The sequence below is a fragment of the Lissotriton helveticus genome, chromosome 7, assembly GCF_964261635.1.
Source record: "Lissotriton helveticus chromosome 7, aLisHel1.1, whole genome shotgun sequence".
Classification (NCBI taxonomy): Eukaryota; Metazoa; Chordata; class Amphibia; order Caudata; family Salamandridae; genus Lissotriton; species Lissotriton helveticus.
The window spans coordinates 71,266,320-71,541,589 of record NC_136068.1 but is presented as its reverse complement, the minus strand read 5'-3'; the positions used below and the strand labels follow the sequence as shown (position 1 = coordinate 71,541,589).

The 275,270-nt window shown below is 43.3% G+C and overlaps 2 protein-coding genes across 2 annotated transcripts; both read right to left on the bottom strand.

Annotated features, from left to right (window-relative positions):
• Positions 1-134,912: 134,912 nt before the first annotated feature.
• On the bottom strand, positions 134,913-188,583 carry LOC144768090 (complement C1s subcomponent-like). Its single transcript, XM_078651476.1, has 7 exons — positions 188,279-188,583; positions 183,311-183,527; positions 170,386-170,563; positions 169,735-169,869; positions 154,673-154,810; positions 136,945-137,019; positions 134,913-135,958 (listed from the first exon to the last, which is right to left on the bottom strand). Exons 1-7 carry the CDS (start codon positions 188,305-188,307, stop codon positions 135,195-135,197), a joined length of 1,536 nt encoding a protein of 511 aa, XP_078507602.1. The 5' UTR covers positions 188,308-188,583; the 3' UTR covers positions 134,913-135,194.
• Positions 188,584-206,855: 18,272 nt separating this feature from the next.
• Positions 206,856-254,650, bottom strand: LOC144768089 (complement C1s subcomponent-like). The gene is made up of 7 exons (XM_078651475.1): positions 254,382-254,650; positions 250,173-250,389; positions 234,982-235,159; positions 234,349-234,483; positions 226,864-227,001; positions 209,758-209,832; positions 206,856-207,917 (listed from the first exon to the last, which is right to left on the bottom strand). Exons 1-7 carry the CDS (start codon positions 254,408-254,410, stop codon positions 207,145-207,147), a joined length of 1,545 nt encoding a protein of 514 aa, XP_078507601.1. The 5' UTR covers positions 254,411-254,650; the 3' UTR covers positions 206,856-207,144.
• Between the last annotated feature and the right edge of the window lie 20,620 nt (positions 254,651-275,270).

Sequence of the window (275,270 nt, the reverse complement as noted above, 5' to 3'; positions counted from 1 at the left end):
CCACCACTGGGCCGGAATCTCCAACCCGAGTGCGGACATAAAGTTAATATGAGTAAGTGCATTCTGTGAATACTAAAATGAGTACGTGCCTTCTGTGAATACCAAAATGGTAGTAAGTTTAGGATTTTTTAGTAAGTTAGTTCTGTGAATCGGGCCCTCAGTAGGCAGCTGTTTTGTTGAAAGACTACCTTCTTTGTTTAAGAGTCTTTTTGTGCAACTGCCAGTAGAGCAGACTTCCGGCAATTGCCCCAGATTCAAATCACTACATTCCAATTCAACACACTACATTCTACCTCTTACAGCACTATGCACAGCATTCCATATAATAATATAGCAAAGTCCCATCAACTCTAAGTGAGAACCCAACACATCTTTCCCCCTTCAAGAAACAAAACTGCAAAACAGCAAGTAAACAAATATATATACATTGCCCAACAGTACCTACATGAAATTGATAAATAAATGATCCTTACCCACATAAACATAATGCAGGTTCTTAAAATGTACTTAACAGCAGTTCCCAGGACATATTCACAACATTTAGCAGGAACAGTGTGCATCCTAGATGACCTCCTGTGAAGATCCAATTCTTTTACATACTCACACACCCCTCCACTCTCTTTTCATGAAGGTTGGAAACTCTATGCTTCTTCCAACATTTACCATCTTTTAAAGTCACAGTATGTTCAGCCACTTTCATCATCCTCTTAGGGCTAGAGAAAGAAATATTTTTACTTTTTCCCATGAAAGGTTTCCTAATCTGTACCAAATCCCCAACCTACACAGATAAACATCGAGACACATCCTTCACATATTTCTTTTGAGCGGCCTTCCTTCTTTCAGCAACACACTTCAAGGTCTCTTCAGCAGGCATTTTCTAGCTCTTACAAGCTGTGTTCAATTTTCGACTAGCCAATCTCCCTCTTCACAGAACAAAAAGAGAAACCTTGGTTTCAGAATTGGGAGTGGTGTCTTTTGGCCACATTTTTTTAACCTCCTGTATCCAATTCAATACAATAACCAGTGATAACTGTATGTTATCTTAATTGCCCTGTTGCAGCGTTCCACAAGACCTTTGCTTCTAGGATGATACAATTATGTGTCAACCTTTTTAATTCATAATTCTTTAAGGAACCCCTCAAACTCACGAGGAAACAAGCTGTGGGCCATTGTTTGATATAATTTTATCAGGAACACCTTTGCTCAAGACAGATTCTCCAATTCGTCCGGAACCACAAAATGTGCAACATTGTTCACAAATGCAATTTCTGGCCATCTAGAATAATAATCAACCAGCACAACACCAAATTTGACCTGTCCACTCAATACCCCAAAAGGACTAATTATGTCGAATAAATAATTTGGGCCAGCCTTATCTTGCACTGGAATAGCACAAACAGGGCTAAGAATTGTTACCTGTGTTTAGGTCACTGGCCACACTCAATTCCTATTCTTGTTTGTGCTATTCCAGTAACTAATAAAGCATGGTCTTCTTCCTGATCACTTTTCAAAGGCAACCTTGTAATCCTCCTAGATATTCTTAATCACAGGAATGAATTTTGTATGATAGCATAATTCTTATAGTTTATATTGCCACTTAGCAGTTCTGGGAGTGGCTCTGCCTTCACCCCTCATCATGAACATACCCACAAGAGGCTTGTTCAAGTCACAACAACTTGAGGTTGTTGCAAAAGCAACAACCTAATCAATTCCATTCCTCCTTTGCAATAAAACAGCACCTACACCATACTGACTTACATCAGTCACCACTATACTAGAATACATGGTATTGAATAGCTTAAGAGGAGTGTCACCTGGGCATGGACTTCCTGATATCAGAATGCTCCTTCCTACATGCATCACTCCAAACAAATCTGCCTCCTTTAATGAGAAGTAAACGTAAAGCATATGTCAGTTCTGAACTTCTTGGTAGAAACCGGGAGTAGAATCCCATCAAACCCATGAAGAATAGCAACCGATCCTTTCCATCAGCACTGGAACATCCACAATAGTCTCCGTCAAACTAACTTTAGGCTCTACACAACGTGCAGATAACCTGTATCCCAAATAATCCACATTTACAACCCCAATTTTACACTTTTCGCTTTCAATGTTACAGCTTTCTCTTTCACACAAGAGCCAACCTCCTGTCAGTACTTGACAAATTTACCACATATATTAGCAGATCATCCTAAAAACAGGGAACACCTCCATATCTCTGAATAGTGTCCATCACTGAAAATCAACAGATATTGATATTAAACCAGCTAGCATTCTTCTAAAGCAGAATGCCCCTTCAGGAGTAACAAAACAGGTTAAATGCTGAGGAACAATCTGATGATGCGCGGAGGCCATGCCCAAGGTGGAGAATATCTTAGCCTCCTTAATCAATGAGAACATGTGAGTAATGTTAAGTAGTGGATGCCTGTCAACCCAGATCCTAGAGGTTAGATCCCTGAGATCCACACACATTCTCAATGTACCATTAGGTTTGCGTGCTAGCACAACAGGGTACAGCCACTCTGTCCCCTCGATAGGCTTTATGATACGTGGATTTCCAACTGGGTGTAAAGTTGGATGAGTAAATCAAGCAAAAAAGTGACTTTGCATAAGTAACTTTCATGCTTCATTTTCTCCAATGAGGAAACATTTCACAATCCCAACAATAAAACATCGGGCTGTTTCTTCATCTTTCCACCTTTAACAATAACTGTTATTCGTGGCTTTCCAGTGCGGGAAACTACAAGCAAAATGGTTTCAAATACCTGCTTTTCAGAGTGATTGCACAATGTTGCATCTCACTTGCTGCAATTGTCACTTTATTGTCCATAAACGAAGCCACAATAGGGTATTTTCTATTGTCATGAGTGTGAATTGGAATTTACTTGTGCAACCTGTTTTTGACACACTAACTTACATGGTTGTTGTGAGTGCAGGTTGAGACTGACTGGTTTGGTGGGAGTGACCATTGATATCCAGTGAAATGACCACAAAAATGATTAACTGGTTGATGAGATGGGAGATCTGTATTGTTTAACCTGGAGGGAGGGTAGGGGTCCAAATGAGGTGAGAGGGATTCGTGCAATTGTCCAGTTCCAAACATAAAAGGAAATAAAGGAGCAGATCCACTTTGCACCATTGCTGTTGTTTGTAAAACAAGTAACTGGGCAAACAGGATTTTTTTCTTGCAACTAAAATTTTGCACCAAGGCAGAAAATGATCTTTCTGATTTCTCACTATTTTTGCTACATCACATAATAAATGTTGTGTTTTAGTGGTACATAGCTGTATTGCGTCTAACCCCGGGCGGCCAACTACGCTACGCTCGCGTAGTTTGTGTTCTTCACGCTTCGCGAATTGCACGTAGCACAGTGCAAAAACGCGAAGCGTGCATAGTTGGCATTTTTTGCTCGCTTGCAGTCCTCAAAGTCAAGTTGGCGATCGCGAGCGAGCAAAATGACATCCCGGCAAGACTTTTTCCTCGTTCGCGATCTGCAACATCAAGTTGGCGAGCGTGGAAAATAAACCTCCCAGCGAGATTCTCAAGGCGGGGGTTCAGGTTTCTCATTGCGAGTGGTCGCATATGCTCGTGACCGCTCGCGATGAGAAACTACCAGTCCGTGTTGAGAAAGCTGCCGCTTGAGTGAAAATTACAGGTTGCACTGTGCAAGATGCCGTTTTCAATTACTGCACAGTGCGGACAAGCATCCGGCACTGTGCAATCATCCCGAACAGCACACTACACAGTTCGCTTAGCGCTACGCGTATCTCGCATACTACGAAGTGCACTTCGCATAGCTACGCGTAGCGCTACTATGCAAACTAGGCCCAGGGTAATTCCTTCATAATATGACACTTTCTCAAGTTCACCAAATCCCTGAGCATTCATTTCCTGGTGCTCTTTAAGAGTCCATGCTTTATACAGTGTTGGATGTAGTTTGACTAATATGTTAAAGATGGGGCTTCTAACATTTCGAAATAAATCAATGTATTCTGTAAGAAATTGGGTTGCTGGTTGATTGGGCTGTAAGCCCTGGCTAAGCAGCAACCATAATCCTTGTCAAGGTAAGGCACAAGCATCCCCAAATTAACCTCTGTTCACTCCCATGATGGCTTGGCTCAGAGCAATCAAGCTTAAATTTGAGGCAATGCATAAAGAATTTTTGCAACATCACAAAATAAAATGATGGACGGAGTGTTGAAACCTTTCAAACACTCACCCCCAGTCACAGATCTGGGTTTAATCCATTGTTATTTTACTCACCATGTCACCCCAGTTTGGATACAGCCATATGAAAATCAGTCTTGACCTTGCTCCCCATGGGAAAAGTCCAGCCCGAACTACCAAGCTAGGCCCTACCTGGAACAGAAACAAGCATCATGGCACCGGTTTCGGGGTATCACCCCCTCATCAGCCAAGCTAGCTTGAATCCAGTGGAGCAGCGAGGAAGGGACCCTTGTAAAGTATTTGTGCAACACTTCAAACAGTAAAACACAAAAGGAACACACAACAGATTTAGAAAAATTGAGTAAATGTTAATAAATAAACCAAGAGCAAAATGACAAAAATCCAATTATAGAACCAGGGAAATTGAATTTTAAAGTTTCTAGTGAAAATAGCGCCAAAATGCACAAGGCGTCAATTAGGGAACTCTGGTCACAATTTAGACCAACCATGATGGAGTGAGGGCAGGCCACAGGCATCCAGTTGGCCTTAAACCTGAAATCTTGGTTGCAGAACTTTGCGTGGATCAGGAACGAAGATGCAGTGATGCAACACTTCCGAGAGGCTGCGAGACTGTAGTGCGGAGTCCTGTTGCATTGTCATAGAGGATCCCATTGATGGTGCTTGCGATACGAGGTACGGTGTTGGGATGCGACGCACGGCTTGAGATGCAACGGTTACAAGGAGCTGCAATGTTTTTGAGGTTGCTGTAGAGAAGAGATGCAAGGTCCTGGGCTGTGGATGCGTTGTGCCACCGGGACAATGTGTCAGTTCTGAAAACTTCAGTGGGTGATGAAAGTTGTTGCGACTGAACCAATCCACACAGCAGCAGCAATGCATAAGTTCTGCTCAGGGATGCGCTGCTCAGCCGATGAGATGCGTCAGATCTGCTCAGGGATATGTTGCTTAGCAGAAAAGATGCGTTGGTTCTGCTCATAATTATGACTCCCAGACTGTTGCCAAGATCGTAGCTTCCATCTTAAAATCTGTTGTTCACCTTCTTGTCATATCTGATTAATCCGGTTTTATTAAAAGTAGGCTTGCTGCTAAGCTCAAAAGGCTGAAAGTTGATGGTGGTGTTAGATTTCCTGATTTTAAAATAGACCACTCTTCTTTTATTGTTAATCAGTTTTATGCTTTTATACATGACTTTCATGATGACCCTATTGTTGAAAGATCTCTACTTAATGATTTCTCTTTTAAGCAAGTTAATTATATGACTAATTATGTGATAATCTATCACCTCACCAATGTTTTTCAAACTCCTCCCTTTGGTATAAGTTCATTAAGATTCATAATCAATCTTTTTACATCAGGCATTGGAAAGAGAAAGCATTTCATATATTTATCAATTCATGGATGAGGATCGTATTGCTACTTTTGAGATTTCACCTGCCTTTTTAATTTTTTAGAATATTAAAACTCAATATGTACCTCTCTCCGACTCTTTTTTCTAAATATCCCATGAATTCCGACTCTTCGTTATCAATACCGATTATATGTTTTGATAACCTTCAGATCAGAATTCTGCCCAAGGCTGCTTCTATTTACAAAACCTTTTTATCCCCAAATTTGTATAGACCTAAAACTGCTTTGGAAACTTTATAGGAAGTAGATATGGCTGTGTCTTTCTGTCATCACTTTTAGGATAAGATATGACTTAAACTATTTAAAACTTCTAAAGCAGCACACATTACACAATCACTACATTTCTATATATATAATAGGGCTATAATAGTCTGTTACATGTTGCTAAATATGCTACTTCTGCTTCTTCTCTTTGCTAGTCAGTCTTGTTCCGACCATGATGTTTCATTAGTTCATATGTCATATGTATGTCACCCTGTTAAATGATTTTGGATTTTAGTTTAGGGTAAGTGCTTGAAAATTCTCAAATGTAATATATCTCTTGCATTACTTAATATTTTATTATTTTCTGTGTCAGCTGCAGTTGATTGTGTGCCAAATAGACCTATGTTATTGGGTCTTTTTATTTCACTTGCTTTTAAAGTTGAACCCTCATATTGAAATGATTTCTCAAAATGTACTGTAGTCACATGGTGGTATTTTGTATGAGATGAACCTAGAAATCATACTGTTTCTTCTTTTAGTAAACATCAAAAGATTTAATCTACTTCTTACTATTTATTCACTTTGCACCCAATGCACTCTTAATCTTTTTCTATTTAGTTTATTATATTTCTTTCTTCTCCACTTCTTACTTTTTCTTACTTTCTCTTTGTCTTCTCTTCCTTGTTTTTTTATATAAAAATACTTCTCACATTCTTCATTATATCTAATATTTTTTCAAATGTAATCCTATTCATAATATTGCTAGATGAGATTAGCAATAAAAATGATTTAAAAAGTGATTTCCTTATTACTAAGGAGCTCCGATAATAGGGGTATAGCAGAATTCTTTGTGGTGGGGAGGTGTCTTTCCTAACTTTTTTCTATTAAGAGAGATCTGCTCCTGATAGCTGTATGGCAGGTATAAAATTGCTTTCTCAGTGAGATGTTAGAGATGTTGCCAACTGCTTGATACAAGTCTTCAATAATAATAATTACACATTTGAGATTTGTTCCTGATTTCTCAGTGCGGGATACAGGTACACAGGTATCTGTAAGATGTCTATCTATGATTTCTAGGTGGAGATGAAATGTTTATCCTTGCATGGAATTGTTTGCCTCTGATTTCTCCTGAGCGGGAGATCTGTTCCAAATTCCTTTCTGTAGCCCTGAGTGCTGATATGGATGATTGGGGCGTGCACCTAATCCTGCACCTGTGTTGCTACCCTTGAATGGCTCCCCAGATCGCTGGTTGTGGCCCTGAATGCTGATGTGGGTGAGTGGAGTGTGGCGTAAATCTAGACCTTGTTGGCTACCCTTCCCCCCACTCTACATTTGCTGCCCTTGGAACGCTCCCCCAAATCCCTGATTGCGGCAGTGAGTGCTGATGTGAATGGGGGAGACTTGTGTTCGATGAATGTATGACGTTACTACGACATACATTACCACGCAGTAGGTTACAATGCAGAAGTTAGATCGTCCGCATTGTTACCACGCATGGTTTTACATCGCAAGTCGTTTCTACGACGTGCACTAGATGGCAGGCTGGACTTGAGAATAGTAAAAATTACTATTCCTACTCCAGTTAGCGCAACAGTAGGAAATGTGTTGGATTTAAAATCCAACACATTCCTTGTTGTTGCGCGCCATCTAGCGCAAGTCGTAGAAACGACTTGCGATGTAATGCATGCGTGGTAACAACACCGACGATGTAACGTCCGCGTTGTTACCTACCAGCATGGTATTGACAGCGTTATAAACGATGTTTCCCGTGTTCGACACAGTCTACCCCACTCGTCTATTGCTTTTCTTGGAGCACTTCCCCAAATTCCTGATGGTGGCCCTGAGTGCTGATACATGTGAGTAGGGTGTGTGCATAAACATGGATCTGTTGCTCTTTGAGCACTCCTCTAAATCCCTGATTGTGGCCCTAAGGGCTGACATGCATTAATGAGGTGTGTGCGTAAACCTTTTTTTTTAAACATTTTTATTGAGGCAGATGTCGCAAACCACAGTGTCAAATGAAAAGAAAAACAATGCCATGTTACAGAGTCTGTATGGAGATTGTCAAGTAGCTTAATCCGCAAAGTGATGAGTACGTAAGACAGACATCTGGGTTGCACCATGCAGCATGAGAACTGTTACAGTAGAAAAACATTTTCTAATATAGCAATCTACACACAAATTACACAATACCAATAGGTCAGAAAACAAACAAAGAATAAAAAAGGGGGACAACAAAATGATAAGTAGAGTGCAAGACTAGTACAGTAAAGCTATCATTATCACAGTAAGTGGTATCCTAGCCAATGATCACATCACCATAAACATATATCCGGAACCTTTCCACCCAGGAAGGAGTTGGACCAGCAGTATGAGTTCGTATAGTGCAGAGTCGTCGAAAAGAGCTGAAAGGTGTGCTGCGTGAGCGTGGATGGGACATACCCCTGCATAGGTCCGAAGTACCCTAGTATCGGGAACAGCATCGAGTCCCCGCCCAGCAGGCCCCGCCTCCACACCAAGAAGGTAGTGGCCAACAGTCGCAGAGGCACAACCAGTGCGGAAGTGTGGAATGCGGGCCCCAAGGTCTAGCCCACTCCGGTCGGATTGTTGGGATGCAGGGACTGGGAGGGAGCCTCCAGCGTTTTCCGTGAAATGTATTGGCGGTATGGACCCCAAATGTCTGTAGGGCGGGAGGAGGCCGGGATTTGGTTAGAATACTCCACACTATTCACATTGCAGAATGCCACGCTCCTAAGCCAAGTGGCAACTGAGGGAGCGCGTTTCGAGCACCATAGCAGCGCGACCTCTCTCTTGGCCAGAAGGAGGCAGATAGACGCCAACTTGCGGAGCTTGCGGGGGAATTCGGGCATGTAGCCCATCAGTGCAATTTCTGGAAGGACCGATAGGGGCAGCCCCAAGATCTCACCTAGTGTGTCGTGTATTTCAACCCAATAAGAGTGCAGCTTCGGGCAAGTCCAGGCAAGATGAGCGAAGTCGGCCTGGGGGGCATTACATTTAGGACAAGTATGGGGACGATTCGGGTCGATTCTGTGAGCCAGCGCAGGTGTGTGATACACCCTACGAAGGAATTTAAAATGAATAAGTTTGTGTCTGCTGTTCATAGAAACTTCCCCGGTTATGGCACAACATGCGCCCCACTGGTCGTCAGTTATCTGGATGCCCAGGTCCAGTTCCCATGCGGCCCGCACCGCCTCGTCCGACACTGGAAGGGAGGACAGGCAGAGTTTGTAGAGTTTGGACACAACGTGAGCCCCTGAAGAGGTCTGGATGATGTATGTGAGAGCCAAAGTGTCCGTGGGCGGCAACGGGAAAGTGGGGAATGTAGCCCGCAACAGTGCCCTCAGTCTCGCAAACACAAACGTGTCCATAAAAGTGCGGTCGGTGAAGCGGGGGTCTTCGGAAATAGAAAGAGCGTGGCCGTCAGGGAATAAGTCACCCATAGTGTGCAGTTGGTACTTAGCAAGTGTACGACTAATCAATGTCTCGCCCGTAATGGGGAGCCAATGTGGGTTGGGAAGTGGGAGTGCTGGGGAGTATAGTATGTCTACGCGCAGCAAGCGTCTGAGTTTCTCCCAAGCCCAAGTCGTAGTAGTGAGAGGGAGTATGTCGTGAGGGTCGCGGGGGAAGCCTTTGGGAAGCACGGCATCCAGCGACACAGGGAGCGCCGCATCTGCCTCAGGTTTTAAATGTTGAATCCTGGCATCTGGGTGGTACCAGGGGTGGGAGTAGGAGCATTGGGCCACCAGGTAGTATATATGGAAGTCTGGTACCCCAAAACCGCCCCTCTCGTAAGGCAGTGTCAGCGTGCTCCAGGCGAGGCGAGGGCGTTTGCCCCCCCAAACCAGTCTGAGTAGGGCTGTGCGCAATTGGGTGAAAAAAACCTGCTTTAAAGGGATGGGGATGTTATTGAACAGATATAAAAACCGGGGCAGAACCACCATCTTTACTATTGCTATGCGCCCAGCCATCGATAACGGAAGGCGGAGCCAGCGATCAGTGTTGTCTTCTAAAAAATCAAGGGCACGGCCATAGTTCAGGCGGATAATGGACGTAGTATCTAAGTGGATATGTATCCCTAAGTATTTGACTGAGTCCTCGCACCACTCCAGCGGGAGGGAGCAGGGCCATCTCGCCGTGGCGTTGGTGAGAGGGAATAACTGCGATTTGTGCCAATTAACCTTTAGACCAGAATAGTCCCCAAATCGCGTAATTTCTGAAAGCAAAGGTTGAAGGTTGGTCTCAGGGGCACGGACATAAAGAACCATGTCATCTGCGTAGAGTGACACCAGAAGAGGCCCAGTACGGAACTGGAGCCCCCTGTGCAGATGCTGCTCTTGAAAGTGACGGACCAGGGGGTCCATGGCCAGTATAAAAAGTAAGGGGGACAGGGGGCATCCCTGTCGCGTACCTCTGGATAGAGTAAACCTATCAGTGATGGTGCCATTAAGGCGAATGCGAGCCGTGGGAGCTGTGTACAGCAATTCAACAGTCGCCACAAACATTGCAGGCATGCCCATCCTACGCATGACATCCAAAAAAAAAGGCCACTCCAGAGTGTCAAAAGCTTTCTCGGTATCCAGAAAGACTGCAGCAGCCGGGACGTCAGGGTCAATTCTATGCAGTACCGAGAAGAGAGTGCGAAGGTTAAGGGAAGTGGATCTCTGAGGGACGAAGCCAGCCTGCACCGGCGAAATAATAGAGTTCACCAGCAGCGCAAGCCGCAGCGCGAGCACCTTGGCCAGGATTTTATAATCCAAGTTCAGGAGGGACAGCGGGCGATAAGAGCTGCAAACCATTGGGTCGCGGCCCGGCTTGGGTAACAGTACTATAACCGCCTCACGGAGCGTGGGAGGGAGAATACCGGACTCCAAAGCTTCGGCATAAACCTCAACCAAAATGGGCACCAGTTCCTCCTTGTACGTCTGATAGAAATCGGCCGTAAAGCCATCCAGGCCCGGCGCTGAGGACCCCTTCAGTGAGTCTATCGCTTCCACTATCAACTCGGGCGTGATGGGATCTGCCAAGAAATCCTGCATATACCTCTCCAAGAAGACCATAGCTATTTCATCAATATAGGGACCCGGGTCACGGTGTTCGTCGAAAAGGGCAGACTGGTAAAGGCGTTTGTAGTAGGTCAGGAATGTATTGCATATGGCGGGAGTATTGTAGCGCAGCATGCCATCGTCATCAGTTATTTGTGTAATGTACGCAGCTTGTCGAGGCGGGCGCAGCAACTGGGCCAACAATTTGCCAGGTCTGTCTCCCTCACCGTACTGGCGCGCAGTGTAATACTTGCCCAGATAATTCAGCTCTCTGTCCGCCTCGTCCCTGAACTGCAAAAGGAGCTCAATGCGTTTCGCCTCGTGAACAGGGGAGGGATCAGCGACAATTCGGGATTCGATGGCCAACAGGTCAGCCTCTAAGCGGGTCAGGGAAGTTCGGATTTCACGCAGCGCACTGACATGTTTGGTAATGCAGACTCCCCTAATAGTAGCCTTGAACCCCTCCCACAGAGTGGCCCATGTGGCCACCGAGCCAGTGTTGAGGTCGAAGTAGTCCTCGATCGCAGAGCGGATCCCCTCAGTGAAAACTGGATCCGCAAGCGCGCGCCCTGGGAATCGCCACTGCCGTTCGTATCCACCCAGCCATGGGACCGCAAGCGCCAGCACCACGGGAGAATGGTCAGAGAGCGTGCGCGGTAGGGTGCGGAGATCAGTGACCCAGCCTGCCAGTCCCGGAGAAAGGAGCCAGTAGTCTATCCTGGTGCTCGTGCTGTGGAAGCTGGAGTGGTGCGTGAAGGAAGGGGAGGTAGTGTGACGCGTCGCCTCTATGTCCTGAAGTGAAAAGTGGGAGCAGATATCAGCCATCACAGCGCGGGATATTGGTTTGCGGTCAGGGGAGATAGAAGTGCTGTCTCTGCCAGGGTTCATCAGCAAGTTAAAATCTCCCCCCATCACCAGCAGGTCAATGTCAGCGTGTAGCAGAGATAGGTGCAACTCCTCAAGATGGGCCGGAGAGTCTACATTAGGACCATATACCCCCACAATTGCTACCTTATATCCGAAGAGCACCCCCTGGAGAATCGCATAGCGCCCCTCCCCATCCACCTTGCTACCCGTCAAGACAAAAGGTATACGTTTGTGCACCAAGACCGCCACACCCCGTGCATACCGACTAAAGCACGAAAACACTCTATGGGCCCCCCATCCCCGCGCAAAGGAAAGTGTGTCAGACTTAGCCATATGCGTCTCCTGTAAAACAAGCACATCAACATTATGTCTCGTTGCATACTGTAAAACCAGTTTCCGCTTCCGGGTGGAATTCAAGCCTCGGACATTCCATGTCATTAACGTTAAACTAGAAGGGCCAGTCTGTAATCCTAACCGGGCCATAGAGTCAAATCAAGAATCAAGGGCGTGAAGAGGCCAGTTAGCAAACCTTCGTCTTGCGACTCACACTCAAATACCAAAAACAGGAAAAAACAAGGAAAAAACCCAACCCCCCCTCCCAACCCACCACCCAGCCTCCCAGCACCCCATGAGAGGCAGAACCCCATTAGTTGCAAATCAGTAGTGCAGAACAATAAATGCAAAATGGGGAAAACATGCGAAATCAGCTGCATATTGCGATCTAGCAAAACCAAGAAAAGGAAACAAAACAGTACGGCACGTGCCATGGGGGGAGGCAACGCAAACCCCCGAGCGGGCAACCCAACGGAACGGTGGGAATGTCAATGATGAATGTTAGTAGAAGAACTGGAAGTCATCCCTGCAAAGAAGAAGAATGCAACAGAGCTAGAGTGATGGGGGCATTCAGCCCTGGCCAGCGTCCGTAAATAAATCATCGCTCGCCTGAGTGTCATGAATGACAGGAGAAGTGGATCCGGAGCCCGCGGCCGATCCAGGCCCCTTTTTGTACGAGTGGCAGAAGTCCTGAGCCTCAGCTGGAGAGTCAAAGATACGGAACCGGCCAAGGGCCTCCACTTTCAGCCGGGCCGGGTAGAGCCTACTGTATTTGAGGCCCAGGTTTCGGAGCGCTGCCTTGACGCTGGTGTATTTCCTCCGAGCCTCCTGCACCATAACAGTATAGTCAGGAAAAAAGGACAGTTTGCTCCCTTGCCACCTCACCTCACCCATCTCATGTGCCGCCCGAAGCGCGGCATCGCGGTCACGAAAGTTCATTATCCTGGCAATGATGGGTCGGGGCAGCTGACCAGAACGCGGTTTGGGACCCAGGGACCTGTGTGCCCTTTCCACAACAAAACCAGCCGTAAAGGTGTCTTTGCCAAACAGTTCAATAAGTAGGTTCTCCACGAAGGTGTCAAATCGGCCAGTGGCTGTAGTCTCCGCCACGCCAAGGATCCTGATGTTATTCCTCCGGCTGCGCGCCTCCACATCCTCGTTCTTGATGGCGACATCCTTTAAAATCTTTTCCACCCTCTCCAGGCGCTTCAAAGCTTTGGAAGACCCATCCTCCAGGTCGGATATTCTAGGCTCCGCGAGATCCAGGCGCCGATCGTGGGCTTGCACCGTAGAGTTGATGGCAGAGAGTTTCTGCTCCAGACTGTCGAACCTAGTATCCAGCGCCTTGAAGCCTGCGCGCATCTCCCCCATCATGGCAGCCATCATTGTCGCGGCGTCACCTGTATCCAGCGCCACGGAGGCCCCCGATGTAGCACCCGGAGGGAGGTCGGTAGTCGGGGGAGGAGGCTTGTCAAACTGTAGGGTTCTCTGAGCAGGGTCCTTCTTCCCCATAGTGGAGGATGGCTGACGAGGTCGCAGACGTTGCGACAATGGCGGGGAGCAGGGATCAATCTTAGAGCAGGCCAAGCAACAGACCACCAAGGCCAGGAATCGCTGGGCAGCACTACTGGCAAGTGGCCGGCACGCAGCCAGAGGAGCAGAAGCAGGGGAGACCAAGCAGTGGCAGGCAGCGCTATGGGAAGCTCCGGTGTGTAGGCGGTAACCACTCCCGACGGAGTGCAGCAGGTAAGGCCTTCAGACCGCAAGGTAGGGCGGCACCTCGCCCAGACTCCCAGCGGGGCTGTAATGTGGGCTCGGGAGCGCCCTCAAACCGTCCAGCAGGCACACAGGTCACCCCGCCTCCGCCCCCCCCTCGCGCCCGCAGCCAGTCCCCCAGCTCCGCCCGAGCCCAAAATCTAGTCCCCGGCTCCCGGGCCTCAACAGGCCCACGGCCGCAGCCGCACCTAAGAGCCCGGAAAAAAAAACGGGGAAAGAGCGGGAGCAAGCGGAGGCAGCGAGACTGCGCGCGAGGCAGAGAAGGGCAGGAGAAGAGGTACCAAGCCGCGGCCGCGATCGGCCGAGCAGCACTCACCCGGAGCACCAGCGTCGCCGTCAAAATGGCGCCGAGGTCAGGAACACTCAGCTTCCCTCCGCCGCGTCCGAAGCGAGCAGCCGTCCCCACAGCTCGTCAATTCCTCGCGGGCTGCCAGTGAACATCCGGAGGCTGGACACGGCCGGCAGTAGCAGCGGGGATGCACTTTACATTCCTTTTCCGTCCGTTTTGGGCGCCCGCCTGGAGGAGCCTCACAGCGATGCGGCCATTACGGTTGCCGCCGTGGCCACGCCCCCTGTGTGCGTAAACCTTGGCCTGCTTTGGACACACTCTTCCTCACTGTACTGTTCCTTTGTTACTTCAGGTGCAGCGCTCTTTCAAGTCCCTCATTGCGGCATGAGTGCTTCTTGCCACTGAAAGTACAGAGAACTTAAAAATGATATGACAGATTTACATCAAATCAAAAAAGAACACTTTCTCAGTAGACTTCTATGTTCATGACAAGTCTCATGCAAACTGGTTCAGAGGTGTTTGCCCTGCCTTTCTACAAAATTCCCTATGGTAGCTAAAATTATACACTTTTTCAACCCACTCTTAACTTCTTTCCCATAGGCAGGCCTTCATGAAACACAGCTTGCAATATCTAGCTGACTGAGTAAGTAGATTGCTAAGTTCCATGCACATGCTTCTTCAGGGTCAAGAGTTATAAGCAAATCAAAAATGCCTTTTCAATGGAAAGTGTGGTCGTACAATAACTGCACAGTGGCTACAACCACTGCGAAAGATGAATAATATATAGGCTAAATAACAAGATAACCGTGGACACAGGGCAGTAGTAGCCGCAACAACATCACCAATGGGTGAATACCCACAAACTGCCAGTGAGGCTACCAACTTCTTCTGCTACCTGTTAACATGAGGACGTTTGTAGGGGGAGGGTTGCATGTTTTGCATGGCATCCTCTGACACATGATGGGGATGGTGGCAGTGAAGGAGATATTGATTTGTTTCCTTCCCAGAACACAGTTCAGGCCAAGGGACAACTGGAAGTGAGTTAGATATGGATATCACGAATACCTCTGAGGAGGGACTTCCCCTGGGGTATATACAGGTGAAGGGAAAATTATGGTTAGAGGAACACACCCCAGTGGTGGTAAAGAATGCCAGGAGTCATCAGGTGACAGAACACAGTGGAAGACCACAGCATTACAGAAGCGTTAGTACTCAGTGAGAAGTGAATCACCTAGACATCCAGGACAGTAAGCGCTAGCATGTGTGATGTGCACTGTCATGTGTGTGTAGTGAAAGATGTTCATCAGGCTTGATCTTATGCCTCTGTGGCATGGCGGTGCAAAGGCACAAGGGGAAGATTTACTAAGATTTTGTGCCGTGTTTGCGTGACAAAAGTGATGCAAAATGGCGCTAAATATTTTTTTCCTAATTAACTTTCCAGCTCTAAACTTGCTTAGTGCTGGAAATAATGTAAAAGTAATGTGAAGCAGTGCATTGCGCTGCTTCGAATTACTTTGCGTCATGGGTCGTACCAAGGGTGGTGCATGGGCGTTCCCATGCAAACACCCAAGGTTTCTCACGCTAAATCCAATGAACTAAAAACAGTAGATTGGGTTTAGCGAGAGAAAACTGCACCCTTTTCAAAGCATTTCACCTTCCTTTTTTGACTTTGCATGTGTGCTGCACTGTGCAGCATGTATGCAAAGCGGGAAAAGCTTTACATTGTGCCTAGCATAGTATTTTGTACAGGAAGCGCAGCACTAAGGTGTGTGCATGGCCTACGGCAGCTGTAATCAGCACCGGTGCAAGGAAAAGGGGAGGAGAGAGACATATATTTGAAAATATGGCGCTCTCCTACTCTCTCTCTGTCACGCAACGCAACACAGCCTCATGGGGGCTCGCTGCGTTCCGCGTAGATTTTGTAAATCTCCCCCAAAGAGTGCAAGCAATCACAGTCATGTCTGTGAGACAGCTGGCATATTACCTAGACAGTAATAATGACAGCAAAGGGATACGTCTTTTGGGTTCCCAAATCCGTGCCGTCCCACCAGGAGTCTTGCAGCAGGGCCACTAGGCTGGGCACATCTCATGATGCACCTCTGTATCCCTGTGTATACTTGTTGTTCACTCTGTCCGACCGACTACTTGGTTGTGGTGTGATCAGTTCTTTGGCCTTTGCATCAGCCCTTGGCATCCGTTTGGGCATTATTCAGGATGCAAAGACTGTTAATGAATCTACTGAGATGCAAGATCGGAGACCCTGTGAGCTCATGCTGGAAAGTGTCTGTGTGGTTGTGCAATAGACTAGACAACCTTTGGAGAAGAAACAATCACATCCACTCCTGTACACAGTCTTAGGTGTATGTGTGTAATTTTTTATGTTGCATATTATGTTGCATACAGTGGGTAATTGTGATCTGTTGCATGTTTTGGATATGTGTGTTATGGTCGTTGCAAAACCACTCAAGTTATGATGGTGGTAGCCCTTGTAAAGCTGACCATTGTCAACCATGACTAGGAGTTCTGTTGATTATTATTTTGTGGAACAGAAGGCAGGACGTCTGGAGTTCCCCTTCCTTTGGCAGAGGTTTTTGGTGCATGTACATGTTTTGATGTAGGCACAAAGTGCTACTACAGATGTCCAATAGTTCGCTTATTGATACATCAGGACTGGATATATGTGGAATTGCAATGCTTTTTCTTTAGTAGGCAAGTTGTGAAGCAGAGGCATAACCCTTTCCTTATGTTACAGGAGCTCCTCAGTATATTTAGCAGGTTGATTGAAAGCCCCACCCTCCTCCCAAAGTGTATGCAACTAAATACAGTTGAACATCACATGTTAGCAGGATGTTGAGGTCTGCATATGTCAGGGAAGTTTAACCTCTGAGAAGATGTTACTGGAAGACCAGTGTTTGGCTACTTGGGTGCTGGGCATTATGGTCACAGCAGAATCAAGGACACGTTCATTGACAAATGCTTCCAAGACAGTGTCAGAGGTGACAGTGGAAGGTCTCCAATGCCGAACACGGTTAGTTGGATGTTGGACTGAGCATTTGAGTCTTCCTTTTTATGTTACATGTTCGGTACCTTCTTTGTTTTTTCCCTGGAGTCTGACTTTGCTGGAATGGTTCCTTCACATAGCTTGTGATTTCTGTTATTTTTTCTCATCCTGCTTCCATCTGCTTTACACAGTACTCAGTGTGCACCCATTTACTCCGGTTGATTGGATCATTTGCTGGTGATCTGAACTCTTGTCAGTTCTACCAGAGGTAGATTATGGGTGACAACTAATTGCACAACTACCAACATCATTTGTGTCTACTTCTGTATTTGTGCACTCACTGGGTGTGGGTAGCTAAGCTGACTGAGTGGAGGAGGAGCACCAAAGTAGGAGGAGATGGAGTCCTGGAGCAGCGGACGACTTGTTCAGGGGTGGGGGGTGTCCGATGGATGACTTGTTCTGGGAAGGGTTATGGTGGCCGATGAACGACTTGTTCATGGGAGGATGGTGGTAGTCAACAGAAACAACTTGCTCACCTCCGCCACCCCCAAAAAGAGTGCACCCTGCTGCTCCCCCCAGCTACGCCACTGGCTGAACAAAAGCTCTTTACCCCTTTTTCCTTGATAGATTAACTGAAATTGAAAGGAGTCTTAAGCAACAGCAACTGGCTATTGTTGGATTTGACTTCTCTGCTGGGTCACCCCCAAACTTGTTGCCTTCACCCCTCCTGTTTTTGCTGAATTCGTTTTTATTGGCCCTAGGACTCTGTGCACTAAAACATGGTAAAATTGGCTTAGACCTGATTGGCATATTTAATTAACTTAAAAGTGACAGGTAAAGGAGTATACCATATACCCAGGGCCTGTACATTAAATGCTACTAGTGATCCTGCAGCACTTAATCTGCCTCCCACTTAAGTAACCCCTGAAAACATGTCTGAGGCCTGTCATTGCAGTCGGAATGCAGTTTTAAACTGTTAATATGACATGGTAATATAATAACATTGCCAGGCCTTAAATTCCTCTTTTTTTGCGTATAAGTTTCTTCTAGGTTGCCCATAGGGCAGCGTGTATTGTAATTAAAACGTTGGAGATATACTTTTAAGTTTTACATGTACTGGTAGTGAAAAACTCCTAAACTAGTTTTTCATTGCTGAGGCGCCAACCTCTCCTGGAGGATAACATTGGGTTGCCTTAATACATTTGATAGGAGTTCATTTTTGATTGGGAACAGGCACCATTTCAAGTTTGGTGGCTAAGAAATTGTGATTAAAATCCTCTTTTAAGGTTAAGTCGGACTTTAAGTTACAATTTTGAAAATGCCACTTTTAGAAAGTTGGCATTTTCTTGCCATAACTATTTGGTGCCTACAGGGTCACATGACTGGGGTATTTGGCAGTTGGACTTTATTTATTCCTCCCAGATAGCCACACAGTAGAGGGATTAGATGTGCCTGAATAGGCCATCAACAGGCAGGATGGGGACATGGAGAAGGCAAAACCCCACCTGCAACTTTGGCAGGCTATGCTCTGCCTTCATACAAAGGACTTGTCATACAGACAGCCTGGAGCCAGGGCAGGGAGGCAGAAAATTCCAAACACTTCTGGGGTGAAAACCTTCAGAACCTTCTCCAACTTCAAAACTGGCACCAAATGTAAATATTGAACCTTCAGACACAATTCTTTAGTTCACTTTCTGAACATTGGGAAGACTCAGATGGGTTGGTGTTCTTCTCTGTAAGAAAGACTGGTGCTATGCTGCCTGCTGCCCTGCTGCCTGAAAGAAAGAAATGAACTTGCATAATGATCCCAGGACTGCAAAAGTTACTCCAAGAGGTAGATTGCCACCTGCTCAGAGCCTTCCTGACAGAAAAGGATACAACCACCTTAAACCCAGCACCTGGACTCTGTCTGCGGTGAGTCCTACCCCCAAGCACTGCCACTCCAGTCCTAGACCCTTGAAAGTGAGCCTAAAGGTGTTCTGCCAGCCCAGCTGTGGTCCTGTAAGCAGAACCGATGCAGAGCAGCGCATTTCTTCGTAGCCGCTTTCGAATCCGTGCAATGAATTCCTGACACCAAACCCTGCATTGCTGCCCACAGTCTCCTTGGAAACACCACTCAGTGAAGCATCCATGACGAAAGCCATTGTATTTCAAGCCATCCATCAACTGCATCCTCGAAAATGGCGCAGAAATTCACATTGCAGGACCATCATCAACGACATCCTCGATGATGATGATGCAGGACTCCACAGCTCTCCGGAACCACCTTTGCTCGATGCAACCTTGACGCAACCTTGACGCGGGATCTTGCATCACTTGTTCAGCGAGCCTTTCTTTGGTCCCTGTATCCAGCCTATGCTTCATCGCGGTCCGCCTGAACCTGTGATTTTGTCCAAGTTCGGCATGACCAGATAACCACAGTAGATGCTTTGTGTTTGTAGGCACTATTTTTACTTAAAACTGTGAAATTGCATATCTCCAGTTCTACTGATTGGATTTTTATTGTTTTGGTCACAAATAATCAAATTTTACTCTAGTTTTCTAAATTGGTGTGGGTTTTTTTTGTGTTGTGTTTATTACTGTTTGAAGTGCTGCATAAATACTTTACACATCGCCTTTCAGTTAAGCCTGACTGCTTTTGTACCAAGCTACTAGAGGGTTAAGCACAGGTTAATTTGGTGTTTTGCTTGTGTTTCACCCTAATGTCTGACAAAATGTCGATATACAAAATATCGACATACAAAAATATCCCAACAAAAATATCGATGTCAACAATATCGACATCCTATCTCCAACAAGGTAAATACAAAAATATCGAAAAATAAATATCGATGTCAAAAATATTGTAATTAAAAAATATTGGTTTTTTAAATAAAAAAAATATGTAAAATGAATTAAATAATACTTATAAATGTAATAAACATAGTTAAAAATATTTTATAATATTTAAAATTAATATTTTATCTACATAATTTAATAAGAAATTAATTAAACATATACATATAATACATAATCTGTATACTTACTTAGGGGTCGATTCCGATTCGGTAAAATCCCCTACGAATAGCCGTACGGAGCATTTTTCCCGTACAAATTGTACACCTTCAACGTCCCCATACGTACAATGAAGTAGGATCAGAACCCAAAGCAGATCTCCATATGAATTGTACCAAACACCGTACGACTTACAAATACGTACAAATTGCATTCGGAACACGCAGTACACGATGTACGTACAGATAGAAGCAGCTTTTTCCGACCCAGCAAGTACGATTCGTTACGACAGCACTCCGTACGACTCTTTTTCTACGGGAGTTTAAAACGTCCGTAAAAGCAGATTTTGACTCGAACCGCGTCCGAAACGGATCCCCCCCTGGTACGCGAGTACAACCCATGATTGCCGGGGTACGGTGCATAGGGGTACGGTGCATAGGTATACGCTGCATAGGGGTATGGTGCGTAGGGGTACGGTGAGTAGGGGTACGGTGCATAGGGGTACGGTGCATACCCCCATCATTGCAGGGGTACGGTGCGTATGTGAATGGGTGGCTCTCCGTACAAATTGCTCATACGATGTTTACCGTACGAATCGCGTTCTCGGTCCCTGGTCCGGATCGTACTTGTCGGGTGGTACGGCATGTTTACGATTCGTACGGTTCACTTTCAGGGTCAGTATCGTACGGATTTTCCCTTGCTTTTCGTACGGTTCGCAACAATTCAGACGTATTTTTTTACTACGGATCATACTACGGGATTCGGACGGATTTGTACGATTCGTACGGAAACGGCTACGAATACCATTCATTGTACGTCATTTGTTTCCTGAATCGGAATCGCCCCTTAATAATACCTTTTAATAATTATTTTAATAACTTATAAATAATAAAAAATATTATAAATTACAAATACATCTACACACATGAAATAATAATATAAATAAAATTCAATAAAAATGTAAAAAAAATTAAAAAAAGTGAGGAGAATTTTGGAAAGGGTAGGGGTAAAAATTACTATTCCAACTCCAGAGAGTGCAACAGTAGGGAAAGTGTTGGATAGCGTAGGGGTAAAAATTACTATTCCAACTCCAGAGAGTGCAACAGTAGGGAAAGTGTTGGATAGCGTAGGGGTAAAAAATACTATTTCAACTCCAAAGAGTACAACAGTAGGGAAAATGTTGGATAGCGTGGGGGTAAAAATTACTATTCCAAATCCAGAGAGTGCAACAGTAGGAAAAGTGCTGGTTAGCGTAGGGGTAAAATTACTATTCCAACTCCAGTGAGTGCAAAAGTAGGGAAAGTGTTGGACAGCCTAGGGTTAAAGACAACATACTTAAAAATAACTCAAATATTAAAAAATGTTAATGAATTAATTATTAAATAACTATAAACTATTTAAAAATACCAAAAAATTATTAAAACCATAATTAACAATGAATAATTAATTAATAATAAACACCAATAAATACAAATTAATTCACATTAATTAACAATTAAAAAATATCTTTAAAAAACATACTAACAAGAGCATATTATTATAAAAAATAATTACCAATCAACAAATATTGAACAATTAAATAATGTTGTATACCAAAAAATGTATTATTACAATTAATTACCAAATAAAAATTAATTACTAATTAATAAAAATTAATTACCAATTAATAATAATTAATGCCCAATTATTACAAATTAATTTCCAATTATTAACTAATTAACAATAATGTAATTGTCAATACCAATTAATAACAATACATTATTAATTACTTACATTTAAATTACTTCCCACCCTATTCCCCTATAAACCCACAACCCGCTACAGAACTTAAACAATAAAATTAATTAAATGTATTCATAATTAATAAAATTGAATAATTAATTTACTATAATTAAATTACTTCCCACGCTATTCCCCTATAAACCCACAACCCGCTACGGTACTAAAACACAAAATTAAAATATACATATAAAATTATTAATAAAATACATGAAAATAATACAAATATCGATATTAGTAACATCGATATATTTGATATCGATAATACTAACTTCGATATGAAAAACATCGATATTACTTACCTTAAGGTCGATATTTTGTCCATCGAAATTATTGACATCGATATTTTGTACCATTGAAATTAAAACATCGATATTATTGTATATCGATATTTTAATTTTGATATTTTGGCTACTCACCGTTTCACCCTGACAGAGATTGTGGCTGTTGCTTGAGTAGGGTTTCACCCCCTTTGCCAGGAACCCAATTTCTAACAATATCTGATAATAATTCATGGTCATTGGCGATAATTGTTGCCTTTCACATCAGATTTGCCCAAAGACGGGTTGTCATATGTATGGAAGCAATCTGAATCCTCAAAGGATACAGAAATTAATATGTTTATGGTGTTTGTTATAGACATGATCATTATATTGTGGGAAGCTGACTGCATAGTTCTCCAGATGGCAAATGGATTGTTGTAGTTTGGCTGGAATTCTAATACTAAGCTCACTATGAAGAGACAGAAACAGCAATTATTCAAAAGCATTCTTATGTCATCAAACACACTGTTAGAAAAAAACAATCTCAAGCACTACTTCTGGCTTGAACACCAATAAACAAAGACAAAAAACCATTGGAACATCAATATATCTTTCAAGACCAATAAGTGAAACCAGGATATAAAAAAATATCGAGGTCCCTCCTAAAAACAGCTACAGGCAACTGCATAACTCCACACAAGATACAAATGAGAATGATGTGCACTTGAAGTCATTACACTCTGAAATACCTGATGAGAACATACTCGCCACACCTATGGATGATCAAACAGATGACTTCTGGCAGCATAAAGGGGACCACCATTGCTATAGCCATAATGGTACTCACTGCCTCTAGAAAACCTAAGAAGTTGAATCAGGCAATTTGTTCCAAATGTCAGCTGCTCTAAATTCCATGATTACTGCACTATATAAAGAAACATTCATTCAAGAATAACAAGTGAAGTCAACACAGAACACCTCATATTCTTACTCACGTAAAGTATCTATAAAGCCTCGATAAATATATCAACCACCCTTAACCTTCCAAAATTACATTTGCTCTTAGAATGCATCAAAACCCACGATTTCCAAAAAATCCCTGTCAGTTTATCCAACACAACAGTATACATCGAGGAGATCATGCAACTTACCAAATTGGGCTAATGATCTAAAACTACTTGAAAGTTTACCCCACCTAAATGATTTCAACAAATATTCCATAGAAAGAATGTCTTTTGAACCAAACAGAACAACAAAACTACAACATTAACCTCACCTAATTCAATAGACTACAACAATTGTTTGTCAGAAAACCCTCCTTGAGAGTTCAAACCCAATAAAAGCACTCAATGTAATCTACAACAACCTGGACAAAACACAATAAACCAAATATCAATATTCTCTTGGAACATTGCAGGCTGGGACCAGCTAACAATGCATAAAGATGCAGTATCATACATTTCAACACACAACATAATATGCGTACAGGAATTTTGTAATTCAAAACCTTTTCATCTACCAGGGTATGAATTCCCTGGCATTCCAGAATCAAAGTCTGCTGCAAAAGGTCGGTGCTCTGGAGATTTGCATATTTTAGTGTCAACCAAACTACAATTGCAAATAGAAGTTCTCAATGTTATTTCCACCTGGTGACTTAATTTATCTTCCAAGTAAACTTAGTGGATATTCTTTCCTTACACTAATATTTATTCACAACCCAGACCTGCAAACTTGGAATCCAGATTTGACCATCTAGAAAAATTATTTTCGACCTTCAAAATTAATTTAAAAAAACAAGCACAAATTTACTCACAGGCAACTTCAACCGTAATCTCATGTCCGAGTGACTCAAGGACAAACAATATTGGAACCCAAACGACATCAGCAATATAAGGAACAAGTAACATGGTCCCAAAGGAAGGAACAGTTGGTCTCCAAACTATTGAAATGTGTTTCTGCCCATAACCTGAGAGCAAGTAACAGAAGAACACTGAGGACATCCCAATATCTTTTACACAAGATAGCAAGATCAAGTTGCGCCGTCCTAGATTATTTGATCATCTTTATTAAGTTACTAAATAATTTCACAAGTTACAAATTCATCATCACATTGAGAGTGTCCAACTACAACAATAAATGATTTGATCTATAAACACCTACCTACTACCTAAATCGGTCTTCAGCATTATATCCTACCTGCAGAGACCAAAAGGCACAGAGATGGTCCACTACAACACAAATTCAATTTAATACCTGGCTCATAGGGTTAACCTCATCTTGCTCAAAAACCTTCCCTTCCCAAAATGAGCTCACAAACTTAGAGCTCTTAAAGATTTAAAGATGACCAATCTAAAAAAAAAAATGCTACCAAAAATGAACTGTGCCCAACAAAAGCGTGGAGTTAAAAATAGCTGGTACTGCCTGAGGGAAAATACTGGAAATATTAAACAAAATAAAAAAACAAAAGAGGTCTAGCAATGTAGCCGCAGCTCATATCAAACTGAGATCTCTGAGAAATCACTGAGAAAAGTTTAGAAAAAATGTATTTGAGATGCTAAAAGACATAATGACCAACAATAAGTCAACCTATTCAAGGCTTGCTTGTCCAAAAAAAACAGCAGTCTCTAAACATACATAAAAAGAGTTTCTGTTAACAATCCTTTACCAGGACACAACGGTGTCTAAACCGAGAAATGGAAAAAAATTGTCTCCAGCTTGTAAACCAAAAGGAGTTCTAAAATGAGCCAGGTTGATACCTCTACATAATAAGAGAACTATTATCAACAAGTTTCGAGAACCAACCAAGGCCAAGCATTGTGATTCCTAAACATCAAGCAAATAAACCCCCATGCAACAGGTCATTCACAACAATGGGCCATATGTATGAACACGTTTTCCCATAGACACAGAAAGGGTAAAACCCTTTGATACATCTGGCCCAAGGATCCTTAATGTAGTTTAAAAAAAGTGAAAAATGACACAGCTTCAATACCCAAAGGCTTACCATCAGTGATTTTCAAACCAAAACCTGAGGAATGCAAAAAATGAGTGGACACTCTATTTACAGTCTGTTTTGAAAAAGGATGTGTCCCCATTTCTTGGCAGGGTGAACACCTGTCCCAACTTTACAAAAAAGGAGAGATCATGACCTGGCAACTTACAGACTTACTGCTCTCTTGGACATTGAGTTAATATATTATGCAAATGTAATCCTTGAAGACCTAAAAACCTGGGTCAATAATAAAAATGAATCCAATTGTTTCAGACCAATCTAGGAATATCTACTAACCTGAATATTCACCAACCAATTTGACAAATAAAGGGTACTTATCAACTGCACTGGAATCAGCCTACAACATACTCTAAATAAGCAGTGCATGTACTGCAACAAGAACCGATTAGAAATCAATTACAAAAATAATAATGTTCTTCGAACCCCAAAAAAACTGGAGAATCCATTGGTGTGTGGGAAAGCACCATAGGAGCATGTAGACTTTTATAATTATCTAGGTGTCCCTCTACACACTAAAGGCAACCACAAGGCTTATCCAAAATGTTTTTTGAAAAAAGGCATTGTCATTAAGATGCAGGGCTGCTATACATTTTCCAAAAACCTAGAAGGTGCTTCAATCATCCCTTTTCCTAATGTCATCAAGGTAAAATGTATACCATTGTTAACCTACTGGAGTCAAGTTTGCCCAACAAGCTCTACTCCTGGCTAAATACTGAGCATACCAAATTAATAACAGCAAAATGTAATCTCCCACAATCCACAAGTTCAGTTAAATTCTGATGGAAGATATTGATCAAGAACTATTGGTGTCCTAGCAAGATATTGGTTTGATATGAAGAAAGCCACACCCAATACGCTGGAGGCATCCTATGCAAGAGTTTGACAGTCTAAACACACAAACAAGTACTCCGTGGCATTCAAAACTTGCCAAATATTTAACTGGCCTCAAAATGGATTGTCCAAGTGCTCAGCTCATCACCAAATTGTCATTGAAGATTGTTTTAAAGAGATGTATTACTCTGCTCTACCAGGCAAAAAGTGTCCAGAAATCCTGCTCCCGTTGTCATTCTTTCTGCTTGTAGAACAGCACATTAAATATCACTTTAAGTGGTACCACATAACCTCAATTCCATGGATCTTAAGGGTAAAGGGCCACAAGTACAAAAGATTTTAGTGGACGCAAACGGAGAATCGGCCCATTTTGCGCCAACTAAATTGCCTTTTGACATGTACTAACCATATTTTGCGAGTCGGTAACCTATTACCGGATCTCAAAATAGAGTTTACAAGTAGGTTTTAGGAAGAGGCGTGTTAAGGGTGTCCCATCCTAAAAGTGAGTCACAGGGGGATGTATGAATGTTTGGCGACTGGACTGTGATCGCAAAACATTTACCGTTTACCACCACCTTCAAATTGGTGGTGACCATTTCACAAATGGGAAGGAGTCGACAAGGGACACCTTTCCCTTTGTAAATGTAATGCAAACCTTTTTTAAAGAGCAGGAAGTAGTCCCACGAACCACTGCCTACTCGTAAAAATGAAAAAAAAACCTTTCATGTTTTTTTTAAAATGCATCCCGTTTTCCTTTAAGGAGAACTTGTGTAAATTGCAAGTAGGAAATCTGTTCGGCCTAAAAAATTTTATGAAATGTTATTCTGCTCCTCTTCTCTTTTCTCTTACTATGTATTAATTTCCAGTGGTAGTTACACTTGCCCCTTTTCAAGCTGTTTCTTATTTTGTATGTCGATTTTCCTTTTTTCTGGTTACTCTGCCCTCATGTCATCAATAAAAAAATTATTAAAAAAAAAAAGGAAAAAGGGTTGCATTTCCCCCCAAAACATTGATTTATTGAAAAAGCAATCCCAGACATGGTGGTCTGCTGACAACATCCCTGTGATTTGGGGCTTTCCCAATGGCTTGCAAATTGCTACCTGACTCATGAATTTTGATGAGGCAGGTCCAATTGCAACTCAATGGGAATCACAAACAGTGTCAAACACACTGTTTTACATCACATTCTGCAACTTCCTAATTGCCAGTTGCAAAAAGTCACAAATAGGTCTTGCAAAATGTAGCAATTGCTCATGTGGTCCCAAATCCCTGTGTTTACTCTTTGAGCTTTTGGATGTAAGAGAAATAAAACAAACATGGAGGTACTCAAGGCCCCACCAGTCATGTAGGTTTTGCAAATGTCCTAAAAAAAGTCTAATGCATGCTGCTTCTGAAAATTTACCGGGGAAAATCATTATCGATACCTTCAAAACACTAGAAATAAGATCATGTAACAATGCTGTGTGACACTGTTTTGATAACACAGAACTGCTGATTAATACCTTCTTTAAATGCATGAGCAGGATCAAAGATGAACTTAACAACCTTTATTCGGCTTTACCTAATTATCAGCACTTCACTGGACAATTCTTCTTTCTACTACCCACAAACAGGATTCAGGCTGAATTATCAAACCCGCCTAATATGCTGATACAATTTGTTGAAACATCTTACATGCTATTCTTCTTCAATTTTTAAATCCCATGAAATTATTTGATACATTTTGTTTTAGTTAATGATAGCCAATAAAATGTTATACAGTTCACAGTGTGTGCTTATTTACTGTGGGTTATAGGATTGTTTTGAACTCGTGTCAGTTCTACCAGAGTCGCGGCATAATTAAAAATTAAGTCAGTCTTATATCTTTACGTCAGTTCCACAGCATCATCTGCATCACAGAAGGGGCTACACAAGTGTCTAACTAGCAAAGAAAGTGGGCCCACAAGCCCCAGGTAGCTGCTGCCATGGTACTTCTGCTTTCCAAGATAGCAGCTAACAAGACAACAGAAAAGCAGCCAAGCCGTACATACGCCCACGCAAATGGAGCTACACCAAGGTGATTTTGGATGTTCCTTTGGGTTTTTTAATTTACAAGATTTTGATTTTGCCTGTTGAGGAGGGCTGTACGTGCTTTCAGTTTTCAGTCAGAAGATCAAACGTGCCCAATTGCATGCAAAATATTAGCAGGTCATGGCTGCACACAGCACGACGCACGCAGAGCAAAAAATAACCTCCCCTAGGGCACCTTAGTTGAAAAGTACAGTTTTTTTTGTAACTGAATCCAAAATAAAGTTACTTTTGATGAACTAATTGGAGTTTGTCAAAGGAGCAACTAAATGACTAAAGCAGGGAAAAAAGAGAAAACATGTTTTACTTATTTGCTTCAAATTTCACTCAATATATATTTTTTAGATTCAAAAGTACTGTACTCATCAATACTCAATATCAGATAGCTATATGCAATAAACTGTGCCCTCAATTGAATAGCTGAGGTTGAGAAACATGTTCCTAACGACTGGGGAGGGAATTGCATACATTACGGATTATATTGCCACTGAGCTTGATTTTTATTTACCCTGTCTCACCCTGATAGGAGCACTCGAAGTGTCCTTGTGCTCCAACATTGTCTTCTTGATCCAGTCCAGGTAGTTCCTTACATTGGTGTACAACCCAAAGGTACCACACTTGGGACCCCAGGAGACAATGCCAGCTGCAAAGTATAGAGTATTATTGTGCGGGTCCTGGAAAACGAAGGATCCACCGCTGTCACCCTGGCAGCTGTCCTTGCCATTATCTCCAGCACAGATCATGTTTGATGAGAACACGTACTGGCTGGAGTCCCCAATATCTGGTTTCTCGTTCTGACACTTTGCCATCTCAACTACAGAAATCAATGCCATTTGAAGAGTTTGGGCTTTGTCTTTGCTCTCTGTTTTGCCCCAGCCTGAAATGTAGCCAATGCTTCCTTTCTTCAGTATGTACTCCAGGTCTTGGCCAGGAAGGCAGATGGGTAAAACCAGTTCATTAAGCTCCACCTTGGCCTTCAGTTTTATTAGGGCAATATCATTGTCATAGTCTGTGCGCGGGTCCTGCACGTCTCTCTTCCACTTGTCATGTAAGAAGACTTTCTTTGCAACGAGTCGATGTCTGGGACGGATATTAATGAGATCTCTGATTCCAACATACATTGTAGGGTTCTCCTCGTCCTCCACCACGTGGGCTGCAGTCAAAACCCACTCATCGGAAATAAGGGCTCCACTACCCCTTGGGTTCTGGAAAAAGACCTGCCATGGGAACATCCCATCCTCAACTGTGGAACCTCCAAGTATACGTTCATAGCCTTCCAGGCCTACGCTGACACCGCAGACTGCAAAGAGGGAAAAGGCAAGAAGTCAGGAACAAAATCAATAAATGAATATCAGTCAATGAGTGGAGAGGTAGAGGGACAAGCGGCTTAAGGAATACATGTTTCATCTCGATAGGACTAGAAGTTCAAGAGACAGAGTGGAGGAGCAGAGCAGAGGCTTTGTGTGCCCACCAGACTGTGGTTCACAGTGGCTTTCAACTGTGCTACAAAAAGTCAATAAAGTAACTTTCCAGGCTTTTTCTCTACACTTACCAGAAGGGAGGGTGTAGAATTTACTGGAAGATTTTCAAAACATATTTAGAAAAATTTTGTAAAATGTTACCTGGAACACACTTTGGAAGATCTGTCCTGGCATGGCTGTTTACCCACTTGCCATCAGCTGAGCATCTGTAGATTCCTCAAATCAAAATTGAAGTAACATTGTCAATTGTGTACTAAACAGCAGTAGCTATAACAGTTTTCTTTCCAGGATGTTCTCATTGACATATTCCACTCACCCAAATCACTTAAATCAACATCTCCACTGAGTCAACTGAGAGCTCATAATCACACTTTGATAGAGAGCTACTTTAGTATGTTCATGTTGTTGTACATTTTGTAGTTATAGTTAATGTTATGTTTGACTGTGTTCTTAACTATAGCTGCATTTACTGTTTAGAATGTAGAATCTGTAATGATCATTTGGTTGGGAGCCGTTCAGATGGTCAGTCTGTGAATGCTGTGCTGCCACAATAAACTTCATCCTTTTGTACAATACTTTCTGGATTGAGGACCAGGAATGTATATGTACTTAGGTAACATAGGAACGGTCCGATGTTACCATCGGAACTTTTTAAAACTGCTGTGCCTTAGTTTCAGGAATAGATATTCCTGCATATGGATTATTCTTCCGTTGTGAGTACTGGTTGGCCTACCCAGCGACCCGTTGACTATTTTTTCCATATCTTTCAAATTTGAAGCTCTGAAACTGCACAGCGGCCCTAATATTAGCACATGCTTTGTTAATCGAGATCCTCGGTTACGTATGCGTGAATAAGGATACGTAACCAAGACTTGATGCTGTAAGTCGCCACTGATTGGATTTCTCATTGTATCATCGCAGCGCAAACACTGATTGGTGGCAGTGCACACGCACTGTGATTGGGTAACTATTGGTGGATATTCTCAATGCAGACTTCATTGGATTTTGGTCTTCGCTGGGTTACCTCATTTGTAAATTGGAATCATTCCTTACGGGGAAGCTATGACTTGCTCTGATCCTATAGAGGTTATTTCTCTTTGCTTTCCTGATATTTGGGGAATAACAATTATTATTCTCTTCATGAGACAATGAAACATTTATGTATGCGAGGAATTCTTATTGAGAATGGAATACAGATTTAAACCAACTTTAAGGTTTAAGTTATATTCTAGAGCTCAAATGGTTGGGGAGCCCTTCGATGAATTTCTATGGGCATTAAGATCCCTTTTTATAACATGAATTTTGGTCTTATGCCTGATGAAATGATTAAATATCAGATAGTGATATATGTCAGCTGTTATAAAAATCAGGAATAGTTGTGGGTCATGCATGACTCTAATTTGCATGATGCCAATGCCACGGCTAAAGAGTTATACAATCTCAGAGGGGGATGTCATTGGTTCAGAACAAAAATACTCGTGGTGGGGATGAAGTGTGTACGGGTAACTGTTCTGATTCTGCAATGTGTAGTGTGAGTTGTGCTTGCTAATACAACATTAGCTTCAATAAGCGAGGTGAGAAACCACTGGGTGCTATAGGTGTGGCAGTGCTAGCCATATTGCTTCTTTTGCTCAGTGCCCTGCTACTGAGAAAAACTATAAAAAATGTGCCCATTTTGGGCATTTTGATCAAGTGTGTAAAGATCGTAAGAAGAATGTCACTCCCCTAATACAGAAAGTGTCTTGTGTGAGTGTTGGCAAGGAGTCCAATGTTTGAATGTGGTAAAATAAAAGGATACAGTATAGGCATAGGATTGTCCATCAGCAAGTTTGGTACTGGTGATGAGGGGCAGGAAGTTAAAAGCCCACGTAAGTGTGTTGTCAAGTTATTGAATGTTGAGCTGGAACATATGGCTGATTCTGGTTCTCTGTGGACTATAATCACCAAAGAGTACTTTTGGGAGATATTCACTGAAATATCAGACCTGAATAGACTAAATGAATCAGATATTTTAACTGAAAGTTTTGATGGATCCACCATTGATGTTGTAGGTTAAGAAACTGAGGTATTAGAGTTCAAGGGGAGACTGGCTCAAATTAAATTGTATGTAGTTCAGAAAGGTGAGACTGTGCTAGGATGGAGGAATCAATGGAAGTTGGGTACAATTCTTAATCCGAGGAGTAAAGAACCTGTGTTGCTAGTTACAGATAAAAGTGTGGATGGTGGAGAGATTGTCCAGTTTCCAAAGTTGTTTACTGACAAATTAACTGTTTACTCATATAAAAGTAGAATAAAAGAAGGCGCAGTGCTGGTACAACAGAACTTAAAAGGTGTACCCATTAATGTCAAACATAAATTGCAGGAGATTGCAGGAGATGCTGGATGAAATGGTTGATGAGGAAATTATCAAAGACATTTAACTCTCTAAGTGGGTGTCAGTGACGGAACATTAGCTCCCGCAGCCCCAGCTGTACAGGGGACCCCGAGCTACAGCAGGCCCTCTCCGGCACTGTGCACGGGTGGGAGTCCCTGGCCAGAGAGCTCCTGACTGGGTCTGGGGTTGGGGGCTCCCCTAGAACTTTGGAGGTAGGTCCCCTCAAGTTTAATTACACCACTGGTGGGTGTACCCCATAGTTTTGGCATGTAATGCAGACCAAAAATGTTATGTAGATCTGAGAGCATTGAATGCAAATATTATTGTGGATTTCTTTCTGCACAGTGAGCACATTACCGGGCACCTGCTTGACCTGTAGTGGCTCTATGTGACAAAGAGATCTTTCTTTAAAGTCCCTTGCATTTGCCATCGAGCCCTGCTGGTTTATGGAACATTCATATGTCTATGTTGTGCAAGGATGCTACATGTTCCTCCAAAATGTTATCTTCCTCTTAAAATGCTCATGTGGGAAAATATGTCAGTCCAAATATGAGGGCCAATAAAATTCATTATGAAAACATCTTTTGTGGCTAGACATTTCAATCAGGAAAAACATGACATCAGTAATTCCAAATTTCAAATATGTGAAACAGTACAACAATCCAGTAGGGGAGGTATTATACAGAAGAGAATTTTGAAATGAGCAATGAAGTGAATAGAACAGCTTGGAACTAGATATTGAGGGGATTAAGGAATTCTGCTTTTAATTATTGAAAAATGAAAAGCAATCTTAGGGACAAATTAGATCATGTTTTTACACATTGGGTTGTAACTACTTAAAGAACAACATGTTTTAACATACGTAGAGACTGCAATTAAATGGAAACATTTAACAAATAGGAATAATTGGAAAGAGGATGTAGCCTTACGGCTAGAGTGGTCGACCTCGGACCTGGGGAACCAGGTTCCAGTCGCGGCAACGACATTCAGCATCCTGTGATTCTGGTCAAACCCCTTGATCTCCCCTTGCCTAACAAAAATGAATGTGTTCATCTGTAACAAAACTGGTGCTCATGTAAAATGCTCTGATACCCGATGTCTCTGGTCTAGTTCGCACTTTACAAAACTCTAAAAATAAATACAAGCATTTGCAATGCAATAGGTCTTGCATTTACCCGAGTTTGAGCTATTGCCATTGTAAATGACTTTGCCTTTTATTTATATAAATAAAAGGCATTGTTATTTACAATGCCAATAGCTTAAACTCTCGCAAATGCAAGACCTATTGCATTGGAAATGCTTGTTTCATTATCGGCTTAGTAAACGCGAAGTCTTGATGAACTGGTTTGTTACGGGTCTGGTGGCTTCCACAGAGGTAGAGTTGTGCGTGTAGTTACAGAAAAGTCTCCACCCATTGTTCTGTGTATGACTAGCTATGGTGATAAAAAGTTTCCCTTAGCTGGCAACGTCAATTATACAGGGCTGACTCCTACCACTGTAACGATTTCGACGATTTATTAAGGGCACTTAAAATATTCAATGTTCTCATTGTACATGAAGCAAACACGTTTCATTACTGAAGTCAATGGCACATATTTCTTTTCATTTGAGAGGATAAAAGCCTAAGCCAGCACTGTCTAAATTTGGAGCCGCGTCTTTAAGCCTTTGTAGACCTTTATGGTGTATAGTCACTGTAGTGGGCCATGTTTTACCCAGCTTCTAATATTCAATTGCAGCTTTTCAATTAATTATGTTTTGGGAGAAATATAATCGGTTACATTATGTAGTGCTTCATACTACAGTGCCGGATCCAAGCATTATAAATTTCCGGTTTACATTCTCTAATTTAATAATATTTGGTTTATCGCCCTCGGAAGCATGAAAAGCGGACTTGACTTTACTGGGTTTCAAGCTCAGTCCTGTATTGCGACTTTACCGAGCTATCTTACAGGCCATAAACAAGACCTTTTCAAGTATTAACAAGCCTCTCCAGAGACTCCGTGCCGGGCGGCAGTTGATGTTCAAGCAGGGCCGGACTGGGAACCACAACCGGCCCTGGCAAAGTGCTCAGCCAGCCCCCCCTCCTCACTCGGGGGAGGGGGGGACGGCAGAGCACTTTGTCAGGGCCTGTTTTCGGCCGATTTTGTTACAGGGCTGATTTTGCAGCTGTGCTGCAAAAACGGCCCCCAGGGGCCCAAAACCGGCCCCCACCAGTGCGGCTCACCGGGGGATTGCCCGGTGCCCGCTACGGCCAATCCGGGCCTGTGTTCAAGCCCCGCTGCCCCAGCACCGACGGCCGGGTGCGCATCCACACAGCGGACTTTAAATATGCTTTTAATGACTAGAATGTGTCCCGGGATAGTGCATTCCTCTCGGCGCACGACGGCATCACAACAGCCCTCGTGTAATGTGTGCCCTTCCTCCCTCCCTTGCACGCACATATATTCACACACAGGCGGACATACACACACAATACACACTCTCACACTGATACTCAACACGTAGACACATATGCAGAGCAGTGGTCGAAGTGGGGAAAAAAAAGTAGGGGAACTGTGGGTGGAGAATCAGGGGGTGGGAATAACCGAAGATTGAATCAGTGGGCGGAGTCAGGGGTGTGGCTAGAAATAGCAAAACATACCAATTTTTTGTACGTTTAGCATTTCACTGACCAGTTACAGCTTATAACGTTATTTAATTTAAACAATGGATGAACATGTTTATCTGAGGTTTAATTCAGGAAAAAGCAAACACTCATAGGTAATACAGGTTTATGTAAAGCGTGCGAAATATAAGCAGGAATAACATGTTACCTTAATGCTTTTACTCTCATTGTCCAGAAATCCATGATTTTTTTTTTGTCTCAAACATTGAGGACATGAATATAGGGCATCTCCTGTACACATGTGTTAAGCAGGGCTCAGAAGAGAAAGGGACTCTTCAGGAGACTCTAGACTCAGGGAAACCCACAAAGGCTCCTTCATATTCATGTCAGCCAGCTAGCTGCTCAATCATAATATAGCAAAAAGAACAACTGGTGGACAGAATGCAGAACAATACCATACATTCACCCCAGTACAGAGATCTGGGCCTAAATCCATTGTTTCTTTGCTCACCATGCCTTTCCAGTTTGGAGCCAGACATATGCAAATCAGTCTTGATCCTGCACCCAATGGGAACAGTCCAGCCCGAACTGCCAGGCCAGGTCCTCCCTGGACTGGAAACAAGCATCCTAGGACCGATTTTGGGCTTTCAGCCCTCATCAGCCAGGATAGCTTGATTCCAGTGGCATGGAGAGCACGGGACTCATGTCTGAGCATACCTGTCCCACTCGGGGTGACAAATGCAAAAAGAACAATTGATGGACAGAATGCAGAACAATGTCATACATTCACCCCAGTACAGAGATCTAGGCCTAAATCCATTGTTTTTTTGCTCACCATGCCATTCCAGTTTGGACCCAGCCATATGCAAATCAGTCTTGATTCTGCACCCAATGTGAACAGTCCAGCCCGAACTGCCAGGCCATATGTATTCAAGTGTCCTTTCATTCGGGAAGTGAACACAAAGCAGTACCCACTGAGCTATGCACATAACATATTGCTCTTTGATATGCATGGCCACTAGACAAAACATGCTCCCATTTCTCTCCATCAGGTACATTGATCACCAACGTTATCTTGGCACTTGTATTGTTGACCGAAACCTGCTGAATATACAAAGAACTTTGCAGTGTTTTTAAAACTCCTGCACTTGTACAAAACCGGTCCCCCCAAACTAAACTGGCCCCCTACCCTTCCAGTCACACTGGGAAACGCCTGCTCCTGCCCTTTCACTGCTCCTGTCCAGTCAGTACTCCTGCTCATGCTCAATCAACACTCCTGCTTCGTCAATTCCCCTGTCCCCTCCCTTCTCCTGGCCCATCACTTTTCCTGGCCCGTCACTTCTCCTGGCCTGTCACTTCTCCTGCCCCGTTCTCTGCTCCTGCCCAGTTCTCTGCTTCTGCCCAGTTCTCTGCTCCTGCCCCATTCTCTGCTCCTGCCCCGTTCTCTGCTCCTGCCCCGTTCACTGCTCCTGCCCCGTTCACCGCTCCTGCCCCGTTCACCGCTCCTGCCCCATTACTTCTACTGCTTCGTCACTTCTCCTGCCCCGTCACTTCTCCTGCCCCGTCACTTCTCCTGCCCGTCACTTCTCCTGCCCCATCACCTCTCCTGCCCCGTCACCTCTCTTGCCCAGTCACCTCTCCTGCCCAGTCACCTCTCTGCCCAGTCACCTCTCTGCCCAGTCACCTCTCTGCCCAGTCACCTCTCCTACCCAGTCACCTTTCCTGCCCTAGTACCTCTCCTTTCCTGTCGTCTCTTCTGTCCAGTCACTGCTCCTGCCCAGTTCACTCTGTGTCCAACATTGACAAATTACACAAGGTGTCAAATTCCCCACAGTACTCTGTCTGGGGAAAGCTCCTCTGTAATCACCAACTCCGATCTCACTGGCACTTATTTTATATATTTATTTATTTGAAAGTTTTATATAGCGCGAACAAGACCCATGCGGGTATCAGAGCGCTTTACAAGGTAAATCTCTTAGATACATAGGTAGATGGTGAATAACATATAGTTCCATGTCAGTCAATGATAGTGTAATCACCATGTCATAGATACATAGGTATAAGGTGCATAACGTAACGTACCATATAGATCAAGCATAATATAGACACAATATCTGGGATACATAGAGAGAAAGTAAATAATATACAGTTCCATGTAGATCTCTATAGAATGTCACTGGATAGGAAATGTGCACAAACAGTAATTATAATAACTCTCCATTTGGAATTAACCATACAATAACAAAGGCTCTTCAAATAGGCCAGAGTTGTACACGCAATCAAAGTGGTGCTTCTCAGCATTTAATGGGGTGTAAAAACAATTCCCCATTCATAATGTTGGTGTATTAAAAGACCTGTGTTAGCCCAGTCAATCTAAATGCATTGAGTTAGGCCAAGGTCACACAGCGCTGTGGTAGAATCACAAGGCGCAGGCCTAGTATTACAAAGCAGAGCCCCACTATGGAACAGCACTCGTTCAAAGTATATCAGTGGCCCAACTTCACCAACCATCTCACCAACATCCAACATCCTAAAGTCCGGGGTCACAAATGCTGCCTACAACATTGTGCAGGCTCAGCATCACCCACAGGGATGACCAATGTGCACAGCTCTTAATCTATCAGATTGATTCTGGGGATCATTTGGCCCAGTCTGGTGTGGTCCATCCCCAGACACACAGCGAACTGCATCAATATGCCCAGTGCGTTTAAGAGATACTGAGGATGGAACCCTTCAGATGAGGACCACTACAAAACTGCGGTGCAGGTGGGGGTGGTGACCAGATCTGTCCAGGTATTAGCTAGGGGCAATTAAACATTTGACAAAGCAGTGAAGTGTGTGTTGAGTCTGTTCTGTAGGAACTGCACCTGCAACCCCCTCCACGGTAGCAACAAAAGGTAGAAGGACCATGACCCCTCAAAACAACAGAGCCCATTTTGTAGATGACAGTAGAAGGAACACTTGGGGATAGTTTTAGACATGATAAGTTTCAATAATTGTATTTTCCAGTTAGCTTTCATCAGAAGGAAGAGAAAATTATGAGAATGTTAAAATATAATTTGAATCCAACAACCTCCCACCTACATCATGAGTTTTGCCAATAGGAGCCGAGTGCAGCTTTCTGTAAGCTAACGTTTATCTTTTCATATCCTGTGCCCAGTGCTTGAAATGGAAAAATAGAAGTGCAGGTACTCTGTAACAGAGTACCTGCTTGTTTCTGAGAAGTGCAGGTACTCTGTAACACAGTACCCGCTTGTTTCCAAAAAGTGCAGGTACTCTCCTTCTCAAAATAAAAAAAGTGCTGGTACCCAGTACCGGACAGTAGCGGTCCATTTAAAGCACTGGCTGTTCATCTATGGGGAACAAATCACTGGGCAGAGATCTGAAAGGACTGAGCCGAGATCAGACAGGACTGGACCAGATATCATCCAGTACTGCCCTATATCACAGCAATGGCTCACGATCAGGCCAGGATGGCTTAAGAACTCACAGTGCTGAGCCAAGAACACACATTACTGGCCAAGGATTACACACTGAGTCAAGGTCACACAGTACTGAACCAATATCAGACACTACTTGGCCAAATACAACTAGTTGATGGCCCACGGTCAGGTGATGCTGGATCAACATCACACAGAGCTTAGCCAAGATCACACACTGGAGAGCAAAAGAACAGTCAAACAGTCAAAATCATGCATGAGTGAGTCAAGGTCTGAAAGCACTGAGTCAATCCAGCACAGTGTGGCTCAGTCTTGCCTCTTGCTGACCCAGTCTTACTGCGCAAGATCATATGCTTCTGGCTTAACAATGCTGGCACACAATCAAACACTGTTGGTCCAAGATCAAACAGTGCTTGGCCAAGGGCACTGTAGTCCTAATATCGCGCTGAGCAGAGTATTAGGCACAGTTCTAAAAAAATGTGTACTGGAAAACCTATGGCATAGAAAGCTTATTTGAAACGTAACATGTCCCTTTAAACACAATGGACGGCAAACACATTAAAAAAGGTCATAGTAGGAGACAGGTTAATTATATGCTTTGCCCACGTGTGCAGAGTGAATTTGCACATACAGGAAATTTGAGACTATCAACATTGGTAATGCAAGGGCAAAATGAATAACAGATTCTGTAGTGTCTTTATATAGTCGTGTCTCGCCCCCAGCTCCGCCCCTTGGCCCCACCCTCTAACTTAATTTGAGGAGTACCTGCACTTATTTTTCCCATTTAAAGCTCTGCACACAGGGCTTTAAGTGGGCCGAGTCTTGCTGGTGCTGAGACGGGTCGCTATCGGGCTCTCCATTTTTGCCCTCAGTGCACCCCTTCACTGCCTTTGATGCAACTTCAAAGAGACTTGTTATAGTTCTTTCCCAGTTCCCCCACTTCACAACTTGAGCATGTTCAATATGCTATACTACGAAGCCATGTTTGGTGCTCATTTATGTTAAGCAACTATTCACAACTATTCACAAGCCAATAGTACTGGTCTGTTGTAAGCATTATGTTACCTACTGTATTATATCTCTGGATGTAATTACAGAAGTAGCAAAATACCAGTCCAGCGGCACACTATGCATAGATTTTCAGTGCTTTCAAGCCACGCCCTTAATTACATATGTCACCTCCCTATGAGAGGCCCCACCGTGTTTCCATCCCACTCAAAGCCCTGACTGTACTTAATCTCTAATTGCATCTGCATTATTAAAGCTGGACTAATGCTTATTTTCCCAGATGTATTCTGTAGTGTTCTACCGAAAAATACACAGTTTACAAACCACATTGCCATTGTAGATGTGAATTCACGAGTAAGGGTAACATGTTAAAGCTATCAAAGATGTCACGTGACCTCGTGTCATTTGAGAGAAGAATACAGTAGCCCCTTGCATTCTGGTACTAGTAGTTTTGCTTTTTAGGCATTATAAAACCGCTCCCTGCTACTGTTGTTGGCATTTCTGTACATTTACAGCCTCCCGGCGCGCTTGACAGGCAATAAAAAAAGAATACACCGTTTTCAAATTAAAACGTGGCGCATTGTATATCAACATAGCGCTATAAAGTTGCCTCTGGGCTTTATATCGGCGCTACGGAAAACGATGCCACGATGCAGAGTCTGGCCTGTCTCATCTCCAGGCAATAAGTTAAAACACAAAGAGGGTCAACCTCCTGACCGAGGGATGAAGTGGGGTGGGGGTGGCACTTACCATTTGCACCACTTTGAGCATCACCTGCACGGTCCGCCCTGTCACTACTGCTACCCCCTCTCTCACTACAATAGTTGCCGAGCCCTCCGACACCCTCAATCTCACATTCACTCAAGCCCTGGCCCCTCTCCCCACACTTCTGCCAGCCCATGGCGGCCCTCCCTGGTCCTCTCAGCCTTTGATATGCTAAAGGCAGAGGGCCAGCGCATTGTCATTCTAAAGGCGATAATCGGCCTCAATCGGAATGACAATGGGCCTGCCCTCAGGTCTGTGGAGCTCAAGGGGGGTTGGGGGGGCTGCTGCAGCCTCTAGTGTTCAACAGAGAAGTGCGAGCAGCCCCTAGAATGTGAATGAAAAAGTTATCGTTTGCCGTCCCGGGGCGATATTTTGAAATAAAGAAGTAGGGGTACGGACTAAAATCAATTTTATAAGTAGGGGCACCCCGTGCCCTTCCGTCCCCGCCCACTTCTACCACTGATGCAGAGACATGCAGACGGACTAGCTGATGAAGAAACCCGCACAGACACACGTGCACAAACACACAGGCGCATATACACAGTACATACACTAATTCCATACACAGACATAAAACATAGTTTGAGACACATTTCATATTTATTCCCACATATGCAAATACAGTCTACATTTATGTATGTTAAAAATCACACAATAAGGAACGCGTTTGTTGCCCCCTCTTGAAAATACATAAACGGACTGCTTATATACGATTGCGTTGTCGGCCGTCAAACAGACTCAAAGACAAACAAAGTAATTCTTGAAGAAGCACCCGGCGCATAGCAGAGGGGCGCCCTTAGTCGCGATACGGGCAGGAGCGTCCAAGGGGGAGAGTCGTCCTTCCTCGGTGTCGCCGCAATGGAGGTGTCGCACCCATGACATCATTGGAGGGCGCCAAGAGGAGGCAGCAGCTTATAAGGCTCCGCAAGCAAGGGATCGGCCTCTTTTTCCCTCCACCGAGCTCTGAGATCCATCACACCGGATTCGCACAAGTTTCGAAGTTGTGCGCATGGGGCACAAAAGGTGAGCCCGGTAGATGGCGGGGCACAGTGGGGGGGGGGCCAATAGCGTAGCCACGAAAAATGTATTGTAGCTTTCGGATCAAAATCGTGTTGTTTCAGTGAAAAGCAGGCTGCCAAGGATAATTCCTACTTTATTTTTGTTACATTTCGGGACCACCTCGAGAGCACCGCGATAGCACAAGTCCAAGAAGTCGACCAACACATCCGGAGGACGTTGGCCAGTAAGAAGCGTGAGGCAAGCGACCCGAAGAGCGTCATGGCGGCCAGATTCCTTGTTGCCCTCTCCCTCGGAGGCCGGACCAGCAGCCAGTTATCGTCGTCACGTAGGATACCATGGTGTCTTCCCGAGAGGCGGCAAGGCGCGAGGGGTATCAGCAAGGATGCAGGATAAGAAGCTGGTTCGCGCCATCAAAGTGGGGTAAGAGGGCTCACAGACATTGTCTTGAAAATATTCTGTTAAAAAATTGCCAATGAAGTGGCAAGTGATAGCGCACGATGCAAGGTCTAATTCCTCTCGACGTTTTGGGGCAAATTGCTGTACGATCTTAATTTCTCCCATGTTTCTGAAGAATGGTGACCACAACAACGGTAATTCTTTTTACGAAGGGGGCATATATTTCAGGAAAATCAATGGAACGTAGTCCCCGAAATAATAGCACGGTTTGGTCGACGGTTTGCCTAAATAAAATCTAGACTTCATGCTCCTTTAGATATGTGAAATTCTTTTAACCATTATGGTGTAACTTCCGCTGTATGCACAAGTACACCAACGGGCTAGAAGAGGGAAGGTCTTGGGAAAAGGTATTTAATTGTTCGGGCAGGACCGAGTTAAGTAGGAGTGCTTCCGACCAGTAGAGGGAGCTGTGGGACTAAAATGGGTCCGAGACGGTTCAAAAAGGGGGTGGTGATGGACAGAGTATCTGAGTTAATCAGAACACTCCTACCCAGTCAACAGATCAGGGCTTGATCCATCACCGTTTTTTAGCTCACTGCACCATCCCAGTTCAGAACCTGGCTACATGCAAATTAGTCTGTCCCTGGCCCAGTTCATCATGGGAACAGGGCAGACCAAACTACCAAGCCAATTCTTTACTGGAAAGGAAACAAGCTTCCGGCGACCGGTTTCTGGCATTACAGCCGTCTTCGGCCCGGCTTGCTTGAATCCTGATGGTGCAGTGAGCAAGGGACTCACATCTGAGCATACCCTTCCACACTTGTGGTGGCCAAAACGGTTCAAAAAGGGGGTGGTGATGGACAGAGTATCTGAGTTAATCAGAACACTCCTACCCAGTCAACAGATCAGGGCTTGATCCATCACCGTTTTTTAGCTCACTGCACCATCCCAGTTCAAAATGGGTCCGAGCACATGCCCTCCGGGGAGATGTGAACGGTGCAACGAGGGGAGAGGTGTCCTTTCCCACATATATGGGGGGCTTGGGGGGGGGGCAGCCGACCCCTGGGAGGTCCCCCCCCACGGGCTGTTTGGGAGGGGTGGGTGGGGGCCATTTTGGAGCAGTCTTTCGTTTTGGGCTATTTTTGGGCTTCTTTTTAGTTGCCTTTGGAGCCCAACCTATAAGTGGCTTGGGCTCCTCCGCCCGGCCACCATTTTAGGCTTAGGTGACCTGGTGGCCGGGTGGTATTTGCAGTTAGTTTTTGTCAGGTAGTTTTTGTATTCCATTGTGGTACTTTTCGCTTAGGTGATTATTATGGCTGGTGAAGATTATCGCGTGTTAGAAGCGATACGTCTCCTTAGTGAGGCGGGCCGCTTGGACTTGGTGATTGGAGAGCGGGGACAGGTCGGGCCTCCGCGTCCCCAACGTCTGGCGTCGGCAGGAGTGGCGGCTGTTGTGGCGGCGTGTTGCTCACCGAAGCGCCGTCGGCAGGAGGCGGTAAGTGATCGGGGCCGCTCTCGAACTAGGAGAGTGGCCCCGGGTGTGAAGGCTCAGCGGGGGAGTGCTTCGAGGCTCTCGGAGCCTGTAGGTTATGGGGCATTTGCTGCGGGCGGGTCGGCGGGTGTGGGGGACATTCAGGCTGCGCCGGTTGAAATACCGGTTGCAGCGTTGCATGAGCGAGGCGCTTCGGCTCCAGTACAACGTGGTCGTCGTGCATTATCACAGCGTGGGGGAAAGCGGCGCTCTGCCTCGGCCTCCACAGTGACGGTTAGTGATGTCACTGGCCGGGGAGGGGCGGAGGCGGTGTCTGAGCGCGTGACAGTGGTTTCAATGCCGGTTCAAAGCGGGCATGTGGAGCCTGCGCCTGAGGTGTTGGTTTCTCTTCTGGGTCATCATACTCAGGCTGTTTTGCAGGCGCCTAGGGAGGTAGGGGGAGAGTTGCTCTTTACTCCTTCTCGCCCCCATAGAGTTTCTTTTCCGGTGGAGCAGGAGGTTGTTTTTCCGGCAGGGGGGGTTGTGGAGACTGGTTCAGCTGTGGTTCCTTTTAGCCCATTATTGTTTTCCCCTCCGGTATCTGTTAGGGGTGAAGTTGTTTCTGTGTGCAGTGGTTCTGTGGGAGAGGGCGAGTGGGCACAGGTGGGGGGTCATGAGGGGTCTTCCCTTTTACAATCAGGTCTCGGGGATGAGGCTTTGGGCTTTTTTCGGGTTCCTGCTTTTTCTGGGGCAGTGGACAAGGGAGTGGGGGGTCCTTCTCCTGTGGTGGGGCATTTGCTTGGGGCTCACCCGGGGGTTAGGGTTCGGTCTTGGGGGGGTCTGGATATTTTTCCTTCTTGGGCTGAAGGTTTGAGTGACGCCAAAAAGTTTCAGAAAGGTGGAAGTCATGGGGATGAGGTTTCAAGGTCTGGTGTGGTGAATTTTTCCAGATTTACAGGTTGGTGGTCGAAATAGGGTGTCAGGTGATTTGGCAGTGGTGCATCAGGAGGGTGTGGGTCAGGGTTCTCAGGTGCAGGGTCCAGCGTCTGCTATTGTTCAGGCAATGTTGGACTGGAGTAGTGATGAGGAGGTGTGTGGGCCCTCCCCCCCACCCCCTCAGTTGGGCACTGTTGTTACGGGGAGGGATCCTGTTTGTTCGGTTGATTTGCAGGTAGGTGGTCAGGGTGTTGGTAGGGCAACAGTAGGAGAGTTTTCAGGTGCTGGTTATTTATGTAGTAAGGGTCCCGGCACATCAGTCTGGCCTTTTTCTTTTCAGGATAGGGAGCGGTCTGGAGCAGAGGACTTGGTAGGGCGGAAGGCAGCCCATTTGCGCCAAGGTGAAGTGAAGGTGGAGCCTTGCGCGGCACGTCCCGTACCAACGAGGGAGCCCATCGTGGCCAGCAAAAGCAGGTTCAGTGCGACCTCGGTGGCCCCAACGAGGGAAGTCAGCGCAGTCAGTGTAAGTAGGTCAAGCGCGACCTCGCTGGCCCCATCGAGGGAGTACAGCGCAGTTTCCAAGAGCAGGTCCGGCGCGACTTCTCTTGTTCCGCAGGGTCTTCAATTTTTGCCAGTGGAGAAAGGTCTTGTGAGTGGTAATAGTGGTGGTGTGTACCGGCCAGTTCAGTCGGCTTCCCCGCCTCGCTCACAGTTAAGGGTTGGTAAGGCCCGTGATCGTCCGCATACCCTGGAACAGGTCCGTAAGGATGTGGTGTTGCCTGCCCCTCCCCAGTTGGATGAATCGTTAATTCTGGACTATGATGAGGATAGCCCAGAGGAGGGTGAAGTACGTGACACAGTGTCTGGGGGGGGCATTTTCATGTATCTCTTAGTTCTTCACAGGCACCGGTGGTGCACGCTCGAGCGGCGTTGTCCAGACCACGAGAGCTCGGCCCCTCAGTGAGGGCTCCTCGGAGGGCAGATGACGTTTCACATGTGGCATGGAGAGCGGAGCCGAGTCAGCCTCCTTTGTTACGTCCAGGTGAGAATGTGGAGCCTCGGGCGCAGCCTAAAATGGTATCTGTTGGGATTGGGGAGGATTTAGTATCTGGGGGGACTGAGGGTAAGTTATACAAGGGTCGCTATGTGAAGGACCAGAGTGTAGGTACTGAGGGGGTTGATAATGTTGTGGGTGCCAAGGTTGACAGTGGGACTTCTGCAGTCGGGGTGGAAACGGGAAAGGCCTTACATAGTAAAGAGCTGAAAATAAAAAAGTTGCCCTATATGGGTGTCACTAAGCCTTTGGGGGCTCATTTAATGTTGAGCACGAAGGAGAGGATATGGAATGGTGAGTATGTGGAGCTTTTAAAGTTACTACATAGGGAGGTCCGTGCTAAAGAGGGTTCCAAAGAAGAGGAATACGAATTAGCTAAGCGCCCCAAAGTCCCGTTGAACATTGAAAACTGGACAGCAGCCTTTTTGATTTACGCCAGCGTTTATTGTGAGAAGTTCCCTGAGCGCTGCGTCTCACTGTTTAAATACATGGATGTGATTAGGAAAGCGCAAATCACAAGGAATGACTTTGCATGGGCACAATATGATGAGGAGTTTAGGGCGCGCATGGCCTGGGATCCTGAAGCGAAATGGGGGGAATTGGACACGGACCTTTGGCAACATACTATGGGTGCTTCAGCTAGTGGGAAAACAATTTTTACAGCTAGTGGCTTACCTGTAGTTTATCGCCCCTTTCAGCCGCGACCCACCCGGGGAGGGGTGGGGGCCATTTCATCAGCACAGTCTAGTTTCGGGACCTGCTGGGATTTCAATAAAGGGACATGCAATAGAGAGTTTTGTAAGTTCCGACATGAATGTTCCCAGTGTGGGAGGAAAAACCACCCTTTGGCAAGATGCTGGGGCCCTAGGCCTGCGGGTGGTCAACAGTGGTCGCAGCAGGGTTCGGGAACCCACGCCACACCACAGCCATCTCAAGCTTCCAGGGGAGGGAAATCTTCGTCAGGGGTTGGGCCCAAAGGCTCATACACCGGTTAATGTACTTCGTTTGGCTGACGCTTTGCATGGTTATGGGTCTGCTGAGTTGCGGGAGTTTTTGTTGTCAGGTTTTAGAGACGGTTTTCATCTAGGTTATGAAGGGCCTCGTGTGAGGCGTTGGTCTAAGAATCTCAAATCGGCAGGTGAGCATAAGGAGGTGGTCCAGGAGAAATTAAATAAAGAGGTGTGTGAGGGTAGGATGGCAGGTCCGTTTGACGATTGGCCTTTGGAGAATTTAATAATTTCTCCCATTGGTGTGGTCCCCAAAAAAGAACCAGGGCAGTTTAGGCTCATTCAACATTTGTCATGGCCAGAGGGAGGGTCGGTAAATGATTTTATTGACGATGAAGCTGCTTCTGTTTCCTATTCTTCTGTTGATGTGGCCATGTCATTGGTAGTGGCTGCGGGCCCTTATTCTTTAATGGCAAAACGCGATATTAAATCTGCATTTCGACTACTTCCAGTCCATCCTGAAGATTGGAATCTTCTGGGTATCCATTTCCTTGGGAGGTGGTACGTGGACAAGGCATTGCCAATGGGCTGCTCAATGTCGTGTGCATTGTTTGAAACCTTCAGTACGTTTTTGCAATGGTTTTTCACACAAAAATCTGGACACACTTTGGTCACACACTATTTAGATGATTTCTTTTTTGTGGGTGCTGCTGATTCTTCAGACTGCCAGAAGGCTCTGGTTACGTTTCAAAGACTTATGGTTCATTTGGGTGTGCCATTGGCTCCGGAGAAGACCATGGGTCCTTGCGCGACCATGTCTTTTTTGGGAATAGAAATTGACTCTCAGTCCATGCAAGCTCGTTTACCACTTGACAAGAAAATGAAAATGTTGGTATTAGTGGAAATGATGTTACCTAAAGAAAAGGTCTTGGTGCGGGAGGTTCAAGTTTTGCTGGGTCACCTTAATTTTGCATGTAGGGTGGTCAGAGCGGGCAGAACCTTCTGTAGGCGACTGGGCAGGGCTCTGTCTGGTCATTACTTGCCGCATCACCGGGTTCGACTGTCAGCGGGAGTCAAGGAGGATTTGCGTATGTGGGTCACCTTTTTGCATTCCTTCAATGGTGTTCCTTTATGCAGGGAGGTTGATTGGATTTGGGATGTTCAATTTTTTTCTGATGCGGCTGTCAGCGATGGTTTTGGTTTGTACTGGCAAGGAAAGTGGTGTGCGCAACAGTGGCCTGAGAGTTGGAAGTATGGAGGCAGGAGCATTGCCTTTTTGGAACTGTTTCCAGTTGTTGTGGCAGTTACTTTGTGGGGCCAGGATTTGGCTCACAAAAAGGTTCTTTTCAGGATTGATAATCTGGCTGTGGTGCAGGTAATCAATAGACAATCTGCCAGGGACGTGCAGGTCTTGAAATTGCTCAGGGTCTTTGTGTTGGGTTGCCTTAAGTTTGACATTTGCTTTAGGGTCCTGCACATCCCTGGTGTGGACAATGACATTGCGGATGCTTTGTCTCGTTCACAGTGGGAGAGATTCCGTGGGCTTGCTTTGGAGGCAGACGAGACGCCGACTCCCATGCCGGAGCACCTGTGGACGGTAGGCAACACAGGGTCTTTCAACTGGTGGTAGGTTCATTGGCTCCTTCTACTAGAACAGCTTATGAGTTGGCATGGAAAGAGTTTTTGTCTTCTGGAGCTCGTCAGAGAGAACTGCATTGGCAGAGGTCCGAGGATGTGGTTCAGTTTATTTTGGGTTTAATGGATAGGGGTTTATCTAAGGTTACTATTGCTGGGAAGTTAGCAGGCGTTTCCTTTATGGGTAAATTGTTCTGGGGTTACTCGCCGTCTGCTGGGGAGTTGGGTAGGAGAATGTTGGAAGGGTGGGCGTGGGAGCGGGGAGGTGTTCAGGCAGTGAGGTCTCGTTTGTCGTGGCAGAAGTTCGCTAGTATTGTGGCAGTTTTGCCGGTGGTTTGCAGGAATAGTTCAGAAGCTTGCCTTTTTGCCACTTTGATGGTCTGGATGTTTTTTGGAGCTTTTCGGGTGTCGGAGTTGCTGGGCAACAAGTTTAATAAAGGTGTTTTGTGGGGGGATGTTCATTTGTCAGTTAGAGGAGTTCATATATGGGTTTCTCATTCAAAGACAGATCAGAGGAACAAAGGCAAAGGCATTTGGTTGGAAGCTGTTGCCCCCTTGGAGACTTGCCCCTTACGTTGGGCGCGACGCTGGTGGGAGTTTTCGGGTGGGATTTTGGAGCATAATGTTTTTCAACACCTGGATGGTTCTGTGGTTACTACTTATCAATTGTGCATGGTATTGCGGAAAGCGCTGCGTCAGCTTGGCCTTGATGAGTCACTATATGGCACGCATTCTTTTAGAATAGGTGCTGCAACGGAGGCGTTTAATAGGGGTTGGTCGAGGGAGGACATCATGCGTCTGGGGCGCTGGACTTCAAATTGCTTTCAGCGCTATGTCAGACGGGAGGTTGGGGGAGCACCTGCGTCTTCTTCTGTTTTGCCTATCTGATGCTTCTTTTTCTTTCAGGTTCCATGGCTGGTCCTCGTTCTGAATTCTTGACTATTTGGATTGTGGGGCACTCCTTCATTAAAAGAGCTCAACTTCAAGCTCGTTTGAGTTATTTTGGCACTATGCTTGGTTTCAATGACCGTCTATTTAATGTTGTATGGAAGGATAAGGGGGGTATGTTATGGAAGGAGTTAATACCAGCTCTTGATTCTTGGTTAGTAGGTGGGGTTTGTCCGGATGTTTTGGTTATACATCTTGGGGAAAATGATTTGTGTGCGGTAAAAGGTGTGGTGCTTCTTAGAGCCATGAAGAAGGACCTTTCTTTGTTGCATCAGCAATGGGCTGGGTGTCACGTCCTCTGGACAGAATTGATTCCTAGGAGGCTTTGGAGGAATGCGGTTAAACCTAAGGCCATTGACAAGTCTCGCAGGAAGGTTAATCTTGAAGTATCTAGGTTTTGTAGAGATTTGGGTTTTGGTCGGGTTGTGCATAGTGACATCCGTTATGATGCTGTAGAATTTTTTTAAAGTGATGGGGTCCATTTGTCACGAATGGGGATGGATTTATATCTCCTGGAACTGCGGGACGTGCTGTCACGCTGTTTGAAAGTTCAAAGTTTCTTAGGTTAGTGGTTCTTTCTTCCTTCAGCCTTGTTTTCTGTTTTGTCTGAAACCTCCCCCCCCATTTCCCATTCTTTGTTGGGGGGCAGAAAGGTGGGGTCCTGTGTTCCTTCCCCCACTGCTTTCTGCGTGGCGGATTAATTTGATTTGCCAGTGTTGGGCATGATGGGAGTTGTTAGTTTTGAATTTGGATTTTGTCGGGGGAAGTTGTGCAGGTGGAATTCGGGTTTGGAGGCATAGGCTGGGGGATCTGGACTGGCTTGGGCTATAATTGGGGTTTTGAGATATGGTTTTGGGGCCTGTTGAAGTTATAATGTTTTAATGGGGCTGTTGTATGGTTTTAATATGTGATGGGGTATGTACGGGTGGGGGCGGGTTTGATGAGGGGTGAGGGGCGGGGGCGGGTGTTTTGGGGGTTGGAAAACAATACAATCATTTGGTAAGGTTTAGATTGTTAGGCATTTGCCGAGGTTATGTTGTGTAAATGTGCACCTGTTTCAATAAAGCGGCCTTTTTCACACTCTATCTGGTCTCTTGGTCTGCTCACCTTCCCCCACCCCTCCCTCCCAATGGAGCATAACGAGTGGTCCTTCCCCAACATTTTCTGGCAGAGCCATTTATTACGAACACCATTGAGGCCTCTCAGAATGGTGCACTTCCATTCAGCTTTCAGATAGAATGCATTACAGGACCGTTTGGGAAAATCGTGACTGCAGCACTACGCAGTTTAAACCACGCAGGCCTGTAGCTTGCCCGGAGTAAATTATGAATAGGTATCATAATCAACCGAAGCCAGGGCTTGGAGTTTATTGAACCAGCCCTCATGGCTTGCAAGACAGTAATCACATTTTGCACGTTATCCCATAAGTAAATTGCTTATGTAGAGGCCAGCTGCGGTTCATGTGGGTGCTGCATGGAATCCAGGCTTTTGACAAGAGAGAAATGATTTCACTAACCACAATGTTTAGTGCAATAACTTTTGTTCATTAAGGTGACATGCAGAAGCTTAAGCAGGGCCCTTGGGGAAATACATCCAATCGCGCTCGTGACACCGATTCAGCTCTTATTATTATTTTATTTGTTTCTACAAAAGTACACCATGACCGAAAGGGTTTCAGAATGTTTACCTATATTGTTCGAGTGAACAATAAAAAAGTATAAAAGCCAATCCTTCTAAGGGCCATATGTATCATCGTCGATCTTAAATCAAGTGTTGGAAAGAATTTTCCCTGTTTGGAAGTGAGACGTTTCCTTGGAGTTGTTGGTCACCGGAGTAACCGGAAATGGGCACTTTATTTAACTTAATTCGTTCTGATTTAGTTAAGGCTGCGAGCCGCTCTCATTCACATAGAATTACTTCTCTGCTTGCAATGTCACTGCAGCAAGGTGCTCTGAAATTCGCCCCATGCATACATTGCCCTGAAAGTGTGCAGCGTCACACACTACTAAACCGTACCTCTACAAGTCTCCCGTCATGGTGTGTTAATGTACACAACACTGTGGTTCATGAGCCACAGCCTTTATTGGCCATTTCAATACACATTTGCAAGCAGGCATAGGATTATGGAGTTGGCCTAACGGCCAGAGCGCTAAACCTCGGACCTGGGAAACACGGTTCGAGTCTCACTAATGTCCTAAACTTCCTGTGATTCGGGGGCAAATCACTTAATATCCCCGTGCCTAACAAATGACTGCGTGTCCGTGTGTAACGTAACTGGCGCTATGTAAAGGCTCTGATACCCTGCATTTGAGAAAATGTCTACAAGTCACCCATTATGGTAACGCTGCAAGGCTCTCAGCAGCAGCATAGGAGCACTATGCAAGTAACGCATTTTAATGTAGACAACACTGTCTTTATGAGCTGCAGCCTTTATTGACCATTTCTTTCCACATTTCCGGGCAGAATTATGGAGTGCTATGAATCCATAGACATGACAGCTATGCGCTACACTGATGACTTAACCACTTACTTCCTTAATTCGTTCTGATTTAGTTAAGGCTGCGAGCCGCTCTCATTCACATATAATTACTTCTCTGCTCGCAATGTCACTGCAGCAAGGTGCTCTGAAATACGCCCCATGCATACATTGCCCTGAAAGTGTGCAGCGTCACACACTACTAAACCGTACGTCCACAAGTCCCCCGTCAAGGCGTGTTAATGTACACAACACTGTGTTTCATGAGCCACAGCCTTTAGAAGTCACAAGGATAACATTTGGATTTATTACAGTCAACCAGGTTCTTCATTTCGGCCTGAGCGGCCCCAAAAGCACAGATAACATACGGTACAATCCATATGAGGAAAGGAAGGGTTATTCCATGGTAAAAAAAAACGGTTAGTATAAATAATACATACAGAGCTCCAGTTTACCCCCATCTGCCTGGGGGGGTCAGAGAGCAAGTCTGATATTATGTAATTTATGTAAAGTGCATGTGCAATACAACATCCTTTTAGAATCGGATATAAACTTAAACATCTAGATAGAGAAGGGAAGACTGGCGGTGGCCTAGCAATCATACACAAGGATGATTTAAAGGTCACTGTATTTTCGCAATATCAAAGCTCACTACTCGAAATCATGTTTTTTAAAATTGACCTTAAAAGCCACACATTCTGGAAAGGAGCTCTGGCTTATCGCCCCCCAGGACCAAACCCAGATTTCCCGCTCCTCCTCCAAGAGTTGCTAGCGCCCCAACTCAAATCCAACGAAGATTTTATCCTTCTAGGGGACTTCAACATTCATGTAGATCAACCAACTCTACCTGAATCTTACTCCCTTATCACCGACCTGTTAAATTTAGGTCTAGAGATAAAAAACACCGGACCCACGCACAGTGGTGGCCACACGTTAGACCTTGTCCTCTCCAACTGTTCGAAGATCAACTGCCTTCCAGCAAGAGAGATCCTATGGACAGACCATTTTCTTCTACAATTCTTACTCTCAATTCCCAAAAAACCTACTAACAAAGGACCCTTTCCTCAGACTTGGCGCCGCCAATGGCACAAAATCTCCTTAAGTAACCTACGGGAAATCTGGGTAGAACCCACCATACTAGCAGAAGACACAGCAGACACAGCACTGGAAAAACTCACAGGCTCAATTAAGCAAGCCATTGACACCCTGGCCCCTTTAAAACTATACAAAGAGTATCCCTCCTCTAAACAAGAAAGCTGGTATACTCAGGAGCTAAGGGAGCAAAAACAGAAATGTAGGCAAGCCGAAAAAAAATGGAGGAAGCATAAGACTGAGGAGATTAGAGCGGTCTTCCGTCATGCTCAATCCATTTATTATAAAAACATCAGAACGGCCCGAAAAAATCGTCTTCTGCAACAGCTGGAAGAAGCTGTTAATTGTCCTAAGGAGCTTTTTAAAATCCTTCAAAACTTCATCAAACCCGCCGCATGTGAGAGCCCTGAGGAGTTCTCACAGATTTTATGCGACGAGATATCATCGTTTTTTGAGAGTAAAATAAATATCATATATGAGAAAATAGTGGCTGCCAATAACAGCATGAGCGGTACCAATAAGATTACACCCCTAACCCCGCCTAAAGATAACCCACACCCATTATCATTTTTCCCCCTTATTGAAAGTACAGATCTTCCTCATCTCATTACTCACATTAAATCAGGATCTCCAAATGACCTCCTCCCTGCCAAGATGGTTCCTCCCCTGATCCCTCTCTTGGGCCCCTTTATACAAAATGTTATTAACATCTCCCTTACTAAAGGACACGTCCCTGCAGAGTGGAAAAGGGCGGTGGTAAACCCAATACGCAAGAAAGCTGCATCCCCATGGACCGACCTCTCCAACTTGCGCCCCATCTCGCTCCTGCCATACATCAGCAAAATAGCTGAGAAGCATGTGAACACCTATCTGTCACAACATCTCGAAGCTACGGAGGGCCTGGACTATTCTCAATCTGGTTTCAGGCCGAACCACAGCACCGAATCAGCCCTCCAAACAGTGACCAATAACATCAGAATGGCACTGGATGGAGGCAGCTCTATGATTCTGGTGCTGTTGGATCTCTCCGCCGCTTTCGATACGGTGTCTCACAAAGTGCTTCTTGAGCGACTAAAGGGCGTAGGATTGGAGGGAGTGGCACTGACATGGATGGAAAGCTTCCTGTCAGGCCGTTCTCAAGAGGTCAGGCTGGGCTCCCACAAATCCATCTATAGGGAGCTCAACAAGGGAGTGCCACAGGGTTCTTGCTTAAGCCCTACACTTTTCAACGTGTATGTGGCCCCCTTGGCCAATCTAGCAAGATCATTTGGGTTTACACCGGTGTCGTATGCTGACGACACCCAACTCCTCTTTCCCTGTAAAGACCTAACACCTGCAATACAAAGATCTTTTGCAGAGGGAATGAAAGCAATATCTACATGGATGTCATTAAATTGTCTCCAATGTAATATTGGAAAAACGGAGGTAATGTTGTTTGGGCAAGCAGCAACACACTGGACACCGGATTGGTGGCCCCTGAAATTGGGCCCTGTTCCCAGCCCTAAAAGCATGGTGAGAAACCTTGGAGTGTTATTAGACCAGACACTCACTTACAAGGACCATGTAAACGAGGTGGCTAGCACCTGCTTCCAAGCTATTGGAATGTTAAGAAGAGTGTTCCCCTATCTGCCAGACTGCCATAGGAAAACACTCGTGCAGGCATTAGTCATCAGCAGAGTGGATTACTGCAACGGCCTCCTTTTAGGAGCAAACGAAGGGCAGCTCAAAAAGTTGCAAGTGATCCGAAACACGGCAGCAAGGGTAGTCCTCAACGCCCCCCCTAGGACTCCCTCCCTCCCTCTGCTGACTAGGCTCCACTGGCTGCCAGTGAGGGCACGAGTACATTTTAAGACCCTATGCACTATCCATAAAAGTATGATAGGCAAAGGCCCAAAATATCTGGCCAACATCTTCCTGCCCTATGCCCCTGGACGTACCCTTCGTTCCGGTAACCAGCAGCTTCTGCAGGTGCCCAGAATAAAAAGGTCCAGACAAGGAGGGCGAGCTCTGGCCCATCTTGGACCAAAGCTCTGGAACTCCCTACCTTCTGAGATGAGAATACTTACCAACCATCTGACCTTCCGTAAGGTCTTAAAAACGTACCTATTCCCCAGCAATGGATGTATGACGTTATAACGCATACTTTTACTCCGCAGACCATTACAACGCGACTTTTACTCCGCATACCGTTACAACGCATAGCGCCTTGGGGCGCTGGATAGTGGTAAGTATAATTTACTATTCTAACTCCAGTCCCCGTGGACCCTAGGGAAGGTGTTGGATAGTAAATTATACTTATTCCCTATCCTAGAGCGCCCCCCAGCGCAATGCGTTGTAATGGTATGCGGAGTAATGGTCGCGTTGTAATGGTAGTGCGGAGTAAAAGATCCGTTGTAACGGGTGTATACCCCCAGCAATTGATCCCTCTCTGTTTATATGTACTACCCATATTCATCTGAGGATATTCTTACTGGCAAAGCGCGGAGATACCCCTTCGGGGGTCTATTCAGGCGCTATAGAAGAATATAAAATAAAATAAATAAAATAAAAGCAGGTCAGTCATAGGCGATATAGGCAGCCCCACCCGCTGACCTCCGTGAGGAGGCCATCGTGAGAGGGTATGGTTGACGGGCTGCGGGAAGGGCCTGCCGAGGGGTCGGGGAACTATGTGTTCAGTAAACTTAACGCGGGGCATTTTCTGATTCGCGGCTTGGCTTGTATATTGATGGACGGAATATAGCGGCCCTGTAATATCAGAAGCAAGAGGATGTATAAGTTGAAGCCTAGAAATCTAGAGTATGAACCAATTGGCAACAATTAAGCTGTATTCATGCTGGTCGGTCTTTGTTAAACTCTAACCAGTTGCTTTCTTGTCGTTTTCACATGTGTCTCGGAGTTGCCTCAAGTGATGGGGGAAGCTAGGCAACCATCAACTACACTTGCGGCGGCCAAGAAGATGGGGATTAAGACTGCCATCAACTATGCCGGCGGCCGGGCACGGAGATGCCATGGGTATTTAAGATGTCGCCGGTACAGCGGGCATGGGTCGTTGCTACCAGGTTTGTTCAAGAATTGGGGCCGCAGGTATGTGCATTGCAGCAAGTAAACCAGAGAGTCTTAAGGGCGAAAGGTTTAAGCGGGCCCAAAGCAAGTGGCATTGGGAGTGAAATGGTAACTCCCTGAACATTAAGGGACATGGGGGCAAAGTAAGGGTGTGGCAGGTTGGCCACGGTGCCTAAGGAATGAGGAGCGAGGTGTTTTAGTGCTACGGAAACACCGGTCAAGGGTTACACTAGACAACATCCATGTTTTCACTTCACAGGACGCAGTCGCTAGCACTGTGTGGAATGCGATATGTGCCATTCAATAGTATAGGCGTCAGGGTGGTGCTACTGCAGACGGTTGTCGCTTGATGCGCCAGGGCAGCGGCCAATATAATAGGCCATAAGCAGTGCCAGTGCGAGACAGAGACACAAGGCTAAGCAGCTCAGGCGATTTCAATAGGCTAAAAAGGGGATACAGCATCGAAGTATGGTTGCCACGCCTGGCAGAGGCCCGCATATGTTCGCTGATTAGCAATCCTACAAATAAGCAGGGGTCAAGACCAGGCTCATGTAGACAGCAGCCTCCAGGAGGCCAGGATTAATGTAAGCTGGGTAAGCATCGATAGGCAAGGGACCTTTAAAGATGCAGGGAAAGGGTAGTATAGATGACTGCAGTATTGGCGGGTCTCGTACGCCCCCCGCCCCCACCTTTAGCTATATTAATCAGGGGCATTGGAGCCTTGTAGGGGCATGATGTATGTATAGTCTGCGCACTACAGCACTGGGATGCAGACGATCACTTCAGGGAAAAGAGCGCCCCCCCCCAGTTAGCCCAAGGGCAGGTCCAAGCCCAGTTGTGGGGTGTGAGGTGTTAACCTTGCATGTAGGAAAACAGGTATTTCTTAAGAGCGTTTAGTCCAGGTAGGGAACAGGAATTATACCACCTTGAAACGCATAATGGCATGGGGAACAGCCAGGTGGCCCTCAGCAGCGCGCGGGGCTGGTGCGGGGCAGGGGCCCTCAGGACTCACGAATTGGGTGCAATGAAATAGTAATAAGGACCATTTGCTGGTCCTACAGTCTACAGTTTGCGGACATCTAGGTTCGAAGTCAGAGGCGCCTTGAGTGGAATAGGGAGAAGGAGGGTTCGTCACTGAGCACTAAGTAGGCGAGCCTACAAGCCTTCTATAAAGGAGAGGCAGGACTAGCTGTAGGACACCAGGGTTGCAGTAGAATTCGGCTTCCTCATTGCAGAGCTCCGCTGGGGTCCTAGGTCATTTTTCGCCCGGAAAGTGAATCGCTAGGGACTTAGGGGGAAACAATTGACTTGGGGGGCAGGTGAAAGGTGCTGCTCACGCACTAAAGAAATGTGGTGAATCAACCCTTGCTGAGTCAGTGGCAGCACCTGGATCTGTGCGAGGTCACTCAATAAGTATCCAGTATTCCGCAGCCTGCACCCTCCTCATAACTACACGGCCCGACTGGGTCGGCAGCTATGTTCCCAGCAGGCAAAGGAAGGACTCTAGGTTCAGGTAAGCTGAGCATACCAACCAGTGGCAGGGACGCACATCTGTAGGATTCTAAATTGTAGGTAAGATATGAGGATGGGAAGAGGACGCAGAAGAGTATGTCTACCAGGGACTCAACAGGTGTAGAGTCTTATTAGCCCCTAGTTTGGAGAAAGCCAGCAACTCCTTTTGTGGGCAACAGCACAATCGTAGGGGTATTAATGAGGCCCTTTAGGAGTAGCGGGGGGAGGGCGATTTCGACAGTAGCCGACTCGCCCTGTGGCGGAATTTCTGGCAGCAGAAATGGGGGCTACCCCAAAAATGTGGACTGATTTACTGGACTTTCCCCTTGGAAGGGGGGTTTTATTAATATGAGCACTGGGCAGGCAGGAGGGGGGACTGGCCTGCTGGCGGTCCCGCACCTTTCGGCCCTACCCCGGGATGCCCGAAAGTTGAACCTTTTGGGGGAGTTTGCCTAGTGGTAGGTACCCCCTGGCAGGGTTGGACCGCGATGCGGTGCCCTGGAAGTTATTAATAAATGTATACCCTCTGTTGAAGGTGAGGGCGATGGATAAGGGTAACTTGCCATTAACCTTGGAAATGTTCCTTGGTAGAGGAAGGTCGAGATACTGATGTGTTGCTTACACAATCAATGAACTGTTAATCTGCCCTATATCTGGCTTTTTAAACAATTATGTATGATCTGTATGATCTGGCTGATCTTATGAACGGTGTGCTCATAACAATGTATGCCTTACTATGACGAAGGTTGTCACTTATCATTCCACAATGCGTTGTGTCTATGTGATTAAAAGGCTACGCCCTTGGTTAAACCACAGTAAAGACTCTGTCCATTTTCCTTGGGAATGATGCAGTGGGGCGCAGCGAGTGGCACGTGTGAGCGCACTATTATTATTCTTATCACAACTCATAACTAAGCTCACTGAAGGACTACGGTGCCACGTGGTGCAGCGGTTAGTCGCATAAAGTAAACAAACAGTCAATAAAGTGCCCGACAGTAAGTGAGGCGTATTTCGCTTTTAATTGCCTTCTGTAGTGGCCTCAGCAACAAGCGCTTTGAGAAAGCAACCTCTTAACATCAAGGACACTTCCAGTTCCAGACCAGAAAACAGGTCCAGCAAGCTACTGTACCCTGCACTCCCTCCCCCATGCTGTTGGCTACACGTGCATGGGTTAAAAAAAACAGAAAATAAACGGGCAGATAGTGCGAGCTCTGCCGCTTTAGTGAGATTCGTAAAAAGTCAGACTTACAGCCTGCTTCTGTAGGGACATCTGCCGCCTGTGTTCTTTTTACCAAGTGCCATGTCCTCCTCCTCGAAGGAGCTTCTTGCAGCTGAATAATTATCAATGACGTGCTATGTGCACACCGTCTCATCTGCACCGATCCATTGGCATGCATAGAAAGCCCGGGACATGGAGTTTTTATTTTTCTTTGCCAATTTTGATCGGGAACACACTTTTTGTCAGTGTGCGACTTGGGCAGGAGGAACAGGCTGCCAGCGAACACGGAAGACAGCGAAACTGAAAGCATCTCAGTACCGGGCTGTGACTGAGGGCGGGGGCTGCCCTTTGTTATGGAGAGGGAGCCCCGGCGCCAAAGCGAAGTGCGGCAGCTAAAGTCCCGGGTCCCAGGAGGGGGCCCGGGTGAAGACCAGCGCTGCGGAGCTCCCATGCCGAGACTGACCCACTGGATGCCGAGGGAGAGAGGGACACGGAACACGCGGAAAGAGCCCGGTGAGTGTGGGGGGGGATGTGTGCGAGTGTGTCTGTGTGTGCGTGCGTCTGTCTGTGTGTGTGTGTGCGCGGGGGTGTGTGTCTCTATGTGTGCGTGCGTGTATGTGCGCTCGTGTGTCTCTGTGTGTGCGCTCGTGTGTGTCTGCTTACAAGGAGCTAAAAGGGAGACAGGAGAAGGTGAACGCGCGCGCGACCTGATCCGATTCCGCAAGGCTGCGCATACCCTTCTCTTGTCTCCCTTTTAGCTCCTTGTAAGCAGAACTGCCGACAATAGACCTCGCTCTGCAACAGGGCTTCGCCCTGTATCGCAGGTCGCGAGACCTAAAACGAGAGAGCTATACAATTGAGGATATACTCAGGGCTTCAAAGTGAAAAAAGACACGTATGGAAAATGACAATACCCTTTTACACAGAGATCTGACATTGGAAATATTTTTCATATACAGATATATCCTAGTAGTGTGTATCTTTGTGCCATCTATGTTTTGGCAGGTTAAATATTCTTTGCTTTTATGTAACTAGTCAAATCTGTAGGTACTTGGAGGTACTGAAGCCATTGGGAAAAAAATCTGTAGTAGAAAGAGTGACAGACTTTTGCAATTTTTCTATTATGAGTGATTAGGAAACGTGTCGTACGAGGAGTTAGCACGTGGCATCAAGGTATATACAGATAACGTAAACAACAGAGTGAAGCACTGCTTTGTAGACAGATATGTTTAATTACGTTTGTTGACCGCCGCTTATCAAGCTTATACAATTTGTACACATGTGCCATTTTGACTTACAGAAGGAGAGACAAAATGTGTGGAATTATTGATCAGTATTGGGAAGTCATGGAATTTTGAAAATTGAAATTAATATGTAAATGGGTGGTTAATTAGGGGATAGAAATAAGGTTGAACTTGAGGTCTACATTGGTGATTCTTTATTGAATTCTAGTGTCACAGTACAATTTTAACTCCCTGAAGATGATATTAGTATCCAGAAACACTTTTGGAGATGGAAAGTGAACATTACATAGACAACAAACTCAATAATATAATTAGAATTTATATAAATAAGTGGTATGAAATATGAAGATATAATTAGTAAATGGAAACATTGAAAGTGTTTATCATAAAAGAAAAGAAAATCAAAAGACTGTACAAGTGTGACCAAAATGACAAAAATTCAATAAGGGGAACCAGAGAGATGGGGCCTGATGTACGACCCACCAATTTGCGAGTCACAAATTGCGGTGCACTTGCGACTTTCAATTTGCGACTCGCAAATTGGGATGCACAACAGTGTCTGAGAAACTGTTTGCAATTCCCAATGGGGTCGCAAATTGCATGCCTCATGCACATTAATGAGTCTGTCCCAATTTGCAACCTTGGGAATAGCTGGCACTCCCAGGGATGGTGGCTGGCCTGCTGGGGTCAGCAGACCACCATGTCGGGGACTGCTTTTAAATAAAGCAGTTTTTTTCTAATGCAGACAGTTTTCCTTAAACGAAATTGGATACATTTAAAAAATAAAAATGAAACTTTTCAGTTTAATTTTTTAAGGGCAAGCAGTGGTCCCTGGGACCACAGCCTGCGATAAAAAGGCTGTTTGAGATAAAAAGGCTGTTTGAGAGTGGTTTACCACCCTTCTGTGAAGGGTGGTAAACTGCGACTGTTTTGGGACCGCAATTGCAGTTGCCAAACAGTCATACATAGCTTCAGGGACACCTTTGGAATGCCTCTTCCTAATAGCGAGTCACTAATCCTATTTTGCGAGTCGCAAATTACTCGCAAAATAGGATTAGCCTGGTCCACACATTTTTTGTGGTCGCAAATGGCTCTAAAACCCATTTGCACCCGCAAAAAAACGTTATTACACCCCGCTCATGATTTTTTTAAGCTTTAACCCCTTCACTGCGGCGGCTATTCCGCCGCAGTGCTAAGGGGGAGGGGGGCCGCGCGGCGCTCCCGTGCTTGTGGCTGAACCGCTCCGTCGCGACACGCGGGTGAGCTGTGCTTGTGACGGAACGGTTCCGTCATGGCCCCTTCCGCCCAATAGAACGCTCAGCGCAGGCGCGGAATTCGCGCCGCGCAGGCGCGGAATTCGCGCCGCACAGGCGCGGCGAGCGGGCCGTGGCGGAACCGTTCCGTCACAAGCACAGCTCACCCGAGGCTTGTGACGGAACGGTTCCGTCACAAGCATGCAAGGGGTTAAGATACCATCAAGAAGTGCAAAGTGGCAATTATAGTCAATGGTTGCAATTTAAGGCTGACTATGATGGTGCCCTGGTTGGATACATAAAGTGGATTGGTCCTAGTAAAAGTCTGGTTGTCAAAAAGCCAAAAAAGTTTCTAAGTACCAATTGAGTAATGGGCTTTGTCACTTTTTAAAATCAAAGTCTTGACAATTCTTCTAGGTCTCAAAGCAGAAATGGACTTTATCACTTTTTGAGAAGGAACATTCTCTCTGAGTGGACTGCCACTTAAACTGTAGCAATCACCTTAAAAACGAAAGCCAAATACTTAAAGCAGGTTGATCATGCTGGAGCTAGGGAGCTTTGGAGATTTCTTCCTGAAAAATGTCCAATGCAAAATGATACTTAGGGCCTAAACTTTTTTGAGGTTGCTACAGAGCAGAATCTCAGAAATGGGCCATTTGTCTTTTTTATGTACAAAAGGCCAATTTGCAATGTGGAAACCTTATTACCAAATGGCAAATTGGGTTTGGGTTTGCCATTCAGTATTAGAAAGGCGTGTGTTTAGGGTGTGCTTTCCTAATAGTGACTTGCGGTGGTATGTGTGAATGTTTTGTTACTGAAATTACATTGCAAAACATTTGCATTTTACCACCTACTCCAAGCTGGTGGTAACCCATTCACAAATGGTAAGCGGGTGTCCAAATGAACCCCTTACCGTTTGTAAATGTTGGTGAACATATTTTCCAAGAGCAGGCAGTGGTCCCATGGACCTCACTTTTGATTGGTTGGTGTGTGTGCCCCTTACTTTTCCTCTGTTTCTATTGGTTGTAGCATACCATTTCCTGTTTTTTTGTGTGTTTTCATATCAGTGTCCCATCTGCAAAGTACTCAATTTCATCCGCTTAAAAACTTCTCTTTTATCTTTCACTTGAACTAACAGCTACCCTCTGACCCCCTTAATTAATTAATAAAACCACGTACCCTGCACTTGCCGCATCGCCAAGTCAGCGATGCAATAAGCGCAAGGTACATGGTTTTATTTAATTTTTTTATCTTACTTTCCCTATCCCGTTATCTGTCCCCTTCGCCCCTCACCACCCCGCCCCACCTCAGCTACCTGTGCCAGCCGGACCGCAATGCTTGTGTTTTTGGCATGCTTTGGCAGCACCTGCCTGTGTAGCAGCATCATTCTGCATTAAGCCGCCAGTTTCTGCTGAATGAGCTGCACCACTGCATCATCTTAAGGGCAGAAGGAGTTTCACATATAGAGTGAGCGGTAATTTGTGAGTGCCCTCTTTAATATTTTGGAAGGTGATACCTGCATCTAGGTGTTGGGTCTGAGCGTGCCTAGGGATTAGTGCATCATGTTATGAGAATGACTTTTTCTGGTCGTGTTCCAGTTATTAAAGTTTGTAGAACTGCCTGTGAGCATGCCCTAATGATTAATGTCTCATGCAAATGAAATCGCCTTCTTACAATTTTAGTTTTCATTCATGCTTGACAGTCATTGCCAAAAAAGCTAAGTTTTCAAAATAATAAGTCAAATTTTGTGTTGGGAGATAGATGTGTTATTTTTACCTCAGTTTGCAAGGTCAGATGCCTTGAGTAATGCTGTGGGTTATGGCTGACCATGCTTGAATGAGTGGAAGTGGTAATTTCTCAATGCACAGGGAGAGACCGTAGCAGCTTACCTTTGGTCTTTTTGGAGCTGTCGGTTTTGACTGCCCTGGCTGTATTGTGATCTGAGCCCTGATACTCCTTGTACAAGCAGTGCGTCTCACATGCCGAGTGTACTTAACTTGTGAGTAGCCTCTTTAAAGGAGCCCAACGATTAAGCTGATGCATGCTGATACTATGGTAAACAACATTTACCCCAAAACTATCTCCCTGCATTCCCCCTACCATTACTCCGCAAGTCAGAACAACGACTTGCGGAGAGTGGGGGAGGTGTTGGATTTAAAATCCAACACCTTCCCTAGTTTCCGCACAGACTGGAGTTGGAATAGTAAATTATACTATTCCATCATCCAGCGCCCCCCCTTCCGCAAGACGTTGTTCCGACTTGCGGAGTAATGGTATGCGGAATCACAACGCGGTCGTAGTAACAACCGCGTTGTGATTCCCTGCGGGAAGAAAGACTGCGGGGTAAAGAGACATATTCTGATACTGTATATACAAGTCTTCATTCAGGCACACCACTGTCCTGTCCTTTTGTATGGGTGCTTTTTCTGAACATGTCCTGGTGACTAATATCCTATATTGATAAGGAGTCATCTCTAAGCACGTATTAGTGACACATGGATAATGCTAAAAAAGGAAACCTTCATGGGCGGTCTTTCAGTGTGTACTCATTCATGTTTCATTAGTCTTTCATGTTCTATGAGGGTTTTACACTATTTTCTTGTCTGAACATGTGGTAGTAGGTTTTGTATTATGATTTAAGATGGGGCTTGTTTGGTTTTGATTTATGAAAGTGTACCTTATATTTTTTTTAAACCATGTATATGAACATGCCCTTTTAAATAGACTCTCATGTTTTGTGAGGGGTTGTCTTTAACCAAGTTCTAGAGCTGAGTGTCCCATGTTTTATAAGCTTGTCTGTGGATGTGTCGGGACTCTACCTGGCACACATGCTGATTTAAAGATGATTTTTTAAAATTGTATTAGCCCAAAAATAAGTATGTTATTTAGTTTTCTCCCTCATATTCCATCCACAACCCAGCTGTAATCTCTAAAATGTCTTACCTACTCTCAAATGTTGGCATGTGTAACAAGGTGCTATCTAATGTGTTCTGCATGGTGCTTTCATTGAGCCTCACTTGATTGGTAGCTTATGTTGTAAGAGGTGTTCTGGATTGTGCTGTCTCCCTGGTTTCAATATATTCACATTACAGATCAAGAAGCATTTACTACAGACTTGCATGATTAGCTTTCCAATCCCTTTGGTAAGCTATTCCCTTGATGCTGGTCACTAGCTCCTTGGGGATAAGTGAAAAATCTTGTTCCCTAATACAGGCCTCGTAAACAACCACAGAGGCAACCCACCAACCTGAACCAGGGGCAGTAAATTAGTATTCCAAACAACAGTTCAGGAGACAAATAACAAATCACAATTTCAGAATAATCAATTGCAATCAAATTTCACTTTACAGACGAGAAAGAAGAAAAAGAAAAAGGGTAAAAGGGGAGGGAGATACAAATAAAAACTGTCAACAAAAGATTAAAAAATTATCACAAATTTATTATAAATAGTGCACTATTTATAATAAATTTGTGATAATTTTTTAATGTTTTGTTGACAGTTTATATTTGTATCTCCCTCCCCTTTTCCCCTTTTTCTTTTTCTTCTTTCTCGTCTGTAAAGTGAAATTTGATTGCAATTGATTATTCTGAAATTGTGATTTGTTATTTGTCTCCTGAACTGTTGTTTGGAATACTAATACAGGCCTCAGCACCTCCTCTCTAGCCTATACATATATAGCCTTTGGTAGTGTTTGATGAATATATTTACCATCTGAGGCTCCCTGAAAGCAAGCTGCCTCTGCAGGCTCCTTATCTCCATCACAAATCTGAATTATTCTCCCCTTGTGTAGACCCAATACAGTAACTTGCAGGTCTGGTCTCCAAACTCATATCTCTTCCTAGCCACATCAGTGGTGGCTGGCATTAGCAACAATTTGTTCCCCTTCATCTTGGTCCTTAAATAATGAAATTGGTGTTCATGTAAAGAGCTCCAATACCTCAAGTTTGCACTCTCTGAAACTGTCTATGGGGCACTTCACTTTACACATCTGTTGCTTTCTTTTATTAATAGTTTTTCTTTTTGTTTGTTTTCTATACATGTTGCACTGCAACCCACATTGCTACACAGCGTGTCAATATAAATTGCCAAAGCTAATAGATCTTGCTTAGGCAAAACCTATTGGCTTTGCCTATGTTTGTTTTTGAAGCAAAGAACTAGTGACCCTGCTAGTTTTCTACCAAGGATTAAACATAATTTTCATTTTTGACTGTTCATGATGACTAGACTTTTTCTGATGGTTCTGAACAGGAAAAAAGCATCTCTTCTGCACTAACTAGTGTGGGTTTTCTGTGATAATTACACCCATGGCCCTAAGTCCTTAGAGCCATGGGTGCAAGGTTTCTGCCGGCAAACCAAGCACTGGTGAAAGAATGTTTTGCCTGATTCTGAATAGAGCGGGCAGGCTGTCACCTAGGTTGCCAGGGTACTCTGCAACATTTGTGCTGGAATACCCTCTCCCTCAAATTCTAAATGAGGTCCATTTTTTTAGACTATTGATCCACAAAAATGAAATTTTCCAGTGAGTGAGCTTACTTCAATGGAATACCTACTTATTCAACGTTGTGGGTGTCAGCACAGGTTCTTTCATTTCCCTCTTACCAGTGATGTGATGTAAATTACATTTTCCGCAGGTTTCTTATTCTTTGACCCCTAGCCATCCCTGATCATTTTGAAGCCACCTTTTCAGGTGGATAATAAGACCAGCAGGCCTTTTTGAGCCACATACGTTGGCATTATAATTGATATTTCTAAATGCTGTGCTCTTCCACTCTTTTGATGGACATTCTACTTCATAGGTCAGCTTGCCCACACCGTAATAGGCAATGGTGTCTGTTTTATTCACATCCTACTTGTTTAATATACACAATAGCCACAACATTTACCCCAAGACTGTGTGTGATCTGTATGAGCCTAAATTGTCAACTTACAAAGTCTGACAGAATCAGGAGCAGATTTGGAGCTGCCTTAGTGGGAGGGCAGCTGCATATTCTCAAACAGACTGACAGCCAATTAGGATGTATAAACTACTCATTGGCAGCCCATGGCCTATTGGTAGCTTGTTATCACACTGTTGCAGACTCCTTTAATAAATACTTTCTCATGATAGATTTTTTATTTTTTTGTGTGCATATTTATATAGTGCGAACTTGTCCCAAAGTATTGGAGATCTTTACATGAGCACCACTTACACAAGGACACATTCATTTTTTGGTAGGCACAGGGAGATTTAGTGATTTGCTCAGAATCGCAGGATGCTGAGCCGACGCCAAGGCTCGAACGTGGTTCCACACCTCAAAAGTCAGCAGCTCTCCCTAAATTAGATAGCTATCTTAGACACCTTAAAAGACTTAGGTTAATGAGAGTTTGTCCTTGACATTAACTATTTCTTGTACCAGAAAGAAGTGTACCATCAGAAACATGGGACCCCTATGGGCTTGGGATATGCTCTGTCTTACGCCAACCTTTAAATGAGATGACACGAGTTTGGACTTATTCACAATGAGGCAGCTAACACTGTTTCCACTAAGTGGTTTCAAATACTCACTGTTCTATTTCCCAGCGAATATTTATTCTATTTACAAGATGAAAGCTATAGTGGGCCCCACAAAAACATTTAGACTTGGGCCTATGATTTAAAGGCTAGCATGTCCTTTAAAGGTGTGTATGTTTCTTCTTACTGACACCACTAGGCTCTTTTGTACTGTATTGGTTCTCTTATCACTATCCCAAAATACTGCCTTTTGGCTTATTAGGGGCATCCATATCCTACACCCAGTGATGACAGTACTCCCTTTGACCCAAATTAGGGGTTGTGACCACAGTGTGGCAAAGTAGACCGTAGGTGACATACCATTTCCTGGGGGCGACAGTTCATAGTATATCCTGCATTTGAAGAGAATAGTTGCTCCATAGGTTGTTGAGTTGCCATGTGATAAGTAAGTGATATAGCCATCATCAATTTGTGGAGGGCCACAATCCATCACTGAAAAGAGGAAGGAAATAGTGAATCAGAAATAGGTTTGAAGAAGTGCCTTTGCTTTCAACATGGTTTCTGCCCCACCTAAGCAGGGAAGCATTTGATCCTACTGTTTATTATTGCATTGTACCAAATGTTATTCTTCCATCACATTTTATTAAACTGAAAAATACTGCTCTCATTCCTTTATTAATTAATATTCCACACTAAGCTAAACATGTTAATAAACAAGGCCCACATTTTATACAAAATCTGCAGTAACCTGTAAAACATGTAATCTAACAACCACAGCTTTGTAGCAAAGATCTGAGCTAAATTTTAAGAACTAATTATGTATGTACAAATTTGCTTTTTTTTAGCGAATTCTTAGTATTCCTTAATTGCGATTAGCAAATTGCGAATCGCAATTAAGGAATACTTTCATTTCTATGGGCCAGGTGGCCCATAGGAATGAATGGGAAGGTATTCTCAATTTTGCGATTCGCATTTTGAAAATCGTAAATTGAGAATATTTTCAAGGGTGCAGGGGTGTCCAAAGGACACCCTGTTGCACCCCTGAAATATGCATGGGTGCACATGTGGTGCACATACATGCCCTAAGGGCATGTATGTGCATCACATGGCACTTTGAAAAATGCTGAAATGTGCATTTTTCAAGGAAATCGCAACTTACCACCAACTAGAAGTTGGTGGTAATTTGCGATTCCTTAAAGGCATTTTGCAAATTTTTTTGACTTCATACATTGCATTTAAGGAATCGCAAAATTTGCGATTCTTTAAATGCAAGTGCAAAATAAGAATCGCAAATTTTGCGATTCCTTATTTTGCACTAGATTTTACTTCATACATATCATTTTGCTAATTCGCATTCGAATTTCTGCCTTTGCGAATGCGAATTTGCTTCATACATATGGCCCACAATAATTTAGTTGCACTTCCTTTCTTGTGCTATGGGTTTACGAAAGGACCCAATAGTTATTTACCTTAGCAGCAACTCCATGTAGAACATTTTCCCTTTAACGTGTGCCTTGGTGCAAAATGAGAGCAGGGTTCTAACTTTCTCAGGTAGGTTGACCTGAACCCTTTCAAAAGGGTGAAAGCGAATTTAGGGCAAGGGCCTATGTATACAATCAGTGCTCATAGACAATACCATAAATCAATTTCATACAGTTGCACGTGCCATTTGATCTGTAGCAAACAATAACATTACTCAGTTATGCAAGCAGAAAGGAAATATGTTTGGATGCAATACTTATCAAGTGATAAGTGTCTACTCTATAAGTAAAATAATTAAGAAGGTTGATGGGCAGGACAAGGAGCATTTAAGCATTTACAGGACTAAGCCCATTGTCATTGACGAAAATCTACAAATAACAAAATTAAAAGTCAAAACCGTAAGGATTTATTAAAAGTTCTTTTGAAAAAACAAACATTTGTTAGTCAATCAAATTAAAATCAGCATCATTAATAAAATTAAGAAATGTGGAATGGTCAAATTAAGGTCTACCACCAAAGCCAATGGGCAAAAGACTAAGGGGGCCATTAGTATGGCGGGCAGACTTTGTCCGCCCATCATACTGATGTAAAAAGGGACCGCCCGCCATAAGGGCAGGGGTCCCGTGGAGGCCATTAGGATGAACCCGCCACAGTAGCGGGCGCGTCCCGTATATTTACCATTGCGGCGGGCGTTGCTGAAAGCCCCACCCGCCGCAATGGAAAAATGCATGTCATGCATTGCAATGCACAACGTGACAGACACCGTGCAGTGCCTGCCACGTTGTACATTGCAATGCCCCATGTGCAACCCCCAGAGTCCCTGGGGGCCCACAATGGGCCCCTGCAAGAGATTTCTGCATGCCTTTCCGTGGCGGCAACGCCGCCACAGAAAGGCATGTGTCCTCCCCATCATATTATGGATGGCAGTGTCTAGCAGACACCGCCACCATATTACACTCTTTCTGTCCACCGTGGTCCCCCCGCCATAGTAATATGTCGGGGGAAATGGGTGGCGGGCGGGGACGGATCTCGCCGGATCACCAACGCCATGCAGGCGGTGGCGATCCGCCCGTGATCCTAATGACCCCCTAAGTCTCACCAAGTTGAAGTATAGATCAAATGGCAGACTAGCACAGTGTCTGCACAGTTAAAAAGTCAGGAAATGTCTGGTACAAATCCCCAAAACCCGTCATTATTTAGGATTTTAGGCAAAAAAAGCCACACTTGACATGGAATAATGGGGATGTTCTAACAAAGATACATGTCAATTAGCCAGTGGCGTTTCAAGTACACAAAATACATCAAATAAGTTACACATGGTAAACAACTAATTTGCTGCATACCATTAATGTTTACATGCAGAAAAAATGAAGGGGATGACTGTGCATTTGTGTGACTTAGCAAACAATAACAGAGAGAGTAAATGGATAGTTTTTTTTTTTGTTCTGGCCAGGAAAGGGACCTTGAAAACTACAAATTCATGAACATCATAGACGCAGCTTTATTCTGAGGAACACAAATTAATATATTTATTGTGTTTTATAAGCAGTACCACAAACGAGGCTTCTATTTCTAAAATGGAAAGCACACAAAGAGATGTAAATAAGATTATCTTTTTAACTCTCTTGTTTTACTCGAGTTATACACAATTCATCTTACATGTTCACTGGACAGACTTTTAGCAAGAGAACTTCAGAACTGTATTTCTAACATTAGTGTTAAATCACTTGCAGACTGCCTTTACAGATTGCTTCAGTTTGACATGTGAGCCTTTTAAGTACAGTAGTATCTACATTGAAATACCTACAAGTACGTTCTCAACTGTCCGTGGAGCACTGAACATTGGGCCCGATTCACAAAGGTAAACTTACACTTTGTGTAAGTTTGCTACTTTTTGGTATTCACAAAGGTAAACTTAAACCGAAAGTCTAACTTTACTACTTGTCGGTGTTCACATAGGTAAGTTATACTAGTAAAGTTAGACCTTTGGTTTATGTTTACCTTTCTGAATACCTAAAAGTAGTAAACTTACACAAAAGTGTAAGTTTACCTTTGTGAATCCTGCCCATTGTGCTGGTATAGGGTTTTGGGAGCCAAGGGTACTCCAATATGTGAACCTGGGGTGATCAGGAATATTTAAAGAACAATGGTTCAAGTGTGGCCTAAAAGGTCCAAAAGCAAGAGGGGTGGCCCAAAGAAGGGGAGAAATCAGTTCAGTAGGGAGCAAAGGACAGAGTCTGAGGAGGGTCTGGTAGGTCAAATAGGTGACAGGTATTTATTTACACAAAATCAATTGTAGAGTGCTCACATAATAAACAAGCATTTGCAATGCAATAGGTCTCGCAGTTGTTAGAGTTTGGGCTATTGGCACTGTAAATGGCAATGCCTTTTATTTATGTGTTGGTTTTTAAAACATAAATAAAAGGCATTGTCATTTACAATGCCAATAGGTTAAACTCTTGCGAATGCGGGACCTATTGCATTGCAAATGCGTGTTGGGTTTGAGATTAAATGCCTTATCAACAAAGCGATTCTGGATATTAAGCAATGCTAAAGTGTTGATCATGACACAGCCACCTGTCAGCTAAGACAATCGAAGTAGCCCACATTCTATTGTGACAGCACCCAATGGTAAGCTGGAACCATGGTGCATCTTCAGCCAACCAGATTCGCCTTCTGATTTGATGACAGATCATCTGTGTTGATGTACTGCCCATTTGGAGGATATCATTAGGACAGGGGATGCTGACAATTCCAGACTCACATGCTGGGATGTGGGGTGAGGTTTAAAGAGGCATGCTGAGCTGGAGAAAGGTGTTCTATACATTTCCCCAGTGAAGAGGCACTGCAGCACTTTAGCACATCTTAGGGCGCCTCCTTAAGCACGGCCATTACACACGAGGTAAAGACACAGCGCCTAAGAGGGGCTGAGAGAGTTGGAAACCCTAACAGTGTTCAGAAGCATATGTACCGGCGGAGCACTAAGTTTAGGAAGGAAAGGAACTGTGGGCATAGGGGGGCCTGTATTACTGCGACCCTCGATACCACAGTACAAACAAGAATAATTGTTGAAACGAGGTTGACTTGTATGTATCCATATTACTAGGAGACGGGTGCAACCAATAAGGAAACCTATGTGCTCGAATAGCCTCATTGTTAGCGGGCCTGGTCTACAGGTTACAAACCATAATGAGCGCATTCTTAATAACAGGTCCTGCTGTACGGCTGGACTTGGAGCTCCTTGCAAAGCTCTAGTTCTGAGAGAGTTCCATCTGATAGGGAGTGTGGATTGTGACGGGGAAAATACACAGCCGCTACCACAGAAGCCGACAGCCTCCGGTATGTTTCGGTGTGAGCTCAACATCCTATGCTTCTGACAACATCACGTAATCTTCCTGTGCCTACCAAAAAATAGCATATTCTCTGTGGTGTCTAAAGCGTGCAAAACTGAAAGCACGGTGGGAGTGCACGAGACACCGTAAGCGTGCACATTGGCTGTCCCGTGGCACACTGAGGATCGCCGGAGAAGACACGCCATCTATCTGCGCTGAGGCTCCGAGTCTGAATCAGAGGCTGAACTGTCCTTGAGCCTGGCACACTCTTACGGCAACACGGCCAGCGTGACAGCGGCCGCCTGGGCTGAGAGGTACACTGAGCACCCTGTGAGCTCTGGGGACACGCTGCCGGGCATCGCACTGAAGCATGGCAGAACGATGGTTAGGAATGCGGGGAGAGAGTAGCTGTTGGCAGATGGTGCATGGCTGGCTGACACTGGAGGGGGTGCAAGGAGAGCTGGGGATTGTTGATTTAATTACACGCTAACCACACATGTTCACATAATTGCGGCTCACACAGACAGGAGATGTGCACACGTATTGTGCCAGCAGCAGTTGTAATAACGCCGTGAGCTGTACGCGTGCACAGCTCATGTCTTTTACGCACGTGCACTTATCCTGTCCCGCATTGCTAATCAAGTCACCAACAAAAGATCTCGCCTACACGAGCAGCGCATGGCACTGCATGGCTAGGCGAGACCTAAAAAGCGTGATGTGAAATAGGGAGAGTGGATTTTAAAAAGGTATCGCATTGACAACAACACAATAGAATTCCGTTAATGATTTTTACAAAATATGAGGAATTCATGTTGTGGGGTGGTCGACAGCATTTCAAACCCAATTATTGGGGTTCATCTTTAGGACAATAGTGAGCAAGTTGGGTTGTGAGGGCGCAGGCAGGGATGAAAGGAAAGGAATTATTTCAAAATGAGCTGCCAGTCGGGGAAAATTTATTTCCAAGTGATTTGTATATACAGAAACCAGTCCGATACAATTGGGTAGTTTCTAGTGGCAAAGTTCCCAAGCGAGAGTCAGGGGCTTTTTTATTATGTGAGCACTCTACAATTGATTTTGTGTAAATAAATACCTGTCCCCTATTTGACCTACCAGACCCTCCTCAGACGCTGTCAGAATGGATTTCTCCCCTTTTTAAAAATTGTGCCCTTGTTTGGGCCACCCCTCTTGCTTTTGGACCTTTTAGGCCACACTTGAACCACTGTTCTTTAAATATATTCATTGTGCTGGTATAGGCCTGGGCTGCAAACATTTATCCTAATTGAAATTAAACAGTACCCAGAGAGTGCCCATAATCAGCCTCTTTCCATGTCTTTGCCTTTCTCAGTCTCCCTATAACTCCATTTCTTCTATTTATTCACTACACATCAGTGAAATGTCTGACTGTTCTTCAGTTTGGAATGCCAGCTCATTATTCACAGTAGTCAATACATGTGAGCACCTTCACAAGTTCATTGCCTATACACACAGAGTATATGGGTTTCCTTTGCCCTGGAGCACTGAAATATTTTTCTTAATTACAAGAGCAAATTCTCTGATTGGATTATTCTATTTTCCTGTGTCTACATCTCTCTTCTCACATTACTGTTCTGTCAGGTGTTACCCTCGTAAATGGTGCACAATACAGTACAATCCATGTCATGTGGATTTCTCCTTCATTTTAGCCTCATTATAACCTAGATGTACTTGGGGCAGACCTATTTTGCGGTTGCAAAGGGGCCGATTTCCTGTTTGCGACCGGGTTGCAAAGGGGCCGATTTCCTGTTTGCGACCGGAAAAAAACTGTTGTGCATCTGGCGCTATGCCTCCTAAAATATAAGTGCAAGAGGAGCCGATAACTTTCTTCCATTTGACTCTAATAGGTGGATCACTTGGCTACATGTGTGCAAGCCATAACTGGCCTCATTCTGCCCAAACTGTCTGTGCCTATCACACACATGACCTTGCATATGGCAGCTCTTTCACTCTGTTGCTGCTCATGGACTCCATGTCCCAGAATGCACAGAGGGCTGAATCAACATCCACCTTTGTCTCTGGCACACGCTTGGGCAGGCTGATGCCATTCTCTGGTGGCAGGTGGGAGCTGATAACTTGCTTCCACCTGACCTCATAGGACAGATACCAGGTAAGGAATCTTAGGTGTAAACTAGACCCAACAACACACAGCTTCTCCACTGAAGAATCTCTGTGTCCCTGTTCTTACCTAGATTATACCCCATAACCAGGCTGCAGGTTTGTGGGCATCTTGTACAAGGATCTCTATCAGAATGAATCAGAAGGCACTCACCCCCACAGCCATCCCTCTCTGCACATCCCTCAGGCTGCGAACATCAGCAGTTGGCAGGAGATCAAAAGCTGGTTTGAACCTGCCACCATTTGGCTGAATATCTGGCTAGTCTGCTGGGTGTGGACTGAACTCATTCAGACCAATGTTTCTGGATCCAGCAATAGCACAGGTTGTCCACTGAAGCCTCCCTGGCCTGACGCTGACTCGGCTGCATCTGTTGGGCTGCCTCTTCTTGAACTTCACATCCCATCATCCCTGGTCAACTGAATGGGCATGCATGCCAGCCCTGCCAGGGCAATCTTGAGTGAGCTGACACAATCCCCTGTTGGCAGAAGGAATCCAATAGCTTCCTTCCACTTGAACCCATTACCTGTATAAATGTAGGGCGTGTTACGTGGCCTCATGTTGTGCACCATTTCTGAGCCCAGTAACACTCCAACTAGCATTTATGTCCCAATGTTCCTACAACCAACAGCATTGGGGAGCCTCCTTTGCCTTTCTTAGGCAGTAGGACAGAAATGGGCAGCAACTAAAGGCATCAAAACATTAGTTACTTTTTGCGGCAAGTTTCTGCCAGTGCAGGTCACTCTATTCATCTCTTTTCTACTCCCCCAGCTATTCAGCAGGTATTAGGAGCAGGATCCTTTGAACTTAAGTGGAAACTACCCTTTGCCTCCATAATGAAGAAAACCTTGAACTCCCTTGACATTCTGGCTTTCAATCAAGACAAACCACTCCACCGTACTTCAAAGATTGGTAGTCAACCCTCCACCGGATACTCACTGAATTACTGAAAGCTGAATATAAGATCAGCAGATTACTACCACCCAGAAATCAATGATCCTATTGCTACCAATAAGTATCATATGTGCTTCTTGGTAGAAACATGACTAACCCCCAGCAGTAAGTCTATCATTGATAGTCTGGTACATTCAGGGTTGAGTTTTGAGACAAAAGATAGATCTCAAGTGAGAGAGGGAGGAAAGCCATTATTTCCAGGAACTTCCTAAACATAAGGCGTTATACATTCCTGATTTTATTACAGGCCATGATGCCTGCCTGTCTCCATACAACTTTATCATACGCGCTCAACCACTTCACTGCTCTGTTATTGCCCCCAAGGCGCAATCCTGTCAACACTCAGCACCTGCTTGACCCATAATCTATCTTTACACGTATTATGCATTAATGGGGCATATGTATCAAGCCCTTTTCGAGTTCGCAAACGGACCGATTCTCAGAATCGGCCCGTTTGCGAACGGGAATAGGCCTTTTGGGATGTATCATCCCAAAAGGGAATTGCAAAATAGGGAATCGCAAAATTTGTGATTCCCTATTTTGTGAAAGCATTTAAAGAAACGCAAATTGTGATTCCTTAAATGTGATGTAACAAGCACCCAAGTTGTGCGATTTCTTTGAAAAATGCACTTTTTGCCATTTTTCAAAGTGTCATGTGGTGTACATACATGCCCTTAGCACAAATGCTCATTTCAGGGGTGCATCAGGGTGTCCTTATGGCACCCTTGAAATTATTCTCAATTTGCGATTCTCTAATTGCAAATTGAGAATGTCCTCCTGGCCCATAGGAATGATTGGGAAGGTATTCCTTAATTGAGCAACCATAAGAAAATCTAATGCCAGACCTCATGATGGGAGACTTACTAAAATCTAGCACAATACAGCACAGCAACCAAAGTTGCTGCATTGCACGAGGAGCGAATAGGACAGCACCAAACCTATATCTATTTAGTTATGGCACTGCTGCCGTCTTCCTCAGCTCTGGCCCTCTTCCAGGGTACATAGCAACACACACACCTCTTTACACCATAATGCAAATTTGTGTGCTTGGTTTCAAGAATTTGGTTTTGCACAGAAAGGGTATGTTTCCATGACAATGTATTATGATAGGATATACTTAAAAACTTCTGAAACACAGCATGTGTGTTGTAAGATGCAGCCCACATGAACAGTTTGAAAAGTTCAGAGTAATAACCCTTCTCCAGGATACCACCTGCTACAAGATGACATTATTGTTTGGCACAAAGCTCAGCCTACACATGTTTGCTGATAGGCATTCTTATCAAAAACCTTGGGTATTAGCATGGGAACACCCATTTATCACCTAGGTGACACCCCTCCATGCAAAGTCAAGCAAAGTAGTACAAAGTGCTTCTTGTGTTACTTTTTAGGCACCTTTCCAGCTCAAAGTAAGTTTTGTACTGTCAAGTAAATAACAAATCAACACTGTTTACCAGTTTGCGTCACTTTTGGTTACTTTCACTGATGCAAACTGTTGCTAAAACTCAACTCCAGTTTCTTGTAGTGAACCTTTTGGAATATTTAGCTCATGTTTTGATTCTGATTCTGTTCCATCTGTCTCCTTATGTAAACAAAGAAACATTGTGGTAGAAAAATTTAAGAAAATAGCAGCCTAAATGTGGCTTGCATGCATCTTGTCAGAGTCACAGACTAAACATTTGTCTCCTTATCTGTAAGCACCTTTTTTATCCTAGAAGCCTTCCATACTCATTCCACAAAAAAGTGAATAGGTTTGTACTGATATATAAACAATAAACATGCCTCCTCTGAGTTAACCCCTTACCCTAGTAGTAAGCCACCTAATGCTATCTACAGTTGATTAATGAATGTATTATTACAATGTGTAGAGTATACATAGGTACTTTACAAAGGATGATACTCATGGATCCCTTTTAGGCATTTCCCTTTACAGGGCAATGAAGCAGGAGGCTGAGCAGGTTGGCCTGAGGCACTCACTCACCCTGGCAGTGGTGGTAGTGGTCCCATTGTCCATTCTTTTGACACTTTGCCTGGTAGGACCTCTTCCTGCTCTGGTCCTAAAAGGAACACAGTAAGAGATGGTCAGTGTGTTGCATGTGAACAAGGCGAACGATACCTGCAGATGGCGCAGAAGAAGATCCTAGGACCTCATCGCTTGAGTAGGTGGCTTTGTGGCAGACTTTAACTGGGGGGTGGAGGAACAAAGGAGTCACATTATCCTGGCCTTAAGCAACCCATGTCCCTCCAGAGAGGTTAAATCCTCAGGCTGAGTGTGGCAATGATGGGGCTTTTTTTCACCTGAGCAATCCCTGCTCTGCCAGCAGTTTGAAACAAACGTGTTCTTGCCTTTGGAAAAATTGGGGATGATTAGTTTTGGGTAAAAGTAGAAGTAAGAGAGGCCCCGTCCCAGTAGCGTACTCACCGGCATCACCGCCCCATATCCTTCCAGGCATGTAACTACCACCTGCTGGCCCGCCTTGTAGCTCTGCTGCTTGGGTTCCAGCTTGGCAAAGGCTGGTACTTCAGGTGTGCAGAGTAAATCTGGGAGGTGGAAAGCAGAGGGATTAAAAGACATTTTTAAAAAGTGAGGCATTGATGTTTCACTTACATAGATTCTATCCACAGTGTGGCTGTGCTTCACAGGCACCCGGATTCTGCACACGTTCCCTCTGATTCCACTGTAAACCACTTATTTCAAAGCTTTAAAACCTAGGTTGTATTTCAAAAACCATTGATAGACACCTTCACTACCTCTCCAGCTCAGGGTGATGCCATCTTGACACACGTTAGATGAATGGTTTGTAGAATACATAAAATAGTAAATTTCAGGGGGCATCCGGTGAATGATGTCATAATTAGGGCTCCCGGTTTTATGGTAGTTATTGTTTTAACATTTCTGTCTGTATTTATCCATATTTATTTATTTAGCCATCTTATTGGTATTTATCCATATTTATGTTGTATTTTCAGAGTAATTGAAACCATAAAATGGTATATTGCCACATTTATTTAACATACACTCAAACTTTAATATCTGTCGTGTTTTATTAAATTGTCTGTATTTTTCCACTCATAACAAATAAATACAGGCAGGAAACACATTGTTTCCTGCCTCTATTTATCGGTAAAAATAGGTAAAAACCGAAAACCGGGAGCCTTCATATTATGAGTCATAATATGATTCAATCATGGTGATCATCATCAAACAATGGCACATTCCAGAATGTGTGGCTCACTGGTTAGAGGCGGCAGACCCGAGAGCAGAGGACGGCCCGGGACCAGGGTTCGATTCCCGGCGCGGCAGGTTTCTGGACCAGGGTCAGCGGACTCGATAATTCTCTCGCCTCGGTGCCCACTCTGATCAGTGATCACACTCGGCAACTCTGGGCATTAGCTTGCCTCATCTTCACTAACGGCCCCACCAGACCGCCGGGGATGCCTGGTCTCACCCTGGAGATACCCATTAAGGGACCATCTCTCAGGGAAGCCAGGAAGGGTTTCGCAGCGGTCGAAGCGCCTTGGGACCCTACGGGTAAGTAGTGCGCTATATAAATGCCTATACATTTACATACATACACACACATGCCTATTGTTGGTGATTGCTGGAGATGCTGGGCTGGGTGAAGACAGCGGCTCCTCCCTCTTCATTGGATACTCCCTTTGAGCGATGAGGAATGCCAGCCAATGAAGGAGGAGTATTGAGGTTAGGCAGCCCCAGAGGTTAGAGAGGAATAGGAAGAATGTCTGTGCATGTGTCACAGCTATTAACAGTCTTTTGAAGTTAATTGACACTATGCTTCGGCATCAGTGATGGGCTGTATTTCACCCAAATACTCGCTTTAGGAATGCAGCAGAAGGCAGACTGTAAAAGTAAGCTTTGCACCACTGTGTGTCGTCAGACATAAATTTAACTCAATCTATGACATCTTTGTGTCACCCAAAAGATGGCCTCTACTTTTAGAGTAGCTCTAGACTTTTACCTACAACATTGCAGATGGCACACTAAAGTTGTCATGTTCCATTTTAGTGCTGGTGACATTGATTGGTGGTTTTATATTCAAACTCTGCTTCTGCAGTTAAAATGTATCAATTTAGCAAGTAATTACTGATTAAATATCTACCTTTTGAAGACCTATGGTTCCTTTGTCAAAAGGTAGTGGGTGTTTTGAATGACCGATGCCTGGAGACATGTAAGTCTACACTTTTTAGCTACTTTACATTTGTAAATGGTGAGTAGAAAAAAGTTGCTCAAAAGTATGAGTAAAAGTATGCATGAGTGTAAGTTAACTTTCTGACTAGCCCTGAGCTTGTTCTGCAATGCATCTATAGTCTAGCGGGATATGGGAGATGAGTATGGAAAAGCAGGGATGCAATCACAGCTGATTCCACGAACTAGCCAAGCACAGTGTGCTTGGGGGTACAGTCCCTGCATACTTCTTATGGCTCATGTAGCCTCTTGTGATTGTTTATGTCTCTCCAGGAGCTGTAGAGTCGGGTAGAAATAGGGAACCATGGCTGGCACCACTGAAGAACCGGGTTTTAGAACCCAGCGGCGCCAGGGACACGCCTAAAGACTTCGGGTTCTCCTGTCTTGGCAAACAGAGACACGGAATACTTCTAGGTGGCGTCAGAGATCAAATTTATTAGCTGCAGCTAGTAACAGTAATCCCAGTAATCCCAGCAATACAACACGGTGTACAACTCAGGAAACTGCTCAATTTCCGTAGAGCAAGACATCAGTGTTTATCCCCATTTCGCTCATTATTAATGCACACCCACTGCGACAAAAACTGACGAATGAAATACATTTTCCCACGCATTATCAAATCATAAAAAGCTCACTTTACATTGTACCAACCCACAAGTTAATTATTAGGAATGTCCCAAATTCAATTTCCACGAGCCGTACAAACCCATAATTGAAAGCACTACCCATGTAAGGAAAAGACATAAGGAAAGAAGCAATTCAGATGTTGAGTAGGATAAGATATGTGCAAGCGAACTAAAAGTTAACGATATCCTGAACAGTGATTGGCAATTTCAGACAACGATCAGCCAGGGAAATTGGCCTCGCAAAGGGTCAGTTTCAGGTGACGGGGTCAGCGTCTTTGCAGTTCACTCGCAAGTCAGAAAAGGCCTAGTTAATATGTACATGAACAACGAAGCCCATGCAACTATGTTCGTTCGGTTACCTCCACGGCCTACGTGAGGGCAACACAAAATGGCGTCTTGAACAACTCGAACAAAATGGAGTCTGGTTCGAAAATCACGGAACCTCAGACCCTCCTTTTGCCATTACGTAGGCAATAACCTAAACTCACGTCAATCTGAATCCTGGTCTATATCTATTCTCATCAGGTCATCAAGGTGTTCCTGTAACATCATCTTATTATCCTTCACTTCTCTCGGGACGGGTCTTCTCACACAGATCGTAGCACAAAGACTACAAATGGTGGGACCACACTGGATGCACAAACAACACGAGAAAAGGATAGCTAATGCCATACCAAGGAATATCAGAACCTTCCATCCCCATTTAGACAACAATTCCCAAATCCATCCAGTCAATGACCAGTTCCCTTCGTCTACATGTATAGACTCAGAGGACTTATGTAACTTCATGATGGCTTGGTACACTGTCGGGGCATTATCTGGTATGAAAGCACAGCAACTAGACCCGATCAATTAACATACCCCACCTCTATCTGCAAGTATGATATCTAAAACCATACGATTTTGTAATGTCATAAGACGATCCGCCTGAAGCTCGGCTGTAATATTGCTAAGGGCACCAGCAGTTTCATTTATAGTGGCCTCGACCACTCTCGTAAGCTGACGAATATTCCTACTATTGGCCATAGGACCCCAAAAGGGCACGAAACCCTTAAAGAAGTCTCCAGCTTCTTGTGCGACAGTATCTTTCGCATCGATAACACCTCTACCATATCTTGTCTTGTGGTAATTGAAAACAGCAGTGTATGTAGGGGGAAGCAAAAATGCCACATAACATGTGCCTGAAAAGTCAGATGGCAACCATGTATATGCTCTGTCGTGACAAACAAAATACGTGCCTTTAGCTGGCACAAACAGTGGAGAATTCTGGGACATATAAACATAGGTGTGAACACACACACTCTTACCAAGCTGAGCTCTCGGATTCTGACCATTACCTTGCAGACAAAAATTACCTCGGTGGGGTACAATCCAAATAGGGGGAGACCTCTTTCGTCTCTCCTTTTCTGTCAGACTAATGCTATATTCAGTCTTGTTCCAAACAATATATGCTCATACCTCATCCTTAGGGATAGCATTATACGCATCGATATCTCTGATCATATCTACTATTCCCTGTATCAAGGCATTATTACTCGCATTATCTTTGACGGAACGTACAGGAGATGCTTCATTCGCATAGATAAACATTGACTGGAGTGCCCACACTGACCCATTAGGCGAAAAAGGCAAAACCAAATATGGCATTCCCTTATCTGTCGTATGTGGCATTAGACCACATACCCAGCAGTTCGTAGTGTTTACGACTAGCTGATGCTGATGCAACAACTGTATAAACGAATTGTTAACAAATTCGGATCTTCGTGTCTGTTCATGTTGAGGCAACGTATGAAACTCATGTGGAGAAACAGTGGAAAAAGAAAGAGTAGGTTGGGACGTAGATGTAAGCGTATGTTGTATGGCATAAACAATCCAACCCACACATCCCAATATAATATTCAAAAGCATCAAGAAACACAATATTAAAAAACATTTGTTACGGACCAATGTACACATTTTCATTTTAGCACCATTTTCTCAACACTCTTATCAGATCCAAAAGACTCCATCCCCTAACGTGCTGCTCACGGCTATTACCTTCTTCACTTAAGTGTGCGTCAAGATCGTACTAACGACCATGAACCACAGACCTTTCGTCAATTCGCGGCTCACCCCTTAAGGCTGTACCGCGACCCTGCAGCTGAGTCTGGATGGTGACTCGAAAAAGAAAAAGAAAAAAAAGTCTCTTGATCTGAAAAGGTGTAACTCACAACAAAAAATTCAAGTTTTATTTGTCCATTTATTTGTCCTTTTTAAAACTTTGTTTATCCTTTCTTGGTCTTAGATTGTAGTGTTCTTTACCAGACACAGTCTGTTCCAGAAAAAAGCACTTCTGGATCTGTCGTATCAAGTCTCAGATGCGGAGGCACTCCAGCTTGTAGGATATCCTCATCCGCACGTTCTGACTGAGTCCATTCCAAATATGCATCACTAAAAGGTACAAATCTAGGAATTCTTTCACATTCAGAATCGGCTATACCTCCCCTCACCCACTTATCATACGGTAAGGGCAACAGAACTTTTTTACAATGGGTGGCATGCACCCAGTTCTTTTTGCCAGCTACTCTAACTGCAGTCCGAGTCGACAACAAAACTAGATACGGTCCAGTCCACCTTGGCTCCAAGTTCTTAGTTCGTTGAAAATTCTTCGTTAGGATATATTCGCCAGGTTGAATCGTGTGGCCTGGATCCGCTGTTGCTGTCGGCAAACTGTCATAGACCTGTTGGTGGAGAACACGTAATTTAGCAGTCAAGTCATGTAAGTAATCCACCAACATAGGGTACTCGACGTCGCTGTACTTTTTGGGCCTTGGGACACCCCAAACATTGGCTGGATGACCAAACACAATTTCATATTGGCTAAGTCCCATACGAGAATGTACTGTCGTCCTCGTTGACAAAAGAGCCAATGGCAAGGCATCTGGCCATGTAAGACCAGAGCTCGCTTATATTTTAGCCAATTTCAACTTCAGAGTTCCATTGTAGCACTCGACAAGTCCAGCGGACTGGGGGGGATTCGCAGCATGGAATTTCTTGATTGATACCCAAACCAGCACACACTTTCTTCATGATCTGACCCACAAATTCACTCCCATTGTGACTCCATACAATTCTCGGCAATCCATATCTAGGGAAGTACTCTTTGAGCAAAACCTTGACTGTAGACAAGGCAGTATTATCCTTTAGGGGGTAAGCCTCTATCCATCTGGAAAAGGCGCAAACAACCACAAGGACATACTTTAAATATTGCATCTCTCCATGTGAATATAATCTAGCTGTATCACTTCAAACGGATACGTTGGAGGAGCAAAATGACCAGCTGGAGTTGGAGTTCCCTTTCCAGGATTATACATCAGACAAATCATACAATGCTTCACCACATTCTCAGCACATTTAGGCATTCCAGCATTCTGCCATACTGGAGCCAACAACTTGCATAACCCTTTCAAACTTATGTGAGCCATTCCATGAGCCATTGTAACCACTGGGAGCACATACGCATCAGGCAACAACCATCGCTGGTGCTCCGACAACTCAACCCAACAACCTGTCGAATCCAACATATTCGTACTTTCTCTCCACGTACTCACTTCTTTCTCAGTAGCTTCAGCCTGAATCAACTTCACACTTTCTATTGTGTCTTCACACATTCCACTTTCCGCAATCCATCTTGCAGGGCCCGCGACATACATTCGACTCGTCATGTCTCTCGCCGTTTCTTTTGCAACTTCATCTGCAAACGCATTTCCTCGACCCACATCATCCACAACCTTTCTATGCGCACTACACTTCACAATCGCAATCTGCTTTGGCAAAGTAAGTGATACAAGAAGTTCATTCACCAATTGCCCATGCTGAATTTTCGTACCATGGGAAGTCAGAAATCCTCTTTCTCTCCGCAAGCGTCCAAAACTATGGGCCACACCAAAGGCATACTGGCTGTTAGTATAAACATTCACTCGCTTTCCTTCTGACAACACACACGCTCTCGTCAATGCTATTAGCTCTGCTGCTTGAGCTGAATTCAGTGCAATACGTGCTGTTTCAACAACTGTATGTAAAGTTGTGACAGCATATGCTGCAGTCGTTTCTCCATTCAAAAGCTTAAAACATGAACCATCTACCCATAGGGTACCATCAACATCCGAAAGAGGAGTATCCTTTAAATCAACTCTAGCCTTTGTTTCTTCCTCTGTCCGAAGAAAACAATCATGCTGTTCTTGAATATCTGTCTCTACAGAAATCGGCAACAACGTAGCTGGATTCAACACATTGCATCTTTTGATGTGTACATGGCTAGCCAAAAGCGTCAACTCATAACCTGACAAACGTGCACTAGTAAGGTGCTGTGTCTTAGTCCTATTCAATAAGGTATCCACTGCATGTGGGACCATCACAATCAACGTATTATCCAATACCAAACCAGCAGACTGTCAGATAGAAACAGCCGCTGCCGCTGTAGCTCTCAGACAACTCGGCAACGCTTTAGCTACCGGATGTAACGTGGCTGAAAAATACACACATGGACGCTGCTTGTCTCCAAATTGTTGTGTCAACACTGACAACGCACAACCTTCTCTCTCGTAGACATACAGTGTAAAAGGTTTACTGTAGTACGGAGTACCCAACACCGGAGAGAACACAATGCATCACGTAATTCAGAAAAGCTTTTCTGACATTCGTCAGACCAAGGGAGAGGATGCGGAGTATCTTTAAGAGTCAATGCCAACAAAGGTTTTGCTAGCAAGGACAAATTGGGGATCCATTGCCTACAATACGAAGTAATACCTAAAAAGGCACGCACTTCTCTCTGCTTGGATGGCACATTCATTTGCGCAGGCACATTCATTTGCGCAATCGCTTGAATTAGTTCTGGGGTCAATCGTCGTCCCTCCTTCGACAAGAGATGACCTAAGTAGGTCACTTCTTGGCGGCAATACTGTAACTTTGAAGGCGACACTTTCTGATGAAGGTCAGACAAATGTCGTAACAAAGAAAGAGTAGCTTCTTTACAAATCTCTTCATCATCAGCAGCAATCAGCAGATCATCAACGTACTGGATAGGAGTAGCACCAGAAGTCAACACAAAATTATCAAGCTGAGTTTTCAACGCCTGACTATAGATTGAGGGACTTTCACAATACCCTTGAGGAGCACGCTTAAACTGGAAGCTTCGGCCTCTTAAAGAGAAGCCAAAAATATCTCTACTCTCCTCAGCAATCGGAATACAGAAGAAAGCATTCTTCAGATCGATAACAGAAAACCAAGAAGCTGAAGCAGGGATCAGAGTCAGCAAAGCAGTGATGTCCGGGACAACAGGAAACGGTGGCACAACAATTTTAATCACTTCTCGAAGGTCGATCACAAACCGATACACAGGTGGCTGAGAAGCATCAGTATACTTAAGAACAGGCAAAACAGGACTGTGACACACGTTACCTCTCGTTTCTTCAACCACAACCTTCTCAACCAAATCACAGATAATCGCCAAAAGAGCTCTCTCGCCATCACTCGAGATCTTATATTGCGGAATACGAGGTAGCCTAGCATTCGACTTGAGAGTAACAATGTAGGGTGGAATCTGCAAGAGACCAACATCATTGGGACCTGTAGCCCAAAGTGTATCAGGAAGAGAACGCAATTCCAGTGGAAGACAATCTTTAGGCAAATACATTGGGGAAATCACTTTCTTACCCATCGTAAGATGTACTCCCGCAGGAGAGCAATGTAATGTCGCATGCAATCTTTTCTGCAAGTCCAAACCCAACAGATTCTCACCACAACCAGTCGTTAAAATAAGAGGAGCTTCCAAGTCACAAGGACCAATAGAAAGAGGCAAAGGACTAGAAACCGGATTACGAACTGGGGCGCCAGAAAATCCTACTGAAACATTGGTCAAGCCAGACAAAGGTGCGCCACGAAGTTTAGAGTGCATAATAGAACTATTCGTCGCACCAGTATCCAAAAGAAAAGGTTCTGCCACACCTAATGTAACCACTTCAACATAAGGTCCACTCTGGTCTACTGGAACTGACACTACTCCCTCTCTTTACCTATGGCTGTCCTAGCAATCATTGCAACCAGCACTCTCACTCTCGACACAATAGTCATCAGCATAATACTGGGCAGACTGAACAGTCGGAACATTCTGTCTATCAAAACAATTCGCAGAATTCTGAGGGGGAAAGGAACACTCATTCCGGGGAAACACACCACGTCCCCTACCCCTAGGAGCTTGTTGGAAACCACCACGACCTCTCTGATCAGATACACCATTCGCACGCTGTAACAGAACCGGACAACTATGTTTAAAGTGACCTTCTTCTCTGCAATAAGCACACTGATTAGGGCCTGGCAGAAGTCGCAGAGCAAAATACTCGGGCTTCTGTAACAATCTCTGAAACTGTGGATTTTGCTGAAACTGAGGCTGATACATACGAGGCGGATACGCTTGCTGCAAAAGAACTTTCGTCTTTAATTCTTTAGTCTTCTTCTCTACTTTATCCTTCTCATCTTTATCCCTATTCTCGTAATATTGTGCAGTAGCCAATATCTGGACCGACGAAGAAACAGCCCATGAACTCTCAGAATCCTTTAATTTATTACAAAGTTCGGGAAGCAAATTAAAGACAAATTTGTCCACGAACAACCTTTGACCACCTTCAGTGCTCATATCCTGACCACTATGATCGATAAATGTTTCTTCAAACCTAGTGAAGAAATCAGACACACTCTCATCTTTCTTTTGTTTGCATGCTGCTAACTTATCCCAATTCACTCGTAAACGAGGCATCATAGTTTTCATCAAATTAATAATTCTACCAGGTAATTCTGCAACTAAAGGTTCAGGTTTGGCACCTCCTACCTGCCGACCATCTGCAGCAACAATATTAGCCCACGTATCTCCTAATTCTTGCGCATGATTCTCATGACGAATCTTCGCCCACAAAGGTTGAGGGACTACATTGCCCATCAACATATCTATGTCAGCTAAATTCATAATACACGCATCAACTGTCTGAGACAACTCTTTGTAATAACCAGCAGGATTTTTACAGGGGTCGGGTAAGGTCTGCTTAAGAGCCAAGACCTCTGTTTTTTTCCAAGGGACATGTACCCATACGTGCTGGAAATGAGCTGGTACACCCTGAATACCATTAACGGCATCAGCATCAACTTCCTCTCTCCATACAGGAGGAACTTCTCTCATGGGATACTGCTTCACTTTCCTCCTAACGAAGGAATCAGGTTCGTACAATGTCTGAGGCGGTAGCCTAGACCTGAAAACAAGTATCGTCTCTACGGTATCTGTAACATCGGACTCCACTATCGTCCCTTGAGCAACGTCTGACTGGACATCAAGCACTTCCTGCGGAATCGGACCCAACTCATTATTTTCCCATTCCTGATGAAGAAAAGTACACATCACATCAAACACATACCTTTGCTTCGGCGGTTCCCACTGAAAGAAAACATCCATAATCGCTTGTAAATTATACCTCGAAGCATTTAAAACCCATCTTCGAGCCAAAAGATCCAACACTGCCCGCTCTTCGGGACTAGGAAGCTGACTACGACTCTGCCTATGTTCCGAAACAGGGTCATATTCAAAGACCCAAAGAGTGGAGACAAAAGATTAGCAACAGTCTCAGTCATTCGTTTTCGAGCAGAAGGAGAAGAAGTAGCCATAAGAACAGGAGAAAGAGTATTTTGAGGCAAAAGAGGCGTAGGGACAAGAGTAGCAGGAGTCGGAGCTACAGAAGTAGAAGGCAAAGGAGTTCGAGGCAAAGCTGATAACAAAGCTGGCGACCCTAGAGGGGGTTGCACCGTAGGAGGGAGAACCATCTGTGCAGCAACGGGTGGCTGAACAACAGCAGGAGGCTGAACAACAAGGGGTGCAACAACCGGGGGTATTGGAGGTGCAGTAGCACCCTGCACATAAGGAGGTGGTAATCTCAGTAAATGAGACATTAAAGGATCTTTTTCAGGGTCTTCATTCACTTTTAAAAGGGAAGGCGGCAAGGCCGGATAACATTTATCGATAGCCATGCAACGCTGTCTATCTAAGACTTCACTCGCACGCTCTTCTCCATCTTCTTTAAACTGCCTAGCAGCTTGTAGTACTGACATATTCTTATCTTTTCTATCTCTCTTTGCTTGCTTAATTTCTCGCTGTTTGGCTTCCTTACGCCAAAGGCGGAAAGAGTCAAACATCGCCGGCCGGGCTTTCTTCTTAAATAGCGCAACTTCCAGATTATTTAAAATATTTAATTCGAAACTACCAAGTTGGGGCCATCGTAAAACACCATCTTTCTTTGTATAGCGAACCCACACTTCATTATAAGTAATGGGACCCACTCCGTGTTTTGAATAGAGCTCATAAGTTGGAGTTCCAACCGGAGGTATCGGACACGAATCCTCCAATCGGGAATCCCTGTTGCAACCACAACCAAACCATGTCCCAAATTTGCTAAGACCAGGCATCTTATAGCTCACTAATCTAGCTTCAAACTTCAAGGGGTTATCAACTATTGATACACTCGTAAATATGCGAGCCCCTCAGCTTCAGCTATTGCAATATCTGAATCAAAACCAAGGACCAAAACAAAGATCGTGGGAGCGACCCACTTATACTTAACCAAAGTATCTGTCACGCCACCAGAAGACGTCTATCGTCTCGCTCTACAAAGGATCAATCAAGGGTCCAAGACAGGGTGACAGTCAGGGCAGCAGTCCTTCGTAGCCGTCGGAAAGCGGGAAGCCTCGCAGCAAAAACTTTCGGTCCACGTCGACATACAGGGGTCGATGAAGTAGCGGCCTTCCTCCAGAATTTTCCCACGTGGCTCCTCACGATCCTCGGGCTTGGACCGGTACCGCTGAAGTCGCCCCACTGTTGGGCGCCAACTGAAGAACCGGGTTTTAGAACCCAGCGGCGCCAGGGACACGCCCAAAGTCTTCGGGTTCTCCTGTCTTGGCAAACAGAGACACGGAATACTTCTAGGTGGCGTCAGAGATCAAATTTATTAGCTGCAGCTAGTAACAGTAATCCCAGCAATACAACACGGTGTACAACTCAGGAAACTGCTCAATTTTCGTAGAGCAAGACATCAGTATTTATCCCCATTTCGCTCATTATTAATGCACACCCACTGCGACAAAAACTGACAAATGAAATACATTTTCCCACGCATTATCAAATCATAAAAAGCTCACTTTACATTGTACCAACCCACAAGTTAATTATTAGGAATGTCCCAAATTCAATTTCCACGAGCCGTACAAACCCATAATTGAAAGCACTACCCATGTAATGAAAAGACATAAGGAAAGAAGCAATTCAGATGTTGAGTAGGATAAGATATGTGCAAGCGAACTAAAAGTTAACTATATCCTGAACAGTGATTGGCAATTTCAGACAACGATCAGCCAGGGAAATTGGCCTCGCAAAGGGTCAGTTTCAGGTGACGGGGTCAGCGTCTTTGCAGTTCACTCGCAAGTCAGAAAAGGCCTAGTTAATATGTACATGAGGTGAACAACCTTTACAACGCAACTTTTACAAAGCAGTGCCTTTACAACGCAACTTTTACAACGCAAACCATTACAACGCATTGCGCTGGGGGGTGCTCTAGGATAGGGAATAGATTTAATTTACTATCCAACACCTTCCCTACTATCCACGGGGGCTGGAGTTGGAATAGTAAATTAAATAATTCACTATCCAACACCCAAAAGCGCTATGCGTTGTAATGGTATGCGATGTAAAAACCGCGTTGTAAAGGCATGCGATGTAAAAGCATGCGTTGTAATGTCATACATCCGTACATGAACAACGAAGCCCATGCAACTTTGTTCGTTCGGTTACCTCCATGGCCTACGTGAGGGCAACACAAAATGGCGTCTCGAACAACTCGAACAAAATGGAGTCTGGTTCGAAAATCATGGAACCTCACCACAGGGGTCCACAGTAGCATGTGTAAGGGCTAAACTGTGTCTGAGCAGCTCTCACTGGTGATGCCTCCTGAATCCACAGAACATGTAACATTATTTAAATGGCAGGCAAGACAAGTTCAAACTATGGATAGCAATACAGTTTCTAGAAAGAACTAGTGGCACAGGAGATACCTTTCGCCATATGTGGCACAGTTACTTGTAAACAAAAAAATAGAACCATTTATTTTTTTAAATGGGAGAAATTTAAAGTGCAGAAAAACGTTTATAATGTGCAACATTTTTTCTGCACTTTAAATTTCTACCACTGAAAGAATTGCCGTATTTTTCAGTTATGAATATAACACCATGTTTACCAGACACTGGAAGCAAGATGCCTGCTGGGTGAAAATCCGTCAGAGGGCATCAACCCGACTTCAAACGCCCGCATTTGGTCTTTGTTTAGCTGCTGCCCTTCACACTCCCTCAGAGGTCCAATCAACTGGCCAAAAATATCCTGGTGTTCAGTGGCTGGGGGGTCAAGATGCTCCCCTCCACTGTTATCATCCACCCTCCCCACAACTTCTTCCCTGATAAATACAAATAGAACTGCAAAAAAAATAATCAATCAATAAAACCAGATGCAGTTAAAGGAGGGTCTGGCAGGGAAACACAAAAAGCTCTTTGCTGAAAAATGTGGGACCAAAGCAGATATGTTGGTGCCCACAGAGGATAAACACACCAGGACCCGACCTTTGCCTGAGCTCTGGCGGCAAATATTGTGATTGCAGGACCAGAGTTTGGTTTTGCAAAGTTTGCTTTAAAACTTTGTAAGCATGCCACATACCTTAAACAGTCCTCAAACTACCACCATTCTCTGTCTCCACTACACCAAAAGTCACACAAAGGGGCCGATTACAATGCAGCCGTAAAAGGCTCTGACCCACGGTCAGAGCCTATACGGCCGCATTGTAATGAGCCGGTCTGATTAATTTCTGACCACCTCATTAGGATGTATGCGGTTGGTAAGAAATCTGACCGGTTGTTCCGACTGGCTTCCAACAGACTGGGAGAGCCTGTCCACCAGTCGAAATGCTGCAAGTAATCTCATGGGCGGGCCTTTCCGCCCTTGAGGTTACAATGACAGTTTCCAATACGGTTCCCATGACGGTCTGTCCAGAATAGAAACCATGCTGGAAAGCATCTTTGTGGACCCCCAGCAGGGCCCCCTTTGGTGTACGGCCTCCAGTTGGAGGCCGAGGGGACACCTGTGGTGCCCCTCCGTTGATCCCTGCACCTTGTGGCAGGCACCTTGCGGTGCATGCCAAGGGGTGCAGGGATGAACTGCACCTCCCATTTTACTATGGTTGCATGCATTACGGCCAGTTTACAGCCGGAATGCATGCTTCCATAGTAAAGTATAGGAATGCTACCGAACAGTGTTCGATCGCATCCTAATAGGGCGGATGGGTCCTCCGACCGGATGTCGGTCGGTCCCATGACCGTGATGGTGTCGGTTGGAGTTAATCCGCCCAACATCGTAGTGAGCCTCTAAGTTGACAATGCAGCCCAAAAATAAATTGCATGTACTGTTTCACATAACCCAAACATGAGTCCTGGTTATGTGGAAGTGTCGACTTATAGGTGTTAGTTATGGTCATCCAGCTCAATCATATGATTGATAAAATGAGTAACACATTGTTCTCATTTCATCGACTTCACAAGGAAGAGATGCTAAACCAACACAGCCAGAATTCTAACCTACCTGTGCCATGCAGGTTGGATACAGATCGCTGCAGAAGACTCTTCATACACCAAGCTATCTCAAGGCGGTACCATGACCAGGGGCATCTTAAGGATTTTGGAGGCCCTGGGGCAAACGTTTTTTGGTCACCACTGTTTGTAGTGGCTTTGAATTTATGATACGATTTCATCTCTTTCATACCCTCCTTGGCCAGGTCCCTGACAGTGTATAGGCACACTCGTCCAGATTGTAACTAATATTCAGGGATGGTGATATGTGATTTCATTATCATGAATAATTCAGCAACATCTCACTAATATTATTGCAAATAATCTTTGTGATCCCCTGCCATTCCTCATATTGAAGTCCGGTTTTGATCTAAAATGTGCTGTTTTTATGGATGTTGCATGGTGTTGAAAAAAAAACATTTCTCTGCCATATGTCTGTATTAGACTCCAATACATCACCCATATCAGAACATTAGAATGTTGGGAGCTCCATTGCAGACAATGGAGTGCTCCCTGCTTCTACGGGCCGGTAAAGGCCCGCAGAGCAACATTCCAATGTTCTACAAAGGCTTCGAGGGGATTTATATTCCCTCGAGCTTCGAGAACCCTTTGTTTAATTTGTTAGAACATTCTGCCCTCTAGTGGCAGAATGTTCTAATAGCCTTATAGCCCTTCGTAGCAGGGCTATACGGCTATTAAAATCCCGCTGTTTTGTTAAAGTCCCTCGCCTTCGGCTCGGGCCTTTAACGATTCAGCGGGCCTTTAATAGCCGGTATAGCCCGCTACAGCGGACTATAAGGCTATATTAAAACTAAATTAAAGGAAAACGGTATGTAATAAAATCTGTTATTCAAGGTCTTCTGGGCAAGGACAGAGCTGGCTCTATCAGGGTGGGAGGTTAGAAGGCTGAGGCCCTGGGCCAGAGCCCACTTTGCCCATGCCTTTCCCCAGGCTTCTAAGAGAACAATAGAACCTAATTTGTACACATTTCATGCATGGGTTTGCACACCCTTGATAACAATTTAATTCACATAATTATTTACTGCTCAGCTTCAGTAAGGCACAAGCAGAATTTAAATCATTTGGAGCCAGCCCCTTCCTAGTAACTGATATTTTAACTTTCCTTAATTCAATCCATTTGATTCGAATGTACTGTAATTCGCACCAAATGATTCCAGCAGTCACAGTTTAACCTTAATTATCATCATTACTATTATGATTAGTACTATTGCTGTCGACATCGTTGTGTTAATCTATAATAACAGAGGTAACCTGCCTATATATACAGATAGCATGTGGCTCTGAGAAAAGGGTCCCAAGATTATTTACCAACACCCAAGGCTGACAGATGTATAGGTTCAAAAAATGCAAACATAGGATTAATTTAACCAAATTATTTTTCTTTAATTATATCACACAAAATTGTCAAGCTTCAAGCTGCATCAATAAATAACTAGAGTATCATCAATAAATATATATAGAGTTCCACACACGATCATTCATAACCATCAGTCATACTTGCATTCACCGCTAGTGAACTGCACGTTCATTCCACACAACCAGCACTTTTCTACAAAGTCCAAGTCCAAGGACACAAGAAGGTTTAACGCTTCTCGTGTCCTTGGACTCGGTTGTATGTCAATACAATGCGGGCTTTTACCCCGCATGCCATTACAACGACTTTCGCTGTAGGGCGTTGGATAGTGGAATAGTTTAATTTTCTATTCCAACTCCAGCCCACGTTTACAGTAGGGAAAGTGTTGGATAGAAAATTAAACTATTCCCTATCCAACAGCGCCCTGCAGCGAAAGTCGTTGTAACGACTTTCGTTGTAATCCCTGCGTTGAAATGGCAGTGCGGGGTAATCCCTGCGTTGTTATGGCTGTTCTCCCTTGGACTCTGTTCCCTTTCACCATCGGGACAAGACATGAGATCCGTCTATTTTTAGATTTCGTGCCAGTTTTTCCATCATGATTGATTTGTAGAAAGGTGCTGGTTGTGTACATCCGTCAGCCTTGGGTGTTGATAAATAATCTTGGGACCCTTTTCTCAGGGCCATATGCTATCTGTATATATAGGCAGGTTACCCCTGTTATTTTCCCCTGCTCCACCTACCTATTATTCGTCTACAGGGATCCCCCTTTGTATTGGTTGTGACATTGTTGTGTTATTCTAACCCAGAATCACTCACCAGTCTCTTCACAGGATGCGTTGTCGCGGCCCAAGACGTACCCATGTGCGCATGAGCAGAAGAATCCCTCAGGGTGGCTGTGGCAGTAGTGGGCACAGGGCGTCTTCCTGTTGGCACAATCGTCATGGGCTGGGCAGTGGGTGAAAGAAAGAAAGAGAATTTGTTCTTAAGAGTTCAGAGGTTTGAGTGGCCCCGCCGCACAACAGCATACATGATACAGGAAGGATTGGTGGTATGGTTTATAGGGAAATGGCTCCTACAAGGGCATGTTAACTTGGTATTTATTAAGGATCCTAGCTATCACAGTGCTGTAGGGTGGAGAGAACCACCTGCCTCCCCAAATCCTGTGGACTGGTAAGTCCGGGCACCGGGCAATCCCCCGGTAGGCTGGATGGGGTGGGGGGCCGGTTTTCGGACAAGGGGCTGGTTCTGTTTTCCGTGCTGGCAACTCCCCTCTCCCCCCTCTCTTCCTATTATTCCCTCTCTTTCTGCCTTGCTCCTCACTTACTGAAAACCCCGACCTGAAGAAACGGTTCACAACCTCTCTTTCCCTCTTTCATTGAGTTGCTTCCCTGTGAAATGGATCCAAAAAAGAAAAACACTTGCAAGAAATGCCCTTTTTCTGACATTTTTCTATTCCAAAGTGCAGCCTCGGGATGGAGAGAAATAAAAGGTTTTAAATATAAAAAATAAATACTTAACTAAATAAAGCAAGACAGAGTGGTTGCAAAGTGGCCAGATTGGTTTTATTCACATCCAAACACATCACCCTCACTTTACAGACTTTGCTGTGAAGCGCTACTTCTGTTTTCTCGTCTTTCTTTGGACAGCACTGTTGTCCCCAGGTGGGTAAGTGCACCATTCCTGGATGTATTGCAATACCTGGTTGATGGGTGGATTGGAAAACAAAATGTGTACCATGGCTCTGTGATTGCGAGTGTGGTCCTTTTAATCCAGACTGCTTACGTTTTGTAAGGATATAAGCAATGGACATTGAAACAGATCCCTTCTGGGCCCTGTAGTCATGTCCTTAACTTTTCAGGTAAAACCACTTGCTGATTTCTGAATCGTGAGTGAGAGATCGTTAAGGTAACCATGTTGTTTCTGCTTACATGTCACATGCTTCACTTAATCTTTCATTCCCTATGAGTGTGTGCTTTTACTTTTTTTTTTTTTGGAAGCATATTACTCTTATCAAGTGCATAATTTGAATTGAGCCACGTTCAAGTGTTTATAGCGTGGCACAATTAGATTGTAGCTGAGGCAGTGTGAGTCTCTCTCAATGGGGTAGTATAGTGTTCAGTGGGGGAGAGGATGTGGCATTATGGCCAGAGTTGTCGAATTTGGAACTGGGGAACCAGGTTCAGCATTCATGACCTGTCCCCAAGACCACTCTACTGACGGAGCATAATCCCATGCTAGACCTTTGAAGGCCCCACTAGACCTTAGAAGGCCAGATGTCTTAGCATAAGCAGATGTACCCTAGTGGTGTCAATAGTGGGTTAACCTTGAAGGCCTGTCCACCACAATCCATACCGAAGTTCATCTCCAGTCTTGCGGGCAGGCTTATGAAGCATCACACCCTAGAGCAACAGTGATCCAGTCACTGTGACTTTGTCACTCAGTTCACATGAACCGTGAGCAGGTTAAGGCGGTACGAACGGTGTGACCACACTGGGTACCTATTTCGGGTGGGTGCGTAGTGTTTGCAAGTATTTTATGGTTTAAAAAAACTTGCTGCCTCCTTCCTTGCCTCCAGCAATTTTCAGCAACAATAAAAACGTCATGATAACTTCGGTGATTAATGTTCTTCCTAGAGAGAGATCGGAGTTATGTCTAGTGGAAGGGTTGACTCCTGGAAAGGTAGCACAGAGGGTTAATGTGCCTGCTGCAAAGAACATGCAGATCACAAAGTGCACATCATTTTAACTAAGTTAGTAGATTACTGCTTTTTTCAGAGAGATCCTTTTGTTACTTACAGTTTATAACTTAAAATCCTCAGCTCGTCATGAGCACAGCGCCACCGTGCTGCATGACGATGCGCGTGCCCCCCATTCCCCCCAGTACAGCAGGGGAATTAGCCCCGCAGGGGAGGGGTTAAAAGATGACAGCAGTAGCTATTGTAAGTCATAAACAAATATAAACAGAATTCAGAGTTGTTTCTTCGTTCTTTTACTCCTTTTCATTGGATTCTTCAAAAACAGATCTTTAGCCAACACGTGTTTCGTCGCCTCAGTTAAATATGTACGTGCGACTTTTTCAAGGCTTCACTGTCTTCAATTTGAAATATTTCAAGTGTGGTAATAGATCCAACCTACACGATCCTCTGGCGTAGGAAAAGTAATTGTGGTGAGTTTCTACTATCACGTTTCTCGATCATCAAATATTAGGGTTCAGTCACGTATTCATGACACTGCAATCATCCTACGTAAAACGCCGACTCCTCGAGCATTTTGCCTGCTGGACTTGTAACAAGGGAGCCTGTTATAGGTACACTGCATGTTTTACAATGACTGTTCCAGGTGCAGCTGCAATCGCTCCCTGCATCGGTGCATAGCAGTTGGATGGCAAAGGAGTGGCGGTATGGAGCAAATACTCCACTTAACCTGGAGGCAATAATACTGTGGTTTAAGAGATATCCTGATGGTGCAATAACAGCCTGTTTTGGGAAGGGTTTTCGTATACCCTGTGCGGTTCCCTGGGCAGATAGACTAGTGCACACTATGAAGGTCTGCAGAGTGATGGAGTAGCTAGTGTGCAAGAAGCTGTATGAAGAAGTGAGCCAGGGTAGGATGGCAGTCCATTTACAATTACTCTGTTGAGGAACTTGGTGGTGTTCCCACTAGAGGTGGTACCAGAGGAATCTCTGTGAAGTTCAGGATGATACATCATTGCCTTCGCCTCAAAGGGGTTCAGTGAATGATTTCATTGACCAGGAAGTGTCAGTGTAGTATGTCAGTGTGGATACAACCATTCAGTCAGTGTGGAGGTGCAGGGCAGAGCGAAGGGGCTGGAATTAAATTGCCTTTTTGCTTTCTAACGCAGCTAGATGAGTTCTACTTGTTGAGAGTACTGTTTCAGGGAGAATAATTTGTTGGCAAGTGCATGCTCATGGGATATTCAGTTGTTCATGCAGGGTTTGGAAACGTAGCACAGTTCTCATTTAATCATTAAAATGAATTTCGTAGCTCACTGCATCGCATTTTGCGATGCAGGGCGCGCTACGAAATTCTTTTTAATAATTAAATTGTTTACTTACCTGCAATTATCCATATGCCGGTTTTTAGCACCCTCCACCCTGCCCCTCCCCCTCCCCGCCTCCCTGCCCCACCCTAACTCCCTCCACGGGCCGCGTCTGCCAACCATGGCATCCCAGCAGCCCCAGGGAGCTTTGGGATTTAGCCTAATCCCATCCAATAAGGCTCTAAATCTGCAGAGAACCAGATCCTCCTCCAGTACAACAGTCTTGCTCTGTGAACGAGGGGTCTGAGACATAGATCTAGCCAGAGGGGGACAAGTGGGGTGCTAACAGGATGTTTGCTGAGGAGCTGTATGAAGCAATTTTCCATCAGCTCCATGTCACTTGCATTCTCATGTAATGACCTCACCCCTCCATAGCTTGTAGGTTGTACATTTGTAGTACAGGGCTTATTGGATGGTGGCCGGTACCCTGCAAAGCCCTCAGAATACTTCCTGCATAGTATTCCAGCCTTAGTTTGCACTTATGGATTTGGGGGGGGGGCAGAAAAAGTGCTTGAGAGCGTACTCTAAATATTCAAAGGTACGGACCCTCTCCAAGGAATTGCCATTGAGGACTGGGTGCAGTTGTGTCATATGGCAGGGGTTCAGGAGCATGTACTTGGTTTTATTAAGGTTGATCTGCAGCCCTCTCTGCCTGCAGAATACACCAAACTGATCCAACAGGTTTTGGATGCCCACGTGGAAATTGGAGATCGTCAAGATGTCGTCTACAAAAACAGGAGCGCTGAGACCTTTCTGTTAGCCAGACTCGGGGTATCATGCTTACATTGCTCCAGTTGAACCATTTATAAATAACAAGAACAGGGCCAGAGCTAAAACACACCCTTGTCTTACACCCAGTGCCACTGGAATTAAATCTGTCAACTCCCCAGAGGGACCACACCTGACCTGTGCATAGTTACTCAAGTGGAAACTGCTGATGGTTTCTAGCAAATATTTTGGGACACCCAAGTCGTTCAGAACTTTCTATTAGGCCTCCCTTGGGACCAGATGAAACGCAGACCAAAGGTCAACAAAGATTACATAGAGGCAACCACCCCCATTGTACCATATTTCCAGTAGATTAATTGCAATTGGAGTATTCGGTCCTGAATGAAGCTTGCAGGGGTGTCTGCACACCTGCATCCTTCATCCAGTCTTTTAGTCTATTCAGCAAAATTCGACTAAAAAGGTTCTGGACGAAGTCTTTGACACTAATTGTTCTCTAGTTAGTTGGTTTAGAACCTCATATTAGCTCGGTTGACGGGTAACTTGTGTGGCGCAGCCAAAACGCTTGCTAGTTGTAAATAAAGTTTCCTTTGGCACTCAAAGCAAGGGGAGATGTGAGATAATTTTACCCCCTAAAATGGATTCCATGCAAATAACACATTTCATCACATTCTGCAGTGGGGTCTTATCAATTTGAGTTACACCACTGGTTATTAGATTACCCCTCTGTGGGCCAACCTCTCAAGATAAGATACCTTTGTGTCTACCAGAACCTACCAAGCACAGTGTAGACAGCGTGGAAACCCTGGTAGTGCCTGCTCTGGACAGGCGGTGAAGCAAATGTTAGGGCTAGGGTGTTTGAGACGGAGATAAACTCTAGTGGTTCTGGGATGTCGTATGTGGCAGTGTGAAGTCGACCGGAAGCTGTGACCAGGGGCTGCCCAACATCGATCACCTGTAGGAAGAGTAAAGTACACATGATGGTGGGCAAAGGATACAGGTACAACTGGCATTTATTCCACTCATAAATCCTATCCTTCCTGCTAGAGAGATAGGAACTTTCACAGGAACAACAAAGGCAATTTTCAAGTGGTTTGTATTCGACTAAGAAACATTGAGAACTTCCAGATCATTTTTCCTATAGTTACACAAACTTTTAATTTATCTTTCCTATTTGACTGAGCACATTATTTAAGCACATGATTTTATTTTTACTTTTGATTAAATAATTCCATTTTGATAAGTTACTTTAGTGATTTGTTGCCAATTAACCTATTGATCAAGAAACCTTGTTATATTGTATTCCATGGAAGTGAGGATGTTAACAGGAGTGATGAAGTTGAAATGAAAATTATGATTTAACATCAATTAATTCATGGAAACATCGGCTCTCTCTCCTACCCATAAACTAGGGGAAATTTTAGGTTTCTTAACTGTTTCACCCACGCTATAATCAGACTTCCTTAAAAATAAGCACTGGTAAAATACACAATACCACAGCACAAGACAAAAAAAACAAAAGAAATAGCAACATAACACATACCAGACATACATTGCAACACACCAGAAAAATAACATAACATGACAATAGCAAACAATACGAACTTCACCATATTATAATAATATAACATACACAATTCAAACAATCCAGCACAGCCAAACATAACGTATCCAAACAGCAGGTACATCCCAGATCAGCAAGTAAGCTCAGCATGACAGCATACAAATGTGATGCAGTACAACGCCAGCACCTCAAAAACGCAATAAACAACATGACACATGAAACTAGCACATCAGCAGAAATTAATAAACAAAACAAAGCAGCACAATTACACACTAGCAATAAATAATTGCACATCATTCATCCATGTAACCAATCATAGGTAATTTTGCACTTAAGGCCTGATTTAGCCGATGGGTACTCCATCACAAATAAGACATTTATCACATCCTCATTATAAGTGCATTATAGCTAGGATTTCCTGTTTTCAGTTTCTATTTTTAGTAAACTCTGGTGGGGTTTTTGTCAGTGTTTTCAAGTAATTTCAATACCTTAAAAAACAGTGGTTATCAGTCGGTACACATTTTTACACCATTAAAAACAACAGAAACAGTGTTTTTCCGGTGTTTATGGAGGTTTTGTTTTTATCATTGCTTGCTTTCTACACTGAAAGTGCATGGTATATACACAGTGTACGTACAGTGTAGATGAGCTCCAAATGCATTTTTAGAAATCAAACTACACCAAAGTACACCAGACAATATTTCTTGCGTGAGTCTTTGGTAATATGTTCTTGCTCTTTCCTTCCCATGAAAACTTTTATCTGTGAAAAGGCCTTCTCAACATTGCACTTGAGATGGGACACGCGATAACAGCCACTACACAATTTGCTAACTCAGGCCACCGACATAGCTTTCCATGCCAGTACTGGCGCACCTGAAGATTGCAATTCTCTGGGACAGGTTCTGCAACATATGCGTTGAACTGGGTGCATATGCCCACATCGTTATGGAAGTGGTAACAAATAAAGCAGCACTTCTGAAAGTCCGGAGAGAAATTCCTTTTACTTTCATGGAAGGGATCTAGAACTTGTGCAGAGTACCACAGTGAGGCTTCATTGACTTCAAATGCCATGGTTGGTGAAGGGACATTTCTATTCATAATTGCAAGCCATTTCTCATACATTGTAAAAAAAAAAGTTCCTTAATAGCTCCTCAATATTTCTTTGCTTACCAAGTGGCAATAACTCTAACATGGAACATTTTGCAGTGCCACAGCCACTAAAAGTGTTGCCCAGCCTACTCTCAAGGAGATGTTTCACATCTACTCCAATTATGCTAAACACTTGGTAGACAAGGGTGTTTTCAAACTCTTGTTTGTTTTATGTCCACTACAGCAGTCATGTTTTGCTGTACAAATCTAAGAAGGCAGTAGAATGTACTTTTTTTTCACATCACTATCAATATGCGACTAAAGATCCTCTCATTTCTTGCCTTTGGTATCATCACTCAGCAAAAATTCTGTAAACAGTTGCCACGTGGATAATATAGCATTCACAGCTTCCAGAAGCACCAGCTAAATGACACAGTTGGGTTTACTCTTTGTTTGATGCCAAACAAAGTACAAAATGAGAAATATCTGCCTTTAATTTCCCACGCAAAACAAAACAGTGCACCAGAAAGGACTAAAAAGTCAATAGCATTCTTCATGAACTCTGAAGATCCTAAAGATGCTTTCAACATATCATCAAACAAGTGGCAAGGATCTCCTACAGGGAAGCACTTCAGCTCAGGTATCGATTTTGACAGGTCATCACACACCTTTTTCATATACATAGCTGAATCCCTGCAAATACAAACAATATCACTCCAATCTTTGTTGAACTTGGTAAGAACGTTTTGCAGCAGCATTCTAAGTGCCACTGTGTTCCATGTTTTCCAAAAGCCTGGTGTCATGTTTTCACCACTATCCCAGATGCTTGGTGACAGCACTCTTTTGACATATACCTGTCACTACATTTTGCATTGAATGTTTAAAGCCTGGGGTGTTTGATAGTTCACCTACGATAATACTGACTCACTAGAAATGGGGGCTGATGTATCAAGGGGTTTTACACATTCTCTGTGGGTACATTTGATGGTACATATTGGTACATATTGGGAAAGATTCTATTGAAACCAGCCATTTTATCTATCAGTTAAAGAATCAAACTAGCCCAAATATGATTTTGATATTTACTGTTTCTCTACAGTTTATAAAATAATTAAACAAGACTTAAAACATGCTTCTAAACCCTGCATCTCAAGACCGAAGTCCACGAAACTGAAAAAAGCAAAAGGAAGAAGAAATAATATTTTCATTGACATCCCCAGACAACAAAACTCAAGTAGAATATTAGTCCAGTCTTTCTTGCTGCTACCTTGTATAACAAAGTTACATTGTATTGACCCCTTCAGGAAGAAATACAAATGACTCTTTCACTCTCCTTTTCCTTTGGCATTTAGTTTGTGGCTGTGCAGGTGTTTTTTCAGTGTTTATATGTTTACACTGGTGAGGGGTATTTCCCTTTTGGTGGTGTTTTATCAGTTATTATAGGTTCAAAACTAACACAGGACAGCCTAATTATATCTTATTACGCTTGTAATAAGATGACCGGAGTGCCTAACTCTATATCACCCTCACAGTCACTCATTCATCCATCCATCTATTTGGGTTGGTGGCTCTCACAAATGCATGCCTCAGGCAGAATATCCATTTGTAATCTCGCTTCCAAAATCATATGAGAGTCTTATGCCAGCCAGCTGGATTCGGGCACCCCAAGCAGGGGCATCTTGCTAGATCACAAGTGATTTCGAAACAATTTTTGTGTCACATAAATTACTTAGTGCTGCTCACTGGTTCCTATTCCTCAAAAGATTTTGTTCAGGACAGGTTGAACAGTTACATTCTTTTGCAGATGGGCAATGTCTCTATAGTCAAATACATCAACAAGTTTTGAGCTTGCATGCACTTTTACCTAGACGTGGAGATTATAATCGAAGCTGAATATCTTCCTAGTTAAAACAACTCAGTAGCTGTCGGGGTTTCTAGGTTTCTGCAGGCCGGGAGAGATTGGTCCCTAGGGACCAAATGGATTAAATAATGTTGTGATCACAAACTCTGTGATTTACAAAACCCCCTTGTTTATGATATCAAAACTTCTTTTTGAAATGCACAAAACTCATTTTACAAGTTGCAAAACCCTTTTAGACTTATGAACAGGTTTTACAATCCATACTGAATCGCAAATTGAAAGCTGGATAAAAAGGCCATTCCTTCGAAATTGCAATATGGTATGTAATATATCAATAGTTTGTGACCACATTTCCAGTTGCAATCCATTGATATTACCAATGCCTCAAAGGAGCTGGTCTTGCTACACCTAGAAGAATGGTCCAGTTGAGACCATTTCCCTTTTAGGAATTGTCTTTACAGGCAGGGGGGAAATAGACAGTGGTCCAAAAGATGACTGCCCGCTGTCCCCTTTTTTATTCCAAAAGTAAACATTTAGTTTTAAAGCTTTAAAGCAGTTCTGATGCCTTTAAGGAACACTTTCTGCTTTAAAAAATTGTTTACCATTTGGGAATGTAAACACAGGGATGGTGGTATGCCGTTCCTTGAAGACCACCATCCCTGTGTTTGCAGGCAATCACAAAGGGGTCACAAATTGTGACCTGCCTAATTTGTATTCATTAGGCAGGTCATTCTGCAACCCCTTGCATAGGTGATTTTGTAAACTCACCCAACAAGTACATATGTTCAGTGCACAATTTGCAAGCACTTTTTGTGACCATTTTGAGAGTTAATCTGGCCCTGGATCCAATACTATTTTACTACCTCAACTCACTCTGGGGTGGATATGTGCACACTTCATATCAGTTGAAAGCATCCTTGGTTCTTATGTTAAAAACTGGAACCAGGAACAGAGATGATAGGTGCTTTTCTTCAGTCTTGTAAATCCCCTCAAGGGTATGTCCTATGTCATGTTGCAAATTGTAAATGGTTTTTTTAACCAATCAATAAAGAAAGACTATCCTGTATGTCCTATGGTCATGAGGCTATGAGCCTCATGACCATAGTTCAGGCCAAGAGGGAGGAGACCACTTGGTCTTGATCACTTCTTTCTGCTCGGCTCAAATCTGGTACTCTGAACTTCTAGAGCTCTCTGTTAGCGATATCAGAGTCCTACTGATCTTTCCTCTTATTCACAATCTAGTGAGTATTCCACGTCAGATGGTTTTGGACAAACATCCTCTGTTAAAGACTTGGGGGCATATGTAGGAAGCCGTTTGCGATTCGCAAACGCCGGAATGCGCAGAATTTTGCTCAAGCATTTAAGGAATCGCAATTTTGCGATTCCTTAAATGCTATATAGGGGTGCCTCGCAAATTGCAATTTTGGCTTAAGGAATCGCAAAATACCACCTACTCCAAGTAGATGGTATTTTGAGATTTCCTGTCAAAATGCATTTTTTTTAATTCAACGTGCCATGTGGCGCACAGACATGCCCTTAGGGCATGAATGTGCGCCACATGTACTTACAGGCACATTCCAGGGGTGCAACAGGTGTCCTTTGGACACCCTGGCACCCTTGGATTTGCGATTCTCAAATTGCAATTTTCTCATAGAAAATCGCAATTTGAGAATGTATCCCCATTCATTCCTATGGGCCTCTTGGCCCATAGGAATGAATGGGACACTCATTCCCTAATTGTGATTCGCAATTTGCTAAATTCGCAAAAAAAATGGCAAGTTATTACCTACATTCCATTTTGCAATTCTCAAATAGCGATTCCTTAAAAATCGCTATTTGAGAATCGCAAAATGGAAATTACCTACATATGCCCCTTGGAGATTTCAGGACACCCCTTCTGCCCTTGGAACCTGCCCTACACCCACCCTTGCAGCTCGCAATCTGGGTGTAATACTTGATACCACACTTTCCTTCGACAAGCAGGTAAATAGAACTGTTTCCACCTGCTGTGGAGTCTTAAGGATATTGAGAAAACTCTCAAATTACCTCTCCCTGGATTCTAGGAAACAACTTTCGGTTGCCCTTATTTCCTCACGCCTAGACTACTGCAATGCCCTTTATCTAGGCATAAATAAGAGGCTGGTCCACCGTTTACAAGTTGTGCAAAACGCAGCAGCCAGGTTTGTTGTTAACGCCCCGAGACGATCATCAGGTTCTTCTATTAGAAAAAACCTTCACTGGCTCCCTATGCAGTCTAGGATAAACTTTAAGGTTCTTTGTCTCACCCACTGTGCCCTTCATGGATCCAGTGCAGAAGACATTAGGTCTCTTGTTTCATTCTATACTCCTGGAAGGGCATTACGCTCTGCCAACAAGAACCTTCTGTCAGTCCCGCGGACTATGAAGGCCAGATGGGGAGGGAAGGCCTTCTTTGCCCTTGCCCCGAAACTCTGGAACCTACTGCCAAACGAACTCAAGGGACTCGTGTCCCCTGCTCCTTTCCGCAAAGCCCTAAAGACCTGGCTCTACACAGGAGCCTACCTTTAGGCTACCCCTGCTAACATTCTACTCAGCCATTCCATCCTATGCGCCTTGATGCCTTTGGGCTAAGTCTGCGCAATACAAATTCAACTTCATTCATTCATTCAATGCCGTGGGATATTCAAATGAGGCATTGCCAGTTATTAGTAGTTCTTGGCTTGTCCATTCAGTCACTTTCCAAATAAGCCTGGTCAATCATAATCACCTGGTGTATGGGCCAATGGATTGATCCCATTGTATCCTCTACAGTGCAAGTGGTTAACCTTCTGGTTTTGCTATTTTTCAGTAGTAAGGCTTACATGACAATCCATGCATGGAGGTCACCTACATCTTTGGGGCAAATTCTTGTTAAGGGTTAGACAGTTAGTATATCCTTCCTCGTATTTATTTAAAAATTCTGCTTTGACCTAAATATGGTGCTGTCTGTAATGTAAAAGTGGTGTTGAAAGTACTTTTGAGTTGGTCTGGCAATGATTGATTTCCAATTCCTGAATCAATTCTCACGAAAGTAACAATGTTGTTGTGTCTCATGGCTTTTTGTAAGGTCTGTGATGATAAAGCCCTATATGCTGCTAATAGATCTTTTTGTGTGACTAGACATAAAACACTTTATTTTCTTCTTTTTTATCCAAGTTTTCCTAACTGTACTTTGTTCTGTGTTATGAATTTTCGGAAGTGTTATCAAACACATCCAACTGACTTTTAATTACATTTAAGTAGCCTTTTAAGTCAGTTTCTTCCTCTGCTTTAGATGCATGGGTTAGGTAGAGTATGGAACAGTGTGGGATCAATGATTCTGTGTTTACTTCTTTATTTGTGTGTTTGTGTATTCATTCATTTATTTATTCATTTATTTATTTATATATTTATGTCAGAGTGTTCCCACAGAAACACTACGGGGCACATGCATCATTCTTACATTTTGCATTTCTTAATTTGCGAAAATTACCGAATCGCAAATTAAGAATTGCAAAATGCTATGCATAATTTTTTTCGGTATTTATTTGTGATTCGGTAAAAATCGCAATTTTTACCGAATTGCAAATAAATACCGAATTCCTAACTGCGTTTTCGCAAATATCATTGATTCCTATGGGCCGAAATGCCCATAGGAATCAATGGGAAGGCATTTACGAATTCGCAATTTGTTGATGCATTCCAAGGGTGCAGGGGGGGTCCAAAGGACCCCCCCCTGCACCCCTGAAATGTATTTGAAAGTGCATATTTCAAACACACATGTCCTAAGGACATGTGTGTCTGTAACATGACAGTGTAAAAAATGCATTTTTTTGCATTTTGAAAGATTTTCGCAAATTAACACGAGGGTCAACCTCGTGTTAATTTTCACTTCCAATTTCAAAATTGCATTTTTTTTTTAAATTGATGCATTGCATTTAAGGAATCGCACAAATGCGATTCCTTAAATGCATTTGCATTTTTAAGAAATGCAAAAAAATGCGAATATTGAAATAGAGTTTGATGCATTCCAAAAACGTATTTAGGAAGTGCAAACGGCCGAATTTACCGATTCGCATCGTTTGCACTTCCTAAATAGGTTGATGCATGTGCCCCTTCATCTATTAATAGTCATTTTACGCGACATACAAGATCTGTGTGCGATAAAAAAAAACCTTATTGCACTTTGTATACACGGCCTTTTCAACCAATACCCTTTATGTCCTACTGCACAATTATATCATGTATTGCAAAATGATATTTGTTTAACCTATTAAAGTGTTAAGAAAGATTGAAACATTTCTGTATATGATAACAGATATTTACCGTTTCAATTGAGTATTTTAAACATACAGCTCTGATAAATGTATTTTGCAAATACAATAAACTTGGACAAAAAAACAATACATGAATCACGTCCTGCACAGTGGAGTTGTATACCTATATCCTGGTTGCACTCGCAAACCTTCAATTGTAAGCTAAACATTTTCCCCTATTGGTAATAAACCAAATGTAAATTTCATAAAATTTCTACATAAAGAAACACAAAGATTTGTTCTAAAATAAAACAGGATAAACACACATCCAGTCAAAGCACAAATCGCCTGTAACCTTTTAATTTTCAAGCAATGCTGATGATCGTCCTAAAAGCTTTTTTAGCTTAGCTTTTTTCTTTAGACTCAGCCCTCGAGACATGATAATGTTATGAGCAAATACTCCTTCCCTCTTTAGACTTAATTGAATTAGACAAAAGATAAACGTTTTAGTGAAAGAATAACTCTTATTTATGTCATGAGTAAATAAATGCCTAATATTTTTTAACCAGTTTTCAAAGCTAGTAAATAAACAATAGGTTTATCAAATAACCTGGCAGTGGACCCTATGGGTCTCATTTATGTGGGAAACCAGCGAGGCAACACTTTCCACTGTGCCCGCCTTATTTACTGTACAATAAAGATGAGCATCACATTCTCACCTTAATAGACCACTCTTTCAGTCTTGAAATGTATCTCAGAATTGTCTTTTATTATTTTGAAGAATTTTTAAAGTTTTCCTAAGTTTATAACATCCGACATTAATATATCAAAAAGAAGAAATACGTCTACCTATTTATACTATTTACAATTTGGAGGGAAGACTCTAATGATTGAGATAAATTTGTGAATATTTACACTGGGGTGTCAGGACGAATGTGCACACAATGCAAAAAGAAAACGTGGTCTCAGTTCAACACTCATTCATCAAAATCGTACAACGTCTTATTGTCAGCATACATGCAAAAAAGAAAAACATACGTGAGGGTGAGTGTGGGGAGAAAAGAATGGGTAGTGTGTAAGAGGCGTTAAAGAGATTACGTGGGCTTTCCTCCCATTCAGGGACACCACAAATGTGGAACGTGTATTAGTTGTGTATCAACGATTGAAGGAACACTGTTCCAACACGACGGCATATTTTGGAAGCACAAGTCCTTTACAAATTGCAAAACTCGCAACGTGATCTATGGAGTGTTAGGCCCATGTAACAAATTGTACATCGGTAAGACGAACCAAGAAATAAGACAGAGAATCTCGAAACATAGATCTAGATTGAAGAGAAAAGTACTCACAGCACCTTTGGTCCAACATTGGATGGAAAATGGACATGACGACAGTGACTTGAGATGGACAGTCATCTCCAAAATAGAACTGGACATGAGAGGCGGCGACCTAGAAGCCAAATTACGGCAGAGAGAAGCCATGTTAATACTAAAATTCAATACTGGAACAAATGGGCTGAATGAAATGTCAGAACTCTACAATTTGTGATACCATCTGCGCAATGCCACCAAATGTAATGGTAATTCACCTATCTGCACATAATCTTACCACATGCTAACCAGGTTTACTTTGCTTCGACCACTTGAATCAGATTAACAGCATTAAGGTATTCACATGGAAAGTGGATTAAAGAAATCAAAATGCACCAAAATGGAGTATTTCTTAGCCGTCAAATAAAAAATAAAAACGCATGCAATGTCATGCGCTCTTTATGAAATCGACCAAATGCACCAAAATTGAGTATTTCTTAGCCGTCAAACCAAAACGATATTAGTGACTCTACATATTCATCATTTTAAATGCATGCAATGTCACGCGCTCTTTATGAAATCGACCAAACTACAACATCCGACTGGCATAGCATGAAATGTCACGCGCTCTTCATGAAATCAATCAAACTACAATACCCGACTGGCATAGCGCGAATTGGAACACGGATCTTAAGCACTAATTGTATGACGTTCTACAACGGCGCCAGAGACACACGCCGAACGGGAAGATGGAGAAAGAGCAATAGACGGTAAGCACGTCGGCTACAACCGCTTGTCTAGAGATATTTAGGGGCCTGAGAGCCCGAGTGGTTTCAAATACCTCATCGTGAGTTAACGAGAGATAAAAGTACGAGTCTACAAAGCCAATCCTTTATAACGGCACCACTCGTGTCACCGCCAAAAATGACACTAAGACCGACTAAATGAATGTTAGATCTGCACCTCCTAGTATTCCGCCGAGTGTTAACTATGGTCATTAGAGAGTAACCTTTAACACAACAACTAAAATGACTTTTTCTCAAACAGGAAATATATATAAGAGAAGAAAAGAAGCCTTGTATAAACAAGCTGAGTCTGGATCCTAGATCGACCGATAAGAAACACAGCATACCTACTGCATGTAAGTGAGTGAACGACCACAATGTTTTTTTGGGAAAACTCGAGAACCTTATTCTGACAGTGATACATCCATTTTTTGCCCACAGCTCAACTACATACATGAAATCAAGAAGGTTCCACAGGTAATGCTTGAGTGTGTACTGGTTCGAATGTGAAGTTGAGAGTCATTTTGCGTGTTGTCACTGACTGAATGTTCCTTTGGTTTTATGTTTTCCAGATATACTCTGTTATGGTCCTGAAGAGAATCCCACGAATTCAAGGGATTCGAAACGCATCGACCTTGTTGTTTTTCTTGTAGTGTCAATTTTTGTTTTGTGTCTTTAAAAGAATCCTCCCAATGTCGTTAGGCCAATCATGGTTGTAAATAACTCTAGAAAAATCAAGCAGAAGATGGCCTAATTACCTTTAGTGATTATAAGAAAAAGTACTTATAATTCTTCTCAAAACCCTGGATCAAGAAACAATTTAGATTCAGGCATTTTAACGCCTCTTACACACTACCCATTCTTTTCTCCCCACACTCACCCTCACGTATGTTTTTCTTTTTTGCATGTATGCTGACAATAAGACGTCGTACGATTTTGATGAATGAGTTTTGAACTGAGACCACGTTTTCTTTTTGCATTGTGTGCACATTCTTCCTGACACCCCAGTGTAAATATTCACAAATGTATCTCAATCATTAGAGTCTTCCCTCCAAATTGTAAATAGTATAAATAGGTAGACTTATTTCTTCTTTTTGATATATTAATGTCGGATGTTATAAACTAAGGAAAACTTTAAAAATTCTTCAAAATAATAAAAGACAATTCTGAGATACATTTCAAGACTGAAAGAGTGGTCTATTAAGGTGAGAATGTGATGCTCATCTTTATTGTTCTTTGAGAGAATAATCGAGCAGTATTGGCATTTGTTTTGTTACTTGTGATTGTGGCGTAGCCTTACTGAAAAACAAAACAAAACAAAACGCATCAGCGAGACTCATATTAGACATCCCGCGCCATGAACACATCACCTGTCACTTAAAAAACCTCCACTGGCTTCCCGTCAACAAAAGAATCACCTTCCGCCTTCTCACCCACGCACACAAAGCCCTTTATAATCTAGGACCCGAATGCCTCAACACCCGACTGTCCTTCTAGTATCCCACCCGCCAACTAAGATCATCCAATCAAGCCCTCGCCGCAGTCCCGCGCATCCGAAAAACCACCATGGGTGGCAGATCCTTCTCCTTCCTGGCTGCCAAGACCTGGAACTCACTCCCCACCCACCTCCGCCTTACTCAGAATCACATCTCCTTCAGAAAAGAACTGAAAACCTGGCTATTCGATAAACAGTGAACCCCTCCCCCTAGCGCCTTGAGACCCTCTGGGTGAGTAGTGCGCTCTATAAATGCCTGAACTTGAACTTGAACTTACTGCGCTGAAGCCAAACCCTTCTTTGTTCAAGATTATTTACTGTACGGCGCTCCATGTCGCAAGGATTACACAAATGTCAGGAATACTGACACATCTTTAGGCGCAAAAGTGACGCATTGCAGGGGTGTGTGTGAAAAATGACGCAACTCCAGCAATGTGTCCTTTCACGTGGTGCAAGCCTCATGTGAAAGGGCCTGCATCACGCTTACGCCTGCTGTGAGGCAGGTGTAAAGTTTTGACGCAATGATGTCCTAGAAGTGGTGCAGTAAATCTTATAGCTTTGACTACACCACTTCTACGGGGTTTTCTTGTAGGGGAACGCCCACCCTGCATACATTATACCTGATGCAGGTATAATGTAGCTCAGGGGTTTCCAAAGTGACAGATCTTCCTTGACGCATCACTTTGTAAATATAGCGCAACGTGGTGCTGCCGCCAGTGCATCAACAAAGTGACAGACTAGCGGAGTATAAGTGCTGCAAGGGGCTTATAAAGAAGCCCCTACATGCCAGGATGACCAGGACTAATTCCAAGCGTTTCATCCCGATACCTGAGTAATACTTCCAAAGTATAGTTTCTACAAGAGAGTATATCTTCAATTCACTTATCAACTGAGTTTCAATTGCTTATGACTCCACCAAACGAATTTTAGCTGTAGAAGTTTCATAATGTGACTTTATATCTCTATTGTCTACAGCTCAATACAAATCCTGTTGCTTATATCCAATCGGTTTCATCTTAGATATCTTGATGTGATTTACCCATTACAAGTTATTTGACATATTTGCACCTCAGTAAATATAATCTTTTACTTTCTCAAGTTGTACCGCCACATGGTACCAATGTAAGCGGGGTGGGGGGCTATATTGAATCCTTTTTCACCCATTATTATAATTTTTGTTTTTCCCTCATTAAGAGATAGATTGTGCTGTTCTGAAAAGCTGGCCAATACATTTAGCTCATAAGCATACATTAATCTGGTTATTTCATTTGTTTCAAGTTTAGTAAGGTGTGTATTAGCTTTTTTTATTATCACCGGAAAGTTTGATGAATAAAGGAAACTTGAAATGGGGTAAGTGTGCATCCTTGTTTTAGGCCATTGTTAATGGCTATTTTGGATAAGTACTCCTTACCAATCCCCATTAATACCTTTATCGAATGTTTCTGTATCTGACAATTCAACAAGGGGGAGGGGTTTATGGCGTCCAAAGATTTCACTTCTTCTGGGCAACTCAACGACATTATGAAAGGGGCAGATTGGTCTCATGAGTCTAACTTTAGGTCTGTTTGATTTAAACCAAGATTCATGTGTCTCGTGATGTCTTTGTTTTCTCATAATTGAGTCTATGGTCGTTCATTAGATTGCAAAATCTCCCCCACTGATGTGACAGGAGATTTAGACTCTGTGAAAGAACAGGGAGGCAAATATTATCCCTCCTAGATGCACACTGGATTTTTGGAATTGTTATTGTATTTCATAGTTTAACCTTTCACCATGTTTCAACATCTTAGAAATGTCTGGATGAACCCCCTGGACTGTATGTTTTTTCTTAGCATTTCTTCCAGAGGACGTTCTTCGAGTTCCAGACATTGTCACATGAAAACACAGAGTTTGTGACTATGGATATCCCAATCGTGTTTCTTCATTGGCAGTTCTGCTTCTAGTTTGCAAAGAAGAAGAAGTAGTGACTGTCTCTGCACTATTTGTAGAATGATCTTTGATGTAATGCAAGCTCATTGTAATGTCATGGGTGCTTGAGGCACTATGGGTTTACTGGACCATAATGGGTACTTTCAATGGCCATTTCGTTTTTCGTCTAATACTCTTTTCATCTTTGCTAATAGAGTTTTAAGTAAAGACGTTCAGTCATAATCTTCACCTCCATGTCTTTAATAGAATCTAATACTTCCGGTCATGCTAATGGAGAACATTTTACTTTCTTTACCATTGCTAATATACAGTGACAAGTCAGGATGATAACAGGCACTGAACTTAAGGCCCATTCTCTATTTCATTACTACAGATGCAGATTCAAAATTTGTCGTGGAAAGCCCACTTCAGGCAGTAGCGTTCAACTTGCTGAAAAGGGGTTTGACGCCTCGTAAGAGGTAGTAAGCGATATATAAAATTACACAATTGCAAATACAATGTTGTCAATACAAAGTTCAATAGGCAAATTAACATGCAAATCATACAGCATTTCCTTCTTGAGCTTCTGCCTTGAGGGAGCTTTTGCCCTAACTAGACACCCTTGTGATTCTATCCTAAGCTAGCTCACTCAAAAAGTTTAGTCGCAGGGTACAATACAAATGCAAACAATTAACAGAAAGTCTAACTTTTATTTCAGATACAATGGCAATTACTATGCGGAATAAGTGCCTTCAATTTTTAACAACAATAACAAAGGTTGAGAAAAATATTGGAAAATACCATAGCCTATACAGCATAATGACAACTAATCGCTAGTCATGTGATGCGATACTCAGTCTAAGAGAATAAAATCTTTAAATAGCAGAGCCAACAGAACTAGTGCATCATTAGCACAAAGAGCATTCCAACGCTAAGGGACCGATTCCAAGTTTTGGTGGTGCAGGAGCTGGAGGAACGTCACCGCAGTACCCCTGCACCGCCAAGACTCGCAGCCACCTTCCTGCCAGATTACGACTTAAAAGTGGTCTGGCAAGTGGGCGGTACGGCAGTCTCGACACAGGGCCTCTGAAAAAGGCACCGCAATGTGTCCGCACAACAAGGCTCCTGCCAGAATGGACTTGAACGTCCATGCCATGCAGTAACTGTTGTGCATGAACACAGGGGGGCATATGTTATGCCCATATTGTGCCACCCATGTTATGCAAATGTTATACCCCCCATGTGGAGGAACCCTGTAGGGCCCCATTTGTTTCCTCTCGGCCACGCTGTACATGGAGGAGGAATCTTCATGACACTAGCACCGGAAAGTAAACTGGTAGTACGCTTGGCAATGCAGCAAAGCATATTGCGGCCTCTGACTGCTGCAACACCGCCATCTGGTGGTGTCAGTGGTCTCAGGGCAGTCGGATCGGCGGTGCGGCCCCGCAAGTCTGGCAGTCCTCGGACCGCCAGACATGTAATCAACCATATAGGGCCTGATTCAGAAGGGGCGCAGCACTTGTAGCGGAGGCCCCTCAGTCATGGGGGTGTCTCCGCACTCGGGCAGAATCTTCGCAATGAGAATTCTCATCACGAAGATTGAACCCCGAGGGTGGAGTCTTCCCCTCGACTGCAGGGCCTCTGCCACAAATGTAGAAGCCCTTTGGGGATCAGGAAGAGGTGTGGCGCCACGGCCAGGGTGACTGACTCCAGAATCTGGGGATCACGGTTCGATCCCCGGGGCTGGCGGCAGATTAGTCCAGCACCATGTGACTCGGGGCAATAACTTGCTTAATCTTCCCGACGGCCCCCAGCGCCTAGAGACCCTAACGGGTGATGGTTTGCGCTTTACAAATGTGGATAGTTATTATTATTACAAATGTGGACCCTTAGATTCCTTAGAATGAGAATTTAAAGTACCAATGACTTGGGTATTAACAGAAGAGTGTCTCCATCTTGGCGATTTGACTCATGGATCCTCAAATCTGAGTAAACTATAGCTTATATTCATGTAGCAATATCTTTTTTGGGAATCTATTTCTATTGAAGTTGATGCTGTAAAGCATGTATTTCCTCCCTTTGTTCCAGTTTGTGACAGCACTTGCAGTGGCCTCTGATCACACACACACAGCACAACTACTATATTTTTCTTTTGTCTTTTGTTTGGTCAGCTTAATAAAATGAGTATACTCTATGATTATCCATGTGGCAGCAGCATATGCTCTATCTTGTTCCAAACGATTGTTTCATGTGGTGGTTCTCCATGCCATTGCTGAGCATGCAGCTCAAGGTGTGTTATTCGATTCTAGAATGTTCCTCTTCAAAGGTTTCATCAGCATCTGTCAGAAGCATCAGATACAAATTGGAAATTGAGCCTTGTAAATGTACATGTATTTATATAGTGCAAATCACCGACCCGGTATCTAAGCGCTTGCTTCGGGAACCCATCCTGGTATTCCCCTGTGAGATATCCCTGCCGGGTATCCACAAGTTGAAAGCCAGGCATCCCGCCGCGAGGGGCCGTAGTGGAGATTGAGCAAGCTATTGCCCAGAGTCGCAGAGTGTGACCCCGTGAGTTGAGTAGGCACCGGAGCGAGAATTATCGAGTCCGTGGAATTTTTGAGCCCGAGACCCGCCGAGGCGGGGAATCAAACCCTGGTCCACAGCCGATCTCAGCTTCCGGGTCTGCCGCCTCTAACCACTGAGCCACGCTTCTCCACTTCTCCACAGCCTTAAGTAGGAATAGCTCCTTGTGGATTTTAGTATTACCTGAGTACTTTGACACTGTATGTAGCCTGTTTTTGGTATAGACCCATTGATGTTGTACTTGGATGCATGGAGTGGACTTCTCTTACAAATGCAACAGACTTGTCGGGGACAAGGGCTGAGCAAGCATGGAAATCTTATCTTAAGGAGGCAGGGGAGGCCAACAGGAGAGTGTATGGGTGAGTAGCTTTGTAGAGGAAGCTCTCTCTTATAGTTGTCAGTGATCAAATATATTGTTTATTTGTGCGTTTGGTGGGTTCATACACCAGGCTTGTCCTGGCACAGAGGAGACCTCCTCATTCTGCTGAGTGAGTGGGAAGATCCTCCTGGTTTATAGAAAGAAGCATGTTACCCCATGTTACCCCTGCTACCGTGAAGGCGCACAGTAGTTATCCTATGTACCTCTGTGGGAGGAGCATTCGTATTTATGATTTATTTGGGCAGAATTTAGAGGAGCAAAACAATATACTATGACACATGCACATATAAACATTACCTTCACGTAGTCTTGACTGTGCTCATTACCTTCACCAACATCAAAGTGGGTGAACTGGAGTTTGATTCTCCTTCCTTGCGGCACAGAAATTGTCCATGTCATGGTCCGGTTTGGAGGATAGGGTGCGGGGTAGCCTGGGGATGCGAACTGTCCAAATAATACCTCAGCAGTGCCTTGAAGAACAAAGCAGGACAACAAGAACAACCAGGTATCAGTCCTGAAATGGGAAGAGACAGTCATTCAACCATTAGATATGTACATTGAGGTGCCAAAGTGGGCACATATGGGTCATTTATGGCCATCAACCTTTTATTGTAAGCAGGCGTGCAGAATGAGAGGTCTGGGACATCAGTGAATAACCTAGAAATCTGTTCCAGGCGCAACAATTGCTTTGTGATTGGTGTTCAGGAGGGAGCAGAATTTAGAAGTCTCGTGGCTTGATGATTGTGAAGTGGTCATGGCAGTCTTGGGCTCAATTGAAGATAAATAGTCAGACAGTTAGGAGTCACATCACAGTCCTTCACCAGAGTGCAGAAGGCTGTAGGCACAAGATCTCGCTTTCTATCAGACCTTCTATCAGCAGCCCTCCTCCCTTAGGCCAGCAAGGAGAGCCCTTGGCTTTAGAATCTCACCATTGAAATGTCCTTGCAAACATCCACACAGAAGGAAGATTGGGAATAGACTGCCCTTTCACAGGTGGGCGTAAAGCTATCATTTCCAACACTGGCTATGTCAATATGGATAGAAGGTCAGCAATGATGTAATCTGAAATGTCATTTGTGACATATTGAGTGTGGTTCTGAGTTGTGCATTTGGTGGGTGTCAGCTGCGTACTCATTGTTGGTGGAATGCAGTGTGTTTTAGGGTGAAGATTGTATCGATCTACTCTTTCCAAAATAATTTTTTTTTCTTTATGGTGGACTTTACTTCCTGAATTTAATAAAGAACCATTAGTTCTCTTTAACAAGTATTTTTGTGTGATTGTCCCTTTTCTTTTTGAGGATATATTTTAGCCGAGGCACTGCACCCTCTCCCCAGAGCTCAAAGGCTCTGTGATGTTTATTAAAATCTCCATTAATTAACTGAAAAAAACTATGTTAAATGGAAGATCAAGTTCTTTGATCAGAAAAGAAAATACAGTTTCTTACAAAAATTGAAGACATTTCCCTGATCATTTCAAATGAAGAGATTCGGTTAGAATACACAACCGTAAAACCCCTAAAATTCACCAGTTACTTTCAGCATCTTCAGGCCAGAGCTTCCGGATCACAACTGAAGGACAAAAGTGAAGTCTAAATTTTGAGTGGCCCTTGACACCCCTGGTCACTTCTGCGCCATTGGTTGCCTCCTGCCTTCAGAACTCCAGCCTGATGTCCCAAAACTTTATATGGGCTCGATGAAGGGGGCGAAGTCCTTCCTATTCAAATATTCATTCAATCAGTTAACATAATTAAGCATACTTTTTATTTAACAAAATATTCCTACTGAGCGAGTTTTTTTCCAAAGGCTTTATTTCATTTAACAAATCAATAACGTTATTTATATCTACAGCATCTGGGCTTCAGATTGAGTATTTTTTCTTCTTTACATCCAAAATCCTGAAGAACTGTCCCTGGTTGGCAAAAGCAAGACCAGTGCAAAGACTTAGCATGGGCTGCCAAAAGCCAGAAAAAAAAACATAATTGGCAAAGTCGATAGGTGTGACTTTGGCTGCCCCTTTTTGCCTTGTCAATGCTTGTTTTGCCATGGTTTTGTAAATCTTGATTTTTGAGCCAGCTAATGAGCCCTCATCAATTAAAAAACAAATCTTTGACTAAAAGCAAAAAATATATTTTTGGGTTTCAGTAACCTGACACTGAAGGGAACTACTGTGTGTGGATGTGCTTCTTTAAGAAAGAACAGAATGTGTCACTCACAGTGAATTTAGCCAATGGCTGAAGTGGGCTGACCCACTGCCCCTTGCTGTATGTGCTAGCAGGTGGTCAATAAATATGAATGACACAACAACAGACCAATCACAGAAAATGGGTGGCTGAAAGCCTCCCAAAAAATTATAGCATTTTACAAAAACTGAAAGGTCTTGTCGAACAGCAGACCTAATTAATTGCTTCTGGGGTATATTGGTAGGTTCCCAGCTGTTGTTGGTGGCTCTATTCTGGTTACATTGCTTTACTTTGTTGTAGAACAGACCATTCACAAGTGCAATCAGTTATGTTCTTTACACACATCAACATAAACATGATCATTGGCAGGGGAAACTGAACCTGATTCAAGACTGTGTCAGCTTTGTAGGGCTCCAGAGAGGGAGACAGATAAAGACACTCACCTCATGGTGCTCTGAGGCCAGTTCAGCATCTAGGATACACCCTGTGGAGAGCAGCACCTCCTTGAGACGTCGAGGCACAGAAGCAGGTCCAAGGGAAGCCCCCCTGCAGAGCCAGGTGTCCAAGTGATGCAGTGTAGAGGTAGTCATCCAACAGTATCCCTGCAGAGAATCAGGAACCAATAGCTCCTACACCCTGTGCAGACTCAGGGGTCCACTCAGTGACCATTTTACTGCTAGGGCTCCCCATGGCACCCTGTGCAGGCTGCTCTGCCCTGCCTGTCTTGTGTGCAGTCGGACCTCCTACTTGTGCCTGTGAACAGCTTCACTGGTATCTAAAATCTGCTGTATCTGAGGGTCAACGCCCCCTGGCCAGGTGAACTCTGGCTCAAAGTTCAGAAGAGTTGGTGTTTGTGTGTAATGCAACCTTTGCTCTTTGAAAGTTTTGGGTGTTTGCATAATCTAACATTAAGTGAAGTATAGGTGGTTTGCATCACAACCTGTGGATTAGTCACCAGATAGTGGTGGGGAGGGTTAGCGTATCCAGGCAATGGTGTAACACAAAAGGAGGGCTCCCCTTACAAGACATGACAATGGAGCCGTTCAGCTTCCTGTGGCATGACTGTTAAAATATGGCCCTCCCTGCCTCAATTCTGCTAAACAAACAAGCGTTGGCAAAGCCAAGAGGTCTCACCTACGCATGGTAATTGGCTTTATCAATGTTTTTAGCCATGTTCCACTGCAGCGCAAATCACTCTGATTAGTGGCAATCACAGGGATCAGTAAGTGTAAGGTTCAGCAGACCAACATCTTAGTTTCTCTTTGAAACTCTTTGGGGCATATTAACAAGGCAGGCGATTTGAAATTATCGCCGTTTTTGCTGCCATTTTCGGCCGAAAAGCGGCGATAATTTCTTTGCTCTATCAGCAAAGACACGCTATCGCGTGTTTTGCTGATTTTCCGCCCTTGTCAATAACGCCCAGCTTTGCATCTCTAATGAGATGCAAAGTGGGCGTTCCAGGGCAAAATAATAGGAGAAATGTCGCTAAGCGACATTTCTCCTATTAACAAGCTGCTCGCTAATAAGCAGAGCGTTAGGAAAAGTACCGCTAACCACAGTTAACGCTACTTTCCTAACGCCTGCTTGTGACCTGTTCTTAGCCATGTAATCCAATGAGAGGTGGATTACATGGCTAAGATTGTCCTGCCCTATCAGCAAGGTTATCGCCATTTTCAATGGAATATCGCTGGAAAACCAGCGATATTCCATTGAAAACGGCGATAATCCCCGCTATCGCTGGGATTTTTATCTCCATGGCGTTAAGCGTTGTTAATTCAACGCTACCATGGAGATTATCGCCAGCAATAGCAGGCGATAGTTTTCCTCACGCTAGCAGTGGTCAGCGATAATTATCGCTGCCGCTTGCTAATATGCCCCTTTGTTTTTTTCAGAGAAGCTCAATTTCCATTAAAAAATGGAGCTACTTTAGAGAAAAAATTGTTTTTCTTTTTTTTAAGTTTCTGTAAGAGTTGGCCTTGGTCTCAGGACCACTGCTTACTCCCCTAGAAACTATTTTGTAGTGATGAGGTCCACGCTGATGTTGATTTAAAGATGTTTATTTATGATTAAGTAGTTAAGATGGTAATAAGGCCCCACCAGGAACATCTAACATGATGCTCAGCCCAATGCCAACTGACCCTTCATTCCACAATGCATCATAACTGGAACATTCCACAAGCTGGGGTAGAGAAGAGGATTTAACATGTTATGCATTAATGGGGTACCAGAATACTACATATTTCCACTCTTCATAAAGGTGATGGGGCCCAAAAGGGAGCCCTTCCATTTTTCAAATAAGAAACCACCCCAATCCGGAGACAGTAACTTTTCCTTGGTTTACGACCAGAAATCCAGTTCCAAACCATGTATCTGGTGCGAATTTGGTATTTAGAAAGACGCCCACAACATGTCTCAATCCAATTTTAGCAGTCTGTAAAACTTTTCTAACACTAAAAACGGGACACAAAGAAAAGAAAAACACCCCTGCATCTCAAGTGGGCCTAGTTCACAAACTGCACACCTACGTGAGACAATGCCAAATCCTGACGGGTTTCACATCCATGTGTCATTGGAGGCTCTGCCTGGCACTGTTTTCTTCGACCCCAAATCTAGTGTGGGTATTACACTTGGCCAGTATTTTCACCAGACATTAAATGCTTTTTTGAGAGGCACAGTATTGAATCTGAGGTCTGCATTTTGGGTGAGGCACGCATGTCAAACTCAGTGCTGTATTCCCCCTCGCAATGACTTAACAATATATCGTTGGTTGTTAACGAAGTTTGTTCTGTACTTCAACGGATGTATGACGTTACAACGCATACTTTTACAACGCCTACCTTTACATCGCAAGTTTTACAACGCATACCATTACAACGCATAATGCTTTTGGGCGCTGGATAGTGAATAGTTTAATTTACTATTCCAACTCCAGTCCCCGTGGATAGTAGGGAAGGTGTTGGATAGTACATTAAACCTATTCCCTATCCTAGAGCGCCCCCCAGCGCTATGCGTTGTAATGGTTTGCGTTGTAAAAGTTGCGTTGTAATGGTAGTTCGTTGTAAAAGTTTTGTTGTAAAGGTTGTATACCGTACTTCAACATGCAGCCCTTCACTGCTTTCTGCTGTGGCAAAATATTTTGACTAAAGGTGTGTGAAATTCCCTTAATTTACTATATGTAATAATGAGGAATTTTGCAAAATTTACAAGAAATTACACAGAATCCTAAACTGAGGTTTATCTCTATATTTTAGCGTGCAATCGATCCCTGTGTGCAATTTTTTAAAGCGAGGAAAGATTTCTCCCTAAAGAAAGTGATCATGGGGAGTGTGGCCACCATAATGCAATGTAGACATGTCTGTGAAGAGCTCCCAGGCTGGGCTGCCAACAGTCTAGATTTAATTTATAGAATGTTAGGCCTTGCCAAGAAATGCCGAACCAGCCAGATTGATACCTTGATATGAGTCATAGGAGCAGCCAAAGGAGAAGAGGCAAGCAGCAGCCATCTTGAAATCGCGTCAAGGCCTGCGGGGGCCAAAAAGCTGCAGCCTTGCATGAGGTGAAGGGCGCTCCGACAATCACTGTATTAGGTGTGGAGACAGGGTCCCACCCAGGGAGAAATTCAAATGAGTGAGAAACCACCCAAAACATATAAAAGAAGCTCAGAACACACCAGGACCAGCTAGTATCCTAGAGTCATGCATTATTTGGGTGAGCGCCCCTTGATGAAAATACATGTGGGAAGGGACTTTCCTGTACTACACCAGTACAGATTTTTAACTTGGGACACCAACACTGCCAATAAGAGTCAAGGAGTGTTATATGGTAACCCGGTGCCACAGGGCTTGCCACCAGGTCACCAGGACGGTGTTTCTGGCCTGGCGTACGGCTCTCCGCCACATGCGGTGGGATCGAAAGCTCACTCGGCAGACGCCGCTTTGGCACGGGTCCTGGATGCAAGAGGTCTCGTCCCTACAGGGGTTCCGACGCTGGGACCTCATTGGAATTTCAGTGCTCGGGGATGTTTGGACGGGAGACCACATTCGCTCCTCTGCAGACCTGCAGAAGCGCCATGACCTTCCACATACGCAACACTATAAATACCTACAACTTTTACACGCCCTTCATGTCCATGTATCGCCACCTGTCTCCCTCCCAGAGTTCAGCCCGCTGGAGGCTCAGGTGATGATGGGAAATTTGGGGAGGGGGGAGTGTCCCATATCTATCGGTCCCTGGTGAACAATGGCCCCGCTTCCCTAGATCGGCTCAGGGCTCGCTGGGAGGGTTGGTTGGGTCCCCTGGAGGAGGCGGATTGGAGGGATGCCCTTATGGCACCCAAAACTCTGACCACATCCTCCAAGTTGCGCCTAGTTCAACTCCATTACCTCCACGCAGCTTACCTCACCCCCACAAGTTTATACCAGGCCCGGTTGAGACCCTCCCCAGCATGTACCCACTGTGCCAATGCCCCTGCTGATTTCTATCACATGGTATGGTCTGCCCAGCTTTGACATCGTTTTGGGAGGAGCTGACACAGGCCTTGGGATGGGTGGTTCCCCATGATCCGCTGCATCCGCTGTTGGGGGTGTTTGACGGGTTGAATGGATCCAGGGCAGACAAGCGCTTGTTGGGGACAGCTGTTGCGGTTGCCAAGAGAGATATAGTGGCGCATTGGTCCCAGGCTAAGGCGCCTTCTGTCAAGGGTTGGAGGAGAGGGGTGGACTGGTGCAGGATCCAAGAGGAGGCCTTATTCGAAGCCCGAGGATGCCCGGAATTATTCAATAAAGTGTGGGGTAAATGGTTCAACATGCTCCCACCCTGATGGTCTGCCTGCATTTGCCTTATTCAATGTTCACTTGTCTCTACCGTTTGAACTGCTGGGTTGTGCCCGAGGGAATCGCTTGTCGGTACTGTCACGCTTATCCGGTTGACTAATGAACTGCAACCAATGAATTTGTTTGTTATGCGAAAAATTTCAATAAAATTGATTATAAAAAAAGAGTCAAGGAGTAGCATGGTGATTCTAAGCCTTTCTGGGAAGTTGAAACACATGAATGTTCCTGTGGGACCACCACTGAGTGGGTGGGTCACATGTTCAGAGAAAGATTTCAGTAAATAACACAATAGCAAAACCCCATCCAGGTTGCCACAGCGTCACTAAGTAGGAACTAGACCAACAGCTTCTCACAGTAACCAGCAGCTCTGAGGGGCGGCTAGGTGGCTCTCGACTTGCTTCCTAGGGAGGGCCTACATAATAATACCTATGTAATCATAAGTCCAAATGGGCTTATTCGTTGGGTCTGGTTTAGAGAATGACAGTAGGACAATAAACTCTGAAAATCCAGGCCATATATTCGCAGAGCACCTGAAATCACAGGGAGACCTGAGAGCCTGCTGGTCTAATCTACCAAATTACCCTAAAAACATTAAAGAAATCTAGCTCGCTAGAACTCTCATGGACCAGCTTCAAACAATGACAGCAGAAGCCGTATAATGGTGGATATCACAAAGGAGATAAATGCGGTGGGGGAAAGAGTTTTTAATAATGAAGGTGAAACCTCCCAGTTGCAACATGAAATGGAGGCTTGCCACAACCCTGTTCTGTTCAACAGCGGAAGAGGTAGAAATCTGAGAAAGAAATGTGAGGACCTTGAAGATCGTTCCCGTAGGTACAACATTAGCATCCAAAATGCAAGAGAGAACGTAGAAGGCACTTGCATACTTTGATTTTGCACTTTGTTATTTTTCCATACTCTAGGGGCTGGTGCCGAGTTACAATATCGATCACAGAGGCATATAAAGTAGGCCCTCTCAAAGCAGAAAGTGTGTTGCAGCCAAAAAGCCCTGTAGCAAAACTAGCAACCTCTGTAATTACGATAAGATCTGGGGGTGGCCATTCACGCATTTACCAATTAAATTGGACGAATGTGAGATGCATCTTTATTAAGACTTATCTCAAGTGACCTTGGCCCTAAGGAGAACAATGATGGAGGTGAAGTATGAATTGAGGAATTAATAGATATGCCAAAGATGGGTCTAAGCATTTACTCAGGTAAGCACCATCGATGTTAGAATACGATCAATCACATCAGTGGGAGAGGGACAACGTCTTCTAGAACTGCTTGAAAGGAGAGAAGAACGTGAGAAATCTGTACCCAGACCAGTCTGATTGAATAGAGGATAGATTTGGGATGAGAAATCAAGTAATAGAGAAGAGGTGGAAAAGGAGGGAAGAGTACCGGAAAAGATTAATAAAAGACACTTGCCGATGACATCGACACCCAGGAGTCAATACTAAATGGCTGTTGAAGGACTATACTTAGAGGTTAAAAAGGAATGGATGGCGGTGATGTTGGCCAGGAGTAGTAATCTTCTATCACGTCTGAGGCAGAACAGGATTCACAAGGGATGGTATGTCGGTCAATATGAAGCAAATTGGTGGACTCTGCTCTCATAAATGTGTGAATGGAAAGTCACTGAGGGGAGAGGGAGTACACTTTTTTTCTCCCATAGCCACAGAACAGTCTCTCATACTGATTAAACATGGGCCACCCAAACACTCTACAACCCAACACTGAAGATAGAAATTGCAGCAATCTAGATCGTTGGCCACCCGTGGTGGTCCCTGGGTTTGCCACTCCGCGGCGGCCATCTGTAAGAGGGGGGGTGCTGGTGATTCCTGCGTTTGCTGTCCCGTGACAGCCGCAGGTAAGAGCAGGGAGGTGCCAAATCCAAAACTCGTGCAGCCCGGGACAGACCGCACCCCTCCTCCCTTGCTATGAAACTGACTAGTGCACTATATTTTAGTCAAGGACTTTGACAGAAATGACTGATGTTGCCACGTTAGACTAGGTACCCAGCGTATATGTACTACTATATGGGCCTTTATGAGTCACATAATTATACTTTAAGGGACAGGAGCTGTTTAAACTTCCTTATGTTTGCGTTTAAAATAAGGGACAGAAGTGGAAGGACACACTCAAACAGGCACTAGCATTAGGTGAGACATAACTATGCAAGTGGGTTGGGCTAAGATGTGATTGACAAAGTGTCAAGCCAATGGCTGAAAGAGATTTGACGAAGAGAGATAGTTTTTGAAAGGGTTGAATCCAAAGCCAACTCTATGTGTATTATAAGAAGTAGATCTGTTTGACAACTGTGCTATCAGAACCTAGAGCATCAAAAATGCAATTGCAAAGCAAACACAATAAAGAAGTGTTCACAATACCCTCTCTCCTGCTTTGCTACAAGCAAGAGGGGTGGGGACTGCCAGAGAACAACAGGTAGTGTGAACTGAAGACAGGAGCACCTCCCATTATTTCCCATATTGTCAGCACTTCTGAGCTGCATGGTGGAAATAGAAAGGACAACACCAACATGTGCCATTCTGAAACCCTCACAGGGGACTGTCACTGGAATCTCAACCACCAGGAAAAGCACAAGCTGCAACTGGGAATCAGGACCTGGTCTGGTTCTTTCTCATCCTAAAAATGATTTATTTTGATAAATCATTCAATTTAAGAGTCATTGAGCTGAAGTATCCTACTTGTATTCTGGAGGATGTTTGTTCACCAAACTGTAGCTGTGTCGAGCTGTCCTGAAGGTGGTGAATGAAGGTCTCTCCTTCTCTCTCTTCGCATAATAAAGTCTATTAAATGAGGCATATTGATTGGTCATGCTTATCTGTTTCAGTCTCGGATGGATGTTGAGTTGTTGAATGCCGGATGGAAGATTATTAGACAATGATATTCTCAGAACTTTGGGTGATGATGGAAATGAGATATTAGCAGGTTAAATAGATGCCACTTTTCTTGGTCTCTGATGCTGTTTCTCCAGTCAGAGGACACAACAGTAACACAGATTAGCAAAGTCAATTGGTGTCACTTTACCAATGTTTGTTATAAGTAGTATTGGCTTTGCCAATAGTTGTGCATTTGCACTGGCAGTGGCAAGCCAATAGCAGTGGCCGGCTAATATGGAATAAATATTTTCTAATCTTCTAAAATGGTTGTCATGTTTTGTGCAGAACCAATGTGCGGCCATCTTGGGAAAAGAAAATAATGTTCAGCCATCTGGGAACATTATATTGTACTGTTCCAAGATGGCAACCATGCTTTGGCAAGAGATTAATTGAATGACTGCATAGCTGTAGACAAGCACTGAACAACAAGATTGTGTTAACTTTAGACTATATTGCAAGATTGTATTGCTACATTTATATAGTGCTTAGTATCTTTATGTGGGTCACTGAAGCGCTTGCCTACATGGATAGCACCTTGTTGTAGGGTGTGTAGAGAAAATGGAAAGTACAGGTAATTTTAAGGTTTAGGCATGGGTAGAGGTAAGGGAAGTAAGGGTGATTTTAGGGTTTAGTGGTGGGTAAAGGGAGGTAAGGATGAATTTAGGGTTTGAGGTGCTTAGAGGTAAAATGAGGTAGAGGTAAAGTTAGGATTAAGGGGTTGGTAAAAGTGAAGGGAGGTAAGGGTAGTTTTAGGCTTCAGGAGAGGGAAGAGGTAAAGGAAATTCGAAGTAAATTTAGGGTTTTGAGGTGGGTAGAGGTAAAGGGAGGTAAGGGCAATGTTAGAGTGTAGGCATGGGTTGAGGTCAGCGGAGGTAAGGCTACATTTAGGGCCAGATGTAGGTCGCCAAATACCGGTCGGTAATGGCCGATTTGGCTTTTGAGATGTAGGTGGGTCTGAATTTACAGAATCGGTATATTTACCGATTCGGTAAATTTACCACTTCGGTATTTTACCGAATCGGTAAATATACCGATTCTGTAAATCCATATGTAGGTGACACTCCTCAGAGTGCCACAGGCCCTTAAGAGTCGGTATTTTACCACCCACTCCTATTGGGTGGTAAAATACCGAATTCAGGTGTGCATGCACATCTGTGCATGCACACCTGTGCCATGTGACACACAGACATGCCCTTAGGGCATGTATGTGTGCCACATGGCACACATGCCTGTACTTGGGGTGCTAGAGGGTGTCAAAGTGACACCCCCTGCACCCTTGCAGGATTCGGTATTTACCGAATCTGTAAATACCGAATCGGTATTTCACATTGATTCCTATGGGCTTCAAGGCCCATAGGAATCGATGTGAAATACCGAATCGGTATTTACAGATTCGGTAAATACCGACTCTTACAGATTCGGTAATTTTTTACCTACATCTGCCTCCTTCCTATTTACCGACTCTTAAATACCGATTCGGTATGAGTCGGTATTTAAGAGTCGGTAAATAGGAATTACCTACATCTGGCCCTTAGGGTTTAAGTGTGGATAGAGGTAAAAGGAGGTAAAAGTGCTTTTAGGGTATTGGGGTGGATAGAGGTAAAGGGAGGTAGGGGTAAATTTCTGGTTCAGGGGAGGGAATAGATAAAAGTAGTTTAGGGGGAAAAAAAGATGGGCCTCCCCCCCAATAATAGAATTTAAAAAAAGAAAAAAACACAAATATATATATATGTAAATAAAGATAGATAGATAGATAGATAGATAGATAGATAGATAGATAGATAGATATGTTGATGTTTTCCCCAAAAATATAATACATATATATATATATATATATATATATATATATATATATATATATATATATATATATATATATATATATATATATATATATATATATATATATATATATATTACATGTGAAATCCCAAAGGGAGAATAACCGACTCAGACCCTGTCTGAAAAAACGCACCGCGCTGCAAGGAGCCAGACTTGTTGGATATATATATATATATATGTGTGTATATATATATATATATATATATATATATATATGTATCTGCAGTGTGTGTGTGGGGGGGGGCTTTGTTGGAGCCAGTTCAGTGAAAATATTACTGTGACGGCCGGCAGGTCTGTCAGGTTGGACTTTGTCCACTTTCAAAGACAACCTCCATTGCAGGTGTCTGTTTGCAGAGAAAAACACATTTCCCTTACATGTAGGATGCTTTTTCCCACCACATTAGGGATATTTGTGCATTTTATTTTCTGCAGGAACTCCACTGTCCTAAAGGTTGCGCCCTATTGGAAACAACATACCAGGACTAAGATCATGAGCCATTCTAGGTGCTAGTGAGTCCACCAATAGTTTTCCCATTACAAACGTTAGCAGTGGATATACTTTTAGGGAAGCCACCTTCCCCTGCATCCTAATGGAGCAGGGCATGCAAGAATTGGGCACACAGAACACAGTGTGATCCAGGGCATTAGTAGATTTCCAAGAGCAAGCCCCTAGCATCCTAAAGCCCCAGCACTGATCCCAACCAGATTCAGCAATGGGCTTACAGTGTGATTGACCTTTTCTTTAAAAGCTATATTTGTTTCTGTTAATCAATAATTTTCCCGCTGAAGAAAGTTCTTCCGTAACACTGATTAGAGCAATGGATGTTGAGAGCTCCATTGAAGACAATGGAGCAGCAGCGACCTATATCAACTGGTATGGGCCATTGCACTCAACATTTCAATGTACTAATAAACAACCTCTGCCTTTCTCTTTTCCCTGCATTTCTAAAATACATGGAGTGGGAAGGGGAAAGTGAAAGGCAGAGTCTGTGCTGCAGGGCACACCGGAGCCTTCCTCCTCCCTCCTTCATAGCTCAGAGTCACTGGAGCCTCGGAGGGAGGAAAGGGTAATGCTGCTCAGCTCCTGGGTCTCTCTGGCTCAGCTGAAAGAAACAAAAGCAGCTTAGCCAATCTGGGGAGAACCAGGGGCTTTTCACAGCTCTTGCTATGAATGTTCAACATCTAACAGCCATGGCCCTTCGTGCAAGGTTAGCTGTTGAACTATTACAGCAACAGCAGTTAAACAAAGACTTTGGCGCATCGGGGATTTCAACCTCCTCGAGCTTCGATGCCTTTGTATTTGTCATTAAGACATTCTGCCCTCAAAGAGTGTAATGCTCTAATAGCCATTGATCTAGCGCAATTATTTTCGTTCATTTATAGGGGTGCATTATAATCATAGATAAGCCACACCCACATAAAATCCTTTGTTGTATCAACTTAGAACATTAGAATGTGAACTGTAATAACATGAAAGGTGAGGTATTAGGGATATTTTAAAAGTGAACGTGAATAAGTTAATGTTGTAAGTAGATGTGTTTAGCTGAAAACATTAACGTGCAGAATTTGCACATGCTGCTGACCATTATTCACGTATTTGATGTGCTTATGTAACATGTTTATTTAGACGTGTTAAGTAAATAATGTTCATTTTGTATGTGTAATTTCATTAGGCCGTGTGCCATGTTTTTTGTTGGCTGTTCTGTAGGCCTGAATTGTATTTTTCCCCTGGAAGCTCTCGCATTACGTTTAATAGTAAATTCCATGTGCCTGTTGGATTTTTTCTTTCTTACGTTTCTGTTGCAGGCGTAGCATTTGCTAGAATAAGGTCTTTGTTTTAGGATTTAGGCTTCAGGAGAAGAGGATACATTGAGCGTTGATACGGATAATGAAAAACGGTTGTGCTTTCACATCGGAGTAAGCCTGGGACTCAAGGTCATCTTGCCAAGGCCTGGGAGCATCACCGCCTAATGGAAAATCACCTGAAAGGAGTTGGCTTGACTGGATGGTGTGATGCTGCAATGCATCTTGGGATACTACCTGTAAGAGAGATGTATCGAAGTTTGGGAGTGTGTCTGGGGAATTCTGCCTTGCCTTAAGAGAGAGAGCATCTTAGAACGAGCTCTGTAGCTTTATGCTACTTGACCCATCTAAACGTGAAGAGACTTCTTAGGAAGACTTCACACACTGACACCTTAATGGATCTTGCCTTGGGAAATGCTAGGTAGGGATGTTATGCGACTTGTAGTTTAGGGACAGATTATTGCTTTATACTCACAAGCTTCCAATGGAGGGGAATCTCAATGTCTGCACTGTCATCTTCTGTATTCTGGTACTCGAACTGATGATCCTGTGCTTGCTGCACCGCCTTAACTGCTCCCGTAGGTTTGGCTTTGCATTACTTCCAATGTATTTCTACACCCTCAACTTGAGGTGCCTGTATGTCCAACTGTTCTCGACCTTGTAAGAGACTACCTAAACTTGATCAGGAGTCTGTGATTCTTAGGAGTTATGGTGAAAATGAACTGTAATGTTAAATTGGCTACCAATTTCTTTCCCCTCCACGCTTCCATGCTGATAAAAAGAGCCAATAGACCTTGGGTTCCAGAGCAGATCTAGAACGTGGAACCCAGCTCCTTCACCTTATAGTCCACAGTAGCTGGAATATACCGGCCAATAAAGGCCTGCTCCCTTGTTAAAGCCCTCGCCATCAGCTCGGGCCTTTAACACTAGAGTGGGCCTTTAATGGCGGGTAGAGCCCGCTACAGCAAACTATGAGGCTATTTTGGAACTTCGGAATGTTGAGAGCTCCATTGAAGACAATTCAATCAATCAATCATGTGTTTGTTAAGCGCAACTACTCACCCGTACGGGTCCCAAGGCACTGGGGAGGTGTAGGGTCCAGTCCATCAAGGTGAGGGTCTATCGAAGAGCCACGTTTTGAGGTTTCTCTTGAAGATGGGGAGTGATGTTGTCTGTCTGAGGTGGAGCGGTAGGGCATTCTAGGCTCTGGCTGTGAGGAAGGAGAAGGAGCGTCCTCCCGATCTGGTGTTTCTGGCACGGGGAACCACAGCATAGGAGAGCTGGGCTAATCGTAGGGTTCTTTGGGGGTGCGTGTAAATTCAGTAGATCTGGGCTTATAATGGCTGGTAGAAGTTTGTAGCTCCAACTTTCCAATGTTTGTCTTCATATTTCTCCCATTTTATTTCTAACTTTGTACCATGAGGGGGTGGAATGTTCAAATAGCCCACTTGCCTCAGGCTATACCAGTTGTAAAAGGCCCTCTCCCTCCTTTTAGACCCTTGCCTGAGGCTCGGGCCAACAACTTGGGTTCAGGGTTTTTAACAACCAGTATAACTTTCGGCAGCAGGCTACAAAGCTATATTACACCTAGGTTTTGCCTTCTCTTTCCCATTCTGATAATACTCTTATTCCTTGTTTTACAAAAAAAGATTTGCTTGGACTTCCATGAAGGAACTCGCCATAATAATACATCTGCCAAAGTCCACAACGTCACGGCTTTGTGAGTGTTCACAAAAGTTTGCATGATCACTCCATCCTTATGATTCTTTTCATACCTATTTTTCATTCCCCTAAAACCGGTTCACACGTAAAAAAAAACAAGAATCTGACATGTTTACATGAGAAGGTGTAATTTCCACCTCTTGATCCTGTTGGACGGGATTTGTTATTTTCTAACATAAATTAGGGATTCTGATACTTAGGTGCCCAAAAGGTTCTGTCAATGGAGACCAATGTGTATGGTGTCCAGGGTCTGTATTAGGTAGTGGGTGTAATATCCATTTCTGAGCCTTGTCGCACCAGTAATTTGGTGCCCCTGGTGAAGACTGGGTCACTGCTTCCTAGCATCATGATTGTGCTTCCTTCAGTGCAGCCGCGAACGCACGCCTGCCCTCGGGCAGTACATTGGTAAAAGGCGGACGGGCTGTTGGAAGCAGCCGGCCTGCCATTCACAGTGCTGGCAGATACTGGCCGTCACTTCACAGGGGGTCTGAAATCCCCCTGCAGGGGAGTGCAGTGAGTGATTTATGATGCATCTGCCTAAAGGTTGAAGTCTGCGGACCCTTCACCACACCCTTTCAAGGAGGAGGGTCCACTGACTGTTCACCACCGCTTAGCTGCGCTGTACAAGTACCCATCCTTACAGCTCCCTTGCCACTGTCCGCCATGTCTATAATCAGGGCCACTGGAATTAGGTGATTGTGAGGCTGCATCATTTTTTACAAGTTATAGATTTGCTGCATTTGCCACATAGTCCATCATCTGTTGGATAACCTGCAGACTGTAACAAAACAAAAATGTGTTTCTTGCCATATGGTTCTAAAGTTGCTAAATTTATAGCAACATGTGTTGCTGCACACTGGTAGGCCTTTTGCAAAGGTTGACTGGTACATTTTATGTTGCTTATTGCTATAGTTGGGTGTTAAGCTGGTACTAATGAGGTACAACTAATTTCCAGGCAGTGTTAACAAGTGTAAAAATGACAAAATATTGAGGGAATACTATCACATAATGCAGCATAGTTTGAGTCTTCTTGCCCCATAATTTAGTCAGTAAATAATTTGGCCTTCCCCACCGCATAATTCCAGTGGCCATATCTATAATGCAAGGTGGCACAGAGGCAAAATGTTTCCTCAGTTGCATGGTGTATTCCACGAAGCAAAGAAAGGAACACCAGCGCACATTCAGCAGTCACGCCATCTATAGGACAGTATGGGTGGTAAAGGAATCTGCACCCTGCCTGTTATACCAAAGTGCCAGGGACGCTCAAAAAAGCAGGTGTACATGCCTGTCGCACCCCCGTCACTTATATCATACAGTCCAAGTAGCTGCAGCCATAGTTGTTTTGCTTCCCAAGAAGGCAGCTAACAAGGCAACAGAAAAGAAGCCCAGCTTTCGGTACATGAAGCTAGCCTGAGTTGAGTTTGGAAGTCTCCTTAGCCTGTTTAGGTCGAGCCTGACCCAGCGAGCAAGCGCTGCTCTGGTGATGATCTGTAGTAGTGCAGTATGAAGAGTCGTCCCGCACACTCCCCGCCCATATTTTTCATTGGCTTGTGTCTTTATCCTGCATAAATGCTGGCTTCTGATTCCTAAATAGGCTTGTTAGTCCCTCCCTAGCACGTCCATGTCTTCATTTGTATCCTCCCATGGCTACTGGCCCCTTTACTTGGTTTTTACACTGTACTTTTACTATTTTCTTTATTGAGTCTCTCCTACAGTAGGCACGACGACGTGCTTTGCTTACATTTTGCGGGCCATGCCCGCGTTCTCTTTGGAAACAGCTGGGACAATGGGGGTCGTTACTTTGCAATGCCATAGGTCTCGCATGTAAATATTTGTATTATATGTGAGGGGGAGGCCCTACAACAATACTGCACACTGTCCCCGCGCTAGGGTGATAAGCACACCGACGTTAGCGATCCTTCAGCTTCCTACACCCCGCTCTTCCAAAGAAAGTAATCATTCAGCTGCGCAAACTTTGAAGAAGCTTCAGTAATGTGTTATTATTTTAATTTGAGTAGTATAGGGTTGAAGTCGATGTTTTTCTTACATCTTACTGGTATATGCTTGCCATGGAATTCAATGCCTAGAAGGGCAGTGAAACCTGTGCCAGGCCTTGAATTTCGTTTATCATGGCAGTGCATTCTGTGACGTTAGTTTTGGTTTAACTGTTCGGGCCAGTAAACAATGATTTGAGGGGAGGGTCAGGTGGGGGTGCATCTTCGTGATATTTGTCACTGGTAAACCTACCACTTTTAACTGCAATCCGCCCCATGTGTTTTTAAATTCTAACATTACATTTAACCAGTATGTGTGAAAGCGATTTTGTTGAAATCTGAATAAATTGATAAGAAGTCAAGAACAAAAGCCTGGGTTTGTAGCAAGGCTGCAATACTGCTGATTATAACAACGTTTTTCATCATTCGTTATGGTCTTTTACTGAAGTGAAACCACAATATAAATGAAAGTTGGCTGAATTACAGCGTGAAATTGAAAAATCTGAGATTAATCCCGGCTTCCCTGCTTCTTCAATGTGTGTGATCCTGGGCAAATTCTTTTTCACCAATCCGCCTTTTTGTACATCACGTATGACACTAGCTTCAAATACGCCAGTTTGCGGTGTGCGCTGTTAAAAAAACCTCTCTTGTGTTTGATTTTAATAGTTTATAATATGAAATCTATAACTAGGCCTGATATAGGGTTCATAAGGCGACTGACATCCTCTTAGGTCACTATCAGCATTGTCATCAGTGCAGGAACGTTTCTTAGTTAATATCTGAAAACATACTTCTAATAAATACTTCTCAACCGAAAGCAAATCTGGAGTACTACTCTGAAAAGCTTCTGCATGTTAAAGAAATATTCATTTTACTTTAACCCCTTCACTGCGGCGGCTATTCCGCCGCAGTGCTAAGGGGGCGGGGCGGAAGAGCGGCGGGCGCATGCTGGTGACGGAACGCTCCGTCACCAGCGTCGGTTGCGCTGTGCTTATGACGGAGCGGTTCCGTCATGGCCCGCCCCGCTCAATAGAACACTCAGCGCAGGCGCGGAATCCGTGCCGCGCAGGCGTGCCAAGCGGCCCATGACGACCGCGGCTGATGACGGAGCGGTTCCGTCATCAGCAGGGGAGGGGTTAAAGAATTGTTATCAAAAAATGTTTGCGAGATTTACATGGCAAATATTGTTGGGGGCTGGGATCCGGCACGTTTGCCTCGGGTCTCCCTGTTAATTTGTGGGCTCGCCCACCCCGAGATGCTACACCCATTTGTTGCCAAGAAAAGGCACTATCTGGACTCCCGCTGAAGGGCTACAAACCAGTCCCATGGGGTCTGGCGAGCCACAATAGAGCCCAGACAGGCATCCAGGCGCTACATTTCCACCTTCTATTTTAGGCAGAGGGAAAGTATTGCGGTTTTAAGACAAAGAACCAGACACATGAAGCTGATAGTACAATCTCAAACAAATGGGTGTTTTTTTGTCTGCAGCCGAGCTGAGCTCCTGTACACAATTAATGGCTGTCGTCCTAATGATTGCTAATGCTGTCATTGGGGTGCCGACCCTCTCGCCCCCTACTGTGTAGGTCAGAGTTAGGCAATTGTAATAACACAAGAATAGTCTCCTGACTTCCCTTACACTTAAAGTTCAAGAAACATTTGACATTATGAACATATATCAGGTCTCAAATTCAGAATGAATTAACATGCAGTACCTGAATCGAGTAAACATAATATACAAATGAAGGTCAAGAAATGAGAAAACTAAAAAAATTGTCTTTTTATGACATGGGATAAAAGAGGAAATATTAATGTAGTGGCTGAAAAACACACCTTTAACCCAATAACTCAGCTTCAACACCGACCAAATTGACCTTACGCAAGTCGCTTCACTTGCCTGTTTTTAATTTAGTGTCAAACTCAGACCACCTTATAAAAAATTCAATTCTATAACAATCATTTGCAATGCAACCGGTCTCGCATTACTGAAAGTTTGAGCTATTGGCGTTGCTACTAATAATGCAACGCCAAGAGCTAAAACTTTGAGTAATGCGAGAGCTGTTGCATTGCAAATGTTTTTTTTCTTCTATTTATTTATTTTTTAAGCACAGGTGCCGCGATAACTTTGAAAAAAAAGGAAAACAATTGCAATGCAATATCTATCCATAACGGGAACTTTGAGCTCTTGGCGTGCATTATTATTTGCAACGCCAATAGCTCAAACTTTCAGTAATGCGAGACCGATTGCAATGCCAATGCTTGTTTTCTTTATTTTACCAATGTTTGGTTCTGTCTGTTGAAGTGGGCTGCTTGGCTTTTAACTTTCACATTATGAGCAACAATGAAAGAGTGTTCTTTTTTTGAGAAAGTGTTCTTTGTTTGAGAACACCGAGGTGTTCGAGCACATAGAAAAACAGCACCTATTTGGTGTGTCTAGAAAGCCCTCACTCACCGACCTGGTCGGTGACATGCTTCATCATTGGGCCCCACTGGGAGTGACCGAATGTCACCCCAGTGTGCTTCAACGCCAGATTTACTGCGGAGCGGGTAATGTGAAGATGTGAGAGCTAAGTGTATAATGTATGTATGTATAAAATATTTTATTACGCGCTCTGCTACTACAGAGTATCCTGGCGCGATATGTGAGCTAAAACAGAGCCAAACCAGAGAGAGAGGAAGAGCAGCTAGATACTGAGTTTAAAAAGGTGGGTTTTCAATCCTTTCTTAAATTCTGTCAGTGTCGCTGACGCTCGCAAAGAGAGCGGCAGGGTGTTCCAGGCTCGGGCTGTTTGGACAGAAATAGACTGACCACCCAATCTCACATATCTGAATTTAGGCATGTCCATCAGAAGGAGATTAGCTGATCGAAGTGCACGGCGAGGGGTATAGAAGGTGAACCTTTTGTGCAAATATTGTGGTCCCTGTTGGTGCAGGGCACGAAAGGCCAGAACCAAGGATTTAAACACAATACGCTGGGCCACTGGAAGCCAATGGAGCTTTCGGAGATGAACAGATGCGCTAGTTCTTTTTGGAAGATGGAAGAGAAGTCGAACCGCCGCATTCTGAATAATCTGCATTCGGTTAATGAGGTATTTAGGGAGACCACTAAAGAGAGCATTGGCGTAATCCAGCCTTGATAGGATCAGAGCACGCAGAACCGTCTCTTTTGCTTCCCTGTGGAGCAGTGGGAGGAATCTTTTTAGTGACTTGAGGGTCAAGAAACAGGTCGCCGTAAGTTTTTTCAGGTGTACTTCAAACTTAAGATCCTGTCCAAACCAGACCCCCAAGTTTTTAGCCAGGCCTCCAAGAGAGCTGGGGCAAGCAAAATCGGACGGCCAAATGAGATCCTTAAAATTGGCCGGAAAGTTGCCATAAAACAACAGCTCAGTCTTGTCCTCGTTGCATTTAAGTTGGGCTAAAAGGAGCCACCGAAAGACGTTGGATAGTGAGTAAGAAAGGTGTCAAGTGGTGAGTTTAAAAATTTCTTTGTTGTATCAAAAATTGTTTTAATGGCTGAACAAAAAGACATATTAAAAATGTGTTGGAGAACTAGGCCAACTAAGTTGAATGGTCTGTTTCCAATACTCTTAAGTTCTGGTCAACATGTTTCTGGCAATATCAGTATAATTAACCTGGCATTCGTCAGGACCTATGGTGAATTAAACCCAGGCGGTATGGACACGCTAAGGCCCACCCTACCTTGGGACGTGAAAGTTAAAAGTTGTCTGAAAAAGTGCAAATGGAAAGAAGGGGGCCACACAAAATAAAAAAGTTAAATGGTGGTCAATGCCCCTTTGTGTCTCTGAATTAGAGAGACGCAAAAAATAAAATGCACCTATGGGAGCAAAAAGTACAGACAAACATAAAGAGACAAACAGACAATTAGTTTTTTAGGTCGGTGAGTGAGGGCTTTCTAGACACACCAAATAGGTGCTGTTCTTCTATGTGCTCGAACACCTCGGTGTTCTCAAACAAAGAACACTTTCTCAAAAAAAGAACACTCTTTCATTGTTGCTCATACTGTTAAGTGGGGAATAAGAGTGTTGCTCCCTCCCTACCTCTCTCTTTGTTGATATTTTAACTTTCACAGTCAGGACATCACTCATGCCCAGTTGTATGAATGATTCGCAGGTCATGGCTGCACACTGCATGTCACAGGCACACAGCAAATGTAATCTCTCATTATGCACCAAAGCTGCAAGTCTCAAGTAAAATTGGGTATTTTATATCTGAGACCAAAACAAAATTCATTTTAATGAACTCGTTCAAGTGTGTCAAAGGATCACCGAAAGAATTCAGACATGCAAATAGAATGATTAATTATTTTCAGTTTATTGTCGTTTATTGAATACATTTTTAACATTCAGAACTGGTACTCAGCGGCAGATAAGCACATGCAATAAATCTCACCCTAAGTTGGGGTATCTGAGGTTGAGTGTTATAAGGAAGAGTCCCTACTTGGAAAGGGTGCAAGCCACTGGCAACTAGGCCAGGTCCATCATTGAGTAACATCTGCACAATGACTATGTATTTTTTTAATTGCTACATTACAGAAGATATTGCCTCTGACACTAGCTGCTCCTCACCCTGACACTCTAGGTGTCCTTGTTTTCCATCATGGTCTTCTTGATCCAGTCCAGGTAGTTCCTCACATTGGTGTACAACCCGAAGGTACCACACTTGGGACCCCAGGAGACGATGCCCGCTGCAAAGTAGAGTGTATCATTGTGCGGGTCCCGGACAACGAAGGATCCACCGGCGTCACCCTCGCAGCTGTCTTTCCCATGCCCTCCAGCACAGATCATGTTTGATGAGAACACGTACTGGCTGGAGTCCCCAATTTCTGGTTTCTCGTTCTGACAGTAGGCCATCTTAACTATGGAAATCAATGCCCTGTTGAGGATTCGATGTCCCTTATATCTGGTCTCTGTACTGCCCCAGCCAGAGATGTAGCCAATCTTTCCTTCCTTCAGTGTGTACTCAGGGCCAGGGCCAGGAAGGCAGATGGGTGAAACCATATGACTAAGCGCCACCTTGGTCTCCAGCTTTATTAGGGCAATATCGTTGTCATAGTCTGTGCGAGGTCCCGGCACGCCTCTCTTCCACTTGTCATGTACGAAGACTTTCTTTGCAACAAGTTGATGTCCTCGACGGATGAGATCTCTGGTTCCAGCATACATTGTAGGGTTCTCCTCTTCCTCCACCACATGGGCTGCAGTCAAAACCCACTCATCAGATATAAGGGCTCCACCGCCCCTTGGGTTCTCAAAGAAGACCTGCCATGGGAACATCCCATCCTTGGTTCTAGTACCCCCGAATATCCGCCCAGTGACAGACAGGTCAACGCTGACACCACAGACTGCAAAGACAGAAAAGGCAATGAGTCAGGGACGAAAGCAATAATTTGAGAGAGCGCAGTGCAGGTGAGCCCCCAGCCCTTTACTTCCATCTATGGACTTTGGGCCATTGGTGTGAGAACATTATTTAACTTATCTCATGGTTGTCCTGTGGCTAAAATGTTTTACTCTTTTGAAATATTATTCTGCGAAATATGTAAACTTCTCTCTGACTCTTGATTAATCAGAAATGATGTATCTATATGTAGTGAATTTTTGGTTTGATTGTTTCATATTCTTCTATTTTTCCATGTTTTTTTCTTTCCCTCCCCCTATCAGGTCCCTCCTTCTGTGTCCCACACTATCTACTGTTGTCGCCCTGCTGAAGGTGTAGCCCACATTGGGTGAGGCACCAAAACGCGCGTTGGCGCTGAACAAAGTTGTGTGTCTGGATCCAACTATTGTCCTCACAAAAGAACACACACGAAAGTCCTTCTTCTGTACATTGAGTCATAATTTAGAAACCTGTACTGACCCTTTGTTCTATAACTTTGATTGTGGTTAGAATGTTGTTTGGTTGATGCTTATGCCTGAGTATGTATGTATTGTTGAAATGTTGGATGAATGCTGGTTTTGATTTTGAGTGTGTGGGACCTGATACATATGTATATATATATTTATATATATATATATGATGTTTTTCACATTTAGGTCATTAATTCTATATGTATTTGCCTTTGATCTATTTAATGAATGTCTATTATGAAAATAAATATAAAGACATTTTGTAAAAATGTTTCCGTGACGTGATGATGATCACTTGTATCTTGCTAGCCCCGTGATGTTATGTATTTACTGACCCCCCTCTCGGCACAATTTATTTTGGTGCTGCTGAACTAGGTTCCAAAAAATGAATAAACTCTCCCTCTTCAAGCACATTCTTGTAATAAGTGTGGTGTCTACTGGAAGCTTTTCAACATTTATCCAGAAGAATAAAACAAAGTATTACCTGGAGCACAGGTTGGAAGCTCTGTCCTGGCTTGGCTGTTTACCCACTCACCATCAGCAGAGCAGCTGTAGATTCCTCAAATCAAAATTAAGACAACAATGTCAATTGTGCACTAAACAGCAGGGATTACAATGACTTTCATCCAGTTGAAAAGAAATAGGATATTCTCATGTACCCAGTCCACTCACCTATCTCACTTAACCCAATGTCTCACCCTTGTCCTGCTGGACATTTCATCGGCTTTTGATACTATCAACTACATTTTACAATGTAATCAGACTCAAGGATGTGGGCAATTCTGACATGGCTCAGAAATGATTACCATCAACTTAAATACTATCTCTAATTCAGTCTAAATCCAGAGCCCCCATCTGTGGCGTCCAACAAATTTCTATTCTCTACACCTGTTGTTTAATCTTTGCATGGAGCCTTCCCCTCAACTTCTCAAACAAATGAGAGAGAGATTCTTCATATGTGTAGATAACATCCATTCGGTTTTTGGGTTCTCTTGAAGATCCTCTAATGACTTAACCTTGGACCATAGTCAGGGACACCGGAATTGTTTGATTTTGTGGAGCTTCCCGCATAATTCTCGATTTTCTGTATTTGCCACCTCTGCAAATTTTACCCAAAAAATAGTTTTGACCTCAAATTGATCAAACTGCAGTGACACAAAATGAAACTGTTCACATTTCTGTTGCTTATTGCTGGATTTGAAGGTTAAACGGGTACTAATGACTGAGGTGAAAACTTTTGCCCAAACAGTGTTAACATTGGTTAGAATTACGAATATGGCAAAATATGCAGTAGTGCAACGCATAATTTGCCCTTTCTTGACGCATAATTTAGTAAAATCTGCCACATAATTTGGTTTTCTCCTGCTGCGTTATTCCAGTGGCCCTGCCCATAGTCCAGCATTAATGCATTGGTAGTCTGCTAACTTTATGAAGATAAATTCATTAAAAATTGAATTATTAATAACACCTGCCAGAGAAATTTTCAAAAGATCCCTGCCTCGGCGGACACCATGGGCCAGTGTCTTGTCCACTCATTGAAAGTATGTAACCACTGGATTTTACTACATTCTAAATTGTCAATCTCGGTAGGACTACTGAAATTCACTTGGCACCTCCCATCTAAATCCCTCCAAGTAATTCAAAGTGCAACTGCTTAGTTTATTTGCAATATCCCAAAATACCAAGGTGTACTGTTGCACTTCTGCCTATTGGAAGCAGCGAGGTCTTTGAATACATGGTTATTTTGCATAGGGCTATTCATCAGTGCACCCCTGCCTTGTATGCCTGCAAGCCCTCATGCAATTTATGTTCTCTCTCCCTGTTCTTCATTAATGTTCCCTGGGTTAGACCTGTGACCTACCATGACATCGCATTTCTATTTTCCATAAGCATTGCTTAATTTGTGCTGGTGTTTGCCAGTGCTTGGCACCGTCACTTAATTATTAACACTGGCACTTTCTAATGACAATCCACCACACTGTGGTCTGCCTATTTTCCGGACAGCACATCAGTTTAGCAATTCAATACATATTAACAAAATATTATTAGGATCCCATCCAGACCATTGGCACCAGCGATTTGCATCACTGGCAGGTGCAGTGAGTGCTGCAAGATGCAGTTGCATACTAAGAAATAATTTGAGCCCTGGCACTTAGTTATTTTAATAATTAAGCATGACTGTAGTATTGGACTAGGCCCTTTCAGCAGGCTTTTAGTACTCTGCTCACTATATCACTATACCAGTGTTAAATTGCCTGCGCTCTGTCCTTTAAACATGGTGAAATTGGCTTACACCCAATTAGTACAATTAATTTACTTGTGGTGTATTTCAAAGGTTGGATATGTCATTTTTAAGTTTTACATGTCCCGGTAGTGAAAAACTCCTACATTTGTTTTTCACTACTGTGATGCCTACCTCTCTGATAGGATAACATTGGGCTGCCTTAATACACTTAATAAGTCTAACTTTTAATTGGGAACAGATAAACCTTTCATATTTGGTGCCTGAGAAATTGTAATCAAAATCCTCTTGAATGGTAAAGTCAGAAGTTAAGTTACTATTTTGAAAAGGCCACTTTTAGAAAGTTGGCATTTTCTTGTCCTAACAATTTGTTGCTTGCAGCCTGTTCCTGGGTTACCGGACTAGATGTAGTTGGCTGTTGGACTTTTTTTAACTCTCCCAGATAGCCACCCAATAGAGGGATTAGGTGTGCCTGAATAGGCCATCAAATGGCTGGATGGGGAGGTGGGGCTGGGCACAGCCCACGTGCAACTGAATAGGCATTGCCCTGCCTTTACACTAAAGACTTGTCACCACTGCACTGTACATACAGCCAGCCAGGATCCAGGACAGAGTGGCCAGAAAACTTCAAGGACTTGAAAAGGAATTTTCTAGAAACGTCTCATTTTAAATTGGGCACCTGCTGAATGCTTGCTGAGAAGGAAGACTGAACCTGTACCCTTCATCCCAGGCTCAAGTGACTCCAAGGTTCAGATGACTGATCTCCTGTTCTGAGGCAGAGGGACACAAAAAGCTCCAGAGGCCATCCTGCAACTATCCAGCTGACCTGCTTCGTGGACCTACAATTAGACTGTCAATTGGATCTGCCTGAGCTCTGATGACCTCTGCTGGAGTGAGTTCCTTTCCCCCAAGAGGTTCCTCTCAGGTCCTAGACCATTGGTGTGGCATCAGATGAGCTCCTCTCCAAGATAAAGGAGAAATTCTAACATTTTGGGCTCTTTGCGACCATAACTGGCCTGGTCACACCAAGAGCTTGCCACCCACACCTCCCAGAAGTGTAAAGGTCTGGCAAACCTGACTATTCGCTCCACCGCCTGTGACGCTCAGCAAAGCAAAACCTTTCCTTCACACTATAGCATCGACACCCCGCAGTGACTACCAATGCAAAACTCCTGCAATGGCCATCGGCAACACCCATCTGAATTTTCACGCTACAGCAACAACCATCTACGCTGCTCGACTTGCTCTTCCCGCTACATTGATGAACGTCTGCAATGCTCTGCCTGCTCCTCGTGGCCCCTTCCACTGTGAACAGAAGTCTTCACTCTGGACTATTGAAGGTAACTCTTTCAGTGGGACTAACCTGTTACATGTAGCTGGCACGCGCTCCATCGTTTTCAACCTGTACTAAATTGGTGTGGGATTTTTCTAGAGTTGTTTTCCCTTCATTACTGTTTGAAGTGCTGCATAAACACTTAACACATTGCCTCTAAGTTAGCCCTGACTTTGATGTGCCAAGCTACCAGATGGTTAAGCACAGGTTAATTTGGGGTTTGCTAGGGTTTCACCCTGACAGAGATTGTGGTTGCTGCTCAAAAAGTAACTCAATTTCCAACATTTAGGGACAAGGGGAATAGGGACATACATGGTTTTGGGGTTCATACTAAGACATCATAGGGCTGCTTTGATTTTGCATTCAGATTTATTTGTAAGTACTTCTTGGTTTGTGTGAATCTACTTTTCTTGTTCCTTAGCCTGCTACTGGCAGAATCAGCTCTCACTCAGCGGCTTCTCTGCAATGCACTTTCCATGCAATCACCTTTTTTGTCAGGGTAGTCTCAATTATATTATCCCTTGCTTGATGATTTTTTTAAAATTATTTTTCAAATTTGCACTAGCTCAAATTTCTTGATTTTGCCGAACTAGGTTATGTAGATTCACTGTAACATCATATCTTTCATATTTCATTTACATTGTACTGTATAGCAGCTGTTCCTAACACTTCTTGTCCTTAAGGCATTTTGGTTACTGGTGTGCCCTTCATCAGGAGTGCAGAGTTCTGCTAAACAGTAAGTTCCTCTCTCTGGACCAATAACTAAGCTAGAAAGAAAAGACAAACAACATCAGATTTTTGTGCCCATAGATAAAAATCAATGTTGTTGTGAATGCCATGATTGTCCTTGTTTAATAATGCCATATTATAGAAGGGCCCCGGGGGTGCAACAGGCATTTGCACCTGCTTTGTGCACCCCCTGGGCACTTTGGTATTACAGAAGGGGCCGCAGACTGAAAGCGCTGGCGAAGAAACCAGTGTTTCTTCAAGAGGGCATGCCCTCATTTGCATAGGTGCGTGGTCTCATGCAAATGAGGGAACCCTTTGCTTCCGCGCCACGCCATATTACAGATGTGGGGCAGAGGCAAAGTAGCTATCAGGAGGTGAGCTCCCTGATTGCAACTCTCTGGAGGGGGGAGATCCCCTTGCCGGCAGGTGCAGTCACTCATGAAACAAGATTTTAGGGAATAACAAACAGGATTCTGTGTTACCTCGTCACTCCTGGCATGTTTTTTCCTGAAGCTTCACACAGAGGTTTCACTTTGCTTTCAGCAGCTGACATCTCTGTGTGAAAAATAGATACTGTATCATATTTGTAGCTCTGATGGGATTATAAACCCATTATTATGCAATTATTGCCCCATTCCAATTTATGGGCTGTTCATATTCCTGGCCTCTGTGAGGGCTCTAAATGGCAATATCAATTTATTGCAGTTGTTTCCCCGTTCTACTGGTTCAAAGAATTAAAGATAACAAGAATGAGAAGCAGTGCAGGTGAGAAGGACTGATGAAGACAAATGAGTAAAGAGGGAGGGAAAAATTGTTAAAATATGTTGTTGCTTGTGTGTTTATGCCGTACTAAATCCGCTTCAAAGCTTTAAGGCTTGTACATTTTTATTGGTAGCATAAATGATTCATTTTTTAACGTTCTTGAAGTTTTCATATAGTAAAAAAGGTTATTGTTTAACCGTCACTCATGAGGGTTGGGGTTATGTTTATATCATCATTTTTGGTACTACATGTGTTTTCCTGGCTGCTCTATGCGTTCTAGCAATTAATCTGTTTAGGGTTACTATGCAAGGGAGTTGGCCTGTTGCTTGTTTAGGAATGTTTGGTTTAATATTTTTAAGTATCGTTCATGTTGCTCGTGAGCTGGATTTTGTCTTTACTCCATATCAGATGTAGATGTTTGTTTTGCACGTTTGCTAGTGTTTTTTGGGCACATTTTAATTTTGTTGCACAAAGTGTTATTTTTAGATTAATTTCAGTTTTGTGCATTAGTTACATTTTCTTTCGAAGTGGTCTTTTTTAAATATTATGTGTAATTCATTGTCTTAGGGGCCGATTCACAGTATTAATCTGAGATAGAATCCTAAACTTACTACTTATGGTATTCACAGAAGGTATTTAGTAGGAGTAAAGTTAGAACTCCTAACTTTACTACTACTAAATTGAAACAAAATCCTAACTTTGCGACTTTCGGTATTCACAAAAGGCATTTAGTAGTAGTAAAGATAAGAGTTCTAACTTTACTACTACTAAAGGCCTTCTGTGAATACCAAGAGTAGTAAGTTTAGGATTTTATCTCAGATTAGTTCTGTGAATCGGCCTCTATGTCTTTATTTTCTTTTTCTTTTAGCATTTTTTCTTTACTGTAGAGGATGTGTCTATCATTTGGAAAAATAAACACGTACCATAGTTGTAATTATTTTATAACTTAAAATACTATAAGTGATGTATTAATTTTAGTTTTCATTTATTGCCACGTACTTTGTTTATACTATTTAGTGGTTTGTTTAAGTGCTGCAGTCTTCTTTTGTAGATCTGAATTCTGCCAAAGTGATGCTGTTCTGCTGTCAATCTTTTATAGGAAGCATTTTGCTGGTCATTTTCATAACCATTTCCACTTGTTTATTAATTGAAAAATCATTTTCATGGGGTCATGTATGTCACGTATGTCAGAAATATGTATATAAAAAAATTCATTTCGTACTGTATGTAGACTTGGTGTGCAAACATGCTTTTTTAATAAAACACTCCTTTTGTAATGAATAAATATGTTACTCATTTCAGCTGCAGTGAGTAAAATCAGTTAAACTTTGCGGGCTACTATATTGAATGTAATTGCACGTACCTAATTTACTTGGATACTCTACTTTTATCCCTTCAGTTTATGATTGAATCATAGCAAAAGTACATACTTGCTCAAATCTAACTGTCCTTGAATAAGTTCCTTGTGAACAATTGTTACAAGCTACATACAGTCCAAATAAGCCATGTAAAAGTAATATCTATTCTAAGTAAACACTGGCATCTGTTGAGAAGTGACTCCACAATTGGAGGTGAAATAACCAGGAGGCTACATATTACATTCAGAAGAGCCAGGTCTATAAGAGATGTATTGGTCAGGAGTGATGTCAGGACTGAAAAGAAAATGTGGTTGAAACCTAGGGACAGCTTTGTCACGTGTAATAAACATAAAGCATGTAAGAATAGAGAGAACATGACAGAGACTTTAATCCCAGGCAAGACCAATAAAAAATCAGAGGACACTTCAATTGTAAAAGTGATCATGTGGTTTAAACATTATGATGTCCTTGTCCCCAACATATACGTGGGAAGCTCCACACTATCTGTACACAAAAGAGTTCTGCAACACCTCATAGCTGTAAAGAATTTGGATACCACTTATCCGGTAGCCAGACACTTTTATGCAGTGTATAAAGGACATGAGAGAGATTTGAAATACAGATGGGATATCTAAAGACATACAAGAGGGAAACACCGAAAAAAAACTATTGAAGAAACTGGACTCCAAGTATATTTTGGCAATAGACAGTAATGAACCCAGAGGTCTTAATTGTGATGAAGAATTGCATGTTCATTTCTGATTGAGTGAGGACTCAACCTTCTCCTTCTGCTATTAATGTCTTAGTAACTGACTTTTACTTCATTAAGCACATTGCTGTCTGTATATAAAGAGAGTTCTTTGTGCTTGAAGTAGTTGTTAATGTTTTCAGTCTTAAACATTCTTATTTTTAATTCTATTGCAGATCTGTCACCCAGGGGGATTCCCCGACTTATGACAGTTTTTATTGTATGAAGGACAAGGAGCTAATATATCTGTGGTAATGCCCACTTGGGCTTAATTATGTTTTTTGATTTCTTCATGTCTTAATTTTACGCTATGTTATTGTGCTACTTAAGAAGTTTATTATTTTAATTTTGAAGCATGCACATGGATTAGTGTCATAATCAAAGTTGTATGATGATAAGCAATAACCTTCATTCCTTGACATTAGGCTAATTGTCATCTGAGTTGTGAAAGCAGCACATGCCCACTTGGGCACTATGTTGATAATATGCATGATGAACAAGCCAATTTTCTTCTTGAGTTTAATTTGTTGTAATAACAAATCTTGATGAAGCCATTGTAACTTTTATTTTCGGTTTATAAATGTTTGCCACTTTATTTTGGTTTTCAATTGTAATAATATGGTGTCTGATATAGTATGACTTCAATGTTTTCTGTTTTTGTACATTTCACATGATTGTAAATGTTGACACAAGACGGTTCTAACATCGTGATCAAGGCTGGTTGCCAGCCAAAATGTGCAGATGTTAGACACTTGCTGTTGTAGCAATAAACCTTTAACGACACTGAGTGCAAGTGCCGACCTTTACTTTACATTGTGGCAGTCCTTGGATTCAAAATCGTCAGAGCGAAGCCACAAGACCACAACACCGTCAGCTATCAGGTTGTGCATCGGCAACCACCAGCGTTTTGTGTATATAAATATATACATATAAATGCAAAAAAAAAAGCAGAGAACACTGGGTAGTTCTCAGATTTAGATGAGGAGCAGCTCCTACATAGAGCAATCTGCAACACCAGCGACACTCTGATTCTGCTCACCTCAAATGTCTGTTTTTCTAGCAAAGTTTTTAAGCAACTGATTACCACAATGCCATCCACACGGAGCAAGAAAGGGACAAAGCCTTTTGCCAACTGTGCAGAAAAATCTTTAAGCATAGATTTATCAAAGTGATATCACTGCCAAGCTGTAAAATGATAAAAGCCTTTTACCACTCCTGGCACAGCATTACAGCTTTGGATTGCTAAAATACCAACTAAACCAACCTCGACTGCATAAATGCAACCCTTGACCCTTATCCTATGCATAAAGATGTTGCTGTTTTTTTATGTTTCATAATACTACTGTGTGGGTGATATCGTTTTTTCCATTTTTATTTGCAATGTTCTATTTTAAATATTTTTTCAGTGCTATTTTTGTCATCCATATTTGTGTGCTTACTGTTTAAGTATTAGGTGCAAAATTTATGATATATTTGGGTGATATTTGTGTATGTTAATATTTTCTTTCTCAGGATAGTGTCATACAACTACATTCAGAGTTGGTAGAATAGATTGACAGATAGACAGACAGATAGATAGATATTTAGGAGATTAGAAAAGAATAGGAGAGAAAGAAAGAAGAAAAGGTAAGAGAGAAAGGAAGTGAAAACTGAAAACAAGAATCTAGAGAAGGAAGAGAGAGAAAGGTGAAAAAATGGAGAACTGGAAATGTAGATGGAACTGATAAATAAGACAGAAGGAAAAAAGTTAGACGATGAAAAATAAGAAAATTAGAGAAGAAAAAGAGAATAGCAAAGGAGAGAAAGAAAGGTGAGAAGGAGAGAGCAAGAGACCAAAAGATGAAAGAGAAGTGAATGGAAAGAGAGAAGTAAAATAGAGAAGAACAGGATAAAAAGGGGGAACAGAAAGAGAATAGGAGTAAAAGAGAAGAAAGAGAGAGAATGAGAGGGGGAAAGTAAGGAGAGGAGGACAGGAGAAAAAGGAGGTAATAAAACGAGATAACCGAGACAGGGAAACTTGAAAAAAGGATGAAGGAAAGGAGTTAATGAACAGTAGAGACAAAATGAAGCAAAGGGAGAGAGAAAGAAATGGTGAGAAGAAAAGGAGAAAAAGGGAAAAGGAGAAAAGAAAAGATAAGTGAAAAAGAAGGAAACACAGGGAAAGGGGACATAAGAAACAAATGAAAGGAAAAGGAAGAGAAAAATGAGATGAGAGAAAGAGAAAGAAAAAAACAAAGGAATGTAGAAAGAAAGACATGATGAATCAATCCACATTGCTGAATGCAAGTTCACAACAAACCAACAAATGCTAGACATTTTAATTTCTTTCTCTCACTCTTCACTTCCTGAGGAACTGGAAAGATTTCACTTGGTCTCTTCATTCATAGTGCAGGCTTACTTGGAGCCTGAGACTATGTATGAATAAGCTTGAGCAAAGGCATCAGTAACCCACCACTTTAGCAACGTATGTGGGGTTGTGTGCCACTGGACAGTTCAGTGCAAAATAAAGCATTTAAATGTTTTCTTGTAAAGAAAGCTTATAATGCCAATGCAGATGGTAGTATGAGGTGCTATCAGGGAACAAAGTACAGTAGGGAGGGAGAGAGGGATTTAGAAAAGAATGCATGGAAGGAAGGTTGGAGAGAAGGATGGTTGGAGAGAAGGACGCATGGAGAGATGAATGACTCAAAAGAAGGATGCACAAATGCTTGCTCTGACAATTAATGGATGCAAGGAAGAAAGAATAGACAAACAAAAGGAAGGAAATATTGATGGATCAATAGATGAAAGGATGTATAGGTGGAAAAGGATAGAGTTATGAATGGACATTGTTAGACATGGGCAGTCTTCCCCCAAACCTTTTGCCTTTGATCTCCACTTCTTGCTGAAATTCATTTTTCTTGGCTTAAGCACTCTGTGCACAATACCTCTGCTAACCAGTGCAAAAGTGCTAGTGCACCCTCCCTAAAACATGGTAAACGTGGCGTACACCTGGTTGGCATTATTAATTTAATTATAAGTCTCTAGTAGAGTGGTACACCATATACCTAGGGCCTGTAAATTAAATGCTACTAGTGGTTCTGCTTTATTTACAATAAGGGGTGGTGATGGACAGAGTCTCTGAATTAAGCAGAGTACTCTCACCCAGTCAAGAGATCAGGGCTAGATCCAACACCATTTTTTAGCTCATTGCACCATCCCAGTTTCAGAACCTGGCTGTATGCAAATTAGTCTGTCCCTGGCCCAGTGCATCATGGGAACAGGGCAGACCAGACTACAAAAGCCGATTCTTACACTGGGAAGGAAACAAGCTTCCGGGGACCGGTTTCTGCCATTTCAGGCGTCTTCGGCCCGGCTTGCTTGAATCCTGATGGTGCAATGAGCAAGGGACTCACATCTGAGTATACCCTTCCACGCTTAGGGTGGACAAAATTATTTACAATAAGGGGTGGTGATGGACAGAGTCTCTGAATTAAGCAGAGTACTCTCACCCAGTCAAGAGATCAGGGCTAGATCCAACACCATTTTTTAGCTCATTGCACCATCCCAGTTTCAGAACCTGGCTGTATGCAAATTAGTCTGTCCCTGGCCCAGTGCATCATGGGAACAGGGCAGACCAGACTACAAAAGCCAATTCTTACACTGGGAAGGAAACAAGCTTCCGGGGACCGGTTTCTGCCATTTCAGGCGTCTTCGGCCCGGCTTGCTTGAATCCTGATGGTGCAATGAGCAAGGGACTCACATCTGAGTATACCCTTCCACGCTTAGGGTGGACAAAATTAGGCTGAAATGCCAGAAACCGGTCCCCGGTAGCTTGTCTCCTTTCTGGTTAAGAATTGGCTTGGTAGTTTGGTCTGCCCTGTTCCCATGATGCACTGGGCCAGGGACAGACTAATTTGCATATAGCCAGGTTCTGAGCTGGGATGGAGCAGTGAGATAAATAACGGTGATGGATCAAGCCCTGATCTTTGGACTGGGTAAGAGTGGTCTGCTTAATTCAGACACTCTGTTCATCACCACCCCCTTTTCTGTATCGTTTTTGGCCACTATAGGTGTGGCAGGGTATACTCAGACATGAGTCCCTTTCTCACTGCTCCATCAGGATTCAAGCAAGCCGGGCCGAAGAGGCTGAAATGCCAGAAACCGGTCCCCAGTAGCTTGTCTCCTTTCTGGTGAAGAATTGGCTTGGTAGTTTGGTCTGCCCTGTTCCCATGATGCACTGGGCCAGGGACAGACTAATTTGCATATAGCCAGGTTCTGAGCTGGGATGGGGCAGTGAGATAAATAACGGTGATGGATCAAGCCCTGATCTTTGGACTAGGTAAGAGTGGTCTGCTTAATTCAGACACTCTGTTCATCACCACCCCCTTTTCTGTATCGTTTTTGGCCACTATAGGTGTGGCAGGGTATACTCAGACATGAGTCCCTTTCTCACTGCTCCATCAGGATTCAAGCAAGCCGGGCCGAAGAGGCTGAAATGCCAGAAACCGGTCCCCGGTAGCTTGTCTCCTTTCTGGTGAAGAATTGGCTTGGTAGTTTGGTCTGCCCTGTTCCCATGATGCACTGGGCCAGGGACAGACTAATTTGCATATAGCCAGGTTCTGAGCTGGGATGGGGCAGTGAGATAAATAACGGTGATGGATCAAGCCCTGATCTTTGGACTGGGTAAGAGTGGTCTGCTTAATTCAGACACTCTGTTCATCACCACCCCCTTTTCTGTATCACTAGTGGTTCTGCAGCACTTATTATGCTACCTACGTAAGTAGCCCCTTGAATCATGTCCCAGGCCTGCCATTGAACCCTTAAATGCAGTGTTTAACTGCCAATTCGACTTGCCAATATAATCCCTTGCCAAGCCATACACTCCCCTTTTATTGTATATATGTCACCCCTATTGTCAGCTCTAGGTAACCCATAGAACAGGTGCATTGTAAATAAAAGGTTGGACATGTACTTTTAGGTTTTACATGTCCTGGTAGTGGAAAACTCCCAAATTTGTTTTTCCCTACTGTGACCCGTACCTCTCTTATGGGATAACACTGTGGTGCTAACATTTGATTGGGAGCAAGTTAACCTTTCATGTTTGGTGTCTGAGAAGTTATAATTAAAATTCCTCTTTATTGGTATATTCCAATTTTAAGTTACCATTTTGAAAATGGCAATTTTTTTAAAGCTCTCATTTTCCTGCCCTAGCTATTTGGTGCCTGTAGCCTGTCCTTTGTCACATGGCAGGGGGTAATTGGCAGTTGGACTTTGTTTCTTTGTCCCAGATAGCCACACAACAGAAGAATAAGGTGTGCTTGGATTGACCATCAACTGGCAGCATGGGCGGCAGAGCTGGGCACAGCCCCACCTTCGCACAAACGACCTGTTAGCACTATATTTTCCAGGTTGAAGTCAAGGTAGGGGAGTCAGGCAACCTCAAGCACTTCAAAGGGAATGCTCTAGAAACTTGGCCTAATTCAAAGGTGACCCCAGGTATAAAATGAGGACCCTCAGACCCACCCTTCAGTTCACTTTCTGGACCTGCGACAGGACTCTCAGAGGACTGCCTGCTGCTGTGGCCTGCTATGTACTCCACACAATGTTATGTTATGTTATGTTATGTTATTTGTAGTTTGTATAGCGCAACGGTTACTCAAAAAGAGTGTCCCGGCGCTTTAGGTAAGGGGAAATAATGTAGAATAACATAACACAGATTAAAAGAAATGAACAGCAAACAGACAATTAAAAAAGAACAACCTGGAAACCTACTGGGAAAACAGCCAGGTTTTAAGCCCTTTCCTAAACTCAAGAAGAGAGGTAGCCCCCCGAAGTGGGAGCGGCATCGAATTCCACATCTGTGGGGCCAATAAACTAAAAGAACGGCCACCCAGGCGGGCCCTCTTAACCCGAGGGACCGTCGCCAAGAGTAGAGATTCAGACCTCAACGACCGCGCCGGATGGTAAAAGGCCAGTCTCTTTTGAAGATACTTCGCCCCCACCGCATGGAGCGCTTTATAGGCCAAGGTCATAGCCTTAAAGGCAATCCGCTTGCGGATGGGCAGCCAATGTAGCGCCAGCAATAGCCCAGAGACGCTACTACTTCTATTTAGACCAAAAATGGCCCTGGCCGCCGCATTCTGTGCCACTTGAAGCCGCTGTAGCAGGTACTCTGGCAGGCCCAGGTAAAGAATGTTGGCATAATCCAACCTGGAGCCTATCAGAGCCTGCACAGTCAGCCTCCTATGCTCCTCAGACAGAAGAGGCAAAAACCTCCGCAGCATTTTTAATAGGCCAAAGCAAGTGCCGGTCACCCCCAGGATCTGGGTCTTCATCGTCAACCCCACATCCATCTTAACCCCCAGGTTTTTAGCCATAGGGGAGGAGCCGGATGGTGGGAACATGTCGACGGGCCACCAGGTCTGCCAGCTGGGCTCTACATCGCACCCAAAGAAGAGTACCTCCGATTTATCCGAGTTGCACTTGAGGCTGTTCAGTTGGAACCATGCGAACACCGCCCCAAGGCAACTCCGGATACTCTCCCCGTCAAAGTCAGCCCCTCTCTCGCAAGAGAAGAGGAGCTGGGTGTCGTCGGCATACGACACGATCCGGGCGCCAAACGACTCCGCCACCGCCGCCAGTGGGGTCATAAAGATGTTAAAAAGGGTCGGGCTCAAAATAGAGCCCTGAGGGACCCCGACTCCCAATGGCGGCATAACGGCGGAGTCCGATGGCGTCCAGACCGTCTGCCGGCGGCCGGCTAGAAAAGACGAAAACCATTTGAGCACCGTCCCCCGAAGACCAATCTCAAAGAGTCTTGCGAGAAGGCCATCATGGGGGACGGTGTCAAAAGCCGCCGACAGGTCCAACAACACCAACATGACTTTGCCCCCGGTATCCAACACCCCTTTAATGGTTTCAAAAACCTCCAGGAGCGCGGTCTCGGTGCTACGATTAGAGCGAAAGCCTGACTGAGAGTCATGCAGAATCTCGTAAGACTCCAAAAAATTGGAGAGCACCGACTGGACGTGCTTCTCCAAGATTTTTACCAAGGCCGGCAGCAGCGAAATCGGCCTATAGTTTGCTGGGACCTTTGGGTCAAGGCCAGGTTTTTTAAGTAGCGGGATAACCATGGCCTTCTTCCACTCTGACGGAACCACTCCCAAGCTCAACGATAGGTTGAGGAGAGGGTTCGCCAGTGGGTTAATTACCTCCGCCAATTTGCCCAAAAGTTTAGCAGGGCAAGGGTCCAGCGGAGACCCAGATTTTAAATTGCCCATAAGCGCTAGAGAGGCGGGGGCTGACAAAGGTGGAAACTCGGCCAGCATAGCGCCCCGCGCAGCCAAGGAAAACATACCGACCTCGGACACCGGCGGCCTGACAGGTCCTACAGGTGAAAAGGAGTCCTGTATGACACAACTGCTTTTCTACAAATGTAAGGACAGCTTAGCTGCCTGGACACTACCTTAAACTCTCAAAAGGCAGCCCTGCTGCGTTATGCTGTTTCATCACTGGAAACCAGGACTATTAGAGTAACTCCAAAGGCTAGTTGGCTGTACCCCGGATCAGAGCTTCAGGCTCAGGGACGGAAAATGCTCTAACCATCTTCAGCTGGCACCTGGACCCATCCTGGGTGAGCCCCAAGCCCCCAAGTGATGCCACCACAGTCCTGGACCCTTGGTGGTAGTGCAAAAATGCCCAGATAGCCAAAAACCATAACTTGGGATTGAGAAATTTTTGGCTGAAAACTGCTCTGAGAACCAAGGTAAGACCAGGAACGACCTGCTTGACTATCCTCCCAAGGTGCATTGCCTGCCGGCTTGACTTTGCGGCAGCTCACGCTATGTTCTTCTCCGCAGTAGGATATCCTTTACTGTGGTCCTTCGCCAAAGAGATACCCGGCCTTGTGGAACTATCGTTGGCTGCAGCCTCCTGCCTTGTCAAACCAGAGGTTTTCAACTTCCAAAAAAGAGAATAAGGGCCTGATTACGAGTTTGGTGATGTGGCAGCGGGCCACCACGCCAGCGCCTCGCTGCCACACGGCCAAATTTGTCCGCACACCGCCTGTCAGATTACGAGTTCAATTGTGGTCTGGCAGGTGGTGCTTTGGCGGTCCCACGACAGTGCCTTTCAAAGGCTCATGTGTGATCCTTAGAAAGGCACTGCAATGGAAGCATCAAAGTATGTTCCTGAACAGAATTGACTGTGCAGTCCATGCCGTGCTGGAACAGGAGGTGCATACTGACAGGGGAGCACAACATGTAACCCCCTGCATGCACCCCCAGGCGCTGAGGCAACAGATAGTGTATAGGGCCCCCTTAGTTTCCTCACCGCCACACTTTTAATGGGGTCTCACCATCATGAAAACTGTTGTCATGTGGATAACTTGCAATATGCTTGGCAGTGCTGCTGCGGCATTGCCAGCATATTGCAGTCTCAAACCGCTGCAAGACCGCAGAGGGATCATAGATCTCCGGTGGTAGCCGCAGTCCTTTGGCGGTCTGACCGCCAAACTCGTAATTAGCCCCTAAATCTGAACATAGAAATCTTCACCGCAACTTTGTACAGTTGCTCCCTGATGACGACACTCCCTCCAAGGACACCACCTGCAACCTGGGCCCACTGGACTTTACCTTCTCTGACCATTTAAAAAAAAAAAATCTTCTAAGCCTGAAGGTAAGCGCTGGCCGGTCCCAATTCACTTTATGTATCCTACTCGCGCTCCATTGCAGTCAGCCATATTTTTGCACTTTGAACCGATTCTGCACAAATAGATGACCTCAACTGGTGATTTGATTTTTTAGGCTCTATTTGTTTCCTTACACTTATAACTCCTGTTCTACTGCTTGGATGTTAGGCATTTTGGTATTAAATAGTTTAATACAATTTGCTCTATTTTTCTAAATTGGTGTGGAATTTTTATAGTGTTGTGTTTTCGCTTTATTACTGTTTGTGTGCTGCATAAATACTTTACACGTTGCCTCTAAATTAAGGAAGACTACTTTTGTGCCATGCTACCAGAGGGTTTAAGCCCAGGGTAATTTTGTGACTTTTGTGATTCATGCTGACAGGCATTGTGGCTGTGGTTTAACCAGGGCTACATCCCAGTCAACCAACAAGCCAATTTCTTACAGACCTAGGGAAGGAATTGTGTATAGAGATAGTAAAAGAAGGAAATAAAAGTGAAGAATAGAAATAAGAAGGCTGGATGGATTTCAAAAGATTGAAAGTAGGATGGAGACAGCCATGGTTGGGTGGAAAAGGACAAAATGATTGCGAGATGGATAAATAAAAAGAAAGAATGACAAATAAGGTCGAAAAAAGAATGGAAGGATAAAAAGAAGGAAGTGTAAAAAGACAAAAAAATAAGAATGTATAGAAGCATAGAAAAATAAAATAAAGGTCAAATTAGTATGTAGAATGCTTGATGTGGCCCCATTTTTTCAAAAACTCCTTTGGAAGTAGTGACCTGATCAACATCTTTGAGAAAGATCTGACACAGTTGGCATCCCTGAATGAATTTGATTGTTTCATGGGTGTCCAGAGATTACTTCCTGAAAGGCCTGTTTAAGCACATTCTTTGAGAACTGACATGTAAAATGCATAATGTGGTCACTTTGTTTTCAGAGTTCCTTTGCTGGCACATCCTCCTCCCTTCCCTCTCCCTTACACTCCAAATGAGTGTCAGCACTTTGCTTTACTCAGTACCATTTGGGATATGGTTCACAGTGAGGGTTATTGTATTTCTCTAGCTACTCCTTTGACCTTAAGCACAATAATTATATAAAAGCTCAGAGGGATGCAACAGCCTGCAGTGTCAACTTCTGTTGCTTCACAGAATGAGGTGTAGATTTCCTTAAAATGCTGCCTTAGCAGGAGGGCAACTGTGTACACTCAAACTGACTGACAGGAAATGAAGCTGTGAAAGCAACAGACTGACTACCAGCTCACAATTGACCTACTGGTGACCCCTGTCCTAAACAATATCTTTATTCCAGATCAGCTCAGACATCCACAAAGGCCATCAGATAGAGATATGTGTGAGATTGTTCTTCACAATAACTGTTCCTTACACCAGAATGAAGTGTAACTTGAGAATCAATGGACAATTAAGGGCTCTAGAAGTTGTGTCTCTCATATACCAGCCTTTGTACTGGATGGCGTGACCCTGCACATTTAAGATGAGGCAGCTGACACTGCTAGGTGATAGGCAAAACTTTCAGTTTTTTCAGAGAATACTTTTTGTTTTAATGTATGAGGTGAAAGCCAGAGTGGAGACCAGCAGACATTTTGACGTGGGCCCCATGCAATCTCCAGAGAGGCCTGACAACACAAGACACCCACCCCAAACTAACTTCACCAGAATATATTTTATAGCATGAGGCTTGCTTTTTTACTGACCCTACTGTGCCTTATATAAGAATATGGGACCTGGGGTTTAAAAACACAGGTGTTCTTTATTTCAAAATAAGCAAGATATTACTGGATGATCTCATCAGACATTGTAACAGCACTTTAGACTCTTCTCACTTAATGACACACCTGGACAACATTGTGACGTAATAAATCTGCCTCTTATTCACCACTCAGAATGCCCAGAATAGACCCTAAATTGACCAAATCTACATGCTGTCTTCTGGCTTACTGGGGGCCTACACTGCTATTTTAATATTCCACATGCAGTGCTGGCAGCATTGCCTACACCCAAAGTAAGGGGTCATAACCACAGCTGGGATGTATGACATTACAACACATGCTTTTACCACGCATGCCTTTACAACGTGGTTTTTACAACGCAAACCTTTACAGAGCATAGCGCTTTGGGGTGCTGGATAGTGAATAGTTTAATTTACTATTCCAACTCCAGTCCCCGTGGACACTAGGGAAGGTGTTGGCTAGAAAATTAAACTTATTCCCTATCCTAGAGCGCCTCCCAGTGCAATGCGTTGTAATGATTTGCGTTGTAAAAGTTGCGTCGTAAAGGCACTGCGTGGTAAAAGTTGCGTTGTAAAGGATGTTTCCCCCACAGCTGGGGTACATAAGAGGTGGGCTACATACCTTTCCCCGGTGATGGCAGCTCATAATAGGGCTCCACACAGTGGTACTGAATAGTTGCTCCGTAGGTGGTTGAGTTGCTATGTGATAAGTAAGAGATATAGCCATTATCAATTTCCTCTGGAAGGCCACACTCGATCGCTGAAAACGGAGAGGATGTAACAAATCAGAAATTGCATTACTCAGTAGTATCTATCTAGATCTTTATGGTGTGACATTCCAGATTTATTATTTATGAATTTGATTATCATGATTAAATGTATGCACATTCAGAACAAAAGACATAATAAAGGTCTTTCTGGCCCATCATACACATGGCAGCTGACAGATCCCACCAGTGTGAAAGAACACAGCACGCAAACCACAACCAGATATACACCAGGTGTAATGGAACCCTGCAATGAAGATCCTGTGAAGACACACAAAAAACCATGGGCCAGATGTAGGAGCCCAAATACCGGTCGGTAACGGCCGATTTCGGCCGTTACCGACCGGTATTTAGAAATTGGCATGTAGGGGCCTTTATATTACAGAATCGGTAAATTTACCGATTCGGTAAATTTACCGATTCTGTAAAATACCGAATCGGTAATTTTACCGATTCGGTAAATCCAAATGTAGGTGGGACTCTTCTGAGTCCCAAAGGCCTTTCAGATTCGGTATTTTACCACCCAATTCAATTGGGTGGTAAAATACCGAATCCAGGTGTGCATGCACATGTGTGCATGCACACCTATGCCATGTGACAGACAGACATGCCCTTAGGGCATGTCTGTGTGCCACATGGCACACATGCCTGTATTTGGGGTGCTAGAGGGTGTCAAAGTGACACCCCCTGCACCCTGGCAGGAATCCGTATTTACCGATTCGGTAATTACCAAATCGGTATTTCCCATTGATTCCTATGGGCTTCACAGCCCATAGGAATCATTAGGAAATACAGATTCGGTATTTACCGAATTGGTAAATACCGAATATTAACGATTCGGTATTTCAATTTCTAGAAATACCTACATCTCCCCCCTTCATATTTACCAATTCATAAATACCGAATCGGTAAAATTCGGTATTTATGAATTGGTAAATACGAATTACCTACATCTTGCCCCATGTCTCTTAAGCAACCAATCCCAACGTTTTAGTGAAACACTTATTGTAGTCTGTGACTTTTCATTTCAATTTTAACATTGTAACAATGGTCTAATAAATCCTTGAGTGAAAAGTGCTTTGGAGGTGGGAGTAATAAATGGCTTGATGTGTCACACATGGAATATATGGACACCTGGCAACTTGGCAAGCAGGAGTGGTCCTCATAGCAGTCATTATTTTAATGTGTTTTATTTTTTAAATAGACACAAACGTGCGGGACCCAAATCACAGTAGGTCAGATCTTCACCACATATGTAAAGGTCTCAGTCACATGTTGCCATTTGGGAGCAGCAAAAACATAAGCACAGTTCTCAATCACAAAAAGGGAGATTTGAAGAACACAATGAGTAGAATTTAATGTGCCCCTTCATTAGCATTAGGGCAGTTGGTGTTTTATGAAATGGAAATCTAAAATAACTTTTTATCATATTATCAAGAACAGCGTTAAAATTATCGCCAATTTAGCTTCAGGAAACTGCAGCTAAAGCGGCGATAATGGGCTTGATAATAAACCCTTGAGAATTCCAATAGAAGCCCATGTTCACACCAGAACATGGGTGTTGGGTCTTGTACTTCTCCTTAGGGGTTCTTGTAGCTTTAACTATGTCCTATTCTTTGAATAAGTGCACATGCCACCATTACCGTTCTAGCTTAGAATGCTGGCATGTGGAATGGTCAGAACAGAAATTGTACTTTGCTGTTGCTCTAACCGGTCATTTCTCTGGACTTCTATTACTTGAATAAAGAAGTTCACTTTACCAGAATTGAAGTGTCTTCTTTTTACTGGCGACAACAGGAGTTGGACCCTGGACCGGCTGGAAGCATTCTGGTAGCTGAGAAGAACTTTTCGCGACCTGTTCGTGTTCTCCGTTTCCATTTACCTTGCAGTTCTTCAGAAATCTTTGCGAATGAGCGTCGGTGAAGATAAGAAGAGCGTCTCTCGGAGGCTGGGCTGGGTCTAGTAGGATTTTCCTCTGTTTCGTGACTTTGCTTAATGCCTTAACACCGACCTCTCAAGCTCCGCTCGCGACCTTAGTTGGATCTCGTGCTTTCCTTAGCGCGCGCTGCTCTATGTCATTCCGACGCTCTCCACGTAGCAACCCTACGTTTGTGTATTTTGTTGCCTAGCAACCTATTCGACGGCGCTATGCTTCAAGTTGTTGATGGCCATTGTCAAAGAGACTTGGGGCCCGATGTAGGTAATAAGGAATTACAGATTCTTAAATACCGAATTTTACCGATTCGGTATTTAGGAATCGGTATTTCATATGTAGGTAATAATTCTGTAAAAAATACTGAATCGTTAATATTCCTTATTACCGAATCGGTAATATTGATTCGGTAATAAGGAATCACCTGCCCATTCATTCCTATGGGCTTGAAGGCCCATAGGAATGAATGCGAAGAAATTTGTATTACCAAATCAGTATTACCGATTCGGTAATCTCGGGAGGTATTTCAAGGGACCTCTGGAACCCCTGAAATGTGCATGTGTGCACATGTGGCGCACATGCATGCCCTAAGGCCATGGATGTGTGCCACATGGCACACTTCAAAAAGCAAAAAAGTGCTTTTTGAAAGGAAATCGCAATTTACCACCAACCTGGAGTTGGTGGCAAAGAGCGATTCCTTAAGGCTGAGGTGCACTGTTTTAAGTGCTACCTACATTGCATTTAAGGAATCTGTATTATCAATTCCTTAAATGCAAGGCCATAAGGAATCGGTATTAAGGAATCGGTATTTACCAATTCCTTAATACCGAATCCTCCCTACATCTCAAATGCCTAAATACCGGTCGGTAACGGTGAAATGTAATGAATTTCACCGTTACCGACCAGTATTGGGCCACCTACATACGGCCCTTTGTTCTTTGTCTCATCAGCTGGCACACATTTATTTTTATTTATTTTATTTAGAGAGTTTTATATAGCGCGAACGTGACCCTTGGGTATCAGAGCGCTTCACATTCACAGGAGGTAGGTTCGATATACATATACATCTTATCTGGCCTGAGGTAAGTTTTGTACAAAGCAATATAATAAACATTTCACATGGTATGAGGTAGTTTCAGAAATTACATATATCTGTATAAGGTTCGGAAATAACGTATGTCTGTATAATTCCTGTAAATGTCTGACTTAAAAGTTTCAATGGAGGTTCTTGGACTAGTCTACTGAGCTGTACTTGGTGTATTGTGACTCCAGTACCAATAGTTTCAAGTTGTCTTATTCCGTGCATTCTGCATCCGTAGATCTGGATTAGTATTGTATCGACATTGGTTATCCTTAGCATAGCATGGGATTTTCTCTTCTTTTCCATTTGTTGAACTATTTTGGAACATCTATGTTCCGGTGGTGATGATGCCCTGTCCTGTCGATTTGAGGAACTTACTCATTAGGAAGATCTTAGCTTCCCTCTTGAATGTAGCAGTGTTTGTGATTTTCCTAATATTTGAGGGGAGTGAGTTCCAAATTCTGGGGGCTGCTCCGGAGAAAGCTCTGTTATACGTTTTCTTCTTCCGGAACATGGGTGGTCTCAGCAGCAGCTCCTTGGCACTCCTGGCTGGTCTGCCTCTTCCAGATAACTCAATTTTATGGGCCAGGTATCTTGGTGTTTTATAGTTGAGCGCTTTGTGGGTAATACATGCCATCTTCAGTTGGATTCTGGCTTCGGACGGTAGCCAGTTTAACGATTTCAGGTGTGGAGAGATATGATCGAATTTCCTTGCTCCGGTGATGAGTCTTGCAGTTGCATTGAGGCATGCTTTTAGTGGAGCTGTGGAAATTTTTGGTAGATCTGCTAAGGTTGTGCATCCATATTCAATCCTTGTGACCACTAATGATTGTACTGCCAGTTTGAGGTCCGCCATAGAAATGAATGGTTTCAATCTCCTAATGTAGTTCAGGTGAAAACGGGCACTTTTTGCCATTGATTTGATGTGAACTTTCATGTCTAGGTTCTTATCTAGCGTGAACCCTAGCGATTATGCTGAATCCACTAGCGTAGGGGTGCAGTTTAGTGCTGTGATCATTTCGGTCCAATCCTTCACTTCTGTGTGGTTCTTTGGTGGTGAAATTAATAGGAATTCTGTTTTTTGTGCGTTTAGTTTCAGATGATTGGTAGTTAACCAGCAAAGTGACAGTTTTAGGGCCTCATTCATTACCTTGAAGTCTTCCAGGGATGCGATCTTCATGTAAATCTGCGTGTCATCTGCGTACATGTGATAGGATATGTTTGCGTCTCAGAGAATTTCTGTCAGTGGTTTGACATAAAGGTTGGATAGAGATGGAGATAGGGTAGACCCTTGAGGGACTCCAGTTGAGTTAGGACATGATGGGGATAGTCTCTGGTTGACCAGAAATCTTTGCATTCTATTCTGAAGGAAGGATTCAAACCATTTCAGCACATTTCCTGACAGACCCATCCTGTCATGAAGCCTGGCTAGTAATTTTCCATGATTTACCATGTCGAAAGCAGATGACAGGTCGAGAAGGATTAGTAGACATGTTCTATTGCTATCTAGGGCCTGTAACGCATCATCGACAATATGCAGATCGCTGTTTCCGTGCTGTGGCCTGTTATGAATCCCGATTGGCAGTCATCCAGTAGCATGAAGTTAGCGATGTGTTGGCTCAGTTGATTTTGCACACATCTCTCTATTAATTTGGCAAATAATGGAATATTGGTAACTGGGCGAAAGTTATTAGGATCTGCTGGGTCCGCTGTAGGTTTTTTGATGATGGGGATGACTTGGCCTGTTTTTAGGCAATTCGGCAGGATCCCTTGTGATAGTGTGGCATTTATTATTCTAGTCCATATAGGGATAACGATATGGTTGATTTTTTTAAGACATTTAGAGGGGAGTGGGTCATTATAGTGGTTATTAGGTTTGATATCCGAGAACGTTCTGGCAATGGTATTCTGGTCGTATAGCTTGAAGGTATCCCACTGTGCTTTGTTCTTTGCCCTGTCAAGATCAATTGTCGAGGTGGTATAGCTCCGTATTTGTGTTTGGTTGGGCATGTTGTCAGCTGCCGTCCTGAGCTCTTTTTCAAGCATGTCGGCCTTATTGGTGAAGAAAGTTGAGAATTCTTCACAACCCAGTTGAGTTTTAGTAGTTTCTTGGGCAGTTTTGGCCAACTTGTTGGATTGCTGCTTTAATATCTCGAATAGTTTCCGTGGTCTGTTTTTCGCGTTATCCAGTTCTGATCTAATAAATTCTTTCTTGGAATTGTGGATCTTTTTGTTGTATTCGTTTCTGATTTTTCTGAGTGATTTCAGCTCGGGGGATGATGGGTGTTGTCTCCATTTTCTTTCAGCTTGTCTTAATTTCCGTCTATCTTCGTTTAGTGACCCATTGAACCATGGATTTTATCCTTTTCTGTGACTCTTTTCAGTTTTAGTGGCAAGGTAGAGTTGACTATATTTGTTACTGATGTAGTGTAGTGATCCGTTAACTCATTCACATTCTGCAGATTGTTGGCTGGATTCAGTTCCATCTCACAACTTTCCACCAATAGCTCAATATTCGAGTCTTTAGTGTACGGGGTCCACTTTTTGAGTTTAATAGGCTGCGTGGTCTTGTTCCTTTTCAAGGTGGGTATAAGGAAGGTAATGACATGGTGATCCGACCAGTCGCACGGAACAAACTGAGTGGGTCGAGATATTCTTGTTTCTCGAAATTATCCAGTCTAGTGTTGCTCCTTTCGAGTGTGTTGGCTGTGTGCAGGCTTGGGTAAGGTTCAGCGCTGTTAAAAAGTCTTTAAGAGCGTTGACCTGTTTGTCCTTATTGTCCTCCCAGTGTAGGTTAAAATCGCCCAGGAATATATTGTTAGAGTGATCGTTGGAGTTAGCCGTAATGATCTCCATTAACTGTTCTATAAAGGTCACATTATTACCTGGAGGGTGGTACAGCGCATGTAATTTGCATCTTTGATTGTCTGTTGTTCGTATATTGAGACCTAGATATTCACAGGATTCGAGTGGTTCGGCTTGTATTTTGTTGATCTCTATATTCGATCAGTGGATGCAGGCTATAACGCCTCCTGTCTTTTTTATTCTATCTACCCTCACAATGTTGTATTGGGGGGGCACTAGAAGGTCCATGATTGGAGATGAGGATTCCGAGAGCCATGTTTCTGTCAGGATTAATAGGTCAATTTCCTGACTAATGATAAGGGCAGCGATGTCCGATGCATGTTTTGTTTGCGGACCGACAGTAGGCATATCAACGGTTTCCCTGAGCTACTAGTGCTCATCTCTAGCAAGTTGGTGGATAGCTGGACTTGTTGTAAGTTGTTAAGGTTGGGTTATGACTCAGTCATCATGCGCACCGCTAATTAATTATCGCCGATTCGCACAGCTTCAAATATGTAATCTTCTGAAGTTCTGCATCATGTGCACAGCTCATCTCTGCAACGCTGATTCGCACAGCTTTATTTGGTTTTTGCAAAGTTCTTCAGTGTGCGTACAATGATCTTTGCATCTCTGACTCGCACAGATTCAAATAAATGCCATAGTGACTTGATACATTGTGCTCACAGGATTTATACATCACTGATGTGCACAGCTTTAATCTGATTTATCATTATTTGCACATTTATACATTTTTGCAATTCTTCAACATTGTTTGTTTTATTATAATTGATATTTTGCTATTTGTATTGTATTTCCAATTGGCATCATGCAGCAATCTGTACTTTCATCTTCTCCTTTTCTTTCCACTCCAGGTGAACCCCCTGTAGAATGGGAGCTATGGTTTGAAGGTTTTGAGGCTTATTTATAAGCCATTGAAGCTGAAGTTTTTACTAAACAAAATTAAAATTGCTTTGCTGCGTCAGTTTTTGGGCACCGAAGGAAGAAAAGTTTTCAAACATTTGCCTCCTACTGTAGTCATGGGTGAAGGTAATGCTGTTGATGAGTATTCATCAGCCATAAAAATGTTAGACACCAGATTTAAAAAGAAACATAACATTATTATGGAGAGACACACATTTTATTTGAGAAAACAGTTACCTGGTGAACCTGTTGATACATTTGTAAGTGATCAAAGAGTATTAGCTTCCACCTGCGACTACAAAACATTTCAAGATGAAATGTTGAGGAATCAATTAGTTGAGAAAACTAATAGCAAAAAGATTCAATAAAAGTTCTTAACGACACAAGATTTAACTTTAGACAAAGCTTTAGAAATAGCTAAAAATATGGAATATACACCTATATATATGGATCAAATAGCTTTAGATACTTAAATACATGCTCTTGCCATTGACAAAGCAGTTGTCAAAAAAGAGACTAACAATGACAAACGCAAAACTTTTTAATACTATAGATGTGGCAATAAAAATCATGTGTGAAATGCTCCTTTTTGCCCTGCATTGGATACATTTTGTATTAAATGCAAAAATAAAGTCCTTTCTCCAAAGTTTGCAAATCGAAACCTAGTTATTCCAATGCTAAATATCACTCTAAAAAAGTTATTTCTATAGAAGCCAAACCTGAGGCTGATCAGAATTCTGATAGTGGGGATGGTAATGAAATTATGATGTTGTCTAGTATGATGGAACAAATTGCTTAACCTTCCTCTAACATTGTGAGTACCGCTCAAGATTTTAAATGGTACATGATGAGAATATTTTTGATATTGCATTGTAAAATAGCACATTCTCTAATTCAGTTTTTTTTAAAAAATGCATCTCTTGTTTTAAAACTTCAACCTAACGCTGTAAAACGGTCATACTGTCAAATTGGTGTAAATAGTAATCACATTTCCATGATGGCTGATTCAGGTTCATTCTTCACACTAATTGGTCCTGAAGATTGGTGAAAATTAACTGATATTCCCTTGAGGAAATCGTTAATTAAACCAGTAGCATATGGTGGCAAGCCTGTTCAAGTTTTGGGTGAATTTGAATGCACTTTAATATTTAATAATCATTCTACTACTGCTACTGTCTATGTTGCTGAAGATAAATCATCTCTTCTTGGTTGGTTGGAACAGAAAAATGTAGGAATCATTTTAGATCCCAATAGTTCCAAACAAGTTTTGCTTAGAGACCAAATTGCATCTGTGAGCACTGTAGATTCCCATGATTGGAAATCTTCCTTTCCATCTGTATTCAGTGATACTTTGGGCAAAATAAAAGGTTTTTCGCATCAAATTATTCCTAAGCAAGGTGTTCAACCAATTGTGCACAAACCCAGACGAGTTCCTCTAGCCATGAAAAAGGAATTGTCTAATGAACTTGAATCTCTTAGCAGTCAAGGTATCATTGAGCCCATAGAGAGCTCTGAATGGCTTTCTCCAGTGGTTTTAGCTAAGAAACCCAATAGTACTCTCAGAATGTGCATAGACTTGAGAGACTTGAATGATAAGAATTGGGTGGATAGGCATCCCCTACCGAACATTACAGAAATGCTAACGTCACTTAAGGATGCCAAGTACTTTGCTACCTTAGACATGTCATCAGCTTATCATCAAATTTCATTGAAGAAAGACTGTCGCCATCTTACATCGTTTGTCACTCTAATTGGTGCATACAGATTCAAAAGAATGCCTTTTGGATTGGCCTCAGCATCAGCTGTATTCCAAAGAGTAACGGAAGCTATGTTTGCGAATGTACTAAACGTAAAATGTTTTCAAGATGACATTTTGGTTCATTGTAAAGATCTAGGGCTAGATGTAGGTAATTCCCATTTACAGACTCTTAAATACCGAATTTTACTGATTCGGTATTTAAGGTCTGTAAATGGGAAGGGGGCAGATGTAGGTAATTCCGAATTCAGGAATACCGAATCTGTAAGATTCGGTATTTACCAATTTGGTAAATACCGAATCGGTATTGCCCATTGATTCCTATGGGCCTTGAAGCCCATAGGAATCAATGGGCAATATCGATTCGGTATTTACCGAATCGGTAAATACCGAATCCTGCAAGGGTGCAGGGGGTGTTACTTTGACATCTCTGGCACCCCAAATACAGGCTTGTGTGACATGTGGCACACATACATGCCCTAAGGGCATGTCTGTGTGTCACATTGCACAGGTGTGAACACCTGAATTCGGTATTTTACCACACAATAGGATTGTGTGGTAAAATACCGACTCTTAAGGGCCTGTGGCACTGTAAACTGTGCCACCTACATTTGGAATGACAGAATCTGTATATTTACCGATTCGGTAATTTATCGAATCGGTAATTTTACCGAATCGGTAAATATACCGATTCTGTAATTTTCAGCCCCCTACATCTGAAAACCCTAATACCGGTCGGAAACGGCCGAAATCGGCCGTTTCCGACCGGTATTAGGGCTCCTACATCTGGCCCCTAGAGTCATATGATAAGACGTTAGCTACTGTTTTATCCATTTTAACAGACCATGGTGCAACCTTAAAAGCCGAAAATTTAAATTTGCGGTCAAAGAGGTAAACTATCTTGGTTATAAACTTTCTGGCAAAGGTGTAGAACCTAAAGAGGACTTAGTTAATGCCATAACATCTTTTCCTTCTCCACAAAACAAAGTTCAACTGAGATCATTTTTAGGCATGTTGGAATTTTATGCCAGGTTCATTCCCAATTGTAGTAGCAAAACACACAATTTAAGATTATTAATGAAAAAAATCAACAATTTCTTTGGTCATCTGTGTTAGAAACAGAATTTCAGTCCATCAAATTAGAACTGAGTATGGCCATTCCTCTTCAACCATTTGACATACATAATAGATCCATTATAGTCACCGGTGCTAGTCAATATGGTTTAGGGGCTGTTTTACTACAGGTCAGAGAGGGAAAGTAAGAGGTAATAGCATTTGCTTCACGCACGTTGAGAGGTGCAGAGTCCACTTATTCTGTTATAGAGCGGGAAGCTCTAGCGTGCTGGTGGGGTGTGGATCATTTCAGACAATATTTATGGAGTTCTGAATTTACCATTCGGATGAATCAAACACCATTGCTTAATTTACTTACCACCAAAGGAGCTGGTAATGCCACACCTCGCATTGCCAAAAGGCACTTTAGATTGATGGAGTTCCATTTTCATTTAGAATACATTCCTGGTGTAAAAAACATTTTTGCGGATTGTTTGTCAAGATTGCCTTTGGTAATTGATCAATCTTGTGAACAAAAGGAGGGTGAGTGTTGTGTTGTGTTGTAGCTTCATTAGTTGATTCAAATTTTTCATGCATTTCAGAAGAAGAATGGAAATCTGCTGTTCAGGATGATGTTTTATTACTAGCAGTAATGTCAATGCTTGGTTAAGGTTGGTTGCCCAAGCATTAAGATGTAGCTTCATTTAAGCATGTTTTCCCCCGGAACTAAATCTGCAGTCTGGTATTCTCAAAAGAACGGATTTGTTGGTAGTACCAGTGTCTCTTCAGAATAAAACCTTAATTCTTGCTCATGAAGGTCACATATGTATGAGAGCGATGAAGAGAAGACTTAGAGAAGTATTCTGGTGGCCTGGTATGGATTGTTCTGTGGAACATTTTGTAGGAGATTGTATATCATGTGGTACCAGTGACAAATCTCAGATGACATTTCCTAGTCCAATTGAAGCGATTCTGGTTCCTGACAAACCTTGGGTTAAATTAGCTCTTGATATCACTGGTCCAATGTATGGGTTGTATGGCATTACAAATCGGGCTTTTACCCCGCATGCCGTTACAACGCGGGGATTACAACGAAAGTCGTTACAACGACTTTCGCTGGAGGGCGCTGGATAATGGAATAGTTTAATTTTCTATTCCAACTCCAGCCCACGTTGACAGTAGGGAAGGTGTTGGATAGAAAATTAAACTATTCCCTATCCAACAGCACCCTCCAGCGAAAGTCGTTGTAACGACTTTCGTTGTAATCCCTGCGTTGTAATGGCAGTGCGGGGTAATCCCCGTGTTGTCATGGCTCTTCCTCAATGTATGTATTGGATGAGAAAAGTAGATTCGGTCTGGTGTTGGTGGATTATGGTACTAAGTGGCGTGAAGTAAAATTTGTGAAATCGCCAACAACAGTGGAAGAAATGAATTTTCTGCAATCTCTGTTTTTAAAGGAAGGTGCCCCGGTTGAATTGGTCACAGATAATGGGGTATAATTTGTATCCAAGGAGTTTCAGAATTTTGTTATCTCATTGGGGGATCAAACACATCACCACCTCTCTATATCACCCCCGTAGTAATGGTTTTCTTTAGACCAATCATTACTCCTTGGGAGAGTTATTAATCTATAAAACGTTTCCAATCAAAAGCATGTTAGAAGCCTACGATAGAAGAAAGGTTGATCTACTACGAGATAGAGCTGAATGTTTCTGTGCAATGTAACATCATCATGATTAATAACTGATATCTTGGATCTCTCTTTATTCCATCTTTTCATTTCGAGATGTTCCAGCAGGGTTTTTCTTAGCACAGATCGTGAGACAGAGTCCATTGTGGTTGGATTTGAGAAAAATTCCGGATGACCCATTTTGGAAACAATATTCTTTATATAGGTGAACCATATAATGTTTTTTACCCCTTCACACATCAAGCAGTCCTCTATTATAGTTCTGTTTAATGCAGTGGCAGGATTGGTCCAGATGTTATGCCAGAGTAAAATTGGTGCCACCTTTATGAGAGGACGCAGCGAATTCAGTTGGGGGACTGTCTATCGGAGGTGGGTAATCTGACGTGCGGAGTCCCGCAGGGTTCCGCACTATCCCCTGTATTATTCAATCTTTATATACAACCTCTGATAAACTCCCTAGTAAACATGGGTTGCCATGTTTTTAACTACGCTGACGACACCCAGCTGCTACTTAGCATAGACAACACTGTCTCTGCACCTAAGTATGCCCAGGATGTTCTTAGATTTGTAGTCAGCTGGATGACGGCAAATCTATTGAAAATTAACCCTGAAAAGACGGAGGTGTTAGTAGTTTCGACCACAAGTTCGCCATGGAGTGACCTATATTGGCCTCAAGAATTGGGTCCCACCCCTACACCTTGTGACAAGGTGAAAAGCCTGGGAATTAAAATTGATAGCGAACTATCAATGACCAGCCAGATTTCTTGCGGTTGTGGGAACCTGTACTGGTCTAATTAGACAACTCCGCAAACTAGCCCCCTTACTCTCTACATCCATGCTCCGCACCGTAGTCTCGGCCACTATTATCTCGAGGCTCGACTACGGGAATGCTCTCTACTTGGGTCTACCTAAAAACCTGACCAATAGATTGCAGATTGTTCTGAATGATGCTGCACGACTCATCTTCAGACTTCCAAGGAGATCCCACGCCTCTCCTTTGCTTCGGAATTTACATTGGCTTCCTATTAGACAAAGGGCTGAGTTTAAAAGCCTTTGTACGGCTCACAAGGCAATATATGGGCAAGCACCGGCCTATATTAAGGAACGCCTGCAGGTTTATAAACCAGAACGAACCTTGAGGTCATCTGACGCTCAGCTGTTAATCTGTCCAAGGTTTAGATTGACAACGAAGGGCGGGAGATCCTTTTCAGCCTTGCTTCCTCAAATCTGGAACAGATGGCCCGAGGCCCTCCGGAAAGAAGGTAACCTGTTGTGTTTTAGGAAATTATTAAAAACTTTTTTATTTAGGGAAACTCTGGACTCATTTTAAATCGCAGACGGTACTGCCTTATGGATGTATATAAATGCTGTTTTGTTCTTTGGTCATGAGCGCCTTGAGACCTGCCGGTGGGTTGGCGCTACAGAAACCGAAAATAACAATAACAATAACAATGATGTCCGAGATATGTTGTATGGCAAGCTCAGCGTGGAGCACGTGGAGCAGATAAGCTGAAATCCACAAAGGATTAATGCACCCAAACCCACCCTTTGCTTGAGCTCTGACTGGAAAGCACGTGGATACCAGGAACAGATCCTGGATTTCGCAATGGTTTGATTTCAACATTTGTAAACATGCCACATATCTCAAACAGTTTACGAACTGACGCTATCCTCTGTCCTCCCCATATGAAAGGACACAAGGGGTCACACTGAGCCGACAACAAAGCCAAAAAAGAAGTCGCTACTGTTTCAAAACACACAGCGAAAAGTCCTGCTTATTTGAAAGTGCCCATTTATAGAAGCTATGGTCAGCCAGCTCAATCTTACGGTTGATTAATGAGAAGCACAATTGTACTCATTTTATCAACCTCACAAGAAAGAGATGCTGAACTAATCCAGCCAGGAACCTTACCTGTGCCATGTAAATTAGACACAGACCTCTGCAGCACCCTCTTCATACACTCTGCTTTCTCACAGACATAACATGACATAACATTTCACAGGACTTCTAAGAGAACAGAAACATTAATCAGAGGGCACTTAATTCAAAGTCAAATGTCAACCAACTCCATTAGGTGCAATATGTGATTAGAGACAGCCTTAATGCACTAAAAAAACGTGTTTATTAAACTCCAAAATTTAAAAAACAGTACAACCTAAGAGTTTTGTTTGGGTGAGCTTCTTCAGGGCATAAGAAATATAGGCCTGACATATGCTATCTTCATTTATACAGTTTTTTCCATCGAATATAAATCCTTATTAACACAAACTGCTCAGTCAACGCATTTCGTTCCAAACAGTGGGAACTTCATCAGGGCTTAAATAATAATGTTGGTAAATTCAATCTCCACAGGTAAATCAATATTCTTTTTCCAGCTCAGTCCGCTGATATCAATTCAAAACATTGCAGGAAGGAGCAGATCTTATCAGGGTATTCGGAAACGGGCATGGTGATGCCTTGGGGAAATCCCTAGTTTTCCAGCGCACTGAGCGGGAATAAGAATAGTGATTTACCTATGGAGACTGAATTTACCGACATTATAATTTAAGCCCTGATGAAGTTCCCACTATTTGGAATGAAACGCGTTGGCTGAGCAATTTGTGTTATTAAGGAATTATATATTCGATGGAAAAAAAGGAATAAATACAAATTTTGAAAGAAGGAGACTGACTGGACTTCCTTACCTGGCACACCTCCTTTTGCTTTATCGACTAAAGATCTGGAACACACGGGCACCGCACAACGGCAGGTGCTGGAGTGATTATGAGCAGGACTCTTAAACAAACGAAACAAGTGTGAGGTGCAGATTGAAAAGTCCGTTGTTAGGTTCTTTTCATTTGGCTATCTCCCACACGCCACATGTCACAGATTTGTGAATCAGTATTGGCTTGTACCACTTCAAATCTAAATCAAATGTTTAAGAATAGATTGGGAGTTACCTCTTATCTGTGACTTTGTCTCTGGATAGACCTAAAATTCACTAATCAAACTATATTTCTCATTCCCTGAAGGAGTTCACCCAAACCCAACACGTTGACTATGACTGCAATGTTTTTTATAATTGGAATTCAATAAAGAAGATTTTTACACCAAGACTACCTCCAATCATATATTGGACCAAAGGGAAATGGTTGATGTGGATTTGAATTGAGTGCCCCTGATCAATATTTCTGATTTTACCGGCTTTGGCAGTAGTACCTTGAGCAACTGGTACTATTCATAAGTGCATAATTTGGGATGGATTTGGATGTGCTGTACCTGCTGTCCTAGCTGCTTTGTAAATTGCTTGGCAGTTCAAAGAGTACATTGGAACTTAATGTGTATCAATTTTAATTGCTGAAGCATAATCCAATATGTTTTCACCCTGCATATTCTTGACAATAATTTATTTTACATTATTCTTTACTGTTGCGCCTTAGAAAGGCAGAAACAGAATTTAAAACATTTGGGACCAGGCCTTCCCCAGTAATTGATATTTATTGTTTTATAATTCAATCCATTTGATTCAAAATAATTGTAAATTGTACCAAATGATACAATCCTGTCACATTGTATCCATAATTGTCATCATCATTACCACTGTGATTAGTAATATTGCTATCGACATCGTTATGTTATTCTAACCCAGAATCACTCACCCGTCTCACTCTCTTCACAGGATGCCTTGTCCCGGCCCAGGACGTACCCATGTGCGCATGAGCAGAAGTATCCCTCGGGGTGGCTGTGGCAGTAGTGCGCACAGGGCGTCTTCCTGTTGGCACATTCGTCGTGGGCTGGGCAGTGGGTGAAAGAAAGAAAGAGAATTTGTTCGAAAGGGTTGAGATTCGAGAGTCCCCGGCGCACAACCAGCATGCATGCCCCGTGTATCCGCATGTGTCCTCGTGAAGATGCACATGTGATCTTGCGCAAATCAACTCTTTCCATGACATTCTGTTGTGGGGCCCTGTCAATCTGCATTACACCTTTGGGGCCATATTATCAAGAAAGGGCGATACATTATCGCAGCTTTTATCGGCAGGAAACTGCAGATAAAGCGGCGATAATGGGCTTGATAATATGCCCTTGTGAATTCCCATAGAAGCCCAGGTTAACACCTGAACCTGGGCTTCTATGGGAATTCACAAGGGCATATTATCAAGCCCATTATCGCCGCTTTATCTGCAGTTTCCTCCCGATAAAAGCGGCAATAATGTATCGCCCGTTCTTGATAATATAGGCCTTGATTATCAGAGTACCCTTCCATGGGCCCCCGTCCCAGGTTAAGACCCACTGTGTCTACTGGAACCTACCAAGCGCAGCGTAGACGGCGCGGAAGCCCCGGTAGTGCCTGCTCTGGACAGGCTGTGAAGCAAATGTTAGAGTTAGGACATTTGAGAAGGAGATAAACTGAAGTGGTTCCGGGATGTCGTCTGTGACAGCACGGAGATGGCCGCAGACTGTGGCCAGGGGCTGCCCAACGTCGATCACCTGTGGGAAGAGTAAAGTACACATGATGGGGGGCGAAGGATACATGTAGTTTATTCCTGTCATTTCTTCTAAAGGGGCTCTCCTAGAGGAGCAGAAAATTCCACAGGAACATTTCATTCTAGCCTTCCAAGTACATCTTCCTATTTGTATGAAATATCTTTACCTTTTCTTTTCTGATGGACTAGACACAATTTTTAACCACAAAATTTAGTGTTTGCTTTTTTTAAATACTCCCATTTGTATCAGCCACTTTGCTTTTTCATTCCCAATTATTTTATAATTTGAATGTGCTTTACTCCTGGGAAGTAGATGTTGACAGGAGGGATCCTATTAAAAAACAAGACTTAACATCTCTTGATCTAGGAACGAACTACTGCCTGTCCTACTCATACACTAGGGAACATTTTAATTGACTCACCATGCTAGAATCAGCCTTAAGTACTGGTAAAGTCAGCAGGGCTGGATTTAATTTGCTAATGCATGCACACATAGGCATGTGCAGGTAAGGAGCAGGGGGGATTTCGACAGACGATGACAAGGGGAAATTAATTATTTCTTTTATTTTCCCCGGGCATTGTCTGTCGAAATCCCCCCACCCGGCCCCACCGATATTACCTGCACCGGCTGCAACTGGTGCAAATACTTTTTGCACATCATCAACAATGCCCAACAGCACAGCACAAGACAAAAATAACAACAGTGGGGCAGAACTACATGTCAACATGGCAGTTTAAACCTGCAATCAGGCTGCAGTGGCAGGCCTGGCATGTGTTCAAAGGGGTTCTTAAGTGGGTGGCACAATCAGTGCTGCAGGCCCACCAGTAGCATTTAATTTACAAGCCCTGGGGACATGTTGTGCCACTTTACTAGTGATTGATTCAAGAGTATATTTTTTATGCCAATTGGTTATAAGCTAATGTAACCTTGTTTAAGTGGAGCGAGCACAAGCACTTTAGCACTGGCTACCGGTAGTAAAGTGTACAGAGTTCTAAAGTCAATGAAACAAATTCTGAACAAAATAGGAGGAGGAAGGCAAAAAGTTTGTGGGTGAGCCTGTAGAGAGGGACAGGTCCAACATGACCACCCTCCAGCCTAAAGCCAAGGGGACACTAATCAATACCTTGATGGACTTCCCTGTTTAGGTGAAAGAACCTAACACTGGTCCTCTACTGCCCGTGCCCATTCTATGCCGCTCTGAATTCAATTAGATCCCTCTGTCTACACTCTTCTGAGCCACTGATCTGACCCACGGGGAACCCTTCTCCTCACCGGTGCGGCACCTATCCTTAATTTGCTCACAGATGGAGCTCAGCAGGCAGACGGTATCACCTTGGCCAAAAAAGTGATGTGGCCCATTCCGCCCTTGGATCAAACTTCTGTCTCCGACCCAGGATAAGCTCTGCCCATAAGGACAGCAACCAACAGAGGCAACTGATAGCTGTCAGGGTTAACATACAGGCTCCAGGCCATCCAAGGGCCTCTATGGTTTCTCAGACTGGGGTCAACAGCCCCAGGTGTTAGGCACCCTATTTCCACTCTCCTTCCCACCAGTCTAGGGGCGGTAGCCTGTGAATGGTCAATCAGCCCAGGATCCATACCCTGAGGCTGAATAGGAGTCAGGGGTGAGTCCTTCCTACCCCTCCAACTGGGGCTCTGTACCATTTGTTTGAGAGTGGTACCCCCAGATGTCTGAGCTTTCAGGGTGACCTAGCTATTCCATCACCAGTGACAACTTATTCTGTAGAATACAGTCAATGGGCATCTGGCGACTAACTATCTCCCTTCTCTGGATCACCTCCCCACCCTACTCCAGGACTACTAGGGCCATGGGTCGGACAAAGACCTGCCCCTGGGCCTTAGTTACTCTGCACACCTGGCCAGTTTTCTGCTCTGTGGAAGCCTGCCTTTCTACAAAAATGGTCTGGCTGGCCCCGGTGTCCCGTAGAACAGTCTCAGATACTCCATTCACCTTGACTGGGTGAAAGTGATGAGTCTTACCCTCAGAAATCACCAGTCTACCCTCTGAGTTCACCCTCCAACTAAGAGAGACTCGAGCATGATCTATATTCTGCCCTTGAGAACTACCCACCCCTAAGGCAATGTTAGCCACCCCCGAGGAGTGCCCACCAGTGGGTAGTTTCTTAAGACACACAGAGTCCCCCTTGCTTGTGCTCTAGCTGAGAACAATCAAAGCAGCAGGATTGGAAGTGGGGCACCCTGCACTACCTCTGACCAGAACCTCCCTCCATCTCAGAAGAGCCATGGGAACCCTATTCTTCCTCCTTCACCCAGGACTTGTCTGTGTCTCCCTTGACCTCTCCTTCACTCTGCTGGGAAGATCCTGAATCAACCACCTTTCTGTCACTCCCACATACCTTTTTGGACACTCTGGTGCAGGCCTAGAGGTCTGCCAACTCATCGAGCTTCCAGGGGTCAGCAAGCTTGCTAGCTTCCAGGTGTTGGCGCAGCTCTGTAAAACAGCTATTGATCATGTGCTCCCTCAGAATCAGGTTGTACAGCCCAACAAAATCATCCAATGTGCTGCCCCTCACCCAGCCCATTCAATGCCTTGCTGAGTAATCTAAGAAGTCCACCCAGGACAGGTTTTAGAGTTTGTGGCTGTCCCTGAACCTCTGTCTGTATTTGTCAGGGGTCAGCACAAGTTTGGTCATAAAAATGGCCTTCATAGAGGCATTCCTGGTCTGTCCTCTACCTACCTACAGTGTAGAGTATCCCTCACCACAGTGGGCAAGTACCTCCACAAGCTACCTCCCAGTACTCATCTGGGACCTTGTGTACCCTAGGAGCTACTCCATAAGCTGAGAAATATTTATCTATATCATCTCCAACCACAAAACTGGGCAGCAGGTCCTTGGATATGCAGACTGTCACCTCTTCATTGGACACTGCTGGTATGCTGCGGCCGTTACTGCTGGGCTCCCACTCCTTTATGCCCAGCTCCTTGAGTTTGCGTTCTTGTGCCATCCTTTTCTCCTCCATCCTTGGCTTGGCCAGCTCCAGCTTGAGCTTCCTCTCCTCCCTCCTGTCTTCCAACTACACTTGAGACAGGTCCCTGGAAGACACGCTGCTCCTGCCCCATCCCAGGCATCCTGATTCTCCTCGTGGGGCCAGGAAGGTCCTTCCTTTAGCTCTGGGTCCTCCTCTGGGTCCTGGCCCTCATCCCCATTCAGACCCAGGTCTCCCTCAGGATCATCCTCCTCTGTTACTGCTTGCAGGCTCTCAACCTCTTCAAAGGCTCAGAGGGCTATCTGTTGATCCACTTTGGAAGCTTTCCTGCCCACATTCAGCCCCCTCTCATTGCAGAGCCTTTGCAGCTCAGCCCTAGTGAGGTTGTCAGCATTCACCAGATCAATCTCCATGGTAGTAGAAGGGAGGGCTACTTATATTTAGAAAAAATAAAAATAGCCAATGTAGACAAACAAGAATTTAAAATCAGGTCACTCTGATATCAAATAATTTACCTGGGATTTCTATGCAACAAAAATCATTGTATGGTATTGCTCAAACACAAGTCCTGATCCACACTGCTAAACACCAGTGTAAGAAATTGGTTTGTTGGGTGACTGGGGTGTGAGCACTGGTCAAGCAACAGCCACAATCCCTTACACAGTGAACCTCAAAAAGGCAGGGAATTAACCTGTGCTTAACCCTGGGTAGCTTGACACAAACAGCAGTCAGGTTTAACTTACCTGCAAAGTGTAAGGTATTTATGCAGCATACAAACAGCAATAAAGTGAAAACACAGTCCAAGAAAAAATCTCAAACCCAAACCAATGTAAAAAGAGTACATTTTAATAGATTTTTGACACCAAAATGACAAAAATCCAATCAGTAGAACCGGAATTATGAATATTGAAAGTTCAAAATAGTGCCTAAAATATGAACCGTGGATATCTGCTCGCGCTAAACCGGGTCAAAGTTAAAAATTAAGGCCGACCGCGATGGAGTGTGGTTTGAATACAAGACGTGAATCAATCCTGGCCAGCGCTTACCATCAGCTTTAGGAACATTTCTGAAGAAAAATGTCGGAAAAGGTAGAAGTTCAGTGAGAGAAAGCTGCAAGAGTGTCCGATGAGGCAGCATGGTCATAGGATAGCTGTTGAGTGAAGCTGCTGTCAAGAATTTTGCCTTCAGACTTCATCACTGAAATAGAAGTCAAAATTCTACAGTGGGACAGAGGGATGTACCCGAAGATGGTTGCACAAGGTCGGATGCCCCTCTGGCGAAGGACCCCTGAAAAATATTTGCTGCTGGGAACAATGTAGCAGGAGAAGCAGCAAAGTCAATACAACCGGCAATGCACCACTGGTGGATAGACAAGCAGGTTGGTCCTGGTTCTTAGAGCACAATTTGGCCAAATTTTGTCCTCAGTTTTGGAAATTGGCCATATGGGCAGATTTAGTGCCATGATTCTGCCACGTCAGCTTCCTGGTGCCCCTTGTCTGGTACCTGTTTACTGTTTTCTATTGTTTTTACCAATGCTTGTTTTGACTTTGCCACTTGTCTGTGCCAATGCTTGTGGCAGACTATGATGTTGTCTGTTTACTGTTTTCTATTGTTTTTGCCAGTGCTTGTTGTGACTTTGCAACTTGTCTGTGCCAATGTTGGTTGCAAACTATGATGTTATCAAAGGCCTATGTCCCTTCTCAGCTCCAGTAGTTTATCTGTGAGCTGGAATCTGGAAGCTAATAGGGACCACACCCTACTCTGGAAGCTTATTCCTGAGCCCTTTAACCCCTTAACTGCTGCCGTCGGCCAACGGTCGTCACGAGCACTACCTCCCCAGTGCTGCTCACGACCGTTGGCCGACGGGCCAGCATTCGTTCTTCGAACGTTCAGCACTGGGCGCTGAACATTCGACGCTCTGATGAGGTTAAATAGGGGCCACACCCTGTTCTCATTGCTGGTTATTGAGAACCCTGAGCTTGAGCAGCAGCTGTTCCTGTTCTCCAGTTGCTGAAAAGGAGATTCCGGTTGCAGTAAGAAGCCTTCTAGTTTTTTTTCTCCCAGGTTGTAGATCCTCTCTCAGCTACAATCGGGTAAGATCGATCCTTTCTTAACCAAACAGCATAGCGAAAAGAACTACGTGCTGTTTTTGTTATTTGGCCTTTTAAAAGATAGCATTTACATATTTGGTAATTTTGGCACTGTTATACATCACGCTGAAGCGCTCTTTAGTCATTTACATGTTTGGTGATTTTGGCATTTTAGTACATCGCGCTGAAGCGGTCTTTGGTTATTTACATGTTTGGTGATTTTGGCAATTTGGCACATCGCGCTGAAGCGCTCTTTGGACAATTACATATTGATGACTCTGGCATTTTGGGCCCATCGTGCTAAAGCGCTCTTGGGGGGCATTTACATACCTGATGACTTTGGAAGTGTGTCACATCGATCTGAAGCGCTGAAGTGCTTGCTGGACATTTGCATATTTTGAACTCTGATACGTAGCGCTGAAGCGCTCCCTTGGGCGTTTGAATATTAATCTGCCTCATTAGCATATTTACTGTGTTGTGTATTGCAAAAAGGTTGTTGGAAGTACAACTGTGATATTTAACAGTGGTTAAAGCACATAATTACGGAAACATTGTGTCTAAAAGCCAAGTGGCTTTTTATATCAATGTGTGCTTCAGTTTGAAACATGGTTGTTTAGCCATAACACTGCATCCTTGAGAATTATAGGAACAGAAATTGCAAGTGAAGCTTGAGAAGATGTACACAACGACTGTTCAATGCATAACCTGCTTTTCTTTTACAGGTATGTTGTCATTGCTTAACTCATGTTAAATATAGTCAAAGAGTTTACGTAGCACGAAAGGAAAGTTAATCAAGGACAACGTCTCGTTCCAGGTCTCCCTCCCCACAGTACCCACCCTAATTCCCTTCTCCCGTCTAGCCACTTTAATCCTCAGTGCAGTTAAGCTTGAGTCAAGGCTGCTGGAAGGAGGGCTTTTTGAGGGTACTGCTCCCGAGAACCCAATGGAATTTTACAAGTGCTCACATTTAGCACCACAACCAAGGGTTCAGGAGTGGATGGCCACCTCTTAGGGATTCAGGACTCACTCAGGCTGGATCCAGGTGCGGGTTCAAGATGGTAAGAACCTGTTATGTCTTTGTGGCTCTGAACAGGAGGCTAGCAAACTAGCCCTTGGAATCACTTCTTATAGTCCTGGATGCAGATGTGGATTCAGGGCTCAATAGCAGGGCTGGCCTCTGAGGGTTCAAGACAGGTTTCAGGCAGCAATGCTGTCCCTCCAGGTACAGCAGCAGTCTGGTAGACTGCACAGCAGGTCACAGCAGCAGATAGACCTCTGAGAGTCCTTCTGCAGATCCAGTAGTGAACTGAAGAGTGGGTCTGATGCAGCCGCAACCTGTGCAGGTAAGAGGGGTATGGCGGTGGGGCCGGGGGGATTTTGATGGATGATGCAGAGGTAAAATTAATTATTTATTTAATTTTTCTTCAGCATCGTCCGTCGAAATCCCCCCTCACCTGGCCCCACCACTCTTACCTGCATGGTCCATGGCTGGTCTGAAGGACCTGTTTTTATACCCTGGTGCCCTTCTCCTAGAAGATGGGAGAAGCTTCTAGAGTGGTTCTTTGAACTTCTTGGTGTTTCTAGACTCCCTTGCCCAGGCTCCTTGCTGGCTGGAGTGACAATACAGGGTCGTTAGGCCTATTGTGAGGAGAAAGGATACAGCCTATTGAGGCAAAAGTGGGGCTGTGCACAGCTCCATCCCCCCCTTCTGCAAGTTGATGGTCCATTGAGGCTCATCTCATTTTTGTGTGACTGTCTGGGAGGAATTAACAAAGTCTAACTGTAAGCTACATCACATCATGTGGCTGAAGCAAGGCTGCAGGAACAAAGGGCCGGATAATGGCAACTTTATAAAAGTGGCATTTTCAAAATTGTAATGAAAAATCTGACTTTTCCATTAAAGAAGGTTTATTATTATAATTTCATAGGTACCAAACAGAAAATATCCTCCTCCTCTCATTTCAGAATTACTGTTTATTAATTGTAATAAGGAGTCCCCAATGTTGTCCGATGGGAGGGGTAGGCATCATAGTAGTGATAAATGAATTTTGGACTTTTTCCAACAGGACATGTGAAAATTAAAAGTACATTTGTTACAACCCCCTGCCCCATGGGCTACCTAGGGCCTGCCTTAGGGGTGACTTATATGTAATAGAAGGGGGGTTAAGGCTTTGCAAGGGGTTTGGGATGTCAAATCGACATGGCAGTGTGACACTGCATTCAGGCTGCAATGGCAGGCCTCGGCCATGTTTTAAGGGACTACTTAAGTGGGTGGACAATACGTGCTGGAAGCCTACTGGTAACATTTAACTTACAAGTCCTGGGTATATGATATACCCCTTTACAAGGAGCTTACAGCTAAATTAAATATGCCAAGTCAGGTATAGGCCAATCAAGCCATGTTTAGGGTAGTGAGCACAAGCACTGTAGCACTGGTTAGCAGTGGTAAAGTGCACTTAGTCCTAAGGCCAACAGAAGCAGAAATCCAGCACAAATTGAGGTAAGTAGGCAAAAGGTTTGGGGGAAGACCACCCTACAGCTGACAACTGTAACACCTGGCAGTAGGCCCTATACCTGGCGCCAGTCAGGCCTAATTTCAAACATATGATCTCGTTAGAGCCAGGTATTGTGACCAATACCTAAATAATACTTCCAAAGTTTAGCTTCTACATGAGATTATTTATTCCTCACACGTATTGACTGAGGTTCAATTGCTTACAATGTCACTAAAGGGACTTTAGCAACATACGCTTTTTAAAGTGACACTATATCCCTATTGCCTACTGCTCCAAAAGCATTTCTGTAGCTCATAACCAATCGATTTTATCTTAGATATTTGGCCCTCGATGTGCTTTACCCATGATAAGTTATTTGAGATTTCCACACCAAAGTGAATATAATCTTTTACTATCTCAAATTGCCCTCCCTTATGTTACCAATACCAAGGGAGTTTAAGCCTTTTGTATCTATTATCATTATTTTTGATACCCCCTTGTAAACTGATAAATTATGCTGTTCTGAAAAGCTGGCAAATATATATATGTGTTTGTACACCTGTGAAGGTTAGAGACATTAGGACTAGACCATCAGCATACATCAAAGTCGATATTTCATTTACTCCGAGTTTAGGGAAATGTATATTAGCTTTTTTATTATTATCAGAAAGTTTGAGAAATAAAGAGAAAATATTAATGGGACAAGTAGGTACCCTTGTTTTAACCCATTATAAACAGCTATTTTAGATGAATACACCGTACCAGCCCCATTAATACCTTTATCCATGTTTCTGTATTTGAGGCCCATTTTACATGAGGGGATATGGTATCTGAAGCTTTCACTTCTTCTGGACATCTCAAGGACATTAAGAAAGTGGTAGACTGATCGCATCAGACTACCTTAAGGCCTTTTAATTTTAAACCAAAAATGTGTGGGTCACATGTCTTTATCATCTCATAATTAAGCCTCCAGTCATATATTAGATTGCAAAGTATACCCTACTAAGGTGACAGGAGGTTTAGAGTCTATTAAAGGCAGGGAGGCAAGGATTTACCCTCCTCGCCACCCAATTAATTTTCTGAATTGTTTTTTTATTTAAAGTTTAACCTTTCTCTGTGTTTCAACACCTTAGAGGTGTCTGAATGAAATCCATGGACTGTATGTTTTGTCTTGGGATTTCTTCTAAAGGGTGTTCTTTGAGTTCAAGACAGTGTTATGTGGAAACCCAGTGTATGTGACTATGGGTTCCCCGATCTTGTTTCTTCATTGGGAGTTCTGCTTGTAGTTTGCAAAGAAGAGGAAGTAGGCACTGTCTCAGGATTATTTGTAGGATGGTCTTTGATGTAATGCAAGCTCATTGTAATGGCATGGGTTCTTGATGCACAATATTTCTTTGCTAGACTATAACGGATACTTCCAATGGCTATTTTTTTTTCCGTGTAATACCCTTTTCATCTTTGCTACTATAGTTTTAAGTAAAAATGTTCAGTCATAACATTCGCCTTTGTGTCTTTAATAGAATCTAAACCTCCTCTCATACTACTGGGGGAGATTTCAAATTTGTTATCATTGCTGACATTCAGTGACAATGCAAGATGATGAAAGGCACTGAATTTCAGGCCACTGTCGCATTTCATTATTCAGATGCAACTTCAAATCTGTTGTGGAAAGTGGATTTCATACATGTTTCAATGCAAAATAGTATTGGTTCAATACCATGTAAATCATACGGGCATTTCCTTCTTGAGCACCTGCTTTGTGGGAGCTCGTGCCCTAAGTAGACACCTTTGTAATTGAATCCTAATCTTACTCGGAAAGTTTAGCCGCAGCGTATAGTTTCAGAAATAATACCAACAGCTGTATAACAGAAAGTCTAACTTTTATATAGATACAAAGGCAATTATTACGAATACTCCGTACGAAAAACAAAGATTTATAAAATATTAAAAAATACAATAACCTTGACAAGAGATTTGGTGGCAGAGATATACACCGCACTATCTACCAGTATTACAAGTTAATAATTTCCAGCTGCTATGCAAACTATTGCCCACCTCCTAAAACCAGCCACCTATCTTGGTTTTCTATGATACAAACTATTTAACACACGTATGCAAAGGCAACGTTTAAATCACAATTTCTGGCTTGAAATGCCATACAATTTAAAAGTAGAGAAGACAGGAGTGATGGACGTTCACGCAGATTTTGAAGATCATAAATGCTTGATTTCATTTCAGTCCATCCACAGCCAAAGCGTTTCGCCCAACACGGGCTTCTTCAGGGCTTATTTTTCTCTCTCTCTCACATTAGGAAGTGGGACCTCCGTTTGTGAAATCCCACAAGATATTCCCTTCTGCTTTCAATGAAAAGTCTGGTCATGTAAAGGTCACCGATGCCTTCTGCATATGGATTTTCGATTTTCTAGGGTATGGTTTTCCATATATATCCCAAACGAACCACTTCGTTAAATTTTGCAAGAAACAGGAATTATTTTGTCATGTGCTGATTAGGGCACTGGTGACTCTCTCGACATTATGACGACCCAACACGTATCTCGACCCGATTCCGTGTACAATAAACTATGCATCCTAATGAGAACTAACCGAGACAAAAAATCTTTACATTTCTGATCCAATAGAACAAGTGCATCAATAACCCAAAGAACATTCCAGTTGTTGCTCTAAAAATGAAACTGGAAATTTATATTCCTCAGAATGAGAATTAAAACTACTAGTCACTTGTGTATTAACAAAAGAGTACCTCCAACCTGGAGATTTGAATCATTCACCCTCCAATCAAAAGGCTGATGCTTTACTGAGTAAACTTATCTGATTCATTAAGTAAATAAACAGTATAGGTTACATTCAGGCAGCAATATATTTTTGGAATCTATTGAAATTGATGTTGTAAAGAATACGTGTACCATTCCCCCACTTTTTCTCCCATTTGTGGAAGTATTTGTAGTGGTCTCTGATCAAACACACACACAGCAAAACTATTCTTTTTCTTTTTTGCCTCTTGTCTAGTCAGTTTATTAGAGTGAGTTACTCTGTGCACAGTGTACTCTTTTTGTCTTTATATGACTTTCACTGAATCAGTGTGCTGGAGAACACTGATCTATTTGTTAAATTCCAAAAAGCTACACCCCAGTGGGCATGCTAATGAAGTAGCCATGTTGGAATGGTAGAGTTCTGTTTGAGGACAGGAAATAACTGCATAAAAATCATCATCCTGAACCTCTGAATCCAGACTAGATGTCTGAGGAAAGTACGCACCCAAATGAAATCTTATGATATGCTGGTAGTTATTTTAGTAGATGTAATATAGTTTTCTGATTAAAAGAACAATTAATTGTATCTTATAACAATTTCATTACAGTCATACTAAAAGCCTTCTGTTGTCTGCCTCAGTCACATCCCGCGGTGATCACAAGGCAGTGTGGTGCTATCCGCGATCTTTCTCCCTCTTCCCCCATTCCCCCTTTCCCCAGGTTTACTTCCAACCTACACAATGTAAATGTGCAGTTAGCTTTGGGGTTAGAGCAGCGTCGAAGAGCACCTCACTCCTTTTGGACCTGGATTGCAAGATTAGTGCATTTTGGTACATGCTCTGCTAGGTAGACTCAATGCAAATGGCTCCTCTCAAAACTATTGTAACTTTTGTAGATCCAACCCAGAGACTCTACAACATATGCTGCACTGGCTTGTGCAGGAGGTTGTGAGCAACAGGTCATGCAGATGGACAAAGGAATACAGGTTCATTAGGGCTATGCAGACACGCATACACACGTTATCCATTACCTATTGACCAACTTACTCACAACAAACAAACGACACGCATGACATGCTCAGAGATCCCCGCATGTGCCAAGTTTCATGGATATTTGCAAGAGAGCTTAGTAGGCAGCTCCATGGCTAGGAATTTGAGGAAAAGTCTTGAACCCAAAAGCATAGTCAGGTGTCTCCTAATTCCATCAGTCTCATAGCTTGGCAGGTGAGAGAAGTGTATATAGCACAATGCAAGGTGTAGCCCATCACACCTAGCCGAGTTACGATCTTGGGTATCTCGCAGAAGGTGAAGAAAGTTGCCAAGTGTACGAATAGGGATAACTATTGTTATCTAAAAACACAAACAAAAGAGAATATATTTCTAGTTCTAATACAGCTGAGAGAGGGGAATTTGCCTCAAGGCTAGATCAGATGACTTTGGAAATGGGGAACCAGTTTCGAATTCCAGTTTCTTCTCAATATCCTCTGATTCTACAAAAACTACTTAATATCTGACGACCCCTAATCTAATTCTTTTATAAAGCGGTCTACTGCGGTATATAAAATTGCAAAAATCTTGACATCATTCAAAATGTAACATCCCTACAGCATTCAAAATGCACAATCCCAACATCATTCAAAATGTACCATCCCTACAGCATTCAAAGTGTACCATTGCTTTTACAATTTTAGATCTCAACCAGATTAGTTGAACATTCCTACCAAGAGTTACAGTCATCATGCATCTAGAAATGTCAGCGACATCTTCTTTAAAATGATTGCGTGGCATCTTGTAGGTTTCCATGCCCCGGCTGAACATGCTGGTTCAAGGTGTGGTGTCAGTGTTCCTGTCCCCAGATTTCGCCTGTTTCTATTAGAACCTTCAGACAAAACTCAGAACATGAGCCTTAAGTAGAACTAGCTCCTGGTGGGGTTTAGTATTACCTAGTAGTACGTGAACCATTTATGCAACCTATTTTGGGTGTACATCCTCTCATGCCGTACCTGAACGCGTGGAGTGGACTTCTCTTACAAAATGCAACAGACAAGGTTTGAGCAAAAATATAAAGCCCTCTCTTAAGGAAGCAGGGGAGCATGATAGGTGTGTATGGGGGTATCTTTATGGAGGAAGCTCTCCTTTTCAATTGTCAATAAAAAAATATTGTTTGTTTACTTGTGCTTTTGGTGGGTTCATACACCAGGCATTTCATGGCACAGAGGAGTCCTCCTAATTCTGTTGAGTGGGAAGACCTCCATTGCTTATAGGAAGAAGTAGGTCACCCCCACTATCATGAAGGAGCTCAGTGGATGTCCTTTGTATCTCTGTGGGAGGAGCATTCATATTTATACATGCTAGGCTTTAATTGGACAGAATGTAGGGGGAATTTAAAGCAAGATACTATGGCACATGCACATAGAAATATTACCTTCACATAGTCTTCACAGTGCTCATTACCGTCACCAACATCAAAGTGGGTAAACTGGAGTTTGATTCTCCTTCCTTCAGGCACAGAAATTGTCCATGTCATGGTCCGGTTTGGAGGATAGGGTCCAGGGTAGCCTGGGGATGAGATCTGTCCAAATAATACCTCAGCAGTGCCTTGAAGAGGAAAGCAGGACACCAAGAAGAGCCAGGTATAAGTCCTGAAATGGGAAGAGACAGTCATTCAACCATTAGATATGTCTGTTATGGCCATCAACATTTTATTGTGAGTAGTTTTAACTAACAGTATGAGAGGTCCAGGATACCAGTGAATAACCTAGAAATCAGGTCCAGGCGGTACAATTGCTCAATGATTGGTGTTCAGGAGGGAGCAGAATCTAGAAGTTGAGTTGCTGGATGATTGTGAAGTGGTCATGGAAGATAAATAGTGATGCATTTAGGAGTCACAGCACAGGCCTTCACCAGAGTCCAGAAGGCTGTAGGCACAAGTGCTGGCTTTCTATCAGACATCTCTCTTACAGCCTTAAGCTTTAGCATTTCACCTTGGAAATGACCTTGCAAACATCCATATAGAAAGAAGGTTGTGAATAGACTGTCCTTTCCCAGATGTGGCTTAAAGCTATCATTTCCATTTCTGGCAAAGCAACTAATGATGTGATATTTGTGGTCAGGGTCATCTGAAATGTTATCTGTCTGGGTCAGGTCTTGAGCTGTGCATTTGGAGGGTTTCAGCTGCATATGTCATCATAGTTGGTGGAATGCAGTATGTTCCAGGTTAAAGATTGCATGGATCTTCCCTTTTTTGTTTTTAATAATTGACCTTTTTACCTGATCTTAGTAAGGGACCATAACTTCTCGTTAACAAATATTTTTCATTGATTGTTTCTTTTTATTTATGATATAGTTTGGCCCATTCCATGCACAGGGGCGGCTCTTCATTTGGAGCGGAGGAGCGTCGTCCCACTGAAATGCCCCCACAAAAAAAAATCCCATAGATGAAAGATAAAATCGTAATGAAGTTATTTCATTACAATTTTTATGTTTTTAAACCCGTCCTGAACTGTGTGTCAGGATGGGATGGGGGCTTCCGAGTTGCAGCAGTGGTGGGCTGCCCGGGATGTATGATGTTACAACGCGATCAAAATTTGCGGTACATCACAACGCATCTTTTACAACGCAAGTGGTTACCACGACTTGCACTGTAGGGTGCTGGACTTAGGAATAGTAAGATTTACTATTCCAACTCCAGCCTACGTACAGTAGGGAAGGTGTTAGAATAGTAAATCTACTATTCCTTAGTCTAGAGCGCCCTCCAGCGCAAGTTGTGGTAACAACTTGCGTTGTAAAAGACGTGTCGTAATGGCACCGCAGTGTTTTGACCGCGTTGTGAAGGATGTTTACCCTGCCCGGGCGCTAGTTTATAGTGCGCATGTTACATTGGCCAGCCGTCTTGCGACAGCCAGACTGACATGCGCACTATAAATCTATCAACCCTGAGAGCCTGCACAGGCCTCTAGTGTCCTCGGGAGCACAGAGCGAAGCTGCTCCCTCCAGTCCTGGAGCTTCTCTCATGCTGGTTAACAGCATACCAGCAGCACCAGGATTGGTTAAGGGAGTTAGCTGGGGCCCTGGGTGTGACGTGAGGAGGAGAAGAAGAGGACCGGAGCGAGGAGGACGTGTCTGCAGCAAGCATGGTAATTAACTTTTTATGTATTTCATTTATATATTTATTTTATTTTTGTTATGTATTTATTTTATGCACCCACCCATATTCCCACACTCCAATTGCCATACTTGCCAGCCGCCACTGTCCTTGCTCCCATTCCTCTGAGCATCAGTGATGTTCAGTGAAATCTCCCATAATTAATTGAAAAAAGTATGTTAACTGGAATTTCAACTTCTTTGCTCATAAGAAAAAACACAGTTTGTTACCAAAAATGTTGATATTTCCCTGATCAATTCAAATGAGGTAGCTGGTTAAAATGCAGAATTGTAAAATCCCTAAAATTCACCAGCTACGTACAGCACCGACAGGCCAGAGTTTGCAGGTCACAAACTGAAGGACAAAAGTGGACACTGGCTGCTGTGGTCACTTTTGCATCATTGGTTGCCACCTGCCTTTTGAACTACTAGAAAGATGTCCCAATTACATGGGCTCCCCGTCGAGAAAAGAGTCACTTACAAACTACTCACACACGCCTACAAATCACTCAACAACATCGGGCCCAAGTACTTCAACGACAGATTGTTTCCACTCACCAGTGAGGAACCTCCGCTCGGCCGACCTCGCCCTGGCAGAAGTCCCCCGCATCCGCCATAGCAGATCCGGAGGCAGGGCCTTCTCCCACACCGTGGCCACGGCCTGGAACTCTCTCCCGTTGGAAATACGACGTACACCAACCCTGCCGGCATTCAGGAGTGCACTCAAGACTTGGCTTTTCAACTGACCTGAGTGGCCCTATCCTCCCCCCCCCACACCCCTCAGCGCCTTGAGACCCTCACGGGTGAGTAGTGCGCTTTACCAATCCCTAATTGATTGATTGATTGATTGTTTGATTGATGGGTGCAATGGAGGAGTTGAGTCCATCCATCCGAGTGTTTGCACTGATGAAACATACTTTTTCTGTCAAAATAATTTTCCTACCAAATGAATCTTTTTTCTAGAGACTTTATGCAATTTAACAAATCAATCAAATATTTTATATTTACAGCAGGTGGTATTCACAGTGAGTGTTTTTTGTTGTTTTCTATCCGAATTCCTGAAGAACTATGCCTGGTTGACAAAAGCATGAATAGTGCAGGGATTTTGAATGGGCTTCCAAAACCAGACTTGCAATGTGTAACTCATGTTTCTATCCTGCACCCCTGCCAGCACAAAGGAAAAACCAAGGACTGGAGTCGCAAAGTCGATAGGTCTGGCATTGGCTGCTAGCCTTTTGTCTTTGCCAATGTTTGTTTTGTCATGGTTTTGAAAACCTTGATTTTTGAAGGAGTTAACGGGACCTCATCAATGGAAACTAAAACTTTAAACGCCAACAATTTTTGGGGTGGTTTAAAAAACTACCATACAATTCCCTGGCACTGATGGGAAGTACTGAGGGTGGATTTTGTTTTTCTGAAAGAGAAGAATGTGTCACTTACAGTGAAATTAGCCAATAGGTGACGTGGGCTGGCCCATTGCCCAATGCTGTATGTGCTAGTGTGTGGGGATGTATGACGTTTTAACGCATGCTTTTACCACGCATGCCTTTACAACGCAGGTATCACAACGCAAGTCGTTACAACGACTTGCATTGGGGGGCGCTGGATAGTGGAATAGTTTAACTTTCTATTCCAACTCGAGTCCCCGTGGATAGTAGGGAAGGTGTTGGATAGAAAATTAAACTATTCCCTATCCAACAGCGCCCTCCAGCGAAAGTCGTTGTAACGACTTTCGTTGTAATTCCTGTGTTGTAATGGTAGTGTGTGGTAAAAGTTTCGTTGTAAACGATGTTCCCCAGTGTGTGGAAGAGAAATTACACAAAAGCAGATCAATTAATGAAAATTGGGGGCTGAAAGCCTCTGAAAGTAAATATATAGGAACAGTTTAATGGGGATTTGGGGTAAGGCAGCGCAGAAGTCACCTTAGGTCAAGGTGAAAGGGCAGGAATGCACCGTATCTATCTATTTATCAATGGAAGGGTGCCTGTGCTGCCAGCAGGAGTGTTTTTGTGCAGGAAGGGGCCCCTTCCTGCAAAAAAAACAATCCCAGAGGTTTTTTCCTGTTTCTATGTGTGCTGCAGAAAGAGGAAAAAACAAGGAGAAATAAAGTTATTTCTCCTTTTTGCACCTCCCATGGGGAGGTGTAATGTTTTGGTGCATCCCGGGTTTACATGGTCTTCTAAATCGGGGGAAGTGTCAAAATCCATGGGTGTTGCATGGGAACACACACTGCAACACCCACTAAATGCCTCCCTACCGCAGAGTAACGCAACACAGCGATTTGCACTACCTTGCCTTATCCCATATCTATGAGGCCATTCAAAGCCACACAAAGCGGCTTTGCAAGGCCTCATTAATATGGGGGCATATTACCAAGCAATAGCGATAATTATCGCTATTGCTTGGTTAGTAAAAATGTATCGCCGAGCTGCGACGATTTTTATCGCAGATAAACCTTGCTATTATCAAGGTTTATCTCTGAAACGATAAAAATTGGCCGAAATGCATGAATAAAGTCAGCGATATTCATGCATTACCGAGCGAATGCTCTTAGCCATGTTATCCACCTCCCATTGGATAACATGGCTAAGAACTGCTCAGGGCAGGTGTTAGTTTTTGGAGATTTTCGCGCTTAGCGCGAATATCTCCAAAAGTTGGTAATAGGAGATAGCGATGTTAGCGACGGTTTCCAGTCGCTAACATCTTGGCACGCCCACTTTGCATGTCATTAGTGATAAATTTCTCTGACATGCAAAGCGGGGCCCAAGATGGTCGCTATCTCCTACTAGCTGTCGCTAACTGGTGTTAGCGACAGCTAGGTAATAGGGAGATAATTTTATCTCCGCTTTCTTGGCTTTTAAAGCCAAAAAAGCGGAGATAAATCCCTTGATAATATGCCCCATGATTTTATAGTTTGCCCCACCAGAGTGTCACAAAAAGTGATTCTACAACAGCACAAGGCAGTCATAAATTTGCCCCTTAGTTATAGCAAAATTAGAAGGTCTAGTGTAACTTCTTTCCTAATTAGTCGCTTGTGGGAGCGATTATGAGACCCCCATTATTGCTGGTGGCCTGCAAACTGGTCACACAGTCTAACTCTGTTCTAGGACAGAGACTTCACAAGTGCAATCAGTTATGTTCTTTACACACATCAAGATAAACAGGATTATTGGCAGGGGAAACTGAACCTGATTAAAGACTGTGTCAGCTTTGTAGGGCTCCAGAGAGGGAGACACATAAAGACACTCACCTCATGGTGCTCTGAGGCCAGTTCAGCATCTAGGGTACACCCAGTGGAGAGCAGCACCTTCACGAGACGGCGTTGTGCAGAAGCAGGTCCAAGGGAAGCCCCAGGAATTCAAGAGATGCAAAGTGCAGAAGCAATCATACAACAGTATCCCTGCAGAGAAGCAGGTACCAATGCCTCCCACACCCTGAGCAGACTTAGGGGTCCACTTAGTGTCCCATCGACAGCCAGGGATACACAATACACCCCTCTGCAGGCTGCGGTGCCTTCCTGTGTTCTGTGCAGTCAGACCTTCTGCCTGTTCCTGAAAACTATTTAACTGGTATTTAAAAGGTGTGGTATCTGATGGTCAATGTCCCTTGGGCATGTGAACTCTTTGGCTCAAGGTTCAGAGGAGTTGGTCCTTGTGCATAATGCAGAGTTTGCTGTTTGAAAGAGCTGAACATGTTTTGGGTTTTGGCATTATTTCTTATTATGGTAATATATGGGTGGTTTGCATCACAGCCTTTGGATGGCTGTAAGTAAAAAAAAAAAAAAGCAGTATACCGCAGCCAGCCCTGGCTGAGTCATAGAGCTTTTTTATTGCTGACTGGATGGAGTGTGAGAGGCATCTGTGAGGGGTGGAAGGGGGATGTGGGTGGGGCAACACGTACAACAAAGAGTGTGGGGGGGAAGCGATATGGTGTGCCCAGCGGGTGATGTGTCACAGCACTTTTTTTCTATTGCAGGTGGAAGGCAAGAGGGAGGGAGGGGGAAGCAACATGTAGGGAGAGTTGTGGGTCACCACAGTCTATATAGGGTGTGGGGAAAACAAGCACTTTGACGCAGCTAGCAGTGCCCATGTTATAGCCCTTTTTTGTATCACGGCAGGTGGGTGGGGGCAACACAGGCAACTGAGAGTGGGAGGGAGAGTGGGGACAGTAACACGGATAATGGAAGAAGGGTTGGCAGGTGGGGGCAAGCAACACAGACAATGGAAGGGGGAAGGGTTTGGGGGGCAAGCCATATGGACAACGAAAGAAGGGAGTTTGGGTGGTGGCAAGCAACATGGATAATGGAAGGATGAAGGGCAGGTGAAACACGAAGGGTAAGAGAAGTACACAAGATAGACTGCTGAAAAAGACACACTGTTCTGGTGGAGTGCTCAACCACAAAGAAAAAAGCAGCACCTAAAAAAATGAGCAGCAGAAGCACACAAGTAATGCATCAATGCTCCAGGGGAGGGACAAACACATGAAGAGGAAGGAGGACTACGGAAGCTGACCAATAAGAAGCAAGCAAATGAGAGTAACAACAGAACCAGCCAATGGTTAGCAATTGCCAGCCTCTTTCCAGGCCATGTACTTTCTCTTAACTCCACTCCCACAGTCTCTTTCTCAGGTCTTCTGTTCTATAGGCCCCCTGGCCCTAGGTCTGCTTTCAGCCATGACCTGTTGAAGATCTTAGAATCTTTTATCGACAGACCCAACATCACCCTGCTGGGTGATTTCAATTTCCATCTGGAAAACATGAACTCCAGTGATACTTCTTCCTTGGTGGAATCTTTAGCCTCGTGTGGCCTGTTGCAACTTGTGAACAGCCCCACCCATCTAGCTGGCCACACGCTGGACGGAGTTTTTTCCAATGACCCTAGGCTAAAGGCAGGCTCTCCTATCCCTCTCGCGTGGTCAAACCATATGGCCGTTCCGTTGGAGCTTAAAGTCCATCATTCTCTCCCCGCCCCCTCCGACCTAATTAAGAAGAAACTATAGGTAGATCAATAATGAGACACTTGCCCCATTTATGACCTGACCGAGACCTTTCATTCTGAGGGACACTAACTCCCCTGCCCATCGAATTTTCCAACTCCATTTCGAGAGCAGTGGATATTCTGGCCCCAGCCAAACAACACTACTCTGCCAGAAAGAAACCTTCGGCTCCCTGGTTTTCCGATTCGCTTAGGCGGCTAAGGCAAGGTTGTAGAAAACAGGAGAAACTCTGGCGGTCCCATCTTGATCCCAAGGAGAAAGAAATACATAAACGTCTCCTTAAAGCATACAAACTGGCCATAATTGAGGAAAAGAAGGCGCATTTTGTTAACCTGACGGCCTCCCTTAATTCTCCCAGGGACCTGTTTAAGATCGTAGACTCCCTCTCTAACCCTCAGACGTTGGACCCCATAGTGGGATTTCAGGAGCTTTGTGAAGAGATCTCTACCTTCTTTGATGTGAATGTGAGAAATCTGTAGCCAGACCAGTCTGATTGAATAGAGGATAGATTTGGGATGAGAAATCAAGCAATAGAGAAGAGGTGGAAAAGGAGGGAAGAGTACCGGAAAAGATTAATAAAAGACACTTGCCGATGACATCGGCACCCAGGAGTCACTACTAAATGGCCGTTGAAGGACTATACTTAGAGGTTAAAAAGGAATGAGTGGCGGTGATGTTGGTCAGGAGTAGTAATCTATCACGTCTGAGGCGGAACAGGATTCACAAGGGCTGGTATGTCGGTCAATGTGAAGCAAATTGGTGGACTCTAGTCTCATAAATGTGTGAATGGAAAGTCACTGAGGGGAGAGGGAGTAAACTTTTTTTCTCTCATAGCCACAGAGCAGTCTCTCATACTGATTAAATATGGGCCACCCAAACACTCTACAACCCAACACTGAAGATAGAAATTGCAGCAATCTAGACCGCTGGCCACCCGTGGCGGTCCCTGGGTTTGCCACTCCGCCGCAGCCATATGTAAGAGGGGGGTGCTGGTGATTCCTGCGTTTGCTGTCCCGCGACGGGAGCAGGTAAGAGCAGGGGAGTGCCAAATCCAAAACTCGTGCAGCCACGGACAGACCGCACCCCTCCTCCCTTGCTATGAAACTGACTAGTGCACTATATTTTAGTCAAGGACTTTGACAGAAATGACTGATGTTGCCACGTTAGACTAGGTACCCAGCGTATATGTACTAGTATATGGGCCTTTATGAGTCACATAATTATACTTTAAGGGACAGGAGCTGTTTAAACTTCCTTATGTTTGCGTTTAAAATAAGGGACAGAGGTGGAAGGACACACTCAAACAGGCACTAGCATTAGGTGAGACATAACTATGCAAGTGGGGTGGGCTAAGATGTGATTGACAAAGTGTCAAGCCAATGGCTGAAAGAGATTTGACGAAGAGAGATAGTTTTTGAAAGGGGTGAATCCAAAGCCAACTCTATGTGTATTATAAGAAGTAGATCTATTTGACAACTATGCTATCAGAACCTAGAGCATCAAAAATGCAATTGCAAAGCAAACACAATAAAGAAGTCTTCACCACACCCTCTCTCCTGTTTGCTACAAGCAAGAGGGGTGGGGACTGCCAGAGAACAACAGGTAGTGTGAACTGAAGACAGGCGCACCTCCCATTATTTCCCATATTGTCAGCACTTCTGAGCTGCATGGTGGAATTTGAAAGGACAACACCAACATGTGCCATTCTGAAACCCTCACAGTGCAAACAGGGGACGGTCACTGTAATCCCAACCACCAGGAAAAACACAAGCTGCAACTGGGAATCAGGACCTGGTCTGGTTCTTTCTCATCCTAAAAATTATTTATTTTGATAAATCATTCAATTTAAGAGTCATTGAGCTGAAGTATTCTACTTGTAATCTGGAGGATGTTTGTTCACCAAACTGTAGCTCTATCGAGCTGTCCTGAAGGTGGTGAATGAAGCTCTCTCCCTCTCTCTCTTTGCATAATAAAGTCTATTCAATGGGGCTTATTGATTGGTCATGCTTATCTGTTTCAGTCTCGGATGGATGTTGAGTTGTTGAATGCCGGATGGAAGATTATTAGACAATGATATTCTCAGAACTTTGGGTGATGATGGAAATGAGATAATAGCAGGTTAAATAGAAGTGATGCCACTTTTCTTGGTCTCTGATGCTGTTGCTCCAGTCAGACGACACAACAGTAACACAGATTAGCAAAGTCGATTGGTGTCACTTTACCAATGTTTGTTATAAGTAGTATTGGCTTTGCCCATAGTTGTGCATTTGCACTGGCATTGACAAGCCAACGGCAGTGGCCGGCTAATATGGAATAAATATTTTTGAAACTTCTAAAATGGTTGTCATATTTTGTGTTGAACCAAAGCGGCGGCCATCTTGGGCGAAAAGAAAATAATGTTCAGTCATTATATTGTACTGTTCTAAGATGGCAACCACTCTTTGGCAAGAGATTAATTGAATGACTGCATAGCTGTAGACAAGCACTGAACGACAAGATTGTGTTCACTTTAGACTATATTGCAACATTGTATTGTATTGCAACATTTGTATAGTGCTTAGTATCTTTATGTGGGTCACTGAAGCGCTTGCCTACATGGATAGCACCTTGTAGGGTGTGTACAGAAAAAGGGAAGTACAGGTAATTGTAAGGTTTAGGAGTGGGCGGAGGTAAAGGGAAGTAAGGGTGATTTTAGGGTTTAGTGGTGGGTAAAGGTAAAGGGAGGTAAGGATGAATTTAGGGTTTGAGGTGCTTAGAGGTAAAATGAGGTTGGGGTAAAGTTAGGATTAAGGGGTTGGTAAAAGTGAAGGAAGGTAAGGGTAGTTTTAGGCTTCAGGGGAGGGAAGAGGTAAAGGGAACTCGAAGTAAATTTAGGGTTTAGAGATGGGTAGAGGCAAAGGGAGGTAAGGGCAATGTTAGAGTATAGGGATGGGTCGAGGTCAACGGAGGTAAGGCTACATTTAGGGTTTAAGTGTGGATAGAGATAAAAGGAGGTTAGGGTGCTTTTAGGGTATTGGGGTGGATAGAGGTAAAGGGAGGTAAGGGTAAATTTATGGTTCAGGGGAGGGAATAGATAAAAGTAGTTTAGGGGAAAACACATGGGCCTCCTCCTCAATAATAGAATTAAAAAAAAGAAAAAAACACTGATATATAAATATATATATATATATACATATATATATATATATATATATATATATATATATAAATAAATAAATAAAGATAGATAGATAGATGTGGATAAATAGATTGACAGATAGATAGATAGATAGATAGATAGATAGATAGATAGATAGATAGATAGATAGATAGATAGATAGATAGATAGATAGATAGATAGATAGATAGATAGATAGATAGATAATGTTGATGTTTCCCCCAAAAATAGTATATATATATATATATATATATTCACTGAAAAAACCATAGGTTATAGACCATATATAGTTAGGAATTAGCATTTAAAAAACCTTATTTTACTCACACAAAACCATTGAAATTCCATATATAGTTAGTTGCACTAACTATATATCGCGCACCCGCAATCCACTGCTGATGATGTCACATATTACATCATTCATGACATGGTCAGTGACATCACTGATGACATCACTGATGACATCTCAAATGACATCACTGATGACATCACTGATAACAACATCCAGTGATTTTTTGTTTCTGTAAAGTTTAAATATGTCTTACATATTGAAGAATGAGTGGATGTATAAGTGTCTGGACGAAGGATTTAGTAGGTGCATGACTGACTGTATGAGTGAGTGATTAAATGTGTCTCACTGAGTGCACGGGTTAGTGACTAAACTGTCTTAATTTGTGCATCATTATGTTTGTTGTTCTGTAAACTGCTGCATGTGTTGATCAGTAGCTATATGTGTAAGTATATGGGTTATTGATTGGTTGCTCAAGTATTTGTATGGGAGACTGAGTGTGTGTGTGGGTGCCTGGGAGGTGTATGACTCTGTGCATAGATGTGTGAGCAGTTGATTCACTAGATGTATGGGTTCAAAAGTGCATGTGGAAACAGCTGTATGGGTGGTTGACTGTGTGCATGAGTGCATTGGTGAGTGAATGGATATCTCAGTGCTACATGTCAAAGTAAGTACATATGTAAAACACAGTACATGTGAGAGTTGGCATATATAAATAACTGTGCATGAGAGCCACTGAATGTGTGAGTAGCTGTATGGATCATTGTGAACTTGTATCAGGGATTGTATAAGAGAGTAAATATGTGTTAGTATATGCTTGAATAAGTAAGGTGTGTATAACTGTATAGTTGAGGAAATGGAGGTGAGATTGTTTCTTTGCATGACTGACTAGGTGTGTGAGTAACTCCATGGATGAGTGACAGTGTGTGAGTTTCTGTATACACTGAGTGTATCTAAGGTTATATTAGAGTCTGAAGAGGTTTATCGTATTAGCACAAGAATGATGTCAAATGAGATGTCATCAGTGATGTCATCAGTGATGTCATTTGAGATGTCATCAGTGATGTCATCAGTGATGTCACTGACCATGTCATGAATGATGTAATATGTGACATCATCAGCAGTGGATTGCGGGTGCGCGATATATAGTTAGTGCAACTAACTATATATGGAATTTCAATGGTTTTGTGTGAGTAAAATAAGGTTTTTTAAATGCTAATTCCTAACTATATATGGTCTATAACCTATGGTTTTTTTCAGTGAATTTTCAAGGTTTTGTAAATGCTAATTCCTAACTATATATAATCTATAACCTATGGTTTTTTCAGTGAATTTCAATGGTTTTTTAATAGCAAATATCATAAGCTGTCGAATGTCAAGTACGTGGTAAGTGAAAACATTTTCGTGTTTATGCACACTGATCTGCTTTGAATGGTGCCCCCCCCCCTCATTTCTATTAGGAGTACTCTCTCTTTGCAGATAGTGAAAGGTAGTTAACGCAGGCCTTTGCCCCCGTTGTAATCCGTCGTGCCTGCTTCTCTCTCCATTTGATTGATTGTTATCCAAGTATTTACTGTTTTAGAATTAGTTCTCTTTGGTTCATTCTCTATTTACAAACAAACACAGAGTCGCAATACTCTGTTTAGTCTTTGCAGATAACGAAAAATCGTGTAAAAAAAAAGAAAAGGAATCGAGCAAAATCAGTAGGCCACTAATGGGATCTCTTTTTGACCTCGCTAAAATAGAAACATTAGGAACAACCCCTCATGACAAATACAAAACTAGTGAGATGAACTGAACTCCACACAATGATGGCTGCAAAACAGCTCGGCTCCGCCACCCACCCCGCCCAAAATAACGATAAAGAGCGGCTGCCATGATTGGTTGCGGAATGGCCACGACGGAGCTACGAAATGGTGATGCTCTCATGCTAACCCCAGCTTCAGTCTGAAACATCCAGAAACACTGTAGACTACCAATTCGATCAGTTCCGGTAGCGCCCCAATGTAACCCGGTAGAGAAGAACTAGCCCTCCCCTCTTTGACTGATGGTTCTTGTTGCCTGTCCCTTCTGTTGTCATTTAACAGAACTATTTAGCCAGCTGAAAGGGGTTGTGTTCCGACCGCTGGTAGGTGGAGACATTTTGACTATATTCTGGACCTGCGTTGTCGCGTAATGCGTCATATGACGCGCCGCGTTAGCGCATCCAGAAGTCATCCGGGGCGCGCAGCGCGTAACGTAAGCATAACAAGTCATGTGACTTGTTAGTAAAACTTTTCATTGGTTCTTTTTACTTTTCTTATTGTAATGATGAAAGGCTTGGTCATATGACCTAAAAATTACGCTTTTCATTACTTCCGAACATTATTTTTTGTTAAATATATGTTATAATGTTCCAGGCTAATGTACTTTCCCGGAAATTTTACAACTGTCCTGCAAGTAAAATATATTCTTTTTTCGAGAAAAAGAGCGTTTCTTCGTCCCATGACGGAGCCGTTGAGCAAAAGAGGGTTGACCTGCTGTCTTAGTCGCCGATACGCCTGAATATGAGATTCTTATCGATCACTTTATGTTGCAGGAATAGAAAACACAACAGCCCTTGACCATTTATCTTTACTGCGTTCCTTCGTATTATACCTTTTACCCTTCATGTAATTGGTCTGCTTTATTTCACTTGCCTTTTAATGATTCTAAAACAGTGACTATTATTAAAAACTTTACCAATGTATATACTACTACCATGTTTTCTTTTAAAAACCTTTATTGTGAAAATTTCATTATACAAATACGAGCCTATAACCACGTGGGCCTGCCACGGAGCAAACTGTAATCGTATATGATGAATAGACATTTACACTGTAGAGGAACGTAACGGGCGGGCCATTAGGTTGCAAGAACTAAGGTGTCTAACAGTTACGGAATCGGTGGACGTACATTTTATAATTAAAATACGACAGGGCCAGTTACAATAAAATTATCTAGATATACATTTGCGGGCAAGTACCATGGGTGACGTTAATTCGAACTTTCAACAGTACAGTAATCAATAACACATCAGAACTTAATATCAATAGGGATGTCGAAATATTCAATCAATTCTCGTCCCCGCCCGCCATGTGCTTCAAAACTGCATACGTATCTCGTGATTTCAAGGTTCTGCAACCAGTACACAACAAGGAGTTACGAGTCCCATTTATTCCGGCGCCATTTTGGGCGAGGACGGGCAGGTCCAGGATATAGTCAAAATGTCTCTACCAACCATCGACTATGATGATGTTCATATGCTGTATTTATTAGAGTAACACTCATCTGTCCACATGAAATTAATTTGCCACAATCTAAACATGTCATTTTAATCTTTCCAAAGTTCTTCTAAATATTTGGGACCGTTTCCCTTGCCTCTGAAGCTCTCAGTGCCACTTCTTTGATGAATGTACTAGCAGGTCAGGGGTTCTCCTCCAAATCTCTCTTTTATGCAGCACTATAATTAATTGGTGCCACCTCTCCATATGACGATGCATGGTATAGTTACCACAACTATATTTTTTTTCGGTTCCTCTGGAGAGTTCATCGTGGCAGATGAAGCGTGTAATGTACCGGGCATTTACCTTTTTTTGCATGTACAGGAAAGGAAAAAAAAATCGAGCGTCCGAGTTCTAAGGTGTCCCAGGGCCATTTTAGTGGACCAGGCCCAAATCCAAAGAACAGGCCGCCATTTTGAGAGTCCTCTTGCAGCCGCCTGTCGCTGTAGCATCAAGAGCAGCCGAAACTCAGCTGAATGGCAACTGAAACGGTAAAGGGGCTCCCCACTACAGCAGACGAGCCTCCACCTAGGAAGGCCCATTCACGCCGCCTCCCCCCCCCCCTTCGGGCACCCCACGCCATTATTCGGAGCAGTATTGTAGGATGGCCACACCAGTGCGGCAACTTGCTAGACATCACCTCGGTGGTAACCGAATCTCAACGCCTTGTGGTGTCTTCTATTCAGAAAACATTGTTATGCTGCCTTCGACCTATTCACCGCAAGTGCGCACACAACTCAACTGCATAGCTTGCTAGACACCACCTCGGTGCCATCCGGATCTTGGAATCTCAGCGCCTTTTGGTGTCTTCTCTTCAGAAAATATTGTTGCGCTGCCTTTGGCCCCATTCGCACATCGGTCCGCAACTTAGACATCACCTCGGTGCCATCCGGATCTTGGCATCTCAGCGCCTTGTGGTGTCAGTCAGAAAATATTGTTGCGCTGCCTTTGGCCCCATTCGCACATCAGTCCGCTACTGACACCATCTCACAGGCCAACAGGGCGCCCCACGCCGACTTTTACCATTGTAGGATGGCCACACCAGTGCCACAACTTGCTAGACACCACCTCGGTGCCATCTGGAACTTGGCATCTCAGCGCCTTGTGGTGTCTTCAATTCAGAATATATTGTTGCGCTGCCTTTGGCCCCATTCGCACACCGGTCCGCTACTGACGCCATCTCACAGGCCAACGGGGCGCCCCACGCCGACTATCAGCATTGTAGGATAGCCACACCAGTACAGCAACTTGCTAGACATCACCTCGGTGCCATCCGGATCTCGGCGCCCCACTGCAGATGAAGTGCCTCTCAACTATGAAACCACCACGGTGACATCCGGATCTTGGCGCGTTGTGCTACCTTCGGCCTATTCGCACATCGGTCCGCTACTGACGCCATCTCACAGGCTAATGGGGCGACCCACGCCGAGTTTCAGCATTGTAGGATGAGCACACCAACTTGCTAGACATCACCTCGGTGCCATCCGAATCTTGGCATCTCAACGCCTACTGGTATCTTCCATACAGAAAATATTGTTACGCTGCCTTTGGCCCCATTCGCACATCGGTCCGCAACTTAGACATCACCTCGGTGCCATCCGGATCTTGGCATCTCAGCGCCTTGTGGTGTCTTCTACTCCGAAAATATTGTAGAAAATATTGTTGCGCTGCCTTTGGCCCCATTCGCACATCAGTCCGCTACTGACACCATCTCACAGGCCAACAGGGCGCCCCACGCCGACTTTTACCATTGTACGATGGCCACACCAGTGCCACAACTTGCTAGACACCACCTCGGTGCCATCCGGATCTTGGCATCTCAGCGCCTTGTGGTGTCTTCTAGTCAGAAAATATTGTTGCGCTGCCTTTGGCCCCATTCGCACATCGGTCCGCAACTTAGACATCACCTCGGTGCCATCCGGATCTTGGCATCTCAGCGCCTTGTGGTGTCTTCTACTCCGAAAATATTGTAGAAAATATTGTTGCGCTGCCTTTGGCCCCATTCGCACATCAGTCCGCTACTGACACCATCTCACAGGCCAACGGGGCGCCCCACGCCGACTTTCAACATTGTAGGATGGCCACAGAAGTGCGACAACTTACTAGACACCACCTCGGTGCCATCCGGATCTTGGCGCGTTGTGCTGCCTTCGGCCTATTCGCAAATCGGTCCGCTACTGACGCAAACTCACAGGCCAACGGGGCGCCCCACGCCGACTTTCAGCATTGTAGGATGGCCACACCAGTGCGGCAACTTGCTACACACCACCTCGGTGCCATCCGGATCTTGGCATCTCAGCGCCTAGTGGTGTCTTCTATTCCGAAAATATTGTTGCGCTGCCTTCGGCCCCATTCACACATCGGTCCGCTACTGACGCCATCTCACAGGCCAACGGGGCGCCCCACGCCGACTTTCAGCATTGTAGGATGGCCACACCAGTGCGGCAACTTACTAGACACCACCTCGGTGCCATCCGGATCTTGGCGCGTTGTATTGCCTTCGGCCTATTCGCACATCGGTCCGCTACTGACGCCGCCTCACGTGCCAACGTATTTTCTCCGCATTTTATACCCTATGCCGCATAACAGGTCATGTGACTTGTTTATAAAACTTTTCATTGGTTCATTTTACTTTTGGTTTCCTAATGATGGAAGGCTTGATCATATGACCTAAAAACAACACTTTTCATTGGATGAAAACTTTTTTTTTTCCCCAAACGATGAAAGCCCCACCTTGTTTCTGGATGTTTCAGACTGAAGCTGGCGTCAGCATGAGAGCACCACCATCTCGTAGCTCCATCGTGGTCATTCCGCGAGCAATCATGGCAGCCGCTCCCCACCAGAAGCCTGCAGGAGTCGGGGCCCCCAAAACTTTTGATGAATTCTCAAGGCGGAGGGGACGCTTTCGAGAATGGGGTCCAAGACCTAGCAGACAAGCGTCCGATTTCCAAGGTGTCCCAGGGCCATTTCAGTGGACCAGGCCCAAAAAGGAAAGAGCCTGCCGCCATTTTGAGAGTCCTGTGACAGCCGCCTATCGCTGCACCGCAAGAGTGGGCGCAACTCAGCTGAATTGTGGCTTTTGACACAGTGGACCAAAAACGGACGGAATGGCAACTGAAACGGTAAAGGGGCGCCCCACTACAACAGATGACACTCCACCTGGAGAGGCCCGTTCACGCCGCCTCCCCCGGGGCGCCCCACGCCGTTATTCGGAGCAGCATTGTAGGATACCAAAACCAGTGCGGCAACTTACTGGACATCACCTTGGTGCCATCGTTCTGCTGCCTTGGAACTATTCGCACAACAGTTTGCTACTGATGACCCACCCCCCGCGACGCCCCACGCCATTATTTGCTGGGTGGCAACTTACTAGACATCACTTTCGTGTCATCTAGATTTCAGCGCGTTCTGCTGCCTTGGAACTATTCGCACAACAGTTTGCTACTGATGACCCACCCCCCGCGACGCCCCACGCCGGAAATCTGGACGTTGTGCTGCGTTGGGACTATTCGCACAGCCGACCGCTACTTCGTTGTTTTTCCCTAAAAATGTTTATATGTTATTACTATTTTTGTTTTCTTGTATATATTTATAAATTATTAAAGTTTTATAATCTTACTACTTTGTCGGAGTGCTATATATTTTTAATGTGACACATAATTGTAAAAACTTTGATGTACAAAGAGTCATCCCTGGAATCTTCCGCTTCAGGCTCGGTCCCCTCCCCAATCACAATACAGGATGGTTTTCAGATAATAGCAACGCTTCTGCTGTGACGGATCTCATCGAGTGTGGGCCTTGATCTACTATAACTCCTTTGAAGAGGGGTGATTCTTTACAGCTGTGGCCATAAACTACATCTGCAGGGCTAGCTGATACCCTAGGACCAGCCTGGACAATCGGACACAGAGGAAAAGGAGTGTCAGAGGGTGCGGTAGTGAATAGGGCGAAAGGGAGGTGTCGGGCAGGCACAGGGTGTGATTCTCGGGGAAGAGCAGCGCAGATGGGGGGAGGTTTATTACCCATGCATAAGACAGAGAGCGGGGGTGACCACTGCCTGGGGGAGATGCTTGCGAGGGTGGGGAGCCATGCTAAGGATCGACAGCGTGCACAGAGTGGGTCTGGTCAAGGCATCTAAAATGGCTGCCGTGCACGACAAAAGTGTGGCATTTGAAAAAAGACAAGATGGCGCAGACAATGTTTTTCAACACTTCCTGATTTCCTTCGAATCGAACGTTAACAGACGTTGGGGCATATTACCAAAGTTAAGCGATATTTATCCCTAACGATGCTTAGCAACGATTTTTTTACCGTCAGAAATTATCGCAGATAAACCTTGCTATTATCAAGGTTTATCGCAAATACGATAAAAAACTACCGCAATGCATTAATATCGCTGAAAACTCAGCGATATTCATGCATTACCGAGCTAATGCTCTTAGCCATGTTATCCACCTCCCATTGGATAACATGGCTAAGAACTGCTCAGGGCAGGTGCTAGCTTTTGGAGATATTCGCGCTTATCTCGAATATTTCCAAAAGTTAATAATAGGAGATAGCAATGTTATCGACTGTTTCCAGTCGCTAACATCTTGGCATGCCCACTTTGCATGTCATTAGTGATAAATATCACTCACATGCAAAGTGGGGCCCAAGATGGTCGCTATCTCCTACTAGCCGTCGCTAACTGGTGTTAGCAACAGCTAGGTAATACAGATATAATTTTATCTCCGCGAAGCGGCGCGCTGTTACAGACATATATCTTGTTTTTGAACGTTAATTTCTCAAAATGCACTGAAGCACATATATTGAGACCTAGCAAAGGCACATCGGGCTACCAGTCCCTAATATTTTACCAAGTTTCGTGCAAATCCATTCAGCCGTTCGATTATTATTATTATTTTTTTTTTTTGCCCCGCGGGGCCCTTTTAAAACCTCCACATCAAACCTAGGGGGTCAGCGAGGATCTACTATGCCCCCTTATGGTCATTTGCCCCTTCGCTTTGGCCTCCTCCTGTCTCTCGATCCTACCGAGAGACAAGATGGCGGCCGCTACGGACTGTTTGGAATGTTTACAGACACCGGAGAGCCAATCAGCTTCGCTTCGCAAAGCTCCGTAACGCGAAAAGTACGCGAAGCGGTGCGCTGTTACAGATATATATCTTTTTTTGAACGTTAATTTCTCAAAATCCACTGGAGCACATATATTGAGATCTAGCAAAGGCACATCGGGCTACCAGTCCCTACAATTTTGCCAATTTTCGTGCAAATCCATTCAGCTGTTCGATTATTATTATTTTTTGTTTTTTTTTTGCCCCGCGGGGCCCTTTTAAAACCTCCACATCAAACCTAAACGGTCAGGGACGATCTACTATGCCCCCTTATGGTCATTTGCCCCTTCGGTTTGGCCTCCGCTTGTCTCTCGATCCTACCAAGAGACAAGATGGCGGCCGCTACGGACTGTTTGGAATGTTTACAGATGCCGGAGAACCAATCAGCTTCGCTTCACAAAGCTCCGTTGCGTGCAAAGTACGCGAACTGGAGCGCTGCCCGGTCCGCTGTTACAGATATATATCTTTTTTTAAACGTTAATTTCTCAAAATCCACTGTAGCACATATATTGAGACCTACAAAAGGCACATCGGGCTACCAGTCCCTACAATTTTGCCAAGTTTCGTGCAAATCCATTCAGCCGTTCGGGCTAAAAGTGAGGCCAACCGCCCTATGGAAAACTCAATGTTAAAAACACGTTTTGGGACCCCCCTTTTTTCTCGGCCCCCCCTTGATGACCCCCCCCCAAATTTTCAAGGGCTGCTCAGAAACAAAATGTGCCATTTTCCTGAAAATTTCAGCCAATTCCGTCCACAAACGCCAAAGTTATTAGACATAGAATTTTCAAAAATCCCATAGAGAAAAAATCCTAACTATATATACCTACTGGCGACCGCCAGTAGGTAATATATATATATATATATATATATATATATATATATATATATATATATATATATATATATATATATATATATATATATATATATATATAAATATAAATATAAATATAAAAAAATAAATATATATATATATATATATATATATATATATTTATTTTTTTATTATCTACAGTGTGTGTGTGGGGGGGGGGGGTTTGTTGCCTTTAACCTGATCGCAGGAGCCAGTTCAGTGAAAATATTACTGTGACGGCAGGTCTGTCAGGTTGGACTTTGTCCACTTTCAAAGACAACCTCCATTGCAGGTGTCTGTTGGCTGAGAAAAACACATTTCCCTTACATGTAGGATGTTTTTTCCCACCACATTAGGGGTATGTCTACATTTTATTTTCTGCAGGACCTCCACTGCCCTCAAGGTGGCGCCATATAGGAAACAAAATACCAGGACTTAGACCATGAGCCATTCTAGGTGCCAGTAAGTCCACCAATAGTTTTCCCATTACAACTTTAGCAGTGGATATACTTTTAGGGAAGCCACCTGCCCCTGCATTTTAATGGAGCAGGGCGTGCAAGAATTGGGCACACAGAACACAGTGTGATCCAGGGCATAAGTAGATTTCCAAGAGCAAGCCCCTAGCATCCTAAAGCCCCAGCACTGATTCTAACCAGATTCAGCAATGGGTTTACAGTGTGATTGACCTTTTTTTTTAAAGCTATATTTTTTTCTGTTTATTAATAATTTTCCCGCTGAAGAAAGCTCTTCCGTAACACTGATTAGAGCAAGGGACGTTGAGAGCTCCATTGAAGACAATGGAGCAGCAGCGACCTATATGAACTGGTATTAGCCACTGCACTCAACATTTCAATGTACTAATAAACAACCTCGGCCTTTCTCTTTTCCCTGCATTTCCAAAATCATGGAGAAAGTGAAAGGCAGAGTCTGTGCTGCAGGGCACACCGGAGCCTTCCTCCTCCCTCCTCCCTAGCTCAGAGTCACTGGAGCCTTGGAGGGAGGAAAGGGTAATGCTGCTCAGCTCCTGGGTCTTCCTGGCTCAGCTGAAAGAAATAAAAGCAGTTTAGCCATGCTGGGGAGAACCAGGGGCTGACTTCAGTCCCCTTTCACAGCTCTTCCTATGAATTCCTAGGGGAGAGGACTTGGCCTAACGGCTAGGGCGCTCGACCTCGGACCTGGGGATCTGGGTTCGAGTCTCGGTAACAACGCCAAAACCTCCTGTGATTCTGGGCAAATCATTTAATCTCCCCGTGCCTAAAATGAAAGTAACTGGAAACGTAAAATGTAACGTAACTGGAAAAATATGTAAAGCGCTCTGATACCTGATTCGGTTCGGGTCTAGTTCGCGCTATATAAAACTCTGCAAAGAAAAAGAATGTTCAATAGCTAACAGCTATGGCCCTGCACGCGATGTTAGCTGTTGAACCATTACAGCAACGGCAGTGAAACAAAGACTTTGGAACATTGGGGATTTCAACCTCCTCGAGCTTTGATGCCTTTGTTTTTGTAATTAGGACATTCTGCCCTCTAGTGCCGGAATGTTCTAATAGCCATTTATTTAGCGCAATTGTTTCGTTCATTTGTAGGGGTGCATTATAATCATAGGTAGTCCGCACCCACATATAATCCTTTGTTGTATTAAATTAGAACATTAGAAAGTGAACTGTAATAACATGAAAGAAGATGTATTAGGGATAATTTCAATGTGAACGTGAAGAAGTTAATGTTGTAAGTAGATGTGTTTAGCTGAAAATATTAATGTGCAGAATTTGCACATGCTGCTGACCATTATTCACGTATTTGATCTGCTTATGTAACATGTTAATTTAGATGTGCTCAGTTAATAATGTTCATTTTCTATGTGTAATTTCATTAGGGAATGTGCCATGTCTTATGTTGGCCGATTTCTGTAGGCCTGAATTGCATTTTTCCTCTGGAAGCTCTCACATTAGATTGAATAGTGTATTTTATGTGCTGTTGGATTTGTTTTTTCTCACGTTTCTGTTGCAGGTGGAGCATTTTTCTTTGTTAGTTACAATAATGTCTTTGTTTTAGGAGTTAGGCTTCGGGAGAAGAGGATACATTGAATGTTGATACTGATAATGAAAAATGTTTGTGCTTTCTCATCGGAGTAAGCATGGGAATCAAGGTAATCTCGCCAAGGCCTGGGAGCATCGCTGCCTACTGGAAAATCACCTACGTGGAGGTGGCTTGGCTGGAGGGTGTGATGCTACAATGCATCTTGGGATACTAACTATGGTATTGATGTGTCGAAGGTAGGGAAAGTGTTCGGGGACTTCTACCTTGCCTTGAGAGAGAGAGCGCATCTTAGAACGAGCTCTGTAGCTTTATGCTACTTGACCTATCTAAACATGAAGCAACTTCTTAGGAAGACTTCACACGCTGCCACCTTAATGGATCTTGCCTTGGGAAATGCTAGGTAGAGGTATCATGCTGGTTGTAGTGTAGGGACAGAATATAGCTTTATGCCCACGAGCTTCCAATGAAGGGGAATCTCAATGCCGGCGCTGTCATCTTCTGATTTCTGGTACTCGAACTGATGATCAGCCTAGTAATTCAATTCTTCTAGAGCAATGCTGCAGGATATTTGAGCTCCAGATCCCAGTGTGTCATGGTGCTGTATAACCAGTGGTCCAGAAGCGTGCAGTGGTGCCCAGAATGACCCAGTTCTACTGGAAGCTTGGTTCTGACTCCCTGCCCTGAAGTAAACTGAGGGCATCCCTACACAAACACAGCCTGTTTAGACATATATAACATTCTCTCCCAATCTTCCTCACACACTATTTCTGGTACTCTATCTAAACTTCATTCACCACTTCACACACAAACTACCTATCCTTCTCAATTGTACTTTCTATGTATTTTTTACATCTCTCACCCCTATCGATTCACCATACCGTGTTAATTCACTACAAAAATACACTACACCATACAATTACACCTCACTCTATTCCACAACTAACAATTCTAGTTCAAAGTAATAAACAATACATTACACGCCACATACATCCACTCCAATCCATAACACATAGGTAAGAGACATTTACAGTGCCAATAGCTCTAACTTTGTTAACACCTAAACACACAGATCTTGAGCTTAGCTCATACCTATTTGTTCTTTTTGTTACCAAAAAGGCCAAGTTATCCACACATTTCCGATTCAAACCACATAATTTGACACCAAACCACATAATACAACTGAACAACACAATTACACAACACACCAAATACATCCAATCCTCACCACACAATTCTACATCGTGCCACAAAATTCAACAGCAAACCACATAATTAAACTCCACTACATACCACTCTAAAGCACAAAATACTGTTCCACATAATTATCCTCCATAACATACAAACCCACGCCACATAATTCCAGTACACTCAATACCACATAATCACTGGCCACATAATTCCATAGCACAAATGCCACATAATTCTGCTACACAAACCCACTCCATGCCACACAATTCCACACCACACAATTAACTAATCCGATACAACCCACATAATTCCACTACACACCACAAACATACACACACTTCAAAACACATATGTAAAAGACATTTCTGTGTACAATGCCAATAGCTCTAACTCAAACAAATGCGAGACCGATTGTTTCAAATGCTTGTTTTTTAAGCAATAAGCACGGGTGCCGCGATTGATTGAAAAAAACAATTGCAATGCAATATCTATGAATTACTGAAACTTTGAGCTCTTGGCGTTGCGTTATAATTAACAAGCCCAATAGCTCAAACTTTCAGTAATGCGAGAAGGATTGCTTTGCAAATGCTTGTTTTCTTTCTTTTACCAATGTTTGGTTCTGTTTGTTGAAGTGGGCTGCTTGGCTTTTAGCTTTCACAGTCAGGACATCTCTCATGGCCCTGTAGTATGCATGATTACCAGGTCATGGCTGTGCACCGCACGTCACAGGCACACAGCAAATGTAATCTCTCATTGTGCACCTAAGCTGCAAGTCTCAAGTAAAGTTGGGTATTTTTTATCTGAGACCAAAACAAAATTCATTTTAATGAACTCGTTCAAGAGTGTCAAACGATCTACTAAAGAATTTAGACATGCAAATTGAATGTTTTTTCATTTTTTTTCATTTTTTTTCATTTATTGAATACATTTTTAACATTAACAACAAGTGCACTCGCAGGTACTCAACGGCAGATAAGCACATGCAATAAGTCTGACCCTAGGTTGGGGTATCTGAGGTTGCATGTTATAAGAAAGAGTCCCTACTTGGAAAGGGTGCAAGCCACTGGCAATTAGGCCAGGTCCATCATTGAGTAACATCTGCACAATGACTAGGGTTTTTTTTAATTGCTACATTACAGAAGATATTGCCTCTGACACTAGCTGCTCCTCATCCTGACACTCTAGGTGTCCTTGTTTTCCATCATGGTCTTCTTGATCCAGTCCAGGTAGTTCCTCACATTGGTGTACAACCCAACTGTACCACACTTGGGCCCCCAGGAGACGATGCCAGCTGCAAAGTAGAGTGTATCATTGTGCGGGTCCCGGACAACGAAGGATCCACCGACGTCACCCTCGCAGCTGTCTTTGCCGCGCCCTCCAGCGCAGATCATGTTTGATGAGAACACGTACTGTCTGGAGACCCCAATTTCTGGTTTCTCCTTCTGACAGTCCGCCATCTTAACTACGGAAATCCATGCCATGTTGAGGATTCGATGTCCCTTATATCTGGTCTCTGTTCTGCCCCAGCCAGAGATGTAGCCAATCTTTCCTTCCTCCAGTGTGTACTCAGGGCCTGGGCCAGGAAGGCAGATGGGTGAAACCTTATCACTAAGCGCCACCTTGGACTCCAGCTTTATAAGGGCAATATCGTTGTCATAGTCTGTGCGAGGATCCGGGACGCCTCTCTTCCACTTGTCATGTACGAAGACTTTCTTTGCAACAAGTTGATTTGTGAGACGCTTGTCGTTGATGAGATCTCTGATTCCCGCATACATTGTAGGGTCCTCCTCTTCCTCCACCACTTGGGCTGCAGTCAAAACCCACTCATCGGAAATAAGGGCTCCACCACCCCTTGGGTTCTCAAAGAAGACCTGCCATGGGAACATCCCATCCTTGGTTTTATTACCCCCGAATATCCGCCCAGTGCCAGACAGGTCAACGCTGACACCACAGACTGCAAAGACAGAAAAGGCAAGAAGTCAGGGGTAAAAGCAATAATTTGAGAGAGCGCGGTGCAGGTGAGCCCCAGCCCTTTACTTCCATCTATGGACTTTGGACCATTGGTGTGAGAACATTATTTAATTTATCTCATGGTTCTCCTGTGGCTAACATTTTTTACTATTTTGAAATACAATTGTGCGAAATATGTAAACTTCTCTCTGACTCTTAATTAATCACAAATTATGTATCTATATGTAGTGAATTTTTAGTTTGATTGTTCCATATTCTTCTATTTTTTCCATGTTTTTTTCTTTCCCTTCCCCTATCAGGTCCCTCCTTCTGTGTCCCACACTATCTACTGTTGTCGCCCTGCTGAAGGTGTAGCCCACTTAGGGTGAGGCACCAAAACGCCCTGAACAAAGTCGTGTGTCTGGATCCAACTATTGTCCTCACAAAAGAACACACACGAAAGTCCTTCATCTGTACATTGAGTCATAATTTAGAAACCTGTACTGACCCTTTGTTCTACAACTTTGATTGTGGTTAGAATGTTGTATGGTTGATGCTTATGCCTGAGTATGTATGTATTGTTGAATTGTTGGATGGATGCTGGTTTTGATTTTGAGTGTGTGGGACCTGATACATATATATATATATATATTTAGCAGCAGGACCTGGGCAAGAGGATGATGGACGCTTTGCAGTGAAGGGCACTGAGGAAGGCGTAAAGCTGAAATGCATTTGCCGCCACTGTGTGATGTACAATAAAGCGTGTTAACCCCTTGGATTCCCCTCTGGCCTCTGGTTTCTTCGTGAGGAGGGATGTGTCGTCAATATTTCTGTGCAAGTCAGAGGTGCAGTACGGATGGCCCTGCTACTTAAAGAGACCCGGACTACAACTGACACCGCGCTGTCTGACAGCGCTTTCCAGGCTCGAGGGATCGAGAAGTCCGGTGTCCGCCAGTGTTCCAGGCTGACACGAGCTGTGAGAGGTAATCTACCTCCGTTAGGGCGCTGTGTCTGATTGACTGCCCTGGCCGTATTTCGGGCCTGCTCCTACTGGCTGTAGCGGTACGAGGGGACCCAGGGTGGTGACAGTGGACTTGTACATTTTCCGGAGCTTCTTTCACCACCCACTTACCTGCAAATTTGTCATGCCCGTCACAACGTGTTCCTCACTTCCCCACACCGCCGACCCAGATGCACCTTACTGCGGCATTCTGGGAGTTGAAGTCTGAACATTTACCCCAGCAACCAACAGGTGTGTTTCATTAACATGGGGGAGGAGTCTTCAGGGCGTGCAAGCATCTATTTAGCAGCAGGACCTGGGCAAGAGGATGATGGACGCTTTGCAGTGAAGGGCACTGAGGAAGGCGTAAAGCTGAAATGCATTTGCCGCCACTGTGTGATGTACAATAAAGCGTGTTAACCCCTTGGATTCCCCTCTGGCCTCTGGTTTCTTCGTGAGGAGGGATGTGTCGTCAATATATATATATATATATATATATATATATATATATATATATATATATATATGATGTTTTTCACATTAAGGTCATTAATTCTATATGTATTTGCCTTTGCTCTATTTAATGAATGTCTATTATGAAAATAAATATAAAGACATTTTGTAAAAATGTCTCCGTGAGCTGATGATGATCACTTGTATCGTGTTAGCCCCGGGATGTTATGTATTTACTGACTCCTCCTCTCAGCACAATTTATTTTGGTGCTGCTGAACTAGGTTCCAAAAAATGAATAAAAACTGCTTCTTCAAGCACATTCTGGTAGCAGGTGTGGTGTCTACTGGAAGCTTTTCAACATTTATCCAGAAGAATCAAACAAAGTATTACCTGGAGCACAGGTTGGAAGCTTTGTCCCGGCTTGGCTGTTTACCCACTCACCATAAGCAGAGCAGCTGTAGATTCCTCAAATCAAAATTAAGACAACAAAGTCAATTGTGCACTAAACAGCAGTGATTACAATGACTTTTATCCAGTTGAAAAGAAATAGGATATTCCCATGTACCTAGTCCACTCACCTATCTCACTTAACTCAATGTCTAACCCCTGTCCTGCTGGACATTTCAGCAGCTTTTGATACTATCAACTACATTTTACAATGTAATGAATGTGGGCAATTCTGACATGGCTCAGAAATGATTGCCATCAACCTAAATACTATCTCTAATTCAGTCTAAGTTTAGAGCCCCCAACTGTGGCGTCCAACAAATTTCTATTCTCTTCACCTGCTGTTTAATCTTTGCATGGAGCCTTCGCCCCAGCTTCTCAAACAAATGGGAGAGAGATTCTTCATATGGGCAGATAACATCCATTCGGCCTTTGGCTTCTCTAATGACTCAACCTTGGACCATAGTCAGGGACATCGGAATTGTTTGATTTTGTGGTGCTTTCCGCAAAATTCTCAATTTTCTGTATTTGCCACCTCTGCAAATTTTACCCAAAAAATAGTTTTTACCTCAAATTGATCAAACTGCAGTGACACAACATGTAACTGTTCACATTTCTGTTGCTTATTGCTGGATTTGAAGAAGGTTAAATGGGTACTAATGACTATGAGGTGAAATCTTTTGCCCAAACAGTGTTAACATTGGTTAGAATTACGAATATGGCAAAATATGCAGTAGTACGACGCATAATTTGCCCTTTCTTGACGTATAATTTAGTCAAATCTGCCACATAATTTGGTCTTCTCCTGCTGCGTTATTCCAGTGGCCCTGCCCATAGTCCAGCATTAATGCACTGGTAGTCTGCTAACTTTATGAAGATAAATTCATTAAAAATTGAATTATTAATAACACCTGCCAGAGACATTTTCAAAAAATCCCTGCCTTGGCAAACACCATGGGCCAGTGTCTTGTCCCCTCATTGCAAGTATGTACCCTTTTTACTGGATTCTAGATTGTCAATCTCGGTTGGACTACTGAAATTCACTTGGTATCTCTCATCAAAATCTCTAACTCTCTCTAAGTAATTCAAAGTGCAACTGGTCAGTTTATTTGCAATATCCCAAAATACCAGAGTGTACTGTTACACTTGTTGCCTATTGGAAGCAGCGAGGTCTTTAAATACATGGTTTTTCTGCATAGGGCTATTCAGCATTGCACCCCCCCCCCCCCCCTTGTATGCCTGCAAGCCCTCATGCGATTTATGTTCTCTCTCCCTGTTCTTCATTAATGTTCCCTGGGTTAGACCTGTGACCTACCATGACATCGCATTTCTATTTTCCTTAAGCAGTGCTTAATTTGTGCCGGTGTTTGCCAATGCTTGGCACCGTCACTTAATTATTAACACTGGCACTTTCTAATGACAATCCACCACACTGTGATGCTGCCTACCTATTTTCATGACAGCACATCAGTTTTGCAATAAAATATATATTAACAAAATATTAATAGTACCCAGTCCAGGTCATTGGCACCAGAGATTTGCATCACTGGCAGTGAGTGCTGCACGCACTCACTGCAGTTGCATCCTAGGAAATACCTTGAGCCCTGCACTTAGTTGTTTAGAAGTAAGCATGACTTTAGTGTTGGACTAGGCCCTTTCAACAGGCTTTTAGGACTTTGCTTACTATATCACTATAGAAGTGTTAAATTGCCTGCGCTCTCTCCTTTAAACATGGTGAAATTGGCTTACAGCCAATTGGTACATTTAATTTACTTGTAAGTCCCTAGTAAAGTGGCACTAAATGTACCTTGGAGCTGTAAATTAAATGCTACTAGTGTGTCTGTAGCATCTATTGTATCACCCTCTTAAAAAGCCCTTTACACATTTCTCAGGCCTTCCATTGCAGCCGGTACGGTTAGTTTTAAACTGCCATTTTGACCTGCCAAAATAAACCGGCCTAAAGCTTCTTTATTAATACATATAAGCTACCTCTATGATAAGCTCGAAATAGCCCATAGAGCAGGGTGTTATGTATTTAAAAGGTTGGATGTGTCGTTTTTAAGTTTTACATGTCCTGGTAGTGAAAAACTCTTACATTTGTTTTTCATTACTGTGATGCCTACCTTTTTGATAGGATAACATTGGGTTACCTTAATACACTTAATAAGTCTAACTTTTCATTGGGAACAGATGAACCTTTAATATGTGGTGCCTGAGAAATTGTAATCAAAATCCTCTTTAATGGTAAAGTCGGAAGTTAAGTTACTATTTTGAAGAAGACACTTTTAGCAAGTTGACCTTTTTTTAACTCTCCCAGATAGCCACCCAATAGAGGGATTAGGTGTGCCTTAATAAGCCATCAACTGGCAGGATGGGGAGGTGGGCTGGGCACAGCCCACGTGCAACTGAATAGGCTGTTCCCTGCCTTTACACAAAGGACTTGTCACCACTCCACTGTACATGCAGCCAGCCTGGAGCCAGGACAGAGTGGCCAGAAAACTTCAAGGACTTGAAAAGGAATTTTCTAGAAACTTCTCTTATTTTAAATTGGGCACCTGTTGAATGCTTGCTGAGAAGGAAGACTGAACCTGTACCTTTATCCCAGGCTCAAGTGACTCCGAGGGTCAGATGTCTGATCTCCTGTTCTGAGGCAGAGGAACAACAAGCTCCAGAGGCCATCCTGCATCTTTCCAGCCAGCCAATTGGACCTGGCTGAGCTCTGATGACCATTGCTGGAGTGAGTTAATTTCCCCCAAGAGGTTCCTCTCTGGTCCTAGACTGTTGGTGTGGCGTCAGGTGAGCTCCTCTCCAAGATAAAGGAGAAATTCTAACATTTTGGGCTCTTTGCTACCATAACTGGCCTGGTCACACCAAGAGCTTGCCACCCACACCTCCCCGAAGTGTGAAGCTCTGACCTGACTATTGACAAAGCAAAACCTTCCCTTCACACTACAGCATCGACACCCCGCAGTGACCGCCAATGCAAAACTCTTGCAATGGCCATCGGCGACACCCAACTTGTTTTCTCATGCTACAGCAACAACCATCCACGCTGCTCGGCTTGCTCTTCGCGCTACATTGAGGACCGTCTGCGATGCTCTGCCAGCTCCTCGTGGCCCCCTTTCACTGCGAACAAAAGTCTTCACGCTGGACTATTGAAAGTAACTCTTTCAGTGGGACTAACCTGTTCCCTGTAGCTGGCACGCACTCCATCGTGGTCGGCCTGAACTTGTGACTTTCACCTGGTCTTTTCCAACCAAATGATGAATCGTGCTTTGTGCTTTTAAGTGCTTCAATTACCTACACCTTTAAAAAACTCATAACTCCAGGTCTACACATTCAACTTTCGGCATTTCAGTGTCAAATAATTTATTAAATTATGCTCTATTATGCTTACTTGATGTGGGATTTTTCTTGTGTTGTTTTCACTTTATTACTGTTTGAAGTGCTGCATAAATAGTTAACACATTGCCTCTAAGTTAAGCCTGACTTCCACGTGCCAAGCTACCAAATGGTTAAGCACAGGTTAATTTGGGGTTTGCTTGGGTTTCACCCTGACAGAGATTGTGGTTGCTGCTCAACCAGTAACTCAATTTCCAACATTTAGGGATGAGGGGATTAGGAACATACAAGGTTTTGTGGTTCATAATAAGACATCCTTGGGCTGCTTTGATTTTGCATTCAGATTTATTTGTAAGTACTTCTTGGTTTGTGTGAATCTACTTATCTTGTTTTGTAGCCTGCTATGGGCAGAACCAGCTCTCACTCAACAGCTTCTCTGCAATGCAATTTCCATGCAATCACCTTTTATACCTGTCAGGGTAGTTTCAATTATATTATCTCTTGTTTGATGATTTTGCAGTAGCTCAATTTTCTTGATTTTACTGAACTAGGTTATGTTGATTCACTGCAACATCATATCTTTCATATTTCATTTACATGTAGTGTATAGCAGCTGTTCCTAACACCTCTTGTTCTTAAGACATTCTGGTCACTGGTGTGCCCTTCATCAGGATATGGCAGAGTTCTGCTAACCAGTAACCTCTCTCTGGACCAATAACTAAGGTAAAAAAGACAAACAACACCAGATTTTTTTGCGTATAGATAAAAATCAATGTTGTCATGTGTGCCATGATTGTTCTTGTTTAAAAATACCAGGGGACATATTATAGAAGTGCCCCGGGGGTGCATCAGGCATTTGCGCCAGCTTTGTGCACCCCCTGGGCACTTTGGTATTACAGAAGGGGCCGCAGACTGAAAGTGCTGGCGCACATGTATCGCCAGCGTTTCTTCAAGAGGGCATTCCCTCATTTGGATAAGTGCATGGCCCTATGCAAATGAGGGGATCCTTTGCCTCTGCGCCCAGCCCTATTACAGATGCGGGCACAGAGGCAAAGTAGATATTAGGAGGTGCACCCCCTGATTCCAGCCTCTGGAGTGGGGAAATCCCCTTGCCGGCAAATGCAATTACTCAGGAAATGAAATTTTAGGGAACAACAAATAGGATTCTGTGTTTCCTCGTCACTCCTAGCAAGTTTTTTCCTGAAACTTTACACCAAGATTTCACTTTACTTTCAGCAGCTGACATCTCTGTGTGAAAAATAGATACTGTATCATATTTTCAGTTCTGATGGGATTATATACCCATTATTATGCAAATATTGCCCCATCCCAATTTATGGGGCGTGCATATTCCTGGCCTCTGTGAGGGCTCTAAATGGCAATATCATTTTATTGCAGATTTTCCCTGTTCTGCACCATTCGTCTTTCAAAGCATTAAAGATAACAAGAATGAGCAGCAGTGCAGCTGAGATGGACAGATGAAGAAAAATGAGTAAAGGAGGGAGGAAAAGATTGTTAAATTATCTTGTTGTTTGTGTGTTTATGCCGCACTAAATCCGCTTCAAAGCTTTAAGGCTAGTACATTTTTATTGGTAGCATAAATTATTCATTTTTGCACATTCTTGAAGTTTTCATATAGTAAAAAAGTTTATTGTTTATACGTCACTCATGAGGGTTGGGATTATGTTTATATCATAATATTTGGTACTACATGTGTTTTCCCTGCTGCTTTATGTGTTGTAGCAATTAATCTGTTTAGGGTTAGTATGTGTAGTGAAAGAGCCACTCTTGTGGTTTGGCACCCTATGATGACCTTCGACTACCACCATTTTAATTGACTTTAGTGTGTTATTTTACCCTAGTCTTAATGTAGGACAGTCCTGCATAAGCCTGCTTCTCTTCTCTCGTGTTATCTTGCTGTCTTTCCGTGGGAGCTGTCACAGAGTGGACAGCCTTGCCAAGAGTAGAGCGTGTGGGATGTGCATTTGAAGATGTGAGAGGGAGAGAGAGGTGTGGAATGTCGAAGTGCAGTGTTGTGAGCGGTGATGCACACAAGTGCTCGGTGTTGTACAGTTATGATAATTATGAGTGCTTACTATTGGCTTTGACATGGTCTCATGTCATCTTGTTTTCTGACTCTGCCTTGCTGCAGTTTTCCTGCGTGCACAGTAGTGCTTGCAAGTTGTTTGGGTTAATTATGAGTTCTTACTATTGGCTTTGACATGGCCTCATGTCATCTTTCTTTCTGACTTTACCTTGCTTCAATCTTTTCTGTGTGCCCAGCAGTGCTTGCAAGTTGTGTGGTTTATGAGAATTATAGAAGCTTATTATTGGCTTTGACATGGCCTCATGTCATCTTGTTCTCTGGCTTTGCCTTGCTGCTCGCACGTAGCTGTGAAGTGGGGAGGACAGGTGTCTGCTCTTCACTTGTTTTTCGCTCTTCACTGACCAGAGCAAACTGGATATTATCTGTAAAATGTGCAACTCTGCGTCAAAGTCAAAATACGGGAGCTTGGCGCGCCTCCGTCTTGGCCTTGACACAGACTGGTACAGCCAGCTCAGTTTTTTCCAATGAGAAGGGGGCAAGGTTTTCTAGAAGCTTCGCTTCACGTTTAGTAATGATATTTAAGCTGGGAAACTTCGAGGGCCAGGTGGAAGTTCACCACAGATTAGACGTATTGCTGTGAAGGTGACGGAACTTGAGTACTGACTGAACTCCTTCCTGGGCTGTTGAACAGGCTTCCCCAGCTAGAGTTGTCAAGGATGTTGCAGAATCAGTCGGTGAGGTGTTCCTAACTATTTCTGTACATATTTTCTATTCTTTGCTACTTACATATATATATTGCATTCTATTTCAATTGTTCATTTAATCATTCATTTGACATTTAGGTATCTGCATTTACTGATATATTTGGCTTACCTTTCTGGACATTGCATTAATAAACGTGTGCATCTTATTATTAAATGCACCTAAATCTGTGTTCTTGCCTCGTCTTTAGGGGCTGCTGCTCAAAGTGTATTATTAAATGTGCAGTGGTATATTTGCCTCCAAAGTGGGAGTGCAGGGTTTGGGGTTGTCCTTTTAGTGAAAAGCACATTCATTACAGTATGCAAGGGAGTTGGCCTGTTGCTTGTTTAGGAATGTTTGGCTTAATATTTTTAAGTTCTTGTTGACTCTTCTGAGCTGGACTTTGTCTTTACTCTATATCAGATGTACATTTTTGTTTTGCACATTTGGTAGGTAGTGTTTTTGGCACATTTTAATTTTGTTGCACAAAGTGTTATTTTTAGAATAATTTCAGTTTTGTGCATTAGTTACAACATTTTCTTTCGAGGTGGTCTTTTTTTATATTATGTGTAATTCATTGTCCATGTCTTTATTTTCTTTTTTTGTTAGCATTTTTTCCTTACTGTAGAGGATGCGTCTATAATTTGGAAAAAAATAAACACATAGCATAGTTGTAATTATTTTATAACTTAAAATACTATAAGTGATTTATTAATTTTAGCTTTCATTTATTGCCACATTACTTTGTTTATACTATTTAGTGCTTTGTTTAAGTGTTGCAGTCTTCTTTTGTAGATCTGCATTCTGGCAGAGTGCCGCTGTTCTGCTATAAATCTTTTTTAGGAAGCATTTTGCTGTTAATTTTCATACCCTTTTTCACTTGTTTATTAATTGAAAAAGCTTTTTCATGCGGTCACGTATGTCACATATGTCACAAATATGTATATAAAAATTCCTTTTTGCACTGTATATAGGCTTGGTGTGCAAACATGCTTTTTTTTTTTTAAAACTCTCTTTTTAATGAATAAATATGCTACTCATTTCAGCTGAAGTGAGTAAAATCAGTTACACTCTGCAGGCTACCTATTTTTCTGTATTTCTGAATATTGAATGTAATTGTACGTACCTAATTTACTCGGATACTCTACTCTTATCACTTCAGTTTATGATTGAATCATAGCAAAAGTACATACTCGCTCAAATCTAACTGTCTTTGAATAAGTTCCTTCTGAACAATTCTTACAAGCTATGTACATTCCAAATAAGCCATTTAAAAGTGATATCTATTCAAGGTAAACACTGGCATCTGTAGAGAAGTGACCCCACGATTGGAGGGGAAATAACCAGGAGGCTACTTATCACATTCAGAAGAGCAATGTCCATGAGAGACGTATTGGTCAGGAGTGATGTCAGGACTGAAAAGCAAACGTGGTTGAAACCTAGGGACAGCTTTGTCAAGTGTAATAAATATAAAGCATGTAAGAATGGAGAGAACATGACAGAGACAGTAATCCCAGGCAAGACCAATACAAAAATCAGAGGGCACTTCAATTGTAAAAGCGATCATGTGGTTTACATGTTACGATTTCCTTGCCCCCAAGATATACGTGGGAAACACCACGCTATCTGTAAACAAAAGAGTTCTGCAACACATCATAGCTATTAAGAATTTGGATACCACTTATCCAGTAGCCAGACACTTTCACGCAGTGCATAAACGAGATGAGAGAGATTTGAAATACAGCGTGATAGATGGGATATCTAAGGACATACAAGAGGGAAACAGGGAAAAACTATTGAAGAAACTGGAATCCAAGTATATTTTGGCATTAGACAGTAAAGAACCCAGAGGTCTTAATTGTGATGAAGAATTGCACGTTCATTTATGATTGAGTGAGGACTCTACCTTCTCCTTCTGCTATTAATGTCATAGTAACTGACATTTACCTCATTAAGCAAATTGCTGTCTGTATATAAAGAGAGTTGTTTGTGCTTGAGGTAGTTGTTAATGTTTTCATTCATAAACATTCTTATTTTTTATTCTATTGCAGATCAGTCACCCAGGGTAATTCCTCGACTTATGACCGTTTTTATTGTATGAAGGACAAGGAGCTAATGTATCTATGGTAACGCCCACTTGGACTTAATTGTGTTTTTTTATTTCTTCATGTCTTAATTTTATACTATGTTATTCTGCTACTTTAGAAGTTGATTATTTGAATTTTGAAGGATACACATGCATTAGTGTCGTAATCAAAATGGTATGATGATAAGCAATAACCTTCATTCCTTGACATTAGACTTATTGTCATGTGGGTTGTAAAAGCAGCACATGCCCACTTGGGCGCTATGTTGATAATATGTATGATGAACTAGCCAATTTTGCTTCTTGAGTTTAATTTGTTGTAATAACAAATTTTGATGAAACCATTGTAACTTTTATTTTTGGTGTATAAATGTTTTCCATTTTATTTTGGTTTTCTTTTGTAATATGGTGACTGACATAGTATGACTTCAGTACCAGATTATATTAGCCAATGGGGATGGTGTTATAGGATTACAAAAAAAGTCCCCTCTGCCCACTGTCCCTTTGGTAATTCTTCAAGCACCAGTAGGCATGCAGTTAGAGAGTTTGAACATACTTGAGAAACCGACACACCAAGAGAACATCTTAGGGTCTATAGCAGCTATGTCTTGGAATATTGCTGGTTATAATCATTGAAGGTCTACCACAGAATGGTTGTCTCTGTTGATATCTAAAGATATAGTGTATTTCCAAGAGACCTGGGAACTTGATCCAATACATCTAAGTGGGTACCGTTCTTTCCAGGCTCCTGCTATACCTTCACCTGCTGGTCGGGCCAGGGGCGGCTTATTGACCCTGCTCTCTAATGCTTTTTAGCTTAAAGTGAAATCTTTTCTTAATACCTCACCCTATTATCATATTATTCTAATAGAACATTGTGTGGATGATTGTTCGCTCCTCATTAACTTTCATAATAACATTTTGGAAGCAATCAAGCAGTGGTGTTGGCTCCCCTAGAAAGAGATATTAATAATTTGCAAGACAAATATACTAAATCCTGCAACTTAATTTTGAGATTGATTTTTATCCTTTTAGTGATCATGCTGCAATAACATTTTCTATTCCTTCTGTAAAGAAAACTTAATGTGTTTTTAAACTTCCTGTAAATCCTGTAATTGCAGGAAAGAACGGTATTATTTCGAAGTGGGAAAGAGTGGATACTACAAGGTTTTTGACCAATCTAGTCTCCAATCGATTTGGAGGGATAATGCTTTGTTTAGACTCAGCTCCTCATGATAGCACAATCTCGGCCTTTGAGCTCATCTTATCTGATGCTAAAAATAATTTAACATGTGTTATTTCTAATGGCCTTCTTAAAAAATGTAGCTGGTTCTACGAAGACTGTGTTAAAACAATAAAAAATGGCCTTAAAGTCTAATCCTCGAAACCCATTTCTGGTTAAGTCTCTGCGTCAAGCTTTTAAAAAAGCAAGGACAACTAGGCTACAAGCCATAAGAGAAGAAAGGTGGGATAACCTGGAAAAGGCTGCTCTTTAAAAAGTACACAGGCACTTTGGTTGGTCATTAATGCACCTTTTTTTAAAAGATGACCAGTCAATGACCACAGATACACATGTTGAACAGGAGGAATGGGTGACCCACTTTGAAAACTTATTTGGAGCTGATAAGATGGTAACTGCTCAATTTAACTTAATACATTTAGAAAGGGCAGGGGGTGCTGCTAGTTTTACATATGAAGAAACGAAGTATGCACTAGATCAATGTAAACGTGCAAAGGCACCGGGACCGGATGGAGTCCCTATTGATTTGTTTTTAGAGAACCAAGATCTTTGGGCCCAGCTTTTAACAAATGTTTTTAATGAAATTGCCCAAATAGGAATAGGAATATAATAACTCCATGTCAGTTTGATTTTAGAAAAGGGAAAAGGCACTGTGGATCAGTGCCTGAACCTGAGTCTAATTATAGCAAAAAATACGGCTGCCAAAAAAGGCCATCTCTATCTTGCCTTCATGGATCTGTCTGCAGCCTTTGACTTCGTGGCACAGCCTAGGATGTGGCAGATCATGGAGGCAATGGGGATTGACCTGAATATTATTAATATTACCCGTGATTTATACTCAGGTGCTTCAGTCTGTGTTCGCTACGGAAAGGGAGGCGAGTGTACTAGGTATTTTAAAATTGCTAGAGGTGTAAGGCAGGGATGCGTTCTTGCACCCTTCCTATTTGCACTCAATACCAATGACGTAGAATCCGCCTTGCTGGGATCTACTCCAGATGTTCCTTATATTAATTCACTACAAGTACCAATACTTTTATATGCGGATGACGCAGTGGTTTTAGCCTATACGAGTAATGCGCTGCGTCGCTTAGTACTGGAATATACACAATTGATGAACAATCTGGATATGAAAGTCAATTATGCAAAGTCGTAGTGGCAGAATCAAAACAGCGAAAGCAACCCCAAATTAACACCAAAGGGGGCAAACTTGGAGTTGTTGAATCTTTTAACTATTAGAAAAGGTTTATTATTCCCCTCATGCGCAAAATGAGTTTCAAACAGTGTCGTGTGGCCCTTTATTACTTGCAGCTACTCCCTGACCCTTTTACCTGTTTGTCTTTGGCGTCTTTTTTTCTATCTGCCCTAAAGAAGAGACGTTCAATTCGTTAAAATTGTATTTTAGATAGGGATCAATTTATTGTATTGTGCTTATAACTGTGTGTATACACTTTTATGTGGCACGTTTGTATAATTCTTTGAATTCTAACTTTACCGTAATGTTGTGGAATGTTTTATCTGTAGAATAATTCTTATGCCTTCATTGTGTTGGCAAAATAAAGTTATTCTGACTGACTGACTGACTTCAATGTTTTCTGTTTTTGTACATTTAATGTGCAGATGTTAGACACTGTTTCCTAATTCTAATGTGTAGGTTATATCGTTTTTTTAAAATTTTCATTTGCAATATTCTATTTGAAATATTTTTTCAGTATTTTTGTCATCCAAATTTGTGTGCTTACTGTTAAAGTATTAGGGGCAAAAGTTATGATTTCAGTATTTTTGGGTGATATTTGTGTATGTTAATATTTTTTTCTAAATATAGTGTCATATGGCTACATTAAGAGTTGGAAGAATAGATTTACAGATAGACAGACATTTAGAAGAGTAGAAAAGATAAGGAGAGCAAGAAAGGAGAAAAGGGAAGAGAGAAAGAAAGAAGGCGAAAACTGAAAACAAGAATCTACAGAAGGAAGAGAGAGAAAGGTGAAAAAATGAAGAACTTGAAATGTAGATGGAACTGAGAAATAAGAGAGAAGGAAAAAAAGTCAGAAGATGAAAAATAAGAAAATTAGAGAAGAAAAAGAGGCTAGCATAGGAGAGAAAGAAAGGTGAGAAGGAGAGAGCAAGAAACCAAAAGGTGAAAGAGAAGTGAATGGACAGAGAGAAGTAAAATAGAGAAGAACAGGATAAAAAAAAGAACAGAAAGAGAAGAGGAGTAAAAGAGAAGAAAGAGAGAGAATGAGAGGGGGAAAGTAAGGAGAGGAGGACAGGAGAAAAAGGAGGTAATAAAACGAGATAACCGAGACAGGAAAACTAGAAAAAAGATGAAGGAAAGGAGTTAATGAAAAGTAGAGACGAAATGAAGAAAAGAGAGAGAGAAAGAAAAGGAATGATGTGAGAAGAAAAAGAAAAGATAAGTGAAAAAGAAGGGAACGCAGGGAAAGGGGACATAAGAAACAAATGAAAGGAAAAGGAAGAGAAAAATTAGATAAGAGAAAGAAAAAAACAAAGGAAGGAAGGGATGAAGAAAAAAAAATCCATATCACTGATTGAAAGTTCACAACAAACCAACAAATACTAGACATTTTAATTTCTTTCTCTCACCCTTCACTTCCTGAAGAACTGGCTTACTTGGAGTCTGAGACTATGTATGAATAAGCTTGAGCAAAGGGATCCGTAGCCCACCACTTTAGCAACGTAGGTGGGGTTGTGTGTCACGGGACAGTTCTGTGCAAAATAAAGCATTTAAATGTTTTCTCGTAAAGAAAGCTTATAATGCCAATGCAGAGGGCAGTATGAGATGCTATAAGGGAACAAAGTACAGTAGGGAGGGAGAGAGGGATTTAGAAAAGAATGCATGGAAGGATGGTTGGAAAGAAGGATGGTTGGAGAGAAGGATGCATGGAGAGATGAATAACTCGAAAGAAGGATGAGCAAATGCTTGCTCTGACAATTAATGGATGCATGGAAATAGGAATAGACAAACGGAAGAAAGGAAATATTGATGGATCAACAGATGAAACAAAGCATAGGTGGAAAAGGATAGAGTTATAAATGATCATTCCCAGACATGGGCAGTGTTCCCCCTAACCTTTTGCCTTTGCCCTCCACTTTTTGATGAAAATGTATTATTCTGGGCTTCAGCACTCTGTGCACAATACCACTGCTAACCAGTGCAAACGTGCTAGTGCACACTACCTAAAACATGGTAAAAGTGGCTTACACCTGGTTGGCATATTTATATACATATAAGTCCCTTTAAGAGTGGTACACCATATACCCAGGGCCTGTAAATTAAATGCTACTAGTGGATCTGCAGCACTTATTGTGCTTCATACTTAAGTAGCCCCTTGAATCATGTCCCAGCCCTGCCATTGCACCCTAAATGCAGTGTTCAATTGCCAATTCGACTAGCCAATATAATCCCTTGCCAAGCCATACACTCCCCTTTTATTGTATATACGTCACCCATTTGGTCAGCCCTAGGTAGCCAATAGGGCAGGTGCATTGTAATTAAAAGGTTGGACGTGTACTTTCAAGTTTTGAGTGTCCTGGCAGTGGAAAACACCCAAATGTGTTTTTCCCTACTGTGACCTTTACCGCTCCTATGGGATAACACTGAGGTGGCTTATTAAATAAGTGCTAACATTTGATTGGGAGAAAGTTAACATATCATGTTTGGTATCTGAGAAGTTTTTAAGTTACAATTTTGAAAATGTCAATTCTTTGAAAGCTGTCATTTTCCTGCCCTAGGTATTTGGTGCCTGTAGCCTGTCCTTTGTCACATGGCAGGGGGTAATTGGCAGTTACACTTTGTTTATGTGTCCCTGATAGCCACACAACAAAAGAATAAGATGTGTTTGGATTGACCATCAACTGGCGGGATGGAGGCAGAGCTGGGCACAGACCCACCTTTGCACAAAGGACCTGTTATCACTACATTTTCCAGGTTGAAATCAGGTTAGGGGAGTTAGGAAACCTCAGGCACTTCAAAGGGAATGCTCTAGAAACTTTGCCTACTTCAAAGGAGGCCCCAGGTATCCTCAGACCCTCAGACCCACCCTTCAGTTTACTTCCTGGACCTGCGACAGGACTCTCAGAGCCTGCTGCTGTGGCCTGCTATGTACTCCACAAGACTGCTTTTCTACAAATGTAAGGACTGCTTAGCTGCCTGGAGACTACCTTGAACTCTCAAAAGCCAGCCCTGCTGCGTTATCCTGTATTATCAATTGAAACCAGGACTACTAGAGTAACTCCTAAGGCTAGTTGGCTGTACCCTTGATCAGAGCTTCAGGCTCAGGGACGGAAAATGTTCTAACCATCTTCAGCTGGCACCTGGACCCTTTCTGTGTGAGCCCTAAGCCCCCAAGTGATGCCACCACAATCCTGGACCCTTGGTGGTGGTGTGAAAGATGCCCAGATAGCCAAAATCCATAACTTGGGATTGAGAACCAAGGGAAGACCAGGAACGACCTGCTTGTCTATCCTCCCACGGTGCATTGCCCGTCGGCTTGACTTTGTGGCAGCTCACGATATGTTCTTCTCCGCAGTAGGAAATCCTTTGCAGTGGTCTTTTGCCAAAGAAATACCTGGCCTTGTGGAACTATTGTCGGCTACAGCCTCCTGCCTTGTCAAACCTGAGGTTTTCAACTTCCAAAAAAGAGAATAAGGGCCTGATTACGAGTTTGGTGATGTGGCAGCAGGCCACCACACCAGCGCCCCGCTGCCATACGGCCAAATTTGTCCGCACACCGCCTGCCAGATTACGAGTTCAATTGTGGTCTGGCAGGCGGTGCTTTGGCGATCCCACGACAGTGCCTTTCAAAGGCTCATGTGTGATCCTTAGAAAGGCACCGCAATGGAAGCGCCAAAGTATGTTCCTGAACAGAATGGACTGTGCAGTCCATGCCGTACAGGAACAGGAGGTGCATACTGATGGGAGCACAACATGTGACCCCATGCATGCACCCCCAGGCCCTGAGGCAAAAGAGGCTGTATAGGGCCCCCTTAGTTTCCTCACCGCCACACTTTTAATGGGGGTCTCACCATCATGAAAACTGTTGTCATGTGGATAACTAGCAATATGCTTGGCAGTGCCGCTGCGGCATTGCCAGCATATTACGGTCTCAAACCGCTGCAAGACCGCAGAGGGATCACAGATCCCCGGTGGTAGCCGCAGTCCTATGGCAGTCTGACCGCCAAACTCGTAATTAACGTCTGAACGTAGAAATCTTCACCGCAACTTTGTGCTGTTGCTCCCTGATGATGACACTCCCTCCTAGGTCACCACCTGCAACCTTGGCCCACTAGACTTTACCTTCTCTGACCATTTTATTTGAAATTTCTTCTAAGTCTGAAGGTAAGCGCCGGTCAGTCCCAATTAAATTTTTGTATCGTACTGGCACTCCATCGCAGTCAGACATATTTTTGCACTTTGAACCGATTTTGCACGAATGGATGCCCTCAATTGGAGATTTGATTTTTTAGGCATTTTTTTTTTCTTTTAAACTTTAAAAAATCATAACTCCTGTTATACTGCTTTGATGTTAGGCATTTTGGTATTAAATAGTTTAATACACTTCACTCTAATTTTCTAAATTGGTGTGGAATTTTTCTAGCGTTGTGTTTTCGCTTTATTACTGTTTGTGTACAGCATAAATACTTTACACGTTGCCTCTAACTTAAGGCAGACTACTTTTGTGCCATGCTACCAGAGGATTTAAGCACAGGTTCATTTTGTGACTTTTGTGATTCATGCTGACAGGCATTGTGGCTGTTGCGTAACCAGGGCTAGATCCCAGTCAACTAACAACCCAATTTCTTACAGAACCAGAGAAGGAATTATGTATAGATTAAAAAGAATAAAAAGAAAGAATGACAAATAATGTAGAACAAAGAATGGAAGGACAAAAAGAAAGAAGTGTAAAAAGACAAAAAATAAGAAGGTATAGAAGCATAGAAAAATAAAATAAACGTCAAATTGGTATGTAGAATGCTTGATGTGGCCCCATTTTTTCAAAATCTCCTTTGGAAGTAGTGACCTGATCAACATCTTTGAGAAAGATCAGACACAGTTGGCATCCCTGAATTAATTTGATTATTTCATGGGTGTCCAGAGATTACTTCCTGAAAGGCCTTTAGCTGGATGTATGTCAGTACAACGTGGTACATGACAACGCTGCCATTACAATGCAAGTCGTTACAACGACTTGCGTTGGAGGGCGTGGATTGTGGAATATTATAATTTTATATTCCAACACCAGTCCACGTAACAGTAGGGAAGGTGTTGGAATATAAAATTACAATATTCCTTATACAACAGCGCCATCCAGCGCAAGTCGTAGTAACGACTTGCGTTGTAATGGCATCGTTGTAAAGGCAACGCGTGTAAACACCGCGTTGTAAACGATGTTCCCCCCTGTAGCTATTTAAGCACATTCTTTGGGAACTGACATGTAAAATGCATAATTTGATCACATTGTTTTAAGAATTCCTTTGCTGGCACATCTCCTCCCTTCCCTCTCCCTTACTCTCCAAATGAGAGCCAGCACTTTGCTTTACTCAGTACCATTTGGGACATGGTTCAAAGTGAGGGTTATTGTATTTCTCTAGCTACTCCTTTGACCTTAAGCACAATAATTATATAAAAGCTCAGAGGGATGCATCGGCCTGCACTCTCAGCTTCTGTTGCTTCACAGAATGAGGTGTAGATTTCTTTAAGATGCTGCCTTAGCAGGAGGGCAACTGTGTACACTCAAACTGACTGACAGGAAATTAACATATGCAAGTGACAGACTGACTACCATCTCACAATTGACCTACTGGTGACTCCTGTCCTAAACAATATCTCTATTCCAGATCAGCTCAGACATCCACAAAGGCCATCAGATAGAGATATGTGTGAGATTGTTCTTCACAATAACTGCTCCTTATACCAGAATGAAGTGTACCTTGAGAATCAATGGACACATAAGGGCTCTAGAAGTTGTGTCTCTCATATACTAGCCTTTGTTCTGGATGGCATGACCCTGCACATTTAAGATGAGGCAGCTGGCACTGCTAGGTGACTGGCAAAACTTTCAGTTTTTTCTTAGAATACTTTTTTTAATTTATGAGGTGAAAGCCAGAGTGGAGACCAGCAGCCAATCTCCAGAGAGGCCTAACAACACAAGACACCCACATCAAACTAACTTCACCAGAATATATTCTAGAGCATGAGGCTTGCTTTTTAGTGACCCCACTGTGCCTTATCTAAGAATATGGGACCTGTGATTTAAAAACACAGGTGTTCTTTATTTCAAAATAAGCAAGATATTACTGGATGATCTCATCAGACATTGTGACAGCACTTTAGACTCTTCTCACTTAATGACACACCTGGACAACATTGTGACGTAATAAATCTGCCTCCTATTCACCACCCAGAATGCCCAGAATTGGCCCTCTAATGACCAAATCTACATGCTGTCTTCTGGCTTACTGGTGACCTACACTGATATTTTAATACTCCACGTCCAGTGCTGGCAGCATTGCCTACACCCAAAGTAAGGGGTCATAACCACAGCTGGAAGACATAAGTGATGGGCGACATACCTTTCCCCGGGGATGGCAGCTCATAATAGGGCTTCACACAGTGGTACTGAATAGTTGCTCCGTAGGTGGTTGAGTTGCTATGTGATAAGTAAGAGATGTAGCCATTATCAATGTCATCAGGAAGGCCACAGTTGATCACTGAAAACAGAAAGGATGTAACAAATCAGAAATTGCATTACTCAGTTGTATCTACCTAGTATCTTTATGGTTCGACGTTCCAGATGTATAATTTATGAATTTGATTATCATTATTAAATGTATGTTTTCTGTCCGTGATTTCGACAAATTCGGATACCAAACCGAATGTCTTGTCCAGCACATTATAACCTGGGGTGACTACACCACCTTGGGAGGATATTCACTTTCAATTTACAGACTAACAGAAGAAAATAAAGTGGAGCTTTTTGATGATACGATTTATTTATTAAACAAGAAAATCTGACCTAACCTTGGCAACTCTTTGAATTCGGATTCGATTAGAGAACAAATAAAAACGCAGAAAGCCTTGAAGAAGTCTCGTGGAGACGAAACGCGCCGCGTCGGCTATGATGGCTATGATTTTGGACTGTGTTTTTAAATAATCGAATGAAACATCATCTATCAAATATAAAATAAAAGAAGAAGAAAGTTTTTCCTAACAGAAGTCTCTAACAAATTCTTTCTTGGGAGTTTATCTTTTTTGTTTATGAATGACAATGATTTTAACTTTGAGAATTGCTAACTGTACCACATTAGTTATGACAATCTAATATATGGGTATGTGCTGAGCTCTTTTGAAATATTGTATTTTTGGTTATCAAAAATTTGAAGGGACTAGAGAGGTCAGGTTCCCAGCTCTTGCACTGCCACTGTCTCCACAGAACTATATATGTACCTGTGCAGGTCTAGGGTGCCTTGACCTTTTATCTTGTGTGTTAAATGTATGCACATTCAGAAGAAAATACATAATAAAACTGTACTCAGAGTAGCAGGGGCAAAAGTTGCAACAGAGAGACACCACTTAGGCTGAGTCTCCTACACCCACTAAATCTGCACTTCTTAAGTAGATCTGTTCTGGCCCATCATACACATGGCAGCTGACAGATCCCACCAGTGTGAAAGAACACAGCACACAAACCACAACCAGATATACACCAGGTGTAATGAAACCCTGCAATGTAGATCCTGTAAAGACACATCAAAAACTATGTCTCTTTAGCACCCATTCCCAACATTTTAGTGAAACACTTATTGCAGTCCGGGCCTTTTCATTTCACTTTTAACATTGTAACAATGGTTCAATAAATCCTGGAGTGAAAATTGCTTTTGGGGGGAGTAATAAATGGCTTGATGTGTCACACCTGGAATATATGAACACCTGGCAAGCAGGCATTATTTTAATGTGTTTTTTTTTTTAATAGACGCAAACATGCGGGACCTAAATCACAGCATGTCAGCTCTTCAGCACATATGTAAAGGTCTCAGTCACATGTGGTCATTTGAGAACCTATATTGAGATGCACAACTACTTTAAGGATGCACCTTCGGTGATCTCTATGAAATAGTTATGTACTAAAAAAAGAAATCATATATTATCAAACACATTTAGGGAATTATATGCATGATTGATCACACGTCGACGGAGTAGCTGTTGAGGTTTCAGGAAGCAAGGCTTCCTCAAAGTATTGTGAAAGCAGAGGTGCATTTTAGGCAGCATTTGTTATGTTATGAAAACTACTTGTCAGCACCAACAGAGTCCTGGAGAATGGAAGTTTTATGTTTTTAACTTCTTGTTGTTCTTACTACTTTTAGTATTCACAAAGGTCAGTTACAGTGCGGAGATTCCACTTCGTACCTAGAGTGGAATCTTCACCGCCGCCACAAGTGTGGAAACTCCACTCCGGGTGCAGAGACTCCAATCCGGGTGTGCCGTGGAATCTCCCAGAGTGTGGAAACTCCACCGAGTGCGCACGTAATGATACTTTGTGAATATCGAAAGTTGAAAAGTTAGACTTTTGGCCTAAGTTCACCTTTGTAAATCGGGCACATTGAGTGTTCACTGAGACTCATAGAAGGTATTTGCTGATGACTCTGGCACGACATATGACCCTTCATTTTTTTTCAGACACCGCCAGCCAACTCAGACCCGCACTTAGACACTCTGATCCAGCTCTTCTAGATCCTCAATGACCCCATCAGGCACCTTAAGCCTCAGTCAGTCTTCAGAGACCTTCATTTGGGTACCAAATACATCATCCATCCCTCAATAAACATTCAAACTCTTTCCAGCTACTCATTATTCACAGATGCCCTACTGAAAGTCACAGCATGCATCCAGAGACTGTGGGCAGTCCCTCAGTCCCCACTCATCTGCCATTCTGACAATCTGAGGGATACAACCTTAGTCAGCTCCACGACTGGCCGTCTCTTCCAGAGAGTCCTCAATCCACCCCCTGCTTTGACTCCTTGCAGGGCTTCAGTGAATCAACAAGTACTAGATGACCTAACTCTCCCTACAGATACCCCAAGACCGGCTCCTCTTAGAAACCCCCACCAGACACTACAAACCTCCCCCAGTAGGCATCTCCATTTGGTCATTAGCCACAGATTGGTCCCTCAGCCTGCCTTAGGGCAGCATCATCTCATATTTACCCAACTCAGATGGTCCTTAAAGGCTCCCAATGATCCCCCAGGGGCTGTTGGCATGCCTTCAGACACCCCCATACAAGGACATACCTCAGTCAATAATTTTAGGGAGTCTGAGATTTCCCAACTAGCAACAAGATGTATCCAACCAAAGAGGACAGGGCAGGCTGGGGCCACTGGTCAGTAGTAATGGAACTGGGTTAGAGAGATTAGCTTTCAGTTATTTGGTAAAGTAAGGCCAGTCAGTATAGTACCTCAGTGAGATAGTCTGGACTCTGTTGTCCAGTCTAGTCCAGTTCTTCCTCACAGCAATGTATAGCAGGGAGGCCCAAGCGAGCAGACTAGAATATGCCGATACCTAAGATAAATAGACCAGGCTTAAGGTGGGCAGCAGCCCAGGCCTTTTAATAGCCCAGTCCCAGCAACAGAGCACCCTTGGAAGAAAACAGAAATAAGAAAGAGTAGAGTAGGTGAAAGCTGCAGAGCAGTAGAAAATGCTGCAGAATACCAGGCATGGTGTAATTATATAACGAACCTACAAATACAGAAAAGGGAAGTTTGAAGCTTTCTGGACCATAACACCCTTATATACTGTGGTGATCTATACAGTAAGGAACCTTCAATCCCTCTTTTTGCCTCCATTTTAACAGAAAATGTACATATAGTAGGGCAAATGTAAAGAAATGAAGATTATAGCCGGGGATTTGTGTGCTAAAGGACATTGCTACAAGTACTATTTGAATAATTGCATTATTTATGATTTATGTCGTTTTTGGTCTTCTTGTATAATATAGAAGTCTATTTTTACATAATCCTGTGTGGAGTCTCTTTTGTGGAGTATTCATTGTGTTGCTGTGGGAGCGTGTTGCACAACCGTTTTACACATTGCCTCTTTAGATAAGCCTGACTGCTCAGAGCCAAGCTACCAGAGGGTCAGAACCGGTTATCTTCGGTGCGTAGCTCCCTTGCTCTGACTAGAGTGGTGAGTTCTGCCTGGCTTAAGTGCATACCCCAGCCAACCAGAAACCCCATTTCTAACAGATGCCCATCTAGTGACTGAATGCAGTGTGTGAAAAACAGGATTTAAGAGTTCAATTCAGTCTTCAACGCTTGAACAAATTGTGTGATTCTAGGCAAATATTTTATTTCAGCAAGCCTCCTATTTATTCATTATAACACGAGGATATCTTCAAATTCATGAGTTCATGAAGTTAGTGTGCTGCACAAACACCTCTTGTGTTTGATGCAACAGACTATATGTTGCCCCATACATACTAAGACTCTCTGCCACATATAGGGTACTCATAACAACTGACTTTGTTACTGAGTTAACTAGCAGGATTTTTAATCAGGGCAGGGGTGGAACGTGAATGTAAGTAAATTCATGTTTTTAAACTATGGCTTATAATAGATGCCTCCCAATGCAGTGATATAATGTGAAGTACTAAGATGAAACGCTAACACATGTTAAAGAGAAACACTTTTTTCCACATTTGGAAGGGCTTCATCATATTTGTCCAAGATATTTGTTGCATGATTTACATACCAAATATATTTGTGGTTCGGCTTGTGTATGGGCTCTTAGAGCCAAGCCTCACTATTTGCTCTGTTCTGGACTGTCTCTTAGAGTTAACCCCTTCGCGCGGGGCTAATTCCCCCGCGGCGCTGGGAGGGGGGCTCGCACAGCGCCTCGTGCTTGTACCGAGCTCGGCTCGTCACGCTGCACGGTGGCGCTGTGCTCATGATGAGCTGAGCTCGTCATGACCACACCCGTTTACGTGGAACGTTCAGCACAGCAGGGGAATTATCCCCGCGTGTCAGTGCCGGGATGAGCACAGCGCAACCGTGCCTCATGACGAGCTGAACTCGTCATGAGCACGGGAGGGGTTAATGTGTTGGCTCGCCTTCGCTGCCCAGGCTGCAGCAATAGCGACTTGATGTCACCGTTGCTGCCAAGGGCTGATCTGACTGCAACTGCCAGACCATGACTGACTATGACATTATTAAGGGATACCCCAACCCCTACTACCCCCCTTAATTCATGCCCCTGCCCCAGCATGCTCTCAAAGGAAACTAAGACTGTCTTGTGTCACCCCAGGTAACACTCCTGTCCCCAACCCTTGGAGAAGCTCAGAAGACCTTCAGTAACCTTCAAAACACCCTAAAAGACCCTTGTTTCATCTTGAGAGGCCCTCAGCTGGACAGCAGGACTCGCGTACAAGCATAACTGGTTGCCCTTCAGACAGCATCATCCAGCCATCAGACATCCTCATTTGGTCCTCACATATCAGTACAGCTGCCCCTCATAAGCCCTCAGCCACCCAGTGTTCAACTATCTAAAGGTGTTCTGATCTTCACTGACAGAGTGACCAGTTGCCCCTCCCCCACAGGTACTCCACTGATGAATACAGACAGAAATATCAAAATGTAAACATCAATAAACCCAGGAGCCCATTCAAAGAGGGTCTGAAGTGGAAACACAAAGTAACACTACTAATCCTGTTGTGCTGAACATTGTGGGAGTCAAGCAGATAAGCTGAAATCCACAAAGGATTCATGCACCCAAACCCACCCTTTGCTTGAGCTCTGACTGGAAATCACGTGGTTACCAGGAACAGATCCTGGGTTTTGCAATGGTTTGATTTCAACATTTGGAAACATGCCACATATCTCAAACAGTTTACGAACTGACGCTATCCTCTGTCCTCCCAAAATGAAAGGACACAAGGGGTCACACTGAGCCGACAACAAAGCCAAAAAAGAAGTCCCTACTGTTTCAAAACACACAGCGAAAAATCCTGCTTATTTGAAAGTGTCCATTTATAGAAGCTACGGTCAGCCAGCTCAATCTTACGGTTGATGAATGAGAAGCACAATTTTACTCATTTCATCAAGCTCACAAGAAAGTGATGCTGAACTAATCCAGGCAGGAACCTAACCTGTGCCATGTATATTAGACACAAACCTCTGCAGCACCCTCTTCACACACTCAGCTTTCTCACAGACTTAACACGACATAACATTTCACAGGTCTTTTAAGAGAACAGAAACATTAATCAGAGGGCACTTAATTCAAAGTCAAATGTCAACCAACTCCATTGGGTCCAATATGTGATTAGAGACAGTCTTAATGCACTACAAAAAACGTGTTTATTAAACTCCAATTTTAAAAAGCAGTACTGCCTAAGAGTTTTGTTTGGGTGAACTTCATAAGAAGAAATATAGGCCTGACGGATGCTATCGCCCACATGATAAAGCAAAATGAGGTGCGCTAGGTAAGGAAGTCCAGTAGGTCTCGTTATTTCAAATCCTTTATTTATACTTTTTTTCCATTGAATATAAATCCTTATTAACACAAACTGCTCAGTCAACGCGTTTCGTTCCAAACAGTGGGAACTTCATCAGGGCTTAAATAATAATGATGGCAAATTCAATCTCCACAGGTAAATCAATATTCTTATTCCAGCTCAGTGCGCTGAAATCAATTCAAAATGTTGCAGGAAGGAGCAGTATACTTATCAGGGTATTCGGAAACGGGCATGGTGATGCCTTGGGAAATTCCTAGTTTTCCAGCGCACCGAGCGGGAATAAGAATTATGGGCCCGATTCACAGAACTAACTTAAGACTAAATCCTAAACTTACTACTCTTGGTAGTCACAGAATGCACTTACAACTGTCCTAAGATTACGTCTGCACTCGGGACGGAATTTCCGCACCTGGAGTGTAAGCGCCGCACCAGAGTGTAAGCTCCGCACCCGGAGCGGAATTTCCACCATCGGGCTGGAATCTCCGCTTCCAGGCAGAAATACCCACAATGCATCAGATATAGTCAATTAACACCAGATTGTGGATATTCCGGCCCGGAAGCAGAGATTTGAAAGAACGAGACTGACTGGACTTCCTTACCTGGCACACCTCCTTTTGCTTTATCGACTAAAGATCTGGAACACACGGGCACCGCACAACGGCAGGTGCTGGAGTGATTATGAGCAGGACTCTTGAGCAAACTAAACAAGTGTGAAGTGCAGATTGGAAAGTCCGTCGTTAGGTTCTTTTCATTTGGCTATCTCCCACACGCCACATGTCACAGATTTGTGAATCAGTATTTGCTTGTACCACTTCAAATCTAAATCAAATATTTAAGAATAGATTGGGAGTTACTTCTTTTCTGTGACTTTGTCTCTGGATAGACCTGAAATTCACTAATTAAACTATATTTCTCATTCCCTGAAGAAGTTCACCCAAACCTAACACGTTGACTATGACTGCAATGTTTTTATAATTGGAATTCAATAAAGAAGATTTTTATACCAAGACTACCTCCAATCATATATTGGACCAAAGGGAAATGGTTGATGTGGATTTGAATTGAGTGCCCCTGATCAATATTTCTGATTTTACCGGCTTTGGCAGTAGTACCTTGAGCAACTGGTACTATTCATAAGTGCATAATTTGGGATGGATTTGGATGTGCTGTACCTGCTGTCCTAGCTGCTTTGTAAATTGCTTGGCAGTTCAAAGAGTACATTGGAACTTAATGTGTATGAATTTTAATTGCTGAAGCATAATCCAATATGTTTTCACCCTGCATATTCTTGACAATAATTTATTTTACATTATTCTTTACTGTTGCGCCTTAGAAAGGCAGAAACAGAATTTAAAACATTTGGGACCAGGCCTTCCCCAGTAATTGATATTTATTGTTTTATAATTCAATCCATTTGATTCAAAATAATTGTAAATTGTACCAAATGATTCAAGCCTGTCACATTGTATCCATAATTGTCATCATCATTACCACTGTGATTAGTAATATTGCTATCAACATCGTTATGTTATTCCAACCCAGAATCACTCACCCGTCTCACTCTCTTCACAAGATGCGTTGTCGCGGCCCAAGACGTACCCATGTGCGCATGAGCAGAAGTATCCCTCAGGGTGGCTGTGGCAGTAGTGGGCACAGGGCGTCTTCCTGTTGGCACATTCATCGTGGGCTGGGCAGTGGGTGAAAGAAAGAAAGAGAATTTGTTCGAAAGGGTTGAGATTCGAGAGTCCCCGACGCACAACCAGCATGCATGCCCCGTGTATCCGCATGTGTCCTCGTGAAGATGCACAAGTGATCTTGCGCAAATCAACTCTTTCCATGACATTCTGTTGTGGGGCCCTGTCAATCTGCATTACACCTTTGGGGCCATATTATCAAGCAAGGGCGATACATTATCGCAGCTTTTATCGGCAGGAAACTGCTGCTAAAGCGGCAATAATGGGCTTGATAATATGCCCTTGTGAATTCCCACCAGAACCTGGGCTTCTATTGGAATTCACAAGGGCATGTTATCAAGCCCATTATCGCCGCTTTAGCAGCAGTTTCCTCCCGATAAAAGCGGCAATAATGTATCGCCCGTTCTTGTTTATATGGGCCTTGATTATCAGAGTACCCTTCCATGGGCCCCCGTCCCAGGTTAAGACCCACTGTGTCTACTGGAACCTACCAAGTGCAGCGTAGACGGCGCGGAAGCCCCGGTAGTGCCTGCTCTGGACAGGCTGTGAAGCAAATATTAGAGTTAGGACATTTGAGAAGGAGATAAACTGAAGTGGTTCCGGGATGTCGTCCGTGGCGGCACGGAGATGGCCGCAGACTGTGGCCAGGGGCTGCCCAACGTCGATCACCTGTGGGAAGAGTAGAGTACACATGATGGAGGCGAAGGATACATGTAGTTTATTCTTGTTATTTCTTCAAAAGGGGCTCTCCTAGAGGAGCAGAAACTTCCACAGGAACAACAGAGTCACATTTTATTCAAACCTTCCAAGTACATTTGCCTTTTTGTAAACTTTTACCTTTTCCTTTCTGTCCAAATAGATGCCGTTTTTAACCACAAAATGTAATGTTTTTTTAGGTCTCGCATAGACTGCGCATGCGCTGTCGCAAGACCTGTAATAAACAGAATATGGAGGGTAATTTCTCTTGCCGCTTGCCATTGGTTAAGTCTGGCATTGCTCTTGTTATCTGGGTTTTTGTTGGCTGGCGATCTGAAACGTCACTTCCGTTTTTGCAGGAAGCAGCACTGACCAACTACAGTTTAGTTACGCTGCTGGCTGTTTTCTTTTCATTTAGGGACTACTTGTTTTTTTAAATACTCCCATTTGTATCAGCCACTTTGTTTTTTCATTCCCAATTATTTTATAATTCGAATATGCATTATTATAATATTGTACTCCTGGGAAGTGTAGATGTTTGAAGGACGGATCCTATTAAAAAAAAAGGCTCAACATATCTAGACCTAGGAAAGAACTGCTCTCTGCCCTACTCATAAACTAGGGAACATTTCAATTGACTCACCATGCTAGAATCAGACTTCTTAAAATATAAGTACCTGTAAAGTCAGCAGGGTTGGATTTAATTTGCTAAAGCATGCACACATAGGCATGTGCAAACCAGCCGCGGACCGTACAGGTAAGAGCGGTGGGGCACGGTGGTTGGGATTTCGACAGACAATGCAGAGGGGAAATTAATTATTTATTTTATTTTCCCCTGTCATCGTCTATTAAAATCCACCCCACTCGGCACCACCGCTCTTACTTGCACGAGCCGTGGCTGGTGCAAATGCTTTTTGCACATCAACAACAATACATAACACCACAGCAGAAGACACAAACAACAAACACCAGCAAAATAGCACAACATGACAATAACAAACAACAACACTTCACCATATTGTAATACTAATACATACAATAGTCAAGCACAGCAAACACAACAGAATCAAACAAACAATAACAAAACCTTAAATCAGCAACAAACCTCAACACAGCAGCACAAAAATGTGTTACAGCAAAACGCACCACGACAAAAACCAGCACATTCACAGAAAATGTTAAAAAACATATCAGCACAAATACACACTAGCAAAAAAAACAGCACATCTTTCACACCCATGTCCTCATATTTAGGCTCTTCACTCTGCTGAGGAATTCAAGTTGCTGAACACCAGTGTAAGAAATTGGTTTGTTGGGTGACTGGGGTGTGAGCACTGGTCAAGCAACAGCCACAATCTCTTACACGGTGAACCTCAAAAAGGTATGGAATTAACCTGTGCTTAACCCTGGGTAGCTTGACACAAAAAGCAGTCTGGTTTAACTTAAATGCAAAGTGTAAGGTATTTGTGCAGCATACAAAGAGCAATAAAGTGAAAACACAGCACAAGAAATAAATCTCAAAAAATTTATAAAAATAGAGTACATTTTAATAGATTATTTGACACCAAAATAACAAAAATCCAATCAGTAGAACAAGAATTATGAATTTTGAAAAGTTTAAGGTTCAAAATAGTGCCTAAAATATCAACCGTGGACATCTGGTCGCGCTACACTGGGTCAAAGTTGAAAATTAAGGCCGACTGCGATGGAGTGTGGTTTGAATACAAGACGTAAATCGGACCCAGTCATCGATTACCATCAACTTTAGAAACATTTCTGAAGAAAAATGTCAGAGAAGGTAGAAGTTCAGCGGGGCAAAGCTGCAAGCGTGTCCAATGAGGCCTCATGGTCGTCGGATAGCTGAGGAGTGAAGCCGCTGTCAAGAATTTTGCCTTCATACTTCGTCACTGAAATGTAAGTCAAAATTCTACAGCTGGAAGGAGGGCTGTACCCGAAGATGGTTCCACAAGGTCGAATACCCCTCTGGTGAAGGAAAAATATTTGCTGCTGCGGAGAACAACGTAGAAGGGGAAGCAGCAAAGTCAATACAACCGGTGATGCACCACTGGTGGATAGACAACCCGGTTGGTCCTGGTTCTCAGAGCACATTTTGGTCAAATTTGGTCCTCAGTATTGGAAATTGACCAAATGGGCAGATTTAGTGTCATGATTCTTCCACGTCAGCTTCCTGGTGCCACCTGTTTACTGTTTTCTGTTGTTCTTACTAATGCTTGTTGTGACTTTGCCCCTTGTCTGGGCCAATGCTTGCTGCAGACTCTGATGTTTTCTGTTTACTGTTTTCTATTGATTTTGCTAATGCTTTTGCGACTTTGTGACTTGTCTGTGCCAATGTTTGTTGCAAACTATGATGATATCAAAGGCCTATGTCCCTTCTCAGCTCCAGTAGTTTACCTGTGAGCTGGAATCTGGAAGCTAATAGGGACCACACCCAGCTCTGGAAGCTTCTTCCTGAGCCCTTTAAATAGGGGCCACACCCTGTTCTCATTGCTGGTTATTGAGAACCCTGAGCTTGAGCAGCAGCTGTTCCTGTTCTCCGGTTGCTGAAAGAAGATTCCGGTTGCAGCAAGAAGACTTCTGGGTTTTTTTCTCCCAGGTTGTAGATCCTCTCTCAGCTACAATCAGGTAGATTCGATCCTTTCTTAACCATCAGCATTGTGAAAAGAACTACGTGCTGTTTTTGTTATTTTTTATTTTAAAAGAAAGTGGCATATAGCACTGAAGTGTTTTTTGAGCATTTACATATTTGGTAATTTTGGCACTGTTGTACATCACGCTGACTCGCTCTTAAGTCATTTACATGTTTGGTAATTTTGGCACTATTTTACATGTTTGGTGATTTTGGCATTTTTGTACATCGCGCTGAAGATCTCTTTGGTCATTTACATGCTTGGTGAATTTGGCAATTTGGCACATCGCGCTAAAGCGCTCTTTTGGGCATTTGCATACCTGATGACTTTGGCAGTGTGTCTCATCGCTCTGAAGTGCTTTGGAGACATTAGCTTATTTTACATTCTGATACATAGTGCTGAAGTGCTCCCTTGGGTGTTTGAATATTAATCTGCCTCATTAGCATATGTTCTGTGTTGTGTATTGCAAAAAGGTTGTTGGAAGTACCACTGTGGTATGTAACAGTGGTTAAAGCACCTAATTAAGGAAACATTGTGTCTAAAAGCCAAGTGGCTTTTTCTATGAATGTGTGCTTTGTTTTGAAACATGGTTGTTTAGCCACAACATTGTATCCTTGAGAATTATAGGAACAGAAATTGCCAGTGAAGCCTAAGAAGACATACACAATGACTGTTCAATGCATAACCTGCTTTTCTTTTACAGGTATGTTGTCATTGCTTAACCATGTTAAATACAGTCAAGGAGTTTACGAAGCACGAAAGGAAAGTTAATCAAGGACAACATCTCATTCCAGGTGTCCCTCCCCGCAGTACCTACCCTAATTCCCTTGCCCCGTCTAGCCACTTTGATACTCAGTGTAGTTAAGCTTGAGTCAAGGCTGCTGGAAGGCGGGCTTCTTGAGGGTACCGCTCCTGAGGAATCCAATGGAATTTTACCAGTTCTGACAGTATAACCAGCCCACGAAGTTGGTTCCTCCTGAGCACTAACTTCGGGATGGCCACCTTTGAAGATTTGTTTTCTATGTTGGGAACCATGCAGAAAGAATTGTCAGCTGCTAGGCAGGAAACTGCGGTGTTAGCTAACAGGGCACTCATTTACAGACACAACTAGCGCCGTCTCATCCTCCTGAGGTAGTTGTTGCAAGTAGCTCAAATCCATCTACAGTATCGGTAACGGTTCCAATGACTGTTTCTTTGGCACCACCGGAAATCTTTGCAGGTGAACCCCATAAATTTCAAACCATTGTAATGCAAGTGTAGTTACACTTTATGGATAAACCCACATCCTTCCCCGATGCTCAATCGCAAATTGCCTTCTTGATCTCTTATTTGAGTGGAGACGCTGCCATGTGGGCAGTCCCTCTTGTGCAATCAGATGACCCATTGCTTTATAGTTGGCCTCGCTTCAAAACAGAATTTGAAAAGGTCTTCGACAGGAGAACAATAACAGAATCAGCTGATCAAGAATATTAGTGGTCCAACACATATAGGTGGGCATACCCTGGATTTAATTTTTGCCAACTGCCCTAAAATAAAATGCCAACCACCAACTCAAGTAAGTTGGTCTGACCATTCTATGGTCGAATTTGCCCTTCTAGGCTTCCATCTGCCACACCAAAAATCTCTCCCAGCAGTTTGGCGAAGACAGTGGCATAAAGTGACATTAGATGGGTTACAGAAGGTATGGAAGGAACCCAATATCCTAGAGAATGATAATGTAGAGATTGGCCTTACTAAGTTCAACAAGGCTCTTTCAGAGGCGGTTGATCTATTAGCGCCCTTGAAACTACACAAACAGTACCCTAGATCCAAACAAGAGGTATGGTACACTGAAGAGCTTAGAGTGGAGAAGCAAGGGTGTAGAAAGCTTGAAGCAATTTGGAGGAAATCACACACATTACACAGCAGGAAGGCGTACTCGGAGGCTTTGGCCATTTATCATAAAAACATAAAATTGGCCAGAAAGAATTGTCTTGCTTCACCGTTGATTGAAGCTGGCAACTCTTCCAGAGAACTTTACAAAATCCTACAATCTTTTGTAAAACCTGCGGCCTGTGAAAGCCCTGATGACTTCTCCCAAGCTTTGTGTGATGATATTTCTTTGTTCTTTGAGAATAAGATAGAGTTAATATATGAAATATTTATAAAGGCCGCTAATTCCAGGAGCAATGCTCATAGCCCGCCTCTTTTGCCACCAATGTGTGAAAGTACTCCACTCACTATGTTTCCAGAGGTCAGCCTATCTGATGTCATTTCCTTGTATAGCCAAATTAAGACAGGGTCCCCAACGGATCTTATGCCAGCCAAAATGATTGCTCCATTAGGTAATTTACTCTTACCAGGTATCCAAACTATCATTAACCTCTCCCTTAAGGAAGGGCAGGTGCCTAAAGAATGGAAAAAAGCGATAGTGAACCCTATTCGGAAGAACGCAGTGTTGCCATGGTCAGACCTTTCCAATCTCCGTCCTATCTCCCTTTTACCCTACCTTAGCAAGATGACCGAGAAACATGTGAACACCCACCTGTCTAATTTCATCGAGGCAGCGGGTGGTCTGGACCATTCACAATCTGGGTTCAGACCTAATCACAGAACCGAATCAGCCCTTCTCTCCGTGACCGATACCATCAGGATGGCACAGGATAGGGGGGGTTCTATGATTCTGGTGCTGTTGGATTTATCTGCTGCCTTTGACACGGTGTCACATGATATTCTTCTCGGTCGTCTGCAAAGGGTGGGGATAGGCGGATCTGCTCTGTCCTGGCTTGAGAGTTTTCTCTCAGGCCGCTCAAAAAGTGTCAGGATGGGCTCCCACTATTCCATCTTTAGGGAGCTCACCAAGGGGGTTCCTCAGGGCTCATGCTTAAGCCCCACACTTTTCAATGTGTATGTGGCCCCCTTGGCTGACATTGTGAGAGAATATGGGTTCACGCCAATATCGTACGCCGACGACGCCCAGCTTTTGTTTCGTTTCAAGGCTCTTACGCTAGCAGTCAAAAATGCTTTTGCTGCGGGTATGTGAGGAGTCTCCAACTGGATGGCCTCTAATTGCCTACAATGTAATGTGGACAAGACGGAGGTCATGCTTTTTGGGGAGGCACCCCTCCTCTGGTCACCTGAATGGTGGCCTCTGGACTTAGGATCAGCTCCCTGCCCTAAGCAGGAAGTAAAGAACTTAGGGGTACGGCTTGACCAGGCACTGCTACTAAAAGACCATACTAATCAGGTAACGGGATCCTGTCTTAGGGTCATTGGACTCCTGAGGCGTGTGTTCCCGTATCTGGCAGACAGCCATAGGAAAACTCTGGTTCAAACGCTTGGAATCAGCAGATTAGATTACAGTAATGGGCTTCTTATATCTGCCAATGAAGAGCAGCTTGGCAGATTACAGGTAGCCCAGAACACGGCAGCTAGACTGGTCCTTAATGCCCCAGCCAGATCCCCTTCTCGTCCTCTTTTGGACAAACTTCACTGGCTACCTATCCGCCAGCGGGTTAAGTTCAAGATATGCTGCATAATTCACAAATGTCTGTATGGCACAGGCCCTAAATACCTGACTGAAAAATTCACACTTTATGAGCCAGGTCGTTCTAGGAACCAATTGTTGCTCCAGGTTCCCCGTATCAAAAAGGAAAGGCAGGGTGGTTGAGCATTGTCTTATAGGGGCCCTACTCTGTGGAACACTCTGCCCATCACCCTTAGGCATAACACCAACCATCGAGCCTTCAGGAAATCCTTAAAGACCTACCTGTTTTCGACAGCTTAAACCCTACATTATTCATGATTTGGTCGTGGCCTCCGGTAAGATCATAAGTGCGGAGATACCCCTTCGGGGGTCGAATTCCTGCGCTATATAAGCAAATAAATAAATAAATAAACTCAAACAGGGAAGTAAAGACCTGGTCCATTGTCTAACCCAATTCAATTGCTTAATAGCAGAAACAAATTGGCCAGAAGAGAAAAGGGCGGCCTTATATTATCAAAGTCTAAGAGATGAATTAAAAGATTTGATAGCTCCAATAGACCCTCAACCTAGAACATGTGAAGACCTAGTAGCCTTAAGTCTTCGGTTAGACCACAGAGTTTCGGATCATAAAGGAGACAAAAAATGGTTGAAGTTCAGACCTTTCATTCGACCTAGAGAAAAATCACACTTTGTATCACAGGATACTAGTGAACCAATGGAGGTATACAAAAACCCTTAACCTCTGAAGAAAAAGAGTCTCGTCGGAAAAAAGGTCTATGTCTATATTGTGGCAAAAAAGGACATTTTGTCAAAGACTGCTTAGCAAAGCCAAATACAGCTGCGTCCAAAGTAAGAAACTAGAATACTCGGGGAACAGCCAGGAGACTTCCTCGAGTACTAAATCTTTGGTGTCAGTCAGCTTCCATGAGAAACATCATCATTTCCTATACAATAATTAACAGATTAACAGCCAAAGCATTTCGTCCCCATCCGGGACATCATCAGGGCTGTAAATAAGGAAAAACATATAGCGTCACCATGCAATCATATCACATTTGATTACATAATCCAATCAATACCATTCCTCAAGTTAACATGATGTTATCCAGGAAAATAATGTTCCAAAAGGCCTGGTAAGAGAAGTGTTATTTTGGTATGTGGGGACTTGGGGACAGACACCAGGTTAAGATGGGTAGATGGAAGGTTCATAAACATGCACAATATGTTTTTCACAGTTTCGAATTGGGACTATAGTGGATGGGCCAGGAATCACTGAAGGTCTCCAAATATTAATACCCGAGTTGGGTACACATGAGAATTTATCTTGATTATGGTGTCTCCCTCCCCGCAGTACCCACCCTAATTCCCTTCTCCCCTGTCTAGCCACTTTGATACTCAGTGGAGTTATGCTTGAGTCACGGCTGCTGGAAGGTGGGTTTCTTGAGGGTACTGCTCCTAAAAACCCAATGGAATTTTACAAGTTCTGACATTAAGCACCACAACCAAGGGTCCAGGAGTGGATGGCCACCTCTTGGGGATTCAGGACTCACTCAGACTGGATCCAGGTCGAGTTCAAGATGGTGAGAACCTGTTATATCCTTGTGGCTCTGAACATGAGGCCGGCAACCTAGCTCTTGGAATCACTTCTTTTAGTCCTGGATGCATATGTGGATTCAGGGCTCAATAGCAGGGCAGGCCTCGAGGGTTCAAGACGCCGTCCCTCCAGGTACAGCAGCAGTCTGGTAGACTGTACAGCAGGTCACAACAGCAGGTAGTCCTCTGAGAGTCCTTCCGCAGATACAATAGTGAACTGAAGAGTGGGTCTGAAGCAGCCGCAGCCTGTGCAGGTAAGAGGGGTTAGGCGGTGGGGCCGGGAGGGGACGGGGGGATTTTGACGGATGATGCAGAGGTAAAATTAATTATTTATTTAATTTTTTCTCATTATCGTCCGTCGAAATCCCCCCTCACCTGGCCCTACCACTCTTACCTGCACGGTCCGCGGCTGGTCTGAAGGTCCTGTGTTTATACCCTGGTGCCCTTCTCCTGGAAGGTGGGAGAAGATTCTAGAGAGGTTCTTTGAAGTTCTTGGAGTTTCTAGACTCTTTTGCCCTTGCTCCAAGCTGACTGGAGTGACAATACAGGGTTGTTAGGCCTATTGTGAGGAGACAAGATACAGCCTATTGAGGCAAAAGTGGGGATGTGCTCAGCTCCACCCCCCCCCCTTTTGCTACTTGATGGTCCATTGAGGCTCAGCTCATTCTTGTGTGATGGTCTGGGAGGAATTAACAAAGTCTAACTGTCAGCTACATCACGTCATGTGGCCGAAGCAAGGCTGCAGGAACAAAGGGCCGGATAATGGCAACTTTATAAAAGTGGCATTTTCAAAATTGTAATGAAAAATCAGACTTTACCATTAAAGAAATTTTATTATAATACTTTCATAGGTACCAAACATTAAATATCTACCTCCTCTCATTTAAGAATTACTGTTTATTAATAGTAATAAGGAGTCCCCAATGTTGTCCTATGGGAGGGGTAGGCCTCACAGTAGTGATAAATGAATTTTAGACTTTTTCCAACAGGACATGTGAAACTTAAAAGTACATATGTTACAGCGCCCTGCCCTATGGGCTACCTAGGGCCTGCCTTAGGGGTGACGTATATGTAACAAAAGGGGGGTTTACGGCTTTGCAAGGGGTATGGGATGTCAAATCGACATGGCAATGTGACACTGCATTCAGGCGGCAATGGCAGGCCTGGGCCATGATTTAAGGGACTACTTAAGGGGGTGGACAATACGTGCTGGAAGCCTACTGGCAACATTTAATTTACAAGTCCTGGGTATATGATATACCACTTTTCAAGGAGCTTACACCTAAATGAAATATGCCAGTCAGGTATAGGCCAATCAAACCATGTTTAGGGTAGTGAGCACAAGTACTTTAGCACTGGTTAGCAGTGGTAAAGTACACAGAGTCCTAAGGCCAACAGAAGCAGAAATCCAGCACAAATGGAGGTAAGAAGCAAAAGGTTTGGGGGAAGACCACCCTACAGCTGACAAGTGTAACACCTGGCAGTTGGCCCTATACACCAGGCCCGTCAAGCCTAATTTCAAACATATGATCTTGATAAGGCCAGGTATTGTGACCAATACCTAAAAATACAAAGTTGAAGTTCTACAAGAGAGTATTCCTCACACGTATCGACTGAGGTTCAATTGCTTACAATGTCACTAAAGGGACTTTATTTGTATAAAAAGGGGTGCCCCTGACAGTAGTTCCTAAATCAGGGTGTATCAACAATTTGTGCTCAAAAACAATTTAGGATCATGGAAATATCTTTTCGGACCTGAAGAGCATACACAGAAATGACATGCATGTACCATTCATTTACAAAAATATATATTTTTTATTATTTTATAGGATATTTTATAAATAGTCATATTGAATTGCATATAAAATATAGCAATAACTCCAGTGTCAATTATTGCAATAATGATTAACAAGAATAGTTATTTAAATTGTTTCATTCCAAAGGATTCAATACTTTGTTTTCTATTCTAAGGTTCATCAAACATTCACTGAATCAATTACTAAGTGCAAACTGCTACTCAAAATCAGAACAACGGGATGTTTTAAGGCATGGCTTTTCTATACAATAATTCCTACGTGCGTTTCGGCTGAAGCCTTTATCAGGATGCAATGTACATCTATAATTTTGAAACCTTAAAGGCTCATGCTGGGTTGTTAGGCTAACTGATTATGTCTACAGGAAACAATAATATTCTGTAAGCTCTGGATGGGCTGGGATGGATCAGACGTTTGTGTGCATAGATCACTTTTTAAAAGATTCAAAGCTGTCTGCTTATTTTATCTGCCACCTCAATCACTATCTGAATAATCGAGATCAGAGCCTCGCTGGACAAGTAGCTTGTGGGCAGATCTTGCGTGCAATTTGCGCTGTTGTATTCACTGTTCCCGGTGACGCTGTGTCTATTATGAGGGTTACTAGTGTCTCCAAATACGATTAACGAGTTCCGGTCGCCATTCAATGGAGGTATCAGCGTTCCAGTTTTGTATCTCTAATCCCTGAACCGTTAATGTTCGATGGATTTGGTCCAGCGTTATCTGGGGTCCCGAACACTGGGCGCCATGGGTTGCTAAAGTACGTCCATGTTCCTAAACTAAAGGGACTTTAGCAACATACACTTTTTAAAGTGACACTATATCCTTATTGCCTACTGCTCCAAAAACACTTTTGTAGCTCATAAGCAATCGATTTTATCTTAGATATTTGGCCTTTGATGTACTCTACCCATGATAAGTTATTTGAGATTTCCACACCAAAGTGAATATAATCTTTCATTATCTCAAATTGGCCTCCCTTATGGTACCAATACCAAGGGAGTTTAAACCTTTTGCATCTATCACCATTATTTTTGATACCCCCTTGTAAACTGATAAATTATGCTGTGCTAAAAAGCTGGCAAATATATATGTGTTTGTACACCTGTGAGGGTTAGAGACATTAGGACTAGACCATCAGCATACATCAAAGTGCATATTTCATTTACTCCGAGTTTAGGGAAATGTATATTAGCTTTTTTATTATTATCAGAAAGTTTGAGAAATAAAGAGAAAATATTAATGGGACAAGTAGGTACCCTTGTTTTAACCCATTATTAACAGCTATTTTAGATGAATACACCGTACCAGCCCCATTAATACCTTTATCCATGTTTCTGTATTTGAGGGCTATTTTACATGAGCGACTATGGCATCTGAAGCTTTCACTTCTTCTGGACATCTCAAGGACATTAAGAAAGTGGTAGACTGGTCGCATCAGACTACCTTAAGGCCTTTTAATTTTAAACCAAAAATGTGTGGGTCACATGTCTTTATCATCTCATAATTAAGCCTCCAGTCATATATTAGATTGCAAAGTATACTCTACTAAGGTGACAGGAGGTTTAGAGTCTATTAAAGGCAGGGAGGCAAGGATTTACCCTCCTCGCCACCCAATTAATTTTCTGAATTGTTTTTTTATTTAAAGTTTAACCTTTCTCTGTGTTTCAACACCATAGAGGTGTTTGAATGAAATCCATGGACTGTATATTTTGTCTTGGGATTTCTTCTAAACGGTGTTCTTTGAGTTCAAGACAGTGTTATGTGAAAACCCAGTGTATGTGACTATGGGTACCCCGATCTTGTTTCTTCATTGGCAGTTCTGCTTGTAGTTTGCAAAGAAGAGGAAGTAGGGACTGTCTCAGGATTATTTGTAGGATGGTCTTTGATGTAATGCAAGCTCATTGTAATGGCATGGGTTCCTGATGCACAATATTTCTTTGCTAGACTATAACGGATACTTCCAATGGCTATTTTGTTTTTCGTGTAATACCCTTTTCATCTTTGCTACTATAGTTTTAAGTAAAAATGTTCAGTCATAATATTCGCCTTTGTGTCTTTAATAGAATCTAAACCTCCTCTCATACTACTGGGGGAGATTTCAAATTTGTTATCATTGCTGACATTCAGTGACAATTCAAGATGATGAAAGGCACTGAATTTCAGGCCACTATTGCATTTCATTATTCAGATGCAACTTCAAATCTGTCGTGGAAAGTGGATTTCATACATGTTTCAATGCAAAATAGTATTGGTTCAATAACATGTAAATCATACGGGAATTTCCTTCTTGAGCACCTGATTTGTGGGAGCTCGTGCCCTAAGTAGACACCTTTGTAATTGAATCCTAATCTTACTCGGAAAGTTTAGCCGCAGCGTATAGTTTCAGAAATAATACCAACAGCTGTATAACAGAAAGTCTAACTTTTATATAGATACAAAGGCAATTATTACGCATACTCCGTACGAAAAACAGAGATTTATAAAATATTAAAAAATACAATAACCTTGACAAGAGATTTGGTGGCAGAGATATACACCGCACTATCTACCAGTATTACAAGTTAATAATTTCCTGCTGCTATGCAAACTATTGCCCACCTCCTAAAACCAACCACCTATCTTGGTTTTCTATGATACAAACTATTTAACACATGTATGGAGAGGCAACGTTTAAATCACAATTTCTGGCTTGAAATGCCATACAATTTAAAAGTAGAGAAGACAGGAGTGATGGACGTTCACGCAGATTACCAAGATCATAAATGCTTGATTTTATTTCAGTGCATCCACAGCCAAAGTGTTTCGCCCAACACGGGCTTCATCAGGGCTTTTTTTTCTCTCTCTCTCACATATTCCCTTCTGCTTTCAATGAAAAGTCTGGTCATGTAAAGGTCACCGATGCCTTCTGCATATGGATTTCAATTTTCTAGGGTATGGTTTTCCATATATATCCCAGACGAACCACTTTGTTCAATTTTGCAAGAAACAGGAAATATTCTGTCGTGTGCTGATTAGGACACTGGGGACTCTCTCGACATTATGACGACCCAACGCGTATCTCGACCCGATTCCGTGTACAATAACCTATGCATCCTAATGAGAACTAACCGAGACAAAAAATCTTTACATTTCTGATCCAATAGAACAAGTGCATCAATAACCCAAAGAACATTCCAGTTGTTGCTCTAAAAATGAAACTGGAAATTTATATTCCTCAGAATGAGAATTAAAACTACTAGTCACTTGTGTATTAACAAAAGAGTACCTCCAACCTGGTGATTTGAATCATTCACCCTCCAATCAAAAGGCTGATGCTTTACTGAGTAAACTTATCTGATTCATTAGGTAATTAAACAGTATAGGTTACATTCATGCAGCAATATATTTTTGGAATCTATTGAAATTGATGTTGTAAAGAATACGTGTACCATTCCCACTCTTTTTCACCCATTTGTGGCAGCATTTGTAGTGGTCTCTGATCGAACACACACACAGCAAAACTATTCTTTTTTGCCTCTTGTCTAGTCAGTTTATTAGAGTGCGTTACTCTGTGCACAGTGTACTCTTTTTGTCTTTATATGACTTTCACTGAATCAGTGTGCTGGAGAACACTGATCTATTTGTTAAATTACAAAAAGGTACACCCCAGTTGGCATGCTAATGAAGTAGCCATGTTGGAATAGTAGAGTTCTGTTTGAGGACAGGAAATAACTGCATAAAAATCATGATCCTGAACCTCTGAATCCAGACTAGATTTCTGAGGAAAGTACACACCCAAATAAAATCTTATGATATGCTGGTAGTTATTTTAGTAGATGTAATATAGTTTTCTGATTAAAAGAACAATTAATTGTATCGTATAACAATTTCATTACAGTCATACTAAAAGCCTTCTGTTGTCTGCCCAGTCACATCCCCCGGAGATCACAAGGCAGTGTGGTGCTATCCGGGATCTTTCTCCCTCTTCCCCCATTCCCCCTTTCCCCAGGTTTACTTCCAACCTACACAATGTAAATGTGCAGTTAGCTTTGGGGTTAGAGCAGCCTCAAAGAGCACCTCACTCCTTTTGGACCTGGATTGCAAGATTAGTGCATTTTGGGACAAGTTCTACTAGGTAGGGTGAAAATCAAATGGCTCCTCTCCAAACTATTGTAACTTTTGTAGATCCAACCCAGAGACTCTACAACATATGCTGCACTGGCTTGTACAGGAGGTTGTGAGCAACAGGTCATGCAGACGGACAAAGGAATACAGGTTAATTAGGGCTATGCAGACACGCATACACACGTTATCCATTAAGCCCATCACACCTATCCGAGTTAAGATCTTGGGTATCTCGCAGAAGGTGAAGAAAGTTGCCAAGTGTACAAATAGGGATAACAATTGTTATCTAAAAACACAAACAAAAGAGAATAAACTTTTAGTTCTAAAATAGCTGAGAGAGGGGAATTTGCCTCAAGGCTAGATCTGATGACTTTGGAAATGGGGAACCAGTTTCGAATTCCAGTTTCATCTCGATATCCTCTAATTCTCCAAAAACGACTTAATATCCGACTCCCCCTAATTTAATTCTTTTATAAAGCGGTCCACTGCCCTATATAAAATTGCAAAAACCTTGACATCATTCAAAATGTACCATCCCTACAGCATTCAAAATATATAATCCCAACATCATTCAAAATGTACCATCCCTACAGCATTGAAAATGTACCATTCCTTTTACAATTTTAGATCTCAACCAGATTAGTTGAACATTCCTACCAAGAGTTACAGTCATCATGCATCTAGAAATGTCAGCGACATCTTCTTTAAAATGATTGCGTGGCATCTTGTAGGTTTCCATGCCCCGGCTGAACATGCTGGTTCAAGGAGTGGTGTCAGTGTTCCTGTCCCCAGATTTCGCCTGTTTCTATTAGAACCTTCAAACAAAACTCAGAACATGAGCCTTAAGTAGAACTAGCTCCTGGTGGGGTTTAGTATTACCTAGTAGTACGTGAACCATTTATGCAACCTATTTTGGGTGTACATCCTCTCATGCCGTACCTGAACGCGTGGAGTGGACTTCTCTTACAAAATGCAACAGACAAGGTTTGAGCAAAAATATAAAGCCCTCTCTTAAGGAAGCAGGGGAGCATGATAGGTGTGTATGGGGGTATCTTTACGGAGGAAGCTCTCCTTTTCAATTGTCAATAAAAAAATATTGTTTGTTTACTTGTGCTTTTGGTGGGTTCATACACCAGGCATTTCATGGCACAGAGGAGTCCTCCTAATTCTGTTGAGTGGGAAGACCTCCATTGCTTATAGGAAGAAGTAGGTCACCCCCACTATCATGAAGGAGCTCAGTGGATGTCCTTTGTATCTCTGTGGGAGGAGCATTCATATTTATACATGCTAGGCTTTAATTGGACAGACTATAGGGGGAATTTAAAGCAAGATACTATGGCACATGCACATAAAAATATTACCTTCACATAGTCTTCACAGTGCTCATTACCGTCACCAACATCAAAGTGGGTGAACTGGAGTTTGATTCTCCTTCCTTCCGGCACAGAAATTGTCCATGTCATGGTCCGGTTTGGAGGATAGGATGCGGGGTAGCCTGGGGATGAGATCTGTCCAAATAATACCTCTGCGGTGCCTTGAAGAGGAAAGCAGGACACCAAGAAGAGCCAGGTATAAGTCCTGAAATGGGAAGAGACAGTCATTCAACCATTAGATATGTCTGTTATGGCCATCAAACATTTTATTGTGAGTAGTTTTAACTAACAGTATGAGAGGTCCATGATACCAGTGAATAACCTAGAAATCAGGTCCAGGTGGTACAATTGCTCAATGATTGGTGTTCAGGAGGGAGCAGAATCTAGAAGTTGAGTTGCTGGATGATTGTGAAGTGGTCATGGAAGATAAATAGTCATGCATTTAGGAGTCACAGCACATGCCTTCACCAGAGTCCAAAAGGCTGTAGGCACAAGTGCTGGCTTTCTATCAGACATCTCTCTTAGAGCCTTAAGCTTTAGCATTTCACCTTGGAAATGACCTTGCAAACATCCATATAGAAAGAAGGTTGTGAATAGATTGTCCTTTCCCAGATGTGGCTTAAAGGTATCATTTCCATTTCTGGAAAAGCAACTAATGATGTGATATTTGTGGTCAGGAATGATGTCATCTGAAATGTTATCTGTCTGGTGTCAGGTTTTGAGCTGTGCATTTGGAGGGTGTCAGCTCATTATGTCATCATAGTTGGTGGAACGCAGGGTGTTCCAGGTTAAAGATTGCACCGACCTGCCCTTTCCTTAAAAAAATGTGGGTGTTTTTAATAATTTACCTTTTTATCTGATCTTAGGAAGGAACCATAACTTCTCATTAACAAATGTTTTTTAGTGATTGTTTCTTTTTTGTTATGATGTAGTTTGGCCCATTCCTCGCACAGGGGCGGCTCTTCAATTGGAGGGGGGGAGCGTTGTCCCACTTAAATGCCCCCACAAAAACCCCAGAGATGAAAGATAAAATCGTAATCAAGTTAATTCCTTACAATTTTAATGTTTTTAAACCCGTCCTGAACTGTGTGTCAGGACGGGATGGAGGCTTCTGAGTGGCAGCAGTGGTGGGCTGCCCGGGGATGTATGATGTTACAACGCGAGCAAAATGATCGCAGTACATCACAACGCATCTTTTACAACGCAAGTCGTTACCACGACTTGCGCTGTAGGGCGCTGGACTTAGGAACAGAAAGATTTACTATTCCAACTCCAGCCTACGTACAGTAGGGAAGGTGTTGGAATAGTAAATCTACTATTCCTTAGTCTAGAGCGCCCTCCAGCGCAAGTCGTGGTAACAACTTGCGTTGTAAAAGACGTGTCGTAATGGCACCGCAGTGTTTTGACCGCGTTGTGAAGGATGTTTACCCTGCCCGGGCGCTAGTTTATAGTGCGCATGTCACATTGGCCAGCCGTCTTGCGACAGCCAGACTGACATGCGCACTATAAATCTATCAACCCTGAGAGCCTGCACAGGCCTCTAGTGTCCTCGGGAGCACAGAGCGAAGCTGCTCCCTCCAGTCCTGGAGCTTCTCTAATGCTGGTTAACAGCATAACAGCAGCACCAGGATTGGTTAAGGGAGTTAGCTGGGGCCCTGGGTGTGACGTGAGGAGTAGAAGAAGAGGACCGGAGCGAGGAGGATGTGTCTGCAGCAAGCATGGTAATAAACTTTTTATGTATTTCATTTATGTATTTATTTTCTTTTTGTTATGTATTTATTTTATGCACCCACCCATTTTCCCACACTCCAATTGTCATGCTTGCCAGCCGCCACTGTCCTTGCACCCATTCCTCTGAGCATAAGGGGCTCAATGATGTTCACTAAAATCTCCCATAATTAATTGAAAAAAGTATGTTAACTGGAGTTTCAGCTTCTTTGCTCATAAGAAAAAATACAGTTTGCTACCAAAAATTTAGAAATTTCCCTGATCAATTCAAATGAGGTAGCTGGTTAAAATGCAAAACTGTAAAATCCCGAAAATTCACCAGCTATGTTCAGCACCGACAGGCCAGAGTTTGCAGGTCACAACTGAAGGGCAAAAGTGAATTCTTGGTTTTTAGTGGACACTGGCTGCTGTGGTCACTTTTGTATCATTGGTTGCCACCTGCCTTTTGAACTCCTAGAAAGATGTCCCAAAACATTGCATGGGTGAGATGGAGGAGGTGGAGTCCATCCACCCGAGTGTTTGCACTGATGAAACATACTTTTTATGTCAAAATAATATTCCTACTGAATTAATCTTTTTCCTAAAGACTTTATGATATTTAACAAATCAATCAAAACATTTATATTTACAGCAGGTGGTATTCACAGTGAGTGGCTTTTGTTGTTTTCTATCCGAATTCCTGAAGGACTATGCCTGGTTGACAAAAGCATGAATAGTGCAGGGATTTTGAATGGGCTTCCAAAACCAGACTTGCAATTTGTAACTCATGTTTCTATCCTCCACCCCTGCCAGCACAAAGGAAAAACCAAGAACTGGAGTCGCAAAGTCAATAGGTCTGGCATTGGCTGCTAGCCTTTTGTCTTTACCAATGTTTGTTTTGTCATGGTTTTGTAAATCTTGATTTTTGAGGGAGTTATCGGGCCCTCATCAATAGAAACCAAAACTTTAAACTGCAACATTTTTTGGGGTGGTTTAAAAAACTACCATACAATTCCCTGGCACTGAAGGGTAGTACTGAGGGTGGATTTTGTTTTTTGTGAAAGAAAAGAATGTGTCACTTACAGTGAAGTTAGCCAATCGGTGACGTGGGCTGGCCCATTGCCCAATGCTGTATGTGCTAGTGTGTGGGGATTGTATGACGTTTCAACGCATGCTTTTACCACGCATGCCTTTACAACGCAGGTATTACAACGCAAGTCATTACAACGACTTGCATTGGGGGGCGCTGGATAGTGGAATAGTTTAATTTTCTATTCCAACTCCAGTCCCCGTGGATAGTAGGGGAGGTGTTGGATAGAAAATTAAACTATTCCCTATCCAACAGCGCCCTCCAGCGAAAGTCGTTGTAACGACTTTCGTTGTAATTCCTGTGTTGTAATGGTAGTGCGTGGTAAACGTTTCGTTGTAAACGATGTTCCCCAGTGTGTGGAAGAGAAATTAGACAAAAGCAGATCAATTAATGAAAATTGGGGGCTGAAAGCCTCTGAAAGTAAATATATAGGAACAGATTTATGGGGATTTGGGGTAAGGCAGCGCAGAAGTCACCTTACGTCAAGGTGAAAGGGCAGGAATGCACCGTATCTATCTATTTATCAATGGAAGGGTGCCTGAGTTTCCAGCAGGAGTGTTTTTGTGCAGAAAGGGGCCCCTTCCTGCAAAAAAACAATCCCAGAGGCTTTGTCCTGTTTCTATGTGTGCTGCAGAAAGAGGAAAAAACAAGGAGAAATAAAGTTCTTTCTCCTCGTTGCACCTCCCATGGGGAGGTGTAATGTTTTGGTGCATCCCGGGTTTACATGGTCTTGTTAACCCCTTCCACGCTCATGACGAGCTGGGCTCGTCATGAGGTAGCCTCCTCGCACGCTCATGACGAGCCCAGCTCGTCACGTAACATGCGTTTCCGCAAATCTCAGCGTGCGAGCGGAATTCCGCCCGCACGCATGCGGTTAATCTGGGGAAGTGTCAAAATCCATGTGTGTTGCATGGGAACACACACTGCAACACCCACTAAATGCCTCTCTACCGCAGAGTAACGCAACACTGCGATTTGTGCTACCTTGCCTTATTCCATATCTGTGAGGCCATTCAAAGCCACACAAAGTGGCTTTGTGTGGCCTCATTAATATGATTTTATAGTTTGCCCCGCCAGAGCGTCACAAAAAGTGATTCTGCAACAGCACAAGGCAGTCATAAATTTGCCCCTTAATTATAGCAAAATTGAAAGGTCTAGTGTAACTCCTTTCCTAATTAGTCGCTTGTGGGAGCGAGTATGAGACCCCCATTATTGCCGGTGGCTGCAAACTGGTCACATAGTCTAACTCTGTTCTAGGGCAGACACTTCACAGGTGCAATCAGTTATGTTCTTTACACACATCAACATAAACATGATCATTGGCAGGGGAAGCTGAACCTGATTAAAGACTGTGTCAGCTTTGTAGGGCTCCAGAGAGGGAGACAGATAAAGACACTCACCTCATGGTGCTCTGAGGCCAGTTCTGCATCTAGGATACACCCAGTGGAGAGCAGCACCTCCACGAGACGGCGAGGCAAAGAAGCAGGTCCAAGGGAAGCCCCAGGTATTCAAGAGATGCAAAGTGCAGAAGCAATCATACAACAGTATCCCTGCAGAGAAGAAGGTACCAATGCCTCCCACACCCTGAGCAGACTTAGGGGTCCACTTAGTGTCCCATTGACAGCCAGGGATACACAATACACCCCTCTGCAGACTTCGGTGCCCTCCTGTGTTCTGTGCAGTCAGACCTTCTGCCTGTTCCTGAAAACTATTTAACTGGTATTTAAAATGTGTGGTATCTGATGGTCAATGTCTCTTGGGCATGTGAACTCTTTGGCTCAAGGTTCAGAGGAGTTGGTCATTGTGCATAATGCAGAGTTTGCTGTTTGAAAGAGCTGAACGGGCAAGTCACATGTTTTGGGTTTTTGCATAATTTCTTATTATGGAAATATATAGGTGGTTTGCATCACAACCTATGGATGGCCGTAAGTTAAAAAGAAAAGCAGTATGTCGCATCCATCGCTGGCTGAATCATAGAACTTTTTTTGTTGCTGACTTGAAGGAGGGTGAGTGGCAACTCTGAGGGGTGGAAGGGAGGGATGTGGGTGGAGCAACACGTACAACAAAGAGTGTGGGGGGGGAAGCGCTATGGTAATCCCAGCGTGTGATGTGTCACAGCACTTTTTTCCTATTGCAGGTGGAAAGCAAGAGGGAGGGAGGGGGAGGCAACATGAAGGGTGAGTTGTGGGTCACCATAGTGTATATAGGGTGTGGGGAAAACAAGCACTTTGACGCAGCTAGCAGTGCCCATGTTATAGCCCTTTTTTTTGTTATGGCAGGTGGGTGGGGGCAACACAGGCAACTGAGAGTGGGAGGGAGAGTGGGGTCAGTAACGCGGATAATGGAAGAAGGGTTGGCAGGTGGGGGCAAGCAACACAGACAATGGAAGGTGGTAAGGTTTTGGGGGAAATCCATATGGACAACGAAAGGAGGGAGTTTGGGTGGTGGGAAGCAACATGCATAATGGAAGGATGAAGGGCAGGTGAAACACGAAGCGTAGGAGAAGTACACAAGATAGACTGCTGAAAAAGACACACTGTTCTGGTGGAGTGCTCAACCACAAAGAAAAAAGCAGCACCTAAAAAAATGAGCAGCAGAAGCACACAAGTAATGCATCCATGCTCCAGGGGAGGGACAAACGCATGAAGAGGAAGGAGGACTACGGAAGCTGACCAATAAGAAGCAAGTAAATGAGAGTAACAACAAAACCAGCCAATGGTTAGCAATTGCCAGCCTCTAAATCTACTTTTAGATAGCAATATATCTCACAAGAAGCAGCGCATGTGCTGTCTTATGCAAGACCCTAAAGACTCAGTTCAAAAGAAGGTGGACGGTCAATTATTAGTTGAAATGTATTAGTTTCCAATCATTTCTAAACAAAAACATCTGATCGATGAGGTAAGCTCACAATAACAGTAATGAGTATGTAAATTAGGAATCATGTAGTATTGCCTTATAGCCCGCCGTAGGGGGCTATACCGGCTATTAAAGGCCCGCTCCAGCGTTAAAGGCCCGAGGCAAAGGCCTTCAAGGGAGCGGGACTTTAATAGCCAGTATAGCCCAGCTATGAATGCCTATAAGGCTATTAGAACATTCTGCCACTAGAGGCCAGAATGTTCTAACAAATAAGACAAAGGCCTCTTGGAGCCTGAGGGGATTGAAATCTGTGCAATAAGAACTGGGCAATTTAATTGACCATTCCGCCGGCTACAATATCATTCTGTGCATTATATTCTCCTGGAGGGATAGCTTTTCTGTGTGAGGCCTAAGATTTGTCTCGTGAGTAGCTGTGCAGTCTGAAGCTAGAACCCGTGAGTCAATGTATCATTATTTGAACATTTTATGCAAGAGTGGGCTGGGACACAACTTATATCTTCAAAACTTTTTTCCAACAATATAGTTTCTTTGCTATCTCAACGCTACCCCCATTTGGAAGTCCTCGTTGGCCCAGCAACCTAGTTAACATTTGTCAGCATGACAGCTAAACAAACTTAGAGACAAATGTATCAATATACTGATGGCAAAAATTGTTTGCAATTTGCAAACAGTCTTTTTGTGACCAGAAAAGAATTTGACAATTGAACCTATGTAGTAATGAGTCAGTTCACAGAATTTGGAACCGGAGTGGGTTGCAGTCCGACCCACCTCATTAATGTTTATAAGGTAAGTTTCGAACATTGCAAATCACTCTGATTAGTGGCAATCACAGGGACAGCACCTGGTAGCCCTCCGCCCACCCCGACACCCCAGGCACGGACCCTCAGCATCATCCTCGACTCCTCTCTCACCATGACCAACCAGATCAACTCCATCGCCTCCACCAGCTTCAACTGCCTTCGGATCCTCCGCAAGACCTTCAAATGGATCCCCCCAGAATGCAGAAAAACCGTCACCCACGCCCTCAAAACCAGCAGATTGGACTACGGCAACGCCCTCTACGCTGGAATCAACAGAAATCTCCTACACAAGCTACAGACCATCCAGAACGCCGCAGCCAGACTTGTCCTTGGAACCCCATGGCACGAACACATGACCCAACACCTATGTAACTTCCACTGGCTCCCTGTCGAGAAGAGAGTGATCTTCAAAATGCTCACCCACGCCTACTAATCCCACAACATCGGACCCAAATACCTCAACAAGAGAGTCTCCTTCCACGTAGCCAAGAGGAACCTTCGTTCCACAGACCTCGCCCTCGCAGAGACGCCCCGCATACGCAGAACCAGAGCAGGAGGAAGAGCTTTCCCCTACGTCCCAGCCAAAGCCTGGAACAAGCTCCCAGTGAACATCAGACGCTCCCTCACCCTCCACACCTTCAGGAAGAGCCTCAAGACCTGACTCTTCGACTGAACCAGAGCTGCACCCCCACCCCCGCGCCTTGAGACCCTCACGGGTGAGTAGCGCGCTTTATAAATGCCCTGATTGATTGATTGATGGTGCACTGTAAGTTTCCGCAGACCAGCATGTCTGAGATTGCTTCTTGATAGAGAATTTTTTGGAAGAAGCCTGATTTCCTTGAAGGTAATGGGGCTGCTTTTGAAAAAAATAGTTTTCTTTTTTTTTAAAGTTTCTATGAGGGTCTCAAGACCACTGACTACTTCCCTAGAAACGTTTTTCACTCTTCACAAAGATGATTGGGTCTAAAGGGTATCCCTTCCATTTTGCAAATAAGAAAGCACCCCACTTTGGTGGCAGTAAATTTTCAGTGGAGTACGACCAGAAATCTAGTTGGGAAACTGGGACCAATTAGATATTTAGAAAGAATACCCACAAAATCCCACTTCCTAATATTGAACCAGTATCTAGTTCCAATCCCATTTTAGCAGTCTGTAAAACTTTACTATCTCCAAAAAATGGGATCAGGAAATGGCCAAAAACTTTCTCTCTCTGCAGACTCCAAATTCTTTCACCACTATTTTCATCAGACAAATCCGAGGGTTGTATTTTGAGTGTCGCACTTCCTGCTCAACTACTCAAGTTATGGGCCTGATTCACAAAGGGCCTCCACATTTGTGGGGATATCTCTGCACTGAGGGCGGAATCTCCACAATGAGAATTCTCATGCGAAGATCCTGAGGGTGGAGACTCCCCCACAATTACGGGGCCTCTGCCACCACTGCGGAGGCCATTCGTGAATCAGGCCTTATATTCATTGGCCGTTAAACAGGTGCAGAAGATGGTTTGTCCTGTACTTCAACATGCAGCACTGCACTGCTATCTGCTGTGGCAAAAGAGCTTGGCTGGGGGTGTGTGAAATTCATGTAATTGGCTTTTGTGTGGGAAAAGGCAAATATTGCAAGAATTTACACGGAATGCAAAACTGACATTTAAGCACAATATTTTTGCCGTGAATTGTAAATGTAAATGTTACAACGCATACATTCACAACGCATGCCATCAAAACGCAACTATTACAACGCAGGTGCCATTACAACGCATGGCATTACAACGCATGCCATTACAACGCATGCCATTACAACGTAAGTATAGGTAAGTATTTATTTTTATTAATATGTTTTTAAAATTTAAATACATTTCAAAAAAAAATTAATAAATATTTTTAATTAATTTTAAATTTATAAAAAAAAAATACAATTCTAACTTCTTGGGTGTGTAATAGTAGGGTAAATGTTGGATAGTGTAGGGGTAAAAATTACTATTCTAACTCCAGGGGGGTGTAATAGTAGGGTAAGTGTTGGATAGTGTAGGGGTTACATTTACTATTCTAACTCCAGGGGTGTGTAATAGTAGGGTAAGTGTTGGATAGTGTAGGGGTAAAAATTACTATTCTAAAATAAATTTAATAACAACATTTAAAATGTATTAAATAAATTAAATTATAATTAAAAAATATATTACATATATTTAAAAGGTTATAATTATTTTAAATAAATTAATCTATAATACAAAAAAGTTACATTAAAATTATAATTTTTTTTAATTAAATGTATTTTATAAAATTAATAATTAATAATAATAAAATTAAATACTTATCTATACTTACGTTGTAATGGCATGCGTTGTAATAGCACCTGCGTTGTAATGGCATGCGTTGTAATGCCATGCATTGTAATGGCACCTGCGTTGTAATAGTTGCGTTGTGATGGTACTGCATCGGAAAAGGTGCGTTGTTATGGTTGTTCCCCGTCTGGCACAGCCCAGCTCAAAGCTCTGTGTGAAGACGGTGGAGTACAAAAGATGCAAGAGAAATAGAGTGTCTGCCTGGCCCTCACTACAGCATTACACGTGTTCTGATGAACCTCAGATGTGTACACACAGGGCTGTACTGCTGCCTGCACTTACCACTTGTGCTGGGGGACATTAGCTTGGTGATGGCGGGAATGTTGCGTGTACAGATTTGTTCAGACACATCCTCTACCAGAGTAGAAAATGGACCAGAGACAAGCACATCTAATTACAATGGAGCTGTTGGAGCATCAGGTATTCTATTCTAATCTATTGTTTTCTTAGAATTTGTTAAACATGACTGTCACCCAAACACATATGTTGGTGCAAGGGATCTGCTTATAAGAAAGCAATGGGACTGAAAGACATGGAAGTTATGATAAGAAGAGCCAAGTTGTAACCGCCTTCTAGAAGGCTAGAGGATGGAAGATGATCCGAAGCTTCAGCAGGGGCGTAGCTTAGTCAGTAAGACTGGGGGGGCTTCAGGTTTTCCGACAATCACGCTGGTGTATCATGTTAATCATTATATGAGAAGCAGCGCATGAGGGGGGCTTAACAGCCAGTGGGAAGGGAAAGGAGTGCGGATTGTGAGGGGGACTTAAAACACAGTATTTTGTAAAATAAATAGGTTTTAAGAACTTCAAAACAGGGATGAGAGAGAGAGAGAGAGACGGAGAGAGATAGATAGAGAGAGAGAGAGAGTGTGTGTGTGTGTTTTTTTGTCTGAGTGCGTATTTAAAAATCCCAGGTGAAATCCGAGAGACACCTTACCTTACCAGACAGAAAGTTTCTGTATCCAACTATTTATTAAAAAATACATTTATTAGGGGGGTGTAATGCCCCAAACAAACCCCGCCCTCCTCAAAGCTGCGTCCCCTAGCTTCAGAGGAAGAGAGTTCCAGGGTTTGGCTGCAAGATGTGAGAAAACCTGTCCTCCTATTCTTTGACAGTGGAAGTAGGGAATCTGGAACAAGCCAGGGGAAGCAGATCCAGCAGCTCCAACCAGAGCGTCAGGAACTGATTTGTCATGGAGGTGCAGAGGACCAAGACTGTAGAAGATCCGGCCAGCCAGGCAGAGGGTTTTCAATAAGATGCGCTTAGAGGATCTGAAACAATTGAAGGATGGCAATGTGAAAAAGAAATGGCCAAGTGACGAGAGAGGTTAAAATAAGGCTTAGTTACAAAGTTTCAATCTGTTGAAGTCTGAAGAGAAGATGTGCATGAGGGTGTAGATAGAGAGAGTTGCAATAGTCTATCCTGGACATAACTGTGGTCTGCTCTACTACCTACCACAGGGCTGTTGGTAGCAAAAGAAGGGTGTTTATTGTGTTAGTGTTAAACTTTATCAATCACTTACACAAAGGTGGGTGGGGGGTGCTTAAAAAAACTCTGTGCAAATGATGGAATGTGTATGGAGACAGTATCCTCTAAATCACTGTTTTGGATGTAAATGCTCATCCACTTTCTCATACTTTATCCCTCAAAGACGCATAAGGAAGGCAGGGTCTCCACACTATGAAGATGCAGTTTTCATGCCTTTCCTTGTAGCCTTGCATGATGTTGTCTGTCCATCTTATACTTAGTACCAAATATTTTAGTGACAAAGACCAATTAGCGGGATAACTGTGGTCTTATGTCAGTGATCTACTAGTGGCAACATCACCAGTGGGACAATGTCACCAACGGATGACAACCCGCAAAGTGCTAATGAGGCTAACACTTTTTCTGTGGGAAGTGTCGGGGTAATGGTTGCATACTTTGCTTGGCATCCTGTGATGCATGATGGGGATGGTGGCAGTGAAGGAGATATTGATTTGTTTCCATCTCACTCAACAGTTCAGGCCAAGGGACAACTGGTAGGGAGTTGGATATGGATGTGACTAATACAGCTGAGGAGGGACTTACTTTAGGGCATATGCATGGAAGTGAAAATTAGGGGAAGGTAGGGCACAGACACAAGTGGTGGCAGAGCATGCTAGGGAAGAGGGGGAAAAGACCAGAGGCAAAGAGTAAAAAAGGATCATAAGTCAACATGAGTCAGCAGGTGACAGGACAAAGTGCAAGACCACAGCATTGCAGGAAAGTTCTTTTGAGATGGAGATCACTTAGGTATAAGGGCAGTAAGAGTTAGTACAGGTGATGGGAACTATGTTGGCTATTCAATGGCAGATCCTCATAGTTGGTCGGTGTACTTGATGCTATGCACCTGCAGCATGGTGGTGGAAAGGCACAAAGGATGCAGCAATCATAGTCATCTGTGAGTCAGCAGGCATATCTCCGGGGCACTGATAATGACAACTCACAAGTATGCCTTTGGGTTCATATATCTGCGCCGCCCTACCATGAGTTCTGCAGAAGTGCCATTAGGCTCAGCACATCTTATGACACGCGCTTCTTTCCTATGAAGTCAGGTGACCGGTCCTCTACCCTTCGCACTGGTTCCCATGGTGCTGGTGTGACTAGTTCTGCGCCCTTTGAACTTGCCCTGGAATCCTTTTGGGCATTATTCAGGTGTTCAGTGGGTGTGAGTGGATTTACTGATATGCACGTGAGCCTTATGAAAGTGTGAGCTTGGTTGCACTTTTGGTGGTAGTAGCCATGTTTAGTCTGGTTGGTCAGACAACTTCCTGTGCTGCAGTACACAATCTTAGGTGTCTGTGTGTCCTCCTTAACTGTCTTTGTGCTTCTGGTGCGTACTGCAGAAAGTTTACCCATGGAAACTATTAGAGAAGGGTGTTGTGGTTGCTGCAGAATCACCCCTAGCCTAGGCTGTTAATGTTGTTGCCCTTGTGCGGTAGTCCATTGTCAACCAAGATTAGGAGTTGTTGTTGAGGGTCCTTTGGTGGAACATTAGGGATACTTTTTGAAGTTTGACTTGAATTGGCAGATGTTTTTGGATCATGCATATGTTGTGATACAGAGCCATGGAGCAATGTTGGAGTTCTCCAGTGGTTCGCCGAGTGACACATGATGTATCTATATAAGCCCTAGTGCATAGATTCTTCTCTAGCGACCAAGTAGTGATATAGGGACATACACATTGCCATAGGTGGATAGCTAGCATCAGCTCTATCAGGGAAATTGAGAGTTGTGATTGGTTATCAGTTATTGTGTGTGTTGGCATGGGCTGTGTCATGTATGACTGGGGGTGTGGCTCTAGTATCAAGACACAGTTCCTGTATCTGCTCCTTTACATCTTTCTGGGGACACTGCTGATGTCCAGGATGAGATAGTCATAGAGTGAAAGTGGTAAGAGTTTGAAGTATGCAGAGAAACATTAATGGACATCACAAATTAACTTGATGGTGAGGTTGGCATATGCCAGGTAAGTCTCACCTTTGGGAGGATGTCACTGAAAGACCAGTGCTTCATGGTTGGGGCGCCAGACTTCGGGGTCACGCCAACGTCAAGGGTCCGTTCATACATTCCGCATCTTCTTCGTTTTAACCCCGGGGTCCAACATTGCCAGGATGCTTAGGGCCTCGTTCCTTTACACAGTTTGTGAATCATGAATTTGTCCCACATCTTGCCTATCTCTCTTTTACACAGCTTGCCCTGATTTTATCTGGGTGATTGGATCAATTCGTGGTGATCAGAATTCTTGTCATTGCTACCGGAAGTAGATTATGAATTTGTTCAGGGTATGATACTGCTACTACTACTCGTCTTGCTTTGGACCCTCCAGACTTGTGTCCCCCCCCCCCCCCCCCTCGGTGAATGTGCCAAACCTTATGGTCCTTCTGTTCTTCTTACCTTCTCTCCCTTGTCTCCATTAGACATCCTGTTTTCCAGTTATAAACACTATCAGGACTCTATAGAGTGGAAGTTTGATGATTGGCAGTCCATTAATATACCCCCTACTGGTGGCATACCTTCTGGATGGTGATTTGTCATTGGTTGCCAAGGAAATGGGAGCATGAATTACATCATAGATGGCATCAAGTGCTTGTCTACTCTCTTTTGATTTGTTACATTTAGTGGGTGCTACATGACATTATAATGCATCTGGGACTTGATGCACAGCTTGACATATAAAACGTTGTGCTATGTGTCACATATGAATCTGGTGAGAGGGAACTGTGCCACAGTAAAGAGGTCTTTACTCCTCTGAACTGACAATGGGTCTGTTCCTTCTGGGTGTAAGGTCAAGTCCCAACATCCAGGAGCGGCTGGCACAGGTAATCAGGGTGGGGTGGTGAGGCAGGGCGGCCTGGGGGGTAAATCGACAGAAGATGGAATAGGGAAAATAAAAAAATTAATAAATCCTATTCCATTGTCTATCGACTTCCCCACCGGCCCGCTCCACCCCCGCCCGGCCTCACCGCCACACTGCAGTTACCTGTGCCAGATGCACCTTCCAACATGTATGGTAGGTTTTTGATTACATACATGATCAGTGGCTTTCCCTGTGTCTACATCCAGTTTGTGAACTGACAGAATATTCCCTTTTCTTGCAGTCTCCTTCTCCAGTGAGCACCCCGCCTCTTGATGTGGTAAATTTTTATGGAGGCCAGGGGGCGCTACACATCTGGGTCGGTTTAGCTCTTCATATAGAGAGCCAGGAGGGGCATAGTCTGTATGAAACACCGTCCTACCTGTGCTTGGGTCGCGGTTTGAGAAAGATGTTGCATAGACTGTATTCAGTGTTTGTGTTTGCGAGTGTGAGTGTTAATGGCCCTGTGGCCTAGTCTATTATCACTCCCTGATTGAGATGTTACAGGTGTTTCCATTGTGATTCATGGTCTTGACTGCACTTCCCTGGCTGCAATAGTAATATTTACCTTGTTTTTCTCTATGACTTGCAACTAATAGACCTGTGTGTGGGTGTGGTGTTCGAAAGTGATGGTGATGGCCACAGTTAGCTTCCTGTTTAAGGTGAGTAGACTCAAGCATATGAACGTAGAGAGTTTAGGGCAGTGCCTGTGGGGTTTGTGCCCCCAAAGAGGCTTTGGCCTTGATCGCAGGAGCCAATTCCATAAAACAAATTACCGCGGCACCAGGTCCACCGTGCCATAGCAGGCTGGCAGACCTCTTAACACTTTTCCAATTTCCAAGGACTAACCTCCTGAGTGAGGATCTGTTATCAGTGGAAAAGAAAGAAATCCATTACGAGTGACATGTTTTTCCCCCAACTCTTGTGGATATTTATGCAGTTCTCCTTCCCAGAGCCTCCATTGCACTCATGGTGGGACCATATAGAAAAAGGCTTACCAGGAGTGGGATGTTGTGACATTCAGTGACCATGGGTCCACCCAAGGGCTTCCCAACACTCGAGCCAGCCGTGGAAAGGCTCTTGGGAAAGCCCAACCCCTGAAATCTGATGAGGCAGTGGAGGCTTGAGCTGGGCCAACAGGACACTGTGAGATTTAAGACATTTGTAGATTTCCAGGTGCAAGACCCTAGCACCCTAAAGCCCCAACACTAATCCTAACCAGATTCATATTTTGTGCATTTTTTTTCCGTAAAAGTGCTTTTTCTTGTGATGGGAAACACAGTTTCCCAGTGAAGAAAGTTCGGTCCTAACACTGATTACACCTAGATGTTCCCTTTCTCTTTCTCACTCAGGAAACAAACATATTGATACCATTTGTAGAAAAATGCTTACTAGTGCATCGAAGATGGAAGTCGCCATAGAAAATGTTTGCTATAATCCACAAGGTTCCAGCCCTGTGAGTGTTCACATGAGCTTGCAAGACCGCTTTGAAGTATTTCCATACATAAAGATGCACTCAAATGAGATGTTCTTGTAAAGTTTATTCTCTAGAGGATCCCATCCATCATCCAGTAAGTCAGAACAGCAACTGCTTATTCTCTACTTTAAATCCTAACACAGAATCTAATGACATCTCTATAATTCCTATGTGACTAAACAACATGACATAGCTATAATTCTATGAAAGACATGTTACTATTCTTATTTAGACCAAGTGGACAGCTTACCATTAATGTAGGATTCCACACATACCCTTTTCTTAACAGACATAATCAATGAGATAAGATGGACGTTTACACATTCTAGATGAATTTCGATTTACAGCTCCATTCAATTTATGTGTACCTATATTAGGACACCTTGAATTACTTTTGACAACCACAACTCTATTTAAATTCCAAATGCGATGGTCTTGCGTTTTTACTGCATTTTTTAAAACGTTAACAACTTCAATATGTTTCATAAATTTAGATACAGAACTTCCTCCAATTCTATGATGTCTAATCATTACTACATCACCTACAACAACATTGATCTTTCTTACCAGCTTTCTTGAATCAAAATATTGTTTTCTTGTTTCGCCTTCTCTTCTTCTCTTTCTTGAATGTCAGAATTATCACGTTTACTTTCTTTACCTCTAGTTAACCCATGCAGGTTCTTCACAAGTATTAGGAATTCTCCCCCCTAAGCAACAAAAAAGGAGTTTTTCCAGTGGTAGAATGAGGAGATAATCTGTATTCCTCGATTTTTTTGAGAACTTCACATTTCCAGTCTAAAGATGATGACTTTGCTAAAATTGTTGTCTCTTTAATTACTTTGTTGAATCTCTCAATCATTCCATTGGCCTCTGGGTGATATATTGAACAGGTTTTGTGTACAATTCCTTTAGAAGACAACAAATTCTCCATTTCCTTGGAGATTAATTGAACTCCATTGTCAGTTAATATGGATTCAGGAATCCCTTCTCTAGCGAACAACTTTTCCAAACATTGAATTACATGAGAAGAATCAATGAGTGACAAAAAGAAAACTTGAGGCCACCGGGAATACATATCAATAATAACTAATACATATATTTGAGAATTATTATTGTGAACAGGACCAAGAATATCCAAAGCAATATATTGCCAAGGACCAGATGGACGTCTTCTTATAACCATGGGTTGAACTCGAGTAGTTTTGGACTTATCACTCAATGCACATGAAATGCAATCCCGAATAACACGTTCAACCTCTCTGTCCATTCCATGCCACCAATATGACGTTCTTAGCCTCTCCTTCCATTTGGTGAGACCAGAATGAGATGAGTGAACTAGAACAATAAGTTCTCTTCTGAGATTGCGTGGAGGAACTAATCTTGTTCCGTAAAACAAAAGACCATTTTCTACAGATAATTTGTTACGCATAATCCAATTCTGTTTTGTTGCATCAGAACCCTTCTTATTGCTAGTCCAGTTCTATTTTAAAGAGACATAACCTCATTCAACAAAGAATCTCTTGTCATTTCATCATTCCATCTTTTTTTCAGAAATTATTCTTTGATCTACAACACAAACCCATCCATCAATATCATCACACACCTCATCATCAGATGTTTCTACGAGTGTAAGACGGGATAAAACATCAGCAATGTTATTATGTACACCTGGGATGTCTGTAAGATCAACATTGTATTCTTGAACACTTATGACCCATGTAGTTATTCTACTTGAAATTGAGTCAAGCCCCTTTTTGCTAAAAATTTCAACTAAGGGCTTACGATCAGTACGCACTTCGAAATCGATTCCCCACAAAACAAATTGAGTTTTTTGATGGCCCAAAAAATTGCTAGGGATTCCCTTTCTGCCACAGAATATCTTGTTTCAGAGTCTTTTAAACTATGAGACAGAAACATTATAGTTTGCATCCCATTAGAGTGTTGTTGTTTTAAGACTGCCCCAAGACCTTTCTCACTCGCATCAGTACTTAGTACAGGTTTAATCTTGGGATTAAAACTCTTGAGAGAAGGTGCAAAAGAGATTGTTGTCAAAGATAGAAATTCTAAAAAATTTGTTTCTAGCAAAGTAAAAAATGGAGATAGGTGGATTGACTGCAGATATTACAGATGTGGTAAAGCTAGACATCTTGCGAATGACAAGAAATGTCCTGCTTTGGGGCAAACTTGTCCTAAGTGCAAAAGGAAAGGACATTTTTCTATAATGTGCAAAAGTAGGCCGAAGCCTAAGGTGAAAAAGGTTGAAATTTATGAAGGTGACAATGATGAGTCTAGTATGGATGACTTTGAATGTGGTCAAATTGTGGTTCAAGTGGACAATGGGGAAAAGAAAAAATCGTATCCGTTCGATGTTATTCTTGTAGAAGGTGCGGAAACAAGGGTTTTGTTCAACTCTGGTGCCAAGATCACTATTGTCTCTAGTGCTTTCTTTATGAATAAATTGAAAGAAAAGGTTAAGCACTTAAAACCAGATATAGCGCCTTTAGTTTATGGAGGAGCTTATGGAGCCTATTAAGTTACATGGATATTTTACAGGTCTTATTGAATATAAAGGCAGATTTGTCTCTGGAAAGATTTATGTTTCAAAAAAAGGGGATAGTATCATTAGTTGGATACATCAAGCTGATCTTGGAGTTTTCTTTGACCCTAATGCTGATCCATCCATTCAACTTAAAAATGCAGTTAATGCTGTCCTTGGGAAGTAAGATGAGGATTTTATTTCTGATTTGAAAAAGGAATTTCATTGAGTTTTCAAAAAGGACTTAGGTTGTCTTAAAGGTTATCAACACAAGATAATACTTAAGAAGAATGCTGTGCCCGTGTGTTGTAAAGTTAGAAATGTTCCTCTCTCTGTCAGGGAAGATATGCAAAAAGAAATTTGCTCATTTGAAAATGGGGGTATTATTGAAAAAGTTGAAGGTACAGAATGGTTGGCACCAGTTGTTGCAGCACACAAACCCAATGGAAATTTGAGGTTCTGTATTGACTTGAGGCAATTATACAAAAGTGTGGTGGTTGACAAGTTTCCGTTACCAAATATAAATGAGCTGGTACTTTTATTGAGTGGAGCGAACATTTTCAGCACTATTGATCTAAGTTCGGCCTACCATCAAATAGAGTTGGAAAAGCCATGTAGAGACCTGACAGCTTTCATAACTCCGTTTGGGGCCTATAGGTTAATCCGGATGCCTTTTGGCATCAGTTTTCCAGAGAGTAATGGAAAATGTGCTTCATGGTCTTATAGGGATTTGTGTCTATCAAGATGACATCTTAGTTTTTGGAGAGGATGTAAATCAACATGATTCTCGTTTGAAAATGGTTTTGGGAAGATTGTGTGATCATAATCTTACCATCAAGGCAGAAAAATGTAAATTTTATAACAAACTCTATAAACTACTAAAATATAGTTGTGCACAATTCAACAATTTGATACAAATAAACCAATTATAATGGACTGTACACAACAATGTGCAATCCTGAGTATTATGTAATACTGTAAGCAATAATAGATTTCTACGGTTCTATAAACACCAAAGGTGCTGTAAGAGTCACTGTATCTTTAATATGTTTTAAATAAGCTGTGCGCATCAGCGTGTATACCATAAAGCTGTGCGCATAATCATACCCAAATGAGATTATTAATTAGCTGTGCCCATTAGCGTCCACGAAGAGAGTTGTCACGAATAAGTTGTCACTGTTTTATTAATTTCTTCTTCACAAGCTGTGCGTATCAGTGTGTAGAAAACAGTGCTGTGCGCTACGCGATTAAGTTGTCACTGTTTTATTAATATATTCTACACAAGCTGCGCGCATCAGCGTGTAGAAAACTGAGCTGTGCACTAAATTATACCCACTTGAGATCTTCAATCAGCTGTGCGCATCAGCGTCTACGGAGAGCTGTGCGCAATTCCCATTAGACACGGGACTTGAAGAAAATTCTTCATCCAGTTCCCGTGAACTTGTTAGAGTGTTGCTAGGCAATATACAAAATGGCTGCCACGCAACCAGACGTAACTAGGTGAGATCAGGCGCAGCTCATAACGTTGCTTCCTCTTCGATGGCGAGATCCGACGGAACAGTACTGAACATGGAATTCGATTCCACGCTGTGCTCAAGTAAGATCGTTGCTATACTTTTAAATGTCGCATTGATGTTTTCATACAAGTTCAAAAAAACACTGGGGCCAATTCACAGAACTAACTTAAGACAAAATCCTAAACTTACTACTTTTGGTATTCACAGAAGGCATTTAGTAGTAGTAAAGTTAGGATTTTGTCTTAAGTTTGTCTTAAGACAAACGTAAGACAAACTTAAGACAGACTTAAGACAAACTTAAGACAGACTTAAGACAAACTTAAGACAAAATCCTAACTTAAGTCTGTCTTAAGTCTGTCTTAAGTCTGTCTTAAGTCTGTCTTCAGTTTGTCTTAAGTCAAACTTAAGACAAAATCCTAACTTTACCACTACTAAATGCCTTCTGTGAATACCAAAAGTAGAAAGTTTAGGATTTTGTCTAAAGTTAGTTCTGTGAATCGGGCCCACGGCTTTTAACACACGACGTCCGACCTTAAATAGCATAGAAATTAATAGCTAACTTCCTCTTACTCGCATTATTCAGTGTAGCAGGCAAATATCCCAAAGCAAGAACCAATGAAATGGCGTTCCTTCTCAAATAAAGAGTCACAACAATATACTAAGGAATTACTGCAGTATCTTCAGATTTCCTTTTCGTACACAACAATAATTAATTCTTCTTCAATTCCGCTTTTTTTTGTTATTCAGATGAGCCAGCATCGATTATTCCCAAAATTTAAATAGATAAAAATACATGCAGCGAAGCTCCCAATCTTGAATAAATAAATAAAATGCAAGAGTAAGTCTTTCTCTAGTTAAAATATGAAGAAGAGTTTAGTTGGAAAAATTGACTATTCCTATTGAAATGAATGTATTATAAATCCAGAAAGATTCCTTCTTTTAAATTATAATTTCCTCACCAGTCTGTTATGTTGAGATCCTCAATGAGCATCCTGCCGACTACGCCAGTGAAGTATTTCCATAAATAAAGATGAACTCGAATGAGATGCTCTTGTAAGGTTTATTCTCTAGAGGATCCCATCCATTATCCAGTAAGTCAGGAGAGCAACTGCTTATTCTCTACTTTAAATCCTAACACAGAATCTAATGACATCTCTATAATTCATATGTGACTAAACAACATGACATAGCTATAATTCTATGAATGACATGTTACTATTCCTATTTAGACCCAGTGGACAGCTTACCATCAATGTAGGACTCCACACACTTCCTCTCTAAATATTTTTGTAGACCTATTTCAAACCCCAAAACAGGTTTACACACATCCACAAAGAAAACCACAAAGAATTTGACATGTCTGCATTAAGAGGTGGATGTTCTGTTCTTAGAAATCGACACATCTTAATTCTGTGAATCTGTATTTGTTAATTACAACATATTTGAAGCATTCTGATACTTACATAGCCAAAAGGTTTTGTGAATGAAGCCCAACGTGCAGGATGTTAAGGTCCTGCAAAATGTACTGGGCTGCACTGTGGCGCCCCTTTAACTGAGCACGCGGCACAGACCAGGTCAGGGCTCCCTATCATGAGCACACTGTCCCACAGCACTGCCGCAAACTCATGCAGGCCCAGGGGCAGTGCATTAGTGAAAGGCAGATCGACTTCAGCATGCCCACCATTCACTGTGCAGCCGGCCCACCTTTCACCGTGCAGCCGGCCCACCATTCACTGTGCAGTGGGCCCACCATTCACTGTGGAGGTGGCCCACCATTCACTGTGCAGTCGGCCCACCGTTCACTGTACAGTCGCCCCCCCCATTGACTGTGCAGCTGGCCCACCATTCAGTGTGCAGTCGGCCCACCATTCACTGTGAAGCTGGCCCACCATTCACTGTGCAGTCGACCCACCATTCACTGTGCAGTCAGCCCACCATTCACTGTGTAATCAGCCCCCCATTCACTGCACAGCTGGTCCACCGTTCACTGCACAGCTGGTCCACCGTTCACTGTGCAGCTGGCTCACCGTTCACTGCTTTACCAGCCCAATGTTCACTGCACAGCTGGCCCACTGTTCACTGTGCAGTCGACCCACCATTCACTGTGCAGTCAGCCCACCGTTCACTGTGCAGTCAGCCCACCGTTCACTGTGCAGTCAGCACACCATTCACTGTGCAGTCAGCCCCCCATTCACTGCACAGCTGGTCCACCGTTCACTGTGCAGCTGGCCCACCGTTCACTGCTTTACCAGCCCAATGTTTACTGCACAGGTGGCTCACTGTTCACTGTGCCGTCGGCCCACCATTCAGTGTACATCTGGTCCACCATTCACTGTGCAGCTGGCCCACCTTTCACTGTGCAGCCGGCCCACCATTCACTGTGCAGCCAGACCACCTTTCACTGTGTAGCCGGCCCACCGTTCACTGTGCAGCCAGCCCACCATTCACTGTGCAGCCAGACCACCTTTCACTGTGTAGCCGGCCCACCGTTCACTGTGCAGCCGGCCCACCATTCACTGTGCAGCCAGCCCACCGTTCACTGTGCAGCCGGCCCACCGTTCACTGTGCAGTGGACCCACCATTCACTGTGCAGCCAGTCCAGCTTTCAATGTGCAGCCAGTCCAGCTTTTACTGTACAGCTGGCCCATCTTTCACTATGCAGTCAGCCTACTGTTCACTGTGCAACTGGGCCACCATTCACTGTGCAGTCAGCCCCCATTCACTGCACAGCTGGCCCACTGTTCATTGTGCCGTCGGCCCACCATTCAGTGTGCAGCTGGCCCACTATTCACTGTGGAAGTGGGCCCACCTTTCATTGTGCAGCCAGCCCACCATTCTCTGTGCAGCCAGCCCACCTTTCACTGTACAACCGGCCCACCGTTCACTGTGCAGGCAGCCCATCGTTCACTGTGCAGCAGCCCACTTTTGACTGTGCAGCTGGCCCACCATTCACTGTGCAGTGGGTCCACCGCTCACTGTGCAGCCTGTCCAGCTTTCAATGTGCCGCCGGTCCAGCTTTTACTGTGCAGCTGGCCCATCTTTTACTATGCAGTCAGCCTACTGTTCACTGTGCAACTGGGCCACCATTCACTGTGCAGCTGGCCCACCATTCACTGTGCAGCTGGCCCACCATTCAGTGTGCAGTCGTCCCATTGTTCACTGTGCAGCTGGTTCACTACTCACTATGCAGCCAGTGCACTGTTCACTGTGCAGCCGGCTCACCATTCATTGTGCAGCTGACTCACCATTCACAGTGCAGCTGGTTCATTGTTCACTGTTCAATCGGACCCCTCATTCACTGTGCAGCTGTGCAGCTGTACAGCTGGCTCACAGTTCGCGGTGCAGCTGGTTCATCGTTCACTGTGCAGTCGGTTCACTGCTCACTGCGCAGCCGACCTCCCATTTATTGGGTCCACCAGGCCGCTCGTGATTCAGGAGAAGTGCTCGTTCTTGCCCTCGCTACTGGAGTAGCTTGTATCCTGTGCTGCTGCATTTTAAAAATCCTGTTTTATCACGGACCTTGTTGCTTGCGTGGCCGCAGAGGAGGGAGAGGCGCCGGCCCCGGGACTGCGAGGACCAGCATTCACCACCTACAGCTGGTCCTCTTCCCGTGAGTGCAGCGCCCCCTCCCAGTGCCACGCCCTCATCACCCGTGAGACTACATTACTTCCACCTACCACGCGCATCGCGGGATGCGCGCGGGACACAGCTCGGGGCGAAGCCCGGGCAAAGGGCGGGCCGTCTAAGGCCGTCCAAGGTCGCACAAGGACGGGACGGGCCACCCCTCTTTTATTCGGTATTTATTAATCTTGTATTTTCCACTTGGTTTTTTAAACGTGTCTATTACAGAGTTCTTACTGCCAGGTGAATCTAGCTAGTACGTGGTAGGGCTTCCATCAGCTCCTGTTTTCAGACTGCCTATACCTCTCAACTCTTTACTTAATCTAAATATCGATATCTGGCTAGAATATAATCTCATGGCATATAAAAAATTAAGATCTCGTACTATTTTCATGAAGAGAATGGGTACCGAAGAAGCTGTTAGAAAATGCTCTGCTAAAGCAGTAAAATCAGGCCAGATGATCGGAACTCCTGCCATTAGCAAATATTTCCTAGCTTTGTCTCCTAAGAGACAATCAAGTCTTTTGGCCTATAAACTACCAGTAACTTCGGAAGAAACTCCATCTAAAGAGGTTTCTGATTTGTCTTTTCCGGGTGCACAGATTTCTTCAACTGCATGCGATTTTGGGTCTCGTTCCACACCTCAGATTGTACGACCCAAACAAGAGTCTCAAACATCTACTCTTGAATCCTCTATTGCCACTTCGACAAATCAAATAATCCATCTTTTAGACTCTGAGAATCTCTGTGCAAAGGGTATTCAACCAGTTGAAAATATTTCTGAGATACAATTAAATTCGGAAAATTTACAAACTGAAATCTTAGACCAACACTTTGATTTTAAAACTAATTTGGATACATCACTGGATACATTTCTTCCGAACAATATGAACTCTACCAATGTGGCGACTCCTATATCTAAGGCTTTATACACACTACAGGAAATTCTTGAATCTGTCCTCTCATTTTTGGGTAATATTTTAGAAAATTCGGATCAAACCCTGGATGTTCAAATTGGCATTTTGAAATTTCTGGTAGAGGAAAAGAGGAAAAAAGACCACATGGTATCAGCTTTTAACATACAGACTCAGGAGGAAAGAAGGGAGGTTCCTAAACCCTCTCTCCCGACAAAAGTATCGATCTCTGACCCTCAAAATAAATGTGATAACAGCACTCAAACCACTGACCAGGAATCAATATGCCAGTTTAACACTAAAATTAAGAAAGAGACCAAAGAGGCCCGAATATATTCCCTAAAGAAACTGTTCAGAGAGGAGCCTTCATCAAAAATAAAAGAGTATCCAATCTTTTCAGTAACAAAGAACACCAATATGTTACAAAACACTGATGAAGGAGCTGGAAAAATAACTTTCCTACCTGTATCAGATGAAGCAGGTGAACAAAAACCTACTCAAATGAAATATGATAAAGGAACAAAAGGAAAAACTAGTAACAGGAAATTAAGAAGAAGAATTAATAAAAAGAAATCGAGAAAAATAAGATTAAAAAATGCACCCATAGAACACAATAACGAGGAGGGTATCTCTGAGACATTAGCCATCAAACAATCCTTGGAAGAGGTACCAAACGGAATAAAAAACAAAAACAAATTACCCATTCAACAATTGAATCTCAAAGCTCCTGAATATATACCTTCCAGAACAAAAAGCAGTATTGCACAAAAAAATAAAGAAAGCGGCACAAACATGATATTATCCCCTGGTGGTTATCAACCTATGACGAAATATCTCCAGTTCGAAGAACTTTTTCCAACTGACGATTTACCGTTAAATCGAGGAAGGATAATCAGTTTGCTGCAGCAAATCTATACTTTACAATCCATCACCAGTAAAGAAATAGACCTAGTTACATTCCCATTAAAGGAAAATAGGAAAATCGCGAAAGTAGCCTTCTGGTCATCAGTTGTTCCTGGTATTATCGTAAGGGAAAAGGAAATATTACACAAATATGGATATGATGTCATAGAAATATCTCCACCAAAGAATCATATAGCTAATACGATCGGCCATGAAAATACCACCAGGAATACCCTGACAAAAAACTGGGATACAAACATTTTTGATCACGCAAATTTGGGGCAAATTAGCTCTAGGAAGGATACTTTGACAATACAGGTAAATGACGGTCAAAGAAATGTATGGAGCAAATGCTATGAAGAAAATGAAGCTAGAAAAACGACAGAATCTTGGGCTTGGGTATCTGAGGCCTTAAACAGTAATAAACAAGAACATCGATTGCATTGTACTGTTTAACAGCAGTTTAAAGATTACTTCGTGGAACTTAGCAGGAAAAACCACCGATAAAATGACCATAGCTCTACAAAATAACCCAGATATACTAGCCTTACAGGAAACATGGGCTACAAAACCATTCAAGCAAAAGGGTTATTTCATTTATGACATTCCTGCTATACCGACAAGCAGAGGTCATGCCAAGGGTGGTCTGGCAATCCTCTTAAGCGAGGAACACGAATGGTCCCAAGTAATGATCAACTCCAAATCTGATAATTTTCAATGCATTAAGGTCTCACTAAAAACAAACATTTCGGATCAAAAAAAGGCACTTCTGTTTTTTAACATGTACATTCCTCCGGGTACCTCTCAAGATGCTATTTTTATAGACATTATTGATTTGATGACTAAACTAATCGAAGATCGACCGAACACCCCGTACTTGATTGTGGGTGACATGAACGGGAAAATCTCCAACGCTGATATT

What these genes read in the sequence shown, in the direction of transcription:
- LOC144768090 (XM_078651476.1), bottom strand. Translation starts at nt 188,307, where the DNA reads ATGCTGAACTGGCCTCAGAGCACCATGAG. An exon ending in ACTGTGAAGACTATGTGAAG is followed by an intron (nt 170,564 to 183,310) that starts GTAATATTTCTA and finishes CTCTTCCCACAG; the next exon opens with GTGATCGACGTTGGGCAGCC. An exon ending in GCTTCCAACCTGTGCTCCAG is followed by an intron (nt 135,959 to 136,944) that starts GTAATACTTTGT and finishes CTGTCTTTGCAG; the next exon opens with TCTGTGGTGTCAGCGTTGAC.
- LOC144768089 (XM_078651475.1), bottom strand. Translation starts at nt 254,410, where the DNA reads ATGCAGAACTGGCCTCAGAGCACCATGAG. An exon ending in TGGCCTCAGAGCACCATGAG is followed by an intron (nt 250,390 to 254,381) that starts GTGAGTGTCTTT and finishes TTCCCATTTCAG; the next exon opens with GACTTATACCTGGCTCTTCT. An exon ending in TTGTGAAGAGAGTGAGACGG is followed by an intron (nt 227,002 to 234,348) that starts GTGAGTGATTCT and finishes TTCTGTTTTCAG; the next exon opens with TGATCAACTGTGGCCTTCCT.